This window comes from Drosophila bipectinata, chromosome 3L (assembly GCF_030179905.1).
Source record: "Drosophila bipectinata strain 14024-0381.07 chromosome 3L, DbipHiC1v2, whole genome shotgun sequence".
Lineage (NCBI taxonomy): Eukaryota > Metazoa > Arthropoda > Insecta > Diptera > Drosophilidae > Drosophila > Drosophila bipectinata.
The window spans coordinates 17480108-17732306 of record NC_091738.1 but is presented as its reverse complement, the minus strand read 5'-3'; the positions used below and the strand labels follow the sequence as shown (position 1 = coordinate 17732306).

The following is a 252199-nucleotide window of genomic DNA, read 5'->3' as shown; positions in this document are numbered from 1 at the left end:
AATTTGCCCGTTTCACCCTGTCCACCGCGGGCTACCTACCCGGGCTCTCTACTCCACCTCTCTCAGGATCCTTGTCTGAAGTCCTTTCTCGTTTTTTTTGGTGAACTCCCGCCTGATGCCTCGTTCGTCTCACTTTGGTACACTGGAACAAAAGGCGGCGGCGGCCTGAATGGGCCAGCAGCAAGATGTGACGGGGAAAAATTGCTGAAATGAAACCTCTCTCGTTTTGGACTCTTGAGTTGAAAATTTGAAAATTAAATGAAGTCAGTGACTGTGTCAGTGACGGAAATGAGTTTGTCTCCTTGCCGAAAAGCGAAAAGGATCCTTCTGACCCGCCCACACACTCGCACACTCCTACACTCGCACACATGCGACACAGTTAACGTTGCATGAAGTCGGCACTCGGTGTATTTATGACTTTTGAAGTTGTATGTTGAATGAATTCATTAGCATTTGCCATTTGCATGGACAGACAGATACAGATACAGACACAGTAACAGAAACATTTAGGCTACAAAAGGACAAAGATGCCGGGAGTAGGTGGAAGCGGAGACTGAGACTCCTACAACTCCTGCAATCCTGCCACATCAATCATCTACTAAAATGTTGAGCCATAAATTCATCGAGTTCAATAGGCAGCCGCTCGGATGTGAGTCGATTGCAAGGATATTCAGACACACATCCTTGGGTGTATTTGTGTGCCTGGCAGTAAACTTGCAGCTCAAGTGTTGCAGTTGATTGACCAAATTGAATTATGCCTTGTGGCTGCCACTTGTATTGGGAATCCTAGTGTGGCATTCAAATTCAAAGCAAGTTAAATTTCAGATTTTTGATAAATTCTTAATAGAAATTTTAAAGAAAAATTATTATATTATAATTTTAATAGCCTAAATAAAATTATAATTAAGCGGAAAATTAATTAGAAGTCTGCCCTTTGTTCTGGATACTTTTTGGTTGCTAATGCAATTAAAACATGTTTAACAAATTTCCTTCTTCGAAAGGAAACTCTCTCTGGTATTTACACCAAAAGCAAGCTAAAATATTCCTTGATGCTTAGCGACATTTTGCAGGACTCACAGGACGCAGATGGAAATCATTACGCTTGAATGCTCGGCTAATAAACAAACAACATTTTGCTCAATTTCTGTCAGTTGGAAATTCGAACAAAATGTACAAATTGTTTGATGCTATTTGCCTTTTGAATCTTTCATTCGTGTTGTCCTGTCTCTTTCGGCAGGACTCGCTTGCCGTCCCTATCTATCACTCCTTTTTTTTTATTTATTTTCGCTTTAGGGGACAGCTGACAGGAGTCTGTTTACTGGCGACTTTATGTTCTGTATTTACTGGGGCACAAACAAACGTAATTTGCTTTTATTGAGTGAAAATATTTGTTTAATATTTCGCAATTTAATTTACAGCCATTCGAGTCGGTGTGGCTCACTTTTCACTTTGCTTAAACGTTATATCATTTTATTGGGTTTTATTCCGGTTCGATGCTCCATTTGCTTTGCTTCTTTTGCTGAAATTTTAATATTTTCAAACGAGCCAACGAAATAATTTGATGAATTTCTTTATTTGCTTAAAATCCTGAACGAGCTTTGATGCATTTTTAATATGGGTATGGAAAAAACACATCGATTGAGAATCAAACAGCTCGTTGATCTTTTTTGTTTGGAAAAATATAGTATTTATTTAACATTGTGAGTGAAAATTGTCTAGACTAGAATATGGCTTAATATATTTGCATTTTACGGACATTGTAATTTAATTAGAATAAAATGAAAGCATCTTAGCATGCACTGCACTTCGGTGGAACATTACGTTTTTGCATAATAGCCGAAAATTCTTGCCTACTTTTGGGGGATTTTCGCGCATAATTAACCTCACAACCCCCCTCGAAATTGAAAGTGTAATTCTGTTATGCTCTTGCATGAGTTATCAACACTTTTCAGGAGCCTTCGCAACACTGCTTAGCTATTCAAAACCAACTTTTCAGCTTCTGCTGTAGCTGCTGCTCATAATAAAACATTTCCGCATCCGCAGCGAGTTGCTAAGCTCATACCACCGCAGTCTTAGCTTTCCTATGTATGTATGTATATGGTATAACTGCTGGTTCTGCTGGTATCCTTGATCCTGCTGGTCCTGCTGCTGCTCCTTCTTCTGATTCTGATGCTTAAACTAAGCCCAAACTCGGCTCGGGTTGCTCAACAGCCGCGTCACATTTTGCTAATTGCCAGGCGGCAGGAGCGGCAGTGCCACAAACTTCGACAAGGACACGACAACTTTGCGCCCTCTTATTCTTCAGCTCTCTTTTCGCCAGCTACTGATGCACTGAGAGAAATATTTCCAAAAAAGTGCATTGAAATTCAAAATACATCTACCATAAAAGATGCTCTTTTTAATGCTTTTAATGAGAATCATATTATTTATAATATGGCAGTTTCAAGTAAACACCTTTTTTGTTTTTAAAATCTTTTTTTATTAGTGTATGCTACCTTTAAATTAATGAAATCATAACGCAGTCAGGCTGCTGCTGGCAGGGGGAAAACTGTTTTCAGGTTGCCCTTACAATTTAATTGCTAATTTTTTCTATTTTCGCCGCTGTTCTTCCACCTTGAGCCTGGCTTGATTGCTGTTTTTGTGTATATAAGTGGGTAAGGCAGGGGAGGAGCTCAGGTGGCAGAAAAAAAGGGGCGGGAAACGCCTGCATATTTTTAAATTCCATTAGCTGGGGCGATTTTCTGCTGCCGGGGTAAATTCAATTTGCATTAGCCGAGAAAGGGAGGCCTTCGTCGAGCTTGACTTTAAGAGGTTCTACCTCGATATTCAGGTTGTGTTTTATGGTCTTCAAGGACATACTTGGAAGCAGGTAGGTTGCATACATATGTGCAGCCTGTTGCCTGTTGCAGTGGCAGTAACAGTGGCACACTCGCATTTGTAGTTTAACTCGATTAGGCTCAACCGGGCACAAATCTAGGTAATTGCCAAGCTCCATAATTGCTTATTACACGGCAAACTAACTCACAAATCCCGGCCAGGCCTGGGAAATCAACCTGCCACACCCCACACCCCTGCTGTGTCATTGTCAATTTACCTGGTGGCACAACGTCATGGCCCGGAAAGGTGCCTTCCACCTACCATCCAGTGGCAACAGTAGCAGCTGTTCATGCTGCCTTTTGCAACGGCAATTGCCATTCCGGCACTCGACCAGTGGCATTTTGATTGCATTAAGCGGGTGCCTGGATAAAAGCAAAAAAAAATCTGCCACGCAAAAGGGAATGAATGAAAAACTAAGGGCCTCCGTACACCCCATAGGTCCGTAAACCCATAGTCGGTCTGTCTATCACGGTGAGGCATTTATACTCTATGAAAAGCCATTAAAAAGGACTGCTTCTTTGGTCACCAGAAGAGTGGCTTCGTTAAGCCCGCTTCACTCTTCTGTCCTAATCAGCTTTTCTAGTTCTTTAATCGCCGCGTAATAGAAGGAATAAGGAGCTCTGCTCTGCTCAGAAGCTTTGAAATTTAAAATTCATAAAGTTCTAATATTTCTCGTAATCTCACACAATGCGAGCTTAATGGGATTACGTATTCGCTGGGTCCTTGGAAAATTATGAGTTATACAAAATAAGGACTTATATATAATAAGGATAAGGAATAATTTATTTGATGTAAGTCGTTTAAGACTTAAAATATATGGTAACATTCGTCAAGAAAATATTTTTCCAAAAAGTATATATATTATTGCAATAACGCCATCAATGTAAGTCTCTTAATTAAATCAGCTGTCAACGTCATTCACATGCAAATATATGCAGATCCTTTTGGCCAACAAACTGACAATGCTGAGTTATACACTGTCCATGCGTTAATTTTAAAATATTCCTCATGGCCGAGAAAAAACAAGAAAATAAAATTGGAAAAAAATCGGTTAATTAATTAAGTATATTTACACGCAACACACAAAGGCGCAAAAAGGATCAAGGGAAAGGGATTCAGAGAAAGGCAACGGCAGAGTCAGAGTCAGAGGCAGAGCCATTGGCATTGCCTTTTACGCTTTTCCCTTTACCTTTTGTTGTTGTGCTCATATCCTTTTTTCCTCCACATTTTTTTTGTGTTTTTCTTTTTTATTTTTTATTCAGAAGCAACAATTGAGGTTAAGTGATTGTTGAGCGTGTAAGTGGCGCTCGTTAGCCGCTGACAAGACGTGTTCATCAGCATGTGGCCCACACCGACACTCACACATAGCCCAGCAGACAGGACTCGCACTTACACAGGCATACAAACACACACACACATAGACAGAAATTCGCATTCGTCAGCCTGAAAGAGAGCCAAAGGCTCCTGAAGTCGACAAACGACAGGCAGTTAGAGTTCAACGATAAAAAATGCAAACAGAGAAAGCGACCGCCATTTAAATCGGTAATTTTTCATTTCGCAATCCGAAAAGCTGAAAAGTTTTCACCTCTTTTTATCCCGGCTATATATCTCTCTCTCAGTCTATATCTTTCACTTTAACACACTCACAGGTACACCGAGCTGACCAATCGGCCAAAATGTTGTGCAATTAATTAGCAGCTGGGAGCTCCCAGTTCCTCCCACTTGGTTGCCCGCTGAACCTTCCACTGCCAGTTTTTCGTGGAAAATTAATTCACGAAACCGGCACGCACTTTAAAATCGCTTCATCAGTCATGCGGCGGTACTAAAATTATACAGGGTGATGTTAATTAGTTATATACTATATAGTTACTTGGCTTATTTATTTATTATTTCAAGTTCTCATGGTGAATGGCTTAATTGGTTTAAAAGTTAAAGGTTAGTTGAGGATAGTTTAAGTTAAAAATTTAAAATACAATCAAGGCAAGTCTGGCAATAAAAATGATGTAAAAAGAAGTTAAATATTTTCTCTATGGAGTTGTACCTTTTCTAATAATCCTACATATGTTATGCAAAGACTTCCTCAGACCTTTAATAATATACCTAATTATGCAATCTAATATCTTTTATAAAGGCTTAGCTTACAGTGCTTAGTCCACATACCAACAGCAACATCCAACAGCAAGCTCAACTATCATATTACGCTTATCTGCTTACTGTTCTTCAGTTGTTGATAATTCATCATAAGAATTACTCAACCCATTTCGCAAACTGTCAATCTCAGCAACACGAACACCTCCAAGCTCCTCCAATGACCACGCCCACAATGGGGGCTACATATATGGCAGTGTTTTTGTTTTCCCAAAGAACTGTGCTCATTTTTATGAGCCTGACATGTGAAGCGGTTCTTGTAGTTGTTCTTGTCGCTACTGGCAGCCATATAGTATATATATTCTACCCCTTGCCTTGGCCATTTCCCCGCCATTTTTCTCTTTCGTTACCTACACATACAGCTGCTACTGCCGCTGCTTCTTCTTGCCACCCACTTCCTTTGCCTCGCACCATTCTTCCGGTCTGTACCTTTCATTATTTTTTTTTGTGTACATTTTCAACTGTAATCACATCATTTTACATCATATTTCATACTTCATCTTGTTTCGGGTGAATGCAAAAAAAAAAGAAAAGTAAAAAGAAAGGGGAGTACCAGCTGCTCCTTCTCCTACTCCCCATCCTACATTCTATGTATATTCCTGTGGCATATATTTATTTTTATTATTTATTTTATTATTTCTTGCCCTTGGATGTGGCATGTGGCAAGCATACATCCCACGCAATCACAAATACTTGTTTTGAGGCACGCGGAAAATTATTTTAATCAAAGAGCCGACTTGAGATTAGGGTTATAAGGAAATGCCGATGGGTTCCGAAAATAACATTGATTGGCTCGAAAAGAGATATATTTATTATTTAATTATTTTATTTTGTATTAAGGAATTTAAATATCTATTTTTAAAAGGAATTTGTTATCTAAACTCTTGTAAATTCATTACAAACTCCAGAACAAATTAAATTAAATACTAAAATTCAGCTCGCCATGAAAAGTCATAAAACCAATCAAAGGACAATGCAAAAACGTTTTTCCTCCCATTTTTATTAACAACAACCATTGAGGAAAGTTTCGGACTTGAAGTTTTGCATAATTTTCGGTTGAATGGTCACAAGAGAGCGGAACAAAGTCCTTATTATGGAGGGGGAAGCGGATTCAAGGATTCAAGTGGAGGGGGAGTGGGGGTCTCCAAAACATTTAACGACGCATAAAATTTATAAATATTGAATGGAGTGAGTTGGAGCCGCCTAGTTGGGTCAACTCTGAATAATTTTGCATAATTAATGCAAATTGCAATTTTTGTGTATTTGTATTGGACAAATCCAAAGGATTTCCCGCATTTTGTGTTTGGTTTTGCCTTGCTTTCTCTCCACTTAAGTCTCGTCGTTTTTTTCGCCGGCTAAGGACATCAATTGGGAAATTACAATGTAAATTAACTGGATGTAAAAGTTTTCCTGCAGCTCAGGCCGTTTGCTGCATACTTAAGCAGATGAATTAGGACTCTTAGAGTTTACTCGAGCTTGGTTATTTTATTCGGTGAATGAGGACTTTGAATGGAAATTGATTTTAGTCCTTTTCGCCTTATAGTGTGGGCGTAGAAGTGGGTTAGTGCCACGGAAACTGGCAACTGGTAACTGGCAACTAGCGGAAATATTGCAACGCGTCAACATACGTTCCCTCCTACAACATTGGCAGCCGTTTGGCACGCATATCGGATGCGTAGTCGAATCAAGGGAACCGGGAAAAGAAAGAAACTTTCAAAATTGGGCCGCCATTGCCTGACAGGATGACAGCCTTGCATCCTTGCAGCCCGCTACCGGCCCGGCCGGTAGCCTGGTGGCCTCCTTGCATCCTTGTTGCCTGCGTGCCAGGCCAGGCGTCCCCTAAACACGACAGGCGGACGAAAACAAAGCTGCATTAAAAACTCATCATCCGGCCACCGCCAAGGAAAAATGCCATGCGATGGGATATCGTTTGTGGAAAAATCGGAGGGGTAAAAGGAAAACTGAAAATCTGCTATTGCTACTGCTACTGGTATTCGTACTACTGCATTTTGTGCTGCCGGCAATCGCAGGTTGACTGACATCTGGAATGCAGCTCCGCGTTTCTTGTCCTGCCGCCTCGGGGCCCACTTAAGTGGTAAGGATTACAGCCAACTGTTGTCGGCAGCTGGCACCCTGGTCGGGACAATGAACTCGCCCAAACAGCCGACACTTGAACCCAGGTAAGCCGATCTGGCTGGGTCACCTAAATTTCAAAACCAGCCATAATTGTGGTTTTGGCAAGTCAGCCATCAATGGGCCAAAGTTCAAGTTGTCTCAAAAGGAAATAGTTCGATTTCCGAAGGCTTTTGTTAAGAAAACAATTACTTAACCTTGCTATATGTAGTTGTTCCATAAGAAAACGTTTTACTTAAGATTAATTTATCGATATAGTATGTCCTGTAGAAAACATCCTCTTTGACGGATTACCATGATGTAGTGCTCGTCCTGAAGCTCCGTCCGACAAATCAAACAGTCCGGGCACGCCATAGCATCATAATTCGGAGGATTATATGCAGCTGGCATGCCAACCGACGATTACATATGAACATGCGCCACTCATTTGGCTCAAGTTAACCCGCAGCCATTCGCTCTGAATGTATTCACGATTACTCATTTGTATGTGAGTATTAATAGAGAGTGTGTATGGGTGTGTGTGTGGGGCTCTTCAGTTTCCATTCGAGTGCATACGGGCAAAATTAATTGCTTTGCACTCGAGAGTACAACTTTCAGTGTGTTCTCGCTCCGCTCCTTTGAGTTTGACATTAATCAATGACAATTTGGCATGGCCAGGCGCGTCTTTAAGTAGGCAGGACCAACAAGGACACTGGGGAAAATATTATATATTAATATAAATAATAAATCAAAGTGAGATACAAAAATAATAATATGACTATGGTAATATGACCTTAGCTTAGGTTTATAAGTGGCCAGACAAATGGTATTTGATTATTTTATTTTTAATTGTTGTCAGTGCATAAGCAGAAGCTGAACAAGAGCCGACCAAACCACTCGAAAGTGTCAATATCAAATGAATTGCAATTAAGGACAATTCATCAAGTCGTGTGTGAGGGGGTGTGGAAAGTGTGTGGAAAAGAGTTTACTCCACCGACCCCGCTGCAGTCCACCTCCTTGTCCACTTTGGTAATGCCAATTAACGATTACCCAGCTGCAATCGGTTTTCAAGCCACTTTAACTCTCTGGGCGTTGACAATTAAAATGTTCCGCAATTACTCCAACTCCTGCCACTTTGGCCCATTTACTCAACAATTGTCCTGCAGTCGGGAAAGTGAATAAAGGACATCGGACAACGAACAACGGACTTTATGCGGTTTTCCAACTCTGCTTACCGGAAACGGAAATGATAAGCGAGTGACAACTTGACAACCCTTTTTTTTATTTCGTTTACAACTCCCCCTTTCCGTGTGTGTGAGTGTGGGGCTATGACAATATTTTTTGTAAAATTTAATTAGAAAAGTTTTGAAAAGCCGGAAAGTGCCCGGTCAGGTGCATTGCCCCGCCTCTGGTGAAGACGCCTCATTTACTCTTTTAGCACAAAAGTCGAAGCCACTTTTGATAAGTGCGTGTTGCGAAAAAGTTACTCAAATTTCCAACGCCACTGAAAACGTGACAAAAACTTGTCAATGCATGCAAACTGATAGCAGTGTAGTGGCAGTCGGTAGTGGGCAGGAGGGCTTGGTTGTTCCGAGGTCCAACTGAGCGTGTCGAGTATGCAAAATAGGATGGGTTGCAAGGACAGCGACAAATGTCCGACATTAGCTGGAGGACCAACACAAAAAAAGGTGCATCAAGAGGCTCTGCTGTTTAAAACCGAAAGGTTACACACTCTATCTATTTATAGGGATATCTCCATTCTGCAATATCTGCATAACGATATTTAAACTTTTAAGCCAGCTTATTAAATAGGCGGTGTTGTAAGCTCCACAAAAATATCTTTAAAGCTTGATCTTTCAGAATATCGTCATCTTCATACCCATTGCTAGGGTATAGCCTCGAAACTGAGAGTGAGTGAGAACTTTGGGCAGGACAAAGTAGAGGAGCAAGTTCGCTGCTGGTAACCTCGTTTATTATGTCATCGTCATCGGCGAAACCATTTCGAGAGCCACCGGCAGGAGGTGCGAATAGGTGGGTGGATTGGGTGATTGGGCAGGTGGCCCTGACAGAGTCAGAGGCGGAAGCCGGGGTGTGGCAAATGAGGGAATGGATGGTTGGCCAGATAGTGGGCTCTGTAAGTTTGCTACGTGCCACGGGGTAGAGGCGCAAAAATGTTCGCACGAGCAACCGCGTGGGGCGAAAAGTTTCGCCAAGTAGAACGTAGGATAGTTTCGGGATCCACCAGAATGCAGTGGGCTGCCAGGGATCTCCCACCTGGCCGAGCCGGAATCGTAACTGGAAACTTATGCAACTGGCCAACTGAGCTTGTTTAGATTTATAAGCTGCCACTGTCCCTAAAATGGGACAAAAGTTGCTACAGGAGTTGATGTATCAAGATCCTATAGCCAACCAAAATCGAACTTGTTTGTTTGTTTTTAACTCAAGGCTAGGGTGGATATAAAAGAAAGGATATTTAGCTATTTTTAGGATAACTATAATCAATAACTAATCTCTCATAATGCTTTCTTTAAGTTGTCAAATTTTTGCGTTAAATTAAAATTCATTTTGTAAAATTTTCTTACAATGCAGAGTAATGCCTCCCAACGAGAAAATTAATTTTCCTGGACATAGCCGTATACTTTCATTTCTTCTTTCTCACACATATATTTTCTATTCTTCTTAAGAATTATATAACCCAAAATCCCTCCCTAGTTGTGCAAAGTAAGTCACAAAAACTCAAACTTTGCTTAGAACTAAAATTTTCTAATATTACTTATATTATATTTTATCATTTTTAGCAAAAAAAACTATTAAATGAAGAAGTATATGGCGGGATGTTTGACGACTATGGACTTCGAATTCCAGGATCGTTAGACGAATGCGCAGAGAATCCCGGGGATAAGGTAGCCCGGTGGTGGTTCGGAGGTATCTCCTGCTCGGCAGTTTCCTCCGTAATGGCTCCCATCGACATTGTGAAGACCCACATGCAGACTCAGAAACGGCAACGTACCATTCTGGGTACCGCCCGGAAAATTATTAAGAGGCGAGGTTTGCTGGGCTTAATTTGGAGGGTTTAATAGGGAAATATCTTATAAAAACTGCAATATTCAAGGTTATATCGGCTTTTACGATGGCTTCTCGGCGGCTGTGCTCCAACAGATGACGTCCATCAACATTAGATTTTCGGTTTACGAGGCTGGTCGGCAGAACTATATAGTCAATGATGATTCCTACCTGGGAAAACTTTTGTTGGGCCTTCTGGCTGGTGCCTGTGGATCGATTTGTGGAATACCAGCTGATCTGATCAACGTTCGGATGCAAACGGATATGAAACATCCCGAGCATGCTCGCCGCAAGTATTTTTCAAATGATCTCCTCGACGAAGTACATAGTCTTAATGGCAATCTCGAATATTTTAGTTACAAGCACATCTTTGACGCCCTGATAAGGATTCCCAGAGAAGAGGGGATTCTCGCACTGTACAAAGGTGGATCGGTGGCAACTCTCAAGGCTTCTTTGGGAACATGCTCTCAAATCTCCTCCTATGACATTGTGAGTTATAAGATTGTACATATTTATTAATACTTTAATAGTAAATAGCTCTTAATTTATGATTTGTATTTAAAGATCAAAACGGAAATGCAACATCGACTCGCTATGCATGACAGTGTACCCCTGCACTTTTTCAGTTCTTTTGTGACCTCCATAATTTCAACCACTCTGACCCATCCACTGGACGTGATGAAGACCCTAATGATGACCGGGAGGCCAGGACAATTCGAAACATTTTCGCAAGCCGCCAAGCACATGATGCGCTTTGGATACATAGGACCCTTTCGGGGCTTGCTGCCCACGATGGTGCGCAAGGGTCCTGCCACAGTTATGGTATTTGTGATGTACGAACAGTTGAGACTTCATTTCGGAAAATGCACCTTAGGAGGGATAAAAGTAAACTAACAAAGTGTTATGCCTTTTTTTTTTTTGAAGATTATGGTGGACTTGATGATCCCTATGAGCCTACTTTTGTTTCTTGTGTCTGGCAAAAAAAACCACGTATTTAGAAATACAATATAATTGAAGGGATCGTTGACCGCGTTCGTGGAGCTCAACGAAACATCAACCACAACTGGTCGCATTATAAATTGATTACAACTTGCAACGTGACTAATGAACATTAATTTGTCCAACTCCTTGACAAGGAGGACGCAGTTGGGCCACCAAAGTTGGGGGCTAAATGCCAGCACGTGCTGTGTGTGTAGTTCTAGTTAGGATGTCGCGTCCCTCTGACAACTAGGCGTATGAGCAACAATGCTCAGACAGGAACAGCAAAGGCGACGCACATATCCTTGTATTTCATACCATATCCCATACCATGCCATTCCATTCAGCGCCATTTTGTGTGGGTGTCGTGTCACGTAAACGACGGTAAATGTTGCACGTATGGACGGCATTGTTATGGATTCGTGGATGGGTGAATGGGTGTTTGTAACATATGGAGGACACTCTGGCTATTACTAAGCACCCATACACCCCTTATCCCTGCAAAGCCCACGGCTAGCTACCCTTTAATCGTGATTGCAATCATTGTGGAAATTGAATTTGTAAGTAGGCAATTTTAGGACGACGATTACGCGGAAAAATAAGAATAATGCGACGCAATGAAACTGAATTAGACAGAGCTCTAAGGTTCTTTTCGTCATAGCAGAGGTCCTCCGAAATGCAACTAACTTACACTTGAAAAGTTACCAGATTTAGTTTTAAATACAAGACTATGAAACATTTAAAAAATTCCTTTGCTAATCTAAGCTTAGTATTTTTGAAATATAGTTTTAATTAAGCAACCTAAAGAATATTTTGTATCTATTTTATAGCTTTTTATTTTCTTTAGAGTGTTTCTTGAGTCCTGTGGAGTTAGTAAGCCAAACTAACACTTGCAGGGAGCTCCCACGATTTGCATAAATGCTCAGAGCCAAATTTATGACTGACTTTCGATTGCATCGACGATGAGTTTGGGAGAAAGACGGGTCAGAGGTCGGGGCACCCTTGTTTTCTGTGCCGCTTGGCAGGTTATTAGTCGCACTGCTAGCACATTTTGTTTGTCATTAAAATCATTTGCATAGTTTGTATTTATGCAGCCGCTTTAGTGGTCGTGGTGCACTCACATCGTTTTGCATTAATAAATATAACACATACGCACTGTTGACCCGCATTCGCTTCGAACCTAACCGGCTCTGCGTGCGGTCCTCGTGTGTGTCCAATCAACGTGGAATTGAATGCTTTATGAAGGCACCAAGCCCTGTTTGTTTAACCCTTCTCTAACCGAGAGTGTTTTGCGAACACACACCACCCAACCAGGTCAGGAGTCGGGAAGTTAACAATTATTTGGCAACTGACCAGGATATCAGGTTCAAATGATGGGCAGCTTCCCGAGCTAATATTTAAACAAAAGTTTACTCTGGATAATTGGGAATTAAATGCTTTTTATAGATTTAGATTAATTAATTACAGATTTACAAAGTCTGTTTAATTACTATTGTAGAAACTTGATATATTTTATTTTTTATCCTTGAACGTCATAAAATTTAGCTACACTAACATCGTATATGGGCCACTTGCTGTGTTTTTCGATTCACTGTGAACTAGCCTATTTTCTTACTAGATATCTATTTCCTATTTCCAAAACGTACACGAAACTCTTCGAAGAGTAAAAACATTATGATCGTATTTGGAACTGATCGCAGCAAACAAGGCACCAATCCCCGGAAAAGTCCTCGCGTCCCGAAGTCCAGTAGGTGCCGGACGTAGTCCGACATTCCGCCGGGGTGGGTCATTTGGAGGGTTCGAATGTTTTCGATGGGCTGGATAAGTGGTCCATATATAATAGCAGCAGTCACAGAGCTGATTACGTGCAGCAACTTTTGGTCGTGTTTGAAATCAAAGGATCGCATGTAGAACTCCTTGGCCTATATTAATACAGAATTTATTATCATGGCCGTACAGGGCCATCATATATTCACCTGATCATAGGACGCAATCTGGCCAATGGTGCTCAAGGAAGAACGTATAATTGAGAAGAGGCCGCCCTTGTAGAGGGCCAGGAATCCTTCGTCCCTGCACACACGATAAAGACCATGAAAGGCGTGGCGGTAGTTCCATCTCTCATCCTTTGGCAAGGTCCTGTCTATGTGCATTCTGGTATTCACCAACTCTATAGGTATACCTATAGAACTGGCTATGCTTCCCGAAAATGTGGCCAATATGCACTTTTGGAAGTATCTGGAATCATCGAACCTTTGCTTTCCCAACTGGTACAGGTGGAACCGCATCGTCGTATAGGTGAGCTGCCGCAATATCTGGGCACTCACTCCATCATACAGGGAAAAGAAACCTTAAAGGATACGTATATACCTATTGTTTTATGAGGAAAAATGTTATTTTTTTTACCATGTTTTCTGATGGCCCATTGCATATTTTTAATCAATCCACGTTTTTCTTTGTCGACCACCAAACGCGTCTCAAGGAGATCAAAGGGAGCCGTTAAAAGTTGACAACAGGCACCAGCTACCCCACCGCCCCACCAGGGGGGGTTGTACCTAAAATCTCTAGAATATATATATTCTTATAATGTGGGTATTTTTGGTATCTTACATGCGAGCGTCTTTTTTTGCGCCATCATCGTAAAGCGCCAGTTTGAACCACCAATATCCATCAATACTTTAACCCAATATCGCAAGAACTTTTCCGGATGTGTCCTGTGTGCCGGGCTTCAACGTAATAATCAGCTAAAACCGACAGTCCTTATGATTTTGGAACATCGAATCTTCCCCATTTGAAATTGCGCCTAGTCTTTCTTATAGTCGATCTATAGTCTGAACGTCGGTTCCTCTCCATTTGGAATTTTGCCTATTTTTTTTTTTTATAAGGTGTAAATCATGACTACAATAAACTCAAAGCCATGTTATGCTTGGTTTTTAATGTTAAATTAATCAATAGAGTTGGCCAATGGGCTAAGAGCCGTAAGTCGTCCGTCATTCCCGATTTCCGGCCATTAACATGGGCACTTCAGGCTGCCTAATTGCTGGGCAGGAGTTCGAACTAATTGAGGCAGCTCCTCCTTTAACCTGTTCCGCCAACCAGTTGGCCAACTTTCTGGTGAACGATGGAAGGCATCCAGTGCCAGGCAGGTGTTGCAACGTTGTTGAGTAATTTGGCATAGTTTCGTGGTTGCCACAGCCGCTCCTCAGTGCCTCGACTGCAGACTGCAGAACTTTCAAGTGTGCTCCGATGCTCACACAGTTGTCATGGCATTATCACGGCCATTAGGCATCAGCCAGCAATGCGTATGTGTGCCAGCCACCTTTCCGCAGTTCCAAATTGGTAGCAACTTTCGGACATATTAGGGGCAACTCTGCGGGAGCGCCGCAAAAAGTTATTTTGGGTTGACTACCAAGTTGAGGGCTTTGCGGCGACAATGGACCAGAATTTGGTTTTGTTTCAAATTTTAGATCCATCATTTCATTTAAAACTTGTTCCTACAACTTGTACAAAATTTACGTAAAAAGCTTTCGATTTTTGTATACTATAGACATACTATACTATAGTTAATATCTTTCAGTTGATAATCCATACATTAATCAAATTATTATTTTTTTGTATAAATATTTCATACACACTTTTTCAGGACTATGCTCTTTGTAATAATAGCATACTTTTCAGGGCACAAAATGGTTTCCTCATTAGGCGATGAAAACGTCGAGCCATCAATCAAGTGCTCAATCAATCAATCGGCATTTATTTTACTGCCTGCAATTTGAGTGCAATTGCATGAAGAAAAAACAAAGGAAATTGGATAAAAACGGCGGGCAACAAAAAACTCCTGCCGCACACAAATTTATTTATTTGAATTTTTTATGAGCGGGCACTAAAAAATTGATTCATAAATTTCTACTGCGCAAATAAACTAACACAATAAGCCGCTCTACATATATACTCGGTCCCCATCGCTATCTATCTATATCTCGTTTTACAGTTAGTCGTAACTATGGGGGCGTGGCCGTGGCAGTTAAACTTATTCCACCCCGCACGAGTAAGGCCCCCTATCCCTTTGTGTACTTACTTTCGTCTGCGTAAGCGAAATATTTTCTTTTTTCTAGTTTATTTATCTTTGGAATTGTTCGTCTTTCAATTTTTTTTTTATTTCATTGAGCTTTTCAATTTGCCCGTAATATGAAATAATATATCACGTATGCACTAGCTCTCTCTCCGGCTAACTTGCCCTGAAAATTTACTTTTGCAAATTTAATGCTCCCTCTTGGAAGTGTTTTCTGTTTTTCGTTCTTTTTTTTTGCAAACTAACACGTCAATTTGAGATACCTCAACATCGATGGTTTTGTTTGGGCCAACATGGCCCTATTTTTTTTTTTTTGTAGCCAGTTTCTGCCAGAATGCTCTGGAATTCATTCGGCAGCACTTACTATACTTCGGAAAGGGAAGTCCCCGAAGAACATCCTACTGAAATGTTTTTCCTTGTCTGTCGGCATGTCTGTTTACCATTTTGCCAGTTTGCCAGTATCTTAGGTTATTAGAAAAGTTTGCGGCCTGCCTAAGAGGCAACAAAAAAGTTGCCAGTCGAAGAAAATTGCATATTGAAGTTGTTTAGGCCATTTTGGACAACCGATGAGGGGAAGTCCAAAGCCAGGTCTAAGTCCGACATGTTTGCTTTTCAGCTTGATTTTTGAACATGGAAGTGAAGTTTTTAGAACGCAATGATCTGGAAATATGATATATTTTGAAATGAGAAACTGAAGGGTATTTTTAAGAAATATTTACAGGAAATACAAAAATTTTATTTATTTTAGAACGTTAGTAGAATACAGGGCCTTAAAATTAATATATATTCTTTTTAATCAAATAATTAAATTAGAAATAATTTTTATTGTTGGAATGTGTAGACTCTACAAAAAGGCTATTTAAAAAAATCATCAAAATTCTCAACATTTTTATTTGCATTACAGCAGTGCATGCAACAGTCTGCCAACTTATAGCCGAGATATCTTCACCGCAACACCCGGCTAAGACCACTCAACAACCTCCGACCCTCTGCCCGTTGGCAAACTTTCGCCAAGTATAGAAAACAACAACAAACAAGAGCTTGCAACGGCTGTCGATGCCGTTCCAACCACATGTAATGCAGCTGCAAGCCGCCAAACTTGGCAAACTCCTGGATCAGGACCAGGCCCGAAGAGTCGAAGGGTGGTGCCAAAGAAATTGGGGAATCCGGCTAAAAGTGTGACAAAGACGAAGGAGGGGCGAGAGATTCTATCAAGTTTTTCGCTCAAAAGTTTTTTTTTCCACCTTCCTTTTTTGTGGCAAGTCGGGTCGCAATGCAACTACAACTGTTTGAGTCCTTTTGGCCAATTTTCGTGTTGAATTCTTTTAAAAAATGTTTTTGGATCAAATATCAACATCAGAACCACTGCAGGCCAACGGGTCCGCAGGTGACACACCTCTGGGAGACGGGCCAAAGGGTTAAAGCTCACAATCAACTGGTCAAAGCTGCTACAGGATAACCACACTCTGTCAAAAACCACTCTGTCCCAGTCACGAATTAAGGCGAACAGAGGTGTTGCAACTTGCTACGAAAATTCCAAATTCCATTTTACGATAATGCAACTTGCCACAAGGCCAAAAAAAATAATGAAAAATATGGTGGAAGATTGATAGTGTCGACGAGCCAAGCTGGCCCTGGGAAAAACGAGGCCAGCCTTTTTTAGCCCGCCTCGGCATTTGGGCAACATGTGTCGTAATAACAATAATAACACGACAAACGCCCAAACCACACAGCTGTGAATTCACTGCAGTTTTTGCAAAAATATTGGTTTCAAAAAAATGGAGATAGCCTGTATTTATAATATGTACAAAAAGTATAAAAAGGATAAAAATAAATAATATAAATCACAAATTAAAGATAGAAACCAAGACCATAAACGAGTTAATTTATAAATCGACTCAACTTTAAGTTTCAAACAGATTTAGTAAAACATTATTTTTGGAGCACATGGGCCACTTCTATGGCTATATCACCAGTAATCATTCGATACCTCAGTTCTTCATCCATTTCCACCAAAATCATAAAAAAAAATTTAGTTTTTAGATTTTCTGACCAATTTTTTAGGAGTTCCTCTTCAAAAAAAATAGGGAAAACGCCTGAAAGAAAAATATGGCCCACTGAAAGGTTTTATCTTCTCCAGTAATCATCCGATTCTTGAGTAGAAAACGTTAACTTATTTATGAATTGATTTTTCATCAATTTTTATCAAAACTTTAAAAGAAATTATTTGGAGCATCCCCTTAGGAGGCTATTTCTTTGCCGATAAAAATTAGGATATAGAAAAGCTTGAAGCTGTAAAAGCCACTTAAATATTTTCTTTAAAGATTCCACCTCATTTTTATTTTTCTAAGAACTTTTGGTCATCCATAAAAATGCACTTTAACTGCCCCGAGGTCTTGGGTGAGAATCGGGATCAGGATATCCGACAGTTCAAAAATATACAACAAAAATTTAGCTCGGGCCCGCATAATTGCGGATATTCCGAAAATGCCCAGCGCTCTGCTGGACGACCGGCAACGTGGCGTATACGGCAACCGCAGAGGCAGGACGAAAAGGGGAGGCATAAAGGAGCCCAAGTCGGGAGGAGGCATGAGTTTACTGCAACTAGTTCTCCTTGAGGCCCGGCTTAAGTTCTGTCGGGTTATTTAAAGTTCGCGTTATTAATAAATGCCTCACTGGGGCCGTCGCTTTGCCTTTCCTGGCTTGCAACTCGGCAAGGGTTGCAAGGATCTGTGGTATGCAGAGCTTGATTAGTGCAGGGCCTAACTTATGGCCAGGGGCTTCCATCGGCGGTGCCGGAGGGGGGAGCAGAGGAAGAGGTAAGTTGACTTCCTGCAAATTACTAGGAGTTTTGCTGGGCGCAAAGTTTGGCGCGTTATCGTCGAAAGTTTAATGGAACTATGTCGTGCCGTGCAGCGCCGCCGAAAACAGGCGGTCCGTCGCAGATGTCCTTACCCCTTTCATACTTCGTCCTTTTACCCAGATGGTGTACTGCATCTAAAAGGGGTTGGGGGTCCGTGTTAAGCCTAGTTGGTTCTCAGCAGGGGCTTAGCTAATTGCCGAGGACACCCACACATTTGACAGATTTGTTAGCACGAAAATAAAGCAATAAGCTTGGTCAGAGCAGCTAAATAAATTAATTATTATGGTGGGGAGTCCGAAAAGAACCATTCTTGTACATTGTGTTGTACAGTATTATATTTTTATAATTATTACATTTTATAAAAATTGAGAATACGACTTTATTAATGGTAGAAATCAAATCTAATTCATATTTAAACTGTGCTTGCTAGACAAATAATTAAATCTGAGTTTATATGCTTAATATCATTTGAAGATGAAATTAAACATTCTATTGACCGCAGTCAAGTAAACAAGCCACGCGGGCTTGTGCCAATGATTGCTGCCCCCGATTGCTGTCCCCATTTGTTGACTGTCATTTGTGGCAGAGAGACAGAGAGGCCCAAGATTCCCATGTCGCATCAACGCAATTTGACCCACAATCGATGGTTTATGGTTAGCCCGAGGGCGTGGCTGCGGGGGCTGAGGATGTCATCGAATGGAAATCCCGATTGATGACTGACTGAGGAAGGGGGGGGCTCACTATTGACTCTCCACTGTCTGTTTGTAATTATCAGAGGAATATCTGAAATGGTTTCCTGTTGCCTGCAGTTAATGCGCCTTAAATTGTTGCCCCCAGATACGAGCAGCGAGCTACGAGCAACTTTCCTCAAAAAGCATTTAAAACTTCTGAAAAAATGAAACTCCTGGCAGCGGGCAGAAAATTTCCCTGTTTACAAACATTTAGCAAAGTTTTTCCTTTCAGATTGTGATATACAACTTAATTACTGTGTTTTCCACATCTGGTTTACTTCCAGCGAGGAAGCAGCATATGTAAATACGCAAACTGCAATAATTAATGTTTGCCTTAAATTTTTCTCTTTCTTCTGATTACTTAGTAACTTCAACACACTACTTAAAGGTTAGGGGTTAAGAGATTAAAAGTTAGCTTAAAACTTATTGTAAAACCTTTTTTTTTAAACCCTTGCAGAGGGTATTATAATTTTGGATCGGCCGACTACATCCTACAGCTGCCATATAACAGATTGATCGGAAATGCCATAACTTCAGTATTTTTACAGATAAGGAGTTTGGATTTTTTATGGATTATATTTTTGGCTAAATAATACGACACACCACACACAACTTTCATAACGATCCTACAGGTGATAACCTAAATTTCAAGGGATCCCACCACGAAAAATGGAAAAAACAACTAAAAAATATTTTGTTTCAGCCATCACCCTATAGGGGATAACAAATAAAAAAAAAATATTTTGTCTCAGGATTTTGATGCAGAATGGTGGGGAATCGATCCAGAAATCGTTTAAGGTACTCCGCTTGAGAATCGGATGAGAATTGGGGAAGATATAGCCATTACTGTGGACCCTATAGGGGAAAACCCCATTCTCAAGGGATCCCACCACGAAAAATGGACAAACAATCTAAAAAAAAATGTTATCTCAGGATTTTGATGCAGAATGGCGAAGAATCGATCCAGAAATCGTTTAAGGTACTCCGCTTGAAAATCGGATGAGAATTGGGGAAGGTATAGCCATTACTGTGGACCCTATAGGGGAAAACCCCATTCTCAAGGGATCCCACCACGAAAAATGGACAAAAAATCTAAAAAATATTTTGTCTAAGTATTTTGATGCAGAATGGTGGGGAATCGATCCAGAAATCGTTTAAGGTACTCCGCTTGAGAATCGGATGAGAATTGGGGAAGATATAGCCATTACTGTGGACCCTATAGGGGAAAACCCCATTCTCAAGGGATCCCACCACGAAAAATGGACAAACAATCTAAAAAAAAATGTTATCTCAGGATTTTGATGCAGAATGGCGAAGAATCGATCCAGAAATCGTTTAAGGTACTCCGCTTGAGAATCGGATGAGAATTGGGGAAGGTATAGCCATTACTGTGGACCCTATAGGGGAAAACCCCATTCTCAAGGGATCCCACCACGAAAAATGGACAAAAAATCTAAAAAATATTTTGTCTAGGTATTTTGATGCAGAATGGTGGGGAATCGATCCAGAAATCGTTTAAGGTACTCCGCTTGAGAATCGGATCAAAATTGGGAAAGATATAGCCATCACTGTGGACCCTATAGGGAAAAACCCCATTTTCAAGGGATCCCATCACGAAAAATGGACAAAAAATCTAAAAAATATTTTATCTCAGGATTTTGGATCAGGATACTCCGCTTGAGAATCGGATGAGAATTGGGGAAGATATAGTCATCACGGTGGACCCTATAGGGGGAAAACCCCATTTTCAAGAGATCCCATCACGAAAAATGGACAAAAAATCTAAAAAATATTTTGCCTCAGGATTTTGATGCAGAATGGCGAAGAATCGATCCAGAAATCGTTTAAGGTACTCCGCTTGAGAATCGGATGAGAATTGGGGAAGATATAGCCACTACTGTGGACCCTATAGGGGAAAACCTCATTCTCAAGGGATCCCATCACGAAAAATGGACAAAAAATCTAAAAAATATTTTGTCTCAGGATTTTGATGCAGAATGGTGTGGAATCGATCCAGAAATCGTTTAAGGTACTCCGCTTGAGAATCGGATGAGAATTGGGGAAGATATAGCCACTACTGTGGACCCTATAGGGGAAAACCTCATTCTCAAGGGATCCCATCACGAAAAATGGACAAAAAATCTAAAAAATATTTTGTCTCAGGATTTTGATGCAGAATGGTGGGGAATCGATCCAGAAATCGTTTAAGGTACTCCGCTTGAGAATCGGATGAGAATTGGGGAAGATATAGCCATTACTGTGGACCCTATAGGGGAAAACCCCATTCTCAAGGGATCCCACCACGAAAAATGGACAAACAATCTAAAAAAAAATGTTATCGTAGGATTTTGATGCAGAATGGCGAAGAATCGATCCAGAAATCGTTTAAGGTACTCCGCTTGAGAATCGGATGAGAATTGGGGAAGGTATAGCCATTACTGTGGACCCTATAGGGGAAAACCCCATTCTCAAGGGATCCCACCACGAAAAATGGACAAAAAATCTAAAAAATATTTTGTCTAAGTATTTTGATGCAGAATGGTGGGGAATCGATCCAGAAATCGTTTAAGGTACTCCGCTTGAGAATCGGATCAAAATTGGGAAAGATATAGCCATCACTGTGGACCCTATAGGGAAAAACCCCATTTTCAAGGGATCCCATCACGAAAAATGGACAAAAAATCTAAAAAATATTTTATCTCAGGATTTTGGATCAGGATACTCCGCTTGAGAATCGGATGAGAATTGGGGAAGATATAGTCATCACGGTGGACCCTATAGGGGGAAAACCCCATTTTCAAGAGATCCCATCACGAAAAATGGACAAAAAATCTAAAAAATATTTTGTCACTATTAAAGATAGGAAGCTTGCGACTTTTTTTAAGTTTTGTATTTTAATAAATTGGCTTTATAATAAAATTCTAATAAGGCCCACTTATTAGCCATAAATATCGAACCTTAACCGGAAGGGTAAATCACTTTGTCTCCCTCCGAAGTTAGTTTTCCTTTCTTGTTAGTAATTTATAATATTATTGAATGAACGAATTTAGTTAGGGAATGTTTGAAATTTAAATTTAAACGTGAAAAGTAGTTCTACTCCTGGAATGGCATTTAAGCTTAAACACCAGCGTCTTATAGGTACACGGCTCCCAAAAGAACCTTACCTTTTATTTATTGCAGACAGGAAGACTGCTTTGAAAGGCCGGAAGTTAACTTTGCTTAACATGGCCAACTATCGCAGCATATCGCCTTGCTGGTTAATTTGATTGACATTTATCCGTTTTATTCTGTGAGCATGGAAGCAGTGTTTTTTTTTAAACAGGCGGCTATATCAATGGCCCAATGGTGGCGTGTGTCTTTAGTCAGGTTGGCGGTGTCTTCTTTTTTTTAGCATTTTCCTTTTCCCGGCTCTTGGTCTACACTTGACACAGTGTTTGCACTTTGCGCTGATTTAATCTTTTCGTTGCCTTTGGCTGAGTGTCTACCCCACCAAGGGGCGTGGCTAGGAATGTCTGGGCCCGATTGTGGGATCAGGATAACTGGATACCTACTCCGTCCCCTGATCCCCTGGCGCTAAATTGGGCGCGTGATAAAGAGCAGGAAAAGAAGGAGCTCGGCACACAAAAAAAAAACGCCTGAAAGGAATCCTACTGTTTGCCTTTGGTCTCTAGGTGTCGTTCGAATCGAAGAGTGCAGGCGGAAAAAAGGGAAAAATTATTGAACATCTGATGCAGTTATGATAATGTCAAAGCATTTCCACTCAAGCGACAGTTTGGCTAGATTTCGATTATGACAGGCAAATGGAAGAGTTATTGCAAATTAATGCAAGCCCTTCGAGTGGCCTGACAACGATTTGGGTCAATAATTGTTCAAGTTGTCGCCTTTAATGGGCAAACTTTCCATTCAGGAGCATAATATATTAAATGGCTTTTCGGTGGCTATAAATTCTATCCATTCTATTCAAAACTATTATCGGGTAAATCATAAAAACCCAATGCAATTGTTGAATATAATTCCTTTCTCTGTCTCTAAGCGACACGCCCCTAATCCAAAGCTTATAGACACACGTGCATTACTATATAAATATGTGTATAAAATCGTATATATATATACATAAATATAAAACGCTGTACTTTATTTGTGGGCTGACCAAGTTGCGTGGTCCAAACAATATTTATAATAATTTACAGAATTTATGTAAAAACTTTTTTATGTGTTTGTGCCATAGAGGCGCAGTTAATTTGGCCAAGTTTGCGGCTTGTTTGGCGGCCAATCGTGTAATTTTTGTACAATTTATACCAAATAGCTATGAAGGCGATTACTTCACCAACTTTACTATTAAGGTGTATTATAGAAATATTTACACGTTTACTATTATTTTAAATTATTTTCACTGTTCACAATTAAAATTGATCTATGACTGCTATAGTCATAATCGAAAAAGAATGTGGAATTCTATATCTTAAAATTTGAGAGTCAGAACCCACAAACTCACCTGTTAAATTGCTGATATACCTGCCCTGTATAAACCCTTGAATAAGTGGCAGTTTGGCCAAATTGCTATTTTAGTTTACTCTCCCCAATTTTAGCGGATGGGCGTATGGGCTGGTAGATGTGTGGATATGTGGGGCGTGGCTGTGGCCATAACGGACCTCAGCCATAATTTAAACCGGCAACGTGTTATCAGACTTAATATGTAATACATTCTGGTGGTCAGTTGGGATCGGTTGGGGAATCATGGGAGAGGAGGAATGAAGAGTGGTTCCAAACAAAGTTGGCCAAATAATGGTTCAACTCCCTTCTCGTTCTCGGCCTATTGTTTCGGATTAAACTCTCTGCTTGTGTGGCTGTATGCGTGCACGCCCGATTTGGCCCTTTTGTTTTGGTTTATTGTTTTTGAAATGCACATAAAATGCGTTCTGCTCTTGTCTTTTGTGTCTCACTGCAAGCATTTGAGGCTCATATTTTATTGATAGCTTGTGGAAAACAGTGGACTGGACTGGATAATTCCCGAAAAATCGCATTTTGTGGCCCAGCATGAATGGAAAATAAGCTTAGCCAGGCCGAAACAATTTAGACCGCTTAAATCCGTTCTGTGGAAAGTAGCCACAATCATAAAAATATATGATAAACTAATTTCAATCATTTTTGCAAGCCATTATGATTAGTCGGGCTTTTTTTTGGAAAAGGACTTAACGGTATTAAAAACATGGAATCAATTGCTATTTTTAAATCCTATTTTAAAACAATATATACAATCCAATAAAAACACTTTTAAATAAGGTATTTTGATCCATATATTGAGATTAAATGAGAAGTTTAAATTTTTTAAGAAATCTCTAAGGTAAATTGAATGTTATTTTATTTTGTATTCATTATAACGTATGTTCTTTGTAGGACAATTTTATAGAGAATTATAGAGAGAAGAAGAAAGTATAGAATGTTCGCAATACCTTCTACTAGTACAGAAGGTTATATTTTAGCATATGATTATGCATTTTCCTGAAAAGTTTAAATTATTATCGTTTAAAATTAAAAAAAAAAAAAAATGCTGTTATTTAACAGCACCGCTTGGCGCTTAACATTGCCACATTTAACAGAACAGCTGTTCAGTGGGTATTCCCCGAAACTGGTCACATCGAATCTGACAAACAGAAGTGATTCATACTAATAAAACAACGTAGATTGATTAAAATCTTCAATTTCCAGTTGCAATAAACTGTCAGAAAACTTTTTTACTTCATTCGCAAACAGAAATCCATCAAGCTGGGTAACGACATGTCTACGAGTTCAATGGAAAGTAAGTGTATACGAGCGATGACGAATTCATTCTCACCCACCCACTATTGTACATATTTTTTTTTTTTTTGGATAGAACATCTCTTCAATCTAAAATTTGCTGTAAAGGAACTGGAACGCAACTCCAAAAAATGTGAAAAGGAGGAGACCGTGGAAAAGAACAAAGCTAAGAAGGCCATCCAAAAGGGAAATATGGATGTTGCCCGCATCCACGCAGAAAATGCCATTCGTCAAAAAAGTCAGGCCGTTAATTATCTGCGGATGAGTGCTCGAGTCGATGCGGTGGCCAGCAGGGTGCAGTCCGCTCTGACAACCCGCAAGGTTACTGGATCCATGGCCGGAGTAGTGAAGGCCATGGACGCAGCGATGAAAGGAATGAATCTGGAAAAGATATCCTCGCTAATGGAAAAATTCGAATCCCAGTTCGAGGATCTAGACGTTCAAAGCTCAGTAATGGAGGGCACTATGTCGGACACGGTTACCACATCGGTGCCCCAGGGCGACGTCGACCATCTTCTTCAGCAAGTTGCCGATGAGGCGGGCCTGGAGCTCAACATGGAATTACCCAGCGGCGTGCAGAGCCAGACGATTGGTGCCTCCACGGCAGTCTCCCAAGAGCAGGATGAGCTCACTCAGCGCCTAGCGCGTCTCCGACAGGCCGAATAAAAGTTGAATTTCCTTGTTTTATCCATTAAGTACCTCCAAAATATAAATAAGAATAGTATCTGTGCTTTAAAATACTCGGAAGCTTTTTAGTCCACATTTTCATTGGTCACCGGTTATTAATTTCTAGGTCGCCTTTTTTTGGGATCTTTTGGCAATGAATGAAATTATTGTAACTCATCGGTTTCCTGCTTTCGCTTCTTTTATGCTAAAAATATGTTTTTATCCGTATTATTTCAAAAACAGATTTAAATAAAGTCTCTGCTTTGACTTTCAAAGATAGTTTTCTTAAGGAAAAACTTGATTTTTAAAGAAGTTATAAAATTATAATGATTTTATGCCTAAATTTTATTATGTATCTTAAAGTTGGTTTTGATATATACTACGTTAAGGTTGTTTGTGGCTGTATTGGCTGTACGATGGAGCTCGGGCTAGTGGGTTGCTTAACACGTTGTTTTCGTGGCTTTTTAGCCGCTGGAATAGTAGAACCAGGAGCCGTGGCCTCCCCGTCGATGGGTTGTTTGTTTTTCGGTTTTGGTCCACGACGCTTCTGCTCAGTTTTTCCTTTCGGATGCGGTGCCTCCATGGGTACTGATCTCCAGTTGTCGCCATGCTTATCTAGCCGTTTCTTTAGCAGCTTAACGTCGTAATCGCGACGCCTGATAATCTTCTTAATGCCGTTTACCCTGGAAATATTATATGTACATAAATAAATATGTAAGCCCACAACTGGTCTTTAGTAATTTGATTTTGCTACCTCATCACACATCGTTCATTTTCCGCTTGTATCCTTTGGCATTTGTGGTACAGCTTTTCCACCATTTCCTTGTAAAGGATGCTCTTTGCGTTAATCAACATTTTATTTATATATTTTTATTATTATTGTTCATTGCTTACAAGTTCGAGAAAATATCGTATAACTAGCTACTAAAAGAGATGCCAGATCTTTTTAATTTTAGCATTATTCGCATTCTTGAATGTAATTATGATAGGGTGATCACTTAAAGCGTATCTATAATGGTTGATATTAAAATTAACATATACTTTAATTATAAAATGTATGTTTCCAGAATATAAAAGATATTTATTTAATATTTTTCTTTAAGGCTACCAGCTGTTTTTTGTTGTCAGAGTGTTGCCATATGAAGTCAGAAACCGGCAGAACCTATCGGTATTGGTGGCAACATTGGAAGGTTTGATAGAAAAAACTTGTCTTATTGCTGTTTTTTGCAACTCGATAAAGCATTAAAGGCATGCCAAAAGAAGCTTCCAATTTAAACGTCTCGGATGTATATTAAATTTTAAAGATAAGCCTTTTTGCATATTATGTCAAATACTGCTAACTCAATCAACATGCCAACAACACCAAGTGCCCAAGGATCCGGAAATCAAAATACCGCAACCAGCCAACAAATCGTTAACAAGTTCCGGGAGATTATTAAGGATCCCAAGAGCCTGGATGAGGCTGTTAACTATATGTACCAGACACTAGTAGATGACGCAGTAGCCGGTATTTTTATTGAGACGCATCACCTGCGCAAAACGGGAAACCTTTCGGCCCTAGACGGCGTGGCTGAAGACTCGACCTACCGCATCTGCGAGATGCCGAACCTGGATATATTCGGAATCTCAACTGCCAAAAAGCCTATGGACTGCACGTGCCCCAACTGTGATCGCCTCGTAGCCGCTGCGCGCTTCGCTCCGCATTTGGAGAAGTGCATGGGGATGGGAAGAATATCATCGCGAATCGCCTCCCGCCGCCTTGCTACCAAGGAGGGATCTAGCACATCCCATCTCCATTCGGGAGGCAATACTGGAGGCACAGATGATGAAGACGACGTGGATTGGTCATCAGACAAACGCAAGAAGAAATCGTCTCAGAGCTCCCGCAACAATGGCTCCAAAAAGAACAACGGGAAAACGTTTTAATTAAGATTTAATTGTAATTTTGATATTGTCATAGTAAATGATTTTCAAATCTATTATATTCTCTACAAGAAATTCTTTTTATTTAAAAGCGAACAACTTTTTGGCACGGTGAAGAGGACTTTACTTGATAAATCTTTGCATTTTTAATATCCCCTCTCGTCAAGTGCATAGACTCGAATATAGTCAATAACTAGTGAGGGCTGCTTCCAATCATTGAGGAATTTCAATGAACTTTTCAACATTGATGGTGTATGTTTGTAAGCTCCCAAGTGCTGCTCGATTAGAATATCAGGGTTAAAGTTTTCAAAACCGCCGACGGTTAAACCAAGAGTCAGATAACACTAAAAAAAAAAAGAAAAAATGTTTTATAAAATTTAAATAATTTTAAAAATTATTTCTGTTCAAGTTACTTGTGTTTGAAATTTTTTTAAAATTTGTTGATCCGTTATTTTACCAATCGACTCGCCGTCAACCTTGAAAATGATCTTATCATGTCTCCAAATGATAGTATAATTGTGAAAATCTTTGGAAAATTCTGTTTCACTTTTCTTGGAAACATATTTATCGAAGCTGCACTTCATGGGTTTATCCGGACATAAATCCCAATGTAAAACACTGCCAAAAAGAGTTTTCCCGCTAAAATCTCTCAAATCTCCTTTCGTTTGCAGCATCTTATTTCCTCTCGAAAATAAACGAATTTGCGGAGATAACTTATCACAAGGTGTGTAGTCGGTCGGTTTCAAAACAATGTCTGAAATATATTAATCAGATTTTATTTTTTTCTGAACCAGTTTATTGTATACTTACTTGGGACTATAAAATCTCCTCTCGGCAATAATCCCCGGAATTCAATTCGTCCATATTTGAAGGAGAACTTTTTTTTGGTGTGAATGCTGGCAGACCCATTCATATCGTGGTCAAATGGTTTGGGCCTACACATTTTATTATGTTGATTTTCTTTGTCTTTACAATCTGGATATGTCAATCTGCACTCTGATGTGACATCTTTGGTGGTGGTGCAATCTCTTAAAATATCACTATTATTCTTCGCAACCGTATTTCTAGTTACAGTTATATTTAACATGTTATTATCAATTTTTGAGTTTTTAGATTCTTTCGTAAAGACAACTAACTCGTAACGACTATCATACAGGTTCCGCACCTCATGCGTCCACAATGAATTATTTATCTCCTGTCCGTCAAAGTTTTCTTCCAGTATGAGTTGACCAGGATTGAAAGTATGGTTCGAAGAATCTTTACTTGGTTTCGACGGTTCGATTATCAAAGATTGTTGTTGACATTTAGACATTAGAGACTCTAGGGATTTATTTGACAACTGACCCTCGGATTTTTTGCCATCACCGTTGTGCACTGTTTCCAGGCTTGTGAATTTTTTATCTGTACCTTCGATTATTGTCCGTATTCGAATTAAGGAATCGGATGTTATTTCATTTTCAAACTCCATTTCATATTCACTATCCCAGGGATGCGTTGCGTAGGTAACATTAAAGGAAACACACTTATTTTTTCGTTGAATTTCCGCTTGAAACATAATGGAAATTACATTCTCTAGCTTTCCGGGAGGAATCGAGAGGAAGACTTTTCTGCCATTAACTTTCACCTCTGGATCCGTTAAAGTAAACGCACTCAAAGAACAAACGAGGCTGACCAGCCAAATTAAGACACAACCTCTTCCCATTTTGTATTAGTGTAGACTGATCACTCTAGATCCAGCTATCAGGCCACCAATGTTATCAAGGTTGATAACCTATAAGTTATAGGCTATAACCCGCGTTATTTTTATACGTGTATTTCCATTATTTTTTGGAATTTTGGTCATTGTTTTTATGTTTTTATACCCTTGCAGAGGGTATTATAATTTTGGTCAAAAGTGTGCAACGCAGTGAAGGAGACATCTCCGACCCTATAAAGTATATATATTCTTGATCAGGATCACCTCCTGAGTTGATATGAGCATGTCCGTCTGTCTGTCCGTCTGTCTGCTTCTACGCGAACTAGTCTCTCACACCCTTCTTTCCTTTGCACGCAGTATATAAGTCGGAACGGCCCGGATCAGCCGACTATATCCTATAGCTGCCATATAACTGATTGATCGGAAATGGCCCAACGTTCGTGTTTTTTAAATTAGAAAGCTGGAACTTAGTACAGATTATATTTTTGGTCAGATTATCCGACCTACCAAATTTCATAAGGATCGGCCGACTATATCTAATAGCTGCCATATAACTGAACGATCGGAAATGACCCAACTTTCGTGTTTTTGAAGATAGAAAGCTGGAACTTAGTGGAGAATAAATATTTGATCAGTTTATTCGACCTACCAAATTTCATTAGGATCGGCCGACTATATCCTATAGATGCCATATAACTGAACGATCGGAAATGACCCAACTTTCGTGTTTTTGAAGATAGAAAGCTGGAACTTAGTAGAGAATAAATATTTGGTCATTTTATTCGACCTACCAAATTTCATAAGGATCGGCCGACTATATCTTATAGCTGCCATATAACTGAACGATCGGAAATGACCCAACTTTCGTGTTTTTGAAGATAGAAAGCTGGAACTTAGTAGAGAATAAGTATTTGATCAGTTTATCCGACCTACCAAATTTCATTAGGATCGGCCGACTATATCCTATAGATGCCATATAACTGAACGATGGGAAATGGTATTTGGTAGAAATATCAACTTTCGTATTTTTGAAGATAGAAGCCTTGGGCTCTTGTTTATAAAATTTTTATTGTAATTAATTTGTTTTATTATGATGTAATCATAAGGATCGGCCAACTATATCTGATGTTTGCGATATATATCCGGTTTTAACTGCAAGGGTATATCAACTTCGGCTCCGCCCGAAGTTAGCTTTGCTTTCTTGTTTTTTTTACTTTTAAGGTAATTAGAAGGGAATACGATTAATTTTATTTAAGTTCCATTTTTTATTTTCAGCATTTTCTTCAAAGTATCGATAGAAATTATAATTTGGTTTGGTATAGAGCATTTTGAATTTTATTTGATATAATTATAAATGTGCTGTGGAAAGTTTAAGACTGAACTTTCTCACTTTATTGACTTTATATTGAAATATTTAAAAATGTATTATTTGCAAAATCGGATTTAATTAGTTAAATTTTATGGATAATCTTGACAAATATGTGAAAAAAAAAAAATAATTTTATTGACCTTTAGTTTTCTGGTTGTAGTTGACCTTTCTGGTGAAATACCCATATATTCGTTTATTTACGTTGAAATACATAATAAACCATAAACATACATATGTAGGTCCAAAAACATTTATAATGTTTTTATATCTCATTCTTATCCGTTGAGTAGACTTTTATGCTCCTAATGCTCAGTTTTGGTTGAACCCACGATGAGGAATTAACATGGCTTTTTATAATCGATGAAATTTTGGCATTGGAATGTACGAAATTGCCTCCTTTTACTATTCGGGAATCGGGAAAATGAAGTTCACCCCCTACCGTCAAAAACAACTGAATGTGGCGCTAAAAATTCGTAAAATGTTAATTTATATAATCATATTTGAACAAATCTGCATAATTACCTCTCCATTTAACGATATTTCCTCCATTATTTCCTTGTTATCAAATATAGCGTAGGTCTGGCCATTCAACTTAAACGTTATACTATCGCTCTTCCAAATGGCAGAGTATGTATGATATCTGTTTCCAAAGTGTTCGTCGCTGCGAAAAAATTGATCTGCCTCGTGGGGTTCAAACTTATCTTTGTCCGGAGATTTTCTCAAAACTCCAGCAAAAAGACTTTTACCTCCGACCTCGTTGTTGGCAGTGTCTTTTAATTCGGAGTTACCCCGCACAATAGCAATGTTGATGGCATCGTTTTCAGTTGCTAACTGCATTCCTGAAAGTTTGAATCAATTTATAAAATAATTCAAAATAATATCTATCATCAAATTACCTGAAAATAAAAAATCTCCGTGGGCAACCTGGGCCTCAATATCAATTCTGACATGCCTAAATTTTGTTTTAGACTGTAGCATTGCAGCTTGAAATGGTGGAAGCAAGTTGTTGCGATAATATCTTTCTTCTTTTTTGTCACGAGTGCCGCATTTTAAATTTCCATCAACTTCATCAGTTCCAATATATGAACAATTTTCCAGAAAGGTTTCTCTAGTGCAATTGGTAACCTTTAAATGCAATGTTTTGTTTTCTATGTAACTATTTTGCTTTGACATTTTAAAAGAAACGCCTTCACGGTAGGGATGCTGGAACCGATGGATCACGTAGTGCTTCCAATTATCCATATTTTTTTCAAAGGAATCGGAGAATAAAAGTTCTCCGCTACATTTAACAGGAGTATTTCCCACTTTAGATATAGATGGAATACACACATTTGGGTCTTTTCGAAATTTTCAGCAACTTATGTCCTGGGAAGAATTTAATGGAAGTTTAATAATTTTCCTGACGGGTTGAGGTGATTTTTGTTTTTCCGATGCTCCATTTGTTTTGACTTTGAATGACCCTATAATTGTTTCATTTTGTTTGGTCTCTAAAATAGCGTCAATTGTGAGTGTCTCATTCAGGAATTCGTGTATAGCCCATGGGTGCACTTCTTTGGAATCGCATTTGTAATCGTAAGATTGACACGTGTCATTCCGTTTGATGGAAAAGAAAACTGACTTAATGTTTTCTTCTAAAAATTATAAAAAAAAAAATTATTTTAATATTTTAAAATTATTTAATGAATTTTAATGAAACAAAACACACTATATGTACATATACATATTTGTGTCAATTAAATTTGTTGATAACGAACATATACATACCAAAAATTATTGAGTATGAAAAAAACATATACATATGTATGTACATATATTTGCGATTTTTTTATTAATCTATTTACGTTCAATTGTTGAAAAAAAGGAATTGTGGTTTACTTTCCTATTCAATATTACAGTCTTACAAAAAACATACCTGGAAACGAAACCCAAGCCGAACCTTGTTCTGTGACGTTCACCAGTAAATTTGGTATATCGTGATATTTTAAACCGTTTACAAAAACGACAAATATGGTAAACAGGAACAGCCTCATCGTCTCGAGATTTAAAAACGGACTGATAATGAAAATTCATTATGCTCTTACCTCGCACTCTGCTTTAACCTATAAATTATAGACACAAACAGTGAGGAACAAAATGACACATACAGTAGAATCCGGCTATAACGACTCCGCTTATAGCGGCCGTCCGGTTATGGCGAATAAAAATCGATGGTTTGTTTGGTCCCCATACAAACTTATATGAAAGGAACTCCGCTAAGAACGTTTCCGCTTTTACCATAATCCGCTTATACCGACGAAATTTTTCGCAATTCAACTGGATATTGTGAAGCTCCGAAAAAAAATATGTACAGAAAATTACATCAAACGACGCTGTAAGAAATATACGTATTTATAGGTGATCGGCACCCTTGCCTGTGTGCGTAGCAATGATACAAAGATTCTTACACTCTCACTACTCTCTGCGAGATAGTCAAAGTGCTATGTTAAATTAAATTTATTAAATTTTTTGGTTTTGATTAAAAAATTGATTTGTTTTATTTTAGAAACCTATTACGAACATGGCAAACATAAAATAAACAAAAAAATTAAAAAAATTTTTTTTGCTCCTTTTGGTTATGGCGTCGTCCGGATATAACGACGTAAGATCGTCGGTCCCTTGAAAGTCGCTATAACCGGATTCTACTGTATTTTTAATCTTTAAAGTATGAATTTTAAATACTCAGAAGCCATAAGAGCGAGAGTAAATGGTAAGCACCACTTTTCTTAGATTATGTATTCAGTTTAAATTAAAATGACATATTTAATTTAGTTCTTAAATATCGGCTATTCCGGCGGATGGTCAACCAGGACCGAAAAAATAAATGTCCATATTCCTCGATTCTTTTTTTGTATTTTCATAAATAAATACCCAAATTTTCATAATCTATTGGATTCATAGCATATTCCTCGATTCTTTTTTTGTATTTTCATAAATAAATACCCAAATTTTCATAATCTATTGGATTCATAGCATATCTCAGCTTTTAAAAAAAAAAAAAAGTCAAAAAATGTAATTTTCATCTTTTTTTTTACTTTTAAAGACGTTTTTATGTTTATTTATTTCTCAAGGAAAACATATGATGTTTTTGCTCTTTTTGTACTAAATCTCTTAATAACAATCTAATAAGACGAGAAAAATTCAAAAATTCATTTTTTTTCTTCTTTTCTTTTCCTCTTTTTTTGCTAACTAGGCTGTGCGTCTTTTTTTCACATTTTGAACTCTCCGGGTCAACAACCCCTTCAAAAAAAAAATATCCCAAATTTCCCTATATCTTACTCGGTGGCATCACTAGGCCGACCATGTCCAACTAGGTGGCATCACTAGGGCCTACCATGTCCGACTAGGTGGCATCACAAGTCCGACTTATTTATCGGCCACAACAGCCACGCTTTCCAACGTCAAATGCTAATAGAAAAAAGGACGATTGAATCCCCTTTTCGGTGCAGACCCATTATCAGGAGGCCCCTCCGGACCCCATCTTCAGCGCCCAACGTGGGAGATGACCCCTAGGACTCAACCTCTTCTTCTCAATCTCGACGTTTGGTGCCACTGCGCTTGGGGTTGTAGGCTTCCATGGAATTTCTAGACGCTCCACCCATTCTCTGCAGCCTCTTCCGACCAAACTGATCGAAGCTCCAGAATCCAACAGACCTTTCACCACCATTCCTGCCACCATGACCTTAGCGTAGGGTCGGGGGTCGATCTTGGTTGCCCCTCGCGTCATTGGCATCACCGATCTGCTTACTCCCTGGCGTTCCTTTTTCCTTCTTCTAAAGCGCTCTCGGATCTTTTTGACTCTTCTCGTGACCATCGTCATTCCAGACAGCTGGTTCTGCCGGAAGATTCTCTCTCTCGCCTCTTTGTACCGTCGCACCCTCTCCTCCAAGCTCTGAATCACCTTTTGTTTCGCTTGCTGTATCCTTCCGGCTTCATCTTGGTTGTCGCGTACGGGTCGGGTTTTTCGGGTTTAGCTATATTAACCCGGCTCACTGCCTCCTCTGGACCTCGGGCTCCTTCGCTGAACGTTGGTTGCCCGTTACCCCAACGTTCCTGTTGGCGTTTCCCTGCCTGCAGTTCGGACATTTTGGCGTTACGGTGTTGGCCAACCCAGACTTGTAGCAGAAGATCCGTCGCTGCGCTGCTTAGCAGTCCATGTAAACGTGACCCTGTTGCTGACAGTTCCAGCACTTGATCACTTTCTGGGGTGCGCCGTTGGTTATTGCTGCAACCGTTTCCTCCGACCTTTTCCTTGCGCCTCCTTCGATTCGATTGTCCAATAAGAATGCACCTCCTCCAGTCTTCCTACACGTCATCCCGAGGCTTGTATCCAGTGGCCATTCGTTGCCTATACCCTGCTCCTCGCTCCGGAATTGGGACCCGTTCTACCTCCTTACATTGGTCGTGTAGGTGTTCCAGGGTGTACACCCGGATCGGATAGACCCACTGCCTCATCGGCTCCAGCAGATTTCGTTTTGCCGTCTTGTTAATCCAATCATTCTCCACTCCTGATTTTATGGATGCCACCAGTCTATTGAGGGCCATGAAATAATCTTCCAGCGACTCTCCCTGCCGTTGTTTTCTTTCCGCGATGTCCTGTATTCTATCATAATCGCTTCTGTTGTCGCAATATCTGCGTTGGATGGCTTCGTTTAGTTCTCTCCAGTCTTGTGGCGGCTTTGTCCTTATTAGTAGCCAGTACCATTCGGATGCTTCCTCGGTCAGCAATCGGTGGAAGTCCCGTAGCAGCTCAATCCATGGCGTCGCATACTACTTTTGTAGGTGTTCTACTCGGAGTACGAAATCCTCCGCTCTCATCGTTCCTGGACGCCCGGAAAACAGACAACCCCACTTATCTACGGGTACATATTGCCGGCGTGTTTGCTGCGATTCCTGTCCCGGGGGTATTCGATACGCCCCTATTAGCTCGCCAAGGAAGCTCCTATTACGGCTTGAACTGCGGGGTCTCCTTTCGGTCTGCTGTGCCGGGAACTCCCAATTTCTATTCCTTTCCGCCCTTTGATTTTTTTTCCGCCATTACTTGGTTACGAAAGACAATAAGATCATTCGGTCCTGGAGCATCTCCGTCTCCTGTTGTTTCCCGCATCTGAGCTCGGTGGCGCTAGTGAAATTGTCGGCTTTTCCGCCTTTCGCTTGTCCTCCTGACGCATTCCTGTACTTGAAGAACCGTCTGCTGACCCTGCCGGCTGATTATTCTCCACCTACGTCGTCATTGAGGACTCGGAGGATCTAGAGGATGGGATCTTTTCCCTGGTTTGCTCTATCTTCCGGATAATCTGCTCGAATCCTGTCCTCGTGCACGCGTCGATCCTTCGATCTACCAACTGGCTGAGATCCACCCTTAGCTGCTCTTGGGAGTGGATGCTTGGTCCAGGCTGAGGTTTCTCGGAATCGCCCCCCTTTGTTGTGCGCTGAGCCGACCGGTCTCTCTAGTATCTGTACCGCCCTGTGCGCCCCCTTCCACTCGGACCGCCCATGGAAGTGTGATTCGGAAGTTTTCTTTCAGATTCGGAGTTTTGGTTAACCTATCTACCCGGAGAACTGTTTTAACTCGCCTAAAAGCTCTATACCTAACTGAATAAATAAAGGATAAATACTAGGGAATACTTTCAACAATATCAATAAATAAATATATCAATAACAAAAATAATTAAATAAATAAATATATCAATAACAAATAAATAAATAAATATCTAACAAAAAAAATAAATAAATAAATATATAAACAAGAAAGGAAAGCTAACTTCGGGCGGAGCCGAAGTTTATATACCCTTGCAGTTAAAACCAGATATATATCGCAAACATCGGATATAGTTGGCCGACCCTTATGGGAATAGGAATATATAATCCAATTTTTTACAATACAAAATCTAAAAAAAGTCCCAAACTTCTATCTTCAAAAATACGAAAGTTGATATTTCTACCAAGTACCATTTCCGATCGTTCAGTTATATGGCAGCTATAGGATATAGTCGGCCGATCCTAATGAAATTTGGCATGTCGTAATTTTTTGCCAAAAATAGCTCTCATGTCAAATTTGAACTCTTTAACTCTAAAAACACCAAAGTTATTCAATTTCCGATCAATCAGTTATATGGCAGCTATAGGATATAGTCGGCCGATCCCGGTCGTTCCGACTTATATACTGCGTGCAAAGGAAAGAAGGGTGTGTGCAAAGTTTCAAGAGGATAGCTTTAAAACTGAGATACTAGTTTTCGTAGAAACAGACAGACGGACATGCTTATATCAACTCAGGAGGTGATCCTGATTAAGAATATATATACTTTATAGGGTCGGAGATGTCTCCTTCACTGCGTTGCACACTTTTGACCAAAATTATAAAACCCTCTGCAAGGGTATAAAAACAATAGAAACAATTTTCCAACTCACACAAATATTATACAAAATAAAATTAAAAAAAGTAATTTTAAATATTTGATCCATGGCTTTTATTCGCTTTGGCATGCTTTCTATTCATTTTTTAATAATATTCTGGGGTACTTGCTTCCACACCGGCTCCACAGGCCTCCAAAGCTCGGCACGATTGCAAGGTATAAATTAAAATACATTACCTTAGAAAAAAAAAAGTCGTTACGATTTATTTTTTCGTTTATACAAACATAAATGGGCGCGTTCTAAATAAATCCAAAAGGTTATCATGTAGAAAGACTTTCAATTCGCATACACTCGTACGAAATCAATAAGCATTGCAGGCTGCTCCCAAGTTGGCAGCCAATCGCTTTCGTGGGCGTGGAACTCGATCTTTGCCAGAGGGTGATAGTTTCTCCAGGGCTTCTCATAGGTCGCCGTACGAAGATCGTCGATAAAGTCTCCGAATCCACCCACAGAGAGTCCCAAAGTGATGTAAAACTTACGGAACCCATGGAAAAGATAAGCCACACTAAATATTTTTAAACTAAGTATATTAACGAAGACTATCTTACCAGCCTATCAAAAGGAGCCATGGGACCACCCTGTTTCCACCTGGGATTTAGATCCAATTCCGCAAAGCCGTTCAGTATCTCTCCATAGATCTGGCCATCAACTGAAAACTGTAGCCCTGTGCTGCTCCAGTCCATACTATAGGTGTGAAAGTCGTTGGAAAAGTGCGAACTCCTCCGCTGGCTGACCAAGGAATCCTCCCTTAGCTGGGCATCTGGAGAAAGGATGGGTCCACCGTACAGTGATCTTCCGTCGACGAGCTTCCCTCGCGGCATCTTCAGCTTGGAGTTTCCCCTGGCAAAAGCCACTCGAAGCTGTCCTGATTCATAGCCCGTTTGGCCGTACCACTCCGTAAGGGGTTCCAGCAACAGGAGGGGCACCATCCAGTCCCCTTTCGGAAATCTGGCCCTTATTTCGATGCGTCCGTATTGGAAGGCGAATGACTCCTTGGTGTTAATACGGGGTACCACTACAGGTGGCATTATGCCACTGGGACCACTGCCGGTGGTTTGCAGCACACATTCTCTGCGTCTGTTGTGGGTGCCTGTACACCGTTCGGAGAGATCCAGCCTGGCATTGGCAATGGACAAATCTGGGCGATAGCTTGACCACAGCACAGGCTCGATCACCAGATTGCCCTCCTCCACCCTGGCTCTTCCATCATACAAAACAAACTCAGCATCTTTGGTGTCGAGCGGCAGGCGAACTTCATGAAGCCAGAGGGAATCATTAAGCTGATCAAAGGTCTCCTGAAAAATAAGCTGTCCTTTGCAGATGGGTCCACTTGGAGCGGGTGAAACCTTTGTCGAAGATGGCTTGCACGGTTCAGGTGATGTAGATTCCACAAATCCTTCAACGTTATTCGATGGATTGCCATCTGTGGGATCGTCATCCTCATGGGACGTACATCCTCTCGGTAGATAGTTCCCTTCCAAATTGCAAACCTGCAAGGGCTGACCCATGTCCTGGTACACTGCCTTTTCGTGCTGTACACTTGTCCACAGATACAGGACATCGTGAGCCCTTAAGGGAACGGACACAAACTCACTTGTCCATCTCCCATTCTGAGGTTTGGTTAACCTCACAGTGTACTGTCCTTGGTTGAAGGATGTAAAGTTTTTGTTGCGATTGGCATTAAAGGCAACCAGTTTCACACCGTTTTCATCTAAAACAAAACATATTTTAAAATCTCTTCAAATTTTAAATAACTATTTACTTTTGTTGCTTTTGTTTTTAACTTATACGAGAGGGCTTCCCCTTCACGAAAAAGCATTTTTATAAATTGTAAACAAACATACATACCTGGTATAGAGATACGAAAGCCATTTTCCAGCAGCTCCACCCTGGGCGTCGGAGTTTTATATCCTTTAATATTGGCAATGGTGATAAGAAGGAGTATACCTAAGCCCAATCCTGGCATTTTTAATCCTCACTTTTTCTCTTTTCTATGAAGAAGATCTAAAGCCTCTGACTCAGCCTGTATCTCTACCTCAATTTGAGACCGGTTTCTGCTGCGATTGCTGCTGAGTCTGGGCGATTGTTTATTTTTGCTTGGCCCCTAATCGCGAATCGGCGTATGTTTGGTGATTCCCGCTCATGTTAGCACCGGCTTCGATCTCGTCTGCTCCTCTGATTAAACAAATCAGTATTTTCGACTAGTGGCGGGAGTCTCAATCTCTCGTTCGACTGACCCCGCTGATCAACCTTAGCTTTCAACAGCTGATAAGCTTATGATAAAGCTTACTCGCATAAAAATATTTTTATTTTTTATCTCTTATATATATTTTTCTAATGAAAAAATATTCCGAAATTCTATTAAATTTTAGGGAATACTTTTTCAGAAAAACCAGTTTTAAAGTTTAATCAATATGCATAATTCAATCGACATGGATTGCAATCAAGCCAAGCTTTGTAAAACACTAAGCTTTCAAATCAAGATTTTCAATCGAATGCAACAGTTCCAGTAGAGAGCTTCCAAGAATTATACGTTAATCGGGTTCTAGTAGTTAGTACAGATTTTAGATTAATTAAAACTGCGTCATGTGGTGGAAAACTCTACCGTGTTGCTGCTGTCTTTTAATATTGTTAATATCAAACTGTGATGAAGTGTTGGCATTTAAAATTCCCGATGTTGAATTTGAAATATTCAGAGACTCAGGATTTGAAGTCTCCATACCAGGTGAATATAATATTTCATGCGAGGTCGTTTCAGTTCTACTCTGCAGAGAATATGCACAGTATTCTATAGCAATATTTAGATTCATTCTAATGATAACCTCTTCCAGATGAGCCTGGCCTACAACGAGTTTTCTATATGTTTCAAATAGATGACTTATGTCCGGCTCTTATGGACTATATTACGAAGGCCGTCAATGGCAGTTGGGTATCCAAACAAAAAGCCTGCGTCCAGAACAACGATAAGCTTCACATTTCATTACTGGTTCAGTACAATGATCAGATATATGAAAAAACAGAGACAAGGGTTATCATTAATACACGTCTACTGACCACCAAGACCTCCCAATCCAGAAGCATAGCATTTCCCTCTGGCGAGGGTGAGTGTGAGGCGTTCCTGAGCCCCCGAAAGGCATCCCAGAAGTGCTTGCCATCCCAAACCATTGTAAAAAGTGGTCGTAAGGTCTGCCAGGGTGAACTGATATTTGAGGACAACTTTTCGGGAATGCATCTTAATAGAAGCACCTGGAAGCATGATATTCGGCAGCGTTTGTATCATGTCGAGGAGGAGCTGGTAGCCTTCGACGATGCGCCCCGTAACTGTTTCCTAAAGGAGGGAGACCTCAACATTGTTCCCATTATGGCCAGTGACGTTACCCAGGGCACGTTTAATCTCGGAGATCGCTGCACAGCCGTAGAGAGTCGGGATCAGGAGTGCAGCATAGCTCAAGGCAGTTATTATAGCATTAAGCCTCCCGTTTTCTCAGCCCAAATACACACCCGGAATTCCTTTAGTTTTAAATACGGAAAAATTGAAGTTCGTGCAAAATTACCCAAAGGAGATTGGCTCTTTCCCTGTAAGTAATAGATAAAATTATTGAATCTTCAAAAATTAATTGTAAAATTCATTTAAAGATATCATGTTGCAACCGGTGTCAACATTTGCGGAAACCCACTATGCCAAACAATTGAGTAAGTAAATTAAAAAAAACAAATTAATTGAACATTTTAAAAAAATTTTAAATTTTAGGAATCGCCTTCGCCAGAGGCAATGCTAATCTAAGGAGCAAACAGAATGAGGACATCTCCGGCAATCATCTTTACGGTGGCATGTTGATCTGGCACCATGGAAGAGCAGTTCAGTACCTTAGGGATCGGATTAGCACGACCCATTATGGCGATGATTACCATAATTATTCCATGATATGGCAACGTGAAAAGATAACCCTGATGGTAGACGATGAGATCTACGGTGAAATTACTGATGGATTGGCTCTTTTCAACGAGAAGTGCTTTATAATACTGGGTGTTACGGTAGGAGGATTTATTAATTTTGATGATGCAGTGTTGGAGAAAGATGTGAAGCCGTATAGAAATACAGAACCCCGCGCCGCACTATCTTTTTGGCAAAACAGGGACTTGTGGTCCTCTACTTGGGGCAAACATAGTTCCATGCTTATAGATTACGTGAGAGTATATGCCGATTAAAACTTGATCACATTTTTCAGGATAACAGTTTCTCTTAAAAATAAATACATTTTTTAAAAGAAAAATCCATGTTGGCAATACAAAACTACAATAAGTTAATAAAAAAAATTGTTAAACAGAATAGACCGTTGTATTGGCTAGTTTTAAATGAATTATCGAAATAAGTATAAAATCATGTGCTCCTTTGAAAAATATGTCATTGTTTTTGGGTTATAAAAGGTTATAGGTTATATAGTTATAACATTATAACACATTTTATACACTTTCATTTTTATTAAGCTTATATTATTTTTGTTCGTTCTTTCGAAAAAAAAAATAATTACCAACGTTTCTGAAAACGCGATAGATTTGAATTTTAGCGCACTCTAAACTCGCATCTCTAACAGGGCAACCCTGTAATTAGCAGCTGTGTTATCGCTAGCCCCTCGATAATTTTCCAGCAGCTGTCATCGTTTTCATTTGCGACTTTTTTGCGGAGAGTGCGTTTTTTCGGAGGAGCAGACTAGCGTACTGGACTGGGAAACGAAAGGCAGGAAAGGAAGTAGCGTTTGGAAATCATTCCCAATTCGAGCAAACGTAGTGAGCAACTAGAAGAATTCAGCGGCAAACCATGCCTTCGGCTGTGACCACCACGATTACCACCACCACCATCACCAGCAACAACAACAATAGCAAGGAGAAACGCGCCTCTGTCAGCTCCATTGGTGCTGGTACGGGAAACGGCGGAGGTAGCGTTGGAGGATTCACGGTAGGAGCAGGCGGAGCTGGATGTGGAAACGTTGCTACCACCAATGGCCAGCACACAAGCAGCAGCAGTAGCGGCGGCAATCTAGCGGCTGCAGCGGTTCAGCCGGCTGACTCGGATTTGGCCAACAACAATGCTAGCAACGGAAACACCAGCAAAACCCTAAAAACTGGTGTATCCGCCGCCCTTGTCGCTTCGGAGCCCTACAATCCGCTAAAGCAAATGCTGGTCATCATCGAGCACAAAATCCGAAATCTGGAGAAGCGTAAGGTAAGCTGGAAATCCCCATTAAAAAGAGTCTAAGACAAAGGATTCCGGGGCAGCATGGCCCACCATTTTTATTTTCATATTCTCTTCGTGTTGCTTTGTTTCGTTTTGCGCGCACACCCCGCCTCATCCCTTACCCATAGCAAATTTTTCGCGACGCCATGTTTTCTAGAGCACGGTGCTACCAGATCTTTTTCAACTCGTCTCTTGTTGCCGGCATGCCCGCTTAGAACTATAGGAAAAATTACGTTGAAACATGTACTATTGTAATATAAATCTCCTCCATACTTTGAACCTTCAATGGTTTGATGATTTTTTCCCAGCCTAATTGGCCTATTATAGGTTCTAGAATATTTCACCCTTGCAAACAACAGCTGTGTTTGAAACTGATCTGGCAACTCTGTATTTCTGCTGAATGTTAAAAGTGCACATTATTTGTTTATATGGGTCATCTAAATATTAGGATATGACTAAAGGAGTGTACATTTTCAAAATGTTGTTTGTCTATTCATTTTAATTGCTTAGGTGAAAAATTCTTTATTTTATTTTTTTGGTTAAATATATATTTTTTAAGTGTGTTCAGCAGGAATCCAGTAGAAATATAAGTGATATCACATTCTTTCATGTTCTTTATGATTCATTCAAAAATAACTGATATGATATATGATTATTTTTCATACAGACAAAACTGGAGTCATATCGCGCCATACAGAGCAGCGGCAAGGAACTGAGCGCTGACCAGGCTTCGGCCGTGGCTAAGTATGATGCGGTCCTGGCTAATCTGGAGTTTGCTCGAGACTTGGCCAAGCAGATGCAACAGCAGTCTAAGGAGGCGGAAAAGGAGCAAAAGAAACAGGCCCGCAAGGTGAGTAATTCAAATTTGGATTTCTTTTTGTAATTGAAAAATAATTTTGAACTTTTCTTTAAAGGACAACCAGGCAAAGATTCTCGCTGAGACGGCCAAGATTCGGGAGGTTCTAGTCATCCAGAATGTGCTCAATTGCTTCAACGATGAACAAGTGCGCAATGATTTCGTTAGCGGCGAGAACGGAGCTGTAAAGCTGGAGACATCCGAATTGGACATCCTGGAGAAATTGTATGTTTCCTAATTTTAAAATAAGGTATTATTTTTTATAGAAACTTCTTATGCAAAATTTTTAGTTGCTTGGAGTCTCAAACTCGTCGCCCGGAGACCCTTGACGATGTCAGCTTTATCTCGACTGCCCAGAAATCCGCTGAATTGTTCGCGTCGACAATAAACGCCCGACCGAAGCCATACGGAGACACTTCCTTTGAGAAGCTGCGAGCCCTTTTCCAGCAAATCCAGGACTGCGGTTACTTGGACAAGTACTACCAGGTGCCCAGTGAGAATGCTGCGGCCAACAGCACGGATAGCGGAACTGGAAGCGGAGAAGGCGATGCCGGAGAATTGCTGAATGATAGATCCGGTGAGCTGGAGACGGAACTGACTTCGGAGCCATCTGCTCGCAATTCGCTGGAAGAGGGCCTGGATAAGCTGCATTTGGGCGGACAGCCGGAACTGGAGCCGCATATTCAGCCACCGCTGGAGCGTCCAGCCCATCTTTTGATCGAGCCGCAGCACCAACGTGGTCCTCCTTTGGAGCAGCTACACCAACAGCAGGGCTTGGTAGTTCAGCAGCCACAACAGCCGCCGCAGGTTTACCAGGCAGCTCCTCAAGCCGGCGGTACTACCACCCCAGTGCATGTACTATATGCTCCTGCACCGCCACCCCAACAACCACCGCACCCTCATCAGCTTCTGAGCAGTCCCGTAAATCTCCAAGCGTTGCAACCAGGAGCTGCTGCGCCCCACCCTCCGCAGCAACAACAGCAGCAGCCGCCGCATCCGCAACACTTCGCTCCCAGTGTGAGGTCCGTGGAGCAAAATTACTTTAAGCAACCGCCGCCGCATCCACAGGCACCGGGCTTGCAGGCACCACCAACGCCGCAACAGCAGCAGCAGTTCATGCAGCAACTGCGTCCTTTAGCGGAGGTGTTGGGCACGGGAAGCTTCCACTTTCTGCAGGACAGCGAACTGGACACTCCCGAAGTTCTGGCCCCACCGCCGGCTGCGAATGCTGGATTGGTATTTGAAGCTCAGCCACAGCAGCAACCGAATCATGTCGAGGAACCACCACAGGCCATACAATCGCTGACCTTCACCAATCAATCGTTTCCCTCGCAGCAACAACAGCCGCAACCCAAACAGCAACAACAGGCACCTCCCCAGCAGCAGCAACTATTCTCCCCAGTTCTCATTCACGAACAACGCCAGCAACAGCAGCAGCAACAACAGCAGCAGCCGATGTTGATTATTCAGCAACCTGTTCCCCTGGGAATCGGCATGCAACCGGGCGATGTTACTTGTGTGTTTCCCTACGAAAATGCATTGGAACAGCACCTGAAGCAGCAGCAGCAACAACAACAGCATCTAAAACAGCAGCAGCAACAACAACCGCAGCCGCAGCTGGATGATCCGTCGGCCGTAAATGCCGCTTCCACTATTGGAGCTGGTGGCGATGTGGTGGAGAACAACGAGTGGAATTCGCGTAATAACGACACCAATGTTGCAGCCACAGCTGCTCTGACCAACGTACTGAAGGGGGAAGCTACACCCACCGCCCTTCCAACCAAGTGGAGCTCTGAGATGAACGCCTTGAGTAGTGCTGCATCTAACGGCAGCAGCAGTAACACCAGTCACAAGCAGGATTGGGCCACACCACGGGATAATAGCGCTGGAGGCGGAGGCGGAAGCGGAAATGGCGGTTATGCTGACAACGAGGGCAACAATCACTGGAACTCGCAGGGCGAGGGTCGCCGTAATTCTGGGAATTACCAGCGGCGCAGCGGTGGAAACGGAGGAGATCGCGATCGGGAGAGGGACAACAGGGATCGTGACCAGGGCGGACGTGGCGATGAACGCCGCAACGGTAACTATCGTTCCCGTCAGTACGGTAACTCGTCGAATCAGAACGGCCGGAACTCTGGTAACAGTGGGGTCTACTTCCGCAACAACGAGTCCGGAAACGGAGGTGGCAACAGCTACTACCAGAACGGAGGCGGCGGCGGTGGATCGTACAACAAGGAGTCGCGCTACGAGTCATCGGGAGGCGGTAGCTATCGTAACCAGCGTGGTGGTAACCAGCAACGCAACGGCAACGGCTCCTTCGGCAGACCGATGGGCGATCGTGGACGTGGTGGAGCGGGAAACCAGGGCGGTGGCGGCTACATAAACCAGCGCCAGAATCAGTCCCAACGCATGCCCCTCGGATTGGAGAACAAAAATTGAGAAAATTAGAAACTGAGCAAACAATACGTATTAACAGCAAACAAAAAACATAAAAATCTTCATGCAACCCATACACACAACCCAACCCATATTAAGAAAATGCAAAACACCAAACAAATCCAATCATCCACATGCAAGTAATGGCCACGTAGACGTACAATTATCGTTACGTTTAACTCTCAACGGAACTCTTATCAAAAGAATCCTTAAACTGTCGCTAGGGAAAAGAAAAGGAAGCAGCAGCAGCATACCGATTCGCATGCATTTTTGAATACAATTATTTAAATAATTATTTCCCTCGATTATATGGTTTATTTGATAATGTATTAATAATAAAACAAAATAGTTGTTAGAAACATAAACAAAAAAACAAGAAAATTACAACTATATACAGGAAACTGAACGCTCTAAGGGTTTCTAAAACTCCCAGACAGTACAGAACTTCGGTAAAATGATACAAAGATGAGCAAAGTACATAACTCGGATCAGTTTCTCTTCGACCGGCATACATATATCTCCTGTTTGGATGCGTTGAAGCTGATGCAGTAACAGATGTCGAGAACGAGGAAAAATAGTATTTATACGTCTTAGCAATTAAATAACAATTCTGAAATATACAAATTAATTACTATTACCTATATATATAAACGAAGGATAAATATATTTATAGTTTGTGCTCTTACTGTCATGCTCTATCCCATTTCAACACAATTTTTTTTGTTCTGCCAAAACTTTTACACACAAAAGCAAAAAAAAAAAGAAAAATACAAAAACCACATACGAAAATAATAGTTGTAATTAAAACTACACAATTGAAGAAGCATGCATGCTAAATGTGCATTATAAAAGAAATGAAACTATGTATTTGAAAAAAGTACATACATTAAACAAAAATATAAAAAATTGCTTATTTTTGTACTTTATTAGGGATTTTAAAAAAAGAGTTCTCAAACTATAGTATATTTTTTTAATGCTACTTCTATTTTTCTTTGTCAGATTTATTTTTCTTAGTTTCAGCAGCTCCTCCGTCATCGCACAGGAACCAAAGACCCGCCACTATAAGAGTTATTCCAACGCCAGATAATGCCGTCAGTGGCTCTTGGTAGACCAGAGCCCCCAAAATAAACTATAAACAATATATTAGCCGTAGTAAAATAAACATTTTCAAGAAACACCCACCGATAAGATATAATTAGAAGCGGCAGTTAAAACAACACAGGTTAATGTTTGCTCCGTCATTTGGAGGGCTTTTAGAAAGCAACGCAAATTGGCAACATTGCAGATTACCATTAAAACCAAAGGTAAAACTTGAACCAATCCTGTTCCTATAAAACAACGTTTATAATTAAAGTCCTGACCTCTATAAACAAAATACTTGCCCAAATAAGAGGAATCTGAAGGGTTATCGGTCAAATTTAAAAAATTTTGAGCCTTGAGATGACTTGGTAGCTTCCCGAAAAAACTGCCACCGGCAGCAAAAGAACCAGCCACTAAACTATACCGATACTTAAGTAAAGACTCCATTTAATTTGAATATTTAAAAAAAGAATAAACGAAAATTCCGGTAACAAATAAACAAATCTACAGCTGACTTACGGCGCTGCCAACCCGGGCTCCTATCGAAAAATTAATCGATATATTTTTTTAAATATTAAAAATATTCAGAAAAACCAAATTTTACGACTTATTTTAAAGAAAATGTTAATTATTTTCAATATTTGTTGTTTTTACAAAATTTTTTCATAAGAAATCCATTATCGTATGGGTTTTAAGAATAGGGATACGTCCGTTACGCCATTTTGATTTGGGCGCCATTTTGAATAAAACAAAACTTTAAAATGTATTTCGTATTTTCACTTTTATTTTACAAAACGTTCAGCTAATGCCTTGACAATTAAATCGAAAAAGTCTCATTTGCTAATTGCGCGTTGTATTTTAAGTTTTTTTTTTTCATCTTCATCTTTTGGAATTGTGTCTATTTACAAATATAGTTCCTACATAAATAATACAAATTATCTTGTTGTTTTTTTTCTCGAAAAAAACTCAATTTAGTTTGTAGCAAAATATTTGCTGTCTTACAAAAATAAATCCAGATCGAACAAAGCAAAAATCTAATGCTGCCTGGCATAAACTTCACGTTTAGACACTTATTATGGGAAATTGCTTCAAGTGCTTTGCATTTCATTTCATTGCTTTGCATTTGCTGTTTTCGTTTCAACTATAATTTTGCTATCATATATTTAGTTAAATATTTCATACTTGTTGCATAATACTTTGCCTGTTTTGGTTTTCTCACGCACACACAACTATTCTCGATGCACTCCAAGCACAAATTAATTAACAAAAGTACTTAACATTTCTATATAAATATTTTTGATGCTTTGTGTTTTTTTGTCTCTTTTTTTCTGATTTTGATTTTACATATTGGCTAAAGGTAAACTGCTCACATTTAGTTTATGCAATAATTTTTAAAATGTATACATATTCTTGTATATATATATAAATTTGTATAGTATAATTTGTTGTGTGTGTGTGTAGTGTATCATTTGCTAGGAAAATGCAACGACTTTGAGCCGTACCTGGTAGTTCACAGAATTGAACTCCTCCTTGTTTATTTTTTGTTTTTAAACCAACATGCATCTACTGTAACGACTTTTGTTTTAAACATTTACAATTCTCACTGAATTCCGAATACTCTAAAAAAGACACTTTTTCTTGCTTACACATTCCCATAAATATAATGGTCTCCCACTGAATGGATTCCCTCCCTATCCATCTTTCCATCTTGGTTTAATACCCTGTGTTATTCTAATGCGGCTAATTTCTATCTAGATATATGCATATCTTCTTCAGCTGGTCTACATCAGGACACAGCACTTGCGACTGGAACTGGTGCTATCGCTGACCACATCACCGGTGATTCCGCTAAACTTGTTCACCGAACTGCTGGCCGGGGAGGATACCTCGTAATCCGATATTAGACTGCCAGGACCCATTCCAATGCCCATTCCCAGTGGTTGCGTTGAGATGGGGGCTGCTCCTCCGTTGTTGTTGTTGTTGCTGGTACTGATGTTGTTGTTGTTGTTGCCGCCGGCTCCTAAAACAGAACCATTAATAGTTGTTGCTGTCGTCGCTGTGGCAGCAACAATTGGCATAGAATTGGCAAGGCTAGTGGCTTGGGATGATGACAATTCGAAATTATTGAGTACATTGGCGGTGCGGGAAAGCGAGCGTTGCTTCTTCAAATTGGACAATGTCGCACCATAGCCATCTAAGGCGATATGTTGCTGCTGTAGCTGTAGCTGTTGGTGCTGCTGTTGCTGTTGATGTTGCTGCAACAGCATTGCGTGTTGCTGAAGCTGCTGTTGGTGATGTTGCTGCTGCTGTTGCTGATGATGGTGTGTGCTGTTTGTGTCTAGGGGTGGGTGTGTGTGGTGTGGTGTGTGCGAAATGGTATTTTTTTTTTCGTCAATGATGATGATGATGATGCAGGCAGGCGGTGGCGGTGGCAGTGGCATTGGGCGGCAGGCAGACGACACAAAACGGGCGATACGAGCCACAACAACAACAAAAAATAAAGAATGAAACAAAAACAAGCAAATGTTATTTAACTTTTTTTTCTCTCTCTGAGGGTTAAGTTATCTATAATACCCCTTGCCCAGTTGGATGTACTTAGTCTAGATGATGGATGTTACATGCCAGAAATAAAAATATTTTATCGCTACCATGCTTAATTTTGTTATTGGAAGATGTCCTTCCATCGACTAGATATTTGTTTCCAATACTTTAAGATCCTTTTTACAGGATATCTCCTAATCTATATTCTAGGCATGCTGTTAGCTCTGCTTGCTTGTTGGAAGTATTTTCATTTCCATTTTAGTAGAGTCGTTAAATAAACATTAAACATTGACACTGACACGGGGACAGGACGGCGCTTAAGCAGGACTCTCAGCGATACTGTGATGCTCCTTGGAAGTCGAGCTCTTTGAGGACTCTTTCCAAATGAATTGGATGGGCAGATGGGTGGTGATTTCGGGTGAGTGGAACAAGCGGAAGCAAGCCTGACACGTGGCCAGAGCTGGGAACTTACCCACTAAAACGGTGACTTGGACATTGATCTTGCCGTTGGCAGCCTCTTTGGACGATTGGATTTGGACGGCCTCGGCACTAGCCGCCGTGCCCTTCTCCGTCAGGATCACAGCCGCCGCTGAAGTGGCCCGCTGCATGTCGCCCACGGCGCCGGCTTTCAGGAATAGTTCATCGTTCTCCCGGCCATCCGGCGGACGACGCGGCTGATAGGAATGTGTGGCGGTCGCCGTCAGTGCGGCGGACGATGACGAAACCATCGCATTGTCCAGCGCATCGGCGGACTTGGAGTGCGGCAGTAGTTGGCCGTTGGAACTGCCCGTCGAGGGTCGCTTTTCGCCGTTGTTGTTGCCATAACCATAACCATTGGTCAGGGGATCGCCGCCACTCACGGCGGAGGTGTCCGATGCCGTTGCCTCCTGGGCCTGCAGACGTAGGCGCGTCTCCTCGACGGCATCCTTTTTGGTTGTCAGCGTTTTGTCCCGCAAGCTCGTACGGCGCACCGATTGGGCTCTGTTGGAGGAGATTTGTTATTCAAATTATTTAATTTTTTTAGATTTATAAGGAGGGTCACCTGGTGTTGTTACTCTGCGAGCGTCGAACCCGTCTTCGCTGCGCCTCAGCAAGTCGTTTGCTTTCCTGCTCCGTTTTCAGTTGCTCGATACGTTCCCTGATTTCAGGATCTTCACAGATGTCTATAAAATTACACAAATAAATAAATAAAAGACTAACATATGCAAATAAAATTCCCATTCATAGTCGCATTTATTTTCATTTAAAATGCTTCAACCTTCCCCCCATAAAGATGTTATTTCAACTCTTTAGTCAAAACGAATCAAAAATTCAAATCCCAGAAACATGTTAACATTAGCAAAAATTTATGGCTCAATTTCATATTCATGTTTATTTTCCCGGGCAGGACATTCATGGGTTTCTTTTCGTATTCTCACCTGACGGCGTCTCGTCGTCCTTGTTGCGAACATTTAAATCAGCACCACATTGGGCCAGCATTTCCAGCACCTCGAGCTGAAAAGGGGAGAGAAACATTTTTTTGTAAATTGTTTGCCATTGTTTATGGTTATCTTGACTTCACTTACATGTCCCCAACAGGCGGCGGCGTGCACCGGTGTCCACAGATCCTTGTCCATGGCATCCACGTTGACGTGCTGCTCTAGCAGGAACTCAACCACACGGACATAGCCATTGGCAGCGGCTATGTGAAGCTGAAAGCCAGTAACAAAATATTATTATATAAAGGGATAAGCAATAGTTCATGAAACCAGCATGGAAGGTCCAAGGAATTTGCTGACTCACCGGGGTGGCACACTGGTAATCCGGCTCCTCCAAATCGCCTCCAGTGCGTGCCAGCTCCATGAGGTCGCGCAGCATGATGCGCTCCGTGGAGGAACGCGTCTCGTCGATAAGCTCCTGGGTTACGCCCCTTTGCGCCATCTCGCCCTCGATAAAGTCCAGGGTGTTCTCGTCGTCGCAAAGGTCGTAGGGCATATTGCCATCGGTGTTGACGGCCAAAAGATTGGCTCCGTGCCGGATGAGAATGCGCACCAGCTCAAGATGGCCGCAGGTGGCGGCGGCATGCAACGGCGTCCACTTGTCACTGTCCTGGGCATCCACATTCGCTCCGTACTCGAGCAGCAGCTGGAGCATCTCCACGTTGTTGTCGATGCAGGCCTGGTGCATCGCCGTCAGCCCGTCTTCGTTGGCCGCATCTGGCGTGATTCCGTGCTGGAGCAGTGCCGCCACCTCGGGCATGTCGTTCCGGGACGCCGCCTCCAGCAGCACCACGCTGTTCTCGAAGGAAATGTGCCGTCTTCCGCTCACCGTCCCCGATCCGTTGGCGTGCCGGAAGTGGTGCGTGGTATCCGCATTCCCGTTCATCAAATTGTTGCCCAGCACCCCACTTCCGCCCCCGGAGTTGCCCTTTGCCCTCTGCAACTTGGCCCACTCCTTTTCCTTCTGCCTGGACAACTTCAGCTGCTGGGCACGTCGCCTGGAAGAGGATAGAGAGAGAGCGGAATATTGGATTAAAGCCGCACAACATCACAGGATGTGAAAGGATTAAGTTAGCTTGGTGATTTAAATAAGCTAGACCATATATTTTAAATAATTTATACTCACAGTCGGGCCAGCTGGAGGCGCTCGTGGGTGGGCAGGCTCTCCACGGTCTGCATCTCGGCCACCAGATCGGCGTGCTCCATCTTGAGCTGCTTGGTGTAGCTGGCATCCTCCTGGCTCTTGCGCTGGATTAGTATACCCTTGATCATGTTGAGACTTTTGTGGATTACACCCCCGCTCACAGATACTGATATGTTTGCAAATGTGCTTTACAATTATTCTGTACAATTTTATAGCATTTGACGGTAATTTGCGGTGCTTTTGTTGTGAGAAATGTTGTTTGTGCTTGTGTTGTTGTAGTTGTTGCAGATGTAGTTGCTGTTATTGTTGTTGTTTTCCGCATGCATTTGTATGCAAATTGTAATTTGCATCTTTGAATTTGATTTGATTGCGGGTGTTGTCTCTGGCGGTTCTTATTGTTGTGCCCTCGTTGCTGCTACTGCAGATGTTGCAACAGTAGTAACTCCCCTCTCTCTGAGTCTCCTCTCATCCACCATCTGCTAGTCCTGGTCAACACCCGAGGCTGCTCTCATGGCAACTACCACGTTTATCCTTCGTCCTGTGCGGTTGTCGGTTCCTGTCCTTTTGTGTTTACTTATGATTTGCTTTCCCCAGCTGTTGATATTTGCTGAAGCTCACTCTCACTGCTCAGCAGAAACTTTGCAAAACCCGGCAAGGACCCTGAAAAATCCAAGAAAAACCAAAATAAAATAAATATAAAATTTCATAAATTTTCATAGTTTTCATTCAGCAGCTCTGAACTGCAAACTAAAAAGCCCCACAGTCTTGAATCTAGCTGCCCGATAAATTCAGGCATGATAAATGATTCCACAGTGAGGTCAGGGCAATTGAGTTAATGGATCCAATGTTCCACAAGTCCCAAGAATCATTCCCTTTTCTTACAGACTTTGTTTTATAGAGAGAACTACTAGTGCACTTATATATATAATCTAAGTTTAAGTTTAAATTTTTATAATAAATTTTTAATTATAAAAATAAATCTGGAACTATCTAAAGAGTATTTTAATGTTGATGTTGCAAAAGACCTTACTTTCGTAATGGTTTTCTTTTTGGGTGCGTTGAAGTGTAAGTATGATGACGCATGAGTCCTTGGCTCTTGGCCCCCTTGGACCTGTCATCGATGGCCCGGCCAATGCTTTAAATAAGTTTTAGCCAGTGCTTTGTGGAAATTGCATGCCAAGCAGCCATCATCGAGTTAAGTTCTTCTACACTCGCTTTCAGGCCACAAGCCCGAGCTCATGTGCAGCCAGGTTGATCCTGTGAATGTGTCTTATCCTAGTAGAGTGGCTAGTAAAGGGAATTGCTAAGTGGAACATCAGTGTAGAAAGCCATTGGCTTTTAAAGCAAAAAAAGCACTCAGCTACTGGGTCGCTAATTTAGAATGCCCTCTAAGCCACTACATGATTGGATGAGAATATACTCGTTTATTCCTTGAAAAATAAAGTCAGAAGCAATTCACCTTTTTGTCTTTTGGTAGTTTTACAAATTACTCAGATATTACATTACATTTTGCTGGCTTGCTGGTTATCCTTGCAAAATCAAGTCATTTCACACCTGAAACAATTGCCCTTCTCAAGCTCAATTTCATCCGCAAAGGATGTGAAACATTTGTTAAACCAACAATCCATCATCCATCCACCTGTGTCATTAAATATTTTCTCAGTAAACTACATTTATCTTGATGATACTCCTCCTCTGAATGTCCTTTCTTTGTTGGAAGGATATCTTAACAATCTGTATCAATCTCTCTCTTTTTATGGGAAATATTAAGTTCATTATCATAAATTGAAAATTGCAATTATTTTTTGCCTTGAAAAGGATATTGCATGCATGTGTGACTATGCCATACATTTATGCATTTTTGTCTCTCTCAACGGTGTGTTTCAGGCGGCAGATGTAATAGGCATTAAATGAACAATTTTAATCGAATATCGATTATGGCTGGTAGCTCGGCATCCTCGGCATACGGCACTGGGATATCCTTGAAGTGGATAGATGGAAATTGCAGCCATTAAGGAAATGTTCATTTATGAGTTTTGCCAGTTGCATTACAAAAGGATTTTCCATCCTACGTGACAACGTATGAGAGTCCTTTTTGTGTTTTAGTGAGTGTGTCTGTTTGTGCCCCAAAAATTGTCGATAACATGACTGCAAAAACAACTACCCAAAAACTACAAGAATAACAATGGGGTATCCACCCACCCACCTACCCCCAGATACCCCTGACGTATGTACATCATGGCGTATGCGTGTTATATCTGCGGTCAGTCAGGCCCATCCACCGCCCATCTCTCTGTCGGTGCGTGCCTGGACGTTCGTGTTATTAATTTTGCACGCCTCGTTTTAAGCCCGATATTTATGCAACTATTTAATGGGCAAAGTGCAAAAGCAAAAGCAAATAATTTATGACTCAAATGGATGCCTTTTAACCGATAAGATAAAGAAAGCTCAGCACAAAATCCTCACTCAAATACACTTAAAGCAATTTATTCTTCTGGCTTTTATGTTTTTTTTTTTCTCTTTCGGGCAAACATCAAGGCAAGTGACGAAAACCACAGTGACCTTAAGGGGTTGACAAGTGGCCCGGGAAGTGAGGAACTGGAGGGGCAACACAAATGAATAGCACTAGACAGGCGCAATGCGCAACATAAGACAACAACAGCAACAACAACAAGAACAATATGAAAGGGAGGAGGAAAAAACACCTTCCGGGCAGTATCCGGACAGTTTGGGTAGGTCAGGGGATGAACGAAATCTGGCTGGCGACGAAATCTGCCAAGCCAACGGCCAGCGGCCGAGGCATTCCACTTCTAATGAGTGCCACAGTGCGGCAACCAGCCAGCAGATGCCGCAGCTAGATGGCACCACAGTCAGGCCTAAATAAACTAGAATATTTTTTATATGAAAGTGGAGCTTCGTAGCTCACTTTAAAACATGTACTAGATCATATGGAAACCCTTACTGTAATCATTTAAGGACCTCCAGGCTGGATTCAGAATTATAATTAGCTCCATTCCCCCATTAGTATAAAATTCAATTAAAAATATCCAACCATACACACACACCCTCGGCTAACCCTCCTGCTTATTATTTGACCTTATAGTTTATAGTTTATGGCCATCGAACCGTTGAAGTTCCGCTTAATTAGCAGCCACTGTAGACCAGGGCCAGGTGCTGCCAAGGGGGTGTGGAGTGGGTGTCGGGTCGTACTGTACTTGTGGTGGCTTTCGAGTGTCGGCTTCTCTCGCATGTGTGCTCGAGGGCAGCGAATTATGTGCTTGCACTGAGTGCAAGTGCATTAGCACCCGTTATAAGTGGGTGGGAGTGGGTGGGTGGTAGAGAATGAGGGAGGATGCGGATGCCGGGTGGCAGGATGTTTGCCTTAACCGGTGCCCAAGTGTTTCATTGCGAGGCCATTGCAATGTCTGCCACTGACTGGGCCCATTTCGGCCAAAAAGTGTGCCAAAAAGAAAAAAATAAATAAAAGGAAAGCACAGCGCACAACCACAGAGGCATAAACACCAGCACGGAAGGGTAATGAAAATTATAGTTACTGCCTTAGTGGGTATACTCTATATAGAGGGTATTGGCAACCAAATAACCAACTCAATTTTAAAGATTTTTCTAAAAGTCCTACATATTTTAGAGGACTTACAACCTCTCTTTAAAGTTAAACTAATAAATTCACCTGAGCTTGAGAATCTGACCCTAAGGCCATAAAACGTTTTAAAACCACTCATTCGAAGGACAATTCATCTAAGAGAGAACCCTGTCCTGAAAATAAATCAAGTCTGAAGATGTTTTATTGTTAGTTTAACATGGGTAGGCCTTAAAGTCCTTTGACAAGTGAAGGAAAGTCAATATATTTCAGCAGAAAAGGAGTTTCTTTTAGAGACAATATACTTGGATAACCCTAACATTATTTTAGAGTAATATTATTTATTTTATTTTATCAAATTCAATTTAACTATTAGGGTATATTAAGTACATGTCTCTACCAAGAATAACCCTTAAATCAGCCAGCCTTTTTGGAACTGCCTTGTTGCTTCTGTTCTGCTGTTGTGTTTGGCCCCAAAAATGAAAATCAAATAAAGCGATTGCACGTGAGTCCGGGGCCAAGTCTCGGAACAGGTCAGGAGCCGGGTTGGAGGCTTCGAGGATGAGACGGGCTGAGGATGAAATTCGAGTCGATTTGGGACCGACTCAACGACCGGGACTGGGAAAATGCGAATTTTGCTTCCAACTTTGTTGCTTCCGCTTTGTTGACTCTGCGCGGCCGGTCCGACGCCCATTTCGGGCCATGATTCAAGGGGGGGGTGGAGGTTGAAAAAGGGAGGGTGCCCCATGCAAATTAAATTTCTGTGCCGATTTGTCTGCATTGCCTGCTGCGTTACTCTCTAACGGGGTCACAGGTGTATTTTGTGCCAGTTAAAGTTCGTTTGCGTTTACTGATTTTTTTTTTGTTCATCCTCTGGCACAGGTCCCAAAGGAGACAGCGAGTAACTTTCAGTGACTGGGCCAAAACGGACAGGGCCATGTCACCCCAAGGAGGACGGGCAGTAAGCAAAGCCAAGCCGCTTACCATAAGCGACACAAAAATAATGCTTACTGGCAGAAACCAAAAAAATAATGAGGGGACTTCACATGAGATTTGAACGAGTTGAAATAAATGGCTCCAAGGAATGGGTATTTGTCGGTTCTTGGCAACACATGCCGGAGTCGAGTTGTCCCAGAACGAGCTCTTAGTGGTTTGTGGGGAATTTTGTGTGGAATTTCATAAAAGAACAAGATGGTTTTTCAACCAGCAGCTCTTGGTTGTTAAACAGAAACTGCAACTATTTTTCAATTGCTTTTTAATTTTATTTATGAGAGGTTTTTTTACATTTTTTATCCACAAATCACTTGTTTAATAAATTGATAAACCTTTGTTGTCATTGTCAAGCTTTGCAAAATTAATTCATTAAATGATTCCATTTTAAACAGCAATATGAGCCATGTTTCCTCATTTAATTGAAATAATTTAAAGTTTTTTTTAATGCAACATTTCATCTCGGATTTTCACATCAGCAGCTGCATTTGTTTCAAATCCAAATGGCTTACAAATAATTTAATTTATTGAATCCTTCATGCCATTTAAACAATAGGATTTAAAACAATAAAGACTCCCTGAACTTCCTACAGAATTTCATTTGAAAAGTTTAATGTTTCTAATTGTTTTCGAAAGAGCAGTGCCCCTAAATGTATGCTACGAAAAGTCCTCTGCAACTCTAACTTCCTGCCAGGCTAAGATAATTTGCAGTAGAATATGCATAAGCAGTGAGTAAATATTACCATCGGAAAACTGCTGGACTAACTTGCCACATTGGTGATAGTCCGCCTCCACACACTTTAGGCCCCTGACTGGCCATACACCCACTCTCACCCACTCGTTTGGAGGGAAAGTGTCCACAACTGATTATCATGGAGTGCTGTATATCCCATTTGGCCCGGCTGTGATGTGTTCATTTCGTTCGCAGCACTGCCCTCTGTAGTGTAAGCTCTGCACGTGGTCCATCCTTGCCATTAGGCACTGAGAGAAATTTTTCAAGAGTTAAGGGTTTTTAAAAATTAGACTCAAAGGATTTTTAAGGATAATTCTTCTTTTTATTTCCTTCAAAAGCTTGAATTTTATGTGTCAATTTTATCAATTTATTTATTTTTTTTTAGTGCATTTCAATGTGAAGCAGTCAACCGGCCAACTGGCGTGCACAATTTAACAGAAGCCTTGGTCATCTTTCAAAATTTAGCACGTCGTTCTGTTAAGACCCCCAGTCCTGCCTCCTGCCGCTTCGTCCTCCGCCCACTGCCCACTGACCCGCCCCACTGCCTCGTCACCGCCCCCGCCTCTACTCAATCAAGTTTACTGATGACACATGTATGTATTTTATGTACATATGTATGTATGTGTGTGCGGTGGAAGGATTCCCAGTGCCATCCGCCCACTGTCAGCATGACGTGGCATGTTGTCCTTGCTGTGATCCCACTTCCTTGTCCTTCTCCTTCTCCTTCTCCTCTCATTTCATTTTGTTCATTTAATTTTTATTTAAGCTTCCCTCGCCATCATTTCTGTAATTTTTCTTGACCAGCTTAACGAAGTGTCGCTGATGCTTTTTTGTTTCATTTGTTATCTTGAAGATACCCTTCATCTCAGTATTTTAATTTATTAGTTAGATAAATACTATAATTAAACTATAATAAAACCCATAAAGTAATTAAAAATAACCCCTTTAGTTGCCATTTTAAAATGCCATTTATATTAAAAATAAAACCCATTTTAACTGAAATTTATTTATACCCCGAAGGGTACTCGGCTGGTCAACAATAATATCTTTAGTAATTAATATTCCGACTTGGTATCATCCCATCACCGCCATTTTGTCCACCTGGTGCACGCCTCTTTTCGACGCCCTTTGGCACTTTTCTTGTTTTTGTTTTTATTTTTATTCTTGCTGTCATTGCGGTCTTGATGACCTTAAAGCGCCACCTACAGTTCAATTGTTTGCGTATCGGTTTAATTATTGCCTTTCGCCCCTTTTCCTTTACCGCCCCCGCTCTCCACCCCCGATCCTTTCTTCTCGCCCCTGGCCGCAGGCTCTGCCTCTTCCTTTTTGTCGCTTACCGCCTGCTTGGCCCGTTCATTTATTTATATTTACGCCCGCGGCTTATTTTCATTTCGTTGACCCACTGCCGCCGTCCCGCCCCTTTTTAAAGGTAGGGCCCCGCCCCTCTTGGCCCGCTTGCCACTTGCCGCGCCAACTTTTTCCTCCGCCTTCTTCCACCCGACCCCCTGACCATTTGGCACGTGTCTTTGTTGTTAAATTGCTCTTTATGTTTGTTGGTGTTTTGTATTGGTACAGTGAGCCAAAATATGGGTAATAATGTTTATTAAACATTGAATTTAAATTTAGAGTAGCTTAAAATATAGAAAAATCTATTCTATTTCTTTATTTAGTATCTCTCGCTACTAAAAAAAACTACATTTCTCGACAATTTGAAATATGTAAACTTTTCATTGTTTTTGAACTTCAAGACCAAAACGTTAGGCTTAGACTCCTAAGACTACCCTTTCAAAGGGGTAACATAAAAAAATTGGTTTTTCCCAGTTATTTGATACTTTTTCCAAGTTAAAAAGGGATAGTGATTCATTAATGGTTTTCTGTTTTTTCCGTCGGTTGTCAAGTAGTTAAGATATTCCCTAAAAATATCATAAAAAGTTTTAATTTTGGCCAATTTAGCAATTATTGGAAAAGTTTTATTAATTTTTGCACTTTCTTGATAGAAAAATGTTCTTAACGTGGCTAATACTTGGCAGATCCAGAAGTCGAGATCCAGATACATTTCCGATCTTAGAACTCCGAGTAGCATAATTCTGAATCAAAAATATGGCCACAACAATTTTGAACCATTTTTCGTAATTTATCAAAGGGGTAACATCATAATTTTGGTTGGAAAATATGTACAGTTTTTTTAGTTTGATTTTTTTGAAATTGGTACGCATTTTAAAGGAAAATAGTTCCCTGATTCACAAATGGTATTTTGTTTTTCGATCAGTTGCGAAATAGTTGAGATATCTAATAAAAGGTTCGACAAAAATAAAGATTTTGGAATAATAATATATTATAAAGAGTAATTTTTAAATTTTTCTGTTGGAAAAATGTGTTTCACTCAGCTATAACATGACAGATTCAGAAATGTTATACCTTCGCGATCTTAGGATTTTGCGTTGTTTAGCATTGCTTTCAATCGAAAACTGGCAACAATATTTTTGACCCACTTTTCGCAATTTTTAAATTAGGTAAGACCAAAATTTTGGCAAAACTTTGTTCAAATTTGCTTTTGCTTGATTTTATTGATAGTTCTTCACAAATTAAGGGGGAATAGTTCTCTGACTCTTAAATGGTATTCTGTTTTACAATCGTTTGCAAAACAAACAAAACATTCGCTAAAAATTGCATAAAAAGATCAAAATATGACCCAAAAAACCATTTAAAAAAAAGTTGTATATATTTTTTAATTATAATATTTCTTTGTGTGTATTATTTCTTGTTCCTGCTATTGTTGTTGGTGTCGCTGTTCTTGCGCGTGGTTGCATTTATTTATGCGAGCGCAAAGAGGAAAATTGTGTCGACGCTTTTCCTTTTTTATTTTTTCGTTTTCCCCCATTTTTTTCTACTTTGCAGGTGAAATATTTTTAATTAAAAAATCTTTTATTTAAGCGAGTGTCAAGCTTTCGCATCATCATCGTCACTTCGTCACTCTCCCCCTCAGCTCTTGGCTTGTTCCCTTTTTCACTTAATGTTTTTGGCATATGCGTGAAAACAGGAAAAAAAAACTTGTTAGCCAACTCTTTTTATTCCGTTTGTGGCCCTGGCTATTAACAATATTAGTTGGTTATTTAAAATGCGTGGAAAATATTGAAAGGTTGCGCCAGAAGACTGGGAAATGTGAAAAGTTTTGAGAGGATTATGTCAGACATTAATAGGATTAACAAAGTATATTTATTTTCAACCATAAAAATTACCTTAGATTTTAAAGTATAGGTACATTAAATTTTTACCTGAAACGAAAAGAAATTTAAAATTTATTAAAAAGTGTTATTTATTCATATTTTTTAGAACTTAGTTTTATTTAAAAAGTTTTGTTATCATCCTTAGGGCCAAAAAGAAACCATTAAAGGCCATAAAGCCATCAGTCAATATTAGTTCCCTATGTCCCTGCCAACGTGTCGCACGTCAGATTTTCCTTTTTCATTTTCTACCATATTTGCATGTTTTTCCTTCTTTTTTTGGGGGAAACCCTTAATGCAGTTTCCTTGTTTTTCTTGAAAACCTCAAACAAAAAAAGGTAAAAGGCAACTGAATACCTTTGAGTGCAGAGTATCCCAAGAGCCAACTTGCAACTGGTAGCCAAAGGTATTTATCCTTCTTCGCCTTCTGCCAAAAAATGGGAGACGGGAAATGGAAAGTTCCCGCACCACCTTCTTCGTAGAACATACTACATATATCTATGCGTCCCAGATTTTAAACAAGGTTAGCATACACACACAGTCACACACACTCGACACAACACAACACATGACCAAAAGTTTTCCCATTTTCCATTTCCCCCGTTGCCGTCATTTTGTTCTTTTTTGTTTTTCGGTCATTTGCAATGTGTACGCCATTTTGTAGAGCCCCCCGTTAGTCACCTCCATTAGGGCCCGAACGGGGCCCTCACCTGCTATAGGATTCCCTTTAAAGAACGGCGCTATCAGGTAGAAGAGGGGGAGACTACCAAGAGCTAGCAGGTTCCGCGAAACGGTGTCAAACGGATATGCATGTTGATTTAATTTGCACCTTCGTTTAAACGCTCCCAATCCGCTGCCCAAACCCCCCTTTACCAAGCAACCAGCCAGCCATGCAACCAACCAAAGAGCATTGTCACACCCCCCGTGCCGTCATTGCGTTCGGAAAGTAAATTATTTTTGCGCCCTGCTCGTAAATTAGACCTACATAGGACCTCATCGTTCTAGTTCTTCCCACTGCCTCTCCATAGAAACTTCTATTAAAAATAAACGTGTATGTGTTTATGGTGGTGGTGGTCCTGTGTGCGAAAATCAACGCGGCTAATTGCGCGATTTTTATCAAGCCAATATAAACGAGGTCGCAACACCTTGGGGGAAATAAATTATTTGCAAAAAAAGCCACACACCCAGAGCCACCAGGGATTCAAATTCAACTTCCTTTATGGTAAACGTCATAAAGAGTACGACTTTGTGGCTCAAAGGACACTTTACGAGTTAATTAAATATTATTTCTTTGACTAAAGACTAAAAAAGCCATAAGCTTAAACAAACTATTAAATTTTATTTTAATAATCTCTCCTTTGGTCCATTAGATCCTGCTATTAGCTATCCCTGTGATTAATTAAACGACGGAAGCCACAAAACCTTGCCGTCATTGAGGGAGCCAGCCAACACTGCGTATGAGTAATGAACCCATGAATGAAATTTCCTTTTTTTTTTATGGACATATCCCCACGTATATATGTACTTTTACGTTTTGTGTGAGAAAGTTTATTGGTGGAGGGACGGTCACATAACTGTCAGAGTGTGTTTGGTGGATGTGGCACGTGTCGGGCGGTCGCCTATTTATTTATTTAGTGGCTTAATAATTGAGCACGTGATCTTATAAATGTTATGACCAGTTTGGCTCCAATACCTTCATGCCACATCCTGCTTCCGATACACCCTGGCTCTGACTCTATCTCAGGGCTTTATTTGAGGCACGTAATTGGCTTTTTAGAGTACACACACCGCTGCAAATTTGTATTAAATGCGACTACAGCAGACACTGTTTGGGGCCCCCCCCACCATCGAAAGGGTTTAAGAGCAGCTTATGTGGGCTTATTATGGACGGGCAGACTTCACAGGAAGCCGCACCACACGGTGGCACGTAGCAACACAAGTAGTGTCGGGCTGGGGTTTGGGGGGCTGGTGATCCGACTTAATTGGGTGGGTCGGAGTGGGCATTGTTTGTGGGTTGATTGGCCAGCTGCAGGTCCAGTTATTACAAAGACTCGGCCAGCCTGTGTCTGCCTTCCGAGCTGTTATGATTTCAAACTGTTGTTTGATGATGATGAGGAGCCCTGGGAATGGCAACAACTGAAGGCTTAAGCCGGCGTTAACAGGATCAAAGCCCAACAAAGGTCAAGGATTTTCGAAACTAAAACTAAGTAAGTAAATTACTTGCATAATCATTCACGCACAATTCACAAATTTACAAAATATCATTATTGAATAAGTATGTAGCATATTTTTGCATAATTTATGGAAATTACAACAGTATTTTCACATCCGTAAAACTGTCAATTGATGTGGAAATTTCTCTCACTCAATCGGTTGCAAAAAAATTTGGAAAATTCATTTCAAGGTCGCCAGCAATTGTGGGCCATATGTGGGCGGAAACTGCAAAAATGGAAATAATTCGGATACGGGCGTGCATTTTATGATCAATTTTGCGGTTGTCGGCATTTAAATCCGATAGTTCGTTAAAATAATCATCAATTTGCAATTTAATTTGTTTACAAATATAAATTTTCAATTTGCCCCATGCCGTGATTTTTATTCTTTCGGGTGTGAAATATCACATTTTCAAAGCCATGAAATAATTTTCTTTTTTTTCATTACCCGGCCCGGCAACAAATTGGTTGCCAGTAATTGAATCAAATTATTGAGTTCAGCGGGGGCGAGCCACTTATTTTTGGCACTGACTTTTGCGAGTGCTTCACTCCATTTAAAATCATTTTTTTTTCTAAATCAAAAATATGCATACATGTATTGTGAATGAAGTGCTTTGGCGAAACATCAATCATTGCCTTTTGTTATTTATTTTGCATTTAAAAGCAACCTATTTGTGGGCTTTTATCTATGCAGCTCCATTATCTGCATAGCTTAACTATCAGCTACTTTTATCTCTCGGTTCGATACTCAACTTATCTAATGGCTTACGTACGCTGAATAGATACAATAAAAAATTCCATCCGATTATCTTTTTTTTGCTTTCTGTTTAGCTTAACGAGTTTTTCATGATACTCTCTTGGAAGAGGTACTATGTCTCTATAGAATACCTTATAATATTTAAAGGGTCTACAAATTATACCTTAATTTTTCTACTCTTCTTCCTGAGGACTTCTGAAAAAAACCATCGGGCAAGAATCCAAATTGCCGTGAAAAGCATATGGCGCCCAACACGAAAAGGACCATAAGGACTTTGGCCCAAAAGCAGGATAAAATAATAAAAAAAAAACCTGCGAGGGATGCATGTGTGTGCCTTCCTTGGTGGCTTCTTGTTTGCGAATTTTTTGCGAAATGCTATCGAAGAAAGTTGCCCATGCCACCACGTCTCTCATTTCCATTGGTTCCTTCTTAATTTCTCCCATACTTCCTTTTTCCCCTGACATTTTTTGCGTCTTTTTTTGCCGAGATTTCCTGATGGTTGTTGGCAAATATTTCTTTTCCTTTAAACAGGAAATTCACCTTGAAAGATATGTGGTCTACATATACATATGTGGGATAAATGCTAAAGTTGGTATATATTTTTGCACAGAGAATAAATTAAGGATCTTTATAACTTTTAAGCCTTAGGATCTTTATACCTTTAAGAATATTATTATGATTTAATATTAAAAGAATCCCTTATATATAAGCAACATTTTCTCTCTGCCTTTTTGGGTGCTTGTTGGGTTTTTTAAACGCGCTTGGGATCCGATCCCTGCTACTTCCTTCATTTCCACTTCCGACGGCCGCACAATGCACTAAAATAACAGTAAATAACAAATTTGCAAAAGTATGTGTGAAAGACCGCAAATACACACGCAAAACCAACACATGCTCACACCAAGCCGGCAAATACACAAAATAACGCACACATTCGTGCGGGTTCATTGTATAGGCGTGCCAGACAGAGACGGGCAAAGCGACTGAGTAAGAGAGGGAAGATAAGGAAGAAGGCGGGCAGGCGTCCAGGCGGGGAGGTGACTAAAGGCATGTGTGGATGGGTCTATAAAAACTGCAAGGATGCAGCCATAAACTGTTGGCAGTACAACAGTTAAATAACAACAAGAAATCGGAATAAACTATAATAAATCGGAATGAAAAAGTATAAAAGATATAGTACAGAATTTAAAGAATTAAGTTGTTTAAACTCTATTTTTGAACTGCATTTATTTTTTAATATTTTATATTTATTAGCTAGAACTTATGAGAAGCGAGTAGAAGGGCACCTTAACATATGAGAAGCGAGTAGAAAGACTCCTACTTTTTTTTTTAAAGAAACCCTTAAAAATAAATAAATTTTTATAATTCAAAGTCTCTTATTTAAATTTAAACTTATTCATTTAAATAAAATCCTTTAAAAACCCAAACACACATGCCGAGTGTAAAAAAAATACCCCCGAGACCGATAACGTCGATTTAAAGCGCCGACGACTCCCACCAGCGACAGGGTTGCCAGCCCAGCCGAGGGCAGTCCAGCATATGTAGGACCCGATTGTTTTTATTGCCGCTTCTGTTGCCGGCGCCTTGGCCAAAAGCGGGTCGGCATGGGGTCGTTACGTTGACAACCTTTCCAGCCTTCCTTCTCCTTTTTCCCCTTGGCCCTTCGAACCACTCCATGCAATAACCATTGTCAGAGGTTCGTTGGTATGTGTAGTTTGACCCACATTTGGAGGCGTGCCGCCGCCCACGATTGTCCTTAACCGCGTTAGCATGCCGCCAGGCTTTATATTGAAATTGCGAAATATTTTTTCCTACGGCTTCCTTTTTCAATATGTCACGCCCTCAAGCCCACTTTTTTTGTGGCCAATACCCTTTTTGGGGGCAAAGGCACTTGTGATTTTCAAAGGGGAATGGTTAACAGGATAACGAAAATCTGATAACATCTGTGATGGAATTTCAATGGTTTTCTATATATTTTTAGAAATTGCTTTGAGAAACGGATCTTTTTTTAAAAATATGATGACTTTTTCAATTGAAAAAGAATTCCACAGAAAGGATTCATTAATTAACTTTTATTTTGCCTGTAGAGCGTATTTTCCGGCAGTTACTTTCAAAGTGAACATTTCAGTCAACATTTTCAGTCCGATTTTCTCCATTATTTGAGCATTAAATTTTTCTTTTGCATTTATTTCACGGCATTCCATTCGATGTCCACTCTGCATTTCAGGCTTTTGATATTTTACACTCCCCCACAGACATTTCGGCCATGTACCATGGGATATTTTATATATGTATGGCTCTATCAAAATATGTAGCATACATTTTGGGGATTTTAAGGATCAGAGGTTCAAGTGGCGTTAAGTGGATTAATTTAAATCATTTGTTTCGTGTTATTGTTGCTTGTTTTGCGTCAAATTGTGCGATGCGTTTGCGGTTTCCTTTGGTCGTCGTTTTGATAAATGGATTTTCCATGCGGTGAACTCATCCCATCCCAGAAGGGCTTTTCCCAAACAACATTTTTCGGCCCAAAGGCCCGCTTTTGTGGGTAAAGGAGGGCATCCATTAAGCCAATGTCTCTCTACTTGCTTGCCATTTTTACACACGAATGATTTTTCTGGAATCATTTTCATTCGGCAGAGGGGCAGACCCCTTTGTTGTTGGTTATATAAACAGAAGTCGTAAAAAATATTCGTCCTCCCCAGTGGGGCCATGGAAATCGGCGGGGTCCCTGGGGACAGTAAAAAACAAGTTCGATGGAAGGCGACCTGTCAATTGGCTGCTGGGGATTGACTTTATTGATCATCTTCTGAAAGATATCAACTGAATGAGCTGTCATTTTAATGTCGCCCCCGTAAATCGCCATGAAAGTTGCCAAAGAAGCCCCCTAACAATGGGCTGGCTTAACTTTAATAACCCAGACATGAGATACATTAGCGTTTAAGTGGCACGACTTGGCTGCCAGCCAATCTGCAATCAACAAGCGAATTTTTTATGAAGCGCAGCGAATGGCTATTTTCATAGAAATATGAATAAGAAGCGAATATATTCTGTAAGCACGAACCATAACAACGTTTAGTTTCCATGAAAAGGGAGCCTTGTGTGTGTATTTTAAAGCAAACATTGTATGCAGTTTAAATGCAATTTCAGCAGCATAAGTAGAAGGGCAAGTGTGCTCCTGGTATGCTTATATTTAATTTAGCTTTGTTTGCTCTTCATGAAATGTTAATGAGCAAAGTTGAGCCATGAGAAGTGAATTATGAAAACATTAATTTTGATTCTTTAATTTACTCACACCTCAGCTTGGCTTTAGTATTAAATTTGACAAATATACATAAGCCCAAGATAATCCACCTTAAGCCAAAGCCAAAGCTAAGTTTCTTTATTAAATATAAACCACATCCAAAGGAATATACCCTTAAACTTTAACTTCAGGATAAGAAGAACCTTGAAGTGTGCTTTAATTTTTTCTTTTGTTTCACTTTCCCTTTGGGATCTGACTTTTTCTGCATAAATTTCGACCCAGCAATTGAGGCACGCTTCTAATTAGCGAAAACCAACAGCAGATGAGTGATGAACACAAATCCGAATATATATAGAAAATCAAAAAAAAAAATCAGGCGAGCTCCCTTTGAATAAAACCTAAGAGCCTGGCTCTGGTGCTTACAATTAGCATAAATCCACTTTATCCAAAGTAACGAAAAAAAAACAAAAATGCGGGCAAAGCAAAATATGTAAATATCATTACTCTACTCGCTCAACCTCGTGGCTTAAATCAGCAAGGACTTTAACAAAAAATAAAAGTGCCCTGAAAGCATTTGAAACCTTTGCATAACGACAAACCATAAATTGGCCTCCAAAAAAGCCAACAATTGGCAACAGATTAGCTCCGAAAACAGTTGGCCATTTTGCGGTGGCAACTAAATTGCAAACAATTGCAACAAAACTGCCACCTGCCGCCACAGGCCCGGCCTCCGTAAAATCATCCCACGAAAGAGACCGGCAAAAAAAAAATGTCACAGAGAATTTTGTCCAGCCAGCGGAAAACGGAAACGGCTGGAAGCTGCTGGCCAAAATGGGACAGAAAGAGCTAAACGCAGCTTTCGTTTCCGCATGGCCAGCAGTCCGAACTGAAATACAGTTGAAATTCGATAAATTGGACATCAGGGATTTAATCAGTGATTGAAAATGTGACTCAAGAGGGGCCTGCAATGCAAATATCTCTTTCAATTCATTCCCGCCATGATTTAAAATTCAATATATCGAATAAAGACTGTTTAATTTTTTCAAAAACGAGTTGAATGGACAAATTATGACCGCAATTGCGGAAAAGCGGTTAAAGAGCCAAAGACCAAAATGGCAAAGTGGAGGAGAGCACCCAAACTAACAATTCGATAAGAATCTTTAAAGTTGAAAAAAATATTCGTACCTTGGTGCGGTTATGGCCTAATCAATAAGTGAGTTGCCATAAATTATGGAACCTGTCAGCACAAATGGCTGGCATAAATATAAAAAAAGCACAAGGAAAGCGTCAGGGACAGCCCACCCACAGACTCGATGATCACATGTGAATGAATGATTCCATCTAATCCCGAACCCTCAACCACACACTCACATCTGGTGGTATATGTATATGGATAAATCTTGTAAGAGCGGAAGCCAATTGAAAAAGTTATTCCTTCGAACAGTTATTGTTTTTCTTATTTTCTTTTTTTTTTGGGAACTTTGCTGGAAGGGCATATCTAATATTGTATAAGGTCTAAGTTATTATATTTAAAAATTAAATTTACTTTTATTTTTACAATAAAATCGTCTTTGAGATTTGTTTTCAGTAACAACATATACGTAATATTAGGTATACGTAATATTAGGTATACGTAATATTAGGTATACGCCCCATTGGCTATTCCTAGTGCATCAAATATTTTACAACATGCCACTCAAAAAATCTCCTCATGTTGGCTCTTACATTTTTGGCAACTGAACTTTCTTTTTGGCCAATTTGGTGGCTATGGACAAGTTGGTATTGGCACCCGATAGCTACAGGGTTTTGGCGTTTATTTCTCAAACTTGAACCCCAATGAAATTAAAGTGTTTCAAGTTTTGTTTAGAGGTTTCTGGAAATGAGCATTTACAAGTTTAGGATTCGGTATCTAAAAATATTTCAATTAAAAGTTTCAAAGAAGGTTTGACTTGGGCAACTCCAAGAGCTCCTAATTGAATCAATTTACTTTTGTCCATAAAACCAAAGCTATTTGACATCAACTATTTTAATGACTAAACTTTATAGCTTATAAAATTATCTACACAATAATTGCTTGTTTCTGGCGCCAATAAAAACATAAATTAATCATTTTCCACAACAAAACGAATTTTAAAATTCACTTATTTTTAAGTTAAGTATTCAATTATTATATTTTTATTCATTCAGGTCTCTGGCATATTTATTGGTCGAACACATGCACGGAAAAGCTTAGAACTGTCAGCCACAGACGACATATAGACTAATAATTGGCTACCAAATGGCATTCGACAGAAATTCGGGGAACGCGCAAAAGGGGAATTGAATATTCACAGAAATGTTTGTTGACAAATATGAAAAATAGTCGAAGCATTTGAAAAATGTGAAATTTGAATTTCCAAATAGAATTTTTTTGTGGAATTTTAATTGGGTGTTGGGTTTTATTTTCCAAAACTTGTGTTATAATCTTTTCTTTTCGGAATTGAACTACTTTGGTTTTATCAATTACCTTTTGTTTATTTTCCTGCTCCAGTATTTTCATTATCACAAGATTGCAATTAATACGTATGGGTTGGTTTATTGTTTTATGGCATTACTAATATTTGTGTTGCATTCGCCGAGGAGCGGAAGGGATCGAAACGTTGGAATGGAATGTATGTAACAGGAACTCTATTGTGCTTGATTTGTTTGTTTATTTGTTTGCTTGTATTTGCACGCCTGGCACTCACTTACTATATATCGGATCGATTCGCATCGAAATTGAGGAATATTTCCCCTACCTCTCGGCCATCTAGCTATCTATCGGTTTAGGGTCTATTTTTTACGTTCTTATCACGTGTATAGGGTAAAAATATTCAAAATGCAACAAAAATAAGTTTAAGGGGCTTATTTGCTTATAAAGCTTTATTCCTATTTATTTTTCTGTAATTTATTTAATATTTTATTGTCAGTACTACAGTGATTTATATTTTAAGCTTTCTATTTTGATTTGTTTGCCAAGTTTTTTTTTAATAACTAGTTACATAATATTTATTTTTATATTTTTTATTTTTTTTAATTATTTCTTTGCTTTTTCGCCTTGGCAATATTCTTTTATGTAAAAACTGTTTACTGTCTTATCTTTATTGATTTCAACCAACTATACTTTTTTTTGTTTGCCCTTAAAGTTATCTCTGTTCTTGCTCATTTTCATTTACATTTTGATTTCATATTTGCTGTGAACCTTCTGATACTCGGGGAAAACAATAAAATCCACCAACCGGCGGCACGCGGTGCGTATACGTAATAAAGAGCTCGAGAGCCCGTACTGCAAACGACGTATTTCCGCCCGTATTTCGAACGTACGTATCTACGGGCGCGACTCCGGCACTACTGGTTGCGCTACGGATTTTGCGGGCTTTTGGCCAGAACGACTGGCGACCGAGGATTGAAATATATGACCCAAAGTGCCAAGCAGCAAGCGTGCCCAAAATGCCGCAGCGTCGCTGTCGTTTTTCTCTCCCGTCTCTCTCACTCTGTCCGCTTGTATTCGCACTGCCAATAGGCGCAGCAGACAGTCGAGGACGTGGCGAGGGGGTGGGCCATGGGCAAGGCACAGGGGGCGGAAGAAAGGGGATCCACATAGTCTGGCCATGAATGAGTGAGTGCCTATTGATAAGTGGGCGGTGAGAAAACTAACATGAAGAGCAGAGCGGGAGAGAAAGTAAGACGTGTGTGAGAGCTCTGGTAACAGTAGCGGTGGGAATATTGATCAGGGCAGGACTATAGAAAGATATTTAAAGTTCTCATAACATAAAATAAAAATATTGTTTCATATTATGTTTCTAGTTATTTAATTAAAGAAATTGTACTTCAACATAATATATTTAATTTTTGTCAAAAAATTTTCAAAAACTGACCACTGTAGCCGGCAGAGATTTTAAATGAGAGCACCCCATCTTGTGCTCTCACTAGCAATACTTTCTCTTTATGGGCTCTTTCTCTTGCGGGACTCTCTCTCGCCGTCTCTCTGCCAGACGGCGCCAAAAACAGCTGCTTGATGTTTATTTATTTGTTTTTGTCGTCATTGTCGTTGTTGTTGTCGACGTTTGCCATTTTGGTGTTTGCCGCCTTGTCCTCCCGCCGGAGTTTGGTGCTCCGCGTCGCATCTTGAGTGCCGTCGCAGTTTTCACCTAACTTCTGGGTATAAAAGGGGGGCAGCTGGGGTGGTGGAATCTGTGCCTGGTGTCGCCTCCTTTATGACAGCCGCCACATCAACTTTTATGGCCTTCAAATTGTTTCCGAAACGTTGCGCTATTGCCGATGTCGGCTTGTTGGAAAATTAAGAGGGAAATCGGAAAGAGGAAAATTGTGCCAGTGTGCGGGTTCCGTCGCATACCGCTCACCAGTGCCTGCAGCCTTTACCCACCCATCCCCCTCCCCCTCCTTTTATGACTGCGCTATCTAGAGCAGTTTATCAATTGCCACCCATCCGGCGTTTGCTTAAAGATTTGCTCCATTTCACCAGCTTGCCATTTGGCGTTTGTAGCATCACAGTTGTGTTTAAGTCTTTTAGTTACTTTTCAGATTTACTTGTAAAATAATGAAGCTGAACAGACTCTCAAAATTCTAAATTATTGTAAGCTCTATTAGGTATATAAGTGCGCAAAAAATTTTATTTTCACAATTACTTAGAAAAACATACAGGGCGTATACGTAATATTGCTTATGGTTTCATTACGTATACGTAATATTTTTTGAGATTTAATTACCGAAAATATTATAATTTATTATTTAAGATAAGAATTTGTTAAACATTAAGAATTTTTGAAATATTATAAGCTTGAAAAGTTTAAACTTGTTTTTTTAATTTTTGTTATATTTTTTTTTCAACCTCATTTTTGTAATTTGTAAGTTAATTAGCACAAAAATACAGGTTTGTTAAATAAGTGAGTATAATGAATATTTATAAAAGCACACGTCATTTGCTTAAACATGATCTTTTAAGGCAAATGTTGGTGAAAATTTAATTTTTGACAGGAGAAAATAAAATTAAAAAGTACATACAAACGAAGTGAGGTCGGAAAATAATGGATAGGTCAAATTAATATGGTTCTTAGGTTATAATCCTACAAAAGCCCTTAATTTTATTTAAAGCTTTAATAAATCCTTTATAAAAGGACATCTTTTACTTAAAATGTATGCAATGTCAAGTAATCCACAAGTGCAGTGGCAATGGCTCTAAAGAAAAAGCTCTTGAGGAATTTCAAGGATTTGAAGCTCAACTAACCCCGTCAATTAAGCAATTCCATCCATTTTGCTTATCCCCAACTCCATGTTGTTGCCCTTCCCAGTCTCGTCTTCTTCTTAACTCATTCATTAGAACTGAATGTAGTTATTTTTCTTCATTTTCCTTTGCTGGATGCCACTTGGTGTGCCCGTCTGGAGTGCAAAAAGCACAAATGCCCGGTCGGAAAATTCAGCAGAAACCAGCTTCGAATGCCATTTCTGCGTTCTGCTCTCTCTCTCTATCTGCTTTTCCGCATTTCTTTTTCTCATCTGCCTTTTGCAAAATTTTCTTGGTCTTTTGTGCATCTCCCGCTTGCATTGTTTACATTTCTCTCAACGGTTATTTATTTGCCTTTTACTTTTACGTGCGGAAACAACGGAAATTTGCCTTGAATTGTAATTTATTTTTTATGCTTTTTGTTGGTCTGGCTTTGCTTTGCTTTTGCTTTGTGTCCCCACCCCTTGCACCCCCCTTTTTTTGCAACTGTTTTTTATGGGGTGTTGAAAACCACTTTGTTAAACAAACTTGTGTTTGTTCTTTTTCTCTGTTTCTGTATATCCTTGTTCCTTCTCTTTAACTTTGTATACAAATATCTCTCTCTGAACTCTCAACTCTCAGCTATTGTTATTGTTATTGGGAAGCCTTAACTGGCTGGAAAGGGCAAGCTCTATAATTTGTATTGGCATTGTGGGATTTCACCTGGTACACCTTTACCAATTATTTGATGGCCGATAAGCAGGCTAAATTGCGTAATATAAATAACAATAAATGGCTGGATGACGTTGGTGGTGGAAGAAGGGGTCTGGGAAATGGGCCAAGCTATTTGATTACCAATCTTATTACTGCTTTTGGTCTTAAATCATGCAGCTGGTGCTCTGGATAGTTAGTCATTAATTTAAAAAGAAACTTTATTCTCAGAAAGGGTTACAATTTCAAGTCCCCCATAGGTAGTCTTACTCCAGACAGCTATCTTATCAAAACATTCAGCTAATTTTATCAGATGGCCCATGTTAATGAACTTTTCAGGGTTAAAGTTATCTAATTTTCGGTATCAGATTACCTAAAAAGTAAAGAAAACAATGAAAATAACTTCAAATCAGATCCTATTTGTAACAACTGCTAACTAACTTTAACCAATCACTGGCTGACACACAAAAGAATACTGTCACTCGCCAAATTCCTGAACAAACAAGAAAACCTATCTTGAAGATAATTCTGGATTCCAGCTCAGACAACCGCATCCAGCCGTCACCCTTCCCACATAAACCTAAGGATATCCCGGCTTTAGTATTGGTTATCATTCCAACACCACGTGCTACCCATGAAGGTCAACCTTGTTTGTCTGTGTGGGTGGCAGGGTCGGTGGGATGGTGGGTCGTTGGGGATTCCCCCATCCAAAGAACCTTTCAAGCGCAACATGTCGCTTTGTTTCCACTTTGCTCGCTATTCTCCCGCAAATGTGATTTTTCTTTTTTTTTCCTCCGCAACTAAAGCAATATCCGTTTTAGCCTCTCTTTTCACTTATGCACTTGAAGAAAATTAATATATATATGTATGTATATTAGATTAAATTAGGCTTCCTTTTAAAAATAATGTTTAAATTTTAAATATTAGTTATACAATTTTCATATTAAAATCTTTACTTTTTTATGCTTTAGTTGAGCCACCTCCCCTCTATATTTTTTTCCCAGGACCTCCACTCTATCCTGACGCCTGTGGTCTGCCACAACTTTGTTATTGTTGTTATTTTTTTTCATGCGTGGTCGCTGCTGCTGGCATTACATTGTTTGCTTTTTGTTTAGCGGTAGTTAGGTGTATACTCACACCCCACAACCCACTAACCACCCACACACCACCCGTTTTTGTCGGCGACCCTTTCTCCGGTGAGTGCAGCTGCAGAGAAAACTTTTTTAACCGAATTACCCTCGAGGGAGCAGGGTACTCCAGTCTAACAATAAAACATGTTCGCCAAAGCACAATATTAAGCCGTGGGTGGAGAGAGAAAATAGTGATTCATATATTGTATGACTACAAGGTTAAAAGTGGTCACTTGACCTTGAAACTGTTGTACTATGGGGGACTTGAAAAAATGAATAGAAATTCATGAAGACTATTACTTAATTTTATGAAGATTTAAAAATAAAATTGCATTATTTTGGCAGGTATCGAAACTAGAACCATGAGTTCTAACCTAATATATAATACATATGGTTTATAAATATGGCTATAAGATTATAATGCCCTAAAAAAAGAAATTAAAACCCTAAAAGAGGCTATATATGTATAAAATATAAAGAAAGAGTATATCTAATTCGGATTTCCAGAAAACAGCTCCATCGAAATTGGACTTTCTGCTCACTTTTAGCCAGAAAGTTATCTGGCAACAGTGTTGTGCCGGCTTTGGGTGTTGCTGCCACTATTCATATTGTTGCTGTTTGTGTTACTGGCTGCTGTGGCATCCACCTAGGAGAAACGGAACTCCAGTGAATGCTGTTACATGGGAAATATTTGTACGACAGGAAATGCGCAAATATTGCAGCACGTTACTATGTTGGGGGATGGTGGGGGAAAAGGAATATGCCGATGGTTATTTCCATTTTCCAGAATCCGACAAAGTTTTGTCTTTGTGTGTAGATCGGAGATAGTTTGAAAATTGTTTTACCGGCACGCGTTTCTGATGGGAAGGGAAGGGAAATGGTTTTAGTTTCTGCTCTTTTTTTTGTTTTTGCAATTTTTTCTGTTTTTGTTTTTGCTTTTCAAGTAGCAGATGCGTCAAGGTAGGGTAGTTAACTGGGTTAAATGTTGGCTTAGTTGGCTCAGTCGGTCTAACAGTTGCCCCTGTTAACCAAAATTCGGTTTGGCATTTTTAATTGTACATTTCAAGCAATAGGGGTGCTACACTTGAAATAAATAGGTTATAAATATTAATTAAAAATATTTTAAAAAAATGTAGAACTAAAAATAGGATGTAGTTACCTCTTTAACCTCTAGTTAATATAATATTCAGTGGCCATCGTTTGGGTTTATTTAGCGGCCATCGGGTTCATTAAAATGGCAAACAAAATAAATAAACTCGGCTAAAATGGTTAAAACTTATCCCAGTAGCTGTACTTTATTTGCCCTGTTTTTCTCCCCTTTTTTATTTGTTTTCTGTGGCTCAACACAAATTTAGTTTTAATTGAATTTTTCTCGCCGCCTTTATTGAAATTACATTTTTAATGGCATTAATATTTAAACAGATTTTTTGTGTATTTTTTTTCTGGCTTTTATTGTCTTGTCAAGTGTCGCTCAGCAAATTGTTAATTGTGCATAAATATTTTATTGGTCTGCTCGGGGAGAAAAGTCCGAAAAATAGCCCGAAATGAAAGTGAAGATAATTCAATTGCATTTCTTGCTCTTTTTTTCACTTGTTTACGGTAATTTAATTTCGAAACTGACATATTTATTTGTATTTGGTTAACGATGGCTCATAGCAATTTAATAAAATTCAATTGATGTATTGTCTGCTTAAATAATTACTTTTTCTCTTGTGTACTTTTCGCAAACATTTATGATTTATTGCGAGCAATTACAGTCGAGGAGAATTGTGTCTACTATCAGCATGGTCAGCACTTTATATCAACGTGGCTTATCACAAGAGTTCAGAGACAAGAAAAAAATATAAAAAAAAAATAGAACAACTGATAGACGGCTAGAATACCTCGTTTATTATTAATAATATAATGGTACTGCAAGGTATTATCCCCCACGCACTTTAATCGATTGCTAGGTATAAAAATTATTGACCAAACCACATTTTGGGTGACTAATTGGCCACGAAAGTGGGAAAAACCGCCACATGAAATTTATACAATTTTATGGCCAATTAGTGGTATCTCATAAACTGCTTGGCCTGGCCAGAATTATGCCAGCAAAAATGCCGCCTAGGACTGGACTTGCTCTCGTTTCCTCGCACGCTCCAACGCACATGAAAAACCACAGAAATTTCTGCGCTAAATTCGAATTGGGAATGAAAGCAAAAACGTATTTCGGGAAACATTTAAAGAAATCTCTTTGAAATGCGTTTCAATTTCAAATTGAAACCAATTACGGGCCGAGAAAAAGTTTGAATATAATTCTCAAAGCAAGTTGAGTTCGAGCGAAATTGCTTTTGTTAAATGACCAACAATTTTATGTTTTTTTCTCCAACTGGCAAAGAACTTATTTTTTTCCTGTTTAATGCTATTAACAGCTTGTCAAAGCCATGGCCAAAGTCGTGAGTTATTAAAAACGAAGGAAAAAAAATCGGTGAATGGTCTTAAGCACCTGGCCGACAGGAGGGGGGCCACCTGAAGGGTGAAACTTTAACACAAAAAAAACTGAATGGGTTACTCTCTAGCCAAAAGTTTCGAAAAGTCTTCTTTTTTGGCCCCGACTTCCTTTTTCTTTGGCAGCCCCACTATCCATCCTCCCACCGAAGTCTTTCCTTTCTTGCTTTTGGCTTTTATGGCTTTTCAACGCGGTACTTCTGCCTGACATTTTTAACTAGCCCACTTTTGCAGTCTCGCCATGAAATGTGATTGCAACTCAAGTGCTCAGCGACACCTACTATAGACATGGGTATACCATATAGAATACAGTGCTATATAGTTGATTTTTTTATTTCTAAAAATATATACTATATTAAGTGTTAGAATCTATTCCTTCCACAAAAGAGTTCCTAAGAAAAAATATTATTATTAAACCTCTTATTAGAAACCTATAAGTCCTCACCTTATCCTCAAGTAAGCTACCCACTGTAGCTTACTTATACTATAGATCTATCTATGTAGAATGTCTTGTGGCCGACTGTGGCTGACTGGCAGTCACGGGTCTATTTCAGTTAATTATCACACACCAGCAGGTTAAACTGAGAGGGGCGCCCGCCTTATGCCAACACCCCTTATAGCGCCACCCTTTATTGACTGACATTTCGCCTCGAATGATCTAATCAAAAACGAGTTGAATTTGAATTGTTGTTGCTGTTGGTTTGGTAATGTTATTGTTTTCGTTGGCTTGTCACTGGAACAGAACCGCTTTTAAAGACAAAACCAGGAGGGGTGGGGGAGTGTAGAGGGGCGTTCATGGGCTATCATCAGAGGTAATGTTATGACAGTCGGCTATATATAGCATTAGTGTACACCCCAAATGCGATCGTGTGCGCCTCTAGATATTGCATTTTCAGTCTCATGGATAATAAATTTTTTATAATATTATTTTCGTTTTGGTTGACATCGAATTGCTTGGGATATTTTTGGAATGGATAAATATTGTTGAGCACTCTTAGAAGTGTTCTTAAATATTAAAATAGTATGCCCATTATGTCATTTGTTTTTCCCTATAGGACGTAGTAGTCTTTCACGTTTATTAATTGGTTAGAAAAAAAACAGAACGCTTGATAACCTGCCATACCGACATCTCAATCAGCCAATAAAAGCCCCATGACTAAATTAATATTTATGTATGTGCCTGTGAATGCCAGTTTGAAAGAATTCCTCGCTTTTTTGCCTTTTGTTTGCCTCTTTTTTTGTAGTTGGCTCTAATCATATCTGGAACATATGACCTGGGCTGGCTGACAAGCCTTTGTTTTAGCATGCCACAACAGCAATAAAAATACAGTTAAATAATCACAACAACACTAAAAATTCTATTCAATTTTTTATTATCAGCCGAGGAGTGTGCGTTGACAGTTTTTGTTTCCCCTATCGCCCAAATCAGCCAACAAGAAAAAATGCTGTTAACTGAAAAAAGCGTGAAATAAACATCAGAAGCTAAAATAACCAAGAATTATTGTTAGAAAAAAAAATGGAGAAATTGCGTGCGGGGTCATCAACTGTTTGAGGCCCCAAGGGCAATATTCCCCTTTTGAAAAATATAAAAAAAAAAACTTTATACCCATAACAATAAAAAATAAAAAAAAATAATAATAAGCCGCCAAGAAAACAAGAAAGAGAAGCTAGAAAAATGGGGGCCCGAATAGATTGAACAAAGACCAGAAGTTTGATTAATGGAGATTACAGGGAGAAATGAGGACAAAAGGGGAGTCAACAATTTAGCGCTCTTGCCGCGCTCTGGCTAACTTGGTCGAAAGAAAAATTATGAAATAAAATGGAAAAGTTTGCTCCAAACAAGGAAATTGCTACAGAAGTACCCAGGAAAAGTAGCCAGGCCAACTGCCAGCAGGCTAATTGGCAGTCTTGGCCAACAAACAGGCCCGGCAGCAGTAGTGGGTTGAGTGGGTGGCTAGACCCACTCGAGAAATCCCGAGTGGTAAAATTACCCACTCGAAATAATCAACTACCATATATCAACTTGGTCGATTTACACATTTTGAATTTCACGCGGGAAACATACGCGCTCGGAGCATGCGCATGGTGTACGTGCACATATAACACACATTCATGCCAACGACGGCTGTATATCACCATATGCTTATATTCGTTTCATTCTCGCTCGGATGTGCTTTTTAGAGATTGAAAGAAAAAGAACGTGCGTACTTTGCAAAGAGACTTGAGAGGCGACAGTTGGATAGATTCGTCGTGCGGCTGAAAAGGAAGAAGGAGGATTGCGGATGGCGACCAACAACCGATCGAGAAAAAATCCTCGAAAACCGAGTCTTCTCGAGCGTCAGATATTGATAGTCGATATCGAGACGACGACAACAACAACAACAACAACGATTCTTCCAAACAATGTAAGAATACGACAAAAATCCAAATGTTTTGCTAGTTTCTGTGTGATGTATGTAAGGGAGAGCGTAGAACCACAGGGTCATGGGGTACTAGCGCCACCTAGCGGGAGGAGCTGCTGCAAGTGGCAACATTATATCCTAATTTATCGGGAATCTGCATTTTCGTTAACGTAGAGTCTTCTACGAATCCCAGCTCTAGCCCCGGCAGGAGGCCATTGCTAGACGCTCCATGCTTTCTTTTCGAAACCATACCTTGACCCGAAAGGTTGCATCAATAGAAAGGTCCTAAGCTGCCATAAAAGGAAAAGAGTCCCGATCCGTGTCCCATTTTGTGACGAGGCTTATTAATGTGAAACAGTGGACAGTGGAATCGTTTTGGCCAAATTCTGTCCCAATTACATAGTTTTTCCCCAGACCCCTAAGGGTAAGTTCGGATGAGGTGCAGAGCAAAGCAAGTGAATATGCAACACAAAAATTTTTTTTTGTTCCTTTCTCAGGTTGGGAACGGCGCCTTCAAATAATCTTCAATTAATCTCTGCCGTGGAGACAAAAACGAGCAGAGCAAAATTGATCCCCGCTCCAAGCTCAGTTTATCTTTGGCGCGGTCTCCGTACGGTTCGTCAGGCACAAGTCCCGGTTCGGGGAAGAGGGGAAAACTCCCCCCAAAACCACATGGCGATCTAAGCGTTTTAAGTTTCCCAAGAAAACCCAAATCGTTGTCGGGAAATCGAAGTTTTTTATTTTATTTATTTTAAAGTGTCGCAACCAAAGAAATAATGAAATAATGAAGAAATATTGAAAAAACCCTCCCTTTACAGTTAACAGCAAATAATAATGTAGTCTTAAAAACCTTGAGAATTCAAGAAAAACAGAAAAATTATAATCTTTTAATAACGAATATTCTTTTAAAAATAAATCTCTAAAATAATGAAGTACGTATAAGTGAGTAAATAATTAAAGTTTTAATAAGAAAAAATTTAACGGTAAAGAAGATGTAAAGAAAGAAACAAAAAAAATTTGCATAAGAAATTGTAAAATAAGTTATCAGTAGGGGAATCTAAGAATCATGTAAAGGAGGATTTAAAAAAAAAAAAAGAAGTTAAAGTTTTTGTGTGTGCAAAATTTTGGTTGCTTTTGTGTCAGTTCTTTTTACATTTGATTACCAGCACTTACAGCATCACCGCCAACGAATGGAAGCGCTTTCATCATTGGAATAATTAGGGTGAGCCATGTTAAACCATTTAATTTAAATCTTTGACATTTTTATTTTAATTATTTTTGCTACTGAAATTTATGCTACACATGAATAATTGAATGCAATTAGCCTCCCACAAAAAAATGTAGAATTATTAAATAAAAAAAATATACATATTGAATTAAAGTGAAGTAAAAACAATAACAAAGTAAAATATTGAATTGAAGTAATTTTAAAAATGAAAAGAAAAACAAAACTACCTATTAAACACTTATATCTAATTTTTTTTGTATAAATTATCTCCCAAGTTTTATTAAGATACACTTTTATTTTAGAATATTTTATGAGCAGTTCAAATGTATACCCTATCTTTACTTTTATTATATAAATAAACCCATATTATAATGTCTGAGTAAATAACCCTGTTTAACTCCATGCTGACCCAAGAGCCGTCGTAGGTTCAACATATTAAAAGGGGCCTAATGCGTGATTTTATCGGAAGAGCATTGGCCATGGTAGGGAGGGCTAATAACACCCCCGTTTACATCTAGGGGCGTGGTATGTCTAGCGAGAAGTTCTATTTCCTTTTTCTCATCCGTCTGTCCGATTTTCATGTTATCTCTTTTCCGGCCGATTTTGAATCGTTACCAATTCGCACGCGATAAATTTTAATTATTAAAGATACAAGTGAGCACCCGTAATCTGTGTCCTCTAAAGAACACCACGACATTTGCCGACGAGACATAGCCGGAATTCAACGCATGCGGGACAAACAGTTTGCATCACCACCAGCTCAACGTTGTTCATTACATGTATTTATATTTCATCAAAGTTCCAAAATGGAGCTCTATACGTAAACAAAAGTGCCTTAAAATAAACTTACTTTATGATACAACGTGAAATGTATCATAAAATGTATAATGAATATATAACTTAAATAATAAAGATATATTTTTAAATGATTATTTCAACTTTTACACAGTGGAAAAAAACCTATCCGTGGCTTGAACTCAACAAAAACTCTCTACCAATTTGCTACTGAAGCTTGTGAACGGCAATTGATCGCTAATTTCGACTCGCAGGCTGTGAAATCAAAACAAGCCTGAGTCTATGATGGATTTTCAAACTGGAAGCATGGGTCATATCGGATGAAGAAACATTCGTCAAGTGTTCTACACATCAATTGCACCGAAGCACTGGCAATGAAGAAGATAATGAAGAATAGAACGGCGTTACTACAAATTTTCAGCACTCTAAAAAAAAACAGGGTTTGCCTTTAAGAGGAGACAAGAATGACGAAAATTCCAATTTCATGGCGTTCTTGAAGGCTCACTCGGAAGACGTTCCTGAACTGAATTCCTGGTTGCAGAGAGATGGATACAGATGGCTTGATCATGAAAGTCAAAATGAAATACTCGATCTGATGGCGACTTCAATTTTGTCAAAAATCATGGACGATATAAGAAGAGCGGAGCATTTTTCGATTCTACTAGGTGAAACCACAGATGCCTCACGAATAGATAAAGATGCCTCCGTTTCCGATGATTTAGTTGCAAATAAGAATTTTCTTGTTGACAACATTTTCGTGAACTCGTGGCTTCTTTCAAAACTAAGAGGCCAGTGCTACGACGGGGCATCCAATGTTTCTGGAAAAATTTCTGGATTGCAGGCGCGAGAAGGAACCTCGAGCATACGTGAGAAGGAACCTCGAGCTTTGTTTGTGCACTGCAATGCCCATAACCTGAATCTTGTTGTACAAGATTCAATTGAAAAGGTACAACCAGCCAGAAAATTCATAGGGTCAATCAAGGATTAGATAAACTTTATCCGAGATTCACCAAAATGCGTTGCACAATTCAAGGAGTTGCAGACTGAAGCGATGGAAAAGAACAACGAAAATGTTTCTTTTATCGCAGTCTTCAACCCGACAAGGTAAAAACTACGATCGAAAATTTCGTCACATATTGTAAAAAAACCTTCAAACCTATTTTGAAACCTTCTCATTAATATTTTGCAGATGAGCGATAAGAATACGGCCTCTCAAGATAATCAAGGCGAATTATCCTGAAGTTCTGAAATTCCTCGATGATCGATCGGTGGACAACGAAGTCGATAGTACGATCTCCGCCAAAGCTACAAAAATGACACGATTTTGTTTACGTATATGTAGAAAGATCTCAACAAAAATACATGTTTCAAATAGACTTATTAATATAAACTATAAAAATGATGAAAATTTTTCTTTTTTTTTTCCTCCACTCGGAGGAAGACTACCCACTCGGGCCGAACGTGTCCTGCCGGGCCTGCCAACAAAAGTGGCCAAGAAAATTAAGGTTGAGCTGTAAACAGATGAAAGGTGAAATTCTATCTTCAGGGGGATGAAGACGAAAGCTAAAGGTCAGATTATTAAGCTTAAGAAGATGACTAAACAAGGGCTAGCTAGTAATAGGTGAAAGTATCTTTAAGTGGTATTATAATACTTGATTTAGATGATCCTTTAAATACTTAAATCGATAAGCATCGAAAAGCATGAACGATGTATCGATTAAAAGCTTTAAGGTGATCGGGGCTTGTCCACCGCCAATAGAAAGGGTAGAGAAGAGTTCCAGCAAGGTCTTGGTATAATGATCCTTTAAATACTTAAATCGATAGGCACCTTTGCAAAAACAACATATCGATACAAGCTTTAAGGTGATCGGGGCCTGTCCAACTCCAATAGGAAGGATAGTAATGACATATAGCAAGAGCTGGCCTCTTAAATCATTAAAATCATTTTATTGCCAATAAAATTATAATTTCAAAGTCTCTTGATTTTTTAACTTAATAGACTTGCACTTAACGTGTCAAGTGAGCAACAAATGTCAAAATTATCCAAATTTTCTAACCCCAAAAGGTCAGAAAGTTCACTTCCGAATCACTTTCTTCCTTTCTCTCTCCATTTATCTCCCTCGGCTAGCCCGCATAACTTTTGCCATTCACCCAATGAACAAAAACAAAGCAAAAAAGGGTAATAAAATGAAAATACGAGTAACTTTCGGACTATTAGCTGGCAATTAAAACGGCAAATGAACTTTCAACTTGGCAAACAAGAAGCAGCAGCAGCAGAAGCAGATAGCCAAAAAACTAAACCAAGTCAAAGAAAGTAAACAAAACGAGCGATAAACTCAAAGCCAAAAACTCAAAAAACTTGTGGCATCACTAACAAAAACAAAGACAGCCGCAAATTAGTAAACAAAAGCACAATTGTTTGGTATTTTTAAGGGCGGCGTGGAGGGCGTGCCAGTGGCAGTGGGCGTGGGATTTTTGCACTAACAAAACCAAAACAACAGTGACACCCACTACCAAAAGTTTATAGTCTATGTTTGGTTTTTTTTTTGTTTTTTTTTAGTCTTGTTTGGCAATTTTCGGTGAGGGCCAGAAACTCGGGGGATAATAAAAGAATACAGCAAACAATGCCGAATGAAACTGGTACAAAAGTTAGTTGTGTTTGTTTTTGTTTTTGGAAACTGGCTTTTGTGCTTACTGCCTCTCTCATGTGATAATAATAAGCCGGACTGGGTGGAAAAACCAGGCCAGAACAAGTCTATGTATCTGGGAGGCGGGCTGGCTAATTCGCATGGAAATACGAGCTGGTTAAAATCCGCAGATGGGCCAAAAAGTTGAAACAAGGTCAACAAAGATTCTTGAATTTGATAAGAATAATTTGAGGGCCCTATGGCCCAGTTATTACCAAAAGGCTCAATTTTGACTCAAACATAAACAAAGTTTTCAAACTGAAACTAAAGCTTGTTTAGTTTAACTTTTTGAAAGGATTATTATTGGATTTTGATTGAAGGTTTATAGAAAAAGGATTATTAAATTTGTTAAATGTAAAGATAAGAAATTTATATACTTTTAGTGATCAGACACTTATAATACTGTTGCAAGTTTTAAGGACGATGTATCGATTAAAACTTCAAGGCGATGTTATCGAAGTTGGTCGGTTTCCAAGAAGGAGGATTAACGGTTGTCTCCGCAAGACCAGTGCAAGACCCGCAATGTATCGATAAAAGCTTCAAGGCGATAACGATAATCACCTTAAGCCCAGTACAAGACCCGCAATCAATGTAATATATCGATAAAAGCTTCAAGGCAATGCTATCGAGCCTGGTCCATATCCTGGTCCAGAAGAATTAACGGTAGTCCCCGCCATACCAGTGCCAATACTAAAACATTTTTATTATCTTTAAAGTTTAAACTTAAAGTTTTAAAGGCTTTATTTTAGTTCCTAGAAAATATACATGTTTAGTATACTTGAATAGTTCTGAATTTTAAAAAGAACACGTGTTTCCAACTAGACATCTTATCTAATCAAACTTTTTTTTGTAGAAGAGTTCTCAGAATATTTCCAGACAAGTTTCCTTGCCTTTTTCAGCTTCAAAAGTAATCATCAGAATGCGGATAACAAAAGTTTTCGCCTTTCCTCCGTCCAGTTTGCTCTTCGTTATTTTCTTCTTTTTTTTCCAGTTTTATTTTTTTTATGGGGTAATTCACGTGGCACTAATTGAATTAGTTAACTGACTTTTGAGTCTGTTTCATATTTATCCCTTGTACTTGGAAATTATACCGTTAAACATGATGAACTTGCAATAGAATGCAAAGTGCGCAATTAACACTGTAAAGGGAGTAAGGTACATAACGGTTAAATAAGTAAACTCACCAAAAAAATATTCAAGGCAAGTGTGGATTTCAGTCTCAAGAGTACCAGCAGCAGCTGTCTGGGTTACTAATTAAAAACAGCTGTGGACAAACAAAAAGGAAGGGCCACTTCCTCAACATTCGGTTTCAATTCAAGGTATCGAATTTCAAACTCAACATTTTAAGGCTCCGAAACACGCAAAGTCATACCAGATAGCATTTAAAGTCAGGATTTTAAAGTGGTATCTGTTTAATACTCTTTCTAGTATGGAATTATATACTTACACTCACTTTTTGAATTATAAATAATTATGTAGCTATTTTCTAATTATTTCTGATTCTAATAAGCGATAATTACTTTGTTCTCACTTATGGATTGGTTTTCTATAACCAAGAATCAGAGAAAGTCTATTTAATTTTTATAAAATGCTTGATATAATATTAAATTTAAATAAATTTCTCTATCCTGAACCCCTTCACTTGTGAACAATTGTGTGAAGTGTGAGAAATAGTCCTTGATGTCTAAATCGCTCCAATAGGGGGTATAGCAATAAATTAAAGTCAACAAATGCGAGCGCTGATTAGTAAGTAACCCATATCGATGTCAGTCAGGTAAATAACAAAGTTTAACAAATTACGTCAGGCTCGGATCCAAATGGCCAATAAAAAAATTTGCAAATCAATGCAAATGACTGGGCAAACAAAGGGCGATGGGGGGGGATAGGGAGTTATAGGTGGCGGCACACAAAACCGAAAGCAGAATTAATTAAGCAAAGTGCGAGTTGGAGTGAGGGGTGGGATGGGATGGAAGGAGAACCCGAGATTAGCAAAAGATGTCAGTGTGTCACAAGGATGCCAATAAACGAGTTTTTTTTCTCTTTCTATTTTGAATATTAGACAAATTGAATTCGATTTTTTTTTGTAATCAAAACAGGAAAAACGAGAAAAAATTGAAGGCTTTTGTGGAATATTAAATACACTATAGTGAGTAAGATTCAAAAACTTTATCAGAAAAATATCATTATTTATTGTACTGTTAGAGTGTATTATTAAGATACATATATTATTTCTGAAATTCCTTGCTTCTTTTAAAGCAGAAAATTCATAAAATACTCAATCTTTTTATAAAAATTTAAAATAAAAATCTAAAATTATACCAGATTTCCAGGTTTTTTTATTCCGGAAACTTGTTCCATGCACTTTCCTTTTATTCATAGTTTTGATATTGGCCTATCGTATATATTTAATGAAAGTGCAGCAACGGTTGAGGCGGCAACGGCAGCAACAGTTGCTGCAACAAGTTGCACTTGCATGTGCCACTACTGGCCACTGAGGCATGCAACCGGCGAGGGAGCGTGAACGAGACAGATGCCGAGGCACACACTCACACACACACACACCTCACCACCATACCATACTTTAGAATTTTTAGTTTAATGATTTATAACCGGTTTCTGAGGTGGCAGCTCCCATGAGAGGCTGTTGCAGTTGTTGCAGCAGGGTTATTTGTGCCCCGTCTGCTGTCTCAGTTTAATTACACTTTTTTTTTTTTTTTTTTTGTATTCCAGCGAACAAATAAAAAAATTTTATAACAATAGCGGAAGTTATACAAAAGCCGCAAAACCGGCCGCATAACAAAAAACTAACAAGGGTTGAGAGATAAGCCAAAGAACTTGATGACGAAAATGAAAAAAAAAAAAAATTAAAACAGACTGCTGGCGTAGAACATGTGACGAAAGCAGTGACTTGGAGTTAACAACATTTAACTGTTGTTTACACTCTTAATTGCCCTATTCCGGTCCAAGTATTGTAGAAAAATGTTCTATAATTCATAACAAAGTGTTACTTTAGTAAAGTTAACCAAAAAGAGAAACTTATAGTTTAAAACCAGAATAGCTAATATTGGAAAAACGTGATTTTGCATACATCTCCGAAATCATTTTCTCCCCAATGCCTATCAGCTTAATATATATGAGCAAAAAATGTCCCCTCGTTAAACAAGCTTACCTCTAAGTGAGCAAAAAATAAATAAAAGGCCGTCGTCTCCACCATTCAAGTCCAATTGCAAGGAAAGACTTTCCGTTTTTGTTAGTTTTTGGATTTTTTTTTATTTTTCGCCCAGTTGCTTTCAACAAATTGAATCAAATCGCGCAAAAAGCACAACTGCAAATTGTAAAAAATTGTATTTATTATAGACATTGACTTGGCACACACTTTCACAGCACAATTAATTGGCTAGATTTTTCTCCTTCGCAATAGTCAGACCGCCGCCACCCGCCAGCCCGCCTCCTCAACGCAAACAGCTGGCCAAGTTGTTAGCCCACATTTCGCACAGTGGACACCCGGGTGTTGGAAACTTTCGCTCAAAACGGATGCAGAGCACAGCGAAAAATTATTTCATTAATCATTCTCCAACTGGAGTCTGCAGATTCTTTTATTTCTCTAAAAATATTTAAATTAGATTCGATTTTGAAAAGATTTAATATTTTGGATACCAAAGGAATCCTTCAAAACAGGCATTTATCGCAGGTACAGGCTCAACATTAAATCAACTTTTACAGGCCAGGTAAGTAATATTTATTTTGAGTGTATCCCATGCGAGTAGGTGGCTTGCGGAGGAGGACAAGGGTGAAACAGGTTTCTTGTAACAGGAACCTTTTTTTTTTTTTTTGAATTTTCTTAAAACAAACTAAACATTTTTTTCTTCATTTTTTCATCAATTTGCACATTTCCGGTTTCGGTTTTTTTTTTTTAGTTTTTTTTGAATATTTATTGCTGATTGGGATTTTGTTGCCGTTTAATTTACGAGTTGTTCTAATTTATGTTGTTGGCCCACAAACAAATATTTTCATTTATCTCGCTTCGCACTTTCTTTCGGCATTTTTTTACGGCCCAAAAAGCGATCTTGCTTTTTCCTCTCTTCTTTGCTATTTATAACAGAACTCACACGCACACACACACACACGCACACCCACTGCAACGTTCAGGTGAAAATTAGTGCAGAAATCTCCACCGATCGTACGAATATTTTAAAAATTAATTACTTTTACGAACAAGTCTCATTAGACGACACGTTTTCCAAAATACACAAACTAGACAAACGATACTCGGCGGATTATTTTAAAAAATTTGACTTTTGTCTTTAATTTAAATAAAGGTAAAAAAATTTAGCTGAACAAGCGCGAAAATAAATTATGATTTTAAAGAAACATACATTCCGGCACAACGCGGAGACCACCGATATTCATACCTTAGCTGATAAAACGAAAATAAACAAAAACACCAACGAAGAAACAAAAACAACAAATAGTGTGACCAGGTAAGCTAAGAGGCTTTCTTACCGCGAACTCTGTTACTTTCTACTAACGGAAACTTGATTTATTTTTTTAAATTTTAAATAGATTTTATTTTGTTCAAGTCATTTAAGTATTCTACTCTGTCCTCCAATAATTATGATTATTTAAATTTCCATATTAAAATCTGATAGAGGAATATTTTTAAAAATTTAAGCTAAAATGCAAGTTTTTAACACCTAATATGGCATTCAAATTTAATTATCAAATTACTAAGCTAACCAATGACAGAAAAATGACAGGACGAGGGTAAAAATTAAGACAATCGCAAGTGAAAATAAATCCTTATTTAACTATTTGGCAAATTTGAACTACAAAGACGAAACTTAATACAAAATATATAATCGGTGGGTTTAAATTGCAGATAATTACGAGTCTTCCTCTCTTTAGCCTGGGAAAATGAGTTATTGCATTGAACACCTTAAGTAATTAAGGAATACGAACTAAAAAGGCAAACTTTTGCGGGTCAGGAGCGGCTGGATGGCGTGGAGCAGCAGGTCATGGAGATGTCCAAGGGTAGCTCCTGAGAGCAGACAAAGGTCGAGGTGCTGGAAGTTTCATTGAAGCCGCTGTCGGTGCGGTACAAGGGAATCCTGGGTCCCTGCTGCGGGTTCGCAGCTGGGGGAAGGTTCAAATGCTGCTTAGTGTTCTGCTCTTCTATCTGATCATCTTCGTCCTCTAGATTGGCACTGAAAGATTGCGACAGGTTCTTGCGCTGAGCCGAGCGATGTCTCCTATGTCCCCGTGGCGTGTCCGAATTGGAGGAGCTGCAATTAAAGCTAAGGGTGGAAAGCTGCATAGCTTCTGCATCCTCCTCCTCGGTCTCCACTTCGTCCTCCTCATCATTCTGTTCCTCCTCCTCCGCTTGTTCTTCCTCCTCATCTGATTCCTCAAACAAGGGCTGCTCTACATGCATTAAGGATTGAGACATCTGACGGGTGCTGTTTACCCTCAAGCGACTAACTCTTTGATTGATGCTACAATCCGAGTGCTCCAGGGCACCCATGGGCGATGAACTCCTGTCGGGTGTAAACTTCAGGGCAGTTCTCTCCGACAAGGTCTCATGCTGTTCCGTGACACTAACTTCTACCTTGGAGTAAACCAATCTCCTGCTCAGATGCTCTGAGGGGGCAATAGGTGAAGGCAATTCCAGCTCGTGCATTAGGAGTTTTCTCTTCCCGGAGCAATTACCGTCGTCAGGAGTTCCCGGTGGCAATCCACATAGATTTCGGATCGGCGAAAGGCTGCCAAAGCTACCCTCGGCCGAGGTCGAGTCCGAAAGTCTGCCGGCGAACATAGTCTGCTTACCTTGAGGACTGGAACCCACCACTTGGGAAAACTGCTCGGCCGGATCTTGCTCGCCCAATACGATCACATTGTGCAAATCGAAGAGCTTCCGCCGCATCGAACTGTTGAATATATCGTGGCCACCACTCGACTTTCCCCTATCAGACAGCCTTCCCGCCAAATGAGGCTGGAAGTACGGCCGCAATGCATCCTCGAGAGCTTTGGGTAGCACGGGCGGCAGCGTCAATTCGGTTTGCACTTCACAGTCACGCTTTCTCCGAGATTTGTTGGATATGGGCGTGTAATCCTCATTCTGATTGAGTACTATGCGCTGTCTACGCAAAGGACAATCCACGGGACTTGGCACAATATGGGACTCCTTGAAAAAAGTACTGATGGCCAGCTGGGCTTTGGACTCCAGGTCAGGATCGGGTGAATCGTGGAACTGTGTTTCGTGGGGCTCCACATCGGCGGGCTTCAGCTGGGATACCTCCTCAATATTCCACTCGAATTGGGTTGAGGAGAGCTGGGGAGTCCTGGCCCGGAAAAGCGAGGGACTAAAAGGAAATTTTCTTGACTTAATAGCCATAGGTACACTTTATAATACAATATGGTTACCTGGCAATCAGCGGAAGGTGCAATCGATCAGCCAAAGCTCCTTCGAACGGATTCCTTACCTTTTGCAATCTTTTGGGGGGCGGGGTGCACACAGCTCCCGACATTTGAGGGCTACATTTTCCATTTCCATTTTCCTTGCCGCCATTCGTTGGCGTTGCCACCGACGCCGCCCCGGAATAGTTGCTATTTGAGGCACTATTTCTACGTGCCCTACACTTCAACTCACTCAGATTTGTGAAATATCTATTCTTTATTGCCTGGGGCGTCCGCACCTCGCTGTTCGGCATCTTTTTCAATCACAATTTGGTCCAATTTAGTCTTAAATTAAAAGGGCGAGGGACAGATGTCAAAAAAGGATCAGTATTTTCAAATGCAGCAGTGTGGGCAAGCGCCAATGTTATCGATTCGATGAGTTAATCAGTGTTGCCAGGTCTAGGCGCCAAAATATGCTAGATTTGAAGTGAAAATAGCTAGAAATTGTATAAAAGTATATAAGTAAATTGTATATAAGTGATAAATATATGTATATGTAATAAAAAATAAAAAATACGAGCCTTTTATTTTATTATTCTTAAGCTAATGCACATTTTATAAAGTTTAAAGTTTGGTCTGCAATAATTTTATCTTTATTTTTTTAGTGCAAAATTAAAGTATTGAATAGTTCTTAGGTCCCTCATTTAACTTATAAGGTCATAATAATAATTAAATGCTGATATTACAAGCCGAACTATAAACCGTTTTGAAATCGCCAACTTGGCAACACTGTTACCGCGCCAATTTTGGTCACACTTTTGTTATTATTTTGCCAAAACAACTATTACCGTTTTTAATACAATGTTTAAGACTGTTTTTAAACAATACAAGGTAAAAAGCACAAGCCCAGACCTAAGCGATGTTGTTAGCTTTGATGAAATCGACGACAAACCGAAAGAGGATAGTATAGCGCAACGTTTAAGCTTCAATAATGAAATCACCGACTTGCCGACGTTTCCTGGACTAAAAACCCCACGTGCTTGGCAAACTTTCGTCCTTAAAGATCATCCCGGCTTGCTGGTGATACGAAACCCTTTTACCGATCATGGGCAGCGTTATTGGATTGCTCGGTGCCTGCGCGATTATCCAAGGGCACCCAACATTGTCAATTTGAACGCCAGGCTCTTCGACGAATCCGTCAGGAGCGACTGGTGGAAAGAGCTCCAGGAATGCAAAGATCCCACCGAAAGGCAGCGAATAAAGGCTGCCATGCGATGGACAACTTTGGGCTACCATCACGATTGGGACACCAAAGTCTACAATGAGCTCTCCAAGTCCCCTTTCCCGCAGGATTTGAGCAGGCTCTGCCAAGTGTTTGCTTCCTATTTGGGCTATCATGACTTTAAATCAGAAGCCGCCATTGTAAACTACTATCCTTTGGGAAGCAGCTTATCGGGTCACACGGACCACTCGGAACCAAATCACTTAGCTCCCTTGTTTTCCTTCAGTTTTGGACAAACGGCTATTTTCCTCATCGGCGGAAGAACTCTGGACGAGAAACCCACTGCTATTTACCTGAAGAGCGGCGATGTCTTGGTAATGTCCGGAGAATCCAGACTCTGTTACCACGCCGTTCCTCGCATTATCCAAACGGATGAGTCATTGGCTAGTCTTCCAAATGAAACTGCTTTGGAAAACTCCAATTTAGTGGACAATGATTTATTTGAACAAGTAAGAGATTCAAACTATTGGAATCCCTTCAGCAGTTATATAGCAGATTCTCGTATAAACATTAACGTGCGACAAGTTCTACACCCAGGCGATTTAAAGTTAAATTAAGTTTATTGTTTTGTTATTTATTTTATATAAAAGTTATTTTGTCTATAAAAACTATACAAACTGAATGAAAGAAAGTGGGGACATTCAAAAAGGGCGCCATTCGTGTTGTGAAGCGTCAAATTATTCGAATCGGTTAATGCCCCAGTATTTTTCAAGCAGGTTCAGGGGAAGACTTGCGAATCTGGGATAAAAATAGTCTCATAGATTCAGAAAAATGGCAGCTTTCACCTGGTATACCGTACAAAATGACAAATATTCTGTAAAAAAATAGCATGGGTTTGAATGACCAATTCAAAAAAGGAAGCCATTTGTGTTGTGCAGCGTCAAAATATGTAATTCCTCTCAATTTGAAAATGAGTTTTGTAGGTCAAATTTGTATGGGCTGCAAAACCAGGTTGGCCCACTTTTATTCGATTTTCTCTTAAACGTAGAGAGTAATTTTAATTAATATTTTAGGAATTTTTCTTGGTTAATTATTTTTTGATTTTTTCGGGACCGATTCAAATAAATAAATACTAGACAGGCATTTGTTCATGCGGCTGGGCACACTGTTACCTGAACCGGTACGAAACGGTAAGTCAAAGTAGAATGTAAAAAAAAGGTCCCGACTGTGCTGTTCGTAAAACAGCTGTTGGCTGCGTGTATGTGTATGTGAAACGAAACAGAAAAAACGCGAAAAGTCACTGAAATATAGGTAGAAAAAAAGCGAAAACCGGCCGAGTTCCTATTTAATATCATTTCGCAGCCAGAGCGCAAAAGTGGCCAAAATTCGGCGAAAACAGCGCAAGTGTGACAAACCGTTCGTGCCATCGCAGCCGTGCACAAAACGAACGAAAACAAAAGAGAATAGTGTTGACAGCAATACGAGCGTTTTGAGCAGTGCTAGCAGCAGCAGCACCTATAGCAGCGGCAGTGCAGTCGTTGCAGGCATCGGCCTAGGCGTAGGCAACAACAAGCGTCCGGGGGCGGGAGTGGGCCGGGGAACGGCCGCTAACGAAACGGTAGCTGCTGCACTCCCAACAGCAACAACAACAACAACAACTAATACAACAGCACTAACATCAGTTGCCGGCCGGTGTGCGGCGTTTTTCGGCGAAACTGTTTCAAGAGGTGGGCGTGGCGGTGGGGGCGGCGTTGGGGGAGCCGGAGAAAGCGCAGCGAAAGCGAAAAAGGAAGAGGAGCAGCTAACAAAGGGTCAAAGCCAAAAGAGTCCCCTGAACGCTGCTGACTTTTCAATTGCCCTGCGCACCGTTGAAAAGTTAGCGACCGAGCTCGACGCCGACGCCGACGCGGACGCCAACGCCAGCAGCACAGCCGACGCCAGCAGCGCTGTCATGTCAGAGACGGGCTGCCGGCATTATCAGAGCTACGTGAAGGAGCACAGCTACGATACATTCCGGGTCATCGACGCCTACTTCGCAGCCTGCGTCAACCGAGATGCGCGAGAGAAGAAGGTGAGAGCCGAAGTGTGTGCGTCTCGACTCAGGTAGGGGTGGGGGTGGTGGTGAGAGGAACAAAGCTGTGAAAATAGAGATGATCAAATATTTGCATAATTGTGACTAAGTCACGGCGATATTTAGAATGTTTTTAGTCACGTGATTTATCAATAAGAAAAATAAAACGAAAATAAAATACTTAATTTTAAATACTTTAAAATAATTTGTATTAAGTTTAGTTGGAGAAGATTCCCATGTATCCTTAAATAGCTGCTCATCTCTGTTGAAAATTTAACCCTTCGCATCACCTTTTTTTTTGCATGTACGAAAAAGGTGATAAAGCATGAGAGAGAGAGGGGAAGTGAAAAAAGCAAAAAGGAGATGAGCAAGCATAACCCGTGACTCAGTCACCGGTAAGGTCACTGACCCAATCACGTGGTGAAAACATAAATTGCAAGTGATCGGTATTGACACATTAATGATTGTCAACAAAATTTTGATTAATCGAATCATGATTGATGAGAATCTTTATCAGAATATAGTATTTTTTTAAGGTTTATGCTTAAAAGTAGCCTATAACTATAACTTGTAATATCTTATAATATCTTATAAACTCCACAGGCCATTCATTGCAACTGCTTCGAGTGTGGAAGTTATGGCATCCAGCTGTACGCCTGCCTGCACTGCATCTACTTCGGATGCCGTGGAGCCCACATCACCAGCCACCTGCGGGCGAAGAAGCACAACGTGGCCCTGGAGCTCTCGCACGGCACGCTCTACTGCTACGCCTGCCGGGACTTCATCTACGATGCGCGGAGCAGGGAGTATGCGCTAATTAACCGCAAGCTGGAGGCCAAGGATCTGCAGAAGAGTCTGGGATGGCAGCCATGGATACCCACAGCCAAGGAGACGAATCTGCTGTTGGCCAATGCCCGCCGGCGGTTGGTGCGACCGAATCAGACAATCGGACTGAGGGGCCTGCTCAATCTGGGGGCCACCTGCTTCATGAACTGCATTGTCCAGGTATGTCGTGACTCCTGGACAACGACCTTATCCCAAGTGATTTATTGTTATGGCGATTTCAGGCTTTGGTTCACACTCCGCTGCTTAGTGACTACTTTATGTCGGATCGCCATGATTGCGGTAGTAAGTCCTCGCACAAATGTCTCGTCTGCGAAGTTTCGCGTCTCTTCCAGGTGGGTGGATACAGTGGATTATAATAATACCATACTGAATGGATTATTCCTTTTCTGTAGGAGTTCTATTCGGGCTCCCGTTCGCCGCTGTCTCTGCACCGGCTACTGCATTTAATCTGGAACCATGCCAAGCATCTGGCTGGGTACGAACAACAGGATGCGCATGAGTTTTTTATTGCCACCCTGGACGTGCTGCATCGGCACTGCGTCAAGGCAAAGGCCGAGCACGAGAACAAGAGCAGCAGCTCCAGCTCCGGCAGCGGCACCAATTCCAGCAGCTCGAGCAGCTCCCACTGCTATGGGCAGTGCAACTGCATCATCGACCAGATCTTCACTGGCATGTTGCAGAGCGATGTCGTGTGCCAGGCCTGCAACGGAGTCTCAACCACCTTTGATCCCTTCTGGGATATATCACTGGACCTGGGGGAGACGACAACGCACGGTGGAGTCACTCCCAAGACGCTGATAGACTGCCTGGAGCGGTATACGCGGGCCGAACACCTCGGATCGGCGGCCAAGATCAAGTGCTCCACCTGCAAGTCCTACCAGGAGTCCACCAAGCAGTTCAGTCTCCGCACCCTGCCCAGCGTTGTCTCCTTTCATCTGAAACGTTTCGAGCACTCGGCCCTCATCGACCGCAAGATCTCCTCGTTCATCCAGTTCCCGGTGGAGTTCGATATGACGCCGTTCATGTCCGAGAAGAAGAATGCCTACGGTGACTTTAGGTTCTCCTTGTATGCTGTCGTCAACCATGTGGGCACCATCGACACTGGACACTATACTGCGTATGTCCGCCACCAGAAGGACACTTGGGTCAAGTGCGATGATCATGTGATAACGATGGCGTCGCTCAAGCAGGTGCTCGACAGCGAGGGGTATGTTTCCCAGATTATATTAATAAGAATTCTGATTTTATTTATCTTTTTTTATTTAGTTATTTATTGTTCTACCATAAAAACGTGCTGGAATACGAGTGAGGCATCCCATGGACATCCATAGAGACTGCGTCCCAAGAACCGTATACAAAACAATACCCATGCATAACGAATAAATAAATAAAATACAAGAAAAGAGAGACAAGGCCGCGGCAGCGCTTACAAATTAAGTAATAACTTAAAAAAAGAAAAGAAAACAAAAATTATAATAAAACAAATCATACACTGGGTATTCCCTCGCTTGAGATTAGTTAAGCTCCGGCACTTGAAAGTCTAAGAAAACGAAATCCATCAAGAATTTATTTTATTCACAGACGATTTAAAAATGTAATCTAAATACCGAATAACTTGTTGGGGACTCCCCCCTCCACTTTCCAATCCATAACAGTAAAACTAAATCAATGATAACAAAAAAACATTTAAATATTTTGCCTATGCATGTACATATTATTACCAGGAACCAGGATCTTGAAACAAGCTCAAATCGAACAAAATATTTCTGCTATAATGGAGGTTTTCTTTTACGGTGGAAATTCTTTAAAAATTCTACTATTATTGCCAGGATATTCCTTTTTATAGACGCTGCTTTATTATTTTCTGTGTAAATAACTATAAATCATTTTTTTAAACCCGTTTTAGCCATCTGATTTAAAAATGTATTATTTAATTCATTTTTTTTATTGTTCAAACCTCTAAATACTTTTTTTAAGCTGCCTCCATAAAAATACAAACAAGTCTTACAAGAAAAAAAATACAAAATCATTAGTCTTCTTAAAAAAAAAAAGTATGAAATCAAATTCCAATTACTCAATAGCAAAAAAAAAAATTAATAATTTAAAAAAACATTTAAAAAAGACAAAAATTAAAAAAAAATTAATTTTGTATCAGCTTGGGCTCGTCCGGGAATTGAACCCGGGACCTCTCGCACCCGAAGCGAGAATCATACCTCTAGACCAACGAGCCAGTTGAAGACGGAGCGCCGGATTGCACACTTAAGAAGTGGTGGTTTTGACGAGAATGAGGCTACCTATGCGTGGACATTGCCATAAACGTTTAAAATGTTTATAGAAAAGTTTCAAAAATAATAATAAACAGTTGACGCATAAAATAAAATATATGTGAAAATAAAAATTTAATTAAATTGTGTTGAGCATCTTTCTTGGTGTGACCGACAAATGTGCAGAAAATGCTTTCGTATCAAAGACACAAACCTTTTAGTGTTGGACAAGTTTTCAAATTGGTATAGAAATTAATATTCTTAAGCGGCAAAATTTAAAGTTTCCGATGGCTGGTAGATAAAATTAAGATTTTAGGTTTAATAAATTAAGATAAAAACTAAAATTAAAATTAATTAATATTTATACACAATCTTAAGTAGTTTTATTTATCGTTATACATTGTATAACCATACAGATAGAGAGCATAAGAAATCAAATTTAAATCTGTGGTGTGAAGCGTTGCATAATATCGTATGTCCATCAAAAATATATTATTTAAAAAATAATAATAAAAATAATTGTTTCATTTTTCAAAGTTTCAATTGGCAACCTGCGAAGATCGATTTTGAAATGTGTTGGCAAACGCTTCAAAGTCTATTCTAAGCCTAGTTGAAGAGGAGGATCACTGTCGCCACAAACAAAGAGACACAAAGAAAGTTCTTATCGTCGGATAAAGAAAAAATGGATCTACAAAAGTCCACCGGTTTTCCAAACATCCATTCGGTTTACAAATATTGCATTTGTGATCGAAAGCGCAATGTTATTTATTGCAATCTCTGCAAGCAATCTTTCGTGGGACGCATCTCTCAGCTGTGCCCCAAACATCCTGAAGTAGGTAGCAACAGTATGAAAATTGCAATTAAATATTTACCGTTATGTCTATTTAGGTGACTTTTCTAATGGATGCTCGTCATTGTGCATTCTGTGGGGCCCATGTTAGTTATTTGCAGATCACTGACCAGAAATGAGACGCAATATAGAAGTATTAAAACGCAATGCTGTCGTTGACGAAGCTTGCAAATACAAATAAACATTCATCGTGAAGACACTATACATAAGCATAATGTATACATCCATACGTACATATTTTGAAATAAAGGGAATTATGTAAATAAATGGGTTTGTTTATTTTATAGAAAAATCGCCAGGGCTTCGACTCTAATGGGTAGCTTACTAAAGATGTATGAGGTTTTTATAAAATTAAAATTAAAGTTAATAAAGGCTTGTTTTTTGTTTTTAATAATTAGAAAAACTGTTTTTAGCGTAAGTTAAAAACGTAAGTTCTACAACACTTTTATGAAGAACAATTAAAAAAAGAACTTATCGACATTAAATGTTTTCCAAATTTCCCAATACTGGCAAGCGCCGTTAATCAAAGCTGGCGTCGAAAAAATGTTTGTAGATTAGGCCCTCAGAAAAATGCCTAAATTTCTCATTTCAAAGAAAGTTTCCGAGCTACAGAGCGGTCGTGCCTAGTAAAATTATTTAAAATAAATATATTTTTTTTAAATACATTTTCACTGATCAAAATGGAAAACAACATTAAGCCAGCTGGTAAAAAAAGACGTCTAAATCATTTGTAAGTATGAAAGTAAATAATTCTATTGTATTTTAGATATTTTCGGAACTAGTCCTAGCGATATTGCTGCTCGCTTAAGCCAGCTGTACCCAGATCTCATGACTTACTCACCGCCTCGTGGTGTCGCTACTGCCTCAAACGCACCCAAGGCCCACGCACAAACCGAGATGGTAAAAGAAGCGGATGGCGAAATCAACAACAACCTGGCCACCATAATGGATATGAATCGGCCTGCCAGTCCCCGCCTGCTACAAGAGGTGACATGCGAGATACCGTTCGAGAACCAGCACAGCCCCAAATGCATCTGTAACCGCACTCCGATCCCATACGAGTGCGGGCGATGCTACCAATTTATTCACGGTCGACTCGCTGAAGTCTGTGATAAGCATCCCCATGTGAGTTGGTCCCCAATCTCTTTGAATTCCTCTGAAATGCTCAAATTTGGTTTATTCTTAAAGGAAGTATTCCTGATGGACTTCCAACAGTGCCCCTATTGCTTAGCACCCGTTAGCCTCATCAAACCGTCGAATCTCACCTTGGAACAAATCCGCAATATCGAGGAAGCTGTTCTGCCTGACGATGATGATATTTAAATAATACTTAATAGTTATTTGAGTTCGAGACTCAATTGTTACACATTTGCTTAATTTAGACCAGAGCTGCATGTTTACCTAATATTATTGTTTATTTAAAATATATAGCATGGGGTATAAATTACCTTACCCTTTATAACATAACAAAGTCAAACACAGTAGTGTTTTCAATGTAAGGTGGTTCATCGATGTGATTCCAGTGTACTTCTGGCTTTAATCCCGTGACACAAATAGCGGCAATCTCTTTGGGAACAAAGTTCATGGATTGCTCACATAAGCTGCCAGAAAGGAACTGCGGCACGGACATGACCACCATAAACCCTTATGGCCTAGTCCCTGCAGCAGCTTGACACTGCGGCAGTGACTCTGCGCTAAGTAAGTGCATTCAATCGAATTGCTCGCCTTCCTCACTACAGTGGTGGTCGGAACGGTAGAGATGGGATGTACGTACATTCCCATAACAATAGATATGTAAACTATTATTAAGTAACTTAAAGTTGCCCTCAAGGTATTTATAATCGAATCTGTAGATAATGTTGCAATATTAATATTTTAAATACCCTTTAATCCCCCGAGTGTGCTTTTTTCAGCTCTACATGTGCTAGACGCCTCATCCGAGGGAGTTAACTGCTCAACCATAGCTTCTGGTCTCCCCTGACAGCTGAGTCATATCCGGTTAGTTGATAATACTCCTATTTTGTGCGCTTGCATTAACTTATCTGCCATCTCACGATGGCAACGTCGATTCCGGACTCCTTCCATTCAAATCAGCGAACAAATTCATGTCAGCGATAACAATTCAATCACTTAGGAGTTCAGCACATTTCGGAATCGCTTTACAATGCCCCAAAGCCAGATCCCCGTGGACACATTGTGGTGCCCTGTGCGTCCTGTGTTCTGCGGTTCTCTTGGCAACTGCTCTCGGTAAGAAGTGGTAAGTGCAGACGCTTTAGATTGCATTTGCTTCTGCTTATTTTCTATATTTTTTCTCACATTTTTCTTGCTCCCTGTCCGGCACTTTTCTCAACAACTTGGCAAGCCATTCAATGGATTCACTTCTCCTGGACTTTGGCTTCCGTGTCCTGGCGTTTCAACAGGCGACTCATAGTAAATCAATGCGACAAACTTGGGCTAAGTCATTGGAGCTGCCGGCTTCGATTTTGCTGGCGATTTGAATGGGACAATGCCCTACTACCTCAAGATGCACTTGTGGGCAAAATGGAATGGTCTGCTGGTTATTGAAAACAAACATAAATGCTTTAACTTTAATATAGCTCTTACTATCTTAATTTCTGGAAATTCTTTCTGAAAAGCTTCAAGGACCTGGCCCCCACTTTATAATATCTTAACACACATTCCTGGCCAGCTTGAAGCAACTTTTGGTCAACAACAGCAACTCTTGGTTAATTCTTAACTATAGATCGCTATTTCAATGGTTATACAAACAACATTTGAGAGACTTGTTGGCCCACTCGGCTGGGGCCCATCATCCGGCAGTGCCTTTCCTTTTAACCCCTTTTCAAAAACAGTTCCGTTGACAGAAACAGCAAGAGGAGTGTTCTCTGGCAGTCGGCAGTCCTGCCGGTTGCCTCTGTGTCCGAGTGTCTTTTGCCAGCGGGCTCTTTGGAATAACTTGGACAATTGCTTTCATGCTGATTTCGTTTCGTTCGCTTCGGTCCATGTCCTCCTCCTCGCTCCTCACAAAACCAACTTGCTTTTAAACTCATTTAAAGTTGCCGTCTAACTTGGCCGAGTATTAGGGTCACTATTTTGAGGCAGCCACTTCAAAAAATATTCCAATTAGTGTAACAGTTTTTGAGAATATTCGCTTCCTGGCAATTTCCCAAATTAAGCAGTTTTTAGTTAAACAGGGATACTAAGTTTTTGGTTATTTTTTAAGGAAAATAAAGGCTTATCCATAAGATTATCTTATAAATCCTATAAGTAAGCTATTAAATTAGTTTAATAAATCGGAAAAACCATTTGCATCCCTGGGGGAAAAATATCCATGTAAACTGACTGCTCCCCTGACCCCTTAAATCACATGGTTGCACCCTTTTTGCTGCTCCTGGATGCAGAACAGACAAAGTTGGCTTAAGTACCTCGACTGGCTATTGTCCTCGTGCCCCGGCTTGACTGCTCGACTGCTCCAGCCGCCCTCTTTCCATTATTGAAGTGTGCACTTCCGCTAAATGGTATTTGGGGCAAGCACATAAGCTTAGCGCCCCCGTCGGAGACTCCTCCCTGCCAATACTGGCTGTGGATTTAGTGGCACTTGCAATTTTTACGGCAAACAAAGAAAGGGAGGCCCAAACTGTGGCATCGTGCATCGACATTGTCCTCGCCTCGGGCGATGGCTATTTATTTAGAGATGCCCCCACCCTAATGGAGGCTCTAATAGAGTGATACATTCTACATAGGACTAGGCAAAGCAGGGCTTCTTGAAAACTTGCTGGCGTTCGTGTATCCACTTCGAAATGGCTGTAAATTGTCAACACATTCTTATTAAAGTTATTCTTACAGGTTGGCTTGTGAAACTCACTCCATCGGGAGCCCAGCACTAAGGGGCAGACAGAGTGCTCGCTCATCGGATCAGGATCTCCAGCATTATTCAAGTTGAACCAGACAAGGGCATTCCCTTTCTTTGGTGTTATGGATAACTTTAATTTGGTGAAGACGGTGGTGCCGCCCAAAGGAACTTCACTGGCCTGAAATAAGTAAAATTTTCCAAGGAAAACTGTTAAAGAATTGTCTGGGAATCCTACTTACATACAAAAGAGCTGTGGCAATACGATCGCCTCCGTAATCCTTAAAGAAATCGGGCTATGAAAATAGTATGTTTTAGTTTTGTTGAAATACATAAACTTTATATACTTACTGGACGCCTGGCCAACTCAACATAGTCAACATGCTTACCAAAGTGTCCACCCAAACCGTAATTGGTCAGATATAGGACCTTATTCTCTTCCATATTCAGACCAGTCATATCCGCGATTCGATTATTAATACCGAGAGAGTATGACGAGGTTCCTTGAAAGGAAATAGATTTAACCACTCGATTCTGCGGTAGGGGCTTTCCCTTTTGGTCAAAATCCACATATGTCCAACCATCCGTCATGGTGGCATTAAAAATGGCAAAATCCCGCAGAGCTTTGAACTCGCTTTCGTAAAGGACTTCGTGATAAAGAACTATCAAGGGTTGGACGTTTAAATACTCCATTTTCAAGGGCGCCAGTTTTAAAAAATCATGCGTTTCTCTGATATATCTGCAGGTTAAGGTCGGTGAGGGCTTGGGTTTGGGCCACTTTCCTCGACAGCCTAGTTCCAAACTTGAGGGCTTACGTTTATTTCTGGCAGCTTCCTCTTGGAATATATACTCCTCGCCAGTCAACAGTTCATCGATTACCCTTTTTATATTCTCATAGTTGTCTTCTTTTGTCACCTGCTTTGCCATGACTTCAAGTTCGGGAAAATTTTGAGCAATAGATTTCTTCTTGTCCAAATTTAAGGCTTTAAAATATTTTAAAATTCTATGAAAATGATTATTTGTTTGGGAACTAACTTACATTCTTGTACCATGGCTTTGGCATATTTTTTGTAGATTCTTTTCCTTTTTAAGTGCAAAACTTTATCATATATCTTTCCTTCGGAGGACTTGTGAAGTCTTAATGCCATGCGGTACCAGTGCGTTGATTCCGCGTATTGGGTTTGGTTATAATAAAAGTCTCCCAAAGCCACACAGTCTGGCGAGTTCAGTTGGGCTCTATAAAGGAATAAGTTTAGATTCCTGTAGTCTCTAGAGTTTTCTGACTTACTCAAACTTTCTACCCAGAAGAAAACCTTTTGTTAGATCCTCTGCATGTTGATTGTAAAATTGTTCTATACGTGTCATTCCCTTGACAGCCACTTGAAGATCTTCGGCACTTGGTGAAGACTTCAGTAGAGTCTCTATTTCTTTGGTGTTTTTGGAAGATATACCAAGTTTGAGATATCGAAGCCATTTGGGCCAGTCCTGATTTAGACGCCTTAGCAAGGGATAAGAGTTTAAAGGATTGCCCATATAATCTTCTTTCTCTTCTAGAGTCCTGAACTTGTCTCTCTTTATGGATTCTTGAAACCTAGAATAAAGAACAAAGATCAATTAATTATATCTTTAATTGAAAGAAATATATTATAAAACCTACCCTTTAATGAGATCCAGTTTGTATTGCATTTCCTCAACGTATACATCTAGATTCCTTTTTAAAGACTCTTCCAATTCTAAAATTTTAACCATGCTCATTACTGAAGTGCTATATATAAAGGATTTGGCATGGTTCTCTGATTCTTCCAAACAAATAATTTGAGAAAAATTAACACTTAACAAGAAAGTGAGCTGAAAGCTAAACCACTTCATTGCAGTTTCAAAAAACGAATGATAAGTTATTCTGAAGTTTAAAGAAACTTCACAGTTTATTGGTCATGGGTTAGATCCATATAATTTAATTAAACTCTTTTTATTTTATACATATTAAAAACCATTTAAAAAGCATGAAGAAAGTTTCATACTTCCTGGGACCATCAAGCCTAGAAAGGCTACTTCCTGGGACCACAAGGAATAATAAACATTTGAGGGAATATATGAATCCACTTGGTGAGAGCTAAAATAAAAGTTATTGTAGAGAGAAATTATATTTGAAAAATTAATAAAACTTACTCCATCTATCCCCGTTAATAACCGGACAAACAGAGTGCCTGCTTCTTATATCAGGTCTTCCATCATCGTACAAATTATACCAAAATACACTGCTGCCTTTTCGTGGAGCTATCGAGACTTTAATATCTGGAAAAACAGTGGCACCACCCTGCAGAACATCACTGGCCTGAAATTAAAAACATTAATGTATGGCAATACATTTTAAAATATTTATAAATACCAACATAAAAAATAATGGTTCCCAAGCGATCGCCCAAGGTATCCGAATTTGGAGTTTCATAGCCATCTGAAGTGTAATCGTAATGAGGTTTAAAATATGTGCCACATCCGTAGTTGGCCACTTGCAACTCATCTGTGATGGGAAAATCTAATCCTGTCATATCCTTGATTCGCTGATTAACCTTTTCCCTGATAGGTGACTTATCAGACCACCAGGAATGTTGAGCCACCACTGCCCTAAACATACTTCCATTCTTTTCATCCGCATATCCATTTTGCAAGTGATTCGACTGTTTTTTGAGTTCTTCGATTTCGGTTTCGTAGAGCACTTCGTGATACATAACGACATAAGGATCTAAGTTTATTTCCTCTAGCTTAAGAGGTGCCAGGCGGAGAAATGGTGTTGTGGTAAAGTTGTAACGACAAAATAGGTTTCTTTTCGGGGGATATAAGAATCGACATCCCTGCTCAAAGGTGGAAACAGGTGGCTTTGTTTGATAAAGCTCCTGCATTATTTCGTCATCATTACTAGAACTATGAAGGGTTTCTATTTGTTTCTGAAGCCGTTGGCTTCCCACATGATCCAAGGAGTTCTCTATCGTTAAAAGAGCAGCTTCTTCCGTCTCGTCTTCTCCAGAGATGCTGATGCCTTTGAAAGAAATAAAATGTATTATAATTAATGTTTAAATAATTAATAGTTTACCATATACAAATAAAGCCTTGATATATTGACGATGCAGAAAATCGGAGGGGTTACCCAGGACCTCGTTCAGTAACTTTTTATTATCCTCGAAATCGTGTTTACACGCCATTCGATACCACTGGGCAGCAGCCTTGTAATTCCTACGCTTGAAACTCAAATGGCCCATGGCCACACGATCTCGGTATGAAAGTTGGATACTTAAAAAATATTGGTTAATTATTAAATAAATATTATGGCCATTTTATGTTTTACTCATATTGCTTGCCCTGTAGAATACCATATGCTAAGTCATCTACTCTCAGACCATAGGTGGTTTCTATGCGTTGTAATCCCAACATGGCCTCCCTTAAGTCCAAATGATCTGGTAATGTGGGCACAAGTTCGTCAAGTTCCTTAAATATATCGTCTAGAATATTGAAATATGAAATATTTAATAATATTGTTTTTGTAAAAAAAATCTTTACCATTCCCCATTTGCTTTTTAAAATAGTCCAACCATTTTGGCAATTCCTCGCGAGTACGCCTTAAAAGCATGTATGCATTCAAAGGATTTGAAACATACTCCACCTTTTCGTTTATGGTTTGATTTTCTTTATATTTGATTGAGATCAAGTAACTAAAAAAGTTGCCAATGTAAATAAAAGTAAGTAATATTAAAATGGTAGCTTCATACGCTTTCAGATTATCGCCCAACTTCTCAGAGTGATTTTTAAAGTTCTCAACAAATTGGTGCTCCAGTTTTAATAACTTAAGAAGTTGCACAGTAGATGAATAATACCGACTCTCATTATGGCTTTTTTCCTTAATTCCCCATACAGAATGGGATCCTAAGCAGAGTAAAATTACTAAAAACTCTAAGAATCTTAACATTTCGACTGAAAATAAATGTAAAATGTACAATAATAGTTATGCTTTATTTTAAAATAATTCATTCGACATGCAAAAATTGCTACAAAATTGATGATCCATTAAGTGGGTTACTTGTTAAAGAATTTATTCGAATTTTGGATACCATAGAAAGATAATAGAAGATTAGTTAAATAAATTGTAATATTTATAGATAAAACGTCTTTTTCTGGGTAATTTCTTTAAAAGCGCAAGTTTTTCTGGACATCTGCTTAGTCATGTAAAACGTCTTGGTTAAAACTGAAAAGATTAAAAAAATAATATTAAAGAATATAAAAAAAATACTTAATAACTCACCCAACGAGTTTCCTTCAAGAACCGGACATATTAAATTTCTAGTACGAGGATCTAAGTTTCCATCATCCTTTATATCATACCAGACCAAACTGCTACCTTTTTTCGGAAAAACTGAAACTTTTAACTTGGGAAATACAGTGGCGCCTCCATGAATATCATCACTGATCTAAAAAAATAATACAGTATTATTACAAATTTAATTGTTTAAAATTATTTCTTGACTTACAAAGAATAAAATAGCTCCTACAGGCCCTCTTAGATTCTTTGAAGTGTAATGAACTTCAGCTTGATTTTCAAGGCCATAATTGTTTATATATATTTGATCTCTTTTGGAAAAATGTAATCCTGTTATATCAGTAATGCGTTGAGAAAATATTTTTGAAATACTTCTCTTATATTTTTTAGACTTGGCTGTGATGTTTAAGTTCTGCTTGAGAGTAAGTAACTTATTTTTGGGGAGCACTTCATGAAACATAGAAATGAATGGATCCAGGCTTAATATCTCCTGTTTTAAAGGGGCTATCCTTAAAAACGGAGTTGAATGAAAATTGTACCGGCAGAATAGTTGTTTTCGCAAAGGAAAAAATCCTCGACATCCCAGTTCATAATCCGTTGGGGCAGTCTTGTTTTCAGCCATTTCACTAATTATTGACTGATCGCTGTGGCTCAGCACTTCTGTTATTAGAGACTTCAAATCAGAGAGACTGGCACTTGTCATGGCTTCGTCAGCAGTTTCCTCGGCATCTTCTAGACTTTGCTTTGGATTTGATTTCATTATGGCTGCAAGTTTCGTTTTTTTTTGGTAACTTAAAAACATAATTAAACAAACTTACCATAAACTAGAATCGATTTCGCATACTTCAAATGCAACTTATCCATGGGGTCGCCAAGAACTTCATTTATTACGTTGGAATGGATTTCAGGTTCGTGTTTAATAGCCACACGAAACCACATGGAAGCTCTTGAATAATCCTTTCTTTTGAATTTATCATTACCTAAGGCCACACAGTCGCGTATCGAAAGTTGAATTCTAAAAATATGTGATTTACAAGAAACAGAATTAACGCCAGTATACTTTTTATTCCATTGCAGAGGGTACTTTTCAAATACACATGGTAAGGACTCAAAAGATATATCTTTGGCAATGATACCGGATTCCTGAACGGAATACATAAAGGGATTCGTAGATCGATATACAATAAATCTGTATTAAGATTTAAGAACATAATTTTGTTAAAATTTTGTTTTCACATTTTCGGACATGATCTCTTTAGTGGATTTTTGAAGAGATCATGTCCGAAAATGTAAAAAAAAATTTTTTTTGTCAAATTTTTTGTAAGATCCTCTTCAAAAATCCACTGAAGTGCATGAGGTTACCTTGTAGCCCCCTTCGTAGGCTATATCTTTGGCAATATGTATGTATCGGATTCTTATGTGGAATACCTTAAACGATTTCTATATCGATTCTTCACAAATCTACATTAAAATCTAACAAAAAAAATATTTTCAGATTTTTTGTCAAATTTTCTGGAGGATCCTCTTCAAAAATCCACTAAAGTGCATGAAGGTACTTTATAGTCCCCTGCGAAGGCTATATCTTTGGCAATATGTATCGGATTCTTGAGTGGAATACACTAAAAGTTTCGTAGTTGGATTCTCCATAAATATGCATCCAAATCTATTAACATGAGTTTTTTTCGATTTGTGAAATCGATTTTCCTTAGGATCTCCTTTAAAAAACTACCAGTAGCTAGCCACTTAATATCTTCTTCGAATATTAGCTTCTGTATGGGTACATCGAATATTGGAATATCTTTGCTATATCTTTATATCTGCAAAGATCTGTTTTTAAGCTGAAAGACTATATACGCTTCGAATCTATCCGAAGATTGTTTTTCTTTTTTGTTACTTGTGTTTCTTTTTCAGAAGGTGGCCTTTTGCCAAATCTATGGCTTCCAGGTTGTAAATTTCCTCCAATCGATTCATTCCTTGAAGAGCATCTTTCATTTCATTTTCGTCTGGGGATTGCGCTATTATTTCATCCAAGGTATATAGCTCCTCTTAAAAAATAATAATTTTGAGAGGTCTTCGAATAATACAATTTTTAATTATATCTTACCCAATCCTATAACTTGTTTGGTATAATTATGCCATTTGGGTAAGTCCTCATGGGTCCTACGCATTAAAGAAAATGCATTTAGGGGGTTGCTGAGGTATTTTTCTCGATCCTCTAGGCTTTGATTAACTCCAAAATGAACCGATTCGATAAATCTGCAAAAATCGAGAGGTGGCATCCAATTTTCTTACCAAAACTTAAATCTTACGCTTGTAAGTTGTTAACTTTTTCATTCAATTTTTCTGTGTAAGATTTTAGGTTCATAATAAATTTTCGCTCTAAATTTATGAGCTCTATGAGTCCCCCTTCATCTTGAGATTGATCTCTTGGTTGTTCAGCAAAACTAAATCCCCATAATAGGACTATTATTGAGAAGAACCAACCACTTTTCAACTCCATTGAACGTTAGAAGCAAACTAAAAATAGAAATAAAAACTAGTCGGAAATATTATGCCTTTAATTTATTTATTCATGGTTTAATTTCAAGTACACGTCATATATTATTTTCAGATCTTTGGAAGCAGGGCTTCACAAATAGTTGGGGCTCATAATGCAACCATTTAGTTATGGCTAAAATATACTTATCAGATTGGAAAATATGTAATATTAAGGTGTAATACTTACTCCATCGGTCACCAACCAAAACGGGGCAAACGGAGTGCAAAGATCTGGGATCTGGTGTTGCATCATCAAAGGTATTGAACCAAACCAAGCAACTTCCCTTTTGAGGCTTTACAGATATTTGAATATCTGGAAACACTGTCTGACCACCATGAACAACATCACCAGCCTATAAAAAAAAAATTTCTTTCAAAGATTTTTCTTTTGATTCTGTTACTTACATAGAAGATAATGCTAGCCATTCGATCTCCCAGTTCAGTACTATTTAATCTTAAAATGCGCTCTGTGAAATAATCATAATGCGGCTTGAATTGTCCACCCACTCCAAAATTGGCTATTTGGAGTCCTGGAATTTCATCAACCATGAATCCTGTGATATCTCTAATACGCAGGTTCAAGCGCTTCCTGAAACTTGACTCCTTGGTTAACCAAACAAGACGGCTTATGATTTCTTTGCTTTCATCCATATCTGTCCAACCATTATAAAATGTATCAATAACACCTTTCATTTCATCAATCTCCTCATCGGATAATACATTATGGTAAAGAACAATGTAGGGATCGAGGCTTACTTCTTCCAACTTCAGTGGAGCCAATTTCAGAAATGGTGTAGTTGTGGTGTTATATCGACAGACAAGATTCTTTTTTGTTGGAAATTGATTTCGACATCCACTATAATGGGCGATAATAGATGGTTCTGTGGTATTTTTTGCATTGTGGCTTTCTTTGTCCCATTTATTCAGCAATGAGTTAATGTCTTTCTCTATTTCTTCAGATTTTGAGACTTTTAATTTTTTGCTAGCTTCTTTGTAAATAGTTTCATTATTCAAGGATGGATTTGTTAGAGAAATATCTGTGAAGGTTATTGGTTACAATTTTCCTATATTTCCTTACATAACATTTTTTTTACTTACTATGGATTATTATAGATCGAGCGAACTCTTCCCAAGGATCACCTAGGATCTTATCGGTGGGGCTAAGGTTTTCCAGACTCTTGTACTGCTGAGCCTCCTGAAGCCATTCAATAGATCTATTGTAATCGCCGGAATCGAATTTATGTAGAGCCAGAGAAAAGTAATCTCTAAAGCCCATTTCAGATCTAGAGAGAAGCGAACTTAGAAAAAAAAAACTTAAAAGGTTTAAATATTTTAAATTTACCTGTATTTTTTGTTGTAAATAATACCTTTGGCCAAATCTTTTACTGTACGTGGTTTCAATACGACTCATAGATTTTTGGGCCTCATTCATGTCATAGACCCCGGGTCCTTTCATCACAATGGCTTCCATTTGATCGAGTGTATCCATTCCTACAGGGGAAAATACATAATTCTGCAATTTAGGCCAATCCTGGTGAAGTCTTCTTATCAACCCAAATGAATTTAGTGGATTGGACACAAACTTTTCTCTTTCTTTTTGAGTTGAGTGTTTGGTTCGCTTTAAGAAATCAAGATAACTAAAAGCAACTGCTTAAATATTTATAGTTGTAGTATTTAAAAAAAAACTTACAGATTTAATGTATTTACTTTTTCCTGCAAAGCATCAGTGTAAAGAGTAAAATTTCTCATAAATTCATTCTCCAGGTTTAGGAGCTTAACCAAACCCAAACACGAGGAACTGTAGTATTCCGTGTTAAATTCGAGTTCCCATTTCTCATCTTCTATTTCTTTTTCCGATTTTTCAGATCCACTATATTTTACTATGAAAAAAATATAAAAAAGGAATACAAAATGTCTCATGTTACTGTTTTGAACTTCAAATGTAAAATAAGCTGGAATTAGCTAACATTTATACGGTAGAAAATCTTAATAATAATTTGTTACGCTCATTTTAGTTTTTAAAGCATTCAAGTCTTTATTTAAATAAAGTATGGAATTACAAATCCCATTTAAGCATTAAATTCAATGGAATTATTTCGGCAAGGTCTGGAAAATATTTGAGGGACTTCGTGTAACCGTTTAACAAGGGCTAAAAAAATAATATATTAATAATAAGAATATTTAGTTAGGTCTTTATATATGCTTACTCCATTTGGAGCCGACTATAACTGGGCAGGAGAAATGGAATAGCCGTACATCGAAGTTCAAGGAATTGTTCAAATTTCGCCAAACCAAAGCACTTCCTTTTTTAGGTCGAACTGTAAGATCCTTATTTATAAAATTTATAGCGCCGCCTTGGTCCAAATCACTCAACTAAAGGTATAAATAAATTAATTAAAATTATTTTAAGACTCTAGTTAATTAATTACTTACAAAAAACATAACACTAGTAAGAAAATTGCCTAGGCCAGACTGAAAAATTGTTATTTGGTATAAAAATATATTTTAGGAGTCATATAAATCCCACCTTTTTATCCTCTTCATTAGGTATATCCAATTTAGAGTGTGAAAACCCACCTAAACCATAGTTGAATACATCAAAGTCCTTATCTTCCTTTTCCACTTCATCTCCTGTTAGGTCCTTAATGCGTTTATTCAACTTACTTTTCTGATCTTCATAGACCTTGGCAAATTGGACATTGTATTTTTGGTGATTTGGTGAAGGACTCTTGAACGAAGAAAGTGATGTATTTTTCACTCTCTCAATTTCACTTTCATAAATGACATCATGAAAAATAGCTATATAAGGATCTAGATTTAATATTTCCGTTTTGAGAGGAGCAATTGTTAGGAAGGCAGTCCGTCTTCGTTCGTAGAAACATTTTTGTTCGGATTTTAATGTTTTTGATTGTTTTGATTGGCCCATACAGCTCAATTGGGCACTGGTAAGTGGCGGATAGAGATACTACACGGAATAGAAAAATTTAGACAGTAGTTTTTTAAAATGTTACAACTTACGATTGCATCGGGCCCATAAGCCGTAAGTAGTCTTTCATGATCGCGATGAAGATGCCAAAGTCTAACGTCAGAACCGGAAACTCCTCGAATAAGATCTAAACTGGCTCTGCGAAGTCCTTTTGAGAAGCATCATGTATCATTATGAATATATTAAAAGTTATGGCCTACCTTTGACTAACAAGGAGTTTGTATAACTTATGTATAACATTGGTAACGTAAAATTGAAAACCTCCCGAAGTTCTTGGCCGTGTTCCAATTCATCATATTGTTGCAAAGCTGCCTTATGCCAATTTATAGAAGACTGCTCTTGTCCAGTATGTGTAGAATAGTCGGCCATAACCATGCATTCCAATGTATTTAGACTGGCACTTTATCAAAAATAATAAATGTTAATTTTTCATATTATGACTAAGTATCAATACTTTACTTATATTGCCTGCCCATCAAAAATCCTCTAGCTATATCCGTGTTTTCTAGAGCATAGTGTAATTGGATTGAAAAAATTCCATTAATGGCATTGTTCATGTCCTTTTCTGTGACAAAATTCAGGTCTAAAAAGTATTTAATATTTTCCAGATAGCTTTCGCCCACTACTCTCGACATGTACGCCTCGATGTAGGACCAATCCTCATGAAGACGACGAATTAGAGAATATCCATTCAAAGGATGCGATACAAACTCTTCGGGATTTTTCTTAGAGATTTCTCGTTTGGCTTGAACTTCCTTGAGAAAACTGACAAAATTAATTAATAACTTCATATTTCACCTTTAAAAGCTACCTTTCTATTGTAGTAATTTTTTCCTTTAGATCTATTGTGTAGTTTTCTAGGTCGCCGATTAAAATATTCTCCATATCTACCAAATTTTTCAGGGAAACTACCGAAAGAGTGCCATCAGAATTAACTTCCATTTTTACTTTCCATAAAAATAGTAGTGTTAAATAAATTGTAAATTTAAACCGCATATTTTAAGCTTTCAGAAGTAAAACTATAAACTAAAATAGGAAGTATTTTGGTTTGGCTGTCTGTCTCAAATGTTTAAAGCGTAACAAATATATTTAAGTGTGGAAAATTTTTAGATTTTAGATTATTTTTAACTTTTTTTACTTTGCAGTTACTTTTTGCCATGATTCAACGTGGTGTTTTTTTATTTTTCTTAGTTTATTGTAAATTTATTTTAGGGACTGAGGAACCTAGTAAAATTTCTTATGATTATGCCCTGTCTCACATACACATGGTTCCCCTATTGGAACTCAAGAAACAGGCAGTAGAAAATCTTAAAAACTATTCAGGGGTTTTGGAAAATCGTTTAAAATATATAGAACTGTAAGTATAAGATTTAAAATATATTTGCATTTACAAAATAATATATTTTCAGAGGTATCAAGCACATTGAGCATCTTTTAGAACGTCAAGATTCATCGAATACTTTTAAATTGTTTAAACTAACACGACATTTGTATTTCGATGGAAAAAAATGGCTTAATTTTCTAAAAGATAAAATCGGCTTTAAGGAGATTGCCAAGGCTCAAAGTTTACGTCCCAGAATGCCGACACGTACCGATTATATGGAATCTCTATATGCAATATATAGACTTCAATCAACATACGATCTTGATCCTGCTGAGATGTCAGGAGGTTTACTGAGAGGAAAACAATACAGGTAAGACCCAAAAAACAACCATAGAAATTTAAATATTTAAAACATTTATAGATCCAAAAAATGGAGCTCTTTGGAATGCTTAATGGTTGGAACTATCTATTATTTGGATGAAAACTTTGAAAATGCGGAAATCTGGTTTCAACTGGCCCTAGAAAAGTACTACCAGCACTCAATACCAAAACAGTTTGAAGTTCTAGGCATTCCTTATCGTTTTGTCTTGATATTGCTCATGAAATCAGCAAAAAGTTCTGGACGCTATGACGCAGCTTTGGAATATGCAAAAAAAGGAGCTTCTCTTGAATTACATTCAAATTATTGGAAAGATCAAATGGACCAAGTTAAAGCTTTAATTGAAAACCCTAAGGTCATCGACCCATTTAGGCCTGTTAAGTATATATTTAAAACAGCTTGCCGCAAGGAATATCCTCATGTCCACTTAAAATGTCGATACTTGAAAAATTCTGCCTTTTTAAAGCTGGCACCTATAAAAATGGAAGAGGTATTTCTAGATCCCCCTATAAGTATTTATCATAATTTAATCAACGAAATGGAAATCTCCTTGTTGAAAAACCTATCAACTCCATATTTGAAACGAAGCCAGTTATATTCTGAAAGTCATAATATTCTTGATGATTTTTCCAATCTTCGGACTTGTAAATCGATGCGACTAAACGATTTCCATCACTCTTTGCTTGAAAAATTAAATGATCGTATAACAGATGCCACAGGATTAAGTGTTAAAGACTCCGAGAAGCTGCAGATTAGTAACTACGGCATTGGAGGACATTTGTATGAGCATCAGGATTTTACAACCACAACTGAAAGTGATTTTTGGATTCCAGGAAATCGTGTGATTACAGCGTTGTTTTATGTACGCATTTATAGAAAATTTGTAAAATATTTCACTAATTATTTTTTGTTTTAGTTAAGCAATGTTGAGCAAGGCGGCGAAACTGTTTTTCCGAATTTAAATTTAAAAGTTTCCACCCAAAAAGGTTCTCTGATGGTCTGGTATAATTTATTTTTGAACGGATCTACTGATTCACGAGTTTTTCATGCATCTTGTCCTGTTCTAATGGGAGATAAATGGAGTAAGTTTTTAGGAAATGTTAAAATATTGGTTATAACATTGATTTTAATTTTAGTTGCCACCAAATGGCTACGGGAAAAAGCGCAAATGTTTATAAGAAAATGTTCTAAATAATTTTTGAAATAAATAAATGTAATTATTAAAAAAAAACGGTTATTTTTGGAATTATTTGTATTAAATATTGTTATTATTAAAGTGCACTTTTCTAAAGAAATTAGAATTATGCTTATAATTTACCATGGACTAAAAAAATGTATTTAGTCAACCTTAACTAACAAATATTTTAATAACTGTTACGTTTTGCTATATAAGGATCTATACTTAATATTTCCGTTTTGAGAGGAGCAATTGTTAGGAAGGCAGTCCGTTTTCGTTCGTAGAAACATTTTTGTTCGGATTTTAATGTTTTTGATTGTTTTGATTGGCCCATACAGCTCAATTGGACACTGGTAAGTGGCGGATAGAGATACTACACGGAATAGAAAAATTTAGACAGTAGTTTTTTAAAATGTTACAACTTACGATTGCATCGGGCCCATAAGCCGTAAGTAGTCTTTCAAGATCGCGATGAAGATGCCAAAGTCTAACGTCAGAATCGGAAACTCCTCGAATAAGATCTAAACTGGCTCTGCGAAGTCCTTTTGAGAAGCATCATGTATCATTATGACTATATTAAAAGTTATGGCCTACCTTTGACTAACAAGGAGTTTGTATAACTTATGTATAACATTGGTAACGTAAAATTGAAAACCTCCTGAAATTCTTGGCCGTGTTCCAATTCATCATATTGTTGCAAAGCTGCCTTATGCCAATTTATAGAAGACTGCTCTTGTCCAGTATGTGTAGAATAGTCGGCCATAACCATGCATTCCAATGTATTTAGTCTGGCACTTTATCAAAAAAAATAAATGTTAATTTTTCATTTTATGACTAATCATCAATACTTTACTTATATTGCCTGCCCAGCAAAAATCCTCTAGCTATATCCGTGTTTTCTAGAGCATAGTGTAATTGGATTGAAAAAATTCCATTAATGGCATTGTTCATGTCCTTTTCTGTGACAAAATTCGTGTCTAAAATGTATTTAATATTTTCCAGATAGCTTTCGCCCAATACTCTCGACATGTACGCCTCGATGTAGGACCAATCTCATGAAGACGACGAATTAGAGAATATCCATTCAAAGGATGCGATACAAACTCTTCGGGATTTTTCTTAGAGATTTCTCGTTTGGCTTGAACTTCCTTGAGAAAACTGACAAAATTAATTAATAACTTCATATTTCACCTTTAAAAGTTTTCTAGGTCGCCGATTAAAATATTCTCCATATCTACCAAATTTTTCAGGGAAACTATCGAAAGAGTGCCATCAGAAACAACTTCCATTTTTACTTTCCATAAAAATAGTAGTGTTAAATAAATTGTAAATTTAAACCGCATATTTTAAGCTTTCAGAAGTAAAACTATAAACTAAAATAGGAAGTATTTTGGTTTGGCTGTCTGTATCAAATATTTAATGCGTAACAAATATATTTAAGTGTGGAAAATTTTTAGATTTTAGATTTTATTTTGAACTTTTCTTACTTTGCAGTTACTTTTTGCCATGATTCAACGTGGTGTTTTTATATTTTTCTTAGTTTATTGTAAACTTATTTTAGGGGTTGAGGAACCTAGTCAAATTTCTTATGATTATGCCCTGTCTCACATACACATGGTTCCCCTATTGGAACTCAAGAAACAGGCAGTAGAAAATCTTAAAAACTATTCAGGGGTTTTGGAAAATCGTTTAAAATATATAGAACTGTAAGTATAAGATTTAAAATATATTTGCATTTACAAAATAATATATTTTCAGAGGCATCAAGCAAATTGAGCATCTTTTAGAACGCCAAGAATCATCGAATACTTTTAAATTGTTTAAACTAACACGACATTTGTATTATGATGGAAAAAAATGGCTTAATTTTCTAAAAGAAAAAATCGGCCGAAGGGAGATGGCCAAGGCTCATAGCTTACGTCCCAGAATGCCGACACGTACCGATTATATGGAATCTCTATATGCAATATATAGACTTCAATCAACATACGATCTTGATCCTGCTAAGATGTCAGGAGGTTTACTGAGAGGAAAACAATACAGGTAAGACTCGAAAAACATAACATAACATAAAAACATTAAATATTTAATACATTTATAGATCCAAAAAATGGAGCTCTTTGGAATGCTTAATGGTTGGAACTATCTATTATTTGGATGAAAACTTCGAAAATGCGGAAATCTGGTTTCAACTGGCCCTAGAAAAGTACTACCAGCACTCAATACCAAAACAATTTGAAGTTCTAGGCATTCCTTATCGGTTTGTCTTGATATTGCTGATGAAATCAGCAAAAAGTTCTGGACGCTATGACGCAGCTTTGGAATATGCAAAAAAAGGAGCTTCTCTTGAATTACATTCGAATTATTGGAAAGATCAAATGGACCAAGTTAAAGCTTTAATTGAAAACCCTAAGGTCATCGAGCCATTTAGGCCTGTTAAACCTATATTTAAAACAGCTTGCCGCAAGGAATATCCTCATGTCCACTTAAAATGTCGATACTTGAAAAATTCTGCCTTTTTGAAGCTGGCACCTATAAAAATGGAAGAGGTATTTCTAGATCCTTCTATAAGTATTTATCATAATTTAATCAACGAGATGGAAATCTCCTTGTTGAAAAACCTAACAACTCCATATTTGAAACGAAGCCAGTTATATACTGAAAATTATTATATTCTTGATGATTTTTCCAATCTTCGCACTTGTAAATCCATGCGACTATACGATTCCGATCACTCTTTGCTTGAAAAATTAAATAATCGTATAACAGATGCCACAGGATTAAGTGTAAAAGACTCCGAGATGCTGCAGATTAGTAACTACGGCATTGGAGGACATTTGGTTGAGCATCAGGATTTTACAACCACAACTGAAGGTGAATTTTGGATTCCAGGAAATCGTGTGATTACAGCGTTGTTTTATGTACGCATTTATAGAAAATTTGTAAAATATTTCACTAATTATTTTTTGTTTTAGTTAAGCAATGTTGAGCAAGGCGGCGAAACTGTTTTTCCGAATTTAAATTTAAAAGTTTCCACCCAAAAAGGTTCTCTGATGGTCTGGTATAATTTATTTTTGAACGGATCTACTGATTCACGAGTTTTTCATGCATCTTGTCCTGTTCTAATGGGAGATAAATGGAGTAAGTTTTTAGGAAATGTTAAAATATTGGTTATTACATTGATTTTAATTTTAGTTGCCACCAAATGGCTGCGGGAAAAAGCGCAAATGTTTATAAGAAAATGTCCCAAGGATTTTTGAAATAAATAAATGTAATCATTTAATAAAAAACTTCTTTTCGGAAATATTTGTAATTATATTATTGTATATTATTACTATTTAAGTGCACTTTTGTAAAAAAATTAGAATTATGCTTATAATTTACCATGGACTAAAAAAATTTATTTAGTCAACCTTAACTAACTAATATCTTAATAACTGTAACGTTCTATTTCAGTTTCATATAAAAATGCGTAGAATACTGTTTAGTTTTTTAATTTTTCTTGCAAATATGTTTTTGCAATATAAGGCCCAGGATAATAACATTTACACCTCTCATGACTTTGCCATATCCCTAGAATCCCAATTATCACTTTTAAAATTACAAGAAATTCATGTAAAAAATTTAAAAAACTATAAAAATAAATTAGCTGAACACTATCTTTCTATTAAAAGGTAAGTGATAAATTTTAAACTAAACTTTTAATGTTATTTAATTGATAACCACAGGGCCATAAAGTATACGGAGTATATATTTAATTCTGTGATGGAAAATAAAGAAAATATAATAGTTTGGTTTAAATTTCTGCGCCATATGCACAACGATTGGCATCAGTATCTAATGTTGTTTCGAAAAGAATTGGGTTCCGATGAGATTTTTCGTTCCCAGGAATTATTAGAAAGACTTCCCACATCGACGGACTTTGAAGAATCCATGGCAGCAATTTATAAAATTCAAGTCGTTTACGATTTGGATGCCTTTAATATGACGCGGGGAATATTAAATGGCAAATCATACAAGTAAGAAAATTATTACTCATTTATTTAGTTTATATATAAATCCTACTTTTTCCAGCGTTAAAAACTGGAGTGCAGATGAGTGTCTTATTATGGGTCTATTAAACCAATTGCTAAAGCATTTCGGCCAATCGGAACAATGGTTCCGACTAGCCTTGATTTATTTCAAAGGCCATCCACGTCCCAAGGAACTGGACATAAAAATTTTTAAATTGGCCAATATTTTAGAGTTATTGGTTGAAGCAAATAAGGATCTTGGTGGGTTTAATGTGGAAAATATTGAAATTTGTGGTTAGATTTATAAAACGTTACTTTGAATTTTAGGACGTTATTCAAAAGCAAAGGAATATGCCAATGAGGTTTTAACTTTGCAACCTAATCATAATTACATAAAAACTCAATTACTTAAATTAAGCCATTTAGATAAAAAGCAACCAGAATTTACCAAGGAGAATGAGAAGATGTATCAGCTCCAGAAAGCCATTTGTACAAAGGAATATCCTAAAATTTCAGTAAAACAAAAATTAAAATTGTCTCAAGCAATAAATCTGAGGTACTATCCAAACTTTCTTACTAAAAATGAAATAGAAGCCCTGAAAATGGTGTCCAGACCTGAATTGAAACGCGATGAAAACTTGTCTTGGAACTGCAGTTGCAAAATCGCCGAACTCAGAAGTTCTACCCGTAATATAGTCAACATTATTAATAAAAGAATTAGGGATACTAGTGGACTGGATAAAAAAGGAAGTGAGGTCCTTGAAGTCATCAATTATGGCATATCTGGAAACTACAATCCTGATGATAGAGAAATATCTAAAAAGGACCATAAAGCCAATGTTTTAATATTTGTATGCATCGGTTTTAAACTAGTAATTTATTTTTTAATTATTTCTTATCTTCAGTTGAACAATATTGAACAAGGTGGAGAAACCATTTTTCCCTCATTAAATATTAAATTTAAACCGAAGATGGGAACAATGCTGTTATGGTTGAATTCTGAAAAAAGAGTTTGGCATCATCAGTGTCCACTTCTCGTGGGAAATATGTGGTGTAAGTTTATGTGATTATTTAAAATAGTTTATAGTATAATTACTTTTTTTGTTTACTATTTTCAGTGGCTATGAAGAGGTTGTATTAAAAAACTCTATAAAATATAAATTAAATTCACATTAAATCTTGATAAAGAAAGTGTTTACTTTTTCAATTTTTATCAGCTTCATCAAGTGCGCCAGTTGTTTTTCATGTTATTTTATCTTGATTGCTTTTTGGGTGATATATTTTCTAAAGCAAACATATGGTCGGTCCTTCTGCCGAAAACGAACATTTAATGTGTCTCCCATAAACAATCGGAATGTCCTGAACGCCATACATTTTCTACTGAATTATAATGACGCGACACTTAAACCATAAAAATGGCAAATTTACACTTGCTGTTTTGCGCCAGAGGGCGTCTATCCGATAGATGGATGGAATTTATATGTACAACCTCTCTGTCTGGACGGATAAGGGATTTTGAACTGGTATCCTTGGACCTCCAGACCGATGCGTTTTTGTCTTTGTCTGCAATCAATTCCCCTTGAGTAAACAAATCACTTTGGGATCCTGCCCGAACTGAGATATATCTGCCAGACCATGGAAAATCAAATGCACAAGTATGTGATAATCATATTCGAATTATGATGCTCCAGCTGCACAATCTTTGGCATTAAAAACCAATTTATGCTAATAACTTACATTTGACGAGTCGTCAATTTGGCATTTGTTTACAGTCGAAATACCAGATACTCATTCGCCGACTCACGAATATAGAGTAGGTTGTAAGCCGTGGCATTATCATGTCTAAGGCCTGCCAAAAATTAATTTTCATCTCTGTGCCGGGCTTTTGATTGCCGTTCTGTGTGCGTGTGGCATACAGCCTTTGAATTTTATTTTCAGCATTTTCATTCATTCATACGCGTATTAAAATTTTTCCCCTTCCAGCTGGTTGTCTTGCACGCACGGTATTCATGGCTTTGAGGCTAAAGAATTCGGTTGGTTAGATGTCTTTATTGTCTATTTAGATTCTGACAGAGATGTGCAGAATGTTACGTTTACAAAGAGGAACTCATTTACCAAATCACTAAAGAATGTAATTAAGTATCTCGAATTGAAAGTTGATGAAAACAAACATTTCATTTGTAATTTCTTGGAATTAGACCTATAACCTTCGGCAGCCACAACATGTTCACCTATGAACATTGAAAATTAATTTATTTAAACACAAAATCAGGCTCAATTGTCATGTCATGTACCTCACACAATCCAGACACATGATAACCTTTTTGTAGGCGAACCTTTCAAGGTTAAGTATTGCCAAAGTCTGTCAAGTCGCGATTGATGTTAAAACCTTATCTCGACAACTTGCCAGTCAGTCATCACAAACAATTCTCTTCAACTATCCAGGCCTTTGTTCCACTCCTGTCAGGCAGAAGAACCTGGTAGATTGGGTCCTGGCATCTTGTTTAAATGATTATTTTTATATTAAAGCAGGATTCGGTTTCAGTAGAATTCAACACAATGAAAAATATGTCTTTGTTAAGGATAATAAAATGTACAATTTATGATCTTTAATAAGAAAAGATGTAGGCAAACAGGAACTATAGGATAACAGCCCTTTTTAGGCCTCAGATTTTACTATTTTTTCATATTTAAATTTGTATTATAGCTACTTATTTTTCCAAGTGCTAAATATATGCATCTCCTAGTATGTGTGGTTTCTCATTTATTGCGAAGGAAAACTGTTTTCATTGTGTGTAACAATTGATTTCGATTTCGACTGTGGCTCTGCCCTCGCCTTTGAATGAATGGCATCGGAGTTACTAGAATGTTCAAATGGAAATAGAATGAAAATACTCGTCACATCGTCTAGGATTCATTTTGGGCCAAAATACATACGACATACTATACTACATACTACATACCAAATACTACTCATCTCATGTCTGAATTTTGTGTGCGGCGCTTCATTTACTTTATGTCTTTTGTCTGCTCTTTATGTGAACATGGCAACAATTTGAATGAGCTCTGGGTGTATATTTCTTGGCTGCTTTTTTCCATCATTTTTGGGCGAGCTGCAATTTTATGGTTTTCCATCAAATGTTTCTGACTGTTCTATTATTTATTGTATGGCTACTTGATGAGCATTTGCCGAAAACGTTTTATGGGCTTATTTTTTCCGATTCTTGGTTTACACGGGAAAAATAGGCATTTTCAAAGGATAAAAATAAAGATTCATTTAATTTGTATATTTTTGTAAAATAAACATTTATATGGCTATTAAAAGAATTTTTTTTAAACAATAAACTTGTTTAATTTGAATTTCATGATGTCTTTTTTTAGGCTTTAAAATAATTTGTATATTTTTGTAAAATAAACATTTATATGGCTATTAAAAGAATTTTTTTTAAAAAATAAACTTGTTTAATTTGAATTTCATGATGTCTTTTTTTAGGCTTTAAAATAAAGTAGGTCCTAAAATTATATTATTAAAATATCAATATATGTTATATATTAGATCTTGTTTATTTAACTTCCCAATATTTTTCTCTCTGTATATTCACTATCAATCATTTCCCTCAAATGAAATGTCCATTTAATAACTTTCCTAGACATTTATGAAGTGTCTGTGAATTGCAGGAGCGTGTTTAGTGTTCAGCCTTCGGCCTTCGGCTTTCATCTTGGCCAAATCCACTTGTCACAACCTGTTGGACCATCGTTTATTGTACACTGGCTGCTCAAAATGGTGGAACTAATGTGCCGCCGTATTTGAATTATTATCAGAAGGCCCTGGTATTAGAGGCGTAACGATTTTAATGAGGCGAACGGAGGGCGCAGAGTGCAAAAAATGGCCTGGCGCAAATTGCACAGGATTTATTAAGCGCCGGCGACTTTTGACGAAGGACGACGTGTCATTTCGTTTTGTAATTTATAACCAAAACATAACCGAGAAGGAAAAATCGATTTGCGATATGCGATCTGACAGGCTCAGCCTCTGGAGAACTTGCCTTAAAGTTTAAAATTAAAGTTGGTCGGCGCTGGCTGTGCCATATTTTGCACTTGTTGTCGGGACAATAAAAGGAATGACCATAGTCTGGCCTTGAGTCTTGAGGTTTAGGTCATTTTTATGGCTAGTACGAGGGCTTGAAATACTCTACCAGATTGTGATAAATAATGGTAAATATTTGACTAAAAATACTCATTTTAAAGCTTAGAAACTGTAGATAAAATATATTCTAATAAATTATTTAAATTCTAAATATGTTTTGTTAATAAAAGCATCAAGTGTCCGTATAATTTAGCTGTTCTGCTTGTTGTCCAAGCTGAGATCCTTTACGGAGAGACCATTGAATTATGGATGCCTCTTAAAGCGCATTCCAAGGCTGCACAGTCCTGGACTTCTTCTGTCTGCTGAATTTTAAATGCGTTCGCATTCCTCGAATGCTTGTTTTGTGCCTCGTTGGTTACCCAATCGACATTGGTCGTCCTGGTCCTCGTCTTCGTCCTCCTGGAGCACTTCCAAGTCCAGGTCCAATTTGCCCAGGATACTCGTCTGCTATTGTGCACACACGCGCCGCTCTAATAATCCAATTTCCACGTGTTGACTTACGTGTTGTGACACTTGAGTTTGTCCCCCGTGAGAAATGTACTCTAGCCCGTAGACCATAAAGCACACACTCCACCAGACATACATATAACACTGCTATTATAGCCATGGCTAAGGAACAATTTCATTGCTGTCTGAAGAAATTATTTAAAATGTTAAGTTGAAAAGAGGTTTGCAATTCTGTTGCTTAGATATGTATGTATACTTAATAATTAAGATAAGTCACTGTATATTTTTCTTATACATACATTAGCTCTGATTTACCCATAATCTTAATATTAAACCAATTCTTTTATATTGGTTTAAGCTTTAAATTAATATGCTAGCTTTTAGTGTTCAATGTTATCCAATTGACCATTTCACGCCCCACTTTCTCTCTTTTATTTGAAAACCACAAGCTAATTAGAAAGTGGCCAAAAGAGGAATTGCTGTTAGTTGACTCTTTCATCTATCTGTTTCTATTTTATCCTTTTTTTGGCAATTTTCCACGCGAATCCGCAATAAATGTCTGGCCATGGGTAGTGTGGCGAAACCTGGATTTTAATTGCTTAAATTGTGAAATAGTTTTCAGATACTATAGTTTAAATATTCTAAAGGGGTACAGTTAATAAAAATGTGCAAATAAGTCCATTTAATTAAAATTTGAATTTATTTATAAGCTCTCCATTTAAAGTCCCATTTTTAAACACATCTTCAGCTCGCTCAAGTGGCTCACCCACTCCATAAAAAAAAAATAAACAAACAGCTCTGGCATCTCATGCAATTTGCAGCAGTCAAACGCAGGGCGGACGGTACAGTAAAGCTCCCCAAAGAAACCGCCCCAACATTGCCGTTGTGTCCACGCCAACCGAGCCGACAAAAGGACACTGGACAATGGGCTTGTGATGCGGCAATAGTGAGACAGCCGTGGTCCTGCCACCGGATCCAGAGAGTCCTGGAGCCGTGCTGGACTCTGGGTCCGGTGCTGGTCAGTCTCGCTGCAGTCACTTAATTTCCGTTTCCGCTTTTCACGCTTCATTGTCCGCCTTCTGGCTCTGCAGCACCGGTCTCTGTCTCTGGTTTAGGTTTTTGGTTTCTGCCACCATTTTTTTTTCACACCCCCTTGCTCCATTCTGTGCAATTTAAACCAAGCTCCCCAATGAAATATGCTCGCAAATTAACAAAGGCAATTAGAAGGTGCTTAAAGTGAGCAGCAGACGGGAATTGTTTAACCGAGTTGTGTCTCACTTGCCTGGCAATTGTTTTCCCCTAATTTGGCTAGGGGTTTCATCATGAGTTTGGAGATGTTTGGATATTTAGTAAAAAGACTTTAATAGAATTTAATTTTAGTTTTAATAATTAATCAAGTCAAGAGTCCTCTCATTGTTTTTAGGAGATGACACTAGTCTAAAAATATCCTATTATTCTTTGTTGCACATTTTCAACTTTCAAGCTTTTATTTATTTTTCTATTTTGTTTGCTTTTATTCGCAGCTTGGTCATTTGGCTGTCATGCAAACAATGCCGCAGTGTGGAGCACCAGGAGCATCCTTTGGGCGGCGGAGAAGGGACCAAAACTTAATTAAGTCTGATGCTGGGAGGGTGACCGAACGCCACATCGCTACTGTGTTTCGTTAAAAGGATTGCCAGTGGAAAGAAAAATTGAGTGTTCGGACGCAACAAAGTTGCACATAAAGCGGCGACTTTTCGACTTTCAGGAGTTTCAGGACACCGCTGATGTCACACGCGATGGGGCAAAGACCAAAAGTCAAACCAATCCCCCATCCATCAGGCTTGCACTCAAAATCAAATCAAACACCGACTGTAAAAATGTTATTTGTCTCGCCCAGTGTGAAACCAAAAGTCTGGCTTTGCCGACCAATCAACCGGATGTACAGATGCCCAAAGGTGGACAGAAGGATGGATGGATAGACTATATTGACTATCGACCCATAGTCACACCTCTACCTTTGAAATTCCCTACAGGAGTTCAGGAGTCATAAAAATTTCAAACTGTAAGCTGAATGACGACGTCGACGAGGATGAGGATGAGGATGAGAACGAGAAGGTAGAAATCATTCTCATCCTTGGATTCCTGCCGGGCATGCTGCTTAAAAGCTCAGCTAAGGGTCGTCTAATGGATGCGGCAACAGAGCACAGGACACCTGTCCATGCTGAAAATCCAGGCGATCCGGTAAATCCTGCAAAATTGAGCTGGATGAAATCTGTGCATTCGGTTTGATTTCCTTCTCTGCCATCTCAGTGTGTTGAAATTCTGTGTTTTTTTCATGGCTCCATTTTGGAGTTGACACAGGGAAACAGAATGTCCTGTCTAAGGATTGACCTTTTGATAGTTTGTTTTTTTTTACGTATTTTCACACACTGCAAGTGAGAGTCATGATGCCAGGAAGTAGAAGAACCTTGCAGTGAAAGAATTCCATAAAAACGGTAATTAAGATCTGAATTACATAGTTGTTCAAGGTCCTTAATTTGGTCACTTGAATCTTCCACAACTTTAAATATTGTAAACTTAATTTAACAAAAGTTAAAATGCATTTAGGGCTAGCTACTTGAAGTTGTATTTTATTCATGTATTTTAACAAAAAGAAAACAACTTTCCCCATCCATTCATGTCGAGCCTATGATGAAAATGTGCAAGGAACGAAAATGTGTAACTTTGTTGTATGTAAAAATTCATGCAACTTACAGAAATAAAAAAAACAATATAGGACACTAACGCCCACTTCAAGTGTCTGGCTCTGCTGCAAAATTGCCATAAAAACTTTGGCTGTCTCAATGGCAAAAGTCGTCAAAAGTGTCGACAACATTGTCGTTGCCTTCGTCCTTTTACTTTTTCGCACTTTTTTTTAGTACTAGCACTAAGAGAAAAATCTGTCAAAAAAATAATAAAATAAAAAAATCTTTCAATTATTCCAAAAAATATGATATGAAGCCTTTTTAATAAATAAAATATCTTAATATATAAAGAAAGTAAATAAAAAAGAAAGTTATGTATATTTTCCGTGCAGGGTAACGCTTCATAAACTGTGAGGTGTGTTAAACAGAAAATAAGGCTAAAAACCAGTGGTTTGCTTGGTACATGTCTGGGATTTGAGGTACTAAGGCTACAATTTGTCAGCAAGCTCTACCAAAAACTAAATTCTAAGGTTCGTTTGAGTGCAATTGCATCGCCACCCTTTACCCTTTCCCACTTCCGCTCAGTATGCAAATTATGCAAATTCGCCTTTCAGCCGGCGCCCCTTTCGCTTTTCACTTTCTAACTGACTGAGTGCAAGGTCAACATATTTATGCCCTTTTTAAAAGCCAAAGGCAAAGCCAGAGCCAAAGCTAAAGCCAACGCTAAACTAAAGCCTGGCTGGGCTATCGCCAGTCGAGACAGCAATTAAAATGCTTTAGAATTTAGTCCGGTGTCAGTCAGCGATTGAGTCACTTGTGAGAGTCGACTTGTTTGACAACTGCTAGATGGCAGCCAGATGGGTGGATGCCACATCAATGGGAGGCGCCACTTGTGCGAACGCGAATGGCAAGGATGAAATTCCTTTCAGAACTCTTTAAGGAACTCGAGAGTTTTGTAAGCAAAATGCATGTCGTAGAATACAGGATATACAGGAGTGTTTTGAGACTCAATAATATAATGTTAATTTAAAAATATATCTCTCACTAATTAATAACTTTTTCTAAGCACTTTCCCTTAATGAAATTCTCAAAAACTCAGTTATTTCAAAATGTAGGGTATGCCTTCAACAAACATATTCATTAAAAACTATTTTCAACTTATATTCAGCATAATTTGCAGTCTTTGTATGTGCAACGAGTGTGGGTGTTGACCTTGTTCTCCTGCCACACCATATGCTTGGCTAATTAATTATGCAACATTTTTGGGGTCATTCCGAAAGGGGGCTGTATGTATGTAGTCAGAGTGGGTGAACTAAGTAAGACCAAATGGTTAGATAGTCTGTGCTGGATTTATACTTAATTTATTACACTTAATTGAAATGCATTTCATATGAGTGGCCAACCATCTGCAGCTGCTCTATCTTTGTTGCTCATAAAGCTTATAAAGTTGTCTGCACTTTCGGTTGGATGTTTAATTATTGTGCAGACTGTTGTTTGGATGCAAAGCGAATACAATGTGAATCAGCAGCTGAAAAGATTTTGTAATTCAACCGTTTTTTTTTTATCTATCCATTGAATAATGCATGCAATCAGTAAGAATCTCTTGTTCTCAGCATTTCGGTTTCAAATATACCTTTTTGAAATTTCCATAAATTTTTTGTTGAATAAAAAACGTTGAATAAATCCTCGCCTTCATTAAAGCTTCTGTGAATCTTAATCATTAATTTCAGAAGCACCTTCAAACTTTTGGCTCCATCTTTTCCCTCTTATTTTTTTGTTCCTCATCAGCATCTATTTTTTTTTAGCTCATTGTAAATCACTTTAGCTATTCATTTAACGTTGCTTTTGCATTTTTTGCGTATAAAAAAATCATTGATTACTTTATCTTGAGTTTCAGCGAAGAAGCATCGTCTTCATCCCATTTCCGACTTGCTTTTCTGCAAGCTTCCTTCCAAATGCATTCCTTAATAAATCCTTAATCCTGTAAGACCTGGCTTCCTCTCGTGTACCTTTTCATTAATACAACTCTCGTCGTCGTTTTTAGTCTGACGGACGGCTTTTTGTGTATTTTATTCTCTCATTAAATTGGAAAATTCGATCAATCGTAAAATTCATTTACGATTCGCACGTTCAGCAGCCTGTGCCGGCCCGACAGAAGGACTGTGGTAAAATCAAATTGAAATTGTTTGAATTTAATTTTCATTGATGTGATGACGCTGTTCTTTTCACCTTTTATGACACCTTAAAGTCGCACATTTTCCCATTAAGTGTTTGCTTTTCGATTGATTATAAATTGCAGGTGCAAGTTCTTGGTATGACTAGGATTAACCCCAAAGCGAACCTCGATTAGGTTGCCACACATTAGGTCCACATTGATTTGGAGTCCTTTGATTCGTGGTCTTAACCACATACCTCTGCGCATTTCGCTACACCGCATTGTAATTTCTGCAAACAATCTCCGCCCTCAATCAATTAAATTTGCCCTGGCCCTGGACATGGTCAGTTTAATTCGGCCAAAAGCCACTCGATGACTTGCAACTGGTTTACAGCCATCGCAACTGGCACATGGCTGACAGGCGCTTAACCCCACCTGCCCTGGAGTATCCTGGGATCCCGCCCTCTAGGCCATCACTCAAAATCACAGTTGAAATCGCAAAATGCAGCAAATTAAAACAACGGCACGTAAATGGCTTAATAATTCTTTTTTTCCGCCAAGTGGCAGGACTCCTGTGGTCAGTGATGCTCACCTTTGTACCCTTTTTAAAAACTGTTTTGTAATTAAGCGGTTTAGCAGGAAATATGTAAAATGTTTGGTGTAATAATTACGATTACGTCAGATCAATAACAAATATATTAAGCTAATTTTAATATTAAATCTTAAAATTACATTAGAAAATGCTAAAAATGTCATATCTGACTGTAAGGACCCACATGAATCTTGGCCTAGACATGGAACGAGCCTGCCAGCAGGGCATAAAACTGGGTGACGCTTTACTTTTATTTATTTTCTGCGTAATTTCATAATTTATGCATAATAAAATGAGAGTTGTGGGCGCCCCTTGCTTATGGCCCCGGAAGTTGTCTAGCTCCTCACCGCCTTGCCCCGTTTGGCTGCCATCCAACTGACATTTTTCATAACCATTCTGGGGGAACTTGGGCAGAGGTTTACATTTTTCTGGCATTTTTTTCGCAGACCCCTCGTCTGTTATGGCCCCAGTTTGCTTTTTACTAATTTAACATTTCAGCGTCCAATTAACATTTTAAGCCAAAAAGCTTTGGGGAGTTTCCAGCGCGGGAAGAGAGTGTATTTATGAGTTTTTTTAGGCTACAAATATGTGGCTTATGAAATTTTTCTTTGTACCAAAGTTGGCAATAAAATTCAAAAGATAATTGATTAAAATGGAATTTCTCATGAATTTTGAACTTGTTTTAATAAAATATTGGTATAATTTTCTTGAAAGATGTTGATCTTTGATAGATCATCCATTTAAGAAGGTGAGGATATTATGGATTTAATTAATTTTTAGAATTTTAATAAGAAAATAATTACTGAGTAACACCAATACAAAATAACTCCAGAATTGGCATTTTAATTTCCAATAGCTGAGAAGTGCGTTTACCTTCTGAAATGAAAATACAAAGTGATGGAATCATCTACACTAAAGAAAAGTTTTCCTTAGTCCATGGGCCTTGAAGAACCTAATATAATAACTTCTTAAATATATAAATTCATAAGAAATCTCTTAGTTATTTAGGAGGAAAAACCAACATTATTTTGAGAACTTCATTAATTTTTTTTAGTGGGATAAACTGGGAAACACGCAGTACTAGTAAACCCTCAAAATGGCAATAAACCTTTCGGTAAAATCAAATGGTAAATGAAAAATTATGAGGGTTAAAGGAGTGTGTGTGTTTTAATGGGCCAGGCGAGGAGGGTTAACTCAACCCCAGAGAACTATTTCTACCATTTATCCCCCTATGTGGATGCATCCGATGCAGACATTTCTTATTCCGCAGGCATCGGCATGCACTTAGGATTCCCGTTTTTAATGCAAATGCATTCCAGTTGCATACGCCAAACCCATATGCAACGTGATGTGGAAATCCATTCACCGGGGTATGCACCGGGCTGTTGCATTCCATGGGATAATAGAAATTTCATTTTTATGTTATGCAATTTTTCGAAATAACTTTTCCCGAGCCAGAACCGACAACTCGCAACTGCTGCTTCTGTTTCTGTTGCTCATTAAAATATAAAAATTATGCTTTTTAATTTTGTTTGATCTCACTGGAGAAAGTTTTTTTATATTTTCTGTTGGTTGAGTGTGCAATCCTTCCCGGTTTTCGGTCGCTGTGTGTTTTGCCAACCCTTTGTCGTTTGTGTTTCGCAGTCGCCCTGGATGGCAAAAAGTTCCAGTTGCCAGCGTGTTAATTTGTGCGTAAACGTTGCACTAACGAAGCGGAAGCTTTTGCCCCTGCCACGAATAATGGAGCAACGCGGGGATAGCGGGGGCTTTTTGGCTGCAAGGATACTGAGGGTGGGATAGGGTGACTGGGATAGAGAGCGCGTAATTGAAATGGCATTTAAATGTTTCGGAGGACCTGTGTGACGGGCACCCGTCGTACATTTTCCATGTGAGGGAATGACATACAAAATTATGGCGGTTGATTAAAGGCGGCGGGGGTCGCGGGGCGAAGCCAGGACAGGAATTCCAAAGTTAAAGGTCACACGAACTTTGAAGTCATTAAAAACTATGAAGGCAAAGGCATTTTTCGGTGTCATGGAAAATATAAATTACTTTTTTTTCCAAACTTTATCTCAAAAAAGATTTAATTATAAATTTATGAAATACTTGAACCAAACACTGAGTTTTATCCAAAAATTCAAATCCAAAAATCGTTCTACTTTCTCGAATAACCTATCGAGTTTACCTTTAAATTGAATTTTCTTAATTGCCAACTCGTGTTGCTGCATTTAACCTTTGGGCTTCATCTGCAGGCATCCACCGCAAAACCAATTACAATCTAGTGGGCAAATTGTGTCGAACTTGCATCTTCAGTCTTGAGCCACGTGTGGCAAGGAGCGTGGAGCGAGCAGCCAGGCGATCCCAATTTTCCGGAGACCGCAAACTTTTCGACACTGTCCATTCAACACGACAGGGGGGTAGCCGACAGTTTGCGTGGCATCTCCAGCTTAGAGCTCCATTAGAAAGTTGCCACCGCACATATCAATTACACAAGTTTCCATTGGTCGCCAACGCCAACGCCATTGGTTGCCTTGGCTTATGGTCCTGGTCCTGGTCTTGTCCTGAAAATGCATGGAAATGCCAACCGCAACGGCAGTTATCCAACAGCTTTGGAAAGTTGGCCAGAGTCGTGACTGCATTTGGATTAAATTGAAATCATAATTTAACTGGCTAGCTAATGCAAAGTATTTAAGATTAATATTAAGAAAATATATTATATTTTTCCATGTTATTAAATTAGGTGTAACTATATTTTAAATAAGGAAAACAAGGGTACTATTTTATTATTTCCTTCTTGGAATCGTCTTATTTTTCCTGCTGCATTTTGTGGAAAAAAATAAATTCTTCTATTATTCCCCAATCCTTTGTGAAAATTTTTATTGAAATTTGTTTTTCCTTCCTCCGTGTTTTTGAATTGAATGCGTAAATATTATTATGCATTTGGCTGAAATGAAGGTAAAGTTTTTCTTTTTTACATTTATTTATTTTTGTTTCTTTATATTAAAGAGTCTTTTGGGGTGGGTAATACCCCAGCGAGTTGACCGTCTGAACAAAATAGTTGGGCAAAAAAATCATAAAAATGGGGGCTTGACCCGCAGAGACTTTTATTTGTTTACTTGCTCAGGTGCAATTCAAAGTAACTTTGAAAGCAGTTTACAAACACGCATAAATCTGACATAAATCAAAGAAAATTGTATATAAATTTATGAGCAAAGTTTTAACAGAAATATTCAAAGGTGAGAGTGGGAATAAAGAATTTTGACCTTTGAGTGGTTATTTACTTAACTAGTTTTTTTTATAGCACCACACCTAAGTCAGCCAATTAATAAGTGGCTTAGAAAAATGCCACAGATGCAAGTCTCTCATCTAAGAGTGTACCTTCGCTTGTAGAGGATTTGCCCTTTAAGGCGATGACCATTTGCACTCCGCAGTCTAGAGTCCAGAGCAGACCAGGCCAAGGACCTTAAGGCACTGGCCGGCTCTGACGACAACAGCGAAATGCATTTACAGCGTAATCCAATCACGGCAATAATGAAATGCTAAGTGCCAGCCACACCGGACAAACTGGTGGGAACGAATGGCTACGACAAGGATAAGACTGAAGGTGCTGGAGAGGAGAGAGGAAAAGGGGTGAAAGCCCATTTCAGGACTCCCAGATGGCGTAGCATTCAGTGGCCGGAAGCAGCCAGGAGGCCAGCAGACAAAGCTTCTTTTAACGCAATCTGTGCGCCAGCCGAAAATGCAACAGATCCTGCCGTGGGGTCCTCGGGCTCCTGGGTTCAAACTACAACCACTTATTCCCTTTTCACTGGGTCACGTTTCGGATTTTGCGAGGATTTTTTCCACTAAGTTTTATCCTGGTGCCGTAGTACACTGAAACCTATAGAAGATACAAGATTTTATGCAAAATTTAGAGTTTATTTAAAGCAACTAATTTAGATTAATAACAGAGTAGTGTCATTTTTTAAATTTTATTAAATCTTTCATAAAATTGTTTATAGTGCAGATGACTATGACTTTTAATAGCCCACGTTCCATGCTTGCTGGCCAACACTAGTTTGTTTCCAATCGTTTTGGCCAGCAAGCCCAGTTGTTAACGCTGATGACAATGGTCCTCCGGCTGCTGCTTCGTCCTTGTTTTCGACTTCTCCGAAAAGGGCTTTTGAAATGTTCCTGACAGTGACATCTTGGCGAGAGGATAGCTCGTCTAAAATCGATATATGAAGAAATGGAACTGCCATCAGACATCAAATGAGTTAAACTGCAACCGCAAACTGTGGCGTTTTAATTCAATTGCCCTCCAGGTGACCGCAAATATTTGACTGAAATTCCAAAGTCACAAACTAATTAACTAATTAAAGCTTACGTAGTGCTGCAATACCCACATTTTAGCCCAGAAATCAAATTCAAACTGGGAAACTTTTCTCATGAAAAGTGAAATAGTATTTCAGGGAATTCAAAGACTATCAAAGGCCTTTAGAAGTCAGGAGCAATAACGATACAGATGCCAAGGCGGAAGGTAAAATAAACCAAAACCAAACAGGGGAAATACTCACAAATTTGCACTCGAAAAGTTGCTAAGCTGTCGTTCCTTTTTTACCTTTGCTCGGCTTACGCAAATCCCCCAGCAAACAGCTCAAAGCTCAAACGGTCTTGCCATTTATTTATTTTTGCCTTTCAATGAATTGCTTTCCCCATATTTGAGTTAACATTTTCTCTCCTCACCTTTGGTGGCCAACCTGGGCCAGCTGCAGTCAAAGTCGGGGGCCAGGCAGGTAAACGTATTTGAGAATCCATACCAGGATTCCATTCGAAACAAACCAACTCTTTATGCTGGCGCGCTGAAACGCATAAATCAATGGGGAGAAAGCATTCTAGCAGCAAAGTAAGGAAGCAAGAAAGTAAAAAAAAATGCCAGCCAGTGGCAGAAAGCCAAGTTTCTAAACTTGATTTAATGCCGGTTGCAGTAAGCAGAATACAATATATTGGCAGGTTGTTCTCCGAAGTGTGCTGGCTTAAAAGCTCTTAACTCGACTTCAGTTCAATCGCATCCAAATAAATCAACAACAGAGCCGGCACAAAAATACACCCGAGGCTCACAAAGACTCTCAGAATTTCTCACTGACAAATAAGGCGGAATGCTTGTCAAGTTTTTAAAACTTTTAAATGTGAAAAGCCAAAGGGAATGTATAGAATTTATAGAAGTTTTTACCTTAATCCTTTCTGAAGTCTGTAGGAATATTACTATTAATACTCACTATTAAAATTTAAGTAGTTCTTTCTGAAATTAAATATCCCTTCCATTTTGCAATCATAATAATATATTTTATACAAACTTTGCTTTATTGACACACATCCAAGCACATTTACATAATTCAATTCACTTACTTAGCCTACATTACACAATATTCAGCTCATTCCATGAGATACTGTTTGCCAAATCAATTCAGTTTATTTATTCATTTTCATTTGGAAAATAAATATTAAGGACTGTCATTAGTATGCACCCAGTGACATTTAAATTATTCATTGTTTTCATTTCATTTGGGAAAGACAAATTATGGGGGAAATGCACTCTAACATTGTAAAAAGTGTCTGCTTTCAGGGGGCGTCCTTAGTTTTTCAATTAAAACTCAGCCTCCGATTCCGGCAGACTTCTATACTCAGTTGGATTGACTCATCTGGTTTTATCCAATGCCAGTTGCCCTCGTAAAAAGTTTTTTATTTGCCATTTTACGAGAGTTCTGGCTGACTTGGTTCTGGCTCTGCCTCTGGCTCTGGCTAAGCTGCTTATTTTATGCAATCCTGTCTTATGCGTTTTTAAATGCATAATTCAGGGTAATTACCTAATTGGTTAATTGTGATATCTGAACTGCAAAAGTAGCAATTTTCTTAAATTTATGTCAAGAAGTTTAGTGTCAAAGGTGGAGTTTTAAGTTTAAGAGTCTTAGGATTAAGCGGATTGGAGAAGCTAATTCATTGGCAGCTTAAGGGCTTAAATTAATATATAATTACATAATGGGGATTGTTTGTTTTTTAATTAAATTCTTTTAAAGATAATTCACATATTGCTAGTAAATCGTTGTGCGGTATTTTTACTTTTATTTCCCACTCTAATACTGCTTAGTCTTAGCTAAATAATAAAATTTTATTTCTTAAAATTTGGTGTATTTAATTTTGTATAAAATAGGTTACAAGTCGGTTTGCTGCACTGTCCCCGATCCTCTCCTGGCGGTCGTGCAGAAGGCCTCCTGCTGCTCACTCAAGCAAATAATCAAATTCTCCGGTGGAGCCGCTACTTTTCCATTGGAATTACAGGATTTCTGAGCTCCCGTGGAGGCGGTCTTTTCCGCCGTCGTTGTGGAGGATGTGGTGGTCGATGAGTTATTGTTGCCGGTGGCATTCAACGGCAGCAGCGGTGGCATCTGCGGATTGGTGGTCAGCAGTCTCTTGGATCCCCCGCGCCGGCGACTGCCCTGCTTTGTGAAGACACTCGGCTCCACCTGCAATTGGGCATTGATTTCCTGCTGATTCATACACGTGAACGCCTTAAAGAAGCTCTTCCGGAAATTCTCGCTAAGGAAGGCATACAATATGGGATTCACCGCCGAATTAGAGTAGACCAGAGCCCCCAGTAGCAGGAAAATGAGTATCTCCAGGCGCGACAAGTCCCTCTGGGCGGGATTCGAGTGGATGAGCGCCAACTGGGACATCCAGTGGGGCAACCAGCAGCAGATATAGACCGTTATCACGGTCAGGACCAGCCGGGTGACCTTTCGATGGGCCCGCCTCTTTTCCTTCGACTTGGTGCCGTGTTTGGGGCCCACGGACTGAAGCTTCCTTATGACTAGGTAGTAAAAACTGAGAATAAAACACAGCGGAGTGGCAAAGCCCAGGAAAAACGTGTACAGGATGAAGGTGGTGCCCGAGTGTTTTTTGTACGCATCCGGCCACATGATGTTGCAGGAGTAGTTCACCCCGTCCTCCTGCTCTACCGTGCTGGCATACAAAATCACTGGCAGCATCAGCACCGCCGATGTGGTCCAAGCCACTGCCGATACTATTTTGGCTATGTGCAGGGTACGATAGCGGGGTGAGGAGATCGGATGGCATACGGCTATATAGCGATCCGCCGACATAATCAGTAGGAATATCGAGGACGTGAAGGATGTGATGGAGGTGCTGACCATGTAGGCCTTACACATGAACTCCCCGAACCGCCAGCTGCAGATTCGCATCGTGTAGAGCAGAAAGGGAATGCCAATCAGGAAGCACTCATCTGCCACCGCCAGATTCAGGATGTAGATATTCGTAACCGTTTGCATTTTGGAAAATCTCAGCACCACATATATCACTAGTGTGTTGCCAAACAGGCCAATACAGCAGACTATTCCATAGAGAACGACTGTGAAAAGATCCGCCAAGGAGTTCCGGGTGGCTATACAGTGCTGGTAGGTTGGCAGCTCAGTGCCGTAAACAGGCTCTTCCGGTTGGATTGTTGAACCACTTCCGCTAATCCAACGATGATTTAATTCCGTGGTATACATACTCTCATTATTTGCCATCCAACTCGTGGTGTTGGCGTAGAAATCGGGGGATATATCCCCACTTACTAGCTGGACGAGACCCATCATCAGCCAGCTCAGCATGTTGGCCTCATTCGGTCACAAATCGAATTATTTTAATCAGTTTTTGGTTGGTGGTCCATAATTGTAGTCCTGCAAAATAAATTTCATAATTACACAACATTTTCATAGGTGTTTGTTTGATTTTTTAATTAAAGTAAATATTGAAATGAGTATACATATAACGTTCTACAGCTGATTGAAATGTTGGGCATTTGTGTTGAACAAATAACACAAAAATAAATAGAAAATTAAATATTTTACAAGTCCAGATTTCACATTCAGACTCTTGAAGAACTTTTCTGAAACTTTTCCATACTTTCACCCTGGAAACCAGAATCTTTCGAAAAGAACTTGTAGTACACGAATTTCTATAAAATGGCATAAATCATCTGTTTACTGTTTCGGGGGCTTTTAGCAGACCAATTCATTTGCAGAGAAAAAGTTTGTGATTTATTAAAAGTCAGTAACGCTAAATTTGATTTGTTGGGCGTAGGAAATTAACATTTAAATTGAAATTAAATTGCGCACAATTTGTCAAATCAAACAAACAACTTTGTAATGTTTAGAGAAGACCCTTGCTGGCTTCTCTAAGTATTTTGGGAAAGGCAGAATTTATGCAAATATCAGGTGAAAATATTTGTCTTATCCAAATTGAGGAAATTTTAAGAGCCAGATGACTTGATCCTATGGGCTTATACATATGTGCACCAAGGATATAGATGTTAAGGCCCCTTGTGTTGACTTTGGACAGCACATATGGGGATTAAAGCCCAAATTAAGTTTCGACATAAATGCCTTTGACTTTGTTACGCTAAATTAAAATGGATTTGCATATTAGTAAGTTAATTCCATGGCCATAAATCAAAATCAAGCTTGGACGTTTAGACAAGACTAAAGTAAACTAATCTTGCCAAAGCAATTTCTAAATTATTTCTTTATTTTGTTAGACAGTTGCTAAGTTGGACAATGATAAGTAATTGGTTTATATTTTGGAATGATCATGGTCATTTAAGCTATCTTTATATTTATTCTGAAATTGAGGGATATCCTCTTTTCCAAATTCATTTCAGAGCCTCTCGTTTTGTTGTTTGTTTGCTCAAGGAATTAAATCCCAACCCAATGACAGGTGTAAATCCCCTCGGCAATCTCGACCCTGTGTCACCATCGTTGACTCCTGAATTGTTGTTCGACATTTATTTTTCCTGTTGCTGTTTGGCTGGCTCGTTGCCGGCTTCCCCACTTGCACTCGGCATTTATATTGTTGCCGTAAGTGCAACTGTTATCGGTAAACCGCAATGGAGGCACAAATTGCTAGGTTGCATGGGTTGCAGTGGGTTTAACAGAAAAAGAAAGTAAAAAGAAATGTTTTTTATGTGTTGCAGTTGTATATCTGCAGTTTAGTGGATGTCAGGCACCAGACTGTTGAGACTACTTCTAAGAAAGCTGCTGACTAAGTTGTGCTTGGATGTGGAAGGATAGACTACAAAAAAAGTTTATATTTTATGTATTTGTTAAATCCGATTTTTTCGAACATTTGACAGAAAATATCATAAAAGTCTTGTTGATATGCATATTTATTTTAAATAGTATAATTAAGGTATCTGAAATATTTCTAACCATTTTCCACAGTGTAACAACTGCAAGTGTTGATATCCTGGGAGCATAAAAAAACCCAAAGGATGGTGACGGGGTATCCTCTGCTCATCGTTCCCTTGACCACATTTTGTCAGCTCTCCCCCTCCCACACTTTGACACTATCTCTTTCTGTTAGAGTGTGTGTGTGTGGGATTTATTAAAAATTTATGCATTTTATGAGACCCCCAAGACAAGGGTCTCCAGTGCATTTTCCCGAGGAGCTTATTTTGATGGACTCGTGATGATGTGACGAAAGGCCATAAAAATCTGCATTTTAAGCTTAGAGGGCTTATTCGGGCACTAAAGTACACGAGCTTGAAACAAATATATATATTGTATGGAAGCAAAATGAAAGCTCTCATTTTCCAATATTCATCATAATTGTTAGCACTTAATTATTGGCATTTTCCACTTTCGAACATACATACGCTTAATTAATTAAAACTTTATCAAAAGTTAGCCCAAACCACAATTGTTTGGGAATTTGGGGAATTGCTGATGCTTTAGTAGATGTGTGGGCGAATATGTGTTTGGATTATGTTACCAGAAACACAGTTACTATGGCACACAGAGAGTCAAACAAGACGCGACCAAATATATGGCTCAAAGGGAGAGAAGAAGCCGTCTGGCAGGCAACAGCTTGGCAAATGTTTAGCCGCTCGCTTTGGTTTCAAGCAGCCACAACAAAAACAAGCCCGACGCAAGTAATTCATGGACGGGGGATCGAGAAAGTGAGAAGGGTGAAAGGGCTGGGAAATGGACGACCCGGAGGCATGCGAAGAGCATAATTTTTGGGATAAACACCAAGTACAACATGCATACAAGGGGGTTCTAAAAACATGCAGAGTAAAAACTTCTCATATCTGAAGTATACAACGTTGCGTATGAGTAATATTTATATGGGGAATATTACTTATACGCCACGTTGACTCATAATTGAAGGAAATTTAGTTTTATTTGTTGGTGAACCTCAGGTTTATTTCTTAACTATAGTTTTTCTTGAGTGTAAGGATACTAGCCCGCATGTATGTAGGTATCTTGATACATATATGTACGAAAATATGACTGGCAAATTTGCATGTATACACATAACAAACAAAACCCACGCACACACACCCGCACTCAGTCACACACAGAGCCTGATGTCAAGTGCACTTGGTGTGGTGGGCAGAGGTCCTTGTTTCGGGTTTGAGAGTGGGCTTGGGTTTGGTTGGCTTGCGATGGGTGCTTTAGTTTATGGCTCGGGTTGCCGACCGAGCACACATAAAGTGCAACATAAACTAAACTCACTCACCTCACCAGCCACTAACTCTTTTACTCCCTCCCTGTCTCTATCTCTTTCTAAAAGCCATCACCCATCTCACTTACACTCTAACTCGGTCTTTTTTTTGGTGGCGATGCACTTAATCTTTGGGACACAATATTGGCTTTTGGCCACAGGTTGCCACTCACCTGACCTTTGTTGCAAAATGAAAACACTAAAACATGTGTTGCATAACCAAAAACACACACACACAACAACAACAATGAACTAACTAACAAACAACAACAAAACAAACACCCGGAAACGGCAACAAAAACAAGTGCAATTATAATCCCGGCGGCTTTGTGCATTCGGCTTTTGTTGTTTTTTGTGTCGGTTTGAGTAGCACCCACTAGAAGGTAAACAAAATGTGGCATAATCGCCCTTTGTTGAATTTTTTAAAATAATGGAGCTAAATGGGAATTTCTAAGCATACGGCTTAATCCCAAAAATGGCTAAAAGAATTCTAGATTCATACATCCTAGGTTCTAATTAACAGGGAGATCCTTTCATAGTCAGTAGAGTTTTTAGTGGTAACTTTCAGTGTATTCCAAGCCCCTTGCTTCCTGTTCTGTTTATCCATTGACAATTTACTGATTCTCCATTTGCGGTCAGTTGCCTTTCGAGTACGGCTATATATCCCGCATCCTGGCACCTGCCTCCTGAATCCTGCATCCAAGAACCACCTGAGTGCGGTCGAATGTTGCTCACACTTTGGTCTCAATTATGCCAGGTGTTCATTGTTAACCCATAATGCCTGGCACCCCGTGTCCTTCGATTCCTCTGCGGTTAACCCTCCTGTTACTCTGCTGGGTTTCGTTTTTATTTACGGAGGCCGAGGGCCGAGGTCCTCTTGGATTCTTCATTTGCTCCATTCCCTTCATTTGTCAGAGGAGGACTGGATGGCTTTTGGCACACATATTTGCACCTCTTATAGAGACGGTACTGGGCTAAAATAGAGGAGAAAAATTGAGAGTGGGGCCTCCCAGCTTGTGTTGCCTTTGATGTGGTCCCCTGTTGTTGTTATACACTGCTCCTGTTCCGGGCTGCCTTCGGTTTTTGTGGTCTCAACTGCAGGCGGCTTGCCAAAAACTGAAATCTGCCATCGGTTTTCCACTCTGTTTCCTACACCGATTCCCCTTACCCTCCATTACAGCCCGATCCCATGTAGCTTTGTTCATTGTTCCGCCACACCCTCGGTTCTATAGATGTTTCCGATTTCGTTCTTTTTGCCCCAGAACCCCCCGGATTCTTTTTTCCTCTTTGGATTCAGTAGAGCTTTGAAAAATGTTTGTCAATTGCATGCTAAACGTTTTTACTGATTTGTCACAGGATATGGAAGGAGAGTTGGACGGAAAGGGTGTTGCGAAAATCCCTGAATGTTGTGAAAATATTTACCGGATGTCAAGCAATCTGTTAACAACTTGAAGATATTCTATTCGAACATTTCCCTTTACGGGGCTTGGATTTGGAACAAAATTTAAAAATAAATGCAAACTAAAATTCTTTTAAAATATTTCTAAAATAAAATTTGGTTAGTAGAGGCCAGTTTTTCTAAAGTGTAAGCCATAAGCTCCACTCATGGTCTTAAAACCCTCTGCCGAAAATTGTATAAAATTTAATTCGGTTTCCTTCCCTTTTCCATTTCCATGGACACTCGGTTCTTAAGCGGTTTAGGCTTAAGTCTTCTTAATTTCCCCGAAATGTGAGCAAAAATGTGAGTCATATAAGATATAAGATATGGCGGCTTGAAGCCCAAAATACTTTATCAAATATGGATTGCCATGACATTAGCGAGTAACCCCATTCCTTAATCTCATATATGTATGAGAGACACAAACAAACAATTTAGTTAAAGTTCAGACCTCATTGAAAGGCTTTAGACGCTTAACACTCGCACAGCCTCCCAAAATGCAATTTATGTGTTAATCCCCCCCTCGACCCTTCTCTAATTTGCATAAATTAGCACCAAAATATGGTACCATCCCGGATTCGATGTGTTTATTGTTCGCTGGTAGCTGCACTCATTACCGATGTGCTCTTGTGTGGATGCTTCGATAGTTCCGATGGTAAATTTAACATAATTTTGAAGAGACCATTGACAATAATTGAGCTGTAGTTCCAGGGCACCAGGGGTGCAACCGAGTAGAGGGCGTTGGCTGTGGGTGAACGTACGGATTATGTTGCATATGTTGCAGACCAACAAAATCTATGCCACGCAACCAGGCACGAAGGATTCACACTAATTGGGTGGCAATCGAAAATCCTTTGTTGTCTCTGCGGTAACGCCTTTATGGGAACTGTGTTGTTGAAAATATGAAACTCTTTCGGTTTTATAAAATTTTGGGTTTAGCTTTGGATACTGAGCAGCAGAACCTGTTTTAGGCTTTAGATATTGTAGCACTTTTAAGAAAAAATAGCTCATCAAACAAAAGTAGAGGTTAAGAAATGGCGCGTGTTATTAGAATAAATATTTATCGGTAATTAAAAACAATGGAAAGTTTTTATGATTTGTTTGGCAAATAGAGTACAGAGTCAGTATAAATATTGGCTTTAAGAAATAAGAAACAGATCCGCACAAATAGAATCTAGGTAAGTAAACTGAAGTGACAGATTCTTCTATAAATACGTTAACAAAGATATTGTTAGACATTATCTGCAAGAGTGATTCAACTGAAAATGTCATTCAAAGGAGTTCTGGTGGTTTGCTTCCTGGCCTTGATAGTGGGCGTACTATCAGCTTCTGATCCTTCGCCATCGCCGAGCCCTACACCTGATCCTTCACCATCGCCGAGTCCATCTCCTGATCCTTCGCCGTCACCGTCACCCTCGCCCAGTCCTAGTGCGACTCCTTCTAAATCTGATCCTTCGCCATCCCCCAGTGAAAGTCCAAGTCCTTCTAAATCACCCAGCGCGACTCCTGATTCTTCGCCATCACCAACCACTTCACCAACCACTTCAGATCCTTCGCCAGCGAAATCCTCATCTCCTTCTGCATCATCGTCCTCTTCTTCGACGACCTCTGCAACGCCGTCCTCAAGTTCAAGCTCGAATTCCTCCAAAAGGAAACACCGTCACCGCAGGAATGGAAGAGTGCATGGTGGGCGCAAGGTTCACAGAATCCGAAAAAACCGGAAAGGTCGCAGAAACGGAGAACGTCGCCGATCCAGAGAGGGTCGTAGATCTCGAAATGGAGAAACACGTTCCCGAAGATTTTAAAAATGTTTGTAATGTCCCATAATTTGAAATAAAGAACATCCTATACACATTAAGAGCATTAAAGGTTGAGTGTTTTTTTTTTTAAATAGGATAAAAAGAAAAAAGAATAAACGACTCAAAATAAAAACAAATTTAGAAACAATTTTTCTTGGAACAGTTTATTTTATGGTCTTATCTACATAGTATATTATTTTGTAAATATTTCTTTCTATAATTAAAAACTGTTATATGTGAAGTCATTTTTATTAAACCCCAAAATACAACCACATTAAATTTGCATAATTATGTTGAAAGTTTTTGGAAAAAATCCTAGCCGATTTATGTGGGACTTTTGAAAAAAAAGAAATTGACGCTTAAAAGTAGGCATCCTAAAATATACTAAATTATTTCTATAAGGAATATCTATTTATCCCTTTTATTCTTATAGAGAAAATTAAATAGTTTAATGTTTATTGTGTAGTTTCTTTTTAATTGAATTAAACAACAATATTTAAAACAATAAAAAATCGTTTATTTTAAACAATAGAAAATCGTATTCCTAAAAAATACATTAAATATATGTAACAATCGTTAGTTTCAATAGAAATAAGACAAGAATTAAATTCTTGAACAATAATTTTTAACTTTTAAGCCCGATTTAATAACTTATAAGATTTCAAAGAATTGTGTTCTCAGCTTGGAAGTAGAGAGTCTCTACTAGAGACAATGAAATCTAAACCACATCGAAACAGATAATTAAACAAAAGCCTCTATAGTTCAACAAAATCATGTGTTAGTTTATGTACATACAGACACAATAGGCCAAAATAACGATAGGAAAGTTTCTACAATGTGTTATACATTTTTGATGGCAAATATTAAAGTTATTGAAAGCATCTGGCTATATTTGCAAAAGTGTGTAGGTATATTTGCAGTAGGAATCTACAAAAACAATAGGAAGTGTAGGTAAACATAAGTTCCAGTGGGGATTTTTCTGGTCTTCTGTATAAAAAGGCGTAGCGAATGCAGAAGATTCACAGTTCTCTAAAGTGAGTTAGCCAAAAAGATGCCTTCCAAGTTGTGCCTAGCTTTGTGCCTTATGGCCCTGATCGTGGGTGTGCCCGCCGTTGATCCAACAACTGATCCAGCTTCTCCATCAACGCCAAGTGATCCAGCATCTCCGGCTTCTCCAACGTCGCCATCCGATCCGGCTTCTCCAACTTCGCCAACCACACCAACTTCTCCAACTACTCCTACATCTCCAACTACTCCAACTTCTCCAACTACTCCTACATCTCCAACTACTCCAACTGAACCGTCTTCTCCAACTCCGGCTTCACCAACACCAGCAACTCCCAGCACTCCATCCCCTGAACAACAAAGAATCGCGAACCTCCGGCGCCGCTTGAGGCGCGCCCGCAGGCAGGAACGCCAGCTGCGCAGGAGGCTGAACAACCAAAATCGTTTCGGGAACAGGAACCGTGGAGGTCGCAGGGTCGTTGTCCGCCGATTCAACAATAACTAATTTGTAACCACCCAGAGAATGAACTTAAAATAAATGCATATAGAAAACAACAAGTTTTAAACCGATGGTATATCATTTTTAAAATTATAAAAAATGGGATTTTTGGTTGTTACAGATAGAAATGGCATCAATTTTTATATCCTTGCTATGCTGTGAATATTGCTATGATTTGTCGGTTGCGATTCTTAATTCTGAAGGATCTTAGTTTTGTGCATTGACTCTGAGAACAGCATGAAATCGGAGGGGCCGGAACGGTGGACTATAGCATCAAAGATTACATTAGATATACATAAAAGATTATAACTTTAAGTTCGAAAATTGAAAATCTTTGTTTTTGTAAAAGAAAAAATACATGGTAGATTTGCTACGAGACTTCTAATACATATGTCATATTATATTATATTGCTATTACTTGAACTTAATTTAAACTATTATTTTGAGGAATTTAAAATAATCTTAACGGAAGATCATGTGGGGTGGTATCTCTTCAATATTTTTATCCTGGGTCTTCGTATTAGTTCTTTTTAGGGTGTTGAGTGTTGAACCATAGTGTTGAGGTGAGACCCAAGGGGTTGGCCTGGGTTCGGAAAACATCGACTAAAGTAGTCCCGGTGTCCCTCGTCGTCATGTACCAGGGGTCATTACAAATTCTTCTCTTGACCTAACTTTGGGCCACTCTTATTTTGTTTAGGTTTGTTTTCGCCGTAACTCCAAAGTCTTTCAAAGCATACGGGACCCAAAATTAATTTATATATACGCACTTTGTTACCAAAGGATTATGTAGGTATTTCTAGGCGAATAAAGCCAGGAAATCTTTGCTGCCTTCGAAACAACAGTTTGCTTTACCATGTACCAATTTGTATGCCTTTTAAAGGTAAGACCGCTGCCAATGGTCACTTCAAGGTACATATTTGTAGAAGGTTGGCCATTTTATTTAATCTATTGTAGGAAGTGGGCGATCGTACTGCCTCAACATCATTTTACCTCAACTTTGTATTCCCTGGAATTTTTATTTTTTCTTGTTTGGTTTTCAATAAAAAATGTCCAAAAAGTAAAAAAAGTTATTTGTACGGTAGCTATGTATTTGAATTTTATTCTGTAGAGTTTCGCAAACTAAAATTCATTTAAAAAATAGGATTCCATACTTATATGGGACTTCCGGTGAATGCTAACTTAAGCTTAAAAGTAGACAGCAGACATTATAAAAAACAAGACAGCAGACATTAGATTTCAACGAAATGTGTTGTCAGCTTAGAATCGGCGAACTAAAGTGTAAACAATAATAAAACAGATAATTAAACACAGGCCTTTGTGGTTGAAAAAAAATCGTCTGTTAGTTTATGTAAATACCGACACAATATGCCAAAAACAGGTGATATTTTAATTCTATTGTGTTTAAAGGAAATTTTCTACACTACGCTATAAATATTAGATGGCAAATATTAATGTAATTGGCTGAAAGTACAATCGTGTCTAAGTTTATTTGCAATAGGAATCTAAAAACACAAAACGAAGTCTATGTAAACATAAATTCAACTGGGGATTTTTGTGGGTTATTGTGGTCTTTTGTATAAAAGGCGTAAATTAAAGCAGAAGATTCACAGTTATCGAAAGTGTAGTTAGCACTAAAGATGCCTTCCAAGTTCTGCCTAGCTTTGTGCCTAATGGCCCTGATCGTGGGTGTGCCAGCCCCTTCACCACCGGCTTCGCCACCAGCTTCGCCATCGGCTTCACCACCGGCTTCACCATCGGGTTCTCCAACAACTCCACCAGCCTCGCCGTCCTCGCCAACTACACCTCCGGCTTCTCCAACAACTCCACCAGCATCGCCGGCCTCGCCGACATCTCCAACGTCTCCAACCTCCCCAACTACTCCAACTTCACCGTCTTCTCCAACTCCGTCTTCACCAACTCCATCCTCTTCAACCTCTACTGAAGAAGAAGAAATCGAGCGGCTCCGGCGCCGCTTGAGGCGTGAGCGCTGGGAGGACCGCCAGCTACGCAGGAGGCTTAACAGGGGCGGACAACGCAGGGGCCGTTTCGGACGGGGGCGGTTCGGAAACAGAAATCGCGGAGGTCGCAGAGGTCGCGGAGGTCGCGGAGGTCGCAGGGTTGTTGTCCGTAGATTTTACAATTACTAATTTCACAACTAATTTCATGAAATAAATACCAAAAAGTTAAAGCACAACAAATACAATCTTTAAAATGGGAATAACAAGGATTTTGGTTTCTATGAGTGCCGTAACCATAATGTTGGCATATATTTATATATCCTTGTAACCTTAAAAAGACTATAAATATGGTTCCTGATTTGGATCCCTCAGTTTTAAAGCTTTATTCCAACTCCGTCTTCACCAACTAATAACTGCCTACAGTTAGGATAACCGGGATCGGTCTCCTGAAGGTATGGATCTCATATAACGATCGGAAATTTAATATTTTTCTATGTAGAAAGTTGTAACTAGTGGTAACTTATTTTTTGGATAGTTTTGGGATCCCAGGAGGCTCCCATTTAACTGAGGCGTTTTAGCTTTATTGATATATTTATATTCTTTCCGTACTTAGTTTTGTCTTAACTTTATATTTGAATTCAAATTTAACATTTTAAATAAATACAAAATAATATAAAATTTTGCAAAAAAAAAAGCATTGCCATCTTATATGGGACTTCCGGTTAAGGTTTTAGTTAGGCTTAGTTAAGGTTAAGGACTAAAATTAGGTGACAGAAAATATTAAAAATTAAACAAAATACATATTTATATACTATAGCTATTTTTATAGTGTTATATTTTGTTATCGTTTATTTTGTTATAACAAATATATTAAATATCTGTAATTTCTATATAGTATTATAGACATAGACATGGTAGACATATTACTACCTAAAAGTGTTATTACTGGTACTACCTCGTGTAGTACCAATCGTAAAGGCACGTGAAATAAATAATATCAATTCAATTTTCTATTTTTGTTTATATTTAAAGCATTGTTTTGTCAGCTTGAAATAGGAGACGCTGAAATGCAAACAATATGAAAACAGATATTTAAACAGAAGCCATTGTGGGTCTGCAGTGTTAGGTTATTTAAACATGGACATAATAGCATTGAAACTGGTGATATTCTTATTCTATTGTATACTTTTCTAAAAACTGTTGTTAATTTTAGATTCAAAAATTAAAAACATTAAGATGTACATATGTGGATAGACATGCTGGAAGTATGTGTGCATATTTGGATGAGGAATCTAAACACACAACTGGGGATCTAGGTAAACATACTCGATTGTTAAATTTTGTATAAAAAGGCGAAATTGGAGCAGAAGATTCACAGTTATCCAAAGTGTAGTTATCACTGAAGATGCGCTCCAAGTTGTGCCTAGCTTTGTGCCTTATGGCCCTGATCGTGGGTGTGCCCGCCCCCTCGCCACCTGCTTCCACTTCTCCATCGGATCCAGCTACTCCAGCATCTCCGGCTTCTCCAACAACTCCGCCTGCTTCAACATCGCCAACCGATCCAGCTTCTCCAGCCACACCAGCATCGCCGACGACTCCAACTTCACCAAGCACTCCACCAGCAACCCCAGGGTCCCCTACCTCACCGTCTTCTTCAACCCCTCCGGCTGACGCCGCACCTGCCCCTCAGGCAGCTGCTTCAGGCGCTCAGACTCCCACGAGCTCCGGCTCAGGCAGTGGGGGCAGTGGAGGCAGTCGAGGCAGTGCCAGGCGTCGCCGCCAGAGAAGAGAACGCAGGCAAGAACGCCGCAGGCAAGAGCGCCGCAGGGAACGGCGCCAGAGAAACAGGAATAGGAACAGCAATAGAAACAGCAACAGGAACCGCGGAAGTGGCAACAGGAATCGCAGGGGCTGAGGTCGCAGGGGCGCTGTCCACAGTTAGTTTCCAACAACTAATTACGAAGCACCCACAAAATGCATTGAAAAATATATCAATAAAAAAAGGAATAATTGAAACATAAGAAGTATAAGTTTTAATATCTTATTGGTAAACAGAGTTCTTTTGTATATCTGGTAACTATATGTATTTTTTCAACTTCAAGGTTGACATTTGTCAGCTACTAATCATAGCAATCAGTCTATGATTGCCCTTCCATTGAATATTCCAACTGAATTCCTACTTTCTCGAGTATTTGCTTTTCACTTGAATGCCCAGTCGAGATCCTTGACTTCAATCGAACTTCTTCTCTTACTTAATCACACAAACTGGTGTTGTCATCATCAGCAAATGCCATTACCTAGGTAAATAATATCAAAGGAGGAGAAAATTCGTAAAAGGCAGCAGAATCGAAAAGGATTTCTTGAAGCCATTTCCACTTTTGATGTGTCCGACGTGTTGACGGCCAAGCGAGTAGCTTGGCGAGTGATAAAAATAAATAAATAAAACGCCGTCTAAAGAAAATGGGGAAAATCAGCTTGAATGGAAAAACAAATCAAGCAAATGGCAAAAAGGCCAATGGTCAATTGCCTTTTGAGTTGTTCGACTTCTAGTCCAGATACTGAAATGCAATTAGCAACTTGAATAGCCAATTAATTGTAGTTTTCCTTATTGTTTGCCACTGAGGTTATTTATATTTTGTTTTTAGCTAGCCTGGCATTTTTTCATCGACAATTCCAATAATCCGGATCAATAATTTCATTATTTATTTATTCAATTTGTCGGTAGACGAAAGTCGCTAAAATGGCAACAGAATAAATGGATAAAAGCTGGGATTTGAAGAATATTTTTGGGAAGGTTTTTATAGAACATAGATATTTTGTTGAGCATCTATTTTTGATACAGTTTGAATTAGTAGACTGTTTGCATCGGAGAGTATCTGACAATCGACTAGTCAGTCAAGGTGGATCCCCTTTTTCAGGTTGTTTACAAAATTTGCCAATTCTGCATTTTAGTGCGTCTTTTTCAGACTTCTGGCTATTTGGATGCCACTTCTCCTTTTGGTTGTTCTCTTGTTTGCTCGAAATTCTTTCTGCCTTTTGCTCATTGAAGTGTTTTCAATGTTTTTTTGTAGCCATGGCCAACAGAATTGCCGCTGCCGTTGTTGATTCACCATTTTATGAGTTCAATTAACCAGAAGCCATGAAAATAATAAAAATGATGAACTTTTACCCAATTGAATTGATTGCTTTATAACCGTTTTTGGTATAGAGGGCAAGGATGGGGCACAATTTTACAGTCAGCAGCTGTTGGCCATATAATCAGCCATATATATACATAAATATTGTATGGTATCTATCTATCTGGTAGGCAGTCGGTTGACTCCCTAATTAACACTAAATCATGCTCTTTATTAATTATATTCCCGATTATGCTAGCTACAACGTCACTGAACTTTCCATCATATCAGCTTTGCGTGGAAATCCAATCAATAATGGCCGATATTGATAGAAGAATGGAGCTAGTATATCTGTTTGTATAGACGGTTGTTGTCAATAAAGCAATCATTCATTTCGTCATTGCCATCGACGCCACTAATTGAATGGCCAAATCGAATTGGAGGATATCGATCTTTTTTGACTTAAACTCACGCCAATTGATAACTCAAATGAAGTGAAAAATTTATTAAATTTGTCAATGAATAGTTTTCACAATCACAGTGCAGTTTATGGAATCATATTTTCATTTATTAACTTGCTTTTTTTTTTGTTAGTTATACACCACAAAGGATGCTTAAGGCTATTCAAATAATAATTTAAAATTCTAAAAAATAGTGAACTTTTTTCATTGCATTTTCCTTTTTGTTTTTTATATTCCCAGCAGATTAATAAACAAGTTCCCTAGGACAACATTGTTATATGACCCTGCATTTTGATAAGTTTCTGCCCCAGCTGCGACATTGAGTGAGCCCCCAGACTAATCATTTCTCTATATAGTATATACACTTGCCCATCATTATCTGCCACAAGCCATTGTTGCTGTTGCCTGGGGTGTGACTAACAATTTTGTTTTAGCCTTAGTTTGTTGCCGCTGGTGGCATTGTTATCGCTGCTGCTCTTTTGTCGTCATTAACGTCAGAGCGGCCTTGTTTAATTTGAACATTAATCATGGTTGTGGCTCCTGGTAGGGGGCCGAAAACCCGAAGCCCACAAAGGCACACAATGGGTAAGAATGGCCTGCAATATTGCACCTGGCAAAAGTTGCAACTCTAATGAAGACGGGCAGGTTCTCGTGATATTAGTTTTCCATCCAGTCTTGAGTTGCACATGCGCACAAAAAAATGGTAAGGAATGCCTGTAGGAAAGCTTGGCATTTACTATTTTTTATGGCCAGAAAGAAAACCTTAATAATGGCTCATGTACCAACTGAGTCTTTTTATTTAAAATACCAAACTTGAATAAGTACTTGATGATGAAGTTCCCTCTATTTAGATTCATCTTTGGAATTTGGATCTGGACTTGGGCTGTCGGAAACTCGGGTCAAGTCCACATTGTACAGCCGGAACTCGACATTCCGTCGTCGGACGTTCAAAGTGACCACGATGCAGTAGAGAAGCACCTGGAGCTCGGTGGCTCTCAGGGCGTAGGAGGCACCCATATTAACGGGGAAAAGGGAAGAGTCCCACGCGGAGCAATCGTACAGGAAGTAACCTCCATCGCGGCTCGAGCTGTGACCGAAGGCAAGGTGCTGCTCCTGGCACTCCAGGACGCCCCACTGGTATCTGGTAAAGAAATAGTTGAGGCCCTCGAGCAGTCCCATAACTGTGCTGGCCGGGTCACTGTACACCTGCCCGAAGGCCACCAGCTCCATCTGAACAAAGAATCGCAGGTCCTGGAACTCGCACTGAACACACATGTCACCCACGCCGAGGTGGTACGGTACGCTGGTGCGGTAGTAGCGGTCCCCGTTGAGCACGATCCCGTCGAGCAGCTTTGGGCTCCACATCCTCAGGCTGCGGAAGGTGCTAGCCGCACAGCAGGCGACCACACAGACTGCTAGGGTCTGACGGCCACGCACCGTGCTGTCGAACCAGGGTGCACATGGATGCAGCCCGCCCCAAAGCGACCACAGCCGCCCCGCCACCTCCACATCGTAGTTCCTCCATCGAGCGGCTTCGCTGTGCCGCTGGCATCCCTCCATGTTGCAGCTCAGCCTCCGGCTCCAGATCGGCAGGCTGTTGCGCGGCACCAGCCATGTCAACGACTCGCTTCGCGCCGGCAGGGGAGCTGTCTGCCTGAGGTGCTTTAAGATACCGCCGGTACTGTTTGGTTTCTCGGGGAGCTGGCTGGACATGCTCCTTAACCGGGAGGAGGTAGAATTTGGGCGGTGCCACGGTTCCGGAAAGCAAATCGAAATTACTGGTGTGTATTGGTTGCTCCTCCGGAACCACTACGTCGCACACAAAGTTGTTGAATTGCTTGCGCCACATGTCCGGCGACAACTGCACTGACTTGGAACGATACATGAAGGAATGGCTTTGATAGTCCTCGGCCGAGGACTGACCATCTTGTGAAGAGACTGTTAATTTTTGGCAGCCTGGGGATAGTACACCTTTCCCCCGGCCAGAGAATTTGTCTTTAAAACCTGAGCCTGCTTTCATTTCAATTTTAAATAAAAAACTTACTTAAAATTTAAAAAAATAAAAAAATGAGTTTCGTTAGCTTTTCTTTTGGTTTCCCCCCATCTGAGCCCCTTTTAGCTTTTATGACGCCTACTTAGCTCATCGACAGCTTCGCTTTTCTAATTTTCTGGGCTCACGTAGGTGTTCTTCCCATTTCCAGCTGCCCTCCCACTTACACATCCAATAATCAGCCAACTGCTGGCTCACATTAATTGACAGTTTCGCCATCATCCGTTGGCCCTGACGGAGGAAGCTCCGGCCAAGTCCTCATTAACTCATCTATCATGATGTGGATGTTTAGTCAGGGTCTCCGGGTCCCTTTGCCCTCGCTCATTAATTCCCTTTATGTAGGCCAATGAGAGTGGGTGGAACATCGCAGTTGGATATGATATTTGAACCACGCCCTTTCTCCACATTGAATGCATTTCAATTTCCCTCAACGTCTGCGAAAAAAAAAAATAATACTAATTGCAGTACTACGATGGAACGCAGAACCCATCTTATCTCTCTGCGTCGGCTTAGGTTCAGTTTTATTATTTGAAATTTTTTTTCATGGGTTAAGTTGTACGTGTACCCCTCTCGATTCCCTTCCCTATCAGTTTAGGGGTCTTGTCCGTAATTAATTGCAAAAGTTTTCTTCGTTTTCTGTCCTCTGATGCTGCACAAAAAGTTGAAAGTTGATGGTGTTGGCGGTGGTGATGGTGCAGGAAACTCGGTTAACTCCTCTCCATCCGCGAGTGATGACTAGTTTAAAAAGTGAATTGTCAATTATGATGAATAATTATTGGGAATTTGCTAATTAGCTGAAGGAAACTTTAGCCAGTGTAGTATGGCTTATGGATGAAAACACTGATTCAAGCCATTTAATTAATTATTAGAGAACTGTTATTGAAAAGTTTTAGCAAAAAACTTAAAAAAAAAAAAAAAAAACTCGTATTATTTTTCAAGGAATATTAAAGAAACCCTAGGACCTACGTTAAAGAGCCACCAACAGCTACCCTTTGCAGTCTGGATAATTTTCGATAAATTCTTGTGCATCTTTGGCCATCAATTACCGGAGAGGATCCAAGCGGAGCAGCATCAGCATCTCTGGCACTTGTTCCGCCATTTGAATCCCGGGCTCATTCCTTTCCCGGGATATCCAGCTCGTGTCCGTGTGGTTGCTGTTGTTGTCTAACTTGGTCCTTTGAGTCAAGAGGAAATGCTATCATTTGGCTGCTTACGTCGTTGTTTTTGGTTTTGTTTCTGTCTGTTTGCTTGACGCCGACGAAAGGTTAAGGCATGCATCGCTTCCATCAAATTAGACGCATTTTCAACGCGCTTTGTCTGTCTGCCCCTTTCTCCCCAGCGTTTCTGTCTCCTGTCTTCTTACAGCACATCCTGTTGCCATTCCAGCTCTATTTGTGCCACCCCCTTCCTATTCCTTTGGCAATTTTCGAGCTGACGCCGCTTTGCCTTTACGTTTTATCACTTCATTTGCACTGAAATGTCAATGTCTGAGGCTGTCGTCTCTTTCTTTTCCTGCGACTCTATCCCTTTCAGTCTGACGTGTTCCCATTTTCACTTTTTCTTTTTGGAAAATTTCGCCATTTACAATTCCTATCCGAAAAGCAGTTTCTATAAATGCCGCCATTTCTTCTTTTCCAAAAAAAGTCACAAAATTGAAAACCATCTTCTAGATAAAATCTCAAGAGCTAGTCCTAAGAGGCCTTTTATGAAATGCTAATTTTTAAGAAATGACAAAAAAATTAAATTTATTGAATATCTGAAAAGTTAGGGTAATTTGGAGTTCGTCTGACCATCTCTTAACCATTTCCAAACAGAGCAAAAGGCAGGAAGGAAGCAGTTTTGTTGCAATGATGTGGGCGGAATTTTTTCGGTGCGAAAGGGCGGGGCAAGAGCTGGGGAAAATGGGGATACTGTCCTGGCACTAAAAGAAATCTGTCTGACAAATTACACGACCTGCACTGCGAAGTCGCAGCAGCAGCTGCTGAAATGCTTCAGATACGCCTCCCCAATGGCTTGGTTTATAGTACCCAGTACTTTAAGAATGATGGGTAATATTAAAAAAATAAGTTAAACTGTATAATTAATTAATAAATGTAAAAAATATAAGTAAAAATACTTTTTATATAAAAATTATTATATTTTATTTTAGAAAAAGTATTTATTAATCGTTTATATTCATTATCCTTTTATTCTTTTAGTCTCTTTATATTGTATTTTTGTGCTGCTTCATGTTCTACATTCGGACTCAAGCCATCAAACCGATTGAATGCAGGAAGGGGCGAGCGCACGTCATTCATTCAGTTAGTCAGCGAGTGCAACGGCCTTTTGATTGGGTTTCAGTGTAACCCATGGAAGGTGGAGGTGGTTCCGTCTTTCCCGGTTCTGGCTTTTTGTTAGTCTGGTTTGGTTAGATGGTTACGGTTTTACTGGACTTTACTTAGCTGGATGAGCTCATTCCTGGGTTTATCTCTTTTTGGCGTGGATTTCATCATCAAGAAAGGTTAACCTTTAAGGGTCAGGTGTTTTATAGAGTGCCTGCTACATATTACCTTAGGAAACCATTCCAAGCAATCTCTAGCATATGCCGCATATATTTTCTTTGAAATAACTCCTTCACCAAACCCATTAATCTGCATTTCTCAATTTACATTTTTGAATTTCATTCTCACTCCAACATTTCTCCATATTACTTTTCTTGGCATTCCATCACAGCTTGCCCTAATTTGTCAAATTTCGTTTCGTCTTTCGGCGAATCCTTTCTGGGGTTTTTCTCTGCCTGGCTGTGATGGTCAGTCGTTCTCAGTTTCCACATCATCAGACAAACCAATTCCTCATTCCGTCCCCACAACCCATCTCGGCTCTTAGAGTCGCCACCGCCTGACACTCGCAACACAGAGCATTCAACAGATACAAATGGCTATTCGGAAAAAATTTCAGTTATCTGATAAAATCCACCGCACACTACAAACATTTGCTTGGAATGGAAACTTTATTTTAAAATCAGAAATGAAAACCTAAGCAAATATTCTTAAAGTGTATGGGATGTGTAAGGACCCATTGATAACCACAGAAAGGGATATCATTCGATAGCTACAATTTATCACAAATGCCCCAAAAATCAAAGATACCATTTTTTGGGGACAGTGCCGAGTGAAGGGAATCCCTCTTCGAAATTTGATATTTATTTTTAACCCATTTGCCAGAATTTTACTTACCACTTGAATATATTGTGACTTCTAGCCACTCATCGTTTGAATACCGCACAGTACGCACTTTTGAGGTTCTCAAAATATTTGGCAAGCGCTTCTGCAATTTCTCGAATTTCCCGCTAATGTTATTTTTCACTCTCCGTCTGATTTATTTGTGATGTGGCAGCGGCTGCGGTTTGGCCGGGGAGTAGAAATATTTGTTTATTTTCCAACCATTTTGGCTGCTAATTTGCATTAGTTGCTGGCCATGGAAAATGGCGGGGCTATCTTGTATTTCCCCACCCTTGTGAGCTGGCTTTCTGTTTATTTTGCGCGCGCGATTATCAAAACTATTGTTACTACTAGTGCTAGTGTATAATTTTGTTGATTTAACTTTAGTTCAACGATCGAGTTTCGAGTTTAGTTTGGTGCTTTAGTTGGGCTGTCGTTTGTGAACTGCACGTTTCGGCATTGTTTTGCATACTGCGCGCCGCATTTGCCGGCGAATTTTGTTGTGGTGCATGCAAATTTTCCGACTGCAGAACCGCTCGTATTTACAGTTGCGTTCGGACTTCGGGTCGCAGGTTCGTCGCCCGATTGGCCTGATGCGTGTTGCGTGCTGCGGTCGCCGGGCTGTTGTTGTTGCCGCCGCTTTCCCTGCTGCAGTTCCTTCAATTAACAGCTGGCTTCTCTCCACCGCACTCTCTCTTTCTCTCCCACACTTTCTCTCTTATACGAACTCTCACTTTCGTTTACTGTTGTCTGGCTAACATTCCGCTGCTAACGGGTTCGGTACTGTTACATTTTTCATGGCAGCTTGTTGATTCCATTTTGATTATAAATAAATAAAAACATTATAAATATATAGTTTTATCTATTTTTATGAAAGCTATTAGCTATGATATAAATATGAAGATAGGACTAACAGTTAAAACTAGAAAGCTTTAATAAAACTCATCATTAAAAATAGTATATCAAAATTACTCATACGCACTGTTGGTTTTATTTAAATTTACGCTCTTCTTTGTATATTATTTTTATTATTAATTTAATTTATCAGAAATTATGCTGTAACCACTAAATATTATAATTTTATGGCTTTTAGAACTGAATTTCGAGGTATTCATTAAAATTACCCATACGCACTGTTGCCATTTTCAGCATTTAAACGTTTTTCCAGTTAAAAACTATTGAAATCTCTGTTATGAACTGCTTGCGGTATGCAAATTAATCGAGAAACAACATAATAGCTCCCATTTATAAAGAAAAATATATTTTTATTACTCATACGCCATGTTGACACACAAGCTGTATACTTAAAAGTTGTATACTTTACCATATATTAATTTTTACCTTTAACAAGAACAATTAAATTTTTAAAAACTATAAGTTATTTATAATTATAAGGATCATCTATTCAATAAAGATCATCTATCTAAAAAATTTAATATTACTTATACCCAACGTTGAAATTTTATAATTTTTTTTAATCATTCTTTGAATATAGATTTTTATATATTTTTAGTTGTTTTAGCTTTGGTTTAATAAATTCAAATTTATTTTAAATGATCAATTAGTAATCAAAAAGGTACAGATAACTCATACGCCCAGTTGCCATTTCTACGACATGCATTCAAATTCATAAGCAATTAATCCAGCTGAACATTTCCATCCAGTACTAGTATTAGGACTACCATTCAAATAATTATAATTCAATGTAACCTCAAATTAGACTGGATTCTGAGACTGGCTTTGATTGCTGATTGATAATTCTGCACAAAATTGCATGTATTTTGCAGGTGGCTGGTTTCCAATAATTGAAACTTGTAATCCAGCCAGCCCCTGACAACCTAGTCCAGCCAAACAGTTTTATATTTTAAAAGTATAATCAAATTTTAGATTCCCATCTTTGAAAATCTAATTTCTCTTCAAACTTATGCGATAAATAAATCACGTCCCTACACTTCCACCATTTGTCTTCGTGTTCATCTTTGGGTTAGAGGTGCCTCTGGCATTGAAATCTAATTGCTTTGCAGTGGGCCAACTTCTCACCTGGCTTAAGACCGAAGTCTTCTCTCTGCGAGTCATTAGGAGAATATCAAATTTTCAGTTTTTGTTCGCACTCTACTGGTAAAGGAATTGCTGAAATTATTTCCGTGTGCTGAAATTATTTCCGTGTGGAGCAAGTTAAAGTTTTGTTCGAACAAAAAATGAAACTTTTGACTTGGTTAGAGGAAATTGGAGACAAAAAAACTCACAAAAACATGTGGAAGAAAATCCAAAAGATACCAAAAAACATTTCTGAAAAACTAAGGAAAAGAGTGACGCGTAAAATATGGCAACTGTGGGGCTTTCCTTTGAGCCTGACTTTAGTTTTTTCTTTTGAGCAAAAGTTATAATCCTTCTGGTTGAACTTCCTTTAGTTTGCTTAAAGCCTTTTCCGTTGACACTGAAAAGTGCTGAAAATTTGTCAGAATAGGCGGGATGTTTATTGTTTACAATTTTGCAAAATCCCAAAAAGTTTGTCACACAAAATTGTATCCTCTGTGGTGTTTGAAAAAGTTTAAATTAAATGAATAACCAGAGTCGAGTTATTGCATGCTTTTTATACCCTAGGATATATATAGAGGAGAATAAAATAAAGTTTTAAGAAGATGTTAAAGAATAAAACATAACTTTTTTATTAAAAACATTAGAGGAAATACTTAACCCTTTACATGGCAATAACTCCGATTTTCTTGATTTTTTTTTTGTTCGGTAGATAAGTAAAAATAAAAAATACACTTCTTTTTATTTTTTTTTTAAGGTTGGTTTTTCTTAATTTTTTTTTACAAAAAGGAAAAAAAAGCGATTTCTTAAACTTAGCGAAATTAATGATTTAATTGTATTATAATGCAACAAACACAAAAACTCAATAATATACAACTAAATATAATATTTTCCTGTTTTTAAACATTAATTGCATCAATTATACAATTTTTTTTGTTTTTTATATTTTGGATCAGAAACTGCACAACCAATTCAGATTACCACATTCACCAAATTGGCGGGGAAAGTAATCACCTGTTGAGTATTGGACAGAATTCTGAGTGATCAACACTTTTTATATAAAAAATGAAAGTTGCTGAACTGCATCAAAAAGATTTTGGACAGTTTTGTAACGCAGTTTAATAAATAATTGAATTTAAACGGTATGATGCAGATCTGCATCACCACCATGTAAAGGGTTAAAAATTCATTAAGTTTGTCAAAGGGTATACATTCGTTCTATACCATGGCCATGTGATAATGTTTTTGGCGGTTTTGAAGTTTGTTGCAAAAATGTGTGTAGCTAATTGAAGTTCGACAAGGCTTTTGCGAATTGTCCAGAGTAATTACTGCTGTGAAAAATCAGCTCATTAAAGTTTGCTTTGAAATCTGTTGCACAAGAATATTAAATCATTTTTGGCTTTAAAGCAATTTTCTGCTGATTGAATTAAGTTGGCCAAAACACAGACTGGGAAAGTGGCTGGGAAAGTTTTGGGTAGAATTTTAGCCAGAGTGTCTGAGAATGCAGACGACATTCCCCAGAAGGGTCAGTTTATCATTTTAAAACCCATTTCGACCCATCCCCCTAGACTTCCTTCCCTGTTGCGGTTGCGTTTGTTGGGTCAAAAGTTTTTGGTGGCAAGCGCAAACTTTTCTTATAAATTCTGTTAATTTTTTCCTTCCCATTTTCCCCGCTTGAATTTCCATATAAATACAAGCAATTTTCCGAAATTGATTTTCGACAAACTCAGCAAAATAATCAAGTGAGTTGGCGAACTCGCGAGCCCCAATGAATTTTTAATGAACTGTGTTTGCCCATGTATGCAAATATATGGAGCTCAATGTGCAGCTATTAGTTGGTTGTAATTTGAGAATTTCATTATCAGATTCCAGCCTTCCCACCCCTACACACTAAGTGGTAATTTCGTTTAATTTACGCACTCAGCATTGACAAAAAAACAAAAAAATTATGCAAATTAAATGACTATCGAATGATTAAAACGAGTTTTTACGTAAATTAATTAATTAGGGGACCATCGATTAGAATGGCTCATTAAATATATAATAGTATTGCCAAGTTAATTGAGGTTTTTTCGCTGATATACACTAATTCATAATAATGTAAGACAAGGCTAAAAAGTGAATATACTTGTTAATCATTATTCATCATGCAGCGCTGACATTTTTTCTTTTGTGCCAAAAAAGAATATGAAATATTTTACAAATGAAATTACTTTCACATTAAGTTCGCCCCACTCTTGCCAACGCACATTATGTCGGATCCAAATGATCAAAACGCGAAATAAATGCCGCGTATTAAAAATAATAATTACGCACAGAACATTAATTAATAGTTTGGACAGTAGCTGTGCACTTTTGTGAGGGGGCTGCGATGAAATATGATTTCGCAAATTTAGTGCGTGTTTAGCGGGTATTTCTAGAATTTTATTACGCCAATTAATAATTGAGTCATTAATTTGATGTTATTATGTTGTGTTAGTTTTTTGCCGGCCGCAGCGAGATTTTTTTTTGCACCTGAATAATATTTAATTAGCCATAAATAATTCAGAAATTTGCTGAATTTAATTACCAAGCGAAAGGCAGAGAAAATAGAGTTTATATTTCATTGCCTGAAAACCAGACGACCGTTTTAGGTTGTCAATCAAATGTGGGAATGTTTGTCTCATCGTCGGATCGCTGGCAGCCAGATGAGGATGGATTGTGGAATAGGATGGGTGGATGCGGCTGGGGAGGTGCGTGCGAATATCTGTATGTGCTATATGCCTCTGGTCTCATGTCTCATGCCCCATGCCTCATGCCTCTGCCGCCTGCTGTCAGAATGTGATTGACATGCACAAGTGAATCCCCCTCCACACTCGGTGACCGAAATACGAGTCCCGTACTCGCATTTGAGTGCGAGTATCTGGCCGAAAGTAAAACCGAACCGTTGCAAACCAAATCTGAGGCTAAAGCACCGCACCACCCATGCCACCCACTCATTTGCATTTCGAAAGCCTCAATACAGTCAGAAAATAAATTAAATAATTTTGAAATATAAAGAAATAGATTAGATTGAAAATCTACGATGCATCTAAGACTAAAGAATTTGTCCATAATTAATTTTAAAAATGATCCCTAAACTATATATATATATTTTCTTAAGTGTAGGTTATACATTTCACTTTTCCACAAGAGTTCAATGTACTTGGTGGTACTTTCCTTACATTATATGTGCCAAGTGCCTGCAGAATATTGGCATGTTTGCTGCCCCACTCCACTTGACTTCTTTGCACCACCAGAACCACCTCATCCTCTCGCCTCTCCCTCCTGCTTCCCAACCGATTGTCATTTCATACAAAAGTTTTCAATTTTTCCTTGGTTTGTTTGCCCTTGTGTCTGGGAATTGTCCGGCTGTGCTATATGGACGGATTGGTCAGCTATAGCACCGCATAAATCTAGACCGGCTTCAGTTTCAGTTACACTTTTTCGCTCATGAGTCATGCCACATAAATCACCCAATCCCAAGTTCTGCTGCAGCCCGTCAATATTTATTTTATTTCACATTTTTCGCCAGAGATGTCACAGAGAGAAGTGAAATGCGGCGGTGAAAGGGGCAAGAGTGAGAGTTTTTTGGGGGAAAGTGAGAAATTGTCTTTGTTTTAAATGGTGTCCCAGTTGACGGTTCTGGACTGATGGCTATTATTTGACTTTACCTTCTTGAGTTTTATTTTATGTGTTTTTAACTTTGATTTGAATACTTGGTATATTTTTTAAAATAAGTAAAAAAACAAAGGAAAATATTTTAATAGCATTTTTAGGGAAGTCTTTTTTAATGGATAGTGTACTGTATTTAACGCTTATAAAAATCCCTAAAAAATTGTGAAAGCTTTGGCCTAACCAAAAAGAGCAGCTTCTATATCCCATAACTAAACCCAGATGTCCGCAAGACAAACATCACCTTTAATGCGTCCCCTTTGACCTGAAAAGTTGTCTAATACTGTACCGTGACAAGATGTTGCTACTTTCCAAGTTGGGCTCTTCAGGGCGAGAAAGCTCCCCGGTTATCTGAGGGATGTCCTTTCGCAGTCGAGCTGCTCCCCCGACTGCATCTGACACATAAACTGCAAGGAAACAAAAGTGCCAAGACAAGCAAGCTGCACTTGCTCCTGCAGTGCCATAAAAAATTCATTTCCAAAAGTTGTCGTCGGAGATAGAATGCATGGTAAGAAAGTTTTCGTTTCATAATTTTCAGTTATAGTGCTTGGGAGGTGGATTTGCCTTCTGCAGCTGATTACTGCAGTATGTGAATGTTATTTTCATGCCTCATATATCATTGATAAAAGCTTTTCTCCTGTTCGCATTTTCCCAGCATACTTTTTGGGATTGCGTGTGGAAATCACTGCCCAGACCTTTGAACTCCGAACTTTCTGTCTACGCGTGTCTGTACTGGATTTTTTCATGCCACCCTCACCCTGTTGAGTACGAAAAAGTAAATAAAATAAAGCGTTAATTTCTCTTAATGGGAGGCCACCTCCGAAAATGTCTGGACGCATGTCAAATATTTTAGATAATGACTTTCTGCGGCCCCGGCCAAGTCGCAATAATTGAGCGGTTTATGGCCAGTGTTCAGTTCATTTGCCTGCTGCTGTCGACTTTTGTGCTTTTGCGGCTGTTCCAGTCGTTTCCACCAAATTATGGCCATTAAAAATATTTCGCTTTGCTTGGCTGTTTTGCCTGAATTTGTTTCTGACATTTGCCTGTGGTTTCAGCCGCAGCCCAAAAGTGACAGGATGGTTCAACGAAGTTATATATATTTATGGGTATTCCTTTTTTGACGTGAAAATTCATAAGCTATAAATTTTAGTAGCCTGCAAAATTGTCCAAATATTTAAATTAAACAATACCATATGCTGGAATTAATCTTGTTATTAAAGAAAATCGTTTTCATGTTTAAAAGATGGTTGGAAGACACATTTCCCTGGTATCCTTATTGGTCTTCCATATTCCATAGAAATGAATTACGTTTAAATGAATTTCCAATAACTACCCACTTAGATAACCAAAACATCAATTTATTTTCTTGATTTCAGCATAAATTGAAATTGCATTCGTTTGGGTTTCTGTGAATGGCAAGAACGTCAATTAAAAGACCGAATGAATGTAGATCGGTTCGTAATAAGTGGAGCAAAGTTCAAAGGCATTTAATTAGAGGCATGGCACACAGGTTGCCAGCGGTTAGTTATGTCCGCGGAGAGGTAGCAAGAGGGGGAATGCCATCGTTGTGGCAGCTTCAACCGTGCTGCATAATAAAAACGATGCTCAGCATACTGCGTTTTGTACCCCCAACCTTTGCCTCCTTCTTGGAAAAGCCGTCAGGTAGCAGATGTGTATAAATTTCATGCAATGTCGGGGAAATCCTAGAGGTCCCTGGAAATACGGGAACCAAACATGCGAAAAGGTTACACTAAAAAAATATTAATAATACAATAATAGGTTCGACGGTTTAATGAATTAGCTTTGTTGATAAAAGCTTTAATGAGAGTACATTTTAAAATAATAATATTCACTACAAATAATTTCCATTTCGAACTTTTCATTCCTTCAAGTGTATGGAGATGGCGCATATGAGGTTGCGTGAGCTCAGGACGCCCCAGGGCGCGGAGGACATTGACAAATGATGTCCTGGCCGTGGAACACACAATCTAACTCACATTCACAATCGGCTGATGGCCATATTCCGAACAATGTGCTGACTTGGGTGAATCGGTCTAGTCCAGGGGGCCCAGAGGCAGGTGCTATGGAATATTTGTGAACCCCAGTGGGTCACTGGAAGACCATCGCTCTAAGCTGGCCAAAAGTGCAATGTCCTAAAACTGACCAATGGCAGGAACAGAGGTATAACAATGCCACCGAAAGTCCTTTGTTGCAATCCAGCCAGAAAAGTTGCAGCTGCATTTTATGACCACGAAAAATTGTCGTTGCAATGTAAACTTCCTCCATCTGAAAAGTTTTTCACAAAACAGGGTGTTTTAGCTAGGTCAGTATATAGCCATAAACGATAAGTTGTTAATATTAAAAAAGAATTAGTTGTTTGTGAACAGTTTATTAGTCACATGGTTAAAGGTTATACAGATTACATTGTGATCTTTTAGGCCTCTTCTTGATCTTGCTGCTTAATCATATCAACGGGGCCCGAACAATAAGGACACATGCGGAAGTCCATCAAGAATGTTTCCTAAAATAGGTATTGTTCAATTATTAATACTCTGAATGCCAATTATATTTTTCGCAAGTCATTATAATTAAGCTTACCGTAGGGTGCCTCGGACAAGTATCGGCAATACGACCCTTGAAAAATTTAAGGCATCCGCCGCACTTGAAGCTTTTCGAAGGACGCTTGCAGATGCAGCGTTTTGGAGTCTTCAGATCCGGTGAATTCTCTTTATTCATAGTCAGAAGCTCCATCTTGGCCGATAACTCCAGACGACCCTCCAGGTACGTATTTTTCTTACGTTTTTGCCTTTCGGCCATTTCCTTCTCCATTTTCTCCTGGACTTCGCGTTCAACCTGCTTCTCCATCTCGGTCTGGGGCATAGCCAAGAAGGGATTTCGCTTATGGCCGATCACGGTAACATCGCGCGACGAGCGGGCGTTCAAGTTCCCGTAGCGCGAGTTAAGACGCGCTGCGATGTCACTTGGAGACGTTCCAGTAATATCTGCAAAAACTCATACTTACATATATACAACAAAATTTCGGTCGAAATAAAAATATTTACCAGGTTTCCTGCCTTCCATTTTTTTTTAAAGGAAAATTATTTGAAATAATTTTTTTTGGATCTCAAAGCACATCCGTTTGTCTCGAAGACTTTTATTAGAATGATTTTAGGAAGAAATGTACGAAGGCAATAGTTTTCCTAAAATGTTTTGTCGCCTACTTTTCTTTTGATAAGCTACTTTTTGTATAGTGTTGGATAGTTATTGAAGTTAACATAAAGGCTGGCAGTATCTATCGATGAATCGATAGTTTTGGACCATATTTTAAAGTTAAAATTTTTTCTAATCAAAAAAAGGATTATTTTTATAATTTTTCTTTGAGAAAAAAAATGTAATAATACTATAAATATATTTTTTTTTGCTCTGCTTAATATATAATCAAAATCAAAATCAAAATCACTTAACCGTTTTACAGAAAGCCCTATTTAGTTTTTTATTAATCACCCTGTATGTTACTGAATTCCATAGCCAACTACTGCGCTCTTCTTTTGGAATGGCGGCAGTTTAAGAACTCAAAAAAAAATATTGACAAAGTGGCCGACGACGTGACACAGCAAATTCAATTTGCAATAAAAGTGTGCAAGAATCGTTTGAGAGGAAATAATGGCAACGGAAAAAAGGAAGTAGAACTGCAAACAAGGATCAAGTGAAGTCGTGCAGCATGGAGGTGGCAATCTGTCGATAACTGGCTGCCTGCGGAAAAGTTAACCTAATCCGGAGACCAACACCGAAGTCCGGACAAGAGCATTACACATGTGGGACATGAGTTTATCTGGCGAATTTAGGACCAGACCTCCCCGCTAATTTGTCAGCGAAAAGTTTCTTTTATTTTTGGCCAAGTATCCCGTGGCAACTGAGATTCGTAATCCCTGGTGTCTGCAGCTGGCAAACTTGGCAGACTCCAACAACTCGAAAATCTCGTCGGCGAGCAGAGGGACATTTTATGCAAATGAAAAATTGCCCGGCATTTGCATTGGCAAGCAGCAGGTAAATGTCGGCGAAATGGTATCCTTGTGCTCATCCTTCACTTTGAGCTGCCATTCCAAACATAATTCGCATGCAAAATGCTTTGCTTATGACAGACTCAGCGAAAAAGAATCTGAAATAAATTTGCATTCCATTAGAGTGTTAGCATATTTAATCTCGCTTTCCCGACAGCACACAAAGAAATATATGTATGAGGGTTTCCAATTAAATAACTAAAAGATATTTTCTAAGAACTATAAGCGAAGAGTGTATAGAATTCGTTCTTTCTTACTTTAATCTGAGGAAAAACAAACGCCACTTGGAAAATTGTCATTCAGGGTTACGCAACCTGTTAGTGACCTTGGCCATGAAAAAGGTTCACCTGCAAGATGGCTGGAAGCTTGCCCTAAATATTCATGAAGCACTAGTGCAGTGCAGTCTATCATCTCAATTGCAGAGCGACAGAATCACACGAGAAACCGGCGGGGAAATGGAGAGCTGCCATTTTTCCCATTTCAATCCGCCCCTTTGCCTTTATGTCCTGCAGGCAGCTCAAATCACTTCCGTTGTGCGCACAGGAAATGAGCAGCCATATTGCCTGCCTAGACTGACAAATGCAAGGACCCCCGACTTGCTCATCCTTAACAAGCCTGCCTGCTACGGTTAGTGATGGCATCTCAGCGAGGTATAGTAGGTTTATTAATAAAATTATATTTTATTGTAAGACTCTACTTTTCTTATGAGTATTGTTTTTTTTTTAATAGATTAAAGACTTTAATTCTTATATTTATTATTCTCTCCTTGGCATCTCTAATACGCACACGTGCTGGAACTTGGCCCACAGTCGGTGTTGTCGGTGTTTTTATTGGCTTTTGTTGTCGGATGTTGGCAATTTCATTGCAACTTCCGTGAAACGTCGGCAAGTGCAGAGCGGAAGAGTTAAGTTTCTTTTAATTTTCAGCATAAGCGACAGCCTGCCGCAGGCAACAATACGTGTAGAAAAACAGGCGGAATCCGCAAAAGAAAGTAATGGAATGTGTTGGGCGAAAGCTGTATAAAAGCAAGAGATATCAGCCCAAACGCACACGCAGGAATCTGGTACTCATTTCCGTTGAATAATAAACGATGGGGCTCGTGGGGAATCGGAGTTCGATGGAGAAGTATATGCATAAGTAAAACATGTGCTTAAGAAAAGCAAAAATACCAATAAGGATGACTGTTTAATACTCTGATTTAATTGTTTATTTAGTATCATACCCGGTAATCGTACAGACTATAGTCGGATAAAGGAGAGATACATTCGGAAAACCCACAGTTGGGAATAAATTCCTAGAGTATGTAAGTATTCTGTTTATATCTAAAATAATCCGTATATCTCCTTCATCTTACTGGATATTTAAACTGTCGAATTGATTGGCTGCCGCTATTGGAATCCTTGAGAATGCATGGCAGAAACGGCTGTCATGACATGTGTTGCAGGCAAACTGTTTGCCGGTTCTTCAATCTTCGACCCCCATTATTCAACCTCCACGCTTCGCCCAGGACCGGCACGGAAATGAAAACGAAATTAAACTGAAAATTTAACGTATACACATATCAATATGTGCACGAGTGTGGATGCATATCCGCTGGGGCCGCTGCCGTCATGTTGCAAGCGCAATTAAACGAGAAGGAAGCGCACATTGCCCGCCCGCGTAAGCCTCGAGGTTAAGTGCAACCGTATTTGTTCTCTGCATATTATATTTGTATCTGGACCAGATACACAGAAGTTAATAGTCTTTTAAGTAATCTATAGAAATATTCAACTATTTTTTCAGTTAATAGTTTTTATATCCTTCAAAAACTAATAATAATTTTATTTTGAATAACTAACATGATGCTCTCAATTTGCAATTGATTTTTTTAAAGTGTAAGTACTTATTTGCTGCGGTGTCTCCACGGCTATGGCTTTGTATTGGTATCTTTGTATTTGTATCTGTATCTGCATTGGTATCTGGTACTTGGGACCGTGCATGTGCAGTTTATATTTACGAATAAACAGTTACCTCCAACGTGCTGAGTGTGGGTGTCATTTTGTGTTTGTATGGGTACACGGGTCAGGTCGCAAACGACTTGATTGTTTTTCTGCGTGTGGTTTCCCATGCCCCAGGCTCTGAGCTCCACCTCCACCACCAACTTATTTGGTTTTTTTTCCTCTTGTGCACCTGAAGGGGCAGGGGCAGGGGTCACAGAGTGGGTGTGGTTGGCCTTGGGGGCAAAGTTGAAATGAAGTTAAAAGCAACGACGGGGCATTTGCTTTCCGGAAGCTTTGTTTATTTTAATTATAGAAAAATGTTTATTTTTAAACATTTTAGAAATACCCCAAGTAATGTGCCACTTGTATGGTTTTCACAATGAAACGTATGTTTATTTTAAATTATTAAAAATGCTGATTGTATAATATATATTTTTTTTTTAATTGCGAAGAACAGATTGCTTTAATAATTAAGTCTTATGAAAAATCAGTAATCGGATTGAATCGAAAATTAACATTATGGGAAGTGAGCTTCTTTTGGCAAGCCGTAGAGGCGATGACAGTTGAAGCATATGCAGTCCTTAGGCTTTTTGGCACTCGAGATTCCGAAGGTATCCAGGTTCGGCATCTCACAGGTTAGGCATTTCGGATAGGTCGAGTCCTCAGCCACGCCTTCAAAGAAAAGGTTTCCCGTTTGGCGCAGAGTCTGGTACATATCATCAAAAGCCTCGTCAAGGCTCTTGAGATCCTTACAAGCTCCCGAAACTTGTTACCTATTTGATGGCTCGTTATGGTATTGAAGATTTTTATGATTATTCTATAATTTGAAGACATGATTAGATCATCTTCAAAGTCGATGGCGAATATTTTGAAATTACTTCAGCAGAAATCATTACTTTATGACAAGAGCTGATATTAGGAATATACATATCTACATGTACGCCTTAATTTCTCAAGTTACATCCCCTTATTTAGATGAAAAAATGTAATACAGCTTTAACAAGCTTATTCAGGATTAACCTTGTGGTTTATTTTCTATCAAAGATAGATATATTTTTTGTAGCATAACAATAACCAATTTCCTACTCTCTGGGGACAAAGAAAAAAAACGCAGTTTAGTGGTTAACCACTGTACAACATCCGTTAAAAAAAGTGTCAACTGAATTGTCCCTAAATTACTGTCAATTGTTGGCAGCGCCTTTTTTGTTTCTATTACACATTTGAATTCATTTAATTGGTTTTTGCGAGCTGCTGCAATTTCAAATCGATTTAATAAATAGCTCTTTCCTGTGTTTGCTGCAACCGCATAAATGCTGCCAACAAACAGTCGGAGAATTATATAAAGCCAATTAAGGGAATTGTGCAATGTGCACAGAAAATTTTATACATTTTTTTTTTTGTGTTTCGGTGCAATTTGCATCACAGAGGAGGTAAAGGGTTTTGGGATTTGGAGTAAATCAATGGAAATTTACGAATATATAACTATGCCATTTCCAGTACAATGGGTTCCGTGAAATTACATTTTTTCGAAGGTGGCGAATTTTTCCTGATATCCCGATACACCTTTGGATTTGCCTCGATCGAATAATCTTGGATGTGAGTGTAGGGGTATTGGAAAAATTGTTCACATTGGGACACACACTGACTGGAAAAAAAAGCAATATCTCGCTGCCAAGGCTAGAACGTTCTACATAAGCCGCTTTTCTTTTGTTATGTGAAGGCTGGCACGTCTTTTCCAAAGGACCTAAGCCAGGTCGGAAAAGGGGGAAATGGTAAAAGCTTGGGCAAAAATGGGCCATGTATGAGAGGAAGCTGTCATGGCAGCCACCACAAGTGGAAAGGTGCAGGATCCTGCAGGAAGGAAGGATAACTCAACAGACTGACTTTTCAGGTGAAACTTTTTCAAAGGAGTCACGTTGGTTTATTTTTAAACGCAATGTAAATTTCTTTGGTCCTAACTTTATTTCTAAATTAAATTCCCTGCCCCATTATGTTGGCTTATTAATTTTTTTCCCAAAAATGTTTGGTTTATTTTCCTTAAAGACTAGCAACAGACTCTAATCAAATGTAATTTCCTTTTGAGTGACACTCAATTTTGGTCTCATTCGTTTGTAATTATTTGGCCCAGAGTGTGGTTGCTTTCCTTCATTTTTGTTCTTCCCATCTTTTGAAGGGGCTTACATTGATGGACATTAGGCAATTACATGGGAAATGATGAAAAACTCGGCAAAGCAATTAAAGCGAACCAAATCGAAATGATGGGGAGCCCGGCAACAAAAAAGATGAAGACGGTTGGGTGCACTTCAGGCGATTGGAATCAATCGACTTGAATGATTCTCCTCGGGGAAAATGGCCAGGGTCTCTGATTGACAAGCGACTGATTTATTTCGAGAGTTCCTTGTTTACAAGTATTTTTTTGCTTTATTAAGTAAGAAGCTCAATAATGCCGGTAGTCGGCAAGACATTCGGTTGTTGTGGCCAGGAATTTCATCAAGTAATAAAATTAGTAACACTTTCAAATAAATTTTATTTTGGTTTAACAATCCTCAGAAGTTTCTAAGATCAATGTACTTCTTCCTTAGATACATTTATTTGCATATCCAATTAAAAACTTGTCACAACTCAAAGCCTCTTACCGCGATTTCAAAAGCCAAAGCTTTTGGGTAAATTTCAATGGATTAACGTGTGTTTGAAACCTCTTCCTTCTCCAATAAGTATCATTTAATTTTCAATTCGGTTCGCTGACATTTAACAAACACGCGCTATAAGTTCCCTGCTCTTTCATATGAGCTCATAAGCTCGACTCCCAGACCCGACCCATTCACATGTCAAATCTCGAGTGCGACCACGCCTTCTCCGAGAAATGAAACCAAATTTCTGGGCAGCCTCCTTTTAATGAATGTCTCTCGAATCCTTCGCCTGACCGCCGCCGGCTCATTGAACCGTGCCACAGATAGAGAAAGAGGTAGTGGCGAAGAAAGAAAGGGCGGCCACGAACGGCGCCTTAAGAATCCGCAAAAGCTAAAGAAACCGCCGGGGCAAACCACTCAAGTGGTTGCGGATCAGACGAGGACGCCTTTTCCTCCGCCCCGCCAAAAACCTAAGGAGTCCATTTCAATTATGTCTGAGTTTCTGTATTTATTTGGGTTAGGATGAGTATTACACTTAGCAAAATAGGTGATTAGGTAAATAACTAAGGACGAATGCACTAAGACAATATAATGAATTTTAGAAGAATGGATAATAGGGACAGTCTATCTGGGCAAGCCTGTAATCCTTGAGAAAAATTATTTAAACGATTTGTTGATCGATTCTCCTCAAATCTGTAAAATAGAATCATTAACATAATTTTATTTGACTTTTTTTTTTTAATTTGTGGAGAAGTGTCTTCAAAAATACCTGGATCCACTTTATGGCTCCTTGCGAAGACTTAGCTTTGGAAATAGTTTTAGGATTCTTAAGCGGAATAACTAAAATGATTTGTGGGTAGAATTTCCATCAATCTGCGTCAAAATCTAAAAACCAAAAATTCATAAAATTTTGTATTAAAATTTCCATAGGACTCCTTTGAAAATCCAAGGATTCTAGGGCTCCCAGGATAGGACTCCTAAATGTCGGATTCTTCTAGGACTATATATATCTATCTAGAATTAATTATCGGATTCCTGAGGGGTGGATTTGTGGGTAGACTCGCCATTGATCAGCATTAAGATCTAAGAACAAAATATTTTTTAGACATTTTATCAAAGTCTTTAAAAATCTTCAAAATTAAATGAATTCTCTTTGTGGCCCCTTGGGAGGACTAAATCTTTGCCAAATATTACCAGAATCTTAAAATTTTAATAAATTTTGTATTTTATCAACTTAAACAAAAACAATTTCCATACCTTAAAAGTTGTAAATTAAAACCCTTTAAACTGAATTTGATAAAGAACTTTTTAATAGAAAGCAAGCTGTTACCGATACCCTAATTAGGAACTTATTTAAAATCATTCAGCACACGTGCGTGTTTTTTGGCCTAGACAAATTTATCTTTCTGGTTTTTGCTTGTGAATATTTGGCCGAATTTGAGCTTCCGCCGGGTCTGCAATGTGGAAAAAAGAAAAGGACCTTTAAATGAATGGAGAACAGAATGAAAAAGGAGCTAACAGAAAGGAATTCTCTCTTCACATAAGTGGGCACATCCGTTGCACGTGCTATGAACTCGAAGCTCAGATGCCCAACACTTCAGTTTTTGGTTCCTGAGGCCTTGGGTCCGAAGCCAAAAAGGACTCGGTGTCCTAGAGCCCAGTTGCCAGCCAGGCTTGTTATCATAATCGAGTTAATGTTGCTCCCTCTGTTTGGCAGCACCCATTCAAGTGTAAACATTTTAATATTTGCAATAAAAGCAAAAATTGGTCTTCGTTGATTTTTCAACACGCGCCTTCCCAAGGATAAAGAAAATTTCAGTGAGGTATGGGTCGCTTATCTTCTGTTTGAACACAGCTCGATTTCCTTTCCACTTAAATAATTTTTCGGAATCTTCTGGTGTATTCCGAAAGCAATAAGATGGGTCGCTACAATTAACCTGAATGCGAGCAAAATTTCTCTGAAGGGTAATTGAAAATTATTACATTGCAAACAGCCGTTAAACGGATAGGGTCATGCCGAAATGGGAGTTGTTTCATTATCAATGGCAATCGGACTGTAAAAATTGTAAAATTAATTGGGCATAAGTGCGAAATTGTAGGAAAGTGTTGAGTTGATTCCTTGCCTAAGTTTTGGAATAATAATTTCAGTACTCAAAGTCACTGAATCGAAAACGGAAAACAAATGAAATTAAATTACTTATTCTAAATAAGGTTTGCATTCTTTAAAATAAATAAGAGGCATTTAAAATAATGAATTTTTTCAACTAAGCCCAAATTTATAAATATTTCATATAAAACCGACCTTATGGTCCCCTAATTGGCAATTCATTCATCGAAATTCCAAACTTTCCCGGCACGCACTTAAACATACGAAAATTCCAACTGAAGACATTTCACACCTGTTACACATGACAAGGATACTCGTACCTTTCCTTGGTTAATTAATTAATAACTTTTTGCCAGTTCAGTGAACCCGAATTTGAGAATCCGTCAAGGCTTAGCGACGTGACAGACCGACAGACAGATGGATGGATAAAAGGTTAGTAATGCTGGCGGAGCTAACGAAGTGGCCATTTCGACAGTTTATTGATCCTGAAGTGTAAATCTGACCACTGGCCATCAATCAGGAGGACAGGTAAACACCTGTCTCGAATAGCACGTGGCGAGCGCGTCCGTGAAGGTCGCTTCACGGCAAACCCATCAATCAAAGCCTTTGACAATGTCCTTACCTTGAGTTTGCCGCGAAGGAATTCAATCAATGTGATGCGGGCAATTTTGAAAATTCATATGTGCGAAATCCATTGCGAAATTGGAATTTTAAGCCGTCATAGCTGTTGTTATTGTGGGCGGTATAGGGCATGGAATTTTCCCCCCTGATAAATTGGAAATTCATCTCAAATGATATGCAAAATAAACAGTGAAATGGGCGCGGATATCTACTCATCCATGGATTTGAAAGTGAGTTGAAAGCAAACAGACAGCAAACAGGGTCCAAACAAACGAAATGACGGCGAAAAGTTTGCGAATGCCTCCTTTGTGTCAAACTTGATTAAGTTTTATTGTGCCACGAGTTTCCAGGGACCAAGTTGAATTTGCAACTAGTTTACAATCGGTATTGTGGCTTCTTGTTTGTGATTTCGAATTCAATAGATGTTGGGGCATATGAAAGAGAAAGGGTTCATGAATAAGAAAGATACTTTAAAATGTTTAAGTTGTAGTTAGGATTGGGGGTGAGTTAGAATATGAACACGTTTATATCTTAATCTTTTCAAGGTCTGCCACAATTAGTATTCACTTAAATGTAAATCCCCAAAGGCCTACATAAGAACCAATTCAATGCCATGGAGTATTCCGTGTCCCTCTGATCCTTTTATCCTGCCCTTAACTTCAGTCTGACTGAAAGTCACTCAACATGAGTGTCACGCAAATGCATTCAGCTTATTTTATTGGCCAATATTCATTTACACTCTTGGCTCGAAGCTTCTGGCTAAGCAGTTGACCAGAAAAACTCAAGTAAATGTTGATTTAAGCAAATTGAAATGACAACACGCAACTCCTAATTGCAAGGCTAGCCAGAAGGAGCAGTTTGGGGAATGAGAACTTATATTTTCTTTTTGTTCGCAAAAGATTTCATATTCTTAACACGTCGGCACGATGGCCCGAATGGATTTGGGGCATGAGTTTGAAGATGAGGCGATGCAGATTAGGTTTACAGTTTTGCGGGCCGAAAGACGCTGATTTATGGTCATTTTCTGGCCAAGGCCAGCGCCTATAATACATATATATAATGTTTGTCTGCGGTCATTGGCGCTCATCGTCTCACCGCGGTAAGAATTGGCCAACACAATGCCACAGAATGGCCAATACAATGGCCCTGGCCGTGAAGTGTCTGGTTGGCGTCTCCTTCTAAACGCCGTTTATCTAAGGCTAACTACTCCTTTGGGTGTCTGCCTGGAATTAGCGCCTGCCACGCCCCCCGTTGACAGCGACCCTCTTCCGCCCCTTTCGTCTAATTCTAAAGATTTCTAAGAGCTTTCCTTGGAGGAAAAAGTTAGAATACCCTTTAAAATTATGATTTTTTTTGAACTTTTAAAAAATAGTCACCTAAATTTTTTGCTTTTGATATAGTGGATATATTATGTTTAAAAATGTTAGTATATAATCTATTCTGCTATTTTCTATTTCCAAAGTCCAACCAATTCCTAGCAAAGGGTATAGCATAGGTATCCTGTTAAGGACAGAGAAAGGTCCAATCGCACAAAAGGACAAGCCGTCGCATAAAAAATTCATTCATAAAGTGGGTTTATCTTTTTCATTTATATCCATTCCCAGTCTAACCCTCCGCCCATCCTTCATCTATCGCTCATGAAATTTAAGTTGATGTTTCTCAGCTTTCAGCTTTTCTGGCCTTCATTTTTTTGGGTTTTATTTTTTTTAGGAAACTTTCAACGTCCTCGAGGCTGTCGTTTAATATTTGCCGAGATTCTTTTTTTTTTGGCACTGTGCGTGCTTTTGGTTTTTGATTTTTTATTCCCATCTTTTTAAAAGGATTTGGGTGTGATTTTTATTGTACACCTTATTTGCCCCACCCAGATGGCTTTAAGCTTGAACTGCAGTCCAAGAATTCGATTTACTTCCTGCTTCGTGCTTGTTTGGTAATTGAATTATGGCACATTTCTGATTTCGCAATTTTCTGCCTTTAATCTTCGCTCGCATTGTTAATTGATATTGATTGGCTTTGTTAATAATAATTCGTTTTGGATGTGCGAATGGCTATGATTTCATTAAAATTCGATTAAGCTATAAGTGAACCATTGAGCTTTAATGAAAACCTTTACAATTTCTTAAACGTCCACTGTCCTGAGGCTTATCCCAGCCCGAAATAGCTCAACGTTTATCTTTAAAGGGTTCAAGAACATTGAAAGCTCATTTAAAATTATTTACTTAATAATTCATACCCTGTCTGGAAGTTTGTTTAGGCCTCGGACCCGAATCCCTCGGGTACGTAGAAAGGGAAATTTTAATTGAATTACTGAACTCGATGCGTTCACTTTTGGGTAACCAAGCAAAAAAAATGATACTTCTTAGCATAAATTCATTTTGAAAGTGGTCTGTAAAAACTTAACTGGACTATTTCTGATAAAACCAATTTATTGTCTTACCAGTTTGTTCATATTTCACTCGATTTTTGACCACACAAATTGGCCACCCAATCCGTTTGCAAATTGTTCGCTAATTTCTCGGACACGACATGCGGTGGATTATGGCTATTGGAGGTGTACCTCCCCCCCCAAAAAAAGAGAAGAAAATTCACCCCAGTTGTCTGGTGACAATTTTGCCCGGCTTTTGGCCAAAAGCGACCGAATCTGGGCCAACTAACTGGCCGCATTTTGCTTTTGCTGCCTTTGCTTTTCCGCTTTCACTTTGCAATTAAAACGCGACAAACACAAATGGAAAAACAATGTTCTACGAACTGCGGGGCATTAAGCGGCGCCGATATATTCGTGTGTATGTGTAAACGGTGGGCGGTCTTGTGGCAGGATGGGTGTGGCTCGGATGGGGGAAGGATAGTATATACTAGCCGCAAGCATTTTCATTTGCATTTGGAATGGATTGTTGGATGTGAAATGCAAAGGAACCAAAACCGAAGAGCATAACTGAAACAATAAAAATTAATAACAGAAGTTTGCCGGCCTCGGTGGGAACAATTATATTTTGGCCAACTGGGAAATGCCTGGCTAAGTGGCTCAGCGGGCAAAGAGAATTCGGTAGTTGTTGAGCAGAGAGGCTTTTATCTTTTCAATAATTTCATTTTTGCAGTGCCCTGGGTAATTCATTGAAAGGGAGTATGGTAATGGTTCTAATAACTTCAAGACTATGAACATAAAGGTCGGGTTAAATGAAATTCCTTTTGTGTGTTTTTTGTACTAAATGTTAACTGTTTTAGTAAATTAATATGCATTTTTCTCCGTTAATTTTCACATACTTCTTTAATCAAGATTTAATTACAACTTCATTCCAACAAGCACCAACAAATAACCGCAAAATGTCTGTTCCTTACGCAGAAAAAAAGCAACTTTTTTTTGTGTCAAACACGCAGTGAAAAAGTTAATATGAGAAAATATTCTTGTTGCCAAGTTTTTGCGCACATTACCAAGAAGTCGGAATTTATGCATGTCAAGGCCAAATTATGATAATGTGTTCCTTCCACCCATTTCAAGTATATACATATTGGAGAGCTTTTGTTGGTCCGAAGGAAACATATTGAAATTCTCAGACAAACCAATTGTCAAATTAGTTGCTCCTCGGCATAGATTGGCTGCCAAAGTCAAATTTATGTTACATACGCATGACCCCATGGAGACTGATAAGAAAAGATAAGTACAAAAAAAGGGCGGGGAATTCAAGCAATAAATTGTCAAGGTTTTTTGTATGCAAAGAGTATGAGAATTTTAATTGCGTATACGCCATGTGGTATGGTTTTGACCAAGGCCCTGAACCTAAATCATTTTGTGTGTGTGTTAGGGTTTAAGTTAGGGAAGGAGGGGTGTGCCATTAAGCAAAAGTGTCAAAGGCTGTGGCAGCGATAAAAACCGTTTTCCCAGCAATTTATTTATGTCGATTTCCATTTCCATTTTGTTTTATTTCATTTCATTTTGCGTTTTATTTACCCAGCTAGTCGGGCCTCGCCCTAGAAATGCGATTTGGACACGCACCATTTGCCGGCATTGCCTTCTTGGCCATCTTTCCCTTTTTTTAGAGGCCATGTATATAATTTTTTTCACTTATCGCCCTATGGATATTCCCAGACGTTACGGTTAGACTTTAGTTTGTCCCATAAATTAAATGCAATTAAATTGGTTTGAGCGATAAACTCCAAGGAGGTGGAGGGATATATATACTTGTTATGTCAAACGTAAGTATCTTGAAAATTTTACGAGAAAGCCGGATGAACAGCTGACTTTTTGGCGGCTTTTCCAGGCAGAGAGACTGGAAAATAAGGCCGGAGAGCGGCTAAGAGAGCGGCAGGATATTCGGAGTAAGAGCGCAACAGGATACTGTTAGCGAAATGTTAAAAGTATGTGAATAGTGAATAGAAAAAGGATAACAAGAAAATTATGACTGGGAAGTTAGAGCATTAATCATAAATTAAATTATCTTATTAACAAAATTTATAATATTCTATACTTTTTTGTTGAAATGATTTGTATATGATGCCCTTTTTCCTTTAAAGACCTCATTGTACACATTTCTCTAGCTTCAATTTGTCAACCCAATTAATATGTATATATGTTTTTTAAAAATATCCCTATTGGTCCAACAAGAGTGAAATGTTTGACAATCTGTCCTGGTGTTGAAAAGGGTTCGGATCGGGAAAAAGTTACTTTGTCCCTTTCACAGGATGAGCTAATGGGATTCTACCGGAGACAAAACGAATCTGACAGCTTGTATCACCAGATGTTGGACGGAGTGCCATGAACGAGGGTATTGGATTTTAATTTTTAATTAGTTTTGTCTACGACATGACTAATTCGTATGCGAAGTGTTGACAATTAATTAAAAATAAATTACTTTTCATCCAATTTGGAGGAATAAAATGTTTGTTGGTGGGAAATTTGCACCTTTAAATACAAGAAGAAATCAATTCTCATTTATAAATTGCATTAACCTCTAACATAACAATTATTTAAAACAAAAGCCCCATTTAGACTTCATTATCTAGTGGGTCTTTATGCTGTAATAATCTTAGCTCACCAAAAGGCCAACAGCGGTTTCCTTGTCCTTTGAGGCAATGCCTCACAATTAGATGACGAGGATAACCAGGACACTTATGCAGCTCGTCCACACCTCCGCATAATCCCATTCCGCATACTCATTATGGCCGCAGAGTGCCACCACTGGGTTGTGGGACACGTGTCTCTGGCCTTGTCTGTTCTATAATTACGCATAAAGCTGCTCTGCTTGACTTCTCTCAGGTGGGCCACTGCCTGGAGACCACCACCCCTCCTGCAGAGTGGCATAACCAAAAAGTTTATATAAAACTCACGATGATGACGACGACGACGTCTGCGAAAACGAATGAAAATGGAAACAAGAGTTTCTGTTTCTGTATCTTCGTCTGTGGCAGGTACCACCACCCGCCCACTGTCAGGAATTTGTAGAAACTGTTTAACAAAGTGGACAATTATTACACAGGCTTTAGCATTGGACATTAGAGTACTTTATTCTTTAAATTAGTGCTATAATTTCTATAGATAGAAAGGTTACCTAAAAATAGACATTGAGGTAACTTGAGTAAGAATCCTATCTTATTAACCAAGATATCGTATATAATCACTTGTTGTCGGGTGTAATAATAAAAGATGTGTCAGAGTGACGTTGGTTGCCTGGACCCGAAGCGTAAGATGCCACAAGTAGAATCTGCCGACAATAGAATTTTGCAATCCACGCCTGACGTCTGTCACTCTGCCACCGAGCTGGCCAGATAAGGGTATAATTAATTTCATTGAGCCTCAGTGGCATTCAAAGAAGTGCACATAATTGTCCTTCCGGGGACAGTCAGGTAAATATTTTAGCCCGGCAAATTGTTTCCCGGTTGCAATTGTCGCTATTGCCAATTGAGTCAGAGCCAGTGCCAGATTAAACGAATAAAATGAAATGCGCTGTCAAATGAAACAGAAATTCTGTTTGCGCTCGGCCCATGGTAACCGTTTTAATTGTCAATCTTCCATCGGTGTACCCACCGTTAACGATATATCTGCATACATATATTATATATATATTTTTTTTTTGGGGAGCACCAACTGAAAAGTCAAAGGAATGAAAAATTCTCAATTTTTTATGACAGAACCAATTGTTTGGGTTGGCGGGCCATCATTTATTTGATTACGCCTGGTCAAGTCAAGTTTCCATCTCCGTTTATATATTTTTTTATGGATGTGGAATTTTTTCAGTGGGTTGAATGCTTGTTGAATGCTGAAATCGAATACATAATTTAAAATACCCTCGTATAGCAGCATAAATATTTAACTTCCACCGAATTGAATTGATGGCGAAAAAAAGGCGAGGCAGTGAAGAGGAATCGCGCATCAATTTCGGACTGTCAATGCAATTTAAGAGATCCCCACAGTCACGGTGGAAATTCGGTTGAAATTAAATTCACACTTTGCTCTATAGAGCAAAAACTTGTAATGTCCTTGGCCAATTTTCGACGCTGCATAGCTAATGGGGCAACAGCTGCGCTGTGCCTGCTGCCTTTCTAACTGAACAAAAGGGGCCACGGCACTTTGTTTGAGGTTGAGGAGGAGGTCAGGGGCGGGCACTGAAGGGTGCACAGGAACTGAATGGATACCGCCGCCCCCATCCAACTGGAGTGCCGACTGGTGCATTGTGTGTGCCAGGATCCAGGCCATAAAGTTAAGCCTAACCAGGCCAAAACTAATCGCGTTTTGTGGCCCGCCAGAGTTCGCTGAATGCTAAATTAATTTATAATAAGCGCACCTTGATGCCTGATTAAATGGCTGCTCACAAGCCAAGTCCTTAACGCCTCCACTTGTCAGGATAAGACTTCTTTATAATAAGCTTTAAGTGTATAAATATTAAGAGGAAACTTTAGGTAATAAATGCATTTTTTTTATTTTTTTTTTAAATGTTCACATTTTTGTAAAAAAGTTTTTTGAAAATTAGACGAAGCTTTCGATCGTACGCACGCGTACTCTTCCTTCCCTGGCGCGTCCTTGGCGGGCGCGTCCTCCACGGTAACCTCCTCTTGATCTGCGAGCCCTGCGGCCACCTCTTATGTGGGAATAGGTTTTTCTTCCACCCCCCCATCTTCTTATTACGAAACGGCGGCGATGCTTCAGCTTTTTTGTGGATTTGGATGTGGAGGTGGAGTTTGAGCTTGTGTTTGTGGTGGCCGTCGAAGCTGCTGTGGTTGCTGGCGTTGTAGGAGTCGCAGCAGTGGTAGCCGTCGATGGCGGAGTCGGGGAGGCTGGAGTTGGCGAGGCTGGCGAGGACGGGGTCGGTGAAGCCGGAGGAGTTGCCGGCGAGGATGGTGATGGGGGTGTGGCCTGTCCTGGCACACCCAGGATCATGGCCAAGAGGCACAAAAAGCACAGAGAAAACTTGGATCGCATCTTCAGCTTTGTTTCACACAGAAGAACTGTAAGCCAAACACCTGAGGCTTGCTTTTTATAGCCAGAATTGTTTGTTCTAATTTGCGGATTTTCTATTTGGATTGTCTTTATTATTTTAGAAGACATGTGTTTCTCTTCTTTGCAAATTTACTTCGCAAATTCATGAAAGCTTCAAATAATTAAATTTTTTATAATTAGTATTCCTTTATGTTTATATTTATAAATAAAATTGTATTTATTTGTCATTTAATGAATTTCTTTATTGCATTTTATGTACAAATGATGTTTTTTTGCATGTAGTACTATGTAATTAAAATTTATAGACATAAAATAAAATGAAAAAAAAAATTTAAATATTATATTATATAAATATTATATTTAAAAGAATAAAAATTGTTTTACTGAAAATATAAGTTTACAAAACGTATACTACTTAAGATCTAAGCACTGGAATCATAGGCCTTCGGCTGAAATTAATTAATAATTAATTGAATAATTCATTTATATTATTTCTAGAGAATGTCAATTAGAGAAAAATTATAATACGTTGTTTAAAGATGCTTAAATAAATGAATATGTTTTCATTTCTTTTAAATTGGCGCTTTCGACCAAACAGACGGACTTTATTTTGCGATTTCAAATATATTTTTTGTAGCATATATTTAGGCTTAAAATTTTGTTTCAGAATTAAAGCTTTGGCAGCTGTAGATTAATATACTCTTTCTGAGGGTATATAATATATTTTATTAAATTTACATAAATTATTATGTATGCGTTATGATAGATTATTAACATAAGTGTAGTTTCAATTATTGTGTTATAACTTCATCTTAAAAAAGAAACGTAAATTATTGAACAGGACCGTTCCTTAGTCGATATAAGATCCTTCGTTTATTTTCCTGTCTATTTGAAGTATTTACATATTTTTTAAGATTACATATCTAGTACTAGATAAGTCAAGAGTCAAGTAAGAAAAGTGAGATTTGATTGTTGAAATAATTCAGATTTTGTAAACCTGTGTTAAAGGTAAAAAAGTATTCAAATAACATCATTAAGATACTTACATTTATGAACAGATAATTATTTGAATCATTATCAATTATTTGAATTGGTTTATGGTGTTCATTCTTCGATCCCTGGTTAGAAGTTAATTAGTCGACTTTAGCATATCGCTGCCAAATCCTATAACTAAACTTATTGTTTTATAATTTGCCTCATATTGGTCTGTCTACTAGTTTATACACTATATTAAAATCTTTAACAAATTTCTTAATTATCTTACTGCTAAAAAAAGAAATGCAAAAAATTTATGCAAAATCAAATATGTATTTATTGTTTAGCATTATTTTAATTATTAAATTTGGTGTCTAGGAAACTGGTGGTTAACCGCGGCGGTTCCTTCGGTTGTTGGATCTCCTTTCGCGCCTCCTGTTACCCTGACGTCTTTCGCGGCGCTCCTCCCTGCGCTCCTGCCTACGCTCCTTACGTTCCTGGCGTTCCTTGCGTTCCCTACGTTCCTTACGGCGCTCCTTGCGTTTCTCGGCGGCAGTAGAGGACGAAGAGGACGTGTCGGAGGAGGTCGAGGAGGAGGAAGGAGTGGAGGATGTGGAGGCGGGTGTGGAATCAGAAGACGTTGTACTGGAGCTGGAGGGCGTCGAGGATGAAGACGGTGTAGACGTGGAAGACGAAGGAGTTGAGGATGAGGAAGACGATGGGGTTGAGCTTGAGCTTGAGCTTGGAGTCGAAGAAGAACTTGAACTTGGGGTTGATGTTGAACTGGAACTTGAGCTTGGAGTTGAAGTTGAACTGGAACTTGAAGACGTGTCTGACGAAGATGAAGGAGTCGTGGCACCGGGCACCCCAACAACCAACAGAGCCGTGAGGCACAAAGCCAAAAGTATCTTGAAATTCATCTTGTTTAGTGGAGTTTGGAAAACTGTGATTATTCTACAGTCAGCTCCGAGTTTTATAGGAAAATCGGCGAAATCTGTGTTTGCTTACCTTTCTCGTATTATTTGTCTGCACACAAGTTACAGGTGTCTAAAGCAAATATAGTTTAGGTCTGGCATGTTTTGTGGAAAAGTTCCGAAACTTATAATTCAAATTCAGTGATTAAAAGTTATTAAAGATAACATTCATTGAGGAATACTTACTTTTTGACAGAAATTGATATTTAATTATGTAGTGGTTGTTTTTATTCGATCAAATCCGTTTTCTGGTAAGAACGTCAGGCCATAACTAAACCATTGGAAAAGTCATGAATCTCGTATATTTTTAAGTAAAATCTGCAGGATTGTTTGCTTGGAATTGGGGCTTTGTAGTTTTAATTTACGATTTACGATCGATAATTTACGATGAATATATTAAATATCTATGTAACTTATGGCAAGTTTGTTTGACCCTTATAAGACTGTCCATTTCAGAAGAAATTCAGGCGTGTCCCAAAATACTCCTGTCATTGGGTCATTTTAAAAACACCGACAATCTTGACAGTGTTTTGCCTAAAATTAATTATGAAACTGCACTTGTATGGGAAAAGTTCGGTTGATCCATAACGAAAGTTGAATGTGTGACTCAACTACGATCTAAAAATTAAATATTCAGTGGATTTCATTGGTTAAATGTGGACTTTTGTGAAACCCTTTTTAAGGTGATTTACGGTGATTGCCACTTTTTTTTTTTATCCGAATTCGGAGTAAAAGTAAGTTAAATAAAAGGTATTGTGTGAAGTTCCAACTTAATCTGCTTTATTATACATTGCATTTTTCAATGGATTACATTTTAATTAATGTATTTCTCTATTAGTTACTACAAATAAAAAACTAAATTTTATTGACTTAATAAAAAAATATATTTGTATAATTAACATATTATATTATGTTATATTGTATTATATAACAATTATATTTATATAAAATAAATTTTTGATTATGAAATCTGGCAGCTTTAAAAACGTACACCTCAACGATTTTTCTCTAGGCTAAACCACTCGGAATTTTATGCCGATGCGAACCTTTTTGAGAGATTTGGATCTTGACTTTTCACCAGATCACTGGTGTTTCCTGAGTACCCCCTATCTGAATTATAAAATTCCTAAAAAATTTAATACCAAAGAGTTATGCATATATGAATATATCTTTATTATTTTTCATTTTATTTTTTCAATTTTTAAATTCGGGGTCTAGAGGATCTAGTGCTTAACCGCGGCGGTTCCTTCGGTTGTTGGCCTTCCTTTCGCGCTTCCTTTGAGCCTGGCGTCTTTCGCGGCGCTCCTGCCTGCGCTCCTTACGTGCCTTGCGTTCCCTACGTTCCTTACGGCGCTCCTTTCGTTTCTCGGCGGCACTAGAGGACGAAGAGGACGTGTCGGAGGAGGTCGAGGAGGAGGAAGGAGTGGAGGATGTGGAGGCAGGTGTGGAATCAGAAGACGTTGTACTGGAGCTAGAAGGTGTCGAGGATGTAGACGGTGTAGACGTGGAAGACGAAGGAGTTGAGGATGAGGAAGACGATGGGGTTGAGCTTGAGCTTGAGCTTGGAGTCGAAGAAGAACTTGAACTTGGGGTTGAAGTTGAACTGGAACTTGAGCTGGGAGTTGAACTTGAACTGGAACTTGAAGACGTGTCTGACGATGAAGACGCAGGAGTCGAGGCACCGGGCACCCCAACAACCAAAAGAGCCGTGAGACACAAAGCCAAAAGTATCTTGAAATTCATCTTGTTTAGTGGAGTTTTGTAAACTGTGACTATTCTGCTGTCAGCTTCGGGTTTTATAGGAAAAGTCGGTGCTATCTAATGGCGGAATCTGTGTTTGCTTATCTCTCTCTTATTTGTCTCCAGACAATTGTCAGGTGTCTAAAGCAAATATAGTTTAGGTCTGACAGGTTTTTTGGAAAAGTTACGAAACTTGTGATTAAAATTCATTGATTAAAAATCATAAAAGAATACATTCATCCAGTAGTGTTATGTAACGTTTATGTTTATTCGATCAAAGCCGTTCTTGGGTAAGAACGTCGTATAGGGGTCGGCCATATACTATAGCTGCCATATCCCATAACTCCACCATTGGAAATGTAATGAGTTCGCATTTTTTTCAGGTAAAATGTTCAATATTTTAGCTTGGATTTTGGGGCTTTGTTGTTTTTTATTTACGATTAATCTATTAAATTGTATCTAACTTATTGCGCATTAGTTGGATACTTATAAGACTGTCAACTAGACACTTTTGAAATTTTGCCGAATTTCTAGCTAAAGTCCTTCAAGATATTCAGATATACACGTCTGTTGTGAGGGATTTCAAATATATCGACAATCTTGCCAGTGTTTTTTTTCTTAAAATCAATAAAGAAACTCCAGTTGTATGAGAAAAGCTCTGTTAACCCGTAAGATGAGTTGAATTTGTGACTTAATTACGATCTAAAAATAAAATATTCCGTGTATTTATTTGCTAAAATGTGGATACCACAGAGATATCGCTTTCCTCCTATACAGTAGGCCAAATCCCTTCAGTTTTTAAGATTATTTTAATTTACGGTGTACCACGTTTTTTATTCAAATTCGGAATAAAACCTTAAAAATAAAAAGAATTGTATGAAGTTAAAATTTATCCTTATTATGTATTTAATTTTTTAATGGATTGCATTTTTCAAATAGATTTTTCTTCATTATTTACTAAAAATTAAAAACAAAAAAAAAATATTTTTTATTTATATCCCTATGGTTTTTTATCTAAGCTATGCGACTCGGAATACGACTGTTTTCGTGATTTGGAGCTTGAAATTTCACCAAATCACTAGCTTTTTCTGTGGCACCCCTGATCTAATAAAGTATATAATATATCATAGTTGTATAATTTACACGAAACAAGTAATACGATAGATTTTAAATACTCGAATTTATCTTTATTTTTTTACATTTTATTATTTTAATTTTTCAATTCAGTGTCTAGAGGATCTAGTGCTTAACCGCGGCGGTTCCTTCGGTTGTTGGCCTTCCTTTGAGCCTTCCTTTGAGCCTGGCGTCTTTCGCGACGCTCCTGCCTACGCTCCTTACGTGCCTTGCGTTCCCTACGTTCCTTACGACGCTCCTTGCGCTTCTTGGCGGCACTAGAGGACGAAGAGGACTTGTCGGAGGAGCTGGTGGAGGAGGAGGAGGAAGGAGTGGAGGATGTGGAAGGAGAGGAGTCTGTGGAGGATGTGGAAGGAGTGGAAGATGTGGAAGGAGTCGTTGAAGTAGAGTTGGAGGACGAAGACGTGGAAGAAGGAGTAGAGGATGTGGAAGACGATGGGGTTGAGCTTGAGCTTGAGCTTGGAGTCGAAGAAGAACTTGAACTTGGGGTTGAAGTTGAACTGGAACTTGAAGACGTGTCTGTCGACGAAGACGCAGGAGTCGTGGCACCGGGAACCTCAACAACCAACAGAGTCGTGAGGCACAAAGCCAAAAGTATCTTGAAATTCATCTTGTTTAGTGGAGTTTGGCAAACTGTGACTATTCTGCTGGCAGCTTGGGGTTTTATAGGAAAATCGGAGCTATCTAATTGCGGAGGCTGTGTTTGCTTATCTCTCTCTTATTATTTGTCTACATACAAATGTCAGGTGTCTTAAACAAACATACTCCTCTATAACCCGAAGACGGGATCGTGGCGAAGGTCTGACATGTTTTTTGGAAAAGTTCCACATCGGATATATTCGGAACAAAAGATATGTACAATTAGGTGTGAAGGCGTAAAAGAATTATGCGTTATTGTGGAGAAATTAAAGCAAACAGACCACACGCTTATTACCAATAGCTCTGCTTTTTGTTTAACTTTTTTTGCTTTTGTTTAATGAACTGTTTTAGAAGTTCTTATTTTGTTTTGTAGCTAATTTTAAACAAAAAAAAAATAATACATTGTGGTAGGAGAATAGAGAACTGCTCAATCATCTCAAAGGCTATCCGTTTAAATTCAATCTAGCTCCTTGTTAAGCATATCCTTGTATATGCACATCAAGTATCCCTGACCATATTCACAATTTGCCATGACTTTGCAAAAATTTATCGCTTATGGCATCAACAACTGTTGCCCACATTTAAATTTTTGTGCTGGGCTATATTTATCAGACGACGCCGCATGACGCTCATTATTTTTCCGCCCACGCTCCCGAGCTCCCGAGCAGGATTCCCTACGTTTCCTTCCCTTTAATCTGCCAAATCCCAGCATGGATGGGGAAACCCCTGGAAAAGCCCTCGGGGCCGAGGCACAATTTGTGCTGAAATATAATGAAAATGGGTGAATATATACAAAAACATTTTGTGTTAAATATTTTACATGCTACGCCTGTTGAAAACTTGTCCAACATCCTTTGTCTTGTAGCACGTGGAAACTTTGATTTTTTTGGGTCAAGTTTTTGGTTTTGTTTTGTCTTAATTACACTGTGAAAAATATGTCTATTGGTGATATTATGTAGATAAGATATATAATTCCTTTTACTACTATTTAAAGTGTTAAGATATTATTTTTAATTTTAGCGTTTAATTTCTAAAATATCTTGAACCATCTGGCAGTGATTTCTTAAATTCAAATTGTCAACTTTTTTCAAGCGTTTGGCCCAATTGTGTCTTTCATGGCCCAAAGACAAGGGCCGGGATTTGGCCAAAAGGAAAAGGAAAACGTGAAACCGAGATGAAAGTAACGGCAATATCATGTATGGCCAAAATCCTCAGTCAGCTTTTTTTTTCTTGGCAACTTGGCTGCGTTTTTTGTTGTTTTGACTTCATGTTGGGACATTTACAAATTATGCCTCTCCTGCCTGGAAAATATCCTGAAGCGTTCACTTGTTGGTCTCGGCCTGGCCGAATCGATGGCTGCCGTTTCTCTTTTTGGCCAGAGTGTCTGGTCCACTCCGAACACTCTGGTTCAAACAGTTCACATGTCAGACCGGCAAATTGAGTGACAATGGAGCGGTCGATGCCGCCTTTTATTATTTTTTCTTTTTTAATTCAAACGTATTTCTGACCTTGATTTGTGTTACCTTCAAGTTCATTCTCGACTTTGAAGTTTCTAATAAAATAATGATTATAAGTGTTATGGGTATACGAAAGCTGGCTTATAAACTTTAAAGAAAAGTTATTTGATAGAAATTCCTGCTCTGATTCTGCTTAAAAGCAAAATATAACAATTAAGTCTCATAATATGTGCCATTTCTACCCACTAAGTACTCTTAGGATCTCGTCATCTGGCAATTGCATGGTTAACATATTCAGAAACTGCCACAACACCACACTCTTAGCCTGCACCCTACACCCCATATTCCACTTAAAGTCAGTCAACAATCGGGGCCAAGTGCCTTTGGCTTCAGTTCCTGCTCCTCCATTGAAACTGCAATTGAGGCGAGTCCGCCCCGCTCCCGCCCACTAACACATGATGGCAATTTGCTCGACATAACAAGCAGCCGACCAGGGGCGCCGAAAAGTGGATGGGGCTGGCGGGGGAGTATGGTAACTAGTCGCTTATTACCCCGTTCATTAATTTCCATTGCAAATGTTTTGCCTGACTGGCTCGAAACGGCATCAGCCCATCATCACAGGCAGCATTAACACCGCCAGCAAATTGGGTTAATTACCATTGTGTATGACATTTTGCCATTTTGTGCACTGACCCCATCCTCGCACACACTCGCCCTTTGACCCCTGTTAGAGACGCAGTTAATATATAATACTATATAAAAATCGCACACCATCAAATGCAGCAATTTGCATAAACTTTATCCACGTATCGCCGTCTTCGTCGTCGTCTGGGGCTGTAAAAACAAATGCCACGGCAAATTGGTAAATTTATAAGAAACCTTCACACAAAAAAAAGGGGTTAAGAAATGGGGGAAAAGCAGTCAAGTTATGGCATTTTTATGAAGTCAGCTTCCAGACCGAAAGCAATTACTCCAAGTTTGAGTTTTATTGGTGGCTCAGTGCTGAGACGAGTCTGAGACTGCAGGCTCATCTTTCATATGGGGACTGATTCATGGGCGTAGTTAGCATGTCTGTCGGTTTAAGCCCCGGTCCCCTTGATGCCTAACCCTGTAAGCCCATCGCTAAGTGCCTGTCTATGATGTCGGCTGCTCGCGTCTGCCAATATGTTTGGTCTTAGCCAAAAGAAAAGCGAACTGACAAGTTTACGACCCCAGATCAATGAGGCATTTTTCTCAAGCCTCCCGAAAACAGAAATAAATGCTGAATAGACGACCTTGAGGTAGGTTTGAGAAGAGGGCTCCCATGCTTCGTGAAAGAAATTCAATGTCTGGAATCGTAAATAAGACATTCGAATAAACATGAATTGAGAATTGAATTCACTTAAGTTTGAGCTTAAAAAACATTGAAAGTTATGAATATTTGCTGTAAATATGTGTGTAATAAACTAAACAATCTGTTCTGTGTTTGACTATAACTACTTGTTTGTTTGTTCTTTTTTAATAAAACACTTCAAATACGTAGGATAGACAAGCATGTTTCTGGTAATTGTTTACTTTTGCAGGTTCTAACCTCATTCGAAAAACCTTTGTTTCTTTTCTCCACCAAATGTCATAAAAACACACATACTTTCTATTTCGCTCCAGGCCACTCCTCTCAAAATCTGTTTATACAGAATATTTTCCATTAAATTTAAGTCTTTTTTCGGTTGGCTTTTGGAGTAAGATGCCTTGGGCAAAAGCTGGAAAATATTGTTGACCTATTTCGCGTTTTGTTTTACTTTATTCTGGGCCCTGTTTGGATTGTTGTTACTAAGCTCCATCAAGTTGCTCGATGTTTGTGCACTTTTTGCCAACATCCTTTGACTGATTTGCTTGCATATTTGATGCCAGGCGCAAAAAGCAGCAGCATCAAATCCCGTTATGCATGTCACAACCCGACTGCCAGAATGGCAGGACAATGTAGTCCTGCGACAAAGCAGGAAAAAAACTACAAAAATAATCTACAACATCGAATAATAAAACCGTACAGGGAACGGAATATACAGTGCCATTGTGGGAGCCCTACGATTCGTCCCTTGCTATTTTGTTCCAAGACCCCTGGGGGCCCAACTCTCTATTGATGTTGATTTAGACCAATGTCTGTCTAAGTTTCGAGTCCCTGGGAGTGCCCCTCAATAATTCCTTGACTTGTTTGGCTTTATTCAGGCAGCAGGACAAAAGCGGATTTCATTTCAATATTTTCGTGGATATTTGAAAAATGTCCCTTGAAAAGGAACTTTTGTCTCAAACTACACCTTTCCTGGAAACTTTAAAGTGTGTGCTTAAAAAAATATGTTTGGGATAGAAGCAAACACTAATTTAATATGAATTCACACATATTTTTCCGCCTAAACACACATAATAACTTTCCAGGAAGGGAGGCAAAAAAAAAGGTTTCATCAACATGACTCTATAAATAAATAGAAAGTTAATGTTAGGCGTGTTGCTAAGACAATATATATATTGTCGAACCTTTTAGCCTTAGCTCCGCTTAGGCTACCATTTAATTTTTTTTCTGGCCATCCCAACATTCCCCATATTCAGTTCTCATTAAGTATGCTTGCCTGACTGCCAGGACAAAAGCCAGGAAACCCAAAGAGAAACCCACTTCCCTGGAAGAAATTCACCTAGGAACCTCAACCTTCCCGCCCAATTTCTTATAAACGCTCCTTTTTATCGTTTAAATTTTCCTTTGGCCTATCATGAATTTGTGTAAAATGTTAAGAACATCCTCAGAATCCTCCTGCCTGACTTCTATTTGGATTGAGGAGGGAGACCCTTCGCTTATAAAGTAATTTGTTGGCTTGGCTTAAATTGATTTGCCAGTAAGTTGATTTTTATTGATTTTAATCAATGAACAGTTCGAATTCAGATTGCAAATCAGAGAGTCGGCGGCCGCACTTGGCAAAATATTTGATTATTGGACAAGTCAATCCAGGACACTTGGTGACCAATTCAAATTAAAGTTTGTCACACAACATCCAGCCAAAAGTAAACGGCCAAATGGAGCGTGTCATTTGAATGGTTTTATGGTGGCTTTCATGCCCAATTCTTGTTTTTCTAAGAGTATGCCCAGACTCTGGTGGATAGTCGCATCATAACAACGAAGAATCACTCTCTCCGAAGGAAAGTATTGACGATGACATATTGTTTTGCTATCACTATGCTATATGTTTTGCTTATTATGCTATCTTATATCAATATTCAATTCAAAAATTACAAAATATAATTCAAAAACTAAAAGAAAAGTGATAGAAAAGTATTTTATATACATTTAAGAAAGATAATTGATTTTGCTCCGGTTTTGCGAATGATTTGTTCCGGTTGAGCTTAGATTAGATTTAGTTAGCTGATTTAAAATTTATTCATATTCACAGTTCTTCCATAATAATGGAGCTGCGGACACATTGGATCTTATTGTTTTTTCTTGTTAATTGTCAACTGTTTCGTAAATCATACGGACAGGATATGAGCCAAACAAGGGGTTGGCCAAAACCATTTGACACCATATACAGAAAGGTTGTTCACGTGGACTACCGTTTATTTCAAACAGTTACTTTTACGGAAAAAGTCAAGTTTGATTTTATAATTAACGCCATTAGGTTTTGGGATGTCTGGAAAAATGGTGCTTGGATTTGGATGAAAGGGGAACCGCCTTTCCGACAAACAACGTACACGATTACATCCAGAAATACTCGCGGATTTAGATTCAATGTGGAGATTTTCTACGATTTGAAAACGTTTCAAGAACCTCATAATAATAATCAAAATTATCGTCCTGGATATGGATATGGTAGTGGATGAACTTCCTAAAAGCACAGTTGATATGATTGAAAATAACTAACATTTTTCCCATTAAAACAATAATTACCAAACACTACAGAGTAATACATTTACATGAAATGGTCATTATTATTTAAATTTTAAAAGAAAAAAAGGAAAGCTAACTTAGCTAACCGGATATGTATCGCAAACATCGGATATATTTGTCCGATTATGAGAATATCAAAACCAATTTATTAAAATAAAATATGTAGAAAAATGTCCCAAGCTACTAGCTTAAAAAATATCAAAGTTGGCAAAATACCAATATTTTTTCTTTCGTTTCTTCGTTGGTTCATATTCTATTTTAGTTTCAAATTCTTTTAATTAATTCAAGCATAAGTTTGAATAAATATTTATCGCCTCATTGATGTTAATTTTTTAATACTTTTCCCAATTGTTAGAGCATCCAGCCACCAATTCGCTGAAGAGGTAATTTCCGGTTAGCGGAAAAGCAAAATCAACAAAATCACCATAAAAAAGGGCATATCGGCAAAAATGGAATATAAATGGTTCGGGTGGCAGTGGGTGGTGGGAGTGCTGGCAACGCAGCTGCAAAATGGGAAGCCAACTGAAGAAGGCTAAAAACGAAAGGGGCGACAAAAAACTGCCGAAATTGAAATGCAGAAAGCAACGAAAACAAAACGTTTAGATAACCGCAAAGAGCAACAATGATAGCGAGAGGACAACAGCAACAAAAGCTCCAGGATGGGCGACAAAAATGGCGAACAACCGGAAATAGACAAGTGAAATCCACAACACCCTCTCTCCTTCAGTATCCTTCATTCTTAACTTCCCATAATGGCGGCTTAAATGCGGCATGTGTGTATTTTTCCATGCGGCAAGTTCATTGCATATAAAAATAAATATATTTTTATTTTAGTTTATTTTATTTGATTCTAAGTCGCTGCTCCCTCGTCTATGTCGGGGAATTTATGCAAAAGCCAATGACCAAGGATACACTCGTCAGTGTATCTGTATCTGTAACTATCATTATTGTGCTGAGCTGGGATTTCTGGATGCCCCAGTGCCATTCAGGGTTCATGCATCTGTGCCAAATTTAATGCAAAGTGATATGTAAGGACGTTCGCCTGTCTTCCTTTTGGCCACATTTGCGTAATTTAAATGGTATTTTAATGCAGGAAAAGTAGGGCCAAAATACAGAAAAACAACATAAAATTGTAAGCATATCCTTGGATATTATTTAAGTTTAAAGAAGCTTAAGAAGAAATCCACTAAATATTTTTGTATAATCTACATCCCATGTGCAAAAACAGTTGGCAACAATTCCGCCACTCAACTCAATCGAAATTACGCTGCGGCTATATTTGTTCGAATACTTTTGCTGTGAATTGGTTGCAAGTCAATCACTTGAGCAATTTTTGAACAAAAAAAGAATTATTGAAAACTGAAAGCCATAAAATATCATAAAAATCCCCAAACACTGAAACGTGAATAGAAAGAGGAGAAACGTGTGTGAAGCATTTTGGGTAAAAAGGTTGCATGGCCCTGGGATAGGAATCTGGTAAATTAGGCATTTTATTAGCGTTTGGGTTGCACATTATAATATACATGTATGGTAAACCCCCCTACAATATATATGTGTGAACACCCCCATCACTTTGTGCCCCACTTGCTCATCCAATGTTTTGCAGCATGTGTGAAATATCAGCAGCCAATTTATGACGCTTGTGTGGCGCTGACTTTTGTTTACTAAATACCCACGCTTACCCCTTTCATTCCCTAATGTGCACCAAATGAAATTAAATTTAATGAGCAAAGCGATGCCACGCCAGCAGAAGTTGGCAGAAAAAAGGCTCGTTTAATAATGTGTTTAAATTGAATTAATTTTGCCTGCTTTAGGAGATATGAAAAAGGTCTATGGAGGGAGGGATTTCACATTTATTCTGGCAAGCTGGGACATTTAATCACAATGAAGATATTTGATTTTCCTAAAAATTTAACTTGTATATATATCTTTATTTTTCCACATCTTCACTCCTGAAAACCGCACCCATTCGGAAAACAAACAAAACACTTGGACCGTCTATTAACCCGAAGAAACATTTGTTACCCAGCGAACCCATCATTTGGCAGAGCCCGTGAGGGTGGGGTGCTGGGGAAAGCTGTAGCAAAACTATAAATAATATGTACAAAATATGGTGAGCAGTAAGTAAATGCTGGCCACGCCCACTTCGCCCTGGCAAGAATCATAAATCAAAGTTAATGGAGAGCGATTAATTTGTGCCTCGTTCTGACAAAGAACAAAAAGTATACATACGTACACGCCACGCCCGCAGAAACTTCTATTTAAGGTTTCAAATTAGTTAAATTAAAATGATGCTAAACGGCATTACACCGATAAAAATTTGTTCATAATTATGCGACTCAAAAGAAGAATAAGTCTTGATTCTGAATAAAGCTGTTTATCACCCTTCTATACAAAAATTGATTCTAAAAATACAAATAATACCTTTTAATGACACGTTTTTGTTTCAGTGCTTTGTCTTTTTTTCCAGACAAAGTTTGTTCTGAGTGAAAAACAAACTCGTATATCACACATGCTTGGCCAGAGATCGGGGAGGGGAATCACCTGAGTGACAGGTGGCTCAGGTGCGAAGCGACAGGGTCCACCCTAAAAGCCGGCGAACTGTCAGTCAGTCCACCCTTGCCGAGACCCGAAAGTAGGCAACACTTTTACGCCCCGCCATCCCGAAATCATGATGATGATGATGGATGAGGTCTCGCTACGCTACGCTTACATGGATATTTTTTGGATTCCTGCAAAGGATCTATATGGATTTCTTTATAAGACGGGCGTACATGTGTATCCAAGCCATTCCCCCTCATAAAATAAAGAGCATTTAGTTAAAGACACAAATTACTCGACTTCAACGAATTAATTATCCTAAGGACTTTTGTGGCAAGGGAGTCCAAAAATAATCGAATGGCTAAGTAGTTACTCAGGGCTTGATTGATACCGTCCTCTGTTTAAATAATAGTCGCCATTAATCTTCTGAATTTATATCTCAGGGATATTTTGTTTAATCTGATAGACAAAAAATTAAATAAAATTCAATAATGCCAGGCTTGCCTGCAAATAATTTATACAAAATATTTTCCATCTTTGCATAACATAAATTTAACGTATTATACCCCAAAACATTTGTTTTTGATTTCTTGCCTAACTAATAAATCATCGATAACTTCAAAGGCAGCATTAAATAATTTTTTTTTTCGGCTACAGATAGAAGTGTTTATTTAAAGTCCCGTCAAAAATGGATAGAATTAGTTGTGTGCCGAGTGTGTTCAGTAAATAGAAACGAAATTCCACATGGCACACGTTAAGCAAACAGACTAAAAATACGCCAAAACCCATTTGACTAGATTTATGCCGATGGATACTGAAATGGAGCTTGAACAATGGCAGAACATGCAATTTTTGGCAACGAATCGTTTGTGAATGTCTGCCACTCAATCCATACCCAATATTTTTGAAATCAATCAATAAGTCTTGGTTTTAGTTTCAACCTAAAATTATACTTTATACACCTTTAAGAAAGGTGTCTTCAAACACTTGAAATCTATTAAGTTGCATAGAATATGCAAGAATCTACTGAAAAATGATACGAATTGCGTCTATAAAACATCAAGTTGCCAAGTGGCCAATAAATGCAATCAAATGATGGCAATCCTGGACCTTTTCTCCTTCCTTTTTTGCCCACATTCTTTTCCATTTTCCCCCAGTCTGCCATTTCTTTTGTTTTACCTTCGCATTATTTGCACTTAAGTGCGACCATAAAAATTCTATGTGATTTGGGGCCAGCGAGCACTGCATTGAGAACCAGAGGTTATGAGAAAGACAGACAGTGAGGTTAGCGAAAGAGATGGAGACAGGTTGTGTGGAAAGGGGCAGCAAGCTTTGGCTTCTTTGGGTGGTAATTGCGATTTTTGTGCGCTCACGTTTGCCCTTTGGCATGGCTTTATTTACACTTGAACTTAAAATTGTGGCACGTGCTCAACGTTCGCACCCACACATGAACAATCAACTAAGGCTCACTCACCTACAAGGGAATGAGAAGGTAGACATAATAAGGCAGTGATAATGCTACAGCATCTCATAAAAAATATTTCAGGATTTTCCAGAAATCCAGAAATCCAGATCCAGAAATCGTTTAAGGTACTCCGCTTGAGAATCGGATGAGAATTGGGGAAGATATGGCCATCATTGCGGGCCATATAGGAAAAACCCCATTTTCAAGGGACCACATCACAAAAAATGGAAAAAAAATCTAAAAAATATTTCGTCTCAGGATTTTGATGCAGAATGGTGGCAAATTGATCTATAAATCGTTTAAGGAACTCCGCTTGAAAATCGGAATGAGAATCGGATTGGGGAAGATATAGCCATTACGGTGGACCCTATAGGGCAAAACACCATTTTCAGGGATCCCATCACGAAAAATGGACAAAAAATCTTACAAATATTTTGTCTCAGGCTTTTGATGCACAATGGTGGGGAATCGATCCAGAAATCGTTTAAGGTACTCTGCTTGAGAATCGGATGAGAATTGGAATTGGAAGATATGGCCATCATTGTGGCCATCATACCAACTTTGAAACTTTTGAAGAAAGAAGCTTTGGACTTTTGTTTAGTTTTTTTATTGTAATCAATTGGTTGTATTATGATATTCTCATAAGGATCGGCCAACGATATCCTTATGCGATATATCCGATATCCGATAATAACTGTAAGGGTATATCAACTTTCTATCTTGACAATCATAAACTTTTATTTTCCCATGGCAAACGCATCACATGCCCAAAGTCACGCTTAGAAATATTTAAAGATTTAAATGCAAATCGATTTGATTTGAACCAAGATGAAATTAAAGCCTTTGACACACCATTTCGCATCAAATATTTAACTAGAATCGACCACAAGTCACCCGGCTATCTTTTAGCCCTTTTTCTGCGATATATCAACGACAGCCACTATTTTGGGGGTCTGAAAGTGGGAGTGGGCCAAACTAAACAAAAACCAATGCGGGTAACGTTGAGGCGCGACCCTTCAGCAGCGTTAACATCAATTACTTTGAGAGTTTTTTAGCCGATGGGTGGATGGGCGAAAAAGTCAGGGGAGGTGGCCAAAAGAAGGGCCAGGCTATTGGAGAGCAGTTGGAATGCTGTTTTGCCTTTTCAGCGGTCGTCAGCGCAACGCTTTTCAATTTAACAAATACGAATTCGAGTACCAGCTTCAAAAAAATGTAAATAGAAAACCCACAAAATACGAAAGGACTGACCGAAATATACCCTAAGAATATTATACAATTTTTAACTAAAATGAACACATATAAAAATCCTTAAAATCTACATGATATTATTTCCAAATTTGGCAAGCGTCGTACTCTTAATTTTTCAAAAGTATACTTTATAAAATTTGTATTCTAGGTAACCATGTCCCGAAATACATTAATATTATCCATAAAAAATAAGGTATAGACCTAAAATATTCGATTGATGGGTATTTCGTGTATCCAAAAAGTAGGAAGATCGAACGAGGCCGGGTAAACAAGCTCCCGCCATGTGAGACGGGAAAATGGAAGGGCGAAAACCTGCGGTTGCGTGGTTTTTCTCCCCACGGAGTTTTAGAGAATTTCTCGTATTTTGCGTATTTTCATTTTTTTTTGTTCACGCCACGTTGCCGCGTCAAAAGGATTCGGCCAAGCATATAAATTAAATGATGGTCGAGCGTTGAGCGATTGAAATTAGGCGGCCGACGGACCGATGAATGTAAAAGTTGCGCGAATCAAATTTAAAAAGTTTGTATATATATTTTGGCGGTTTGAAACAGGTCATTGCTTTCGAGAATAATTTACAGTGGCCTCTACCGTTGCTGGAAAGCCATATTCGGTACACTCCAATTTCTGTACCACATTTTCGACCACATAAATTAAATTCTATGAAAGAGAACTGCCGTAGAACCATCTTAGATATCGCCAGGTTCATTTATCATCTGGGGAAATGCAGTTGGAAGCCATTAGAAGAAAGTGCACTCGGTTCCGGACTTATGGCAGCCATGGGCCATGTGTCAATGCTCAATGGACTACCGCACAAAGGCGGCAAAGGACATGGTAAAGAGTGGAAAATATCGAAACGAATGAAATATGCCGGAAGGATGCGGTGTGGAAGACAGCCACAATGATGATTATGTGGCAAGGGAACAATACATTCCAGTAATCATAGACTGAATAATAGATGTTTTCCGTCATGGGAATATTTATGAGTTGGTTTAAAATATAATGTTACTAAGCCACTGAGTGTTCCATCTTAATATTTTTTATAAATCTCTTATTTAGCTCAGAAGAACATTAATTCTTACACACAGAATCAAAGTTATGGGCTGCTGGAATCAAGCCAATAAAGTTCCTAATTGTTGGCCATCAACAAGTTAGCACTCAATGACTCGTAAAGATGTCCCCCGAGACCCATTGGCCAGTTTACATTCATTAGGAACATTAAGAAATAATTTGCTGAAACTTTGTTATAAGTACATATATAGGTTGAGACGGAGTAGCAGTAATAATGAAAATAACTGCAATCATGTTGCCAAATTTGTGCTTTGACCCTTAAATCAACTGAATTTCAGAGGTGCTGAAAGCCAAAAGCTGGTGACCCAGGCACGTGCAACCCAACGACGAGGAAGGGGAAATATGAAAATTGCTCATACGCCGTGTTGACCCGGCTAACGTGCCAGGTGCTGTGTCAATCTTTGGTATGTTAGTATTCCAGCAGCCAAAAACCAGCAGTCTTCAACCAGCCGACAGCCGCGGTCAAGTGTCAACAGCATCTGAAAAGTTTGTGACCCGTACTTTGGCATTTTCAAAATTGGAGTTGAGGTTAAAACTACCTTATGACCTTAAGGTTTCATATGCCTTAACCAAAAATGATTTAATCTTTGAAAATGTAATTTATAAGCCTTGCCTTGCTTATGTAGAATATTAAGCGAAAGCATTTCTTTCGATATTAAAAAGACGATGTTTTCTTTACAACTTTTACAGCTTACATCCCTCTTAGTCTTTTTTCTGTTAGCCCTATAAAAAACACACACAAACAGCAACCAAACCAAACCAAACCCATGCTAACGGAAATTGCTGAACAATACCAGGAAATGTTACACACACACTCAATTACGTGCCGTTACACGCCCACATTCACAGGCCAGACATTACGTATACGCAGCGTATACTCGAGTTGAGTTGACTTGCGGCATGTTGACAACACTTTGCAATTGGGTTAATTGTACTTCGACGCGCTTTTCGCCGAGAAGCGTAAAGTGAGTAAGCCAACTGCCTTTTAATGTGGGTCAATGCATCGAGTGGTCTTAGAGCCGTACAAGTGTATGTTACTCTTGACTTGGTTAAGATTTTTTGTAATTTATAGAAAGAAGACGTAGTAGTACATCAAACTTGTAATTTGATTCTTAAAGTTTCCCTTTGAACGAACCACATCTGTTTGGGCCAATTTTCCTTTAGGGGACATATTACGCCAATGAATCCACTCAGTCGTGTAGAGATTTCTCCAGTTCATCAGGCAAGTAGTTGCTACTATTTTCCCGCACGTGGTGGTTGTTCTGGGTTAGCTCAAGTGCCATAAATATGTAAATCTATTACGTGATTTCTTTCACAGATTTGGGGATCGTAAAATAAGGTAAAGTAAGACCGGTCTTTCAAGGAAAATACTCAAGAAGTTAGCATTATAAATGCGGTTTCGTTGGGTGTCTATGATTGGATTAATTGGTTAAAAACTTGTACAGGTATTGAGGCCCTGAAATATTAAAATAAAAAACGATGTAATGTCAGCCAGCTACTCCATTTATTAAACAATTATGTGGCATTAAACATTAACTTTACCCGTTAAAAGCTGATTATGTTCAGCAATTAAATGTTAATTAACATGTTTTACTTGACTTGGACTTTTTGTTTGCTTTGCCAGCGAAACGATAATAATAAATTAAAATTCATTTAATAATGTTGCAAATTTGCATAGTTAATGCATTCGTGGCATCACCTCCCTGGATTCACTGGGCGTGGCCATATCCTACTCCACACCCACCCTTTTCATTTTCCAAGTGTGCCTCATAAAGCAACGGAAGTAATTTAAAAACCATTTAAATCGCCGATTTTGCAGAAACTTAATGGTAAGGGCTGGTCGAGACGAAAGGTTTAATTCAACTAAAGGGTGATTTTGTGGAGAGGTCTTGCTGCCGAGGCATATGCCGCTTGTAATTTGCATCCAACGCGTGCATGTAATTTAAAATGAATTAATGAACCGAACAAATTTGCAAAAGGAACAAGCCAGCGTAAAATAATGGCCAGAACGAGCAAGAAAGGCGAGTGCAAGTGGCGGGGGCGAGGCAGTGAGGAAACGTTTATATTTGACACATAAATTACAGGAAGGAAGTTGCATTCAACGGTCCAAGGAGGTGCCGAAAGCCAAATTTTATGTAGGGTCTTTTAATTAATTTTTGATGATTTAATAAGCATTTAAAGTTTTCGAATGGAAGGAAATATATTTATTTTATTTTAAGACCCATTAAATGTTCCAAATTTTTATTTTTGACATTAAAAACGAAAGAGTTTTGGGTTCTAATTGAGCAAAATTATGCGTGCTCCAAAAAACTTCTATAATTTATATTTTACCATTCAGTTTGCACAACTGCTGTCGAAAATAGACCGTAAACGATGTTAAGTATTTCCTTCAGATACCATTAGGCGGTCGGGTCCCATAATTGTCGGTCGGTTCACTCCTCTGGCGCGGCAGCTGACCAACATTAAAAGTTTTTACTGTCCAGCTCTAATGGCTCTAAAAAAAAGATGAGCGTCCTGAAAGAGGGACCTCGGATGCGGGGCAGCCGGCTTAGGCAAGCCGACATTTATGACAGCAGTTTCATGCTCATATGAACAATCCTTGCCAGATCTGGGTACATTTATTTTTAGACTTTTAAATTTTATGGCCTGGCATAAAATTGACGCCAAATGGCTGGGGCAGCAGGAAGAAGGATGCAGAGAAATATTAATTTGCTGGTGTGGGACTCGGGGTGGCGTATCCTTCTGGCTCAGCTCCTTTGCCACATCAATTTAATGGGCTCCAGCTAATTTGCTTTTTATTAAGAGATGCCCGAGCATTCGCCATCCAGACAGACTCAACAGCTGCAGGTCCTGTCACGCCCCTCTAGCCTCTTGCCATGCTCCTGGGATGCCGTGAGAAGGTGGGCGTGGCCGGGGTGGAGCAGCAGCAGATTGCATGTCCGTACTGCGCTCGGTGTCCTGCGGTGAAGATCCTTGCTACCTCGCCTGCCGTAGACAAACAGCAGGCACAGCATTTACAGTTCACGGTTTATTGTGCTGTAAATAATGTAAATAAACACAGGCCTCCAAAAGGATAATAGTAAAGGACTTTTCAAGATACCCTGGAAATGGTGCCACCTAGGGAAATATAAAAGACTTCGATTTCATTAAACTCAATGGACTATTGTAATACTAATATAAACTGTACTAAATATAAATAATAACCTTAAAACTTAATTTAAGAAACCTTTTTATTTGCAGAGTATCAGTGGCCTCCACTATGAAAGAATGAACTGAAAAATAAAATAAAACCGACAGCAGCAGAGGCAGCAATTCAATCCGAGTCAGTCAACAGCATTCCTCGGCTTTACCCATGCCTCTTCTGGTGTCCTTATACCATCATCCTGCATCCTTTTTTAACGCAGCATCCGCTCCTGCAGCCGTTTCCGCGTTCTGCAGTTAAAACATTTAAAACGTGTATAAATCGGGGGAATTTATGGAAGGAGCCAAAGCCAAAGTGGCTTTAAAAATTAACAACATTAATAAACTGGGTAAGCTGTTTTAAAAGGAATAATAAATATAGGCAAACAAAATGACCGCAATGGTTAATTAATTACATTAGTGGGATAAAAAAAAAAGAAACTTTCCTGAAAGGATTGCAAGTGATTGATCACCAATGCTGATTGAGTGGAAAACGGAAATCTGACAAAAGGGAAAGTTCCAGATGGTGCGAGTTATTTGGAATATTGGACTAAAGATCCTTGAGTCAGTATAATAATCTTATAATACATTATTATTGTTATCAGGGTTCTATAATTTTTTACCTTCTTTAAATCACATGTATTTTCTTGTGTTCATGAAGAGGAAGTAAAGCACGGCCATTGTTGATTTTATTTTCCGCAGTGGTATCCTTGAAGCCGTTAATGTTTAAACAGTTGGCCTGGAGCGATGAAGAGATAACGGTAACAACCGCAGGATTCGCGGCTCGGTTGCAGCAGCCAGCTTAAAGAGCGTCCTTACAACTTTTTGCGAATGTTTATCTGAATTAAATTAACGCAGAGAAACTTTACATAAAAGTACAGGATCCAGTTGCAAAAAAAATAATGAAGATTAATAAAGAAAAAATAATGAGATTTCGGGAAACATTTTCGGATTTTCTGAACCATGAAAAGCATACGTTGAAACTCGTTAATAAAATAACATACAGAAATGGCAAAAAGCAAGGCAACTCCCTCCCATCCCCTTGGAAACAGACACTAACAAAGACGTTGCCAAATGGCTAATTATAATTGTTTGTTTGGAAAATAGAATGCATGGGAAATATTTTCAGAGTGTTGACGTCACTGGACGAGAAAAGCGAAAAATCGAAAAAAATTGCATTGACACTTTCATAAATCGACGGCTGACTTATTACCAATAATTGATTTCAATTGTTATGCCCTGGCCAAGGTGCTTATTTATTTATTCTTCAACGCTCCCGCTCCCCAACAAAAATCACAACTTGTTTACAAACAAATGCGTAGTAGACATCAGAAGTCAGGGAAAACAATCACAAAAAGATGAACATGAAACGGTGGAAATAGCGGGCATTAAAAAACCATTAACATAAAAACTAATATTAAATAATATAAACAGACGGGCCAAGAAATAAACGCTATGGGGTGCCGACTCTAATGATATTATGGCAGGGCGCTGTATGCGCACATTTGGGAGGCACTGTACGCTAACAGAGCCAAGCAAACAGGTAAGCTGTTAGCCGAAACGACCTCCCACCGATAACAGTATTGGCTGGAATGTGTATTTTCGGAATCAGCTAACAGACACGAACGGCACTTCGGAGGAACAGCTGTTCGGGCGCTTTGCCTTTTGGCCACTCAATGGGCCATCTTCATCATCATCGTCGTGGTTGATGTTAGGCAGCGTATTTCTGAGCCGCTTCAGTCGTTGCCTGTCAACAGAACGCTGCGAACGTGGCCAGCTCCTCGAACCAAATCAAATAAGTGTCTGAAACAAACGCGAAATGGACTGAAGTACTTACCCCGAAAAGAAATCCATCTCCCAAGTGTTGCGTGGAAATTCAAACATTTTTCGAAAGCTCCTAAGCAAGCCACAACCAATAACCATGGGCTCTTAAATATTTAATAAGAACGAAAGAAATACCAAGAATTATCACATCAAACGAAAGTGTACTCCCTATCCCATAAAAAACCTCGAAAATCCTTCAAACTTCACCAAAAAACGCAATTTTGTCAAGGTAAATATTATTTCTGTCATATCATTCCGTAAATCTTCCTTAAAATGAACTCGCCTTCGGAACTGCTCCTGCTCAGTGCATAAACACAAATAACGGTTCCCCTAAGCCATAATACACGAATATATAAATAAAAAGAGTAAAAACAACAATAGAAATAAAACAAAAGTGTCAAATTTATGCGAAGCGGTAAAGGACGACAGCCGGAAATTTATATGGCTTATGAGTCGAGTCGAGTCGAGACGGAAGAGCTGAGTTGAGTTTAGCTGAAGGATGGAAACCTTTCCATCTGTCAGATCCTTTTACTATTTATTGTATGTGTGCGAGTGAGTGATGCTGTGTTTTAACCTCAAGGATTTTTTATTTGCCTCCACGGAATGCGCCGAAAAGCAGAGAATTGTTGAATTTGTTTTTATGTGGGTGTCAACTTGTTTGTTCTCGTAATTGTGTTGTAAACATATTTTGTATTCACATTTTGGCCCCTGTGCCAATGGGCCCTATAAATTTTGTGAATTGTCAGCCTTTTGATGGCCAAAAATAACTTTTTTGAATAATGGTAATAACCAGTTAGATAATAATTTTCCCACTTGGCTATTTCTGTTTTGTACGAGCAAGGGAAATCTTCAAAAACTTCAAAAATGTGTCAGTAATTGTCAGTTATACAAATAATGTACAAACAAGTAATGACTAACACAGAAAACTTAAATTTTTACGCCATTTCCAATTTATTAGCCAAAGCATACTTTTGAGAGCCTCTTAATATTTAAACGACACTTATTTATTCCTAAATATGTCTTTTTAATAAAAACTTCATTATTTTCATTAGGCCACTTAGCTTTCACATTGAAAAATATTTCCTTGATTACATAAAGCCCAGGCTTCCCAGTTAATTAATTCAATTTCAAGTGTCTGAGAATTTCCTTAATAAATTCCATTCATAAATTCAATCACAACTTTAATTATCCTACTCAAGCTAATCAAGCTAACTTTATTTGAGTTTAGCCCGAGCTGTAAGCTGAGAAAGAATTTATAAATTTAAGAACAAATTTTCCGCTGTCAGGGTGGCCGAAAAAATAAACGAAAAGCCCCAAAGCCAAGAATCCTACTCTTATGGAGGAAAAATGAATGGCGGAAGAATGGAGCGGCCAGGACGCTTATAAAATGTCATAAAAGTCTTTCATATGCAGTGCATTTCATAGCAATATGTGCTTCCTGAAATATTAAATTTTCCTCTTAAACTTAAGTTCTATTCAAGAAACTGGAGAAAGTTTGCTATAAACTTTTGTTCGTCACTGTACCGAGATGCATTATGTAGGTGGCTACCATATATACATATGTATGCATATTGGCAGGCTGGAGAAGCCTTATGTGCCAGAGAAATGGCTTGCCAAATTTGTCAAAAGGAGGGAAGGATGATGGAAATTTCTCCTTTCTACTGTCAAAATTCCTACTGTCGATAGTGCAACTGCAACTGCAGTGGCTGTCGTAGTGTAATGCAGCACTCTTGAGGGGCAGGTTGCCAAAATATTTCATTGCTAGTCATTGTCCCAGAAGATGGAAAGCTTCAAGTGTGTGGGGATTTTCTCTGTCTGAACAATGCAGCTGTGAGACAAGAACATAAAAAAGGAAACTAAATTAATAAAGATGAGGAGAACGCCTTCGGAGACCGCAAACTCAATGCAGATAATTAAATGTAATTACATAATGTGCTGGTAGTTGCGACCCTTCTGCTTCCATTACAGTGTCTGTGTGCTGGTCTGGGCTTGTGTGAGTAATTACGTGCTTATTGCCAACAGCAGAAACAATTACAGTTACAACAAACATGGTAGAAAACAAAGCCAGACAACCCGCAGCCACTATCTAAGCCATAAAAACATCGATAGTCGTGATTGAAATGCTCTAAAATATTTGAATGTTCTTCATTTTTTGAATAATATCACGTTTATTTTTTGAATGTGTAATTTAATTATTGATACAATTTTCCAATTCCCAAAAGTTAATAAATTTCCCTTTTAATTGTTTTGATTCCCAAATCTTTAACAATTAAATCCCTGTGCAAAAATAAGTTGATCAAAAGAGCCTCTGTGCATTTTGGTAAAAATATATATTCCACTGTTTATACATTCAAAGTAAAATCAAAAGAATACAGCTCAACGTCAATCGGAAAACGGAAATTCGTAAAAATACGAAAAGCAAATTGAGTTCATCAGAAACAGGAAAAAAGGAAAGTGTAATTAAATTGCATCCACAATTCGGCGAAATAATATAAATATATCTATGTATACTATGGCGTAATGTGCCTCTGTTATTTGATAAAAGCTTATGTCGATGACGCGGACGTTAGACGCTTGTGGGCCCCGCCTCCTTTGGGGGGGACCCGGCCCTTTTGGCTCCACGCGGCAGAGTCAATAAAATGTAATTAAATCGACATTCTTATCAGAAGCTCGCCAACAAAAACAGACACCGCACTATCACGATATCTGAGCATTAATTTTAATGAAATCTATTGACAAAATATTAGGAAAAACAGGTACCTCGTATTTCTAGTGAAAATAATATTTATTAATATTTTAAATATGAAAATAATTTTTATGATTTCTTAACAATTTAATAATCTTTTTTGAATCTGTGAGATGAACCACAGTTCTCAAATACCACTCACGTTCCAGGGTAAAAACAATATACCTATCTATGCAAATTTTCAATTGTGTTAATAGTCAAATTTTTGGCTCCTGTTCCACAATTATTTTTGTTTGGATAGTTGTTCTTATTGCTACTGTTAAACAATTGAAATAACAAATAACATTAGCACAATCCCCTGCACAAGCGTTGAGAGTGTGTTGTTAAGATAAATACAATTTCCAATTTTCTTTGTTCGTTACTGACCATTTTAAACAACCGCAAATAGCAACTTTTTGCGGTTTCAAATTCCATTGAATTTAAATCGAATTTAATAGTTGATAACCTTACTTTTAAGAGTTTATTTAGGGCCTCAAAAACAAATTCCCAAGCCAACTCAAATACGTCCAATGCAAACGAATCAATGAAAAATATTTAAAGAGGAACCAACTTTTCCTAAGCTCCTATAAATCTATTAAAAGTTTTACCATACCAGAAAAAACCCCCAAGAACTTGCCACTTCAAAAGGTTACCAGAAGCAGATAATGAGCTCAAAAATTGAGCCAAATGGGAAAAAGGAAAAGTTTGCTAAGTGAGCAGCCGCAGCTAAAATCAAATTAATTTCTCGGTGAATTCATCAATGAGGCAAATCGAATATAATTTCAAAACTAATTGCGGCAAAGAGAAGTCTACGGTAAAAAATGCAACAAAATGTGAAAACTTTCTGGGGTAAAGAGGCCTTCCAAACAGTAAAAAAAAGTTGAGAAGCTCTTTTGAAAAATGGGGTCAAGTCCTGTTTTTTATTCAAATTCCTTTCACGACCTTTTAAGTTGTTTATCGCCACTTGAATTGCCCAGCATCTATGTCGCGGTCTCATTCTACTCTTTGAGTTATAAAATTTATCAAGTGCTATCATTTGCTCTTTTTCTCAAAGGGTTTTAATTGAAATTTCTGGCAAGGACGGACCTAAAGGGTTAGGCTTCAACAAAGTCGGAACAAAAGCAGTCAAAGGGATAATGAAAAGTCACAGGCCCTTCGCGAGATAATATTATAATTTAATAAGAAATCAATTGTGGGAAATTTAATTTCGTATGTATTGGTAAGGTATGGCTTCTTTTTCAATTTCCTTAAGGGAAAAGAATTTCCTTTAATTTGGTAACTGGCATCAATCAGTTGAAGTGTCGGGAACGAGCCTCAGTGGGTGAGCACCTCAATTACATTTTGCAATTACCCGAGAATTGGCAACCAACCCGACCAGCCCCTCAGAGAAACCTCTTTACTCACTCACAGCAAATGAAAATATCCTCTTGACAGACCTTCCAATCTTTTTCCCTCTTTTTTTTTTTGGTTCGAGGCTTCTCCAGTGTTTTTCGGTGTTCACTTCCAGTTGGTTCCGCTGCCGCTTTTGCTGCCCATTGCATAATTCAGACGAGTCCATCTTGTCCTTCTGGGAGGGGCACTGGTAGGTGGGTACGTGGGTGGTTGAGTGGCAAAATACTGATTCGTACTCACATGTCAGTTCATCAAGCCGAGTTCAGTTCATATATGCGATGGCCGGCCACTCTTATTTCTCGACTCTATCTGTCTTTCGCCTCATGTGTGGGCGTGGCTATGCATTTTTGAGGTAGCATCATTACCTTTAACCCTCTCCCTTCAACTGCCGTTGAAGATTTAAATTTTCTACATCTAGGATCCCCCATTAAAGCCCCCAAATGTTGGCATTAGCTGCATTACTGGCCCTGTCATTTCAATTAGAGCAGCGCCACAACACTACACTGAAAATGGAAATTAAAACCTATAAAGGGAACTTTTTAATAAAATAAGAAAGGCAGTAGTTTGGTATGCACACAATTACTTAGTAATATATTTAAAATATAATATATTCCTTAATTTTATAGGATTTCCGCTCAGTGCTCGAGTTTGTGGCAACATCTGCCACGTCATCGTGTCAGGACAGACGGCCTTGCTCCATGGAAATGTTGGGCCAAATTGTGGCCAAAACACAACAGACCAATTCGGTTGCCTGTTCTGTCGGCAGGGCTTAGAATAGATGGCCTATGTTTGCATAATATATGCAACAATTTTGTAAAGTAAATCAGTGGCGACACTTTTATGCAAATAGCTAATAATGAAAACTGTCAAATAAGTTTAAAGTGTATGAACTAAACGACTCAAAATCATTATAATTAATTTTCATTTGCAAGTTTATTAATTTCAATGGCCATTAAGTGTCTCAGCCTAATTTATCGCAAGTTTACAAAGTTAGGTGATGATAAGAATAATAGATGTTAGCAAACAAAATTTGTTAGCAAAAAATTATCACTTCAGCCATAAATTTTCAAAATTCAATAAGAAATTCCCGAAAATTGTAATCGATGTTCATGGGTGAAAGTGATTTACTTTGACACTTGGCCTGTGGGCACTTTCTCCAACACAAAACAAAAAAAAGCAAAAACCCACCTACACGGTCCATTCAACCGATGGAAAACTTCAAAGTGCAACAAGTGTTCGGACGCAGCAAAATTTATCGATGGCGAAACTTGCGCTCCAAGTGAATTACGACAAGTTTTTCCCTGAGGGAGAAATACTTGTGACTCCGCTTTCCCAGCCCAGCTATCTTTGCCGGCTTTTCTGGACGACACCCAAAGGGAAGATAAATGTCCGAAAGTTGTCGACTCTACGTCCTTCCAGCGGCCATAGGTGGGTCCTTGAGTGGAGTCTTCAAAGGAGAAGGCCACTGGAGTAGGTGGACTGTAGAGGCAAAGAGAGTGGCAGAAAAATTTAATTGTGCAGTCGTGTGACTAATTGAAAACTTTCAGCCTGAATGGCGAAAATAGAGGAAAGTTCCTAGACGGCAAAACATTGAGAAATTGCTGATGAAACTTTGATTGTCTTGTTTTCCTTGCTTCAGCTGCTTGGCCATAAGAAACTTCGTTGACATGAAAACAGAGGAAAGCTTTCGAAAAAATATCAAGCAATTTAATGGGATTAATTATTTTGTGCTCAAGTACTCACCCTTAAAAATCCTAAAATAAAAACAAACCCCTATTCTTTGAACGTTAAATGGAAAATATACATATGCTATCCATCCCAAACTACAGATAAAGTCAAGACTATTATTATTTTTGTATCCCTCAAATGACACTTTTGAATTTCTAACTTTATTAATCCCATCAACGGAAAAATCATTTAGCGTGTTTTATGACCAGAGAAGTTTATGGACTCTTCTTACCCGGAAGTTTCTGTATTCATTTGGAATATTTAAAGGCACAGTCATCATTTTTATGGGCTCATGTTTCACTTAGCCAACATTCGGACGGTTATTTCTGTGGCCATAAATTTCATGCCGGCTTACTTAGGCAGTGTCATGTCCGAAAAGGCCATATTTTGCGTGTGTTTGTAGTCGAACAATTTCAATGATCTGCATATCGGGATATAGTTTGTTCCCCCTTCTCCAGTTTTCTTCCCTTTTTATTCCATATAATGTCCTGTTTCTGTGCCGCTGCTTTTTACGATGTTGACCTCCATTTTAGCTTGTTTATATGTTTTGTAGCGATACGATTTATGCGGACAGTGTCCGTTTATCGCACCATCACGTCCTGGCAACAGGGAACTGTTCAACTTCAAGGAATACGACAAAATTTTGGAGGGGACAAGTCCATAAATTTATGTCAAACAATCCTTTGGCATACTTATTTTTATTACAAGTCGAAGCCCGATGATAGGGACAAAAATGAGAGGATGTTGTCGGGTTGGGTGGCGGCACGTGGGCGTGGTTATGTGTACAACTTGCAACTTTGTCAAATTCCATCGGCATTTTACGTCCATTCCAACGTACATATTTTCCATTTTATTGTTCAGTCATTCTCCACATTTGCATCTTAGTTACAATGCTTTTTCTTAATACTCTTTCCTGAGGGAATATGGGGAATATGTATAGGGTTTAAATTTAAGTTTTATTAAACAAGATTCCTTATCAATTAAAAACTCTTATAAAAATTTGTTTGTATTTAAAAATATAAAAACCGCCGCCTAAGACCTCTTATACATTATTTTCTTTTCTGTTTTGCTGAACTTGAAATTCACTTTACTTTTATGCTGACTGTAAAGTGATATGTTTGTGGTGCGATTTAAACAGTCATTTCTATGGAAATTTCGTATCTTTTGAATCTTTAAGAATAAAATGGCAAACGAAAATACTTTTAAAGAGAGCAGTGGCCCCTTGTTTATTATAATTTAATTTCCCCACCTTTATTTTCGTTTGTGCTTTCCTTTCGGCTTGCTTACGTACACTCGCACATAAATTAAAAATCATTTCACTTATCTTACACTCGTTTTCTTTGCATACTTTTTTGGGCACAATGGCTGCAAATGATACCGTGACATAATTCTTCTCACGCACGAGCCGTAAGCCATTACTTGGATGAATATGAAAATGAAAGCAGAGCAAATAACCCTGGGCACTGGATAAAAGCACACACTAAGCTGTGTGGGTTAATATTTTTAAATTCAGCACGCGCTTTTCTGTAGGTTTTAGCGTCTTCAATGGCCCATGATTTCCATAGTTTCTAACCTCGTCTAGACACTGATTTGAGTTGATGCCGTCGTTGTTGTTGGTTGTCGGTTGTATCACGACTAAAATTAATTTATTGTTTAAATGGTAAGTGTAGTGGGAGCGGAAGGGGGCGACGACAAGCGCTAAGGGCGTGACACTGCGTTGACGCTGACATTAAATGTTTCTGATGGCGCGCGTGGCTCGTTTTCTTTCCATTTTAAATGCTTTATGAAAATTCATAGACTTGAAGGTAAATAAAAAACGCCCCAGCTGGAAATTCAGCTTCATAATCGATGAACTTTTTTGTTGTTTGTGGCGTCGGACCAAGGAACATAAATCAAGTTACAGAGATAACAAAAATTGCTCGCTCACCTCTGATACGCATCCTGAAAAAAATTTAAATTTTTTATAGGCCCAAGCCTGAAATCGACTTTTAAGCGTAGAGTACAAATTTTGTTTTTATTTATTTTTGGTTGGTTTTTTTGCCGTTCTATCCTTGTTTTTGATACAAAAGTTACACATATCCCCACACAAGCACACACGCACACCTGTGACTCCTCGCTTTTTTTTGGGAAAGTTCCCAGGTACGAGACTTGATGCTCCCCAAAAACAAAGCTAACAAAGCGTATCTTCCATGTAGGCGTTTTTATTGCTCTTTAGCATTTTCTTTGTTTTCAGTCGCTTTATTTTGGTTTCGCTGAAAAATTCATGAAATTGGTAAACGGTTTCCTTTTGTACTCGTTGCTGTCATCTTTGTTTAACAGTTCTGTTTACATATAAATAATAAATTATAAAATTTCAATATCCCTCTCTGGAGAGTGCCGAGAGTGTCTCCTAATAATGAATTATACATCTAAGTTACACAAGGCTAAACGACGCGGAAATTGCCCAAAGGATATTTATTAATTTTACTATTATGGATGCCTAAACTATAGTTAATTTATAAACACCTAAAAGGTCACTTAAAAAACTATAAATTTAAGGACAAGCCTTGGAAGAATGAAGTTGATATTTAAGGAAACGAAGTAACCTAACAAAAAAAATATATTTTTCCTTGACTAAGTAGAAGATTGATTTAAGTTTGTATTTTTTTATTTTGCGCTGAGATTTGCATAACAAAGATTTTGGGGGCTGTTGTGGGATAAGCCTCCAGGATAATCCCCAGGACCTTCGGGTGCTCTCAGGACCCCAGCGATTCTTTATGTATTCCTGCCGGTCCAGGTCTATCCACTGAGGCTTATTTATGCGCGCATGCCGGCGTTAAATTGGATAATGGAAATTGGATTCTAGCCGAGGTTTCCTGGCCTAAACGCGGCTAAAACTGAAACTGAACTTTCTCCGGCCGAGCCGATGGCACTTGACTTGATTACGAGCCCACAAGGGCAAGGACAGCGTCGACACGTGTGCCACGACACCTGTTGAGGTGGGAATCTAGGGGGAAATACGAGCATCGGGGTCTGGGAGCCATCTGCTGCTGCTCGCTAACATCGCCCTATTAATATTAATGAGCATAAAGGTTGTGGGCGGTGCCCCGAATGGCAACCGGAAAAGCAAACTTCCCATCCCGTCTCGTCCTGTCCTGGCCGCCAAAAGTCGCCCGAAAACGACCTTACCTCATCGATGATTACCGAAGCGTCATTGACGATGTGCGAAAATAAATATTTAATTATTTATAAATCATGACCAGGCGACACTGCATTCCGGGCCAAAACATGAGCGGACGAACGTTTTTGGCCGGAATCTAGTAGATTCCGGGGCGAGAGTATAAATACATAAATTATGGCAACATATTTTGCCAACCACCAGTTAGGTGCAAATCATCTACCCGCCAGCCAGAGGGTGAAACAATGTGATCAAAATGTGTGAAAGGAAACAATGTGGTTGGAAATTATCGTGGTGAAAAGATTGGGAAATCAAGGTGTTTTCATTGAAACTGTAATAGAATATATTATCAAAATATGTTACATTTTGCGTAGAGACTCCACTTTATTTATCATTTAAATATCCCAGACCAATCAGATTAATTTCTACTTCATTCCGGGAATATAAATAAACGCTAATTAAGCGTTCAGTTAGCTAAAAGCTATTAAAACCGATTACCAATTAGCTTTGGTGTTCATGAAATCACTTCCACTATAAATCCGCTTCTTGATTGCATTCAGCTTTCAGCTCTTAATCACATCGAGCCGTGAAATTCAATCTAGATAGAAGCTTATCGAACCCATTACCCAGCCAATCGACCTAATTCATCCATATGCAAATGAAAAATGAATTTGAGATTTCCAAACAACCCACAAGGGGCTATAAATAGAGTGCATCGGGTGTCGGGGTGTGCAAGTGTATGCAATTTTTTTTGTTTTTCGGTTGCATTTACCAATTAATTTGGTTGACATAAGCCGATTTTGTGTTTATTTTCGGTTCAAGTGTTGCACAACAGATCGAATATAATTTTTAATTAAGCAAATTGCTTCCATATCAGAAAGTTATACCTAAAAGTGAATATTTATAAGTGGGGGATAGCTGTGGGGTTGGATGGGTTGGTGTGCGGGTGGTTTTGTTTTCCGAAAGTTATAAAACTAAACGTTGGGGCTTAGAAAACAAATCAACCATGCCACATGCTGGATATCTTGAAGATGAGGACTAGAACTCAGCCATGCACTTTGCCAAACAGGTGAAAATTTATGCCACACAAAAAAGAGAACAAAGGTGAGCAGAGACAGAGATAGCAACAAGACACGCAGCTAGAGATAGAAACGGAGTGGAGATGTCTATGGAGGGGAAACTCTATGCATGACAATGACTTTGGCCAATGAGTAAGAAAGATAACAGGCAAAAGTTTACTCGCCGTGCTCAGGTGGAACAAAGGCGCCGAAAACAAAAGGTATTTTTCACGCGAAAAGAAATTCCATAAAATTACGTTAGGTTCTTCAATTCAGTTTTCTTTGAATTTAGAAAGTTTGGCTAAGCAGCATGAAATTTAAATAAGAATGCAAATTGACTAGATCCTGGCAATCAGATTTACTTAAGGTGAACTTTTAAAGGTTAAGAGGTTGTGTTTTCGGTGCCGGTGATTAATTTTCTATTTGCGGTGCCCACTTAGGTATGCTACAATTTTGAAGAATCTTGAAGGAAAACCAGGGTATGTATTTAAAAACTCATTAAAATGTTCGTCTTGAAACTTTGAGATTCATAATTTCTAATTAAGGTTTTCAAACTTTTGTTCCAATTTATTTATTATTAAGCTTTGGAACTTATTGGGGAGGTCTCCTGATAATTTAATAAAAAAAACTCATATGGTTGCACCTTGCACTTTGGCTAATCAAAACCTTTGAGTTATTACACCCATGAAAGAATTCAGGAAGGCAATTATATTTTCATCAGTCACTTGGCTATAAAGCATCCTTCCATTCGCTGCCAAACTCCGCTCCTCGACCCGGATCCGTTGAATGGCCCAAAAACACATATCTTCCGCTCCACTGGTCAGATCAATCGGTAGTCAAGCGTTTTATGGCCTTTGTGTGCGGAGTTGGCAACGGGAGGAATATGGTGCAAAAGTGGGTGGTGCCATCATCGTCAATGGCAACATGTTTAGCAAATTGATTGCTAACCATGTTTATCCCAGCCAGAAGCTAACTGACAAACGAACGATGGGAACAGCCAACGGGACTTGGATATCGACAGGACATGGGTGGGTAGTCAGGCACACTCCTCTCCTTTTGACCAAGGCGTAATTATCGAGATATCTGTCTGACTAATCAAGGTGTAGAGCTGACAAGCCAGTACACACTGAGAGATACTCGACGAGGAAACCAAACGCCATTTACTGATATTGAATCATAGTTTTTGCTCTGTGTAGCAATTATGATGTACCCGCATCAAAGCAGCTGCATTCAATCTAATTAAGGGGTTAAAGGACAAGGGCAGAACAAGGCCCCCAACCCGATCGGGTCGAAAAGTCGTTAGACACAGCTGCTGTTGACTCACTTAGTTCCACCGCGGAAGCAACGCGCTCATAAATTCCGTGGCAATTCACGCAGTTTATCTAACTAGGATTACGCCAATTAATTAATCAGAGGAAATTCTATCTGTCTCGGCTTGGCTTTCGCCGGTTGTGGGTGGAGTGGGAGGTTGGACAGAGGATACTCGCCACAGGCTATTTTCTTTCTTACTTGGCCTTGACTTGTTGTTTTCTTGTCGGTTTTCCGCCAACGGAAAAGTTGGCTTCACTTCTTATTGGCCCGTTGTTTGCCGTTGTCTGCTAAAGTTTCCGCCTGGCTACTGACCGAGAAGTTTTCGGCCTTCACTGGGTTTTCTCACAATATATATAAGTATACATACATATATGCTTTGCGGCTTGGCTTCGGGCCTCAAAGTTTTCTCTTTGCGAGTCTATATGGACAAGGTTAGCCGAAATAGCTTGGGGATCTTAAGAAACCCACAAACAAATTGTTTATTAATTATGATATAAAGTTTGTCAAGGAAAGTACGTTTAAATGGCAATATGTTTCTCTTATAAAAAGGCTTGATAAAAATATGTTGAGTTTTGATAAATATTTGATTTTTTTCCATAGAAGTGCCATCATGTCCAGATCTTGTTTCAATTTCTATTTAATTATATTTCTGGTCTTGGCAGATGCAATAAATTCAGTTTTTATATATATAGTATTATGCTGGTTTTTTTTTATTGTTTTTCAGGTTATGGGAAAGTTAATTGCTTGTAGTTGTTGCTGCTGTTGTCATGTATTCCGTTATTGTTTTCCTTTTTTCCGCCGGCTTTCCTTTTAGCCATTGCCTTTCATTTTTCACCCGCCAGATAGAGAATCATTTTTTTCGCACGCCATGGTGTGAGAAGAAGGCAAACAAGCAAACGAGCAGAATTTCATATAGTTGATTGCATTGTCTGCTGGAAGATGTTCAGATCCTGCAGCCGGAGAGGGCGTACGGCTCGAAGGACTCAGTGGCGGAGGCAGAAGGAGCCTGCAAAGGGCGCGAATAGTTGCTGATAGCATGCGCTCAATATTGTCAGTAAATAATACGCGCGCTTGTTAGAGCCAGCTGCCCTCGGACTGAATGTGCACTGTTAAAAAAAAGTACATTTTCCAAAAGTATACAGTTTTTTAGCCTCTTACGAAAGGCTTAAGGTATAAGTAACAAGTGAGTAACTATAAGTAGGGAAGAGTAAAGTATACCAAGTCATACACCTTTCTTTCAGTGCTCTACCCTTGGCTAATAATAGTGCTGCTGAAAGCTTTTTTTCCACTAACTAATCTCGCATTTCATTTTTGCAATTTTGCAGACCACATCCCACAACATGTGACGTCACGGGCGAGAGGTATGGAAAGCATATCAAAATATTTGCCATTTAGCTGGGTCAGGCATCATCGTCAAATAGGCTGCCGCCGACCACCGATTGGAAATTAGCTGGAACCGTAGGACAAAGAAATCTGGGACTGGGACTGGGTGGCCGAATGGTCAACATGAAAGGACATTCGAGCCCAAATGAGCCAGCTGCTAACCGCAGCAACAGCAACAGCAGAAGCAGCAGCAGCAGCAATATCAACAGCAACAACAATGGCAGCAACAGTAACAGAAACAACTACAAAACCAGCAACATGGCGACCGTGAACAGTGTCCATTCTGGCATTCTGTTATTTGTGCTGACAGCGCTGACACTAACGAGCTTAATAACGCCCACAGAGCAGCTGACAGTGGCGCCAAATGGGAGCAGCAGTCCCATGCAGCAACTGCAACACCAGCAACAACAATTGCAGCTTGAGCCAGTGGAATTCGCCTCAGTGGCTGGCATTGCCTCGGACCAGAATGGTACCATTCTGCCCACCAGCAGTCCACACCAATTGCAGCCTCCGGTTCGAGGGAACGGCAGTCAGCAGTATATGGACTACGAGGACGACGAGGATGCCGTGGACTGCGGCTACAGCAACAACTTCATACTGAAGCTCATCTCCATGATACTGTACGCTCTGGTCTGCATAATCGGCCTCTTCGGCAACACCCTGGTCATCTACGTAGTTCTGCGCTTCTCCAAGATGCAGACAGTCACGAACATATACATCCTCAACCTGGCCATTGCCGACGAGTGCTTCCTGATTGGAATACCCTTCCTGCTGTACACGATGCAGGTGGGGAACTGGTCGTTCGGAGACTACATGTGCAAGGCCTACATGGTGAGCACCTCGATCACCTCGTTTACCTCCTCGATCTTTCTGCTGATCATGTCCGCGGATCGCTACATAGCCGTGTGCCATCCGATATCCTCGCCCCGCTACCGAACTCCTTTTGTCTCCAAGCTGGTATCAGCCTTTGCCTGGATGACCTCTGTGCTGCTGATGCTGCCGGTTATCCTGTTTGCCAGTACAGTGGCATCGCAAAACGGCAATGTGTCCTGCAACATCGAGTGGCCCGACACCCAGAACTCGCACTCGGACTCTACTTTCATACTGTACTCCCTGGTCTTGGGCTTTGCCACTCCGCTGACTTTCATTCTTGTGTTCTACTGCCTGGTGATCCGGAAACTCCACACGGTGGGTCCCAAGCACAAGAGCAAGGAGAAGAAGCGATCGCACAGGAAGGTCACCAAGTTGGTTCTCACCGTTATCACGGTGTACATAATGTGCTGGCTGCCCCACTGGATCTCCCAGGTGGCGCTGATCAGCTCCACGCCCAAGCAGTGTGGCGCTTCTCGGCTGGAGCTGGCTGTGTTCCTGGCCTGCGGCTGCCTCAGCTACTCCAACTCGGCCATGAACCCCATTCTGTACGCCTTCCTGAGCGACAACTTCAAGAAGAGCTTCATGAAGGCCTGCACCTGTGCGGCCCGCAAGGACGTCAATGCCCAGCTCCAGTTGGAGAACAGCTTCTTTCCCAAGTTCGGCAAGGGTCGGCAGTCGGAGAGGTTGATAGGTGGTGGAGGTGGCGGTAACGGTGGTGGTGCCAAGGGTGGCGCCCAGCGTGGCTCCTTGGCCAAAAAGAAGACTCTGGTGGCTGCGAGAAACAATAATGCTCCGATGACCACCACCACAACCACGACAACGACGACCACCACCGCAGGAACGGATCTCCCTGCGACCTGCATCCAGCCGGCGGCAGTGCTTCAGGATCCGGCTAATCCCGTCGCCCTGCTGGTGGTCAATGCGGAGACCAACAACTGTAAGCCTCCGGTCCTTCACACGGACTTATAAGAGCGGGCTCCGGCGATGCCGCTGGAAACGGTGGTGTTCATAGCCCGTAGATGAGTCAGGGCGGACCTGGAGCTGGAGCTGGACATGCTACTGGATCGACAGCTACTAAGGCAGCCCGAGTGTCTTCTGTAGTCTGTTGCTAAATGATATTTTTTACGACAAAAAAAAAATGCGAAAACGGAGCAGAATAACAATTGAATCTCAACTTGATAGAGAGAGAAATTATTCAAGTTTTTATTTAAAAATTAGTTCCAATAGACATACAAAATAAAAATTAATTCAAAGTTATAGAGACTCTTAAAAATGTATTAATATGTTTAATTTTTTATAAATATATAATAGAAAGATAATATACATTTATTTTTAAATCTGGATGAACTAAACAAAAGGTCTTGGATTTTCCAAAGATAAATAACATTAAATAGATATTTATTTAGTATTTATTTATTTATAATAAATTGTTGTTCATATTTTCGTTGCCTAATAATTTATTAAAAAACTAAGCTAAGAAAAAATAAAATATCATACCGTTTTCGCATTCATAAAATAATCAATTAAGTCATCGGATAAGTTTTTCATGTCATCAAGTGTGCATAATTAAATGGTCGTTTTCCAATTTATATACTCCGCTAGATGGTAAGCTTGAGAATCTTTTAAAGTTGCACAGTTTTAGGATAAGTTGGTGTAGCTGGTTGTGGAGCAGTTTAAAATAGACAAGTTAAATGGGGGGCCCTTGGGCTGGTAGCAAAGTAAGCCAAAGATTTAATCTTAAAGTTCATCGAAAGACTTTAAAGAGCAGCAAATGAAATATCGTTTAATCAAAGACTACCGAAAAAGAGCCAAAAACTTAATGACGAGATATTACCATAGCCGAGACCGAAAAATTCCAAATAGGCAAATGATTCCATTGGAAATAAAACGAACAAAGTATTCACAAAGTAAACGAAACTCTAAAAATCGAATTAAATCGCAATGTGATTGTAAAAAAGTAAAATATAAAGGGTAAATGGGATAATTTGCATAACAATTCATAACAATAATCCCAATTGAAGCTTAATTAACCGTGTATGTGTATTTAATTTACATTGAGGAATTCGGTTTTTTGCACAAATCTGCAGCCATTAACTCAATTGTGCATTTACAGATAATAAACGACCCGAATGAATGCTAATCAAGTATTATAAATTTACTTAAATCGTTGCCATAAATATTAAATAGTGCGGAATAGTTAAGCAGCCAGGCGGGAATTACAATTACAATTACAATAACAATAGATCCTTGACGATTGTACAATGGATTCACAAACTAATATCAGAATTTATCATTGACATGAAAATTGTAAACAATAGCGGAAAGCAACTTTGTCGAATGTTTGTGAAAAGTAAACAATTCTTGATACTAATACTAGGCTTATCGGTACTTGTAATAAATTATTATATATTTATAGGTATTAATTGTCCAAGAAATACAGGAAATTGTGAGAAAAACAAAACCGGAGATATGTGTAAAATTTTTCAATTTTAAGTGTAACTTGATTGAAAGCAAAACAAATTGAAATGTTTGCTGTAAATGTTTGTTTGTAAGTGAATTTAAGTGCTTCAAAATGGATACAAAATAAACAATATTTTAAATGAATTCAAAAAACAGAAAGCATCTTTTTCGCTTCGTTAAAAAATGTATGAAACGTAAGTGTTTGTTTATTGCCATGGGAAACTCCATTGTTTATTTTGATTTTATCATGTCTCGACCCACTTCAATATTGCTTGCCAGGTCGTGTGTAAAAGATACAAATACATAAAGAGATGGCGAAAGGTTTCCATCTCAAATCGAAACAAATAAGCAATTGGGGCATGAGGAGGAAATCAAACAACAGGAAAATTGTCAGCATGAAAACGAAAACAAAAAACATTTTTCATGCTTCGTCTAATGTGCGAACATTTTTTTCGTTGAGTAGAAAACAATATAAAATAAACTTAAATCGAGACAAGAAACAGAGATGCAAGAAATGGCAAAAGAAAATTTAATGAAAAAGTCCAGAGCATCTAATGAAAGCTGCACAAAAACCCAAATGAAGGAAACGGAAAATCTTTAGCTGACAGGCGAGGAAATTGCACTGGCACTAGCACAGCCACTGGGAAAAAAACTGCCCAAAGGACAATGACTCTACGAGCAGATGGCCAATTACAAGAGCAAACCAATCCTGGAAGACATCGAGTGAGGCAAGAGTTTTCCACTGCCTTCCAATGCATTCTCGCTTTTACTTGATGCACTTGCTGAAGGTCATGTACTCGAACATAGGTGGCATATTGATTGCTCCCAAGGACTTCATTAGCAGGCAGACCAGGATCTGGAGCGGGGAATTATGGTTGGCCCTCCTGCATTCTGATGTTCCTGGCCAGATGCCATATGCCATCTTCGATGTCCATCTGCCCGGCAACTTGGATAGTTTTAATGGAAAATTGCAGACTGACTGATGCAAATCCCCTCCTTGCACTCGACACTCGGCACCCGGCCCTCAAGCTGCAAGTTGAAGTTTAAGGTCAGGCGAGAGCTGAAAAAGCACTTACTATGGAGCAGACAGACAGGCAACCTATTGCCATATTGATGGAGAATACTCGGTTGTCAGTTGAATTATGAAAACAGTTTTCCACCCAGCGTTTTCAAAAGGCGTTCTGTACATTTTCCAACTCAGTCGCAGATGAATTTGCGTAGAGTACACGACTTCAAAGCATTGCCCCTAAATCGTGCATATTTTGACCTAATTTATTTGCGGCTATATACGAAATCAAATTAATGCTTCACACTTAATAAATCGGACACTGAAAATGAACAGATAAAAAGGCATCCAGCTGAGCCCGATACAATTTGCCTACAAAACTAAAAATACAGGCGATCCGCTTTATAAATACATTAGCACCTCAATCAGTCGAATAATGACGTTGGCCAAACAAATACAGCCCAGCCAGGTATTTGAAATGAAATCCAAATGGAAAGCGTTTTTAAAAAGACCGAAAATATGTTGCCAGGTGGATTGTGCCAGATGCAAAAATAATATAACTTAACGGCGAAAAAAATAAACATTAAATGGGAATTTAAGAGAGCAATAAATTGAAAATGTGTTCATGAACATTCAGAGTACTTTCTGGTGGTTTGTGGTGAGGAAAAAAAATAGATTGTGGTTTTGAAATAGAAGGAATAATATTACTCTGCACAGTATGGAAAATCAGGCTCATCGATAAAGCAAACATTTAATTTAAATTCCTGGAAAGACACCCAAATCATTAGGGCCAACCACAAAAGAAGTTGAGTAACTTTGGGCTATCCATAATTTCCCCACTGACACTTGCAGGTTTTCAAGTGGGGCGGAAGTGGGCGTGTAAGCCTTTTTCCTACTCAAAAGCCAACCACCAAGGAAATTGCGCAAATTTTGCCACCAAATTGAAAAGTTCTTGAGCTCTTCCCCACCGCCTTCCTGCCTTCCGCTCCATTTGGTAGTGGCTTCGTTCTCGGTTTATGTTTTATGATTTTTCCCCTTTTGTTGCTGTTGCCTGATGATTGCCACGATTCCGATACTTGGCTGAGCAAATTGAAAGTTTTCCGCAATTTTTGTTTTGCGGCCACTCGAGCGTTTGGCATTCTTGCGCACTTAAAACTATTTTGAAATAGCCCTGCCATTTCGTGGCATTTGCAAATTGCTGCAAAGTCCCAAAGTCGTTGAGACGGACTACAAACTGTGAAGGAGCAGCTTTTCGGTTCTACTGGTAATTGGGACACAAAATGCACTTCCATCTGGCTTCGATTTAAGGCCAGAACGTGGTAATCTTCAATGACTCGGAAACAAATTTGATAAGCCCCTGTTGGGCCGAGAAACAAATTCGGGTGCTGGGGGGCATGTCAAGGAGATGAAGAAGCTGCCCCCGAATGATTGATGATTTAGTCACCCACCGAAAAAGTATTAACAACCAAGGTTACAACAAAATATAACATTTCTTGAGGAAATGTTTGAACAACTTTGAATGCTCTTTCTATTTTATTAACCAGTTTTTTGCTAAAAATTTTTAAATAAATATTAATTAAAACTAACTAAAAACTGAGTAAACGTGATTTAAAAAATATTTATATTTTTGTTTATTTTTCTAAAAATATTTCAAATGACCTTCATAGTCATTTAAACCTTCTGTTTTCTCCCCAAAAGACAAACACACAGCGGGCATAAAAGTCAAGCTAGAATCGATCAACATTTTTGTAGCCTGTTTTTTCAGCAAAGATGATGATGATGAATATGTAGTTGAAAAGCAGAGATCCAAGGGGACGAAGGCGCCAAATAGATGACGCACCCCCACGGTCAGCCATATTCTTTCGTAAACAACGCCACATGCCATGGATTCAAATGCTCCTTTCTCGTTCATCGTCCCTGTTCCGTTTTCCGGGTTCCTGGTCGGTTATTTATGCTTCGACTCTTTTCCCATAAAAATGCCTGAAATATGCTGCTCATATACATACACGATATATGGAGTGTTCTCCTACATTTAGGCGTCACCTAAGATGGAGGCGGACCCAGCATAGTCGTCCTGGCAAGAAAAAGTAAATTACTAGCCAGCGGGTAAGAGGCTGCTCTTCCTACTCTACTGTGACTACTTTCTTTTCCTTAAGGCATCACTGGGAAAAAAATATGAAGATGTCTAACAAAGATTTCAAAATTAAATATGCAATCAAGATATTTACATTTTAGTTAAACAAGGAACTAGTAAAAATGTATGTATATTTTATTTCAGAGTTTAAGGATAAGGATTTTTTCTTAATCCTGATTAAAAGTAAACTCTTGTTCTCAAAGGAATATTTTAAACAAATGAAAGGTCAACCAAGACCTTTAACCTTTAAGCGAAAGAATATTCATAACTTTAATACAGGTGAGAGCTTTTGGCTCAGTGTCTGCCTGTCCCAGAGTGGTCATCAATTATAACAAGTGCTCGGCCAGTACAAATTGAAGGCGTAAATTAGCCCAGACTCGGTCTACTGTCAGCCTTGGCTCAGGCTCCAGTGCAAAGCGCCACTCCCTTTCTCGAGTGGGTGTCAATTGTGCTTATTGAAAAATATGGCACGCTGTCGGGAATTGGCAATAGCCTCTAGGGAAACTGCGCCTTTAAGCCAACTTTGTTCCGGTAAGTTCCTGAAACACAACAAGGCGTTTTTCCCCAAGTCATGAAAGCCCACTGAAAGCCAACAAGGAATCGTTTTTCGTCTAGAATTTCAACGCCCTGAGATAGCATCTTAATTACCCATTCACATAAGCTTCAGGCAGGGGGTGATGTGATGATGGTGATAAAAGAAGATCCTGGGGAGAAGTCATTGACCCTACAGGACTAACCCAGCAATGGGCTGGCCCGTTCCTCTTTAATTTTGCACACAAAGTCTCTTGCTTGTTGGCACTTTCGGTTTTCACGAGCCACCTATTTGTGGATGAGCTGCGATTTAATGGAATTTTGGCGCCTTATCTGGTACTATAGGTATGATTTCCAGAAGAAACCCTGGTAGTTATTTAAACTGCAATCAATCCTTTTGGCTTTTAACTTTGACTTTCTTTGCTTTTTCAAGGCGACAAAACAATAACAATTTCCTGTTTGTGCAAACTTTTGGGCTTACACTTTCACTTCCCAGCCAGCAGATCCTTGCGGACCCGAGACCAGTAGGAAAACATTAATTACACAAGGCAAACACACACAAACACCGGAAAAGGAAGTAAAGGCAGGGCCTCACCTGCATGGCTGCTTTCAGGAGCAAGCAAAAGGGAGTGGAATGGAACGCAAACCTGGACAAACCCAGACAAACATTTGCGAACATTAGTTGCCCACTTTTCGGGACTTCCCCAAAGCCAGGCCCCACCATTTCCGCAGAAACCACCAACTTTTTCCTCCCACCAGGCAGCCAACCACCCAGCCAGCCAGCATTTCGGTGTGTAATTTGAGTTTGTTGTGTTTGCCCCGCTTTTATTTCTGTTTACTTTGTGCGGACATAGTTATTTATGCCTCCTCATCTGGCCCATTTCTGGTCTCCCTCTTTAGTTTCCTTTTACTCTGGGCTCTTTTTTTCTTTAGGGTCCTTGGTCCTTGGGCTATTTTTCTCTTTTTTCTTAGGGCGTTTTTTTTTCTTGACGACAGATGAGCGTTTCATTTTCTGGCCATAATTGTGGGCTGCAGACCACAAAGATTTGCCAATTGGCTGGCGAACAAGGTTTTATTTTTATCCCGAACAACCGAAGGAAAAAAGGCACGTGTTTTACCATTTTATTTTATTTTCTCTTACAGGGGAAAGTCTCCTTCGAGTGTTACCCATAATGAGCTTCTATTCGGGACTCACTCCACTCTAATGATGTGTTTGTATTTTCACCCAATGATTGCCGGAGAGTTGGCAATCAAAGGACGTTTTCCTGGAATAATGACACTTTGCTTTATTTAAATTACAACTGAAAGGGAGTACTGGTAGTGGGCGTAGGTTGATATATATATTTATTCCAAGTACTGCCAGATTTATTTTCAATCAAAATGAAGCATCGTATCTCTTTTTACTTCGATTTTAGTGCTTCGCTGCACAGGACATTTTATGTTTTGTGTTTAAAGAATTTGTGCCTCATGAAAGATTTAAAATATATTTATTTTTTGAGTGTCTTTTAAAGCAGGCATATCGAGTTCACAGAAATTTAGCCACTTTGTGGCAAGTTTGTTTGTGGTTTCATTCTGCCTTTTAATGCCAAACTCCATTACCAGGCTTGCACTTGCGAGTGCCGCCCCTCAGTAGAATCCAAGTAAGCCTAAATTAATTAAATGTTTGCTTTTACAGTCTCCATCTAGTCAATTGCAAATGGGGGAAAAAAAAGAAAATGTATCTTAATGCTGCTTACTGCTTCCAAAGCCAAATGAATCCATGGCCAAAAATGGGTCACAGAAAGTTTTCGCCTTCTGTGAATTCGAAATTAAAAAACGAAACCCAACGGGAACCATCAAAAAAAAGGTGAGCCGCCCAAATCATTTTGACATCGTGAGCACAAAAATATGCAAAAATAAATGGGAATTCCCCCTAGCTGGCGGAAAGAAGCCAACAATCATCCGCCATCTCGCCGAAAATGGCCACCACTCCGACTTGGCCATTAGTCATTATTGACACATTCTTTCCGCCTTTTTCTAGCTCTGAATGCCCCCGGGTCCAAAATCGCTTTGCACTTTTTTCCGTTTATTTTTCTTGGCCCAAAACGAAAGTCAGAGGCTTTATGCCCCAAGTCGTGTAGCCCGTAAGTGATATTTCCGCTTGGGTTAACATATTGTTAACATTTTTGTTTTTCATCCGCATAGTTTGGACGTTTCCGGTTTCCGACTGATCTGGGCATGATAGGTATCAGCATTGTTGATATCGTATAAAAAAGTGTCTAATATGCTTATAAAGTATATTATAAATATTTCAGTTTTTCCTTAAAGTTATTCTTTTAAATGAAACATGAATGGAAAAGTCTTATCCTTTTTCCATTGTCTTCTCTCCATTTTTTCTTTCGGATATGTGAGAAAAAAAATGGACACAAAAGGGCAACAGACAACTTGGCATCGACCAGGGCTTTATGTGTGCGGAAACGGGTACGGGCCGGATCCGGGAATGTCTGCCACTCCGGCGGTGTCTGTTTGCAGGATTACAGGTCAATGATGTATGTTGTTAATTTGCCAAACAGCGGCAGCAGCATCGAACACAAATGACTGTCGAGATGAATGTGCTGGAAGAGAAGGTAGAGTCCTGTAGTCCTGGAGTCCTAGAGTCCTGGACTTTCTTTTCTCTTTTCTTTTCCTTTGTGGTCAAGCCTTTTGATGTTTAATTTACAAGCTTCTGTGAACAAAGAGCTGTTAATGAAGCAAAAACCACGAACAAGAGATTCTCAGATGGTTCTTCTCAAAAACAACTCAAGTGGAAATAATTAACTAAAAGACAGGAGCTAAGCTAAGTTTTAAAAGAACAGGGGTTTTGTCGAAAAATCAAACATTAATAATATTTATACAATATTTCCCAAATAGAGATACATTTCAATTTTCAGTACTTTACGAGGCAAAAACTTTTAGTTATCTTAAACTTCGCAAGAGCTACAGTAATTTAGGTATTGTTTACCCTTGTTATTTTGTTGCTTGGAATTTTTGTTCTTGTTTGCATTTCCCGGAACGAACCTCCATTTAAACTGCTGTGCCCCCGAAAAACTAAAATAAATAATAGCAGGAAAAAGGCTTAGCCCCCGTATCGCAATCAGGGAATTCAATTCCAGCAAAAACTCAATTCGTTGCCCCAAAATCAAAGGCAACAAAAGAAACCGCCAAGTAAACAACAACAATAAGAGGTTCCTCCAAAGTAAACCATAACCAAAGTTGAGTCAATTGCTGAGCCCGTTTTATTTGCCCGAGCCCGAGCCCCCCAAAAAAGTGAAAGTTGAGTCTCGCTGGGGCGCCACCCGAGATTTACCTTCTGTTGTCCAGGTTAAGGATTTAGAATAGCGCCCGTTTCGATGGAGATATTTCAAGTAATTAAATGTACAGCTGGCTGTGTCAAAATAATAATTAAGCTGACAGCATAATGAGAGGTCCCTACTCAAGGTCCTTTGCTTACATTTTCACCATTGTTGCTCGAATAAATGGGAATTGATTGAGCCAAAAGGTAGAGAGGGGCGTGGCTGCATTCACTCCGCCTGAAGCAGGCGGAACTAATTGAATTTGCCAGCAGGAAAATTAGAAAATAGGTGAGACCTCGAACGGGGGCGTCAAGGTGCGAAAGGCCGCAAGCGGAGGTGCCTTTGATTGCTCCGGCCAGAAAATCAAGAGGGCCAGAAGAGAACGGGCAAAAGGAGCCAGCCACTGGAACTTCGAAGGAGTCAAGGACTCGGTATCAGAAAGTATAGCTAAGGCGAAATTCCAGAGCTGCCAGCTGAAAGGATTGCAAATCTGCAGATGCAACCCCAAATGTGATTCAAAAAGAAAGAACTATATAAAATTTGCAAGATTTTCAATTATTTCTGCTTCTGATTGAAACATGTACTGAGAACTATTATTATTTAGTTGAAAAGATACAATATATGAAAGTATATTTACTTTAAAATTTCCCAAAACTAACTTGATTTTTTTGAAATACTTGATATATTGTAAAAAAGAGCTTCGAAATATTTAAGAATCTGTTTTTTTTATTGTGTATGATTTACGTAGCTCTCAGATTATATTTTCATTTCATTGACAGCTCTTCGATACCAGAGCTATTTTTTGGCATATGTGGTATCGTTTTCCCAGCATATCTGGAAATTTGAGAGAGACCTTTTCAATTGATTGTTAATTCCGATGCCGAAACCCTGTCGGATTCGACTTTGATCTCCTGCAATTTACCAGATTGTTTGGAATGTCTTCTGTGTGCCATCTGAATAAATGCATTCTCATTGGGCTTGACAAATGTTGCATGCAACCGGATTCAGATTTACATCCATGGCACAAGGCACAATTCGCATATATCAAATTTCGATGAGTTGCCCACAAATATGAATCGAAATGCATGCATGTATGTATATTTCTGGGCATGCTAACAATAATACTGTAATTCTGGAGAAATCAAATGCAAATACTTCATACTACGACAGCTTTGGGGGTATGAATAAACGAATGAAAATCTTTACCAAATATTTGTGTCTGGGATTGGGTTACATTGTCCGCCCAGCTCAGGTCAAGGGAAAAGGGTATACAAACTAGGATCTCTCCCCGGAGCAAAGTAAACGTTTCAAATTTAAAATGAAATCTGCTTGTTGTTTTAGTTCTAATGAGCTTTTGGCTTTATTAAATCAACAGAAACAAAAATATATAATAAATAACGAAAAAAATCCGAGGGAAAAACTAGAAACTATATGAATCCACTTAGTGCAGCTTTATTAGTGTTCGCCTTCGGCTATGTCTGCTAAATGGATACATAGGATTTGTTGAGAGTTCTAGAGTCGAGGGGCTTGGGGTGGATACTATCTGTAGAGGCAATATTTTGGCAAACATTTTCAGCTGTCGGGGGCAACTTTTGAATAATAATTGAGAATAAATAGTCGAGTGGCTGATGCAGCTCCATAGAGTGCATGCTGAAAATTGAAATGTTTAGAAACTAATTCAGAAAAGTGAAAGCGGATTCATGTTGTGGTCAAGAGTTGAAAGTGGGATTTATGAGAGGATATTTAAAAAGAACAAAAAAGAAAAGGATTTTATTAAAAATATTTTGGATTTGGGATTTCACTCAACAAAATAAGATGAGTGCATAGTACTTGAGCGTAATGCCTAAAGTCTGACATCAAAAAGCAGAACAAATTGGCATTAGGTACATCACACAGTCATCAAAAGTACATCAGCATAAAATGGATCCTTTCATCAAAGATTCAATTTGGTAGAAAACGTCTACTGGAGACATTAACAAAACCGACCACACGAGCCAATTTGCGGCTTTTGCTTGCCACCAGGTAAACTTTGCGCCAACACTCCTCCTCTGTCGTACCGCAACACCACTTAGCACCATCCAGGTGGCAACTTCAGGGTGGTGGCCCTACCTGCCCTCTTCACGTGCCCCGTAAAATTGCGGCAGCTTCAACTCATTAAAAGTGGAGGGCTGGCAGAAGTTGCGTCAGCCCGCAGCACGTTCCATTTAGATATTTTTTCGGACATTTCTCCCAATGCGAAATGCAATTAGATGTCACCTGAATAGCCGACTGTCGGCTGCCGGCTGCCTGTGTGATTTTGTGTTGCATAAATTAGCAAAGGGGCTGGAAAGGACCCCAGCAGCACAATAGCAATTACACACAAAAGTTGTCCACTAAAATTAAGCATTAAATTTGATGGCACCAAGCAAATGGTAACTTTTTAATTGTCTGTGATATTTCAAACAAGTGGCACGGCCACAAAGCAGGTGAAAAGTTCGGGGTGTACCGGTTATGTGGCATAAACGTGGAGCCTGCCACACAATGTCAATGGCACACTTTGGCCCATTGTGTGGTCATTTTTGATAACCAAAAATGGTTGCCACAAAGCTGGGGATGTGCCTCCACAGTTGGAGGCAGCAAATAAGGGCCACGATTAAAGGTTTGTATTTTCTGTACATATTAACATTTTTAAAGAGTGTACTATAGTAAAGAAACTAAGAAGTGTAGTACCATTTTGCATTCGTAATCACAAAGAAACTAGATTATCTAGTTTAACATAAGATGAAGTCACTTCCTTAGCTCTAAAGAGCAGCCATGTTTATAGCAACTCAAGCAAACATAAATAAGAACATGATCTACCTTTCCGCCTTCCTGCAAACGTGATGTTTCGTTTTATTATAATGAAATTTAAGCCAAGTGGCTTACGAGCTGACGTTGATGGACAGTTTCGAGATGGAGGGAAAGGACTAAGGGGGACAGGATATAGCCAGACTCGAATGGTAGTAAGACAGATGTTGGGTGGCACTGCACTTGTCAAAGTACAAACTGGAGCGAAGGAGCAGTCTGCAGTTGGAACACCCAGTCGAGGTTCAGAGCCCTGAACTTGACAGGAATGATCCTAAAGTGGCAGAAAGTCAACTCTGTCGGGCACATCCTAAGTTCCAGAACGTAAACTCATCCTCAAGCCCTCGTTTGCTAATTAAGTCCTCGGCCAATGGTTCTGGTCTTTGAACCGAGAACTCATCGAGGTATAAACTTGATGCGGCTGGATATCACTTTGTGCGTCGCTGACACATGTGGCGTCTGGGGTCTAGACTTTGGGTGAAAAGATTTGCATTAACACATCTTGGTGTCCCGGTTGACAAGCCTTGTGCACTTTCAGGCACAAATTCATTTACATTTCGACAGAATTTAAATTTATTTTATAAAATTATAAATCTCCTAAAAGCTTACTAATTGCTAATGCTCTCATATTATAATCCCTGCTTAAAATCATAACTTGGGAATCCCAAGTATTTAGTTTTATTGCTCATTAAGGGCAAGTAGGGATTGGGCCTTTTGTCTCGAGCTCGTCTAGACCAATTAATAATATTCCGTGTCAAGTGCTAAATTAGACAAAAGCAGCCAAAACGAAGGAACGGCTACAAAATATACGCAAAAATAAACCAAATAAATTCGCTGGCATTTGTTTTACGCTAAAACGAGAAAAAAACTGAAAAGTGAGTCCAGAGCTGAAGAACCCGGCTTTGTGTTCTCCTGGCACCACCGAAAAACTGAGATTAATACGCAGATTACGGCCAAGTTATAATTAGTGGGTGTTCGAAGTGGAAACAGGGGGCGAGTCGAGTAGTAAATTGAGCTGTCAGAGGAGTGGAGTGCGAATGAAAGGCGACCCTGAGATGGGTTCGCCTGGCTTCGGTTCAGTTCGTGGCCATCATAGAGGTCTGGGTCAGCCTGCGGTTCACCCCCATCTCTCAGGCAAATTGATTTGGCCAAATGTTTGCTCAGCATTCAAATATTTAGGCAATTAGGAAACTGTTTTTAGGGCCATAAACATGAAATACTCAAGAAGCACGTCCTCGAGGTGAACTAAGCACAGTGGTCTATTGAAAACTTCTATTATATTTAAATTAGTTTAACTCCGTTACTAATTATTTTATCTTAAGAATATAAAAGCCTCGAATTCTTGTATAATGAAACCATTTTTTTATTTGAAATGAGGAGCTATGGGACTATAAGTATTTATTGACAATTAAACCACTGTTTCAAGACTATGAAAATTGCGTGTAATTGCTAACCGAAAAGCGAAACTTGGTCTCAATGCCAAGCCAAATGGCGTTTTATTTTCGTTACGGTACGAACTCAATTAGCTTCCGTGCGTAGCGTAATTAAGTTGTTGCCACGCCCACTTCGATAAGCCAAGCCGCCACTGTCCCACCACCCACTATTCCTCCTGGAGATCCACCTGATGGCACCTAGCCATGTGTATGCAAAAACATTAGACGTAACATTTTGGCTCCGGCTTAAATTAATTTATCACGTGCCGAAATAAAGTAACTTCCGCAGGTTCTGGCCTTCTCCATGTTTCCCTGTTCCCCTCGACGCGTAATTAATTGAATTCGAGGTGGAGGAGCCCCTACAAGTACCACGGAAACTTTAGCTTAAGTTGGATGTTTTCGTTTCAACAGACATTAAAGTCAAACTTAAAGTTTAAGTTTCATTTTACCGAAGGCTGCAACAAAATACAAAGGAAAGAAAGTGGGTGGCGCTGCAAAAGGCAGTGGAAAAACCTATCCGCTTTCACATAATGACTCCTCGCTTTCGGCCCACTTTTGTCGTTAACCATTCTGCCGGGTAATTATATTCCCATGTAAGCTGCAAGCAGTAAGAATCACTCAAGTAATAAGTCTTTCCCAGCTGCTGCTTTTTAAAGATACTATCCGGAAAGGAGATTGTAAAATATTCACCAGAAACTGCCGAAAAAGAATCGGGAAAGAAGTTATTATACAACTTTTCAGAAACAAGTTTTTTTTAAAGGTTAAATTAGGGTTAACTGAAGGTAACATTTTTAAAAAGGTAACATAATTATTTTTACCATTTTCCATTCGGTTTGAAGTTGATTATAGTTTTAATTCGATCCGCGGAATTCCTTTTCTTCATCAGTTGCGTAAAAGATAGGATGTTCACTATAAAGAGTATGAAAAGCTTAACAAAACCTACTTTACGAGTCTATTAAGATGGTTTAATACTTTATGAAATATTTTAGTGTATCTGATCTTAGCTCGCTTTAAATGCAATGCAAGGAAAACAAACACGTGTTGATGGCAGGAAAATGTATTGCCAAGAGCAGACTAGCTTCTGTCACGAATTCCGGCGAAGGTGAGAGAGCAAACAAATTTAAGAGGCACTTCGGAAAAGGGAAACGCAAGTGAAAAGTGCGTATCAATTTCCCTCAATGTGTAGTTAATCAAGGGGTGGTATGGGCAAAGAAAGTATGGTGTGCAATTGGGATAAAGTCGGATGGATGATGATGATGTGGCCCTCCCCTGGAGCTTTCGATTCGTTTGGCATACAAATTCAAACACAAATGTAATTTAAATTGCTGAGAGAGACTTGAGAGCGGAAGGGAAAAAGTGGAAATGTGTGTGTTTGTCGACTGCTCGTTTCGCTTGTTTACCATCAAGTATACGCCAAGTGGGCTGCACAATCGGAATAGGTCAGTGGAGAAGAGTGAAACGAAAGCGATGGAGTTTACATAAGTGATTAGAACCTAGTATTTCAACCGTTAAATCACCATATCAATTGGAGTATCCGATTGCTATGAATTCCGCCAGCCGGCCAGTATAAATAGCCGACTAAAACACCAAAATTATCAACCGACACTATCGAAAAGATGAACTTCGCACACAGCTCGATTCTGCTGCTTTTGGGCCTGGTCCTTGGCGCTGTCAATGCTCAGATTCCCACCAGGGAAGACTCATGGAAGGATAAGGCCTGTGGCCCAGGCAGATACTACCATGAGGCACGCAATACGTGTTGGCCTTTTTAAACACTATAAAGGACCTTACATAGACTTTATAGCGGAGTGTATTTTAAAATATTTTGTTTATATGAAATAAAGTTTCTATAGAACATCAATGATAAGTGCATATTTGTTATATTTGTCCTAGAACTTCGAGCACCATTATTTAAAATCAAAAACTTGTAACACACTTTTTTAGGCACTTTTCAGACTTTTTCAAAGGGAGGGTATTATAATTTTGGTCAAAAGTGTGCAACGCAGTAAGAAGACCTTTCTGACCCTAAGAAATATTTATATTCTTGATCAGGGTTGATATAAGCATGACCGTTTGTCCTTCTGTCCGAAAGTTGAGATTTTCTATGAATTCTATGTTTTGCAATATAAAACGATACCAAATTTCATAAGGATCGGCCGACTGTATCCTATAGCTACCACGATAGGAAATTACCCATATTTCGTGTTTTTGAAGATAGAACGTTGGAACTTCCCACAGATTCTATTTTTGGTCAATTAATCCAACCTAAAAAATTTCATAAGGATCGGCCGTCTATATTCTATAACTAAACGATTGGATATTGTATTTGGTAAAAATACCAACTTTGTTTTTTTGGAAGGTACTTTTTTTTTAAATTTTATCTTCTAATAAATTGGTTTTATTATGATATGCTCATAAGGATCGGCCAGCAATATCCGACATATCAGGCTATATCCGGCTCCGCCAGAAGTTAACTTTCCATTCTTTTTTTTTGTTCAAATTACCATATCTGTTGGTGGAGACTTTTCTGATCGATTGATACATAATTAGAAGAAACTTTTCGAAGCGATTGAAAAGTTTCAATTTCAGCAAATTAAAAACTATCAGATATATTGTATGCATTCTTGGCTTTTCGTCTCGCCTAATACACGGAAGATCTCATTATGGTATACCTTTCCAGTCTTAGAACTTTTAACTACTAAAGCATAGCACCATTCCATTCCGAATCAAGCATGACAAAAAAAATTTAAACACTTTTTCCGCATGGTTTAATAAACAATTAGGATAAATTTATTTTGGTTAAGTTTTTAAATCTTTCAGAACATAGCATCTCAATCGTTAAATCACCATATCAAATGGATTATCCGATTGCCATGAATTCCACCAGCAGACCAGTATAAATAGCCGACCGAAACCCCAAAATGATCAACCGACACTATCGAAAAGATGAACTTCGCACACAGCTCGATTCTGCTGCTTTTGGGCCTGGTACTTGGCGCTGTCAATGCTCAGATTCCCACCAGGGAAGACTCATGGAAGGATAAGGCCTGTGGTCCAGGCAGATACTACCATGAGGCCCGCAATACGTGTTGGCCTTTTTAAACACTATAAAGGACCTTACATAGACTTTATAGTGGAGTGTATTTTAAAATATTTTGTTTATATGAAATAAAATTTCTGTAGCACATCAATGATGAGTGTATATTTGTAATAATATATCGGACTCCATCGAAAAGATTAACTTCGAACACAGCTCGACACAGCTGATGTTGGGAAACAGAATCCACCAGGAAACAGAAACTTTAGTCTTAACCTTATGTCTATTTAATTTTTTACATTTTTGTTATGAAAAAATGGTTTTAACTCAGCTAAATACCTTCCCGGCCTTAACATATTAGAAAAATCTAAGGCTGGCAGTATAAATTTTCGCATGATTTGGACAAATATAAGGACATATGCAATCATATATTTTGGTTGAGTTTTTAAATCTTGAAGAATCTAGAATTTCAATCGTTAAATCATCATATAAATGGAATTTTGAGTTATTAATACTGATAATGATAAAAAATAAGAAATATAAAATTTATAAAAATTTACCATGTCCTAAATAGACTTGCAATACGTATTTAAATATTGATTTTTATACTGAAAAGAAACTCTAGTATGTTGGTCGATACAAGCAGGGCCGTAGCTAGCATGGGGCAGGTGGGGCGGTGCCCCAGGGCCCCGAAGGGAAGGGGCCCCGCCGGGACAAAAGACTTCCGTATAGGGGGCCCAAAATTTACTTGTTGCCCCAGGGCCCCCGAGGCTCTAGCTACGGCCCTGGATACAAGTATATTGAAAAAAGGCGGAAAAAGACTCCTCGAAAGTATAAGACTCCAAATGTAAGCCTCCTTTTCCTTCCCAGTTCTTTTTAATTAATTCACCCCGTACAAGCACACTTTTTCCGCCCCAGGAAGTCGGGGGCATAAACCAAGTTATGCCTTATTAATTTTGCATGCAGCCGCCATTGCATGCAAACATGTGCATCCTTCTTGAGGCTTCCTGGGAACTGGAAGTCGTGAAAAGACGGGATGATGAGCAACAACTCATCAGGAGAACTTAAAGCCTGGCCTGCAGATTCAAGGCGTTTTCATGCGGGCTCTGAGCTGTCGCTGGCTACTGCGAACTCAATCGGTTAACTGTCTGACATACACAGTTTTTATTGCAAATATTTATTATCTGTGGGCAGTCGTTGGACAGCCAATAAAACAGTTTCATGTTTGCCTCAGGAGCGGAAATTTTATTTACCTACGTGGTGGAAGTTTTCCGTTTCATTTTTTTTTCGCATTATTTCAATACAATAATTTTACTATTAATTTTTTACGCTACCGTATTTGCATTTCGTTAAATTTCAATTATTACACTTTTTTGTAACACAAATGGAACATTTTGATTTTCTTAACATACATACCTAAAATACTTATCAATTTGTATGGTCGTAATAGTAGTATTAATAGAATTTATTTCCCAATAAAGCATTGGAATTACGATGAGCAGCCACTAAAATGAGTTTACTCAATGAAATTATATTTACATTTAAATGTCAGTAGATTCCACTTAGCCCACAAACACACCTCAAGAGCTATTCCATCAGTTGGAAATTCAACAAGCGATCTAATATTTAAGCTTCTGTTTTATGGTCATCGACAAATGTCCAAACATTGACAGGCATTGTGACAGCCAGCAAAACCAACAGGGCAGGGTTATAGTGCCAGCTAACCCTTGAATTCGTCCGGCCTCGTCCTGCGGACAACGTCACAAATTAGTGCGTCACACTAGAGAGGCATCCTTCCTTCCTTTCGTTCCCTTGACTTTTCACCCAAACAACCCAGCAATACAAACAATGCATAAATTGTAACGAGCTTGTCAGGCGATAGATATAGTCAAGGCAACAACATCGACATCGACATCGACGCTTCATTATATAATTGACTCCCTGATGCCAGGCTGTTGAGCAGTTTATCACTTTGTTGTTGGCATTGACGGTGGCGCTAATAATGGACAAGTCTGCCCTCGATATGAGGGCCTGATTATGATGATGATGCTATGAAGTCCGTCTGTATGAACTCCAGTTTGCCAGCGTGACTCCTGCGCACGTGGCGTATGAGTAATCTTGTAAAATGGAAAGGATTTGAAATTGAATTTCATATCATTTAATTGGAATTTCTCTGGGTTTTTAATCTGAACATGTTTAAAGAATATTCTTTTAAAATATTCACAGAAATTTCTAATAGAACTACTCTTTTAAACCAATTTTGTGGTTTCTCAAGTAGGGCCAATCACCCATTTCTTGGCAAAAACGGTTTTTTTTGTAGGTTTAATAAAATTTCTAGAATAAGAGCTTGTTGAAATGTAAATTATAAAAATGTGGTCCTTGGCTACAAGTTTTTCATTTTAAGTGACATTGATTTCCAAAGTTCAGCTAAGGTCAAGTTTGAACAGCACACACCTGAATTCTGACATCACCTCCGCTTTTGTGCATTTCCAAAATTCCACAAAAATAAAATAAAAAAAAGCTTTAAGCCACCAAAATATGTTTTCCTTCCCAGCCCAAGAAAAAGGAAACTTTGGCATTGGATTCCCGCAAATATTTGGACAACGAACCTGCGAACTTCCTGCTAATCTTGCCGAAAAGTTTTCTTATGTCACGACCATATATCAAGAAGGTTCGTCGTCGTGTGTCGGCGGATTTCAAGCAACGTGACTTGCCAAAGGTCCTTGAGTCTTTGTTGAAATTACAGGCACACACACACATTTTTTTACGAAACATTGGTTACATAATTGAGCTCCAGAATAACGTTTAGTAATATACCTAAGGGTTATAAAATCCTTATCAGAGTATTTAAAAGTCTTTATTGAAAGAAAATCTGATTACCACTCATCGTCAATCGGAAATTTAATCCGTTTACTTGGCAATTGGGTTGAATGTTTTTGTGTGGATTCTTTGGTTTTGCGGCTCAATCATTTTAATGGCAGACTCGTGTTAGGCTTTGTTGGATAATTTATTCCACAGACACATCCACTCAAACTGGCACCCACACAGAGACACGTGCTGAATCCTCAATCCTTTTGCCACGTTCACTTAGTAAAACAATTGCCATAAACCAGAGCTCGATTTTTCAACAAAATTTTGTTTGATTAACGTTTTTTTGTCGATTGCCGAGCATTAAAAATTAATTAAAAACTGCGCAAAACCCAACAAATGAAATGCAAATATTTCTCTGTTATTTGTTCTTCTGCGGCATTTCAGTTAATTGATCGATTCACGCTCTGGTAAATATTTAATTTGCTTAAGCTTCATTTTTGTATGGAATTGAAAATTGTTGATTTTTAAAAATGTCTTAAAACTGCGATAATTTTTGTTTCAATTTTAAAGAATATTTTTGAATGCGATTGGTAATTTTCTGCTAGAAGAGTATTGGCATAAAAGTTGCTTAAATGTGACATTTATTAAAAATTAAATAAATCATGTTTAGCCCGAAGTCATTAGAGTAAGGTATTATTATTCATCTTCTATTTTATGCGACCATGAAATTCATGGAACAATGGAACAAATTAGAGCCTGGCACATAAAATTTCTTGTACATACAGAGATATTTTGATATTTGGAATGGGAATAAGATATGTTCTATATGCGCATACAGCGTTCAACTTTTCGCGCGAAACTTTAAATGAGATGTGAAAACGAGCAAAATCAGAAAAGCAAAGCACAAGCAGAGCAAAAGCAAAAGGCTGCCAAGTGCTGGATGCGACAACCAAAGTTCGAGGATGCGGAAAATCCATTTATCATATGGCTGCTGTCTGCATCGGAAACTTGTTTTTTGATTTTAAATATTATTTTCCTTTTTTTTTCTACAGAAAATAGTAACTATAGACACTTGATGTGCGATATTTACATGACAAAAACTGGCGGCAGGTGGAAAAAATATTTGATGACTCCACAGTTGGCATTTCGATGGCATCGCGAAAAGCATGAATGGCGAATGGAGAATGGCGGCATATTTAAATTACATGTCCTATCTATGAATATGCGCAGCGGCACGGCACTATGTTTTCCCCACAAATATGTGTATTGTGTGCCTTGTTTGTGCTGTACATCACTGATGATAATGATGCAGGATCATTTGTGTTATGTGCCTTTATGTGCTCATGTGTGCGTGAAACTTAGCCAAGATACGGGAACAATAACAAGGACAACGCCAGAAGGACGAGAAGGATATTTTGGAGGGCACATGCACTTATGAATATTTATGTCGGCGCCAGTTTACGGCTCTCAAGGCTTGGATGGGATGGGAATGAACAGAAATTGAATGATTTGCGGCAAGTTGTGCAATAAAATTAATAAAGTTAAGTAGAGTAGCTAAGTGGGGTTAACCACTGTTTTCATTTTATTTTACAAATATATATTTACAAATTTACCAACATAAAAAAAATAAATTATATATCAATAAAGAGAACATGATTTTAATCATTTAATTACATTTGTTTTTAACCCATAACACTTTCATTACTCGGAGTCTCGTTATTCTACTGCGAAAGCCTTCAAAGAGTTTCAGACGATAGATGCCTTTGGTCTGAAAGTAAAAAAAAGAATAAAAATCGTATAACTCATACTTATCATCAATTAAAAACCCTTAAATTTAGATAATGGATAGTAATTCACACAATCATTCAGCCATTCATGAATTGTTACAAATCGCTTTGTATGCTGTCATTATGCGCGCATTACAGGCTGTCAGATAGTGATAAAAAAAAGCAAATTTTTTTCACCTGGCATTCGCAGTCATACACATAAATCACCACAAAGTGCAGCTGTCATGTTGACCACGTCAGGCCTCTTAACGCATTCAGCTCCCGTGTCCTGTCCTGGCCTGGCCTGCTCTGTTGGAGTCCTGGCCCATCCTCCGCCTATACGATCGGGTCTGGTTTGGTTTGCTGTTGGTTTGGCCAGAAACCATGTCAAACTGGCCAAAGTCCGGCCGCAAGCCACACAAACATCCATCGAGAACATGCAACAAATTCCACAATAAAATCGCAAAAATCATTTAAAATATATTCGTACATGTTCGCCGAGCAAACGCCTGTCACTGTGGCTTACCAAGCAAACAGAGCCAGCTCCGCCACCCTTTCAATCTGTTGCCGCCGTCATGTCACCAAATATTGGAATCGAAAGCCAAACGAATCGGTTTCTGGTGACATTCACTCGCTGCCCGGTCTGTGTTTGCATCAAATTCGATTTTCAAAATTTACTTTAAAAACCAAAACGTTGACTGACAAAATAGACACGCCTCTTGCTGTGCTAATAGAAGTTTTTTTTATCTGAAAACTAAACAACTTTTGGTGAGAAATACATTTAAATTCTATTTAATATTATTAAAGCACATAACCCAAAGCATTTTAAAGTTTAAAAGTTTCATCAAAATCTAAAAATGTATTGGTCCTGATAAAGATAATTAAATTTTTTTAAACAAAAATTTGTTTTTAGATTAAGATGCAGCTTTATCATTTGTTTTATTTTTTAAACATTCAAATTAGTCTCCAAAATAAAATAAAGTTGATTATTATTGCAATATTCTCCCAACCTAAATTGAATTATATTTGAGTAAATATTTTTTAAAGTCAACAAAAACTGATTAGAACACAAAGGCGATAAGTGACTGGTTGTATTTTTCCAGAACTGATATTATAAAAGTTTAAATACCCTCGCCAATAACTTATTTATTAAAAATAATATTTTTTTAATACGAAAGTTAGAATTTGGTCTGCATAAAGATAAAATTTAAATAAAGATTTTAATTTAGAATTTTTTTATAATTAGTTCTAATTTATTAACTATTGTGATATTCCCAAAAATAAAACAAAGGGTATATTCTAAGGTAATCTCTTGGGGAATAATATTTAACTCAGTAGCCGTTCAACTGCCAACGTGATCGAATCTTTGGAAGTAACATACAGTCACAGTAACATACTCACCCAATGAATCGTCAGATTCTCATCGGCTTCGCCACATGGCTCCTGGCAACATGTCCTGGATCCAGTTGCCACAGCATCGGCAGTGTGAACAGCATCAGCAGCATTAATGTGAATAATGCCACGCAGAATCTTCCCGAGGTTCGGGGCAACAAGTTCCTTTACTTTGGCTTCGGAAGCAACATGCTAGCCAAAAGAATTCACATCCAGAACCCTACTGCAGTAAGGATTGGGCCCGTCCTGCTGGAGGGATATCGTCTTGACTTCGCCTTTGAGTCGGAACGCTGGGACGGAGCAGTGGCGACCATTGTGCCCACTCCGGGAGATAGTCTCTGGGGTACTCTCTGGGAGATCGACCTCAGCAACCTGCCTGATATTGACAAGTAAGATATATACTATTATTTTGGAATTATTGGCTGATTATCCATTATTACAATCCCAGCCAAGAAGGCGTACATTTGGGCATCTATGAGCCGCGTACCGTCTACGTAAAACGTCCAAATGCATCAGAATCGATCCCAGCCCGTGCCTATTTGCTGATCCAGCAACCGGAGACCAATCTCTACGAGTTGTCCCAAGAGTCCGTTCCTGCTTCCCGGCAGCCATCGAAAACCTATCTCCAGTGTCTGGTCCAGGGGGCCATCGAGAGTTCCATTCCGGAGGAATACGTGCAGCGGTTGAGGGGCATCAGACACAACAATCGAGTGGCCAGTAAGCTGGAGCAAGACCTGGAGCTGAAAGATGTCCAATTGTGAATAAGTAGCATATGGATAATAAAAGAACCGATGAGACGCTAAGTCTAAATCTTTTATATTATAATTTGCAACTCAGTTTTAAGAATTTTAATAAATTTTTTCCAAAATAAGAAAATTTAACATTTTTTGGAAAATTTTTCTTTCATCATGGTTGCAGTCTTTACTTAAGTTTTAACAGTTTTTCAATACTACTTCCCAAGTTTCAAACCAAACAGCAAGCTTTATAATATTAGCCGGAACCTTTATACGATGGAGCAAATAAATATAACTCTAGAAAATTAAAAAATAAAAAAAATTGTTAAATATATGTATGTAGATAAAGAATAAAATATACTAAAATATAGAATAATATATAATTAATCTAAATTTAAGCGATCAAAGAAAGAAATAATAAAAGAAGAATACCTACTCAATAAAGGAAGTTAGTATCTCATTTTCCAAGCCCTGGCATTGTCAATGAAAAGTTCTGAACTTACATATCACTCACTCTCTGGATCACAACGTTGTGTTTGGGTTTATCAGTCTGAGAGTTCTCTCCCAGCTGTCCAGCAGAAACGTGTAAACAAAATTAATTCAGTTAAGTGACGTGTACATTCCCCAAAACAATTTAATAAAACAAGGTACAAATATAATAGAAAAATAAATAAAATAGTGATAATATACAACAATAAATATACAAGGTAAGTTTAGTTCAAAACAAAGAAAAAATTCCTAAAAGAGCAATAAACCTTGGGTATTTATTTTTGTGGTGACACAGCTGATTTGATTTACAATGCAAAAGCTCAAAAGCTTAAATATACTAGATTTTTTCGGCATTTTATATTTGTAAATTTTTAAGTATTAAGAAAAATATTAGAGAAACATAAAAAACAAAAATTTATATAGGTTCCAAAGTTAAATTTTCAAAAAGAAAAGGAATTTTCAATCGTTTAATTTTTTTTAGCCAAGTTCTAAACCACTTATCAACTGCTTCCTTCACAAACCTTTTGCAAGCAGTTTACAGTTTGGGAGGTTTTGAATCATTGCTAACTGCGCCGAATGGCTTTAAAACTTATACACTTTATATTAAATGTTTTTTTTTTATAAAAAATGTTTTCAGACAATATACTACCTCAATTATGGCTAGCACATTTTACTATTTTGGTTTTGGCAGTAACATGCTGGCCAGCAGGATTCACATTCAAAATCCCACAGCCAAAAGGATTGGAGCTGGTAAATTGGAGGTAAGAAAATATTATATTTCACTAAAATTTTAAATAAAATTAAAAATCTGGAATTTATCCCGCGTTTATAGAATTATCGCTTGGATTTTCATACAGGATCGAAAAACTGGCTCGGGGCACCCGCCACTATCGTGGCCACACCCGGATCTCATGTCTATGGAGCCATCTGGGAGATCGATATGAAAAACCTCAAGGATCTGGATGAGTATGAATACTTAATTGTACCACATTAAGAAATACTAATTCTTGAACCTCTATTACAGTCAGGAAAGTGTATCCGATCGCGTCTACATTCCGATCAGCATATCTGTACTTTCGTTGGCCAGCAACTCCAACATCACCTGTCGGGCTTACCACTTGACCAATCAGCCTGCTACGATAGTTCATGCCACAGGTGCCCAGGAATACATTCCCCTCGATCGCCAGCCCTCCGAAACCTACCTCAAGGTTCTGGTTAAGGGCGCCAAGGAGACGGGTATTCCGGATGAGTACATCAGTTGGCTTAGAGGCATCAAGCACAACGGGCAAACAGTGCCGGCCATGGAAAAAAAACTGCAACTGGATCAAGTACAACTTAGCTAAATTTTTAGTTTCCTTTTAATGATATTATGAGTGATATTTGTTCCTGAGATTAATGAGAAATTATAGAAAAATTCTGTATAAAAATATTTTAACTAACCCTGTTCTTTTCTCTGGAGACTCTTCACGAATACTTTGATTACCTTACCTCCTTGGAAAAAGAACTTTTGTCCCAAAACTGAATTTAATTAATTCGAATCACTTATTTATGATGATTACCAAATTTCCCGTCTGCACTCCATTCAGACAATGGCCGAAAATTTTGGCATCGAAGAGGAAAGAAAAGTTTCCAGTTTTCTCGGCGAGTGGCTCTCGCCTAAAGTGCAATTAAAGTGCAATTTAGTGTGCACTCCTAGGACGAGGACGCTCCTCCTGATGCTGATGATTCCCGCCCAGGAAGCTAACGAAGCTCATCCAGCCAGGCGATCCTGGCCCCTGTCTTATTAATTTAAATTTGAAGTTTTCGGGAAATGGGTGGGGCAATAGGGGACTTCTTTCAGGGTCTTTTGAGGCTCCTTTGGCTTTCGAATATTTGCATATTGTTTGGGGAAAAGCATTTGGCTACTTTCAGTCCGGAATTGTGTGTGCCAAAGTAATAATAAACATAATTTCCTGTTTCTGGAGAACTTTTCCCAAAGCCTTTTTAAACTGAGAGAAATAATATAGAAAAAATTGTTTAAATATATAATTGTGAGATAGAGTTTACCAAGTGTGGATCTGTTCTATGTAGAGTGCTTTTATGTTAGATTACTTTATGTAAAGATTACTTACTTAAATCAAATATAAACTATTTCCTCAGTACATTTTTATTCCCCAGTTAGCAGCTAATTCCAGGAGCCGGCAGCAGGAGCTCCAGCTGGCAGCTGACCCCTGTTTGCCAAAGTTGTTTCGTAGGTGGCAAATAAAAGTCTGCCCTCCGACCTTAACAAAGTAAAAACTTCGCAGCGAGGAGCTCTTGTTGCGGTTTGTTCACTTTGTGTAGTTGTAAATTAAATTTGCAAACCGTCGGTAGTTTATAATCGTTTGGGAATTGAAATGCAGTCGAGTAGTCGATTTTTGGACTGAAGTTGGCAAATGTCTGCAGAAGGCCAAAGTTCTCTGGCATTTTGTGCGTCTTGGTCAAAGTTTTGGCCCAACATTTTTATTACATTTGTGGCGCCTCTGTTGAGTTGCACTTGTAACGGAGTCCTAGCAACTCGAACTTGGCCATTAATTATTTAAAATGCTCGGCGCCATAACCATTTAGGTGGCACCACTCCCACTCGGTGCAACATGTGCCAAAGTTGCAAAAGGCAACCACCAGGCCACAACGTAAGCGGCAACACCAGTAGCACAAATAACAACAAACGCGCTGGGCTCTCTTGTAATCATAAAAGTTTACGATTTTACAAAAAAAAGTTGAAACTGAAATCAGAAGGACAAGTGACGAACAGAAGCAGAGTTCAGAGAGAGGTATGAGGTGGATGCCACAGAACGGCGCTGACTAGAACGGCCTCAGCTGCTTTCGTCGAATTTTGTGGGAACGGGAATTTAATTAAAATCAAGCACTTTCCAAGCCCTCATCTAATGTCTCCCATGCCCTCCCACCAGCTACATGCCACACGCCACACCTTCAAAAAGCTGAAGCTCAGCTCGTCGTTTAGTTTCAATCAAAGCAGCGACAAACAAACACTCCAAAAAGGACGAAAATTTTACGCAAATTGACAACAGAAGCGACGACAACAACGGCGACGACGATAGAAGGCCCAAATGCCACGTCAATAAAAATAAAAACTGTTTCAGATGCGTTCAACCATTCACCCTTCCGCGACTCCATCCAGCAGCCTTGTCAGTCGGTCGTAATTGAAACTCATTAGCGTGCATTTTAGTGGCAATTCTGGAGCTGCTACAAGGGCCTTTTCCACTAGCCAACCCTTTTTTTGTTCGGATTTCCCGGTCCCAGGGACTTTCCCCCCCAACACTGGGGCACCACTCTCGGCGGAATCTGGTGGTTGGCCTGTCGGTGGTTATATGTGGTGCGTGCGGTTTATGTGGTAAGTGTGTCATCATTATGACTGTCATGGGGCTTTTGCTACTTTTTTGTTCGACACTTTGGACTCCAAAGTATGGAGTATATATATGTATGAAGGATATTAATGCCAGGCATTTGTATTTTTTTCTCTTTTGAGACTTGCTTTAATTTTAATAAAACAAAAAATCATAATAAACTTGATTAAAAAATATATTGAACTTCTGTAGATCTTTTATTCGTTAATAACTATACAATATTATTGAAACACATTAACTATTTACACAAAGCAACCACAAATCATTTTTAATTGGATTGTCAGAGGCACAAAGGATTAAAAATCGCACAAAGCCGCAACGAGGCGCGTCGAAAACTTTGCCATTCCATGTCAAAAACTAAAGGAGACCCAAACCCACACTCTTTGAAAACCAAATATATTTTAATTGAAGAACTTGACTGGTCCCTGTAATTATGCTCCACACACGAGGCGTCAAAGGCCACACGGGACTCTAAGGGGTTAATGGCAACCCACAATAAGGGCAAGGGTTGGGGTCTTCCAACTAACCCAAGAAGAATTCAATTTTCTTGCCCAAGAAAAGGAACTTTGCCGCATTTGCATATAGTTTCTGACAGTTCAAAGTGTTTGAAAGTTTCTGATGATGAAAACTATTAATTACCAAGGTAGCAACACTTTCGATTAGCGCCCTTTGACAAGAAATGGTTTCCATACAAGTATAGTCCCTGGGGACAGAGGAATTGGTTGATAGTACTAGGATTAGAGTGGTGGAACTCCCTCTTAAGAACTCTGTTAACCATTTAAAATTAAAGACTTTATAAAGATAATTGTATGTTCATATACTAGTTTCAGATGCCATTTTTGCCATTTTTTATTTCAAAATTATATGGTTTATATTTCTGCTGGTTATTCCTGAACATACTTCAGCTTCACCATATTTCCGGTATTGCAAAAATAATAAGAATAAAGTCGAATGTGCCTCCGGCTAGAATTGCAAAAATGGAACCAAAAAATGCAATCGGAATCTGGACGCAGACATGCTAATCAAATTAAGCGCAATATTTGGTTTTCATATTCGGAGTGAGCGGATGAAATGCAACTGGCGACTGCCGCGGGCATTAATTACACTTAAATGTTGACCACATGCCAGGATTTGACAGAGACACAAAGTCAATAACTTGCACGGCCCATCTCCCGGCCCTGTACCCTCATATTCATTCCATCGCCAAGTCCATCTCCAAGTCCACTTAGTATTGTCCATGTTCCCCCGGGGCGGCCAGCGGCGGTTGCATTTTTTGACAAATTCTCTTGACACGCATGCAGTGTCAACAAGGCGTGGCACAAAAAAAAGGAAGCGAATCTCAATGGGGGTGAGCCACTGCGATTAAATCATTAAATTCATACGCTCCATGGGTTGCACTTTTCCCATTTTGCAATGGAGTGCGCCTTTGTCCTGGAGGTCCTGCCATTATACCATCCGAGCTTGACCGCCACCCTGGGAGATTGTCACTTCCTGATTATTTGGTTTCCGTTTTCATTAAAGTGCACGCCTCCCTCTTTACACTTGCAACTGCTGCATCACCAGCACTGGTTGCATTGGTTTTTAGCCCTTTTGCGGCCTCATCTGGCCTGGGGTTTGGGTAAATGCTTTTGGGGCATTTTTTAATTAAACGACATGCAGCAGCGTAGAGTCTGAATATTTGGATTTTAATGTCACCACCTTGCCCTGTGGGTGGTGATGCGGCATTAGCGGCGCCTTTGGAAATTTGGTGGCACGTGCAATATGACAAATATTTTAGGCACACAATGCAGGCGTGATTATTGCAGTTGGGGTATCCAGATTGTGCCATCCAAAGAGGATGAATTAGTCATCCACTAAGCTGGATTTGAACCATGATTGAACTTTTCTCGCTTACATGACCAGATATCATAAAGCACTTAATATATAAACCTTTGGAAACCCAACCAAATATCCTTCCCACTTAGTGCATTATTTAAAGTTAAGCCAGTAAATGAAAAATAAATTTTACATTTCCATTTTGGCATTTTCGCTTAAAAGCTTTTCCAACATTGGGAGTAAGAGGACGCGTAACCGTAGCTTCACTTGTTTGGCAGCCACGGCTGACTTCCTGCCAGATTTCCGGGCCAGTCCCCTTCCTATCCTGCCTCCTGCCTCCTCTACAACATACTAAATAACCTTGTTAGCGTTTTTAATTAAAGGTGTAAATATTGATATTTACCCGGGCAGACCTGAACGCTTTTCCGCTCCCCTCGTCGCCGACGGCAGCAGGCGACTGCCGCGGAAATGCATTTTCGCAAAAAGTCAAATAAACTATATGGAAATATGAGCCGGTTATTAAATACGGTTGTGTGCGCGTTTCGCCTTCGGTGGATAAATGTCGTTTTTCGCGGGATTATAGAATAAAAAAATGCAGTTTGCTGTGTCATGGAATATTATATTTCAGAATTCAAGAACTCTTCTTCATAAAATCTATTAAATGTAGTTTAATATCAGAAGCAGAAGTAATAATTGCATGGCTTGTAAGTATTAGGACTAGTATTATAAAAAAGGTAGTATTTAAGCCTAAAAATTCTAAAGCATTATTTTGTTTCTTCCCATACCTGTAGGTACATTATTTCTCGCTATCCTTCAATTACCATAAAATTGACCCATCCTGATGGCCACAGGCTATTAAAACAGCAAATGCACTCAAAAGCCTCTTCGGCTCGCATCAATAACGCACACTTGACGCTCCAAATTAAATAACCATCATCTGAATCAATAGAAATCTGGGGTGAGAGGTTAGAGGAAGCCGAGGCACCCACACGTTGCCATATCCCTTTTGTGGAGGACTCACAACAAATTGAGTTAACTTTGGCCTAAAAGCATAACCCGACAATGTTTAAAGAGTGGCGGCAGCAAGGTATCAGGGGCCGGGCCGGGCCAGAGCCAGAGCCAGAGGCTTGTTAAGTTTTGTGCAAAAAATGTTAATTTTAATTAAGGCCTGCTATCGACACCCGAACAGACACGATGCATTTTGAGGCACTTTACTCGACGCAACTCCAAAGTGCAATGCAGCGCAACTGATGCACTTTATGGACAGACCAGGCTGGATTGAATTGAATTGGTGCACTGAAAAAAGGGCAGTAGAGCTAGACATTGGTAGAAGGTCTCGATTTAAGATATTTACTCTTCAATTAGTTGATATATTTTATTTAAAATTTTATGTATGGAAAGCGAATTACTCCTAATATTTCCCAGTGTAAAGTCTGGCCTGAAATGGTTGGGAAAAAGTGGAGCAACCGGCGGTGGAGTAAGCAGCTTCCCAACTGGATTGGTGCTGTTCTGGACTCCTGTTCATTGTGGTCGTGTCATGGACATGTGTAAACATTAACACAACATTGTAGCACCCCCACCAATAGGATAGAAAGAGGACGATGCCGGCATAGAAGAGCTGGAAACATTATTCGGTAAAGCCGTGCAACAATTTGTTGCATACAGCAGCTAAACGTTGCTCTTTTCTTTGTCGAGCATGGGTTTTATACAACTATATGGCGATTCCCTTGTTTATTTTTTTTTTATTTATTTTTATCTTTAAAGATTTGGTAATTCTTATATATATTTTTTAATTTATTCATTTATTTATGTGTTACTACTTGAATAAGAATAAACAACTCTTATAGAGTATTGAAAATTCTTAAGCTTTTTTTTTTAATTTTTTTACATATTGCTGGTCCACTTAAAAATTTAAATTAGCGCTGGCCGAGTGAATTACATTAGCGAGCTTTTTAATTCGTTTCGTAAATATTTCAGTCGCATACGTATGAATTTTTCAGCATTTAACGCGTTGACCATGCTGATGATTATCCTGCGGCTTATCAGCGCCTGAACAGGCTCCACATCCAGGACAATGTCCTTCTTCCCCATTTGAATGAACTCTCTAGTTCCATCCTGTTATTGAAAAGCAATTAAAAAAATCTGTGCGCCCAGCGAGTGAGGAAATTATTGAATTATAACGCACATGTGAAGTAGATGGACTGGTCAGCTCATAAATATAAATAGGTGTGTGCATTTTCGAAAAGTACCAGGAGTTTACTTTGTATTAGGAACAGAATTTTATCAGATTTTCAATTAGGTTGGAATAATTATAAAGGTAAATGAGGGTTTTTAAATTAAGTTAGTTTAAGGTGCTAGGATAGTATAGGAAATGGTTAACAAATACCCCCATAATATTACCATATTACTGTTGCCAACATTGCAGCAAAAAATCTCATGTGAAAATAATCCGGCAATCTGCTTATTGTTATTAAATCCTCATCTCGGAGTGACTCTGTGTGGCTGACCTCCCCTTGCTAATTGCGCCTATCGGATTACCAACGCCAAAAGCTATTTTCAATAACAAACTGAAAAGCGAAGAGTGCAAAAATGAAATTTTATAATTGGCTTTTCGGCGGAAAAAGTGAAGATAAAACGAGGGACTGCTTCGCGGTGCATACGAATATAATTAGCATAAAATAAAACAAACATCGGTCGAAGCCAGCCAGAAAATATTAAATTTCAAGCAATTAAAAAATGGGCAACGCTGAAAAGCGCGCTAAGGTTTTTGGCCGGCAGCCAGAAGAATAAAAAAGGGTTGCGCGAAAGGATATCAAATTACCGAAGAGAAAAGTCAGAAGTGGTCTATCGCATTATTTTTTTATGTGGCTAAGACAAACAAATAAATTGAGGAATTTTATTTCTGGCCCAAGAAGCTTAGAGCCATAAACGCAATCAAAGCCAATCTAATGCAACGACTCGGCAAATAGTCGTAAAGGTCATAAAAATTGTCTTAAACGAAATGAGCCAACCAATCTCCCTCATTTCAGTCTGTCATTTCCGCACCGCCCCCTGGGTAAAGGAACCATTTTTTTTTTGTAAACTGTGAACAGAACGATAAAAATTTTGCCCCAGACACCTGTGACCACAATTAAGCCGCGTTAAGCGTTTCCAGTGAAAATCGAGATGGGAAAGATGGCAAAACTTTTTCGCAGGCAAATTGAGTTAAAACTCGCCCGAAAAACTTTTCCAGCGGCCAATTTTTTCTGACCCCATCCGCAGGTCGAGACTTCTACGTGCGGAAAGTTGATAATTTAATTGAAGTTGTTAACAATTTTTTCTCCTTTTTATTTGGAATTTATAAAAAAGGAATTATATTTGATATATAAAGGAAAAAATAGCGGTCTCGAGGTGCCTTATTAAAAATTTGCTGAAATATAATTAAAGTCTTGCTGAATTTAATTGCTCAACTGACAAGGGTGTTCTTTGGAGAAAAAAAAGGGTCAGGATTCGTAATTTTAAATGGGGGTACTTGGTACTGGGGATTACCAGGTGCAGATTTAAAATATATGTAAAATATTAAAGTCTAATGCACTTCTCAACCAGAAGTCAAAAGCTTATAATAAACATTCAAATAACAAACGGAGAAGTTCAATTTACCCATCATCAAGTATCAATTTTAGTGCCAAAGGCAGGAAAGGAAAAAATAACCGAAATTACCATATCAAAATTCAAAAAACGAAATTGATACTAGGAAACAGGACACACATCCCCCAATTACTTTCGGGGGAAAGCGAATCATTGCAATTATCTGTGGAATGCACTCGTAGCGAACTTTATTGAGGCGCAAAAAAAAATCGGAAATCGAGGAGAGCGCAAATTGAAACAAAATGAACAAATCAGGCAGCAAATTTGCATGCGACAACATTTTCCCGAGACCTCATTCCGTTCAATCTTTTTTTTTTGTCCTCTGCAAGGGGATCAACTTATTGGCAATTTTTATAGTTCACTGAGGGTGGCACACTCGACCAGGGACGGCTGGGTGGTGTGGCACTGGGTTCTTTGGCCAGAATGCCAGTGCAAATTTATGTTTATTGAGGCAAGAATTTCACGATGTCATAAGAGTTGGTTGATGACAAAAGAGGGTACAGAAGTGGCACATAACGAATCAGTAATACTCTTCATACTATATTAAAAATAAGGTAATTATCAAGCAGAAAGATAAGAATTTATTCTTAATATAAACCAGATCTCACATGCTTATATCCTTTATTGAGTCAACCTTCATTTAATATTGAAGAGATTCTTCACATTCAAGAGTATTTAACAATTGTATGCAAATATCCCAGCAGCGGCTACCTTCTCCATATCATATCAATATCCCGCCGATGTCATGGCAACCTTATTTATGCAAATTTCCGAGCCAAATAGGAAAAATATTTCACTTGTCCGCTTCGTTCTCCTTTGCCAATTTCTTATTTAATTTTTTCGTGTTGTATTCTGGCTTCAGTTTTCAGTTTTGGTTTTCTTTTCTTTTTTTTTATTTATGGCAACTAATTTGGTGGAGTGGGCGTGGCCACTCGTACACAAATCAATTCCACTACATTGAAGCAAAAATCAATTGGAATAAGGAGCTGGGGGACTGTGAAGAGCCAGACAGACAAGAGTCATGGAGTCCAAAGTTGAATATCTCTGCCTGGGCCGTGCCGTGCCGGGCCGGGCCGGGCAATTATATCTGAAGGATTCGAGTGCTGCTCCACTCCACTTCACTGCGATTCGCATCGTTTCACTCCCGGAGAGCACAAGTTTCTTGCACAAGCACAAGCACAAGGGAGAGCATCTGCTCCTGGCGATCCTTTTTCAAGTGCAGACGCAGAGCCACTGCCTGCAACTCAATTAAAATGAGCTCAGGTGTAAATTTTATTGAAAATGTTTAATTGCCGGGGACTTGGCATCGTCTGGTCCCGAACTCCGACCTCACCTCATTATCTGCCCCATTATGCTTGCTGCGATTTTTACTTGTAATTATTTGTTTTTGTATGTCTGACTCACAAACACACAAACAGGACTTGTACCATGTCCTTTGCCCCAGGATTTATTTAGATGTACAAATTTATTTGCCTAAGCTGCGCCTGACATTGTCCTGACAATGACGATGATGCCCCTGACGATGTCGCTCTAGAGTTTGTTCGTATTTATGTAATTCGCCAGAAAAGGAAGCCAGGATATTGGGGTGTTGGTTGTTTTTTGGAAGTTGATTTTAGCAAGAGGAGGGATTTAGCAGACTGATGTCCTGCGGTGTTTACTGAAAGTTCTACAATTAACTTAATTGCCAATAGTTGCAAGCCCACTTTTGCCCCATCTACACTTTTTTAAGAGTTGTTGTGGCAACAACATTGTTCACACTCTGCAATCAAGCCAGCCACCAGATGTGCGATCTATTTAATTTGTACAATTAATATCCCCGAATTTCAAACATTATCTAATGCCAAGGATGATGCCACGTGACCGCACGAATGCAAAGCAGATTTGCGTGATGAATTTATGACTGACATTGATGGTCTCGTCCCAAATACTCCAGACACTTCAAAACACGCAACACCATTGTGGCAAGGGATTCCCACATCGAGTTGCTCTTTTTTCACGCCCGCTCCTTTCAGACAATCCTATTTTTTGTTAACCCTTTTCCTTCGGCTCGATCTGTTGCTCGTCGTAAAAGGATTACGACCGTGGGTCGTGTGTCTGATGTTGATTAAAACGCTGCCATCTAAAATGCTCCTGCTGCTCCTTCCGCTTTTTAATTTATGCAAGTTGCTGGTAATTCGATGCGCCCGCATGGTCTGAATTTACTTTAAAGTTGGTAATGGCAAATAGTCATTTGCAGGGCCAGAAATATAAGAAATACTCGGTGATAGTATTCCTCTATTCCACACTCTTACTCTCACTTTAAGCATGGAAAATAAAATATTCCCAGAGTATCCTTTTCGCACCCCACTCGAACCACACGCAACCATAACAATAGAAATCAAAACAAAAATCAACATGCCACAATTAATAACAAATTAACATGATGGGGTCTCCGATGGACGTATGACCGGAAGTGAAACCAAAACCGCGTTACTGGCCAAACATCGACATAATGAATGTATTTGTACAAAAATTAAGCGACAAATGCCTCTCGGTTCAAGTCCCAATTTATTTTCGGTTATTGGGCATTGTGGGTTCTTGTGCGAGCAGTTTGGCCCTCAAATATTTACACTAATCATTGTAAAACATATTCCTCAAGAGCCCCGTAAACCGAAACGGAAGGAAGCGGAAGGAAGGTCTCGAAAACAATGCAAGAGGATCCAGAGTCCAGTTTCGGAGTTTCGTTTTCAGGAGAACAAGAGAAACCTGGCACGGGCCACGTGCCTCCCTGCACGTGTCCCTTTTAATGACCAGCGAATTGTGAAAGGAAAGTACACACACATACCCGAAAAAAGGAAAATCAAAAAGTATAAACTTTATAATGAAGTATTTGGGCTAAACGCATACTCTGTAAAAATGTCCAAATAATTTATAGAACTAAAGGATGTAATATAGCTGGAACTAAATGGAAAGAATAGTTTTTTAGGAAAATGCTAGTTGATTTTTAGAAATACTTCCTTGAATTGCCATAGAGAAGTGGCATACCCTTTTACCTTTTACCCTTATAGGGCATCAAAAATAACGCGGATCCTTTTGTTCCTGCAGGCGAACACGAATATATATGCCATATTGAAATCCAATTCAATGAAATTGTTGCCACGCTCGAGTTCCATTAGACAAAAACCAATCACAACAGCACGAAAAGGTGGGAAACCGTGGCCTCCGCACCACCCCCACAATTGTTGGTCAGTCGAAAATATTTCGACAATTTGCATGACCCACCCAAGGCCCGGCACAAAGGAATATGTCAGGCATCAATTGAACTCTTTTCAGAGCCCTCAATGGGCGTATTTGCCTGGACATGCCACTTCCTCCGAGTCGCAGGACCCTTTTTAATTGAGGAACTTGGCTGCGGCGTGTGGCCACCAACCAGAAATAAACAAAAACAAACGAGTGACAGTTAGACGCCTGACAATTGTCCTTTCGAAAGAGCTGGAAGGACAGTTAATATTGGACTTTGTGGGGACAAGCGTGAAAACAGGAAGACACGATTGAAATTATTTAAGATTGAGGTATAGTGCCGCGTTAAAAGTAGATTTATTTAAAACCAATATTTCAACTAGAAATACCTGTTACTCTATTTTTTAACTTCGGCAAGGACTTGTCTTTCTCAATCATCTTGATTAAATTCACAGTTTAGTACACAGCTCATACCTCTCAAAGTAAGACGCAATATATCAAAAATGAAAGGTGGAGAACAAATATGGGTAGGTGCGTAAAGTTCGCCCACTTTGTCGGTCCATAAACAATTCATTTATTATCCTTGCAGACTGTTGATCTGATCTAATGCTGCATGCTTGATTTACTGGCAGCGGCTGCAAATCATCGCCCAAGTCTCAGCCCGAAAAGGGATAAAGACAATGGTCATATGGGGAAAATATGAATATATTCAGCCACCCTCACACCCACTGAACCTCGAGTACTGAGGGGATGACATTTTCGTGTAGGCATGTGCGATAAATTATCATGTGTGTTGAGAGAGTTTCGACTTTTTTTTCCACCTCCTCCGGTAGCAGACGAGAAGGTGTCTGTAATTGGTAGTCAAATATGTTTGATATATTGGATGGATTTGCCGGCAGACAATTTTATGATCACTGAATTTATTTGATGCCTGACACGCCCCCAATTGAGGTCCTCTCATAAATTCCGATTGCCATGCACCGCTTAAATCCTTCAGGAAAGCAAATTTATGTGGCCTGTTAAAAAAACGTTTTGTAGGAACTCCGCTTTCCAAATTAAGCGAGTCAGGCTTGCGTTTTTTAAGAACTAATAAATATAACCCAATAAAAGCAAGGTAAGGCCGCAAAGCTAAAAAACAACCCCAGTTTACAAAATTTAAAAGAAAATTGCAAATAAAAATTGCTATAAAAAATTATTTTTAATGCGCCATTTTTACTTACAATGTTTGCAGAAAATCTATCAGAGGAGAGTATAGGCATTGACAATACCCTCGCTAAAAAAAGACTCAGTTTAAAAATCTTTAGCCACTTCCAGGATTAAAGAGTATTCCACACAATACAAGAAACTGCCAAGCAATTCACATATCCAAGTACTTTTTCAGGGGTTGCTTATAAAGTCAAACATTTTCTGTTATATCATTTAAATTAAAAGCTGAGCTGACAATAAAAAGTACACAATAAACATTATCTCTCCTTGGAGCTCAACAATTCAAAATTTCTATTGGTCTGGTCGGGCTGTAAAACATTTAATAACAGCCGAATCGCCTTTTTGATATGCCCAACAGACATTTGGCCAACAACCCCGGAATTGGGAGTTTAAAATAAATAAAAATACTCGGCAATAGAATGCATTTAATCATTTAAAAGTAACAAACAAGTGGGGACGAAACTTTAAAGCCCAAAGTGGCACTTTGTCGCCTTTTATGCTTACTCGAACTGACCGCACAAAGATCCTTGCCGAATCACTGAGAATGTTTTCTTTTGTATGGTCTCTCGACTCCCCCTGGAGGAAGTTCTGTTAAGTTGGATGTCCCTTTTTTATGGCCCAACTGGACGCACATAAATTTCCATCCTCACACATGTTCCGAGACCATTTTCCCACAGTTTTTTGAAAAGCGGGGGAGGGAATCAAAAAGGAATTATTCTTGACCCGTTGGAGGGGTGGAATTTGGAAGAATTTGGGAGTGTTTTCCGTGTTCCCTTTTGAATATAATTCCCATTTGGAGTTTAAGCCAACACCTCAAAGGACCCGTAGTTAAAAGGTCCAAGAACTGACGAAGATGAATACTCCATTTGATTTGCATACGGTTTGGATGAAGGTTCAGGTCCAGACATTGTCCTTCCACTTGCTGACAGCAAATGGCTGACCTAACGAACCATAAATTAAACACGCTTTTGATGTCTTGCCCCGGCCAGAATGTTTACTTACTATAGTTTCCAGGACAATGCAAAGTTTATCCTTGAAATTCGATTATAATGCAACCAGCCCAGAAAGTAAAAACCACTTTGGGGTTGGCCAAAATTTATATGATTGAACTGTGAAATTAATTGTACCGCTCTGGGGTTGGAGCTTCAAGGGAAAGTGCTAAACAATTTGCATAAATTACAGTGTTTTGGCCGAAAAACCTATCACCCTGGCAATAAATTCAAGTCAGACGCCAGGCTTAAGTCATCAAAATGTTAAAACGGAAAAGAAAAATTGTCGGACAAATGAAATGCGATGGAACTTTTTTTGAAGACCAAATGGGAAACCTAAATAAAAGACTGGACATTGAGATTTAAAATTTGTACACCTGCTAATACCAGGAAAACCTTAAATGTTTTTAATAATACATAAATATTTACAATGTTTTA

At 38.9% G+C, this 252199-nt stretch overlaps 33 protein-coding genes, 6 long non-coding RNA genes and 1 other non-coding gene across 52 annotated transcripts; 16 read left to right on the top strand and 24 right to left on the bottom strand.

Moving 5' to 3' along the window:
* The first annotated feature begins 9655 nt into the window (after positions 1-9655).
* Dic4 (Dicarboxylate carrier 4) lies at positions 9656-11099 on the top strand. Of its 4 annotated transcripts, none has more exons than XM_070280383.1 (5): positions 9656-9858; positions 9936-10185; positions 10250-10493; positions 10557-10689; positions 10738-11099. In XM_070280383.1, the coding sequence occupies exons 2-5, from the start codon at positions 9972-9974 to the stop codon at positions 11092-11094; spliced, it is 948 nt and encodes a 315-aa protein (XP_070136484.1). In that variant the 5' UTR covers positions 9656-9858; positions 9936-9971; the 3' UTR covers positions 11095-11099. The 4 variants fall into 4 exon arrangements, 2 of the variants coding, with proteins under 2 accessions (XP_070136484.1, XP_043069949.1); XR_011442922.1 differs by having other exon boundaries at positions 9658-9858; positions 10250-10489; positions 10765-10906; XR_011442923.1 differs by having other exon boundaries at positions 9658-9858; positions 10250-10489; positions 10738-10879.
* A 1560-nt stretch (positions 11100-12659) lies between these two features.
* On the bottom strand, positions 12660-14090 carry LOC108134084 (mitochondrial dicarboxylate carrier). Its single transcript, XM_017254264.3, has 4 exons — positions 13786-14090; positions 13582-13730; positions 13155-13525; positions 12660-13100 (listed from the first exon to the last, which is right to left on the bottom strand). Coding segments are annotated over exons 1-4 (822 nt in total). The 5' UTR covers positions 13788-14090; the 3' UTR covers positions 12660-12800.
* Positions 14091-24479: 10389 nt separating this feature from the next.
* Positions 24480-25380, top strand: Chmp1 (charged multivesicular body protein 1). The gene is made up of 2 exons (XM_017254270.3): positions 24480-24641; positions 24717-25380. The coding sequence occupies exons 1-2, from the start codon at positions 24620-24622 to the stop codon at positions 25304-25306; spliced, it is 612 nt and encodes a 203-aa protein (XP_017109759.1). The 5' UTR covers positions 24480-24619; the 3' UTR covers positions 25307-25380.
* A 234-nt stretch (positions 25381-25614) lies between these two features.
* LOC108134092 (TCF3 fusion partner homolog) lies at positions 25615-26252 on the bottom strand. The gene is made up of 2 exons (XM_017254272.3): positions 26061-26252; positions 25615-25989 (listed from the first exon to the last, which is right to left on the bottom strand). The coding sequence occupies exons 1-2, from the start codon at positions 26159-26161 to the stop codon at positions 25686-25688; spliced, it is 405 nt and encodes a 134-aa protein (XP_017109761.1). The 5' UTR covers positions 26162-26252; the 3' UTR covers positions 25615-25685.
* A 209-nt stretch (positions 26253-26461) lies between these two features.
* On the top strand, positions 26462-27320 carry Sgf11 (SAGA associated factor 11kDa). Its single transcript, XM_017254271.3, has one exon. The coding sequence runs from the start codon at positions 26630-26632 to the stop codon at positions 27230-27232; it is 603 nt and encodes a 200-aa protein (XP_017109760.1). The 5' UTR covers positions 26462-26629; the 3' UTR covers positions 27233-27320.
* Positions 27223-28953, bottom strand: LOC108134088 (gram-negative bacteria-binding protein 2-like). The gene is made up of 3 exons (XM_017254269.3): positions 28040-28953; positions 27643-27983; positions 27223-27573 (listed from the first exon to the last, which is right to left on the bottom strand). Exons 1-3 carry the CDS (start codon positions 28929-28931, stop codon positions 27376-27378), a joined length of 1431 nt encoding a protein of 476 aa, XP_017109758.2. The 5' UTR covers positions 28932-28953; the 3' UTR covers positions 27223-27375.
* Positions 28954-30166: 1213 nt separating this feature from the next.
* Positions 30167-32355, bottom strand: LOC108134083 (gram-negative bacteria-binding protein 2-like). Its single transcript, XM_017254263.3, has 4 exons — positions 32207-32355; positions 31191-31925; positions 30817-31133; positions 30167-30757 (listed from the first exon to the last, which is right to left on the bottom strand). Exons 2-4 carry the CDS (start codon positions 31534-31536, stop codon positions 30557-30559), a joined length of 864 nt encoding a protein of 287 aa, XP_017109752.2. The 5' UTR covers positions 31537-31925; positions 32207-32355; the 3' UTR covers positions 30167-30556.
* Positions 32356-36773: 4418 nt separating this feature from the next.
* GNBP1 (Gram-negative bacteria binding protein 1) lies at positions 36774-38999 on the bottom strand. The gene is made up of 3 exons (XM_017231454.3): positions 38596-38999; positions 37296-38458; positions 36774-37221 (listed from the first exon to the last, which is right to left on the bottom strand). Exons 1-3 carry the CDS (start codon positions 38711-38713, stop codon positions 37024-37026), a joined length of 1479 nt encoding a protein of 492 aa, XP_017086943.2. The 5' UTR covers positions 38714-38999; the 3' UTR covers positions 36774-37023.
* A 236-nt stretch (positions 39000-39235) lies between these two features.
* Positions 39236-41077, top strand: GNBP2 (Gram-negative bacteria binding protein 2). Its single transcript, XM_017231456.3, has 4 exons — positions 39236-39472; positions 39579-40325; positions 40384-40440; positions 40499-41077. The coding sequence occupies exons 1-4, from the start codon at positions 39334-39336 to the stop codon at positions 40954-40956; spliced, it is 1401 nt and encodes a 466-aa protein (XP_017086945.2). The 5' UTR covers positions 39236-39333; the 3' UTR covers positions 40957-41077.
* Positions 41078-41188: 111 nt separating this feature from the next.
* Positions 41189-45656, top strand: Capr (caprin family member). The gene is made up of 4 exons (XM_017231455.3): positions 41189-41971; positions 42651-42833; positions 42898-43064; positions 43130-45656. The coding sequence occupies exons 1-4, from the start codon at positions 41567-41569 to the stop codon at positions 45276-45278; spliced, it is 2904 nt and encodes a 967-aa protein (XP_017086944.2). The 5' UTR covers positions 41189-41566; the 3' UTR covers positions 45279-45656.
* A 582-nt stretch (positions 45657-46238) lies between these two features.
* Positions 46239-46862, bottom strand: LOC108118672 (uncharacterized). The gene is made up of 3 exons (XM_017231457.3): positions 46658-46862; positions 46458-46603; positions 46239-46404 (listed from the first exon to the last, which is right to left on the bottom strand). Exons 1-3 carry the CDS (start codon positions 46800-46802, stop codon positions 46258-46260), a joined length of 438 nt encoding a protein of 145 aa, XP_017086946.2. The 5' UTR covers positions 46803-46862; the 3' UTR covers positions 46239-46257.
* A 255-nt stretch (positions 46863-47117) lies between these two features.
* MYPT-75D (Myosin phosphatase targeting subunit 75D) lies at positions 47118-87384 on the bottom strand. 5 transcript variants are annotated; one of them, XM_070279785.1, is made up of 9 exons: positions 87069-87383; positions 86129-86284; positions 51501-52178; positions 50679-51372; positions 50462-50587; positions 50315-50390; positions 49939-50059; positions 49369-49877; positions 47118-48693 (listed from the first exon to the last, which is right to left on the bottom strand). In XM_070279785.1, the coding sequence occupies exons 3-9, from the start codon at positions 51644-51646 to the stop codon at positions 48137-48139; spliced, it is 2229 nt and encodes a 742-aa protein (XP_070135886.1). In that variant the 5' UTR covers positions 51647-52178; positions 86129-86284; positions 87069-87383; the 3' UTR covers positions 47118-48136. The 5 variants fall into 5 exon arrangements, with proteins under 5 accessions (XP_070135886.1, XP_017089087.1, XP_070135887.1 ...); XM_017233598.3 differs by having other exon boundaries at positions 47118-48375; XM_070279786.1 differs by having other exon boundaries at positions 87166-87383.
* A 294-nt stretch (positions 87385-87678) lies between these two features.
* Positions 87679-89784, bottom strand: bora (aurora kinase A activator-like protein bora). The gene is made up of 2 exons (XM_017246044.3): positions 89380-89784; positions 87679-89318 (listed from the first exon to the last, which is right to left on the bottom strand). Exons 1-2 carry the CDS (start codon positions 89664-89666, stop codon positions 87941-87943), a joined length of 1665 nt encoding a protein of 554 aa, XP_017101533.2. The 5' UTR covers positions 89667-89784; the 3' UTR covers positions 87679-87940.
* Positions 89785-90157: 373 nt separating this feature from the next.
* Positions 90158-91229, top strand: AlkB (alpha-ketoglutarate-dependent dioxygenase AlkB). The gene has a single exon (XM_017246008.3). It carries the CDS (start codon positions 90214-90216, stop codon positions 91189-91191), a length of 978 nt encoding a protein of 325 aa, XP_017101497.2. The 5' UTR covers positions 90158-90213; the 3' UTR covers positions 91192-91229.
* A 176-nt stretch (positions 91230-91405) lies between these two features.
* On the top strand, positions 91406-95045 carry not (ubiquitin carboxyl-terminal hydrolase nonstop). The gene is made up of 6 exons (XM_017246021.3): positions 91406-91450; positions 91890-92645; positions 93249-93650; positions 93713-93823; positions 93884-94698; positions 94758-95045. The coding sequence occupies exons 1-6, from the start codon at positions 91406-91408 to the stop codon at positions 94798-94800; spliced, it is 2172 nt and encodes a 723-aa protein (XP_017101510.2). The 3' UTR covers positions 94801-95045.
* A 604-nt stretch (positions 95046-95649) lies between these two features.
* TRNAP-CGG (transfer RNA proline (anticodon CGG)) lies at positions 95650-95721 on the bottom strand. Its single transcript has one exon. It is a non-coding gene; the product is annotated as a tRNA-Pro (tRNA).
* A 620-nt stretch (positions 95722-96341) lies between these two features.
* LOC108128487 (uncharacterized) lies at positions 96342-96872 on the top strand. The gene is made up of 2 exons (XR_011442777.1): positions 96342-96587; positions 96644-96872. It is a non-coding gene; the product is annotated as an uncharacterized lncRNA (long non-coding RNA).
* Positions 96873-97122: 250 nt separating this feature from the next.
* LOC108128475 (uncharacterized protein CG13380) lies at positions 97123-98082 on the top strand. Of its 2 annotated transcripts, none has more exons than XM_017246099.3 (3): positions 97123-97310; positions 97372-97730; positions 97794-98082. In XM_017246099.3, exons 1-3 carry the CDS (start codon positions 97286-97288, stop codon positions 97926-97928), a joined length of 519 nt encoding a protein of 172 aa, XP_017101588.2. In that variant the 5' UTR covers positions 97123-97285; the 3' UTR covers positions 97929-98082. The 2 variants fall into 2 exon arrangements, with proteins under 2 accessions (XP_017101588.2, XP_017101579.2); XM_017246090.3 differs by having other exon boundaries at positions 97123-97335; positions 97388-97730.
* Positions 98083-100248: 2166 nt separating this feature from the next.
* LOC108128452 (prolyl 4-hydroxylase subunit alpha-1) lies at positions 100249-102346 on the bottom strand. Its single transcript, XM_017246056.3, has 7 exons — positions 102113-102346; positions 101744-102046; positions 101495-101691; positions 100807-101438; positions 100698-100751; positions 100471-100636; positions 100249-100409 (listed from the first exon to the last, which is right to left on the bottom strand). Exons 1-7 carry the CDS (start codon positions 102322-102324, stop codon positions 100351-100353), a joined length of 1623 nt encoding a protein of 540 aa, XP_017101545.2. The 5' UTR covers positions 102325-102346; the 3' UTR covers positions 100249-100350.
* Positions 102347-102398: 52 nt separating this feature from the next.
* LOC108128462 (prolyl 4-hydroxylase subunit alpha-2) lies at positions 102399-104440 on the bottom strand. Its single transcript, XM_017246068.3, has 7 exons — positions 104220-104440; positions 104011-104162; positions 103799-103952; positions 103547-103743; positions 102849-103492; positions 102625-102790; positions 102399-102568 (listed from the first exon to the last, which is right to left on the bottom strand). The coding sequence occupies exons 1-7, from the start codon at positions 104414-104416 to the stop codon at positions 102504-102506; spliced, it is 1575 nt and encodes a 524-aa protein (XP_017101557.3). The 5' UTR covers positions 104417-104440; the 3' UTR covers positions 102399-102503.
* A 1-nt stretch (position 104441) lies between these two features.
* On the bottom strand, positions 104442-107277 carry LOC138926298 (prolyl 4-hydroxylase subunit alpha-1). Its single transcript, XM_070279974.1, has 7 exons — positions 107074-107277; positions 106869-107020; positions 106659-106809; positions 105583-105779; positions 104976-105529; positions 104750-104915; positions 104442-104692 (listed from the first exon to the last, which is right to left on the bottom strand). Exons 1-7 carry the CDS (start codon positions 107262-107264, stop codon positions 104601-104603), a joined length of 1503 nt encoding a protein of 500 aa, XP_070136075.1. The 5' UTR covers positions 107265-107277; the 3' UTR covers positions 104442-104600.
* Positions 107278-107311: 34 nt separating this feature from the next.
* Positions 107312-108785, bottom strand: LOC138926299 (prolyl 4-hydroxylase subunit alpha-1). Its single transcript, XM_070279977.1, has 5 exons — positions 108645-108785; positions 108401-108585; positions 107708-108339; positions 107490-107655; positions 107312-107435 (listed from the first exon to the last, which is right to left on the bottom strand). The coding sequence occupies exons 2-5, from the start codon at positions 108576-108578 to the stop codon at positions 107359-107361; spliced, it is 1053 nt and encodes a 350-aa protein (XP_070136078.1). The 5' UTR covers positions 108579-108585; positions 108645-108785; the 3' UTR covers positions 107312-107358.
* Positions 108786-109311: 526 nt separating this feature from the next.
* LOC108128431 (prolyl 4-hydroxylase subunit alpha-2) lies at positions 109312-111312 on the bottom strand. Its single transcript, XM_043213955.2, has 8 exons — positions 111100-111312; positions 110748-111053; positions 110489-110688; positions 110321-110436; positions 109830-110267; positions 109736-109774; positions 109510-109675; positions 109312-109451 (listed from the first exon to the last, which is right to left on the bottom strand). Exons 1-8 carry the CDS (start codon positions 111282-111284, stop codon positions 109372-109374), a joined length of 1530 nt encoding a protein of 509 aa, XP_043069890.2. The 5' UTR covers positions 111285-111312; the 3' UTR covers positions 109312-109371.
* A 113-nt stretch (positions 111313-111425) lies between these two features.
* On the top strand, positions 111426-113222 carry LOC138926300 (uncharacterized). Its single transcript, XR_011442773.1, has 5 exons — positions 111426-111645; positions 111698-111982; positions 112034-112853; positions 112908-113073; positions 113128-113222. It is a non-coding gene; the product is annotated as an uncharacterized lncRNA (long non-coding RNA).
* A 1432-nt stretch (positions 113223-114654) lies between these two features.
* On the top strand, positions 114655-123405 carry LOC108120375 (prolyl 4-hydroxylase subunit alpha-1). Of its 3 annotated transcripts, none has more exons than XM_070279976.1 (10): positions 114655-114874; positions 114927-115211; positions 115270-116089; positions 116144-116309; positions 116364-116842; positions 117057-117187; positions 117243-117442; positions 117509-118032; positions 118087-118234; positions 123299-123405. In XM_070279976.1, the coding sequence occupies exons 6-10, from the start codon at positions 117102-117104 to the stop codon at positions 123388-123390; spliced, it is 1050 nt and encodes a 349-aa protein (XP_070136077.1). In that variant the 5' UTR covers positions 114655-114874; positions 114927-115211; positions 115270-116089; positions 116144-116309; positions 116364-116842; positions 117057-117101; the 3' UTR covers positions 123391-123405. The 3 variants fall into 3 exon arrangements, with proteins under 3 accessions (XP_070136077.1, XP_043069887.2, XP_070136076.1); XM_043213952.2 differs by having other exon boundaries at positions 116897-117187; XM_070279975.1 differs by lacking the exon at positions 123299-123405 and adding an exon at positions 118300-118406 and having other exon boundaries at positions 116897-117187.
* LOC138926301 (uncharacterized) lies at positions 118484-120932 on the bottom strand. 2 transcript variants are annotated; one of them, XR_011442775.1, is made up of 4 exons: positions 120145-120932; positions 119476-120042; positions 119297-119412; positions 118484-119202 (listed from the first exon to the last, which is right to left on the bottom strand). It is a non-coding gene; the product is annotated as an uncharacterized lncRNA (long non-coding RNA). The 2 variants fall into 2 exon arrangements; XR_011442774.1 differs by having other exon boundaries at positions 118484-119412.
* Positions 123406-132588: 9183 nt separating the features above from the next.
* Positions 132589-153662, bottom strand: AstC-R1 (Allatostatin C receptor 1). Its single transcript, XM_017233985.3, has 2 exons — positions 153272-153662; positions 132589-134906 (listed from the first exon to the last, which is right to left on the bottom strand). Exon 2 carries the CDS (start codon positions 134835-134837, stop codon positions 133380-133382), a length of 1458 nt encoding a protein of 485 aa, XP_017089474.2. The 5' UTR covers positions 134838-134906; positions 153272-153662; the 3' UTR covers positions 132589-133379.
* Positions 145835-146344, top strand: LOC122322260 (uncharacterized). Its single transcript, XM_043213951.1, has one exon. It carries the CDS (start codon positions 145835-145837, stop codon positions 146342-146344), a length of 510 nt encoding a protein of 169 aa, XP_043069886.1.
* On the bottom strand, positions 148781-150104 carry LOC108120367 (uncharacterized). The gene has a single exon (XM_070280259.1). The coding sequence runs from the start codon at positions 149717-149719 to the stop codon at positions 148850-148852; it is 870 nt and encodes a 289-aa protein (XP_070136360.1). The 5' UTR covers positions 149720-150104; the 3' UTR covers positions 148781-148849.
* A 7699-nt stretch (positions 153663-161361) lies between the features above and the next one.
* Positions 161362-162207, bottom strand: LOC108120373 (uncharacterized protein CG13380-like). The gene is made up of 3 exons (XM_017233994.3): positions 162049-162207; positions 161585-161988; positions 161362-161507 (listed from the first exon to the last, which is right to left on the bottom strand). The coding sequence occupies exons 1-3, from the start codon at positions 162065-162067 to the stop codon at positions 161421-161423; spliced, it is 510 nt and encodes a 169-aa protein (XP_017089483.2). The 5' UTR covers positions 162068-162207; the 3' UTR covers positions 161362-161420.
* A 16959-nt stretch (positions 162208-179166) lies between these two features.
* On the bottom strand, positions 179167-179741 carry LOC122322258 (uncharacterized). Its single transcript, XM_043213949.2, has one exon. It carries the CDS (start codon positions 179703-179705, stop codon positions 179175-179177), a length of 531 nt encoding a protein of 176 aa, XP_043069884.1. The 5' UTR covers positions 179706-179741; the 3' UTR covers positions 179167-179174.
* Positions 179742-180989: 1248 nt separating this feature from the next.
* LOC122322257 (uncharacterized) lies at positions 180990-181502 on the bottom strand. Its single transcript, XM_043213948.1, has one exon. The coding sequence runs from the start codon at positions 181500-181502 to the stop codon at positions 180990-180992; it is 513 nt and encodes a 170-aa protein (XP_043069883.1).
* Positions 181503-182728: 1226 nt separating this feature from the next.
* LOC122322329 (uncharacterized) lies at positions 182729-183630 on the bottom strand. Its single transcript, XM_043214142.2, has one exon. The coding sequence runs from the start codon at positions 183241-183243 to the stop codon at positions 182746-182748; it is 498 nt and encodes a 165-aa protein (XP_043070077.1). The 5' UTR covers positions 183244-183630; the 3' UTR covers positions 182729-182745.
* Positions 183631-199894: 16264 nt separating this feature from the next.
* On the top strand, positions 199895-214889 carry AstC-R2 (Allatostatin C receptor 2). The gene is made up of 2 exons (XM_070280284.1): positions 199895-200194; positions 212662-214889. The coding sequence occupies exon 2, from the start codon at positions 212834-212836 to the stop codon at positions 214559-214561; it is 1728 nt and encodes a 575-aa protein (XP_070136385.1). The 5' UTR covers positions 199895-200194; positions 212662-212833; the 3' UTR covers positions 214562-214889.
* Positions 214890-221950: 7061 nt separating this feature from the next.
* Positions 221951-229172, bottom strand: LOC138926357 (uncharacterized). The gene is made up of 3 exons (XR_011442844.1): positions 228263-229172; positions 228109-228199; positions 221951-222317 (listed from the first exon to the last, which is right to left on the bottom strand). It is a non-coding gene; the product is annotated as an uncharacterized lncRNA (long non-coding RNA).
* Positions 229173-230204: 1032 nt separating this feature from the next.
* LOC122322320 (uncharacterized) lies at positions 230205-230485 on the top strand. The gene has a single exon (XM_043214110.2). The coding sequence runs from the start codon at positions 230237-230239 to the stop codon at positions 230390-230392; it is 156 nt and encodes a 51-aa protein (XP_043070045.1). The 5' UTR covers positions 230205-230236; the 3' UTR covers positions 230393-230485.
* Positions 230486-234755: 4270 nt separating this feature from the next.
* Positions 234756-235643, bottom strand: LOC108120343 (uncharacterized). Of its 2 annotated transcripts, none has more exons than XR_001773073.3 (3): positions 235431-235643; positions 235103-235296; positions 234756-234906 (listed from the first exon to the last, which is right to left on the bottom strand). It is a non-coding gene; the product is annotated as an uncharacterized lncRNA (long non-coding RNA). The 2 variants fall into 2 exon arrangements; XR_001773072.3 differs by having other exon boundaries at positions 235395-235641.
* A 592-nt stretch (positions 235644-236235) lies between these two features.
* On the top strand, positions 236236-237099 carry LOC108120340 (gamma-glutamylcyclotransferase). The gene is made up of 2 exons (XM_017233960.3): positions 236236-236685; positions 236745-237099. The coding sequence occupies exons 1-2, from the start codon at positions 236309-236311 to the stop codon at positions 237055-237057; spliced, it is 690 nt and encodes a 229-aa protein (XP_017089449.2). The 5' UTR covers positions 236236-236308; the 3' UTR covers positions 237058-237099.
* On the bottom strand, positions 236963-241617 carry LOC138926279 (uncharacterized). Its single transcript, XR_011442743.1, has 3 exons — positions 238960-241617; positions 237467-238905; positions 236963-237327 (listed from the first exon to the last, which is right to left on the bottom strand). It is a non-coding gene; the product is annotated as an uncharacterized lncRNA (long non-coding RNA).
* On the top strand, positions 238163-238862 carry LOC108120342 (gamma-glutamylcyclotransferase). The gene is made up of 3 exons (XM_017233962.3): positions 238163-238280; positions 238352-238485; positions 238544-238862. The coding sequence occupies exons 1-3, from the start codon at positions 238176-238178 to the stop codon at positions 238860-238862; spliced, it is 558 nt and encodes a 185-aa protein (XP_017089451.2). The 5' UTR covers positions 238163-238175.
* Positions 241618-252199: the final 10582 nt, after the last annotated feature.

Excerpts from the sequence above, each read along its gene's own strand:
- LOC122322329 (XM_043214142.2), bottom strand. The coding sequence starts at position 183,243 with ATGAATTTCAAGATACTTTTGGCTTTGTGCCTCACGACTCTGTTGGTT.
- LOC108120342 (XM_017233962.3), top strand. The coding sequence starts at position 238,176 with ATGGCTAGCACATTTTACTATTTTGGTTTTGGCAGTAACATGCTGGCC. Across the intron at positions 238,281-238,351 it reads TTGGAGCTGGTAAATTGGAG|AATTATCGCTTGGATTTTCA; the intron begins GTAAGAAAATAT and ends CCGCGTTTATAG. Across the intron at positions 238,486-238,543 it reads AACCTCAAGGATCTGGATGA|TCAGGAAAGTGTATCCGATC; the intron begins GTATGAATACTT and ends CCTCTATTACAG.
- not (XM_017246021.3), top strand. The coding sequence starts at position 91,406 with ATGGCAGCTTTCACCTGGTATACCGTACAAAATGACAAATATTCT. Across the intron at positions 93,651-93,712 it reads TCATGAACTGCATTGTCCAG|GCTTTGGTTCACACTCCGCT; the intron begins GTATGTCGTGAC and ends TGGCGATTTCAG. Across the intron at positions 94,699-94,757 it reads CAGGTGCTCGACAGCGAGGG|TTATTTATTGTTCTACCATA; the intron begins GTATGTTTCCCA and ends TTTTTTATTTAG.
- LOC108128475 (XM_017246090.3), top strand. The coding sequence starts at position 97,286 with ATGGAAAACAACATTAAGCCAGCTGGTAAAAAAAGACGTCTAAATCAT. Across the intron at positions 97,336-97,387 it reads AAAAGACGTCTAAATCATTT|TCCTAGCGATATTGCTGCTC; the intron begins GTAAGTATGAAA and ends TTTCGGAACTAG. Across the intron at positions 97,731-97,793 it reads TCTGTGATAAGCATCCCCAT|GAAGTATTCCTGATGGACTT; the intron begins GTGAGTTGGTCC and ends TTATTCTTAAAG.
- LOC108134083 (XM_017254263.3), bottom strand. The coding sequence starts at position 31,536 with ATGGATAATTGGAAGCACTACGTGATCCATCGGTTCCAGCATCCCTAC. Across the intron at positions 31,134-31,190 it reads CGGAGATTTTTTATTTTCAG|GAATGCAGTTAGCAACTGAA; the intron begins GTAATTTGATGA and ends TCAAACTTTCAG. Across the intron at positions 30,758-30,816 it reads AAATATCGTTAAATGGAGAG|CGCCACATTCAGTTGTTTTT; the intron begins GTAATTATGCAG and ends ACGAATTTTTAG.
- LOC138926299 (XM_070279977.1), bottom strand. The coding sequence starts at position 108,578 with ATGGGCTTTAGAGATTACTTTTCTCTGGCTCTACATAAATTCGATTCC. Across the intron at positions 108,340-108,400 it reads TCGATCTATAATAATCCATA|ATATTTCTCTAACAAATCCA; the intron begins GTAAGTAAAAAA and ends TAACCTTCACAG. Across the intron at positions 107,656-107,707 it reads TGGCTAGCATTATCTTCTAT|GCTGGTGATGTTGTTCATGG; the intron begins GTAAGTAACAGA and ends TTTTTTTTATAG.
- LOC108118672 (XM_017231457.3), bottom strand. The coding sequence starts at position 46,802 with ATGGAGTCTTTACTTAAGTATCGGTATAGTTTAGTGGCTGGTTCTTTT. Across the intron at positions 46,604-46,657 it reads TTCAGATTCCTCTTATTTGG|GAACAGGATTGGTTCAAGTT; the intron begins GCAAGTATTTTG and ends GTTGTTTTATAG. Across the intron at positions 46,405-46,457 it reads CTTCTAATTATATCTTATCG|TTTATTTTGGGGGCTCTGGT; the intron begins GTGGGTGTTTCT and ends TATTGTTTATAG.
- LOC122322260 (XM_043213951.1), top strand. The coding sequence starts at position 145,835 with ATGCGCTCCAAGTTGTGCCTAGCTTTGTGCCTTATGGCCCTGATCGTG.
- LOC108120373 (XM_017233994.3), bottom strand. Across the intron at positions 161,508-161,584 it reads CTTGTCCGAGGCACCCTACG|GAAACATTCTTGATGGACTT; the intron begins GTAAGCTTAATT and ends TACCTATTTTAG.
- AstC-R2 (XM_070280284.1), top strand. The coding sequence starts at position 212,834 with ATGGTCAACATGAAAGGACATTCGAGCCCAAATGAGCCAGCTGCTAAC.
- Capr (XM_017231455.3), top strand. The coding sequence starts at position 41,567 with ATGCCTTCGGCTGTGACCACCACGATTACCACCACCACCATCACCAGC. Across the intron at positions 41,972-42,650 it reads GAAATCTGGAGAAGCGTAAG|ACAAAACTGGAGTCATATCG; the intron begins GTAAGCTGGAAA and ends TTTTTCATACAG. Across the intron at positions 42,834-42,897 it reads AAAAGAAACAGGCCCGCAAG|GACAACCAGGCAAAGATTCT; the intron begins GTGAGTAATTCA and ends TTTTCTTTAAAG.
- LOC108128452 (XM_017246056.3), bottom strand. The coding sequence starts at position 102,324 with ATGAAGTGGTTTAGCTTTCAGCTCACTTTCTTGTTAAGTGTTAATTTT. Across the intron at positions 101,439-101,494 it reads CAAAGCCATGGTACAAGAAT|CCTTAAATTTGGACAAGAAG; the intron begins GTAAGTTAGTTC and ends AATATTTTAAAG. Across the intron at positions 100,752-100,806 it reads TTGAGTTGGCCAGGCGTCCA|CCCGATTTCTTTAAGGATTA; the intron begins GTAAGTATATAA and ends CTATTTTCATAG.
- LOC108134084 (XM_017254264.3), bottom strand. Across the intron at positions 13,526-13,581 it reads ATGGGCCATCAGAAAACATG|GTTTCTTTTCCCTGTATGAT; the intron begins GTAAAAAAAATA and ends GTATCCTTTAAG. Across the intron at positions 13,101-13,154 it reads AGATTGCGTCCTATGATCAG|GCCAAGGAGTTCTACATGCG; the intron begins GTGAATATATGA and ends GTATTAATATAG.
- bora (XM_017246044.3), bottom strand. The coding sequence starts at position 89,666 with ATGCCGAACAGCGAGGTGCGGACGCCCCAGGCAATAAAGAATAGATAT. Across the intron at positions 89,319-89,379 it reads CACCTTCCGCTGATTGCCAG|TCCCTCGCTTTTCCGGGCCA; the intron begins GTAACCATATTG and ends ATTTCCTTTTAG.
- LOC122322320 (XM_043214110.2), top strand. The coding sequence starts at position 230,237 with ATGAACTTCGCACACAGCTCGATTCTGCTGCTTTTGGGCCTGGTACTT.
- MYPT-75D (XM_070279785.1), bottom strand. The coding sequence starts at position 51,646 with ATGATCAAGGGTATACTAATCCAGCGCAAGAGCCAGGAGGATGCCAGC. Across the intron at positions 51,373-51,500 it reads CGCCTCCAGCTGGCCCGACT|GCGACGTGCCCAGCAGCTGA; the intron begins GTGAGTATAAAT and ends ATCCTCTTCCAG. Across the intron at positions 50,060-50,314 it reads GGACGACGAGACGCCGTCAG|ACATCTGTGAAGATCCTGAA; the intron begins GTGAGAATACGA and ends GTAATTTTATAG.
- LOC108134092 (XM_017254272.3), bottom strand. The coding sequence starts at position 26,161 with ATGTTGATTAACGCAAAGAGCATCCTTTACAAGGAAATGGTGGAAAAG. Across the intron at positions 25,990-26,060 it reads AATGAACGATGTGTGATGAG|GGTAAACGGCATTAAGAAGA; the intron begins GTAGCAAAATCA and ends TAATATTTCCAG.
- Chmp1 (XM_017254270.3), top strand. The coding sequence starts at position 24,620 with ATGTCTACGAGTTCAATGGAAA. Across the intron at positions 24,642-24,716 it reads GTCTACGAGTTCAATGGAAA|AACATCTCTTCAATCTAAAA; the intron begins GTAAGTGTATAC and ends TTTTTTGGATAG.
- AstC-R1 (XM_017233985.3), bottom strand. The coding sequence starts at position 134,837 with ATGCTGAGCTGGCTGATGATGGGTCTCGTCCAGCTAGTAAGTGGGGAT.
- LOC108120375 (XM_043213952.2), top strand. The coding sequence starts at position 116,637 with ATGCGTAGAATACTGTTTAGTTTTTTAATTTTTCTTGCAAATATGTTT. Across the intron at positions 118,033-118,086 it reads AAGCCAATGTTTTAATATTT|TTGAACAATATTGAACAAGG; the intron begins GTATGCATCGGT and ends TCTTATCTTCAG. Across the intron at positions 118,235-123,298 it reads TCTCGTGGGAAATATGTGGT|CTTGGTCATTTGGCTGTCAT; the intron begins GTAAGTTTATGT and ends TTTTATTCGCAG.
- GNBP1 (XM_017231454.3), bottom strand. The coding sequence starts at position 38,713 with ATGCCAGGATTGGGCTTAGGTATACTCCTTCTTATCACCATTGCCAAT. Across the intron at positions 38,459-38,595 it reads CTTTCGTATCTCTATACCAG|ATGAAAACGGTGTGAAACTG; the intron begins GTATGTATGTTT and ends GTTTTGTTTTAG. Across the intron at positions 37,222-37,295 it reads TGGCTCCTTTTGATAGGCTG|TTTTACATCACTTTGGGACT; the intron begins GTAAGATAGTCT and ends GGGTTCCGTAAG.
- LOC122322257 (XM_043213948.1), bottom strand. The coding sequence starts at position 181,502 with ATGAATTTCAAGATACTTTTGGCTTTGTGTCTCACGGCTCTTTTGGTT.
- LOC122322258 (XM_043213949.2), bottom strand. The coding sequence starts at position 179,705 with ATGAATTTCAAGATACTTTTGGCTTTGTGCCTCACGGCTCTGTTGGTT.
- LOC108128462 (XM_017246068.3), bottom strand. The coding sequence starts at position 104,416 with ATGTTAAGATTCTTAGAGTTTTTAGTAATTTTACTCTGCTTAGGATCC. Across the intron at positions 103,744-103,798 it reads CTACAGGGCAAGCAATATGA|TATCCAACTTTCATACCGAG; the intron begins GTAAAACATAAA and ends ATATTTTTTAAG. Across the intron at positions 103,493-103,546 it reads CAAGGCTTTATTTGTATATG|GCATCAGCATCTCTGGAGAA; the intron begins GTAAACTATTAA and ends TTTCTTTCAAAG.
- LOC108120367 (XM_070280259.1), bottom strand. The coding sequence starts at position 149,719 with ATGTCCAGCCAGCTCCCCGAGAAACCAAACAGTACCGGCGGTATCTTA.
- LOC108120340 (XM_017233960.3), top strand. The coding sequence starts at position 236,309 with ATGAATCGTCAGATTCTCATCGGCTTCGCCACATGGCTCCTGGCAACA. Across the intron at positions 236,686-236,744 it reads AACCTGCCTGATATTGACAA|CCAAGAAGGCGTACATTTGG; the intron begins GTAAGATATATA and ends TTACAATCCCAG.
- LOC138926298 (XM_070279974.1), bottom strand. The coding sequence starts at position 107,264 with ATGGAGTTGAAAAGTGGTTGGTTCTTCTCAATAATAGTCCTATTATGG. Across the intron at positions 107,021-107,073 it reads AAAGTTAACAACTTACAAGC|ATTTATCGAATCGGTTCATT; the intron begins GTAAGATTTAAG and ends CGATTTTTGCAG. Across the intron at positions 104,693-104,749 it reads TCTTGAAGGAAACTCGTTGG|TTTTAACCAAGACGTTTTAC; the intron begins GTGAGTTATTAA and ends TAATCTTTTCAG.
- GNBP2 (XM_017231456.3), top strand. The coding sequence starts at position 39,334 with ATGTGGTGGAAAACTCTACCGTGTTGCTGCTGTCTTTTAATATTGTTA. Across the intron at positions 39,473-39,578 it reads ATTTGAAGTCTCCATACCAG|ATGAGCCTGGCCTACAACGA; the intron begins GTGAATATAATA and ends AACCTCTTCCAG. Across the intron at positions 40,441-40,498 it reads CCACTATGCCAAACAATTGA|GAATCGCCTTCGCCAGAGGC; the intron begins GTAAGTAAATTA and ends TTTAAATTTTAG.
- Dic4 (XM_070280383.1), top strand. The coding sequence starts at position 9,972 with ATGTTTGACGACTATGGACTTCGAATTCCAGGATCGTTAGACGAATGC. Across the intron at positions 10,186-10,249 it reads GAAAATTATTAAGAGGCGAG|GTTATATCGGCTTTTACGAT; the intron begins GTTTGCTGGGCT and ends GCAATATTCAAG. Across the intron at positions 10,494-10,556 it reads CCCGAGCATGCTCGCCGCAA|TTACAAGCACATCTTTGACG; the intron begins GTATTTTTCAAA and ends CGAATATTTTAG.
- AlkB (XM_017246008.3), top strand. The coding sequence starts at position 90,214 with ATGTTTAAGACTGTTTTTAAACAATACAAGGTAAAAAGCACAAGCCCA.
- LOC108134088 (XM_017254269.3), bottom strand. The coding sequence starts at position 28,931 with ATGGGAAGAGGTTGTGTCTTAATTTGGCTGGTCAGCCTCGTTTGTTCT. Across the intron at positions 27,984-28,039 it reads AGGAGATTTTATAGTCCCAA|ACATTGTTTTGAAACCGACC; the intron begins GTAAGTATACAA and ends AATATATTTCAG. Across the intron at positions 27,574-27,642 it reads TAAAAAAATTTCAAACACAA|TGTTATCTGACTCTTGGTTT; the intron begins GTAACTTGAACA and ends TTTTTTTTTTAG.
- LOC108128431 (XM_043213955.2), bottom strand. The coding sequence starts at position 111,284 with ATGCGGTTTAAATTTACAATTTATTTAACACTACTATTTTTATGGAAA. Across the intron at positions 110,268-110,320 it reads CTTATGGGCCCGATGCAATC|TATCTCTATCCGCCACTTAC; the intron begins GTAAGTTGTAAC and ends TATTCCGTGTAG. Across the intron at positions 109,775-109,829 it reads CTAATGAAGAGGATAAAAAG|TCTGGCCTAGGCAATTTTCT; the intron begins GTGGGATTTATA and ends ACAATTTTTCAG.
- Sgf11 (XM_017254271.3), top strand. The coding sequence starts at position 26,630 with ATGTCAAATACTGCTAACTCAATCAACATGCCAACAACACCAAGTGCC.